The sequence below is a fragment of the Moschus berezovskii genome, chromosome 2 (assembly GCF_049115385.1).
Source record: "Moschus berezovskii isolate FMDL1 chromosome 2, NW_MosBer_1.0, whole genome shotgun sequence".
Lineage (NCBI taxonomy): Eukaryota > Metazoa > Chordata > Mammalia > Artiodactyla > Moschidae > Moschus > Moschus berezovskii.
In genome coordinates this window covers 7,377,561-7,643,753 of record NC_142461.1, presented here as the reverse complement: position 1 = coordinate 7,643,753, position 266,193 = coordinate 7,377,561, and the positions used below count along the sequence as shown (strand labels likewise).

Sequence of the window (266,193 nt, the reverse complement as noted above, 5' to 3'; positions counted from 1 at the left end):
CCATTCTAAATGAAATTAACCCTGAATATTCACTGGAAGCACTGATGCTGAAGCTGAAGCTCTAATACTTTGGCCACCTGATACGAAGAGCCAACTCATTGGAAAAGACCCTGATGCTGGGAAAGATTGAGGGCAGGAGGAGAAGGGGGCGGCAGAGGATGAGATGGTTGGATGCCATCATTGGCTCAATGGACATGAGTTTGAGCAAGCTCCAGGAGATAGTGAAGGACAGGGAAGCCTGGAGTGCTTCCCTGGAGTTGAAAAGAGTCAGACACAACTTAGTGACTAGACAACAACAACCCTTGTTCCCAGCATTGTACTGAGTCAGGAGTTTTTAAGCTTTTGTAGAAGCTTGGGAACCCAAGGGAAGTCCTCAGGCAGGGTCTGAGGAGTCCCCCTTCCCTATCTCCATCCAGAACTGCTTTTCTTGAATTTGTTTTAAACTGAAAGTGAAAGTGTTAGTTGCTCAGTCGTGTCTGATTCTTTTCAAACCCATAGACTGTGTAGCCCGCCAGGCTCTTCTGTCCATGGAATTCTCCAGGCAAGAATACATGGGTTGCCATTCCCTTATCCAGGGGATCTTCCCCACCCAGGGATCAAACCTGGGTCTCCCTCATTGCAGGCAGATTCTTTGCTGTCTGAACAGTAAAGAATCTTTTGGAAAAAGAAGTCTACCCTTAAATATGCTTGAAAATTACCCTGTTTGCTCCTGGGGCCTGAGAGATGATGTGACATGTTCCTGGCCTCAAAGAGCTGTCAGGGGACAGACACACAGACAAATCCATTGCAGTACAGCAGCAAGCTTAGTCACCACCCAGTTTGGTGTGAAGAGCAGAGACAGCTGGAAACAGGAAGTAGTTCGGGGACTTCCCTGGTGGTTCAGCGGCTGAGAGTTTGCACTCCCAGTGCAGGGGAGCAGGGTTTGATCCCTGGTCAGGGAGCTAGATCCCACACACCGAAACTAAAATTCCTGTATGCCACAACTAAGACGCGGCACAGCTAAATAAAAAAAATAAACGTCTTTTAAAAAGAAGAAGTGGTTCGCTCTGGGGCAAAGGAGGGGGCTGAGTAGTTAGGGAAAGTTTCTTGGAGGAGGGAACTTTGAACCAAGTACAACTGAGATGGGAAAGGACATTTCAAATACAGTGGAACAGCAAGGCAAAGGCACGGAGGTGTGATGAAAAGTGATGTACACTGAGGGAGACTTGAGTCCTGGACTCAAAGATCTGAAACACCAGCATGTTATTAGCAGCTAGTGGCTGAACATTAATGCATGGAGCAGATGACTTTTAAACCGTCATTAACTTTTTAAAACAATTTTTAAAAAAGATTTATTTAATTTTTTGGCTGTGGTGGGTCTTTGTTGCTGCACTCCAGATTTCTCTAATTGCAGCAGTCGGGTATCATTCTTCATGGCAGTGCTCAGGCTTCTTGCCGTGGCTTCTCTTGTTGCCAAGCACAGACTTTAGATGGCTTCGGCTTCAGTGGTCGAGGGACTTCCCTAGTAGCTCAGCTGGTGAAGAATCCACCTGCAATGCAGGAGACCCCAGTTCGATTCCTGAGTTGGGAAGATCCCATGGAGAAGGGAAAGGCTACCCACTCCACTATTGTTGCCTGGAGAGTTCCATGGACAGGAGTCTGGTGGGCTATAGTCCCTCGAGTCACAAGGAGGCGGACAAGACTGAGCTCAGTAGCCGAGAATTCTAGAACGCAGGCTCAGAAATTGTGGCCCAGTTGGGCTTAGTTGCTCCAAGGTATGCGGGATCTTCCCAGATCAGGAATTGAACCCATGTCCCTTGCATCGTAAGGCAGATTCTTAACCACTGGACGACCAGGGAAGCCCTAAACTGTCATTGACTTTTACTGTCAATATCCTCCTTGTATCCAAGAGTTCATTTACTGTGTCAGTCTCTGTGCCAGGCTGGGGGACAAGAGCATGAGCCGGACAAAGCTCCCTGCTCTCCAGCATCCTAAGGTCAGGGGTGGGTTGGGGTGCAGCCCAGGCTGCTGGTAGATGAGACTTTCTTAGGGTGGGAATGGCGGTGGAAGGGGAGAGGGTGCAGGAGGGGCAATGATGAAGATTTTGCTACCGACGCCCAGAGGCAGGCAGGCAAGATATGATGTGTTCCAGCAAGGACAACCAGGGCGGGCTGCACGGATTAGGTGGCATTGAAGCTTGGCTCAGAGGTGTGGGGAAGATGGCAATAGACAAGGATGGGCGAACACATTCTGGGCTGAGGCAGGAACAGCAGTGGGAGGGGCAGAGAGACAGGAATGCTCAGGTGTGGCCAGGGAGCAGCATGGTTGGGGCCCAGCATTCGTTTCAAGGCAAGAAGTGGACAGACATAAGATGTGAAAAATTCTGTTGACACCCAGTGATTTGGGCAGTGGGATCTGGGCACCATCCTGAGCAGGACACAGCCGCAGTCTCCCACCACCTGGTAGGGTGTCAGCCTCCTAGGAGTGCCTCAGGGATAAGAGCCATCACAGCCTAGAGGGACAGTATCTGGTAGTGGCTGGGGAGGCAACTTCCCATAGAGCCAGCCATGCAGGTTCAAGTCCAGCTGCCCTGTTAACCAGCCCTATGACACTAGGCCAGTTGTTTTGCTTCCAGGAGTCTCAGTTTGTGCATCTGTAAGATGGGGACAGTAGTACTTATCTCCTAGAATTGACATGAAGATTCAATTAGTTAATATACTCGAGAGGCATGGCACAGAGCCAGTCACACAGCAGTGTGCTAAGGCCTGTGCTTTACCTGGCCGACTCGCTTCACTGCTCTCCTTTTCCCTTGGTGGGGGTGGGGGAGGGGAAGGAGTGCTACAACGTTTCCATTTCATTCACAAGTTGGTTCATTTGCTAGCTTGGTCATCCATTTGTCAGGCATTTAGGTTCCTCCTTTTTCCTGCATTGACTGATCCGATATACTCCTGAGTGCTCTGTCCATTGCTTCCTTCATTTCTTAACCATTCTTTCCAGTATTAAAAGTTTCTTAAAATTAAAAATTGCAGTTCCCATTATTCTCCCAGGTTGCCTTAGACTGAAATTTCTGATGAAATAGTTTCATTAGCATGAAAAAAATTTTTTGTTTAGGGCCATTTAGGAAATGCAGATGCGCTGGACTAAGGTGAAAAAACCGGGAACGTGAGACGCCGCTTCCAGAGCACAGAGCACTGACGGACGCTGTACTGCTGTGTCTACCCTTCATGTGTTCTCTGCCTTCTACTCGGTACCGCGGGAGGCTGGGAGCAGGAGCTCGGTTCACTCTTGGGCCCTGTTTTTTCAGCGGATAGCCTTTCATAGCACACAGATCTGCGCCAGGCCTGTGCTGAGCACGGGAGTATTGAGTAAGCGGCAGCCCAGCGCTGGTGAGCTGCCAGTCTGGCCCTGAGCCTTTTTTGGACTGTTAACCGTAAACTAGAGGGATCCCGTGCTAGGCAGTCTCACAGGACTCCCAAGGAGAGAGCGGAGCCCCGGGGCCACACCTGAGGTGATGGGAGAGAGGAAGGGGCTGGCAGTGCAAAGCGGACAAGTTCCCACTGGAGCTGGTGTCACGGAGTAATTTTATTGGCTTCAACTGTCCAATAATTTTGGGCTTCCCTGATAGCTCAGTTGGTAAAGAATCCACCTGCAATTCAGGAGACCTCGGCTCGATTCCTGGGTTGGGAAGATCCGCTGGAGAAGGGATAGGCTACCCACTCCAGTATTCTTGGGCTTCCCTTGTGGCTCAGCCAGTAAAGAATCCACCTGCAATGCGGGAGACCTGGGTTTGATCCCTGGGTTGGGAAGATCCCCTGGAGAAGGGAAAGGCTACCCACTCCAGTATATATGGCCTGGAGAATTCCATGGACTGTATAGTCTATGGGGTTGCAAAGAGTCAGACATGACTGAGCAACTTTCACTTCCCTTCACATCCAATAATTAGATGTTGTCTGCTTTTGTAGGTGCAGTCAGAGAAGGGAAAGATGGGACAAAGAGTACATGGAAAGGATGCCAGCCTGGAGTTCTGGCGTGGACAGCCTTTTGCCAGACCTCAGTGAAACCGCCGGTGCCCAACACAGGTGGCGGTGTGGTGGTGGCAGTGCCATCTTTGAGTACTTACTTTGCATCAGGCATTGTGGTAGGCAGTGTGCAGGTGCTCAACTCTGCCCAGGAAAGGAAACTGAGCTCAGATATTGATCACACAGCCTGCCAGTGGTGGGCACTAGGGAACCTGCAGAAGCCAAACAGAACCTTAAAAACCCAAACTGAGAATGATCTTGGGTGTGGGAAGAAGGTTGAACTATACACAGTTGATCTTCATTATTCTCAGATTCTATTTTTGTGAACTTGCCTCCTATTCCTTATAATCCCAAAATCAATACTCAGAGCACCTTCTTTCTTATTTATTTATTAGCCATGTAGAGCAACATATGGGACCTTAGATCCCCAACCAGGGATAAAACCTGTGTGCCCTGCAGGGGAAGTGTGGAGTCTTAATCACTGGACCACCAGGGAAGTCCCTCAAGGGACTTTCATGATCACCCCGGGACAGGCTCAGAGTGGCAAAAACTCTTAAGCTGCCCCCAGCAGCATCTTCCTGGCCATGGCTCTGACTTCTTGTGTCAGTTCTTATACTATAAACACGGGTCCTGGGGACTTCCCTGGCGATCCAGTGAGTTAGGCTCTCCACTCTCCAAGCCTAGTTCAGTCCCTGGATTCAATCCCTGGTTGGGTAACTAAGATCCCACAAGCATGGGATGTGGCCAGAAAATGAAAAGGAAGAATAAATAAATAAACCTGGGTCCTTTTTGTGCTCTATTTGGCATTGCTCTTTGCACATTTTTTGTGCTTTTTCTTGCTGATTTCACTGTTTAAAATGGCTCCCAAGCATAGTGCTGACTGGTGCCCTGCAGCAGGAAGGCCATGACAGGGAGCACAGAGAACACACAAGAGTCAGAAGCCACGTGGCCACGAGTTACAGGGGTCGACATTAGCTGAGTCAATGATTTATATATACACATGTGAGTGTGTGTGTGTGTGTGTGTTTCGCTGCGTTGGACCTTAGTTGCGGCACAAGGGATCTTTCATTGCAGTGCAAAGCTTTAGTTGCCCCGTTGCATGTGGGATGTTAGTTCCCTAACCAGGGATGGAGGCCACATCCCCTGCATTGGAAGGTGGATTCTTAACTACCGGAGCACCAGAGAAGTCCCAGCCATTTATATTAAACAAGATTGAAACAGAAACACACAAAACCAGGTGGTATGTTGATCAGTGAATGAAAGTATTGTGGTCAGAGGCTCACAGAAACTGGACTCTGTATCTCCTATAGGATCAGCGCTTCAGAACTGGCTCATTCAATTCAATTCGCTGGTTCGTGGCAACTTGAGAGGACATGACTATCATGAATAACGAGAACTGTGCATAGCAAAAATGGGAATTCTTCATTAAAAGTCTCTCTCTCTCCCCTGCCCCCTCCACAGATAAACATACGTAAATACATATGCGTAAATACACATATATTCCTATTATTTTAAAACTTTCCAAAAATATCTCAGAAGAAAACACTGATATGTCAAAACATTGAAAGTCCACCTTCATTTTCCCATCCCCACCCCCAGCCAATTGCTCTTTTCCCATCAACAATTTGAAGGATTCTTTTCAGACCCTCTTTATTTTTAAGCATTTGGCAGAGAGTCGGACACGACTGAGCGACTGAACTGAACTGAACATATTTTTTGGAGAAGGAAATGGCAATCCATTCCAGTATTGCCTGGAATACTCCATGGACAGAGGAGCCCCACTGATTACAGTCTGTGGGATCATAAAGAGTTGGCCATGACTGAGCAACTGGGCACAGCATATTTTTATTATTTTTCTGCAAGAGCAATGATTTTTAAATCTTTTTAATCAAAATCATTTGTATTTACAATCATATTAAAGGCTATAGGCACCTACTTGGGGCTGTTTTTGAATTAGCCCAAATGAGAGCCTATGGATGTGAAAGTGGGACCATGAAGAAGGCTGAGCACCAAAGAATTGATGCCTTCTGATTGTGGTGCTGGAGAAGACTCTTGAGAGTCTCTTGGACTGCAAGGAGATCAATCAAACCAGTCAATCTTAAAGGAAATCAACTTTGAATATTCATTGGAAGGACTGATGCTGAAGCTGAAGCTCTAATACTTTGGCCACCTGATGCAAAGAGCCGACTCATTGGAAAAGACTCTGAAGCTGGGAAAGATTGAAGGTGAGAGGAGAAGGGGGCGACAGAGGATGAGATGGTTGGATGGCATAACTGACTCGATGGACATGAGTTTGAGCAAACTCTGGGAGATGGTGAAGGACAGGAAAGCCTGGCATGCTGCAGTCCATGGGGTTGCAAAGAGTCAGACACGACTTAGCACTGAACAACAACAACAACTGTATATATATATTATTTTGCAATTTTCTTTCACATAACAGCAATCTGTGTGGCACTTTCTGTGTTCCTGTACCACAGATCTGCCTCACTCTTTTTAAATATCTGCGGCATACATATCCTCTCATTTATTTAACCATTTCCCCCTTCGGTGAACATTTAGGTTGTTCATTTGTCATTATGGCAGACACTTTTGGCTCACGGCAATGGGGGTTCGTTACTGAATCAAGGCCCAATGGGATCCTCTGTAGATGGGGCTTCCAATCCTTCTCAGCAGGTTTTTGCGGGGATTGGGGTGGCAGGGTGGGTGAAGGCAGACAAAGCCCTGTTCAGAAGAAGCCAGGCCCTGGTCCCTAGGGTCGCACAGAGTCAGACACGACAAGCGGCTGAGGGCACACACGCCACATACAGAGCTGGAGCTGGAGGACTGGGAATCTCCACTGAGGGAAACAGGTGCCTGCGAGGGCGGGGCGGCTGCGGGCACGGAGCCCGCTCCCCGGCAGTGCGTGTGGTCCCATTCCTCAGGCTTGTGCAAACACCCAGCTTTGTCACTGGCTGAATAGGAAAGTCAGCCCCAAATGAGCAGTAATGTGAGGGCGTTTAACCCTCTTGTGAGGCCCTTAGAGAAAGCACAAAAGAACTTTTGCAGGGGCCGGGCTGTCCAGCCCAAACAGGTCTGACTTGGAGACACATGCCCGTCCCTCTTCAGGTAACCCAGCAGCTGGAATTTTGAACACAGCTCCGAGTGCTGGGGCCTGCACTCTGAAGCGCCTGGCAGGCAGGATCACAGGGCAGGTCAAGGCTTTGACATCAGGGAGGCCTCAGTTCAAATCCCAACTCTGCCCTCACAGGCCAAGAGTCCCTGGGCAAGGTCATTTCCCTTCTCAGCCTCAGTTCCCTCATCCATGAAATGGGAATGAAATTGTAACAACATCGGGAGCTTGTTAAGAAGGTTGCAGAAGGACTTACCTGGTGGTCCAGTGGTTAACACTCTACGTTTCCAATGCAGGGGCCACAAGTTCAGTCCCTGGTCAGGGAACTAAGATCCCATGTGCCTTGCAGCGCTGCCAGAAAAGTAAAAAATTAAAGTTTTAAAAAAGATGACATGAGATGGTAGATGGTCACGTTCTCAGGGAAGCCTTTCCTGATTGCACTATTTAGACCCTCAGGCCCGTCGTTCTTTCCTGTTTTATTTTCCTCTGTAGCACTCAGCCATTAAAAAGGCCAAGTGTCGAAATGAGGCCTTTGAATTGTGGCGCTGGAAAAGACTCTTGAGAGTCCCTTGTACAGTCAAGAGATCAAACCAGTCAATCCTAAAGGAAGTCAACCCTGAATATTCAATGGAAGGACTGATGCTGAAACTGAAGCTCCAATACTTTGTCCTAACAAGAAAAGCCAGCTCATTGGAAAAGACCCTGATGCTAGGAAAAATTGAAGGCAAAAGGAGAAGGGGGCGACAGAGGATGAGATGGTTAGATAGCATCACCAACTCATTGGACATGAGTTTGAGCAAACTCTGGGATATATTGGAGGACGGAGGTGCCTGGTGTGCTGCAGTTCATGGTGTAGCAAAGAGTTGGACACAACTTAGCAACTGAAACAACACCACTTGTCACCTCCTACTCACTGTGTGTGCATGCTAAGTCGCTTCAGTTGTGTCTGACTCTTTGTGACCCTATGAACTGTAGTTTGCCGAGGGCTCCTCTGTCCCTGGGATTCTCCAGGCAAGAACATCGGAGTGGGTTGCCATGCCCTCCTCCTGGGGATCTTCCCAAGCCAGGGATCGAATCCGCCTCTCTTACGTCTCCTACATTGGCAGGATGGTTCTTTACCACTAGTACCACCTGGGAAGCCCTTTTAACTCTGTATCTTACTTCTTCAGTTCACTCATCAGCTGTCTTCTCCAACCACAAGGGCAGAGGATCTTACCTCTTTTGTTCCTTACAGTCTCCCAAGAGTCTGTGCAGGGCCTGGCACACAGCAAGTCTTTGATAAAAGGCTTGCCACTGTTGGCATTATTCTTATTCTCAGTACAGTTCCCCAGGGCACACAGACACTCAGGTCCCCGTGGCCCCGGGCCATGATTATCAGAATTCTCAACTTAGCCCATAACCCAAAGAGGAGAGAGATTTGGGCCCATAAAAAACCACAGCAGAGGGCTGGGCCTTGCTCCAAAGTGTCCTCTGAGCGGAGTGTGTCTGCGTGCACGTATGCCCTCGGTAGCCCACGTGTCTGTGTGTTTTCCTTTCAGCGCAGGAGCCTGATGGGACTGCGCTCTCCCTCAGGCCCTTCCTTTCTCTCGAGATGGACACGAGGTGGAACTGCAGGAGGGGAGCAGCCCTCCGAGTTTCGCCAGGCGTGTAGCAGCCTGCGTGTGCGCCGAGTACAGGGTGAGGCCCAGGGTTTGCCCGCCCCAGCGGCCTCTGCCTCAGAACTGGCCTGTCTGGGCCTGCCCACCCCTAATCTCACCACAGAATCAGGGAACCGACTGAACCCCAAGTTCTAGGGGAGCCCATTCCGGGGCCCAGAGCCGTGAAGCACCCCAGGCTGAACTCCAAGGTTTCTGCCACAGCCTCCTTGGCTTCGGCCCAAACTTTATCCTGCAAGATGCCGAGCCTCAGGCCTCAGGCTGGTATTGGACGTTTCAGATCCACAGGCCATGGTTTTGAAAGGGAGGCTGATGTTTCCTGAGTGTCAGCCAAGGCTCAGACCTGTGCAGGGACTGGGCACAGAGGGATGAGCCACGCAGACCCAACCCTCCTCCGCAGGGTCCCCAGTCTGGGCCAAGGAGGCGGGCGTTACTCAAACCCCAGCTGTGATGGGGCTGGGAGAGAAAGGAGGAGGGACTTTACCCAGTGCCTTACCGGGCTGTGGGTGTTCTCTGAAGAAACAGCTTTTGCTTCCGGCTGGAAGGATTGTTACAGGTGTCAGTCAAGAGGAGGGGCCCCGGCTGTGGCGGGCAGAGGGGAACTGTGTCTCAGGGAGGCGCCGCAGCATGTGCTAAGGCCCAGAAGCAAGCCTGGGACACACTGTCAATGCACTGAAACCCTGCAACACCCCATGAGGAAACTTCTCTTGCAGATGACGAAACCGAGGTTCGAGGAGGTTAAATCACCTTCCCGGGGATCCCCTGATGCATCCGGAGCGCGCAGCGTTTTCCTGGAAAACCCCTTCCCCCAGAGACCAGCCCCATCTACCTGCGGAAAATGTTCAGAAAGTCTCAGGGTTAATGACGTTTCCGGGGAGGAAACTCATTATGAAGGAGAGAGAGGGTGAATGGGAAGCAGGAGACTCCTGCTGTCACGGTTACTGGGAAGGCAATTCTGGGATGCCAGCATCCTTTCCCAGCCTTGTTCCTCCTTGGATGCCATCCCATCTCATCAACCTCTCCTGAAATGAATCACCACTCAGTGTAGTAGGCCAGATGTGTGCAGGTAAGTAAACAAACCAAACAAAGGCCCAGTTCCCTCCTCCCGGAGGAAGCAGCTCTGTGAAGTCTCCAGACAAAACAGAGTGTCTTAGGGTTTTAGTTTAATTCCTCATGACATTGATTAATAATTAAGCACCCCATTGATTTTCCCTGTGTTGTGGAATAAGGTCAGCTTGGAGAGGTGATGAAAACACCAACGTAACTGGGCTCCAGAAGGAGTAAGCTGAAGGTGGCATTTGGCAGTTCCTGGTGAAGACCTAAGTGAGAAGAGGGTCACTGATTGTGAATTGCTCCACGTTTCTTTAGAAGTCCTGGATTAATCAGGAGTTTGGGATTAACACACCTACACGATGGACATGCGTTTGAGTAGGCCCCAGGAGCTGGTGATGGACAAGGAAGCCTGGCGTGCTGCAGTCCATGGGGTCAAAAAGAATTGGACATGACTGAGCGACTGAACTGACTGATTACTATTTATAAAATAGATAATCAACAAGGACCTATTGTATAGCACAGTGAACTCTACTGAACATTTTGGAATAAACTACATGGGAAAAGAATCTGAAAAAGAGTGAATATATATATATATATATATATATATATATATATAAAACTGAATCACTTTGCTGTACCCCTGAAACTAACACAACATTGTAAAGCAATTATACTCTAATTTAAAATAAAAATTAAATTGAAAAAAGGTCTGATGAGTCCTCCCCCTCTCCCATGGTGACAACCACAGCTTGACTCCCCGGCTGGAGAAGATGATGCTGTTTTTGAAGAAGCTCTAAATGGTGGCATTCCCCATCCCACCCCTTGACAAGGACTATAACTGGGGCCTCTAAGCAGTATGGGAGGCCCAGACACCCACCTCTCCCCAGGTAACCACATCCTCCTGGGTGAGCATTGGGTAATTCCACATGAGCCACCCACGTGCCTAGGCAATTTGTGCAACTGCCCATTTGCCCAGGTGAATCCACTCTACCTGCTGAAATTCTAGGGGGCCCCAGCTTTGCCCATGGTTCCAGGACTCTGAGGAAGCAGTTCAGCAGGCGAAAGTCTGGTCCAAGGGGTTCAGGTGACTCCCAGCTTCAAGCATGGGCTCTCATCCACTTTCCTGTTTCTCTCCAGGGTTGAAAAATTTGAGGGCCCTGGAGACATTTGAAAATCCCTGCAGAAATGACACTCTGAAGTCTTTAAAATGGGGCCCGGGGTCTTTTTGGTTAAGTGGTTAAGAATCTGCCTGCCAACACAGGGCACACGGACTCGATCCCAGTCCAGGAAGATCTCAGATGCCACAGGGCAACTAAGCACGCGCACCACAGCTACTGCGCCTGCGCACCCTAGAGCCTGTGGTCTCCAACAGGAGAAGCCGTAGCAACGAGACGTCTGTGTAACGAAACTAGAGAGTCCCCCCCCCGCCCCCCAAATAGAGACAGCCCATATGCAGAAATGAAGACCCAGTGCAGCCAAATATAAAATAATTTTTTTTTTAATTTAATGGGGAAAAAAAAGATAAAACAAGGCCCAATGAGACTAATTAACTTGCCCAAGGTCACATAGACAGAGTCAGAACTGGAACTGGGCTTGGGTAGGATCCAGAACCCTCCCCCTACCTTCGGGGTTAATTATTAGTATCCTTATACCTATGGTCATACCTCTATAGATAAAATGTTTGGAAGCATGTGTGTCAAAGTGACTGTCCTTTAATGGTGAAATTATCAGGAGACGGAGAAGGTTTACTATTTTTTTCACATTTTTATATATGATCTCGTTTTTTTCTTCACAGTCTCTTTTCCCCTTGCCTCACACATTTATGTTCAGGGAAAAGTGAAAAGATATGTTTTTACATGGCGCTCCTGTTCGGTAGTATTCATCAATGACTTTAAAATTTTTTCCAAAGAAATATCCTGTGTAGTCAAGGCTGTATCTAGAGTTGTTAATCTTGAACCCACCGCCTTATAGCCTTCAGTTGAGTTCAGCTCAGTTCAGTCGCTCAGTCGTGTCCGACTCTCCGCGACCCCATGAATCACAGCATGCCAGGCCTCCCTGTCCATCATCAACTCCCGCAGTTCACTCAATCTCATGTCCATCGAGTCGGCGATGCCATCCAGCCATCTCATCCTCTGTCATCCCCTTCTCCTCCTGCCCCCAATCCCTCCCAGCGTCAGAGTCTTTTCCAGTGAGTCAACTCGTCGCATGAGGTGGCCAAAGTATTGGACTTTCAGCTTTAGCATCAGTCCTTCCAATGAACACCCAGGACTGATCTCCTTTAGAATGGACTGGTTGGATCTTATAGCCTTACACACTGCCTTATAGGACACACTCCAAACACTCTACGTTTCTTGCCGGAACATCACCATTCTTTGAATATTCTTTAAAAGTAGACTGTTCAAAGAAGATGCAATGACATGGGAAGACGTCAGTGACGTAGCTTTAAGTGTAGGAGAGAGAACGTGAAATTGCATATAGCGAATGATGCCAATTATGTTTTTTAAAAAAATTTTTACATAGAAAATACTAAAAAAATGCACAAAATATTCATAACAGTTATCTTTGGGTGGTAGAGTGAATATGACTTTAAACTTTTTTCTACTTTTACTTATTTTTTAAATTTTCTACAGTAACTATGTATAACTTTTCTAGTCAGACCCCAAAATAATGAAACAACTGAATTTGCTGGTGTTAACTGTGTGCCAGGCATGGAGCTACGCATAGTATGTGTATTATCTTGTTAATCTTCATTACAAACCTATGAAAAGATTTGAGGGAACGAGTTAGAAATGCTAAGCAATTTGCCCACCATCATCCACCTGCTATGTGGTGAGGCTGGGATCTGAATCCAGGCAGTCCAACTATCCTCAACCACTATAAATGCTATTTTAAAATAAATAAAGATGGTACTTCAAGAGCTGGCTCTTATTCATTGTGCCCAGTAGACAGGATGACCAGAAACAGAGATGTTTTGTACAGCTGGGCAGGATGTGATCTGTACAAGAGAATATGTACTCTGCTCACTGAAGTGTGAGCCTCAGCAAGGAGCTATATCCACCTTTTCATGGAAATGTAAATGAAAACAACAATGAGATATTTGTACATACCTATCTGAAACATTGGAGAAGGCGGTGGCAACCCACTCCAGTACTCTTGCCTGGAAAATCCCATGGAAGGAGGAGCCTGGTAGGCTACAGTCCATGGGGTCGCTAAGAGTTGGACAGGACTGAGCGACTTCACTTTCTTTTCACTTTCATGCATTGGAGAAGGACATGGCAACCCACTCCAGTGTTCTTGCCTGGAGAATCCCAGGGACAGGGGAGCCTGGTGTGCTGCCGTCTATGGGGTTGCACAGAGTCGGACACGACTGAAGCAACTTAGCAGCAGCAGCAGCAGCATCTGAAACATTGAAGCAAACTGACAATATCAAATGTTGACATTTGGAGCGACTGAAACTCTCATTCATTGTTGGCAGTCATACACAATGATACAACCACTGGGAAAAGAATGTCAGTTTTTTAATAAGAACAAAGTACACTCCTTAGTATTTACTCAAGAGAAATGAAAGCATATATTTCTAAATGAGCTTGTTTAAGAGTGTTCATAGCATCTTTTTCACCTTAGCTCCAAGCTGGAAACAGCCCAGGTGTCCATCAATGGGAGAATGGACAGACTGCAGCACATTACTACAGTAGAATACTACCCAATGGAAAGGAACAAGTTACTGATATCTGGTCCCATCACTTCATGGGAAATAGATGGGGAAACAGTGGAAACAGTGGCTGACTTTATTTTTCTGGGCTCCAAAATCACTCCAGATGCTGATTGCAGCCATGAAATTAAGACGCTTACTCCTTGGAAGGAAAGTTATGACCAACCTAGATAGCATATTAAAAAGCAGAGACATTCCTTTGCCAACAAAGGTCCATCTAGTCAAGGCTATGGATTATCCAATGCTCGAGTATGGATGTGAGAGTTGGACTGTGAAGAAAGCTGAGCACGGAAGAATTGATGCTTTTGAACTGTGGTGTTAGAGAAGACCGTTGAGAGTCCCTTGGACTGCAAGTAGATCCAACCAGTCCATTCTAAAGGAGATCAGTCCTAGGTGTTCATTGGAAGGACTGATGCTAAAGATGAAACTCCAATACTTTGGCCACCTCATGCGACGAGTTGACTCACTGGAAAAGACTCTGATGCTGGGAGGGATTGGGGGCAGGAGGAAAGGGGATGACAGAGAATGAGATGGCTGGATGGCATCACCGACTCGATGGACATGAGTTTGAGTGAACTCCGGGAGTTGGTGATGGACAGGGAGGCCTGGCGTGCTGTGATTCATGGGGTCGCAAAGAGTCGGACACGACTGAGTGACTGAACTGAACTGATAACAGTATGGATGAGTCCCAGAAACATTAAGCTGAGTAAAAGCACTCTTACACAAATGAGTGTATACTGTATGATTCCATTTATAAGAACTTCTAGAATAGGAAAAATAATCGATTACAGAAAGCTATCAGAATGGTGGTTGCCTCGAGGTGTGGGGTGGAGGAATGGAAGGTGGTGAGCGTAAGTACTGACTTGGATGAGGCAAGAGGGAACTTCCTGGGGTGACGGGATGATAGGGTTGGGGGTTCTGCATGTATGTTTATCAGATCTCGATAATTGTGTGCTTAAGATTTGTGTATTTCTTTTAAAATAAATTTTGATAAAAAAATACAAAGAGCAAGCGTTAAACTCTTTCATGACATGCATGCTGACGTATTTAGGGGAAGCGCACTGAATTTCATTTGAAGTGCACAGTAAAACGGGCATTAATGCATGGATAGGGAGAGAGCTTTACATGTAAGAGAAACACATGCACACTGCAAAGACCTGGCACAGCCAAATAAATTACAAATAGTTTTTAGACAGTCAAGTGCAGTAAAATATTCATAGCAGAACATAGGTGGCAGACTTGTGGGAGTTACTGTAAAATTCTTTCCATTTTGCTCTATGTTTGGAAATATTTAAGATAAAATGTTGAAGGACACACTGGCTGTGCAGAAACATAATGTTGCGTGAAAGGAGCCAGACGCAAAAGAATCCATGAGGTGTGATTTCATTCAGCTAAAGAACAAAGTAGATATGACCAGTTGATGAGGGTAGCCGTGGTCAGGACAGAGGCACAAGGCATCTGAATGGACGGAAATCTTCTGCTTCTTCATCTAGGTGCTGACGGGAGTATTCAGTTTGTGAAAATTCGTGATCCGTACACTTTAATGTATATTACTCTTTCCTCTATGTGTATTATATTTTAATAAAATGAGTTTTTAAAATAATTTTATTTATTACTTTTAAAAAATGTTTGGCTGCACTGGGTCTTTGCTGTTGCTTTGCACAAGTTTCTCTAGTTGCAGTGAGTGGGGGCCACTCTTCACCAGTGCGCGGGCTTCTCGTTGCAGTGGCTTCTGTTGTGCAGAGGACAGATTCTAGGTGAAAGGGGTTCAGTAGCTGCGGCACACGAGCTTAGTTGCTCTGAGTCATCTGGAATCTTCCTGGACCAGGGATCAATCTCATGTCCTCTGCATTGGCAGGTGAATTCTTATCCACTGCACCACCAGGGAAATCCAATAAAAAAGATGCTGAAAAGACACACTACTACCAACCTGCTTCAATCAGTATATAGCAATAACTCACCGTTGGCTTACTTCCTCGGGCCTTTATTCCTTCCCCTCTTCCCCAGCACCCCAACCCCACCCTCTCCTCAACCAGTGCAGCCCCCACCCCTGATTCTGAAATGCATTCTCCCAGGTTCTACACTATGTGGAAGAATAATGTAAAATGGAAAGGAAAGATTCTAGCTTTGGGGCCAGAGACTGCTGCTGCTGCTGCTAAGTCGCGTCAGTCGTGTCCGACTCTGTGCGACCCCATAGACGGCAGCCCACCAGCCTCCCCCGTCCCTGGGATTCTCCAGGCAAGAACACTGGAGCGGGTTGCCATGTCCTTCTCCAATGCATGAAAGTGAAAAGTGAAAGTGAAGTTGCTCAGTCCTGTCCGACTCCTAGTGACCCCATGGACTGCAGCCCACCAGGCTCCTCCATCCATGGGATTTTCCAGGCAAGAGTACTGGAGTGGGGTGCCATTGCCTTCTCCGAGGGTACAAACTCTCATTCCACCACTTACTAACTGTGTGCCCTGGGACAAATAACCTCCTGGGTCTCAGTTTTTCTCATCTGTTAGAGGCATGGTCATATACCCACCTCGGTGAGGAAATGTTGCGATTGGATGAGACAGTGAATGCACACTGCTTGGCTTAGCACCTGCCACAGAGTGACGGCTCATCGAACGTTCAGCGGGATGAAACGCTGGCTTTGGCGCTCTGTGTCTTCCTCTTGCTTCAACACCACTGGGCAGGGCAGGAGGGAGGGCTTTGTGGTCAGCTGGGCACCCTTGGGCCCTTCAGCCACAGCCTCTCTGAGCCTCACTTCCTCAGCATCCAAGTGAAGAGAATCATTTCTGCCTGAACTTGGGACTGGCTGGATTCAGGACCTCAGCGGGGTTTGAGAACCACCCCCTCCTCGAAGTTTCCAGATTCCACTGTGGAGATAACAGCTGTCCCTTGGCCCTGTGCTGCCTCTGGTTCATCTCTCCTCGGACTTTGGGTGAAGCTGGACAACCTGGGGCAAAAGGGCCCTAGCTCTGAGGTCCTGGGGTCCCGTCTCCAGGCCAGGCACCTTGGGGTGGCTTAGTTGGCTCAGGCCCATGATCCCCCAGTTACTGAGCTGATGGCTGCCCTCTACCAAGGAACTTACCACCCAGGAGTAGCTACCTGCCGCTGTCACTGCACAAAAGAAGCTCTGTTCGGGCCTAAACCCGGTGTGTGCTCAGGGTACCGGCAAGACCAAGGGCTTCCTCTGGGCCGGGGCCCCAGCCCTGAAATTGGGCCTCAGCTTTCAAGCACAGAAGAACCAGGATGCGCTCATGCCTGAGCTTCAAGCCAGAATCTCGTCTACCAGCCCACTCGACCAGGGTCCAGGCTAGCTTTCCCTGGGATAGCCGTTCATCTATTGTAGAGTATGTGGCAAGCACAGGGCAGGTGGTCTACAAGCTAAGGACCCCTGAGATGGAGAACCAGCCCAACACCTACCCCAGAGGAACGGGTACCCAGGACCAAGTGGGCACTGGGTAAACACACATCAGTAAGTGGGGTAGCTGAGGGCTTCGTTGCCAGAGCAGTGTGCCAAAGCATTACACACAATGTCACATTTGGTATTATTAGTATCCCATTTCTCAGATGAGGAAACAGAGGCTTAGAAAGGTGAAGGAATTTGCCCCAGAATCCAGGCGGGGTGACCCTGGGGGGCCCCTACTCTTACCCACCTTGTTATGTGAACATCACAGTGATGACAATGAGGGTATCTAATGGTTGTTAAGTGTGGATGATGTACCAGGTACCCTGCTAAGCACTGCAGGTACATTATTGTATTAAGTCACTAGAACTGCTCATGAACAAGGTCTTATGAAGGAAGAGGAAGCTGAATGACGGAAGGAAGCTTATGACGGAAGAGGAAGCTGAAGAAGTGAATGGCTGCTGGACTTGGTTTCCAGCAGAGAAGAAGTTTTTACCGAGTGACTTGCTGATAGAGCCGGGTTGCCGAACAGACACACTCATACTGATGATCTCGGTTAATCTCTACAACCCCCATAAGAGGTAGGTGTGGGCGCTCCCATTTTCTCAATGGGGAAACTGAGGTGAAGATCAGTTAAAAAAAAAAAGGTCACACAGCTGAAAGTGTTAGAACTGGGGTTCAAACCCTAGGCAGTCTGGTCCCCAAGCTCACACTCCTCCCCTCCCACCCTACTGGCCCAGCCATCTTCGGGCACACTTCAATAAAGAACAGGACCATATGGGAGACAACTGGCTAGAGTGATGACCATTAAAACAGTTGAACATCAAAATACCTGAGTGGACAGGAACAGAAGAAATCATCGTGAGCTGAAAGAGGTGCGTAGCTGCCCCAGAAGCCGCTCAATTGGAGGGCAGCATCGCTTGATGGTTAAGCACCAGCCCACCTGGGTTTAAACCCATGTGCTGTCTGTGCAAGCTTAGTCATGTTGCTGAAGTTTTCAGCAAAATGGGGATGATGAGAGCTATATAACAGTATTTATCTCACATAGGGTTACTATGAGGATTAAAGCAGCCAATTTGTAAAACTCAGCAGTGGCCACAGGACTAGAAAAGTTCACTTTTCATTGCAGTCCCAAAGAAAGGCAATGCCAAAGAATGTTCAGACTACCACACAATTGCACTCGTCTCACACGCTAGCAAAGCAATGCTCAAAATTCTTCAAGCCAGGCTTCAACAGTATGTGAACTGAGAAATTCCAGGTGTTCAAGCTGGATTTAGAAAAGGCAAAGGAACCAGAAATCAAATTGCCAATATCTGTTGGATCATAGGAAAAAGGAAGAGAATTCCAGAGAAACAGCTACTTCTGCTTCACTGACTATGCTAAAGTCTTTGACTATGTGGATCACAACAAACTGGAAAACTCTTCAAGAGATGGAAATACCAGACCACCTCACCTGCCTCCTGAGAAATCTGTATGCAGGTCAAGAAGCAACAGTTAGAACCAGGAATGGAACAACAGACTGGTTCCAAATTGGAAAAGGAGTACATCAAGGCTGTATATTGTCACCCTGTTTATTTAACTTATATGCAGAATACATCATGTGAAATGCCAGGCTGGATGAAGCCCAAGCTGGAATCAAGATTTCTGGGAGAAATATCAAAAACCTCAGATATGCAGATGACATCACCCTTATGGTAGAAAGAGAAGAGGAACTAAAGAGCCTCTTGATGAAAGTGAAAGAGGAGAGTGAAAAAGTTGGCTTGAAGCTCAACATTCAGAAAACAAAGATCATGGCATCTGGTCCCATCACTTCATGGCAAATAAATGGGAAAACAATGGAAACAGTGAGAGACTATTTTTGGGGGGTTCCAAAATCACTGCAGACGGTGACTGCAGCCATGAAATTAAAGGACACTTACTCCTTGGAAGAAAAGCTATGACCAACCTGCTGCTGCTGCTAAGTCACTTAGACAGCATATTAAAAAGCAGAGACATTACTCAGCCAACAAAGGTCCATCTAATCAAAGCTATGGTTTTTCCAGTAGTCATGAATGGATATGAGAGTTTGACCATAAAGAAGGCTGAATGCTGAAGAACTGATACTTTTGAACTGTGGTGTTGGAGAAGACTCTTGAGAGGCCCTTAGAGTGCACAGAGATCCAACCGGTCCATCCTAAAGGAAATCAACCCTGAATATTCATTATAGGGTCTGATGCTGAAGCTGTAGCTCCAATCCTTTGGCTACACGATGCAAAGAGCCAACTCATTAGAAAAGACCCTGAGACTGGGAAAGTTTGAAGGTGGGAGGAGAAGGGATGACAGAGGATGAGATGGTTGGATGGCATCACCGACTCAATGGACATGAGTTTGAGCAAGTTCCAGCTGATGGTGATGAATAGGGAAGCCTGGCGTGCTTCAGTTCGTGGGGTCACAAAGAGTTGGACACGATTGAAAGACTGAACGACAAATGCATATAAAGTGCTTGGAACGCAGCCTAACTGATGCTGCTGTCAGCATCATGGGAGTGTCTGAGAGCGCCGTATATTAGGAAATGTACACAAGTTACTTTAGTTTTGCTACATGCAAAAATATCTTTGCTGAGTTGCGATATGATACTTTCCCTCGGTTTTTATAGAGGGTGGATATGACAAACAGCCGCTGAAGAATGTGTCGGTGTTACTGGCGAGCATGCTGTTCACCAAGTTGCACAATTTCCTTTATCGCAAGATTCCCATGCTTTATTTTGCCCAGAGCCAAACTCTAGGAGAGATTGTGTCTCTTGGGACCAACACACATGCTGTCTTGGGACAGCTCCATACCTCCTTGGAAGTGAAAAGTTTAGAAATGAGATGAAATGTGATGTTCACATGGTAAGCCCAGATTCTAGGTACAATGAGACTTCTCATTTTCCTGTTGGTTGCTCTTTTTTTTTAATAGAATTTTTAAACGTCGTTTTGTTCAAAATAGAAATTGTTTTATAGGTTGTTTCTGATTTTAAATATGTGCATCTTGACTGTAAACAAAAAACATTCAACTTTTTGATGTCTCCCCTTGCAGATTTACACACGTATTTGAGTGTGTAAAATTTTGCTTGTACGTGTGTGCTTTGGAAATGAAAGTTTAGGAAAAGGAGAATCACAACCTACTGTTTTATTTATTATTTATTATTATCATTATTTATTATAATTTGGAGGCTGTGATGAGTCTTCATTGCAGCATGCAATAAATCTAGTTGTGATGCAAGGACTTAGCTGCCCTGTGGCATGTAGGATCTTAGTTCTCTGACCAGGGAATGAACTCACATCCCCTGCACTGGAAGGAGGATTCTTAACCACTGGACCACCAGGGAAGTTCCCACAGCCTTCTGTCTTAAAACCCACATTTTACTCCTAGTCTATCACAGGCATTTTAATATATTAACAATAACAACAGTAACAATACCTTAACTGATTCAGGAAAATATGTATGATATCCATAAATATTTTCCAGGCCCTTTCTCTAGATATTGAGAATATAGAAATAGGCAAAATGGACAAGGTCTCTTCCTCCCTGGAGTTATCAGGCCATACACCATAAAATTAAAATAAATTAAAATTTTCATTTCAGATAGTACAGTAAAGAAAACAATGCAAATAGAGTCACAGATATAAAAAACAAACTTATGGTTATTTACCAGCAGGGAGATGGGGTGGGAAGAGGAGAGGATAAATTGGAAGCTTAGGATTGATGTATACGTACTATTACATACAAAATAGATAAGTAATGAAAAAAACCTACTGTACAGCACAAGGAACTCTTCTCAATACTTTGTAATGACCAATATGGGGGGGGAAATATAAAAAAGAGTGGAGATATATATATATGTAAACAAATACACTTTGTTGTGTACCTGACCCTAACAGGCATACATCAACTATACTCCAATAAAATTTTTTAAATTAAAAAAAATACAGAAAGCAATGCAATATGTTGAAGCAACATTTGAAAAAGCTTCCCTAGTGGCTCAGATGGTAGAGAATCCACCTGCAATGCAGCAGACTCAGGTTGGATCCCTGGGTTGGAAAGATCCCCTGGAGAAGGGAATAGCTACCCACTCCAGTGTTCTTGCCTTGGAAATCCCATGGACAGAGGAGCCTGGCGGGCTATAGTCCATGCGGTCACAAAGAGTCAGACACAACTGAACGTTTGAAAGGTGGTCATAAAAGTCTTCTTTGAGGAGGTGAACTGAGTCTTGAATGATGAGAATGGGCCAGCCTTGGAATGGATCCAGCAGAAGAAACAGTAAGTGCAAAGGTCCTGAGGTGAGAACAGGTTTGGTCTGTTTTAGGAGCAGCGAGAAGGCTAGTGTGGCTGGAGCTGAGTGAGAGATCAAGATACAGTTGGACAGACAGGGGGAGACTAGATCTTGCAAATCATGGACAGGGGTTTGGGTTTTGTTTTACGTATCAAGATCTGATTTTAGCCATTTGAAAAACAAGATTATTCTGGCTGCCTGGTGAGTACTGGACTAAGGGGGTACCAAGCATGGAAGCGAGGAAACCAAGTGCAGGGATCCATGTGGCATGCACTAAGTTGTAACAGCAGACATGGCGAGCACTGGATGGATTTAGACTTAATTATGAAGTCAGCCGGAGAAGGCAGTGGCACCCCACTCCAGTACTCATGCCTGGAAAATCCCTTGGACGGAGGAGCCTGGTGGGCTGCAGTCCACGGGATCACTAAGAGTCAGACACAACTGAGCAAGTTCATTTTCACTTTTCAGTTTCATGCATTGGAGAAGGAAATGGCAACCCACACCAGTGTTCTTGCCTGGAGAATCCCAGGGACGGGGGAGGCTGGTGGGCTGCCGTCCATGGGATCGCACAGAGTTGACACGACTGAAGTGCCTTAGCAGCAGCAGCAGCAGCAGCATGAAGTCAGCCAACAGAGGTGAGGATCGGAGAGCTCAAGGCCACCTCAGAGGCTGCTGGGAACAGTAATCATTCTTATTACCGTTGCTGTTATTGTTCAGTTGTTAAATTGTACCTGCCTCTTTGGTACCCCATGGCATGCAGCAGCCAGGCTTCTCTGTCCACCACTATCTCCCGGAGGTTGCTCAGACTCCTGTCCATTGAGTTGGTGATGCCATCCATCTCATCCTCTTCACCCTCTTCTCCTCCCACCTTCAACCTTTCCCAGCATCAAGGTCTTTTCCAATGAGTCGGCTCTTCACAACAGGTGGCCGAAGTATTGGTGCTTCAGCTTCAGCATCAGTCCTTCCAAAGAATATTCAGGGTTGATTTTCCTTAGGATTGACTGGCTTGGTCTCCTTGCTGTCCAAGGGACTCTCGAGAGTCTTATCCAGTACCACGGTTTGAAAGCATCAGTTCTTCAGTTTTGAGCCTTCTTATGGTCCAACTCTCATATTACTGAGTACTCACTAAAGTTAAGAACTTTGCTAAACTCATTTGCAAATGTTGATTCCACAGTTCCCCAAAGCAGGTATGCTGTCCACCAAATTAGACCTGCCTAGGGGCTTGCTGGAGATATAGGGTTTGTATTTGTATCATTATTCCTGAAGTTCTCATTCAATTGCCAGGCTTAGGGACAACATCACTCATCAAATCATTTAACAAGTCCACAAGGAGGACTTTGACAGAGAGGGAAACTGAAGCTCTGGGAGTGTAAGTGACTCACAGAAGCTCACAGTTCCCCTTGACTTCATACCTGAACACTGAAGCTTGGCAGTAGAAATACTGGCAGTAATTACAGTAACTTTCATGGTTTTAACAACTCCTTAAGAAAATGAGAGATACCAAGGGACCATTTCATGCAAAGATGGGCACAATAAAGGACAGAAACGGTATGGACCTAACAGAAGCAGAAGATATTAAGAAAAGGTGGCAAGAATACACAGAAGAACTGTACAAAAAAGATCTTCATGACCAAGATAACCACAATGGTGTGATCACTCACCTAGAGCCAGACATCCTGGAATGCGAAGTCAAGTGGGCTTTAGGAAGCATCATTACAAACAAAGCTAGTGGAGGTGATGGAATTCCAGTTGAGCTATTTCAAATCCTGAAAGATGATGCTGTGAAAGTGCTGCAGTCAATATGCCAGCAAATTTGGAAAACTCAGCAGTGGCCACAGGACTGGAAAAGGTCAGTTTTCATTGCAATCCCAAAGAAAGGCAATGCCAAAGAATGTTCAAACTACCACACATTTGCACTCACCTCACACGCTAGTAAAGTAGTGCTCAAAATTCTCCAAGCCAGGCTTCAACCGTGAACTTCCAGATGTTCAAGCTGGATTTAGAAAAGGCAAAGAAACAAGAGATCAAATTGCCAATATTTGCTGTGTCATCGAAAAAGCAAGAGAGTTCCAGAAAAACATCTATTTCTGCTTTATTGACTACGCCAAAGCCTTTGACTGTGTGGATCACAATAAACTGTGGAAAATTCTTCAAGAGATGGAATACCAGACCACCTGACCTACCTCCTGAGAAATCTGTCTTCAGGTCAAGAAGCAACAGTTAGAACTGGACAAGGAACAACAGACTGATTCCAAATCGGGAAAGGAATACATCAAGGCTATATATTGTCACCCTGCTTATTTAACTTATATGCAAAGTACATCATGTGAAATGCCAGGCTGGATGAAGCACAAGCTGGAATCAAGATTTCTGGGAGAAATATCAATAAACTCAGATATGCAGATGACACCATCCTTATGGCAGAAAGCGAAGAAGAACTAACGAGCCTCTTGATGAAAGTGAAAGAGGAGAGTGAAAAAGTTGGCCTAAAACGCAACATTCAGGAAACTAAGATCATGGCATCCAGTCCCATCACTTCATGGCAAATAGATGGGAAAACAATGGAGACAGTGAGAGACTTTATTTTTCTGGGCTCCAAAATCACTGCAGATGGTGATTGCAGCCATGAAATTAAAAGACACTTGCTCCTTGGAAGAAGAGCTATGACCAACCTAGACAGCATATTAAAAAGCAGAGACATTACTTTACCACAAATGTCTGTCTAGTCAAAGCTATGGTTTTTCCAGTAGTCATGAATGGATGTGAGAGTTGGACTATAAGGAAAGTTGAGTGCTGAAGAATTGATGCTTTTGTACTGTGGTGTTGGAGAAGACTCTTGAGAGTCCCTTGGACTGCAAGGAGATCCAACCAGTCTATCCTAAAGGAAATCAGTCCTGAATATTCATTGGAAGGACTGATGCTGAAGCTGAAACTCCAATACTTTGGCCACCTGACACAAAGAACCAACTCATTGGAAAAGACCCTGATGCTGGGAAAGATTGAAGGCAGGAGGAGAAGGGGACGACAGAGGATGAGACGGTTGGATGGCATCACTGACTCGATGGACATGAGTTTAAGCAAGCTCCGGGAGTTGGTGACAGGAAGGCCTGGAGTGCTGCAGTCCATGGGGTCACAAAGTGTTGGACACGATTGAGCAACTGAACTGAACTGGACTGAGCTGAAACCAATGCAAAGAGTCGGACACGGCTGAGCAACTGAACAGAACTGAACTGAACAACTCCCCAGAACTCTATAGATTGCTTGGTGTCAAAACCAATCTTTCCTTTTTATGTTTATTGCCACCTCTTTAGGGTGTGACATGCATTCAGATATGAAACCATGGGTTTCAAATATTTTCTAAATGTAGCCAGAGTAAGGTGCCCCCTCAGTAGCAGTTAGTCATCTTTAATCATCATTGATAGCACAAATATTTGCAGCTCCCTCCTATCGAGCACTTACTGTGAGTCAGGTTCTGCACTAAGCGCTTGATTGCATCCTCTCCTTTATCCCTCCCAAGGGAGTGTGGGCTGAAGATAGATATCTTCATTGCCCTGGGTTCCCGCCCTTCCTCCTGGGGTATCTGTCATGGGGAGGCAAAGATGCTATCAGCTCAGCATGGTGATTAAGCATCTCAGGATTTTGCTACTATTTTAATAATGAGGCAGTGACTTTTGACCCACTTCCGGGCCAAAGTTGGTCTCAGGGCCTCTCTGGGGGTTTGGTTACTCTGGTGGCAAAATCTGATCCACAACTTCTCTTCTTATATTCTAGAACTGTGATAGGGCAGTGGGTGCTGGTGGAGGGAAAGGGGGAGGAAAGAGCGAAAGAATGAGTTAGGTTCTGGCGCCATGCTTGATGAGTGCCTGGGAAGTCTGCCCCACATGGTGGCATCCGAGAAGCTGGCATGACTGTCAAGACTAGAATCTGACTGCTGTTGTATCCACGCCAGGATGACATTTGAAAGAGGCTTGGTCATCACATGGAGTGTTTCCTTCCCCTCTTGTCTCCTGTAGTCTTTCCCATTCTAAGCCTGTCCCTGGGAAAGGGAGTAGAAAGCTATTAAACAGGAAAGCTTAGTGTGAAAGTACTTTATCTTGGAACTCTTCTGTTCTTCTGCTCATTAACTAATCTGCCTGTCCATCCATCCATCCATTCACCCATCCACTCATCCATCCATCCAGCAAATGTCCATGTCCAAGGCACAATATCTACAGAAACTTGGTTCTATCAGAGATATGAAGAGAAGTAAGACACAGAACTTGCTCTCAAGGAAGCATAATTAAAGTGAAAACTGCCACACACGTTGAGTGGTTTCTAAGGGACCTGCTAAGCTGCATTTTAAAAAGCAGAGACATTTCTTTGCCAACAAAGGTCCATCTAGTCAAGGGTATGGTTTTCCAAGTACTCATGTATGGATGTGAGAGTTGGACTATAAAGAAGGCTGAGCTCTGAAGAACTGATGCTTTTGAACTGTGGTGTTGGAGAAGACTCTTGAGAGTCCCTTGGACTGCAAGGAGATCCAACCAGTCCATCCTAAAGGAGATCAGTCCTGAAAATTCATTGGAAGGACTGATGCTGAAGCTAAAACTCCAATACTTTGGCCACCTGATGCGAACAGTCGACTCATCAGAAAAGACCCTTATGCTGGGAAAGATTGAGGGTGGGAGGAGAAGGGGATGACAGAAGATGAGATGGTTGGATGGCATCACTGACTCAATGGACATGAGTTTAAGTGAACTTTGGGAGTTGGTGATGGACAGGGAGGCCTGGAGTGCTGCACAAAGAGTCGGACATGACTGAGCGACTGAACTGAAGCTGCGTTGAACTGTGGGTGAATTATTGAGTCAGCTTGGACTGAAGGCACACGGTCTGGACTCAGACCTTAGCTCTGCCAGTTACTTTCTGCATGGCCTTCAGTAAGTCACTCCGCTTCTCTGAGCCTCTATTCCCTCACCTGTAAGAGGGAGATAATTATAATACCAGTTGTTGTGGAAATTAAAAGGAATATGTGTATGCAGCAAATGAATGCCACTGGTTATTTCATTTCCTTGTTTCCTTTGAGTTCTCTTGGAGATAGAGGGATGGATAAGGGCTACTTCCAGTCATAAAAGACGTTAGAGGGTAGTAGGGGAGAGTGGCCATCTGTTTAGGCCTCATGCCAGTCACTGTGAAATGCTTTCTGCTTATTTTTACATTTAGTTTGTACAACACTGTGGGGGGGGGAGTTATGTCCCCCATTTCACAGCTAGTAAGGGGCAAAGCTTGGTTTATCTTACTTCAGGCCCACACTCAAATACTAGACTACAGTGATTAGATGCAGCTATCCATGGTAGAGATCCAAGCACATTATTCTGAAAACATGGAAAATTAATTTCTTCATATAGATCAGAATGGTCATCATCAAAAAGTCTATAAATAATAAATGCTGGAGAGGCTGTAGAGAAAAGGGAACCCTCCCACACTATTGCTGGGAATGTAAATTGGTGCAGCCACTATGGAAAACAGTACATAAGCTGCTTAAAAAAAAAAACAACAACAACTAAAAATAGAGTCACCATATGATCCACCAATCCCACCCCTGGGCACATACCTAGAAAAGATGAAAACTCGAATTTGAAAAGATACATACACCCCAATGTTCATAACAGCACTATTTATAATAGCCAAGACATCAAAGCAACCTACGCATCCATCAAGAGATGAATAGATAAAGAAACTGTGAAATACATTCACACACACACACATACAACCATAAAAAAGGATGAAATATTGCCATTTGCAGCAACATGGATGGACCTAGAGATTATCACTCTAAGAGAAGTAAGTCAGACAGAGAAAGGCAAATACTATATTGCTCATACGTGGAATCTAAAAAATAATACAAATGAACTTATTTACAAAATATAAGCAGATTCATAGACAAAGAAAACAAAGTTATGATTACCAAAGGGGAAAGAGAAGGGAAAGATAAATTAGGAGCATAGGTTTAACAGATACACACTATTGCACATGATATAAACAACAAGGATTTACTGTATAGCTTAAGGAACTATATTCAACATCTTATAATAACTTATAAAGGGAAAGAATCTGAAAAAGAGCATATATATATATATATTCACTTTGTTGTACCCCTGAAACTAACACAATTTGTAAATCAACTATACATGCTTATTTAACTTATATGCAGAGTACATCATGAGAAACGCTGGGCTGGAAGAAGCACAAGCTGGAATCAAGATTGCCGGGAGAAATATCAGTAACCTCACATATACAGATGACACCACTCTTAAGGCAGAAAGTGAAGAGGAACTCAAAAGCCTCTTGATGAAAGTGAAAGAGGAGAGTGAAAAAGTTGGCTTGAAGCTCAACTTTCTGAAAACATAGATCATAGCATCTGGTCCTATCACTTCATGGGAAATAGATGGGGAAACAGTGGAAACAGTGTCAGACTTTATTTTGGGGGACTCCAAAATCACTGCGGAGGCTGATTGCAGCCATGAAATTAAAAGATGCTTACTCCTTGGAAGGAAAGTTATGACCAACCTAGACCGCATATTGAAAAGCAGAGACATTACTTTGCCAACAAAGGTCCGTCTTGTCAAGGCTATGGTTTTTCCTGTGGTCATGTATGGATGTGAGAGTTGGACTGTGAAGAAAGCTGATCGCCGAAGAATTGATGCTTTTGAACTGTAGTGTTGAAGACTCTTGAGAGTCCCTTGGACTACAAGGAGATCGAACCAGTCCATTCTAAAGGAGATCAGTCCTGGGTGTTCATTGGAAGGACTGATGCTAAAGCTGAAACTCCAATACTTTGGCCACCTCATGCGACGAGTTGACTCACTGGAAAAGACTCTGATATTGGAAAGGATTGGGGGCGGGAGGAGACGGGGACGACAGAGAATGAGATGGCTGGATGGCATCACCGACTTGAGTGAACTCCGGGAGTTGGTGATGGACAGAGAGGCCTGGCGTGCTGTGATTCATGGGGTCACAAAGAGTTGGACACGACTGAGCGACTGAACTGAACTGAACGGATACTTCAATTAAAAAGTAAATATAAATATTTAAAAGCAGAAGTCCAGAAAAAAATTAATTTCTTCAGGTTTCTTGGAGATAGCGGTCTTTGAGGTCCATCTTAAAGGAGATAAATGCAGACTATCATTCCATAGACACACAGATGGTAACTGAGGACACCCCAGACCCAGATGGCCCTGGCAGGCCCCAGCTCTGGCTCTGTCTGCAGTTCACTGTCCGCTCCCGGGCCGGCACTGAGCCTCTCTGAGTCCTGATCTCCTCATGGCATTATAAGAATCTCCATCCCCAGGTGAATCAGGTCGCCTACCCCAAGGCAGGCTCCGTAATCAATCATGTTTCCTTCCAAGTCTCTTCCTGTATGAATGCAATCCAGCCAAGCGCACAGGATGTGGAAAGCCAAATCAAGCAGGCACGGGGATACAGTGGGCTGAACAATGCCTCCCACAATGCCCACCTCTTATCCTCAGAAATTGTGACTACATTACCCTACTAGGTAAAAGACACTTTGCTGATATGATTAAGTTAAGGACTTTGAGATGGAGAGGTTATCTGGTGGGTCAGGTGTAATCACAAGGGGTCTTATAGACAGAGCAGGACAGTCAGCAGCGTGAGAGAAGAGACCACACTTGAAAGATGGGGGGAGGGCCTGAGCCCATGCAAAAACTCACTCGAGACAGTCACCTCAGGACGATGCTAGCTTGTTTAGTGACCACCTTTGCCACTTCTCACTGGCTGTGTAACACTACAGTGACGTCTTAACTGCATGAACAGGGACACCTGGCTAGGAGAAAATAGTAGACACCTCCCAAATTGCAGATTCTGGAAAAGTACATTTGAGAATCATAAGAACAAGTACGGGAATGGATTATAGGTTATGCTATGAGGAAAATTTAAAGATATAGAAGTCATTCTTTACCCCCAGAGTCACTGTTCTAATAATAAATAAATATTAAAGTGCTTGAAGTCAGTTTTATTTTTATTTTTTAAAGATGGGGGATTAGGCCATGAGACAGGGCATGCAGGGAGCATCCAGAAGCTGGAAAAGAGAAGGAAACAGAGTCTTCCCTAGCACCTCAGAGGGACGGGGCCCTGCTAATATCTTGATTAAGGCCCAAAGAAACCAGTTTTAGACTTCTGACCTTCAGAAGTGCTAGAGAATACAATAGTAGAAAACTAATACGGATGTCATCTCAGAATAGTCAACTTTCTTGAATGAGGAGACATGAATCGGCAGTGAAGAAATCATAAGAACTCCTGTGTGGGGGGGTTTACTTTGCTCCAAGCAGTACTCAAAACTCTGTTTTAAAATATCTCATTTAACCTCTGCATCAACAAGCGAAGTAGAAACCATCATCCCATCTGCCAGCTGAGAGAACAGAGACCCTGAAGGACACACACAGAGACCCAGCAAGTATAGGTAGTTTAGTCACATTAAGTCAGTAGAGAAGCTGGAATTCAAACGCAAGCCTCATTCATCACTGCTTTTCCTGAAGTGGCCCCATGGGTTGGCTGTGGTTTGGGCACAGAGCAGAGGAAGTCTGAGAGTTTCAGAGCTGGCAGGTGTCTGCCAAGTCCATTCAACATGCATTTACTTGCATATCTTGCAAAAGTGCAGGGGAGACCAGGCTCCCTGGGAAGTTGAGACCCTGCGAAACACTAGAGACCCACCCAAATGATTCTAAAAAACACAACCAAGTTGTGAAAGCCTGATTGTGCTGAACAAAGTGGAAAGGAAAAATAGAGAGTGGGGCTAGCAGGGTGGGCTTCGGAGAGAAAGAGGAAACTTAATAGAGCCTTGAAGAAGGTGCAGGAGTGGGAAGAGGGCCACCCCAAGTCTGAAGAGAAGATGGTACACATACCAGTCCATAGAGGTTATGTGATGGATCAAAAGCTCAGTCCTGGGAAGACAGTCTTGTGCAACTCCATCCAAAGACGCCAGATGCTAAAGGGATGAAGGAAAGGGATGGTTAGAAGATAGGAATGAACAATTCACAAAAGATGTTCCTTCTCATTAGTTATCAAAGGAATGAAAATTAAGACAAGATGCAAATGTTTGCCTACCAAATCAGCCCAGATTTGAGAAAATGATAACACCGGGTATTGCCAAAGGCGTGGTGAAACAGTATCTTTCATTGCTAGTCAAAGTGGAAATTAGTACAGCCCTTTCGGAAAACAATGTGGCAATGTGTATCAAAAGCCATGGTATGTTTACATCCTGTGATCCTGGACCTTCTCACTAGAGAGACTAACCCCCGGGAATCTTAAATTGAGAAAATCTTTAGAGAAGATATACTCACTGCATCTGTGCTTATTCAATAAAGTCACAACCTAAATATTCAAAAGGAGAATGTTAATTATGAAATTGCCACCTAGTAAATATTATGTAGCTGCTAAAAATAGTGCTAGTAAAGAATGTGGATTTACTTGCATATTTTAGATTGAATGAATAAGGCAAGATAAAAAAGCTGCATGTATACCAGAACAGTCATGTAAGACCAAATTTTTTTTTATTATGGCAGGAAACACAAAGCATAAATTTACCCTCTTGACAATTTTTAAGGGTATAGTACAGTATTGCTAACTGTAAGTGTCTTGTTGTGCAACAGAGATCTAGAATTTTTTTATCTTGCACGACTGCAATCTATAACCCATTAAAAAACAACAACACCCTATGTCTCCCACTCTCAAGGCCCTGGCAACACCTACTTGCTATTTCTTTGATCTGATTACTTTAGATACCTCAGAAAAGTGGAATCATGCAGTATTTGTCTTTTTGTAATCAGCTTATTTCATTAAGCCTAGCATCAAAGTTTTTATTAAATGATACTATAAAAAGGATTCAAATAAAATACACCAAAATTTGTAGCTGACTTTGGGTGGCGGGTCTAAACATGGTTTTCAAAAATTCTTTTTATTTTTCTCTTCTTTCAAATTGTGTAGATGTGTATTTCTTGTCTAATACTCAAGTGACTCATTTCCTTTTTTCAGCTGAAGTATAATTGCTTTACGATGTTGTGCTGGTTTCTGCTGTACAATCAAAGTGAATCATATATGCATACATATATGTATACATATATCCCCTTCCTCTTGAGTCCCCCTCCCACCCACCTAGGTCATCACAGAGCACCGAGCTGAGCTCCCTGTGCAATAAGCAGCTTCCCGCCAGCTGTCTGTTTCACACGTGGTAGGGCATTTATGTCAGTGCTACTCCCTCAACCTGTCCCATCCGTGCTTTCTCCCTCTGTGTCCACACATCCATTATCTATGCCTGCATCTCTATTCCTGCCCTGGAAATAGGTTCATCTGTGCCATTTTTCTAGATTCCATATATGTGCGCTAATATTCAATGTTTATTTTGCTCTTTCTGACTGACTTCACTCTGTGTGATGGCCAGCCAGCCAGCCACATCACTGCAAATGACCCAGTTTTGTCCCTTTTACGGCTGAATAATATTCCATTGTGTATATGCACCACATCTTCTTTATCCAGTCCTCTGTTGATGGACATCTAGGTTGCTTCCATGTCCTGGCTACTGCAAAGAGTGCTGCTATGAACCTTGGGATACATGTAACTTTTTGCCTTGTGGTTTTCTCAGGGTATATGTCCAGGAGTGAGATTGCTAGGTCATATGATAGCTCTATTTTTAGTTTTTAAAGGAACCGCCGTACTGTTCTCCACGGTGCCTGGATCAACTTACATTCCCATCAACAGTGCAAGAGGGTTCCCTTTTCTCCACATCTCATTTATTTCTAAGAGGGAGAGAGAAAGCAAAAGTGGGCCCAACAGGCCTTGACAACAACATATTCGCAAGTTTGTCACATTCCGTAGAGGTGAAAACCTCAGACAAAGGAGACCACAGGCTTAAGAAGATGCTGATGCGAGGCTAAGAGCACCCGAGCTTCTGCCCGACATCTTTTCCTCCCAGAAACGTCAGCTGCCTTCAGGGTAGGGCCTGACAGCCAGGGGCATGGAGTCTACCACTCCACTGATATGACACCAGGCCAGTTGGCAATCTCCGCCCAAAACAAGCTGTGAGTCATTCCGCCCTCTCCCAGGGAATGTTAAGTAGCTGTCTGCTCTTGGTTCCCTCTAAACCCACCCAGCCAGACAGCCCCTGGGGACTAAAAGAAGCCAAACTCCACCCACGGCGTGCCACTTAAACTGAAGGACTGACACTGATTTTAAAAGAACCTGAGTGTGTGCGAGCCAGGAATGAGGCGGAGGGGACAGAAATACATTCCACCCAGTACTGCTTCCTGGGTCCACCTCTATGTCGGAAGATCCTTGCGGGCCCAGATCTTTTTCGGTTCTGCACCTCCACCCTCCAGCCCTGATTATAGGGTTGTCTGCCTTTGTAGAGCTTTCATAAATATTCATTCACTCAGTGAGCCAAGAACATCCTTTGATTTAGGCAAATAGCTTCTTTGAGGTGTGGTGCATTCTTCCTGGGAAATCACTAAGGGACTGTAAAGTTTCAGCACCAGGCAGAAGACTGGCAGGAAGGAGGCCTTAGGCAGCGGGGGTTTGGGGGGGTCGTGGAAAGGAGGCAAGCACATCATAGGGGATCCCTGCTTTCTTCCACCCTTATCTGCTCCCACATTGCTACCTCTGAGCGCCAGACTGCTTCCCAGCTTCGTGCCCTCTCCTGTCCCTGAGAAGCATGGTAGAAGCTGAGGGCAGCCTGAAACCCTTCTCCAAGCCTCTTCAGCTTGGTTGGATTATATAACAAGCACCTATTGTCCCTGCAGCAGGATCAGCAGAACTGAGTGTGAGTCCCAGAGCCACCACTTATGAGCTGGGTGACCTTGGTTAAGTCATGTATCCAATGGGCCGCAGACTCTTATCATTATTATGTAAGGCATACCTAATTTTTTAATATTCATTTTTTTTTTTAGTTCTTGCAAATGTGACAACTATCATTGAATTTCCACCGGACCCTGTGATGAAGGGACTAGGCTTATCCCCATTTTACAGACAAAAGATGCCCAGATTCAGAGGTTTAGTAAATTTCCCAAAGCCTTCAGATTAGTAAGTGACAGAGCCGGGGTCTAATCAGGCCTGAAGACTTTACAACCTGGGGTCTGTCACCAGGCCAAGCTGCCTCCCATCCACGCCTACCTGGAGATGGGCTCATGGATGTGAAAGCGTGTTGGGAACTCCAGTGCATGGGATGACTGGCAGCTGGCTGTGGTCACAGGACTAGGAGAGGGGAAGGGACTGGAAAATTTCGTGACCATCTACCACACCTGCAGCTGTCCCTATGACTGCCTTCAAGCTCTGGGTGTTTGGCCCTCTGGCAATCCATCCCTCCCAAGGTGGGCAGGAAGGAATTTTCCTTGCTCTAGAACCCAGAGCCGTTTCACAACAAGGGCCATGACCCATGGGCTCTCTGCGTCACCCAGTTGCTCTATCCATCAGCTGACAAAGTGACTGGAGTGCCTACCCTATGCTCAGCGCTGTGCCAAGCCCTCTGCCCCCACTGGTGGGGCTAGGGGAGGTGGGTCTTGGCCCCATGAAAGCAGCCTGATTCCAGGACCCTGGAGAAAGAGAGTCTGACTAGAGAAAAGCCTCTTTCAGGTGCCACTGGAGTTAAGGAAGCACAGGGGACACGCCTCATGCCACACTGGCTGCGACTGAGTCAACCGCACAGCTTCTCAGCGAGGCTGGGTTGCTCAGTGGTCAGCCTCGTGGCTGCAGAATCAGACAGCCCTGCCTTGGAACCTGATGCTGCTTCTTCCTCATTGGCTGACTTTACTCGAATCACTTCAACTTTCTGATTCTCAGTTCCCACATCTGTAAAATGGGGTTAACATGACCCCCTCTGGGGATTTCTGTGAGAGGTGGAGAGGCAATGCACTCGGGGGCTTCAGCCCAGTGCCGGCACCATATTTGTGTGTGTGTGTGTGTGCGTGTGTTGACTCACTAGAAAAAACCCTGATGCTGGGAAAGATTGAAGGCAGGAGGAGAAGGGGACGACAGAGGATGAGACGGCTGGATGGCATCACCGACTCAGTGGACTTGAGTTTGGGTGAACTCCGGGAGTTGGTGATGGACAGGGAGGCCTGGCGTGCTGCAGTCCATGGGGTCGCGGAGAGTCGGACATGACTGAGCGATGGAACTGACTGACTGGCTGATGTGTGTGTGTGTGCGTGCACTTAGTCACTGAGTCATATCTGACTCTTTGCGACACTGAGTCATATCTGACTCTTTGCGACCCCATGGACTAAAACCCACAGGCTCCTCTGTCTGTGGAATTTTCCAGGCAAGAATACTGGAGTGGGTTGCCACTTCCTATTCCAGAGGATCTTCCTGACCCAGGGATTGAACCCGTGGCTCTCGTGTCTCCAGCATTGTAGGTGGATTCTTTACCATTGAGCCACTCACCAAATGTACCTGTGTGTGGCCGGAGCTATAGCAGGAGAGACTAGTGGGAGGTCAGTAGGATGAATATCAAAAAGCCTTGCCTTTGAGGATTATACATTCAACAGCAGAGGCAGAAGAATACAGAGCTACACGATAACATGGTCAGATGGTGGAGTAGAAGGACGTGCACTCTTCTGCTGCAAGAACTCCAAAATCGCAGCTCGCTGCTGAACAACCACAGACAGGAGAATGTTGGATCCCACCAAGGAAAGATACCCCGTGTCCAAGAGCAAAGGAGAAGCCCCAACAAGACTGTAGGAGGGGCACAGTCACATTTAGAATCAAACCCCATACCTGCCAGAGACGCTCGGAGGGCTCAAACAAAACTTGTGCACACCAGGACCCAGAAACCCCACAGAGACTGAGCCAGAACCGTGCTTGAGTGTCTCCTGAGGAGGTGTGGGTCAGCAGGGGACTGCCGCTGGGGCAGGGGCTCTGGGTGCAGAACTGCGTATATGGCATAAGCCCTCTTGGAGGAGGTCGCAATTAACCCCACAATAGAGCCACCAGAACTTAAAAAGGACTGGGGAAACAGACTCTTGGAGGGCACAGACAAAACTTGTTTGTACCAGGACCCAAGAGACCTGTAGCAGTAGCCCCACAAGAGACTGACCCAGACTTGCCTGTGTGTGTCCAGGAGTGTCTGGTGGAGACGTGGATCGGACGTGGCCTGCTACAGGCTGGGGGCACTGAGTGCTCTGTGCCTGCATGGGACCTTTTGAAGGAGGTCACTATTATCTTCCTTACCTCCACCATAGTTTGGGCTTAGGTCAAACAACAGGGAGGGAACACAGCCCTGCCCATCAACAGAAAATTGGATTAAAGGTTTAAGGAACATGGCCCTGCCCATCAGAACAAGACCCAGTTTCCCCCTCAGTCTCTCCCATCAGGAAACTTCCATAAGCCTCTTAGCCTTCTCCATCAGAGGGCAGACAGACTGAAAACCACAATCACAGAAAACTAACCAATCTGATCACATGGACCTCAGCCTTGTCTAACTCAATGAAACATGAGCCATGCCATGTAGGACCACCCAAGACAGGCGGGTCATGGTGGAAAGGTCTGACAGAATGGTCCACTGGAAATGGGAGTGGCAAACCACTTCAGTATTCTTGCCTTGAGAACCCCATGAACAGTATGAAAAGACAGAAAGATAAGACACTGAAAGATGAACTCCCCAGGTCAGTAGGTGCCCAATATGCTACTGGAGATTATTGGAGAAACAACTCCAGAAGAATGAAGAGATGGAGCCAAAGCAAAACCAACACCCAGTGGTGGATGTGACTGGTGATGGAAGTAAAGTCCGATGCTGTAAAGAACAATATTGCACAGGAACCTGGAATGTTAGGTCCATGAATCAAGGTAAATTGGAAGTGGTCAAACAGGAGATGGCAAGAGTGAACATCAACGTTTTAGAATACCATGAAATAAAATGGACTGGAATGGATGAATTTAACTCAGATGACCATTATATCTACTATTGTGGGCAGGAATCCCTTAGAAGAAATGGAGTAGCCATCACAGTCAACAAAAGAGTCTGAAATGCAGCACTTGGATGCAATCTCGAAAACGACAGAATGATCTCTGTTCATTTCCAAGGCAAGCTGTTCAATATCACAGTAATCCAAGTCTATGCCCTGACCAGTAATACTGAAGAAGCTGAAGTTGAATGGTTCTAATAAGACCTACAAGATTTTCTAGAACTAGCACCCAAAAAGATGTCCTTTTCATTATAGGGGACTGGAATGCAAAAGTAGGAAGTCAAGAGATACCTGGAGTAACAGGCAAATTTGGCCTTGTAGTACAAAACGAAGCAGGTCAAAGGCTAACAGAGTCAAGAGAGTGCACTGGTCATAGCAGACACCCTCTTCCAACAACACAAGACTCTACACATGAACATCACCAGATGGTCAATACCAAAATCAGATTGATCATATTCTTTGCAGCCAAAGATGGAGAAGCTCTATACAGACATCAAGAATAAGACCGGGAGTTGACTGTGGCTGAGATCTGCTGCTAAGTCACTTCAGTCGTGTCCGACTCTGTGCGACCCCATAGACGGAAGCCCACCAGGCTCCCCCATCCCTGGGATTCTCCCGGCAAGAACACTGGAGTGGGTTGCCATTTCCTTCTCCAGTGGCTGAGATCATGAACTCTTTATTGCCAAATTCAGACTTAAATTGAAGAAAGCAGGGAAAACCAATAAACCATTCAGGTATGACCTAAATCAAATCCCTTAAGATTATACAGTGGAAGTGACAAATAGATTCAAGGGATTAGATCTGATAGATAGAGTGCTTGAAGAACTGTGGACGTAAGTTCATGACATTGTACAGGAGGCAGTGATCAAGATCATCCCCAAGAAAAAGAAATGCAGAAAAGGCAAAATGACTATCTGAGGAGGTCTTACAAATAGCTGAGAAAAGAAGAGAAGCTAAAGGCAAAGGAGAAAAGGAAAGATATACCCATTTGAAGGCAGAGTTCCAAAGAATAGCAAGGAGACTAAGAAAGCCCTCCTCAGTGATCAATGCAAAGAAATGGAGGAAAACAATAGAATGGGAAAGACTAGAGATCTCCAAGAAAATGAGAGATACCAAGGGAACATTTCATGCAAAGATGGGCTCAGTAAAGGACAGAAATGGTATGGACCTAACAGAAGCAGAAGAAATTAAGAAGAGGTGGCAAGAATACACAGAAGAACGACACAAAAAAGACCTTCATGACTCAGATAGTCATGATGGTGTGATCACTCACCTAGAGCCAGACATCCTGGAATGTGAAGTCAAGAGGGCCATCACTACAAACAAAGCTGGTGGAGGTGATGGAATTCCAGTTGAGCTATTTCAAATCCTAAAAAGACGATTCTGTGAAAGTGCTGCACCCAATATGCCAGCCAATTTGGAAAACTCAGCAGCGGCTACAGGACTGAAAAAGGTCAGTTTTCATTCCAGTCCTAAAGAAAGACAATGCCAAAGAATGTTCAAACTCATAAGTGGTATGCTGGACGAAACCAACATCTTTGGAAAGTCTTACACTCAGGGAAAATGGGGTGAGCAGTAGTCGGAGAAAGCTCCTTGGAGGAGATGATGTCTATGCTGAGTCTCAAGAAGGGAGTGGGTATTGGTGTGATAAAAGGCTGAGGGAGACAGCTCAGATAGAACAGCATGTGCCAAGGCCCAGAGGTGAGCGAGAGAAAGAGCACATGATTTATCTGAAAAACTGCCGGAATAGGCCAGATTACAACCTAGGTCTGTGGTCTCTGAAACCTGAGTTTACATATAGTCTTGTTCTGTTTTCCTCAAAAGGATGAGAAGGAGTGAGAAAGAGTGGGCAACGAGCATTGAGATCCCTCCTAAACCTGAGGCTATGGTTTCATGATGGTGTGAACCAACCTCTGTCCAAATATAGAAGTAAGATACTTCTCCATCATTCTTAAAAAAAAAACACAAGTGGAGATCCTCACAGTCCACATTCCAGTCTTTACATCCTGAGCGTTGAGTGATGCCTGTGGATACATGTGCCCATACACCAAGTTCAGAGCCCCCTCCACAGTGCTGGGGGTTCCAGCCCCACCCCCTCAGCGACCTGGCCAATCAATTTTCAACAGAGAAATCTCTGGGGCCGAGACTCAAGTCCAGCAGATGTCTCTGAGTGTGTCATTTTTCCTCACTCATTGAGGATCCGGAGCAGGGGGCTAGTGATCCAGCCTTCCTGTGGAGTCTCAGGGAGAAGGTGGCCTCCTGGCCTCTCGTCATGGTGGCCTTTCCTGTTTGGCCAGTTCTCACTGTTCAGCCTCCGCTCAGCACAGGGCATGGGCTTCTCGGCCCTTCTGCAGGCAGGTCTGGCCCAGCCTGGGGATGACCACCGAGACTCCCTGAGGGTCAGCTACTGCTCCGGTCCACATTCAAGCTCTTTCAAAATTACGGCTCTATCGTTCTTCCATTTTAGAGATGAGGACTGAAACCGTTATAGTTAACAAGCACCTTACAGGGACCTCCTGGGTCATCCAGGGGTTAAGAATCCACCTGCCAATGCAGGAGATACAGGTCTGATCCCTGATCCGGAAAGACCCCACATGCCTCGGGGCAACTGAGTCTGAGCCCCACCACTACTGAGCCTTGCTCCTGGGAGCTGCAACTGTGAAGCCCGTGTGCCACAACGACTGAAGCCCACGCACTCCAGAGCCCGAACTCCGCAGCAAGAGCAGCCCACACGCTGCAACAAAGCACAGGGCAGCCATCAATAAAGAAACGAACAAAAATTTCCACAGATTCAGATGAAAAAGAGGAGAGCCAAGGGCACAAAGGTTTGGGGTGTAACTGTCCTTTCAACTTGAGGGAAGCGAAAGCCCTTCTTCACTTGGTAATAATTCATGAATAACTGGGGAAATTCCACACTGGAGCTCCCCCGCCTATGCAGGGGTTCTGGAGAGTTTTCAGATCCCCTGGCAGTTTAGGGAGACTTTATATGTGCAATTACTATGTCCATCGCTCTTAAGTTCTCAAGAGCCTCTGTGACCTAAAAGAGGCTAAAATCCACAACTTTGTTTTATCTTCAAATTGTTGGCTTGGAGAAACGATTTCAATAAACCTGTCTACATGCTGATAACTTTTTTTTTTATTAATAATAGCATTATAACACAATCAAGAGAAAAAAGAGAAAAACCTAGAAAGTCATGCTAGCCAAGATTAACATTTTTACTTTCTTCTTTTGTTCATTTCTACTCTCTAACTGTTCTAAGGTGAACGTGTATTATTTTGACAATAATAAAATGTTATTATGAATACATTTTTATTATAACTATAAATAGGTCTATAGATAGGTGCACGGAAGAAGATTGGAAGGAATCACACCCAAAATACTAACAGCATTTCTGCATGAGTGCTAGGATTGTGGATTTTTACACTGTCTTCTTTGGGCTTCTCAGGAGTTTCTGAGTTTTCTTTATTATTTTTGGAGGAGGGAGAAGTTATTATGAAACAGTAAGAAATGACTTCACTCCTGTTGATCAGCTTTAAGATCTTTTTATTCTATCCCCACTACTGGCACCACCCCCCCTCCGCCTCTTTCAGCCTCTCTCACCCTATCCAGCCCCGCACTCATTCCCTTGTTTGAGGAAACCGAGGACAGAGATGGGGGGCTTTGCCCAGACATGCTGGGGCTGACTTTCTTTAAGGGCCCAGCCCCAGAGTCACCTGTTGTTCAATCTCTCAGTCGTGACCGACTGTTTGTGAGCCCATGGACTGCAGCACACCAGGCTTCCCTGTCCTTCACCACCTCTCAGAGTTATGTCTGCTATCTCTCGACTCATGCCCATTGAGTCGGTGATGCCATCCAACCATCTCGTTCTCTTTTGCCCCCTTCTCCTCCCACCCTCAACCATTCCCAGCATCAGGGTCTTTTCCAATGAGTCAGCTCTTCACATCAGGTGGCCAAAATATTGGAGCTTCAGCTTCAGCATCAGTCCTTCCAATGAACATTCAGGGTTGATTTCCTTTAGAATTGACTGGCTTGAGCTCCTTGCTGTCCAAGGGACTCTCAAGAGTCTTCTCCAGTCACTTAGGAAAGTCTTAAACACACGCTTCAGACAGTTTCCTCCCTCTTCCACTGCTGCTCTCTCTCTCAGAAGAAAGATTTGAAAAGTGATCTAAGAGTTAGGCCAGGCGAGGCTCAGGAACAGTGGAGGGAGGAGGTCTTCCCAGATTCAGAGATGTTTCTAGAACAAGTGAAGCAGGGCAAAGATCGGGAGGTTGGGGGTCAGTCTGCCTAAGCCCCAATTCCAGCTCCACCATTTATCTCAGGCTGGTCCTTAACCTCTCAAAGCCTCAGTTTCCTCATCTGCAAAGTGGTGTTAGTGATGGTACCAAGAAGCAGGTTGTGCGATACAAGAACATGTTAACAAAACATCACCCAAACTATGAAAGAGTATATGCGGCTCCTTCCCACAAGAAAAGCATCAAAACCCACATGATTTCACAGCAGGCTGAGCAAGCAGCCTCTACACACCACAGCCTCATGGTTGTACGTTTTGGATGGTAAACAAAAACACAAGACGCCTTTGCCAGGACTGATCTTGTACCACGAGCATTTGGAATTATATAAGGTTTTAGTGAAGAGATATCCCACAATCAAGGTAAGAGAAACCCAAATAAGATGGTAGGTATTGTGAGGGGGCATCAGAGGGCAGACACACTGAAATCATAATCATAGAAAACTAGTTGATCTGATCACATGGACCACAGCCCTGTCTAACTCAATGAAACTAAGCCATGACGTGTGGGGCCACCCAAGACGGACGGGTCATGGTGGAGAGGTCTGACAGCATGTGGTCCACTGGAGAAGGGAATGGCAAACCACTTCAGTATACTTGCCTTGAGAACCCCATGAACTGTATCAAAGGGCAAAATGACAGGATACTGAATGAGGAATTCCCCAGGTCGGTAGGTGCCCAGTATGCTACTGGAGATCAGTGGAGAAGTAACTCCAGAGGAATGAAGGGATGGAGCCAAAGCAAAACCAATACCCAGTTGTGGCTGTGACTGGTGATAGAAGCAAGGTCCGATGCTGTAAAGAGCAATATTGCATAGGAACCTGGAATGTTAGGTCCATGAATCAAGGCAAATTGGAAGTGGTCAAACAGGAGATGACAAGAGTGAATATAGACATTCTAGGAATCAGTGAACTAAAATGGACTGAAATGGGTGAATTTAACTCAGATGACAATTATATCTACTACTGTGGGCAGGAATCCCTAGAAGAAATGGAGTAGCCATCATGGTCAACAAAAGAGTCCGAAATGCAGTACTTGGATGCAATCTTAAAAACAACAGAATGATTTATGTTCGTTTTCAAGGCAAATCATTCAATATTACAGTAATCCAAGTCTATGCCCCAACCAGTATTGAGTGCAGCTTACATCTTTCCTTTCCTCCTTTGCTGTGGAAGTGCTGCACTCAGTATGCCAGCAAATTTGGAAAACTCAACAATGGCCACAGGACTGGAAAAGGTCAGTCTTCATTCCAATCCCAAAGAAAGGGAATGCCAAAGAATGCTCAAACTACCGCACAATTGCACTCATCTCACACGCTAGTAAAGTCATGCTCAAAATTCTCCAAGCAAGGCTTCAGCAATATGTGAACCATGAACTTCCAGATGTTCAAGCTGGTTTTAGAAAAGGCAGAGGCACCAGAGATCAAATGGCCAACATCCGCTGGATCATGGAGAAAGCAAGAGAGTTCCAGAAAAACATCTATTTCTGCTTCATTGACTATGCCAAAGCCTTTGACTGTGTGGATCACAATAAACTGTGGAACATTCTGAAAGAGATGGGAATACCAGACCACCTGACCTGCCTCTTGAGAAACCTGTATACAGGTCAGGAAGTAACAGTTAGAACTGGACATGGAACAACAGACTTGTTCCAAATAGGAAAAGGAGTACGTCAAGACTGTATATTGTCACCCTGCTTATTTAACTTATATGCAGAGTACATCATGAGGAACGCTGGGCTGGAAGAAGCACAAGCTGGAATCAAGATTGCTGGGAGAAATATCAATAACCTCAGATATGCAGATGACACCACCCTTATGGCAGAAAGGGAAGAGGAACTCAAAGGCCTCTTGATGAAAGTGAAAGAGGAGAGTGAAAAGTTTGGCTTGAAGATCAACATTCAGAAAACAAAGATCGTGGCATCTGGTCCCATCACTTCATGGGAAATAGATGGGGAAACAGTGGAAACAGTGTCAGACTATTTTTTTGGGCTCCAAAATCACTGCGGATGCTGATTGCAGCCATGAAATTAAAAGACGCTTACTCCTTGGAAGGAAAGTTATGACCAACCTAGATAGTATATTAAAAAGCAGAGACATTACTTTGCCAACAAAGGTCCGTCTAGTCAAGGCTATGGTTTTTCCCATGGTCATGTATGGATGTGAGAGTTGGACTGTGAAGAAAGCTGATCGCTGAAAAATTGATGCTTTTGAACTGTGGTGCTGGAGAAGACTCTTGAGAGTCCCTTGGACTGCAAGGAGATCCAACCAGTCCATCCTAAAGGAGATCAATCCTGGGTGTTCACAGGAAAGACTGATGCTAAAACTGAAACTCCAATACTTCGGCCACCTCATGCAGAGTTGACTCACTGGAAAAGACTCTGATGCTGGGAGGGATTGGGGGCGGGAGGAGACAGGGACGACAGAGAATGAGATGGCTGGATGGCATCACCAGCTCGATGGACATGAGTTTGAATGAACTCTGGGAGTTGGTGATGGACAGGGAGGCCTGACGTGCTGTGATTCATGGGGTCGCAAAGAGTCGGACACAACTGAGCGACTGAACTGAACTGAACTGAAGGTTTTAGTGAAAATGTTCCCACCTAATACAAATTCATCCTGAATCTCAAGGGGATTGTCAAATTCCAATGAGATACTTTATGTTGAGCACCTAGGTCAATGAAAGTGAAAGTTGCTCAGTCATGTCTAACTCTTTGTGACCCCGTGGACTATACAGGAATTCTCCAGGCCAGAATACTGGAGTGGGTAGCCTTTCCCTTATCCAGGGAATCTTCCCAACCCAGGGAGCGAACCCAGGTCTCCCGCATTGCGGGTGGATTCTTTACCAGCTGAGCCACAAGGAAAGCCCAAGTCAATACCTGACATGAAAAGAGGCTCCATGTACAAATTGCAGTTTCTAAAAGTGGCTTGACCTCCCATGCCCTGGGCCCTGGAAGCCACCCTGAGACCCCATCCCCACCGCTGACTCTAGCTTCCAGGAAGGGGAAGAGGCTGCAGTTACTCTCCCAGCTGGCATCACCATCTGATTCTCACTCCAGAAATAGAATGTAAACTTGTGGTAAAAATCCTGGAACTCCTCTTGGGCTGCGAAGCAGTGTCACAGGAAAGAGTGGAAAGGGGAACAGGGTCACCTGCTATCTGCCCCTAAGTTTCTATTCCTCCCTGGGACACTTCTCCTCCTCCTCCTTGTCTGGAGGGCCCAACCTGTCTCTCACTTACATGCCACCTCCTCCAGGAAACCATCCTTGCCCACCCCCTCAGCAGTCTGAGTTAGGACTTCCTCTGGCTCCCTTGCCCTGCTCGCCCCATCACAGGACTTGGCACAACCAGTTGCCATCGGCTGTTTGTTTGCTCAGCCCTCATTCACCCAGCATCTCCCAGCCAAGTAGACTGCAAGCTGGGAGGAGGGCAGGGGTTTGTTTCATTCTGTGTGGGGCCAGCTAGCACAGGGTTCAGTAATCTGGTGCATTAGTAAATGCCTGATTCTTATGGTTCATCGTGGTTTAGTAGCTAAGCCATGTCCAACTGCTGAACCGCACGGACTGTAGCTCGCCCAGCTCCTCTGTCCATGGGATTAACCCAGTAAGAATACTGGAGAGGGATGCCGTTTTCTTCTCCAGGGGTTCTTCCCAACCCAGGGATCGAACATGCATCTCCCACATTGCAGGCAGATTCTTCGCTAACTGAGCCACGGAGCCTGATTATTAGCACAACAATTTATAGAGGTGAGGTTACTAGTCTGGGCTATGGGTCTAGAGAAACCTAGTCCAATCCCAGCTTCAGTCCCTGGCTTGGCACATGGACAAGTCATTTCCTCCTTGGGCTTTGTATCCTCACAAATAAAGGGGGAATAGTTTGGGATTAACAACAGAAAATCGACCACACTATTGGAAACTTAGCACTTTCACTTAAGTACATTTTTAGAACTCAGAAATTTTTTCTGAGCATCAAATGGCTAGATTGTGAAAGCTTTGTAATAATTTGCAGCTGAAATTCACGACACATTTTCATCCATTGAAGACTCATGGGAATCTATCAACCAGTTCAGTAAGTAATTTTTGTTTTGTAAACTAGAGTCTGTCATCTTGCAGTATTAGTAATGCTGTTGTAAATTGAATTTAAAGTGGTATTTAAAAAAACAAAACCTGGTAAACAATTTTTATCTGTTTGTCTATCTTACTACAGATGATGGACAACTAACATCTAAATAAGATTGAACTTTTAACCCTTAAAAAAATAATAGAAGGAGGAGAATAGTAACGACTCCCACAGCACAGGTTAGGGTTAAATGCAGCAGGCGCTGGAAGGGATTAGCTCAGAGCCCAGTACACAGCAAGTGCTCAGTAAATGCCCTCACACTCCTGTTTCCTCAGCTCCCCAGAATGGCAGCTGGAAGCCTCCACCACCTGGGGAGGGGGCGTGGGGACCATGAAGGATGCAGCCCAGAGGAGGAGCAAGGGAACCACACTTCCTGATTGGATTCATGGCCTCTTCTGAGACGAGGGGTGAGGCTCACCCCTCCTGTGCCGCGGAGACTGGGGCTCCCTCTCTCCTTCCGAAAATTAGCCAACTGCATCCGGTGAAACTTGGCTGGGTGAGTCAGAGACCAGGCGGGCCACCTCAAAGTCTGCTCCCGGGGCCAGCGCAAGGCGTGGGCCCTCTGCACACACGCACACCCCGCAGGGACCCCAAAGCCAGAGCACCCCTTTCTGCCCTCGGAACAGCCAACAAAGCCCACCTCCCCCACCCTCTCTTCTCTGGCCTTTTATCCCCCCTGTCTGGCCTGTTGTTTTCTCAGCAGAGGTGAAACATGAGAGCTGTCATTAGAAATTACCACGGATTGTCTAGCAGCTGACACGGTAATGCGCTGAGAGAAGGGGGCTGTGCTTGCTCGGGGCACAGACACACATTTGGCTTTTCATCAGTCCCTTCCCCCCACCGCCCTCCCCCTGGGACAGCGGGCCAGATGTGTTCACACCTAAATCACAATGGTTGTTTCTGGAAACAGTCTGGGAGAGTCTGCCTAGAGCAACAGTTCTCAAAATGTTGACTGTGGACTCCTTGGGGGTCCCTGAGACCCTCAGAGGGGGTCTACAAGGTCAAAACTATTTTCATAGTAGTTCTGAGATGTTATTTGTCTTTTTCATTCTCATTCTCTGACAAAACTCATTCTCTGGGATTTTCCAGAAGCTACATGACATGTGCTTTACAGCAGATTGAATGCAACTGCGGAATCAAGAATCCATCTGTCGTCAATTAAATCAGACATAGAAGAGAGCTGCAAAAATCTAAAAACAAGCCACTCTTCTCACTAATTTTTTTAATTTGGAAAAATTTGTTATTTTTTGTAAATGTTAGCATACGGTGAGTTTATTATCCTTACTTTAAATTGGGTTTGGCAACCTCCTTGAATCTGAGCAAACTCCGGGAGACAGTGAAGGACAGGGGATCTGGTGTGCTGCAGCCCATGGGGTCGCAAAGAGTCGGACAGGACTTAGCAACTGAACAACAACAACAGTATTGACATTTGGAGCCAGGTAAATTAGCAACGGATATAACCCCTAAAATTCCTCAATAATTTTTAAGAGTGTAAACTGATCCTGAGAGGAGGAAGTTTGAGAACGGCTCCCCTAACCGTTCCCCCACCTCACCCCCACCCCCGCTCACACACACTCACACATGCACGCACGCACACACACAGACGCACGCACACGCACACACACTCGCACTCACACACACACACACGCACACACACATGCCACCACTGGCTTGCTGATGAGGATAAAGGTCTTGTCAGCCCCGGAGGGTTTTGATGGAACTGCTCCCAGAGAGGAAGTCAGGGTGGGGCGGGGGTAGGGGGTGGTCACAGCCCTTCTTGATGGGCTGCTGCGGGAGATGTGAATCAGCCTTCCCATGCAAGGGCTAGTTTTTTCTTTTTATTTAATAAATTTATTATTTATTTATTTATCTTTGGCTGCGCTGGGTTCTCACCACTGTGGGCAGGCTCTACCCTAGTTGGGGTGAGCGGGGGCACTCTCTAGTTTTGGTACTTGGCTCCTCATTGCAGTGGCTTCCCTTGTGGCTCAGCTGGTAAAGAATCCGCCTGCAGTGCTTGAGACCTGGGTTTGACCCCTGGGTTGGGAAGATCCCTTGGAGAAGGGAAAGGCTACCACTCCAGTATTCTGGCCTGGAGAATGCCATGGACGAGTCCAGCGTTAGGCAACAACTGGGTGACTTTCACTTTCTTTTTGTGGAGCACAGGCTCTAGGCATGTGGGCTCAGTAATTTCAGCTTATGGGCTCTAGAGCACAAGCTCAATAGTTGTGCACACAGCCTTCGTTGCTCCAAGGCTTGTGGCATCTTCCTGAACCAGGGATTAAATCCAGCTCCCCTGCATTGGCAGGCAGATTCTTAACCACTAGACCACCAGGGAAGTCCCTATTTTTTCCTTTTTAAATAACATTTGCTTTTCTATTTGAAAAAACAGAAATCAGTACATACTCAGGGTAGAAGACATGCAAAAACACAAAAGGGACCCCCAGTGATTCCACCACCCATGGAATACGCATACGTCACAGTTTGGTGTTTGTTCTAATATTTGGGAACTGAGTCTTTACAGGATTGTGACCCCGGCATTACAGCAATGGGCACCGTGAGATGGTCTTCTCCTTCAGCCCAGCCCAGGAAGCCCCTCCTGAGGTTTTCCGAAGTAATATCCAATGCTCTCTGCTGGACTGGGCAGTGGGTAGCTGACCACTTGGTGAGACTTCCAGAACACAGAGTCAACTGGTTCTGTGATCACACCTGCCCCCAAATCCTCCTGGGCCCCCAATTCATGCCTGAAAGCTCACCATCTGAGTGGCATTCCTTGAACTCAGGGCTTTGCTCCCTCATGGACCTTCTAGAGTTATTTATGATCTTTCGGCTTGAAACCCTCTAGGTTTCCCAACCTCTGCAAGTTGAAGTCCCAGCATATTTGCATGTTAATAATAACAGCTGCCAATCACATGTTCTTGTTCAAAACCAGGCATCGTGCTCCATCAGTTCAGTCACTCAGTTGTGTCTGACTCTCCGCGACCCCGTGGGCTGCAGCACGCCAGGCCTCCCTGTCCATCACCAACTCCCGGAGCTTGCTCAAACTCATGTCCATTGAGTCGGTGATGCCATCCAACCATCTCATCCTCTGTCGTCCCCTTCTCCTCCTGGCTTCAATCTTTCCCAGCATCAGGGTCTTTTCCAATAAGTCAGCTCTTTATATCAGGTGGCCAAAGTATTGGAGCTTCAGCTTCAGCATCAGTCTTTCAATGAATAACAAAACACGGTCCACTGGAGAAGGGAATAGCAAACCACCTCAGTAGTCTTGCCTTGAGGACCCCATGAACAGCATGAAAAGGGCATTGTGCTAGGTGTTTTACATAACTCGTTCCGTCTCATGACCTACCCTAAGGTGGGCATTATTACCTCATTTTACACATGAAGAAAACAAGGCTTGGGGAGCCTAACTAACTTACCCAAAGCTCCAGAGCCCATAGGGGCAGTCTGAACCCTCTTCTGATGACACCAAAGACTGTGTTCCTATTAATAGATGCCACAATCCACCTGCACAGATGTCCTGTACAGATGATTACCTGTTTCTTTAGCCTCTTCTCCCAGGAATGTCAACAGCACAGCCTTTGGACACAAATAAATTCCAACCCTGACTTCATCTTAAAATAGCTGTAGGATTTAGAGGAAGTCACTCAACCTCTCTGAGCCTCAGTTACTTTCTCAGCAAAATGTGAGGGATAATAATACCGATCTCATAGAGCTGTTGTAAGGACTCGGTAATATAAAGACCGTTAGACCGTTAGCACTGAACCTGGTCATTGGTAAATGGTCAGTTAAAAAAAAAAACATCATTGACCTAATCACACCAATCCTTGTGGGTTCCTAATCACCCTGAGCTCTTTAAAGCCACTCTGCCTTCATGTACACTGTTCCCTTCACCTGGAATGTCCTCTGCTCCTTCACTTTCAACTCCTATTCATCCTTCAAGACCCTATTCAGGCCCCATCTCTTCTTCAAAGTCTTTCCTACCTTACTTTCCTTACCCGCTACCTCGCTAAGCACGCCTTCCTCTGACATCTACAACTGGGATCCCAAACCAGCTGGTCTCAGAACCCCAGGCCTCATGAGCAAACTGTGCATGTTCAGGCCCCACCTCCCACCAGCTGAATCAGCACTCCCGGGGCGGGACCTGGAAACCGTCCTGTGATAAGCGTCTCTGTTGTTAAGAACAGGCAGCCATGTACACCCCCGCTGCCTGCAGCACATCGTCCTCTCCTTATTTGTTTCTAGGACACTCGGCCTGGTCTCCCACAGAAGGTGGGGAAGGCTTTGAGGGCCAGAAGGGGCCTCCGTGATCTCCAACCTGCCCTGCACATTTGCTGGGCACTTACTCTCTGGCATGTACTATTCTAAGCACTATTCTAAGCACTTTATTTCTATTGTCTCATTTAACCCTTACATTACCCTAGGTAAAGAACCCGCCTGCCAATGCAGGAGACGCAAGAGATGGAGCTTCAACCTCTGGGTCAGGAAGATCCCCTGGAGGAGAAAATGGCAATGCACTCCAGTATTCTTGCCTGGAAAATTCCAAGGACAGAGAAGCCTGGTGGGCTGTGGTCCTGGTGGGTCACAAAGAGTCAGACATAACTGAACATGCATGTAGGTACAGAACAGGAACCCTAGGAAATGGGTATTGTTATCAGGGTAGGCTCTGTGGATTGATTTGCCTGACCTCCTATCCTTATGGGGAGCCATGAAAACAGGCCCAGAAGGCATCCAACTACAGGGAGTATAATTGCCTAAGGACCCCAGCAGTGGTGCTTTGTAACCCATCCCCATGGAATGAAGCCACTAATGAATGACTGTAATGGAATGCTAAGACAGACTCCTTCCTTGGAGACGTGGACTACTTTGTAGACCAAGGTTGGTTCAAGGATTCTCAGACTGCGTTGCTGAAAGTTCCTCAAATGCTTCCACCCAACCTTCTCTCCATCTCCCCTTCACTGAGTCAATTTGCTTTGCAACCTGACAACTCTTCCAGCCTCACTTGGCCCTTTACCTACTACTTTATTTTCTCTACTCTACTCAGGCATTTCTCCTAATATTCTGTCTTGGCCTCTGCATCTCAGAAGACCCAGATGAGCTCACCTTTTGTGAAAAGGTTGGAAAGTTAAAAACTACATTTCCCAGACTCCCTTGCACCTAGGGTTCTAGCTATAAATTAGATTCTGCCAGTTAGTTGCTCTAGTGAGAGATCTGAAGAGAGGCAGGGCCCCCTTTTCCTCTGCTTTTAATTATTTCTGCTGGCCAATGAAGTTTGGGAAAATATGAGACTTTTCTGCAATAAATTCCTGTGCCACTTAAACATAGGTGCCAGGAGGCAACTATAGTGGCTTCAAACTCTGCCTTCCTGTTCTGTGATTGGCAGTGAGGGGGGTATGTCTTGAACACAGTCTCAGATGATACAGCTCCCCTGATGGGTCACTTCTGGACACAGTTCCCAGAGGCCCATCCTAGAACTTTCTCCTTCAGCCCTTCCACCAATTCTATAAGCCCCTACTTCCCTGTGTTAAATCCCTCTTGTTCAATGTACCTTGAGAGGCTTCTGTTTCCTACACTATCATGAGCATAATTATTTTTCTCTTTTTATAGATGAGAAAACTGAGCCTGAGGTGATTAGGAAACCTACCGGGGTGTCAGAGTGGGAATGGGCACTAGAACACGGCGGTCAGCTTCTCAGCCAGTGCCCTTAGCCACTGCCCCCGGCTCTCTGCAGGTGCCTGCGCCCTTCTCAGCATTCTTTACATCCTGGGAACACCCTCAATAACTGGATTGGAGGAAAACATATTTCCTACCTTATAAACATATTATACATTGTATTTTTTAAAAAATTATTCGGCTGTGCTGAGTCTTATTTGGGGCATTCAAGATCTAATTCCTCAACCAGAGATGGAACCCAGCCCCCTTGCATGGAGTGTGGAGTCTTAAACATTGGACCACCAGGAGAGTCCCTCTACTTTGTATTTTTAATACAATTAATTTTTACCCAATTCATTCCATTAAAGACTTCAGGTGGGTTTTACCTCTGTGGAAAATCTTTCATAATGCAAATTGAATTTTGTGATGTTCTTAAGAACTGTCTTAAAATGTAGAGTGAAAACAGAAAACTCAGCAAAATATTTTCAAATATTTTGAAAATATTCAGAAATATTTGAAACTCAGCAAAACTTTTCAAACTAGAAAGCTGTTTGTCTTTGGGTTTTTTTTTTCTTACTCTAAAAGCAATGGATATTCATTGTATTAATAGACAAACACACAAATAGCAAAGACAAATTACTCAAAATTCTACTTCCTGGAAAAAAAAACAAACACTATTAACATTGTGCGACACAGCCTCTGTACTGAGAGGAAAATTCAGATTCCTTACCACACCCTGTGGACCCAGCACGGCCTGGGCCTCTCACGCCTCTGCCCCACTCCCCCCTCCCACCTCCCCACCACCCCCCCGACTCAGGCTCTCAGATGTTCCTCCTATGAGGCAGGCACTTGCCCACCGCAGGGCTTTTGCACTTGCTATCTCCTTTGCCTGGAATGCTCTTCCCCTTTGCCTGGAATGCTCTTCCCCTCTTATTCCTGGGCTGGCACCCTCGTGTCCTCCAGGAGTTTACTTGACAGCCACCTTCTCACTGTCATCTCCTTCCTTTAGAATGTTGCATCTCACCTCACCTACTCTTTTCTGCTTTTTTTTCCCTTAACACCAACACTGTGTAACCTGTGCTCTGTTTCACCGTCTTGCTTGGCATTGTCTGTCTCTCTCACTAGAGTGAGAGGGCAGGGATCTTTGTTCTATTCAGTGCCATGCCTAATAATATCCTGGTCACGCAGAGGCGCTCAATAAACATTTACTGAATGAATTAATTCATCCCAAGAAGAGGTTCATGCTTACCATCATTTTAAAGCTTTTTATCATTTAACAGTTTGGAATAAGACATCTGACTATTTGAAAGCAGCTGCCCTGAATATCCAGAGTCTGTGGCCTCCATACACTGTGGGCTCTTTCAAGTGTTCACCCAGGGCTGTGATGTTTATATGGAGCCATAGGGGTGTGATTGTGTTCAGATGTTTCCCAGATTCCTCCCACTCAAGATCTGAATCAGTCCCTAATCTTGGGGAGGGTGGTGTTTTACAAGGAATCTTCCTGCCAAAGCCCCCAGCCTCCAAGGTGGGCCACAGAGCAGGGCAGCTCCAGGTCCTGTGGTTCTAGACTCACCTTCTCCCAGATCCCTGCTGTCTTGGAGAAGGAAGCACTGTGCTCCCTTTGATGGTCTGCTTAATGTGCACCCTTAGAGTTCTCTACACCACAGCTGAGACCCTTTAAATAAGACACTACTATACTGCAGATGGTGACTACAGTCATGAAATTAGAAGATGCTTACTCCTTGGAAGGAAAGTTATGACCAACCTAGACAGCATATTAATAAGCAGAGACATTACTTTGTCAAACAAAGATCCATCTAGTCAAGGCTATAGTTTTTCAAGTAGTCATATATGGATGTGAGAGTTGGACTATAAAGAAAGCTGAGCACTGAAGAATTGATGCTTTTGAACTGGTGTTGGAGAAGACTATTGAGAGTCCCTTGGACTGCAAGGAGATCCAACCAGTCCATCCTAAAGGAGATCAGTCCTGGGTGTTCATTGGAAGGACTGATGTTGAAGTTGAAACTCCAGTACTTTGGCCACCTAATGCGAAGAGCTGACTCATTTGAAAAGACTCTGATGCTGGGAAAGATTAAGGGCAGGAGGAGAAGGGGACGACAGAGGATGAGATGGTTGGCTGGCATCACCAACTCAATGGACATGGGTTTGGGTAGACTCTGGCAGTTGGTGATGGACAGGGAGGCCTGGCGTGCTGCGGTTCATGGGGTCACAAAGAGTTGGACATAACTGCGCAACTGAACTGAAGGGTGGGGAAGCTGAAACTCCAATACTTTGGCCAGCTGATACGAAGAACTGACTCACTGGAAAAGACCCTGATGATGGGAAAGATTGAAGGTGAGAGGAGAAGGAGATGGGAGGATGAGATGGCTGGATGGCATCACTGGTGTAATGGACATGAGTTTGAGTAGCCTCTGGGAGTTGGTGATGGACAGGGAAGCTGGCGTGCTGCAGTCCATGGGGTCGCAAAAAGTCGGACACGACTGAGCGACTCAACTGAACTAAACCGAAGGGTGGGGGTGGATCAGATGGAAATAAACACAGACTGCATCAGGCTGTTGAATTCTCTTTGTCACATGCCAGGCTCCCTCAGCTTTGCATTCAGTGGCCTCAACAAATACCCAGCTCCCTGTCTACCTGTGTGCACAAGAGGCCCCCACTCCACACACACCCGCAAGAGAGCCCTACACCTAGACTCCTCCAGGTCCAGATCACAGAGGGTGAGGCCCAGAGGGATGCAGATGCTGTCAAGTTAGAAGAGGAGAGGGTCAGGGAGACCAAGGATGCAGCTCAGGGAAATTCATCCCCAAGGACAAAGGTCATCCCCCAGGACCCAGGGCAGTTACTAACGGCTTAAGACTGGCTATTTGTGACCTTTATTCCAGGATATGAGCCTCACAACAGTCTCGACAGCATTGTTGTTACTTGTTTCATCACTAAATCCTATCCGAATCTTTGCAACCCCATGGACTGCCCCGTGCCGGGCTTCCCTGTCCTTCACTGTCTCCCGCAGTTTGCTCAAACTCATGTCCATTGAGTCAATGATGGCATCCAACCATCTCATCCTCTGTCGCCCCCTTCTCCTGCCCTAAATCTTTCCCAGCATCAGGGTCTTTTCCAATGAGTAGGCTCTTGGCATCAGGTGGCCAAAGTATTGGAGCTTCAGCTTCAGCATCCATCCTTACAATAAATATTCAGAGTTGATTTTCTTCAGGATTGATTGGTTTGATCTTGCTTTCCAAGGGGCTCTCAAGATTCTTCTCCAGCACCACAGTTCAAAAGCATCAATTCTTTGGTGCTCAGCCTTCTTTATGGTCTAGCTCTCACATCTGTACAGGACTACTGGAAAAACCATAGCTTTGACTATACAATCAAGTGTAACTTGGCATAATCTTTAAGTGTTCAGAGCTTAGGGCTTGTATAACCTTGAACAATCCTCACTGTCTCTGAACCTCAATCCCTAAATCTTTAACAATTCTTGATGGGAGCAATTCTGCCCCAGGGGCATTTGATAATGACTGGAGATACTTTTGGTTGTCACAAGTCAAGAGTAGGGAGGTACTTCTGGCATCTAGTGGGCTGAGGTCAGAGATGCTGCTAAACATTCTGCAATGTGCAGAACAGCTCCCCAGAAGGAATTATCCATTCCTAAATATCAATTGATATCAATGGATATCAAATATCAATATCATCCCTAAATTCAATGAGATACTCTGCCCTGTAATAAGAGGATAATAACCCATCTCATGGGATGGTGGTAGGGGTTAGATTCAATCATGCGACATGCAAGATTGTGTACTGCAAATTTAGAGTAGCCTGCATAGCTAGTTGATCATAATTTACAGGGGACCAGGAGCCAATTGCCAGTTGCAGTTTGCCAGAATTTGTATCATTGTGGGGCTTTGTTGAATTTTGTTATCATTCCTATCTTAGGGATGTAAAGCCCAAATTCCCTTGGGAATCATCTCCTCCTGAGTGCCTCTTCATTCTTCATTTCCAGCTTGTGCCTTCTCATTTGAGAAAGGCGGGTTTCAAAACCATCATAGGAAGCTTGTTGGATTTGCTTGTAAACCAAGAGTTACTAGGTTAAAAATGAGGACCAGAGTTTACTTTCAGGAGAAAAGCCACAGGTATCGGTGTATGAACTTTATGCTGTTTCGTGTGTTCAGAGGTTGTTTTTCTTTTTTTCTCTCTTATTTCCTGATTCACAGATGAGGCTGCCTGATATGGAGTCTGAAGAGCATAGGTGTTATCATCACCTGAATAAATTCTGTCTGTTTTGGAATGTACAGTATGGTATGATTGTGTGTGTGTGTGTGTGTCTGAAAATGACTTCCTTAGATTAGACTTAGAAGAACTATTTTGACAAATGTGTTTTAGGTGCCCACAGTGAGTACAGGGAGCCAGCCGGCTGGGATCCAGGACGAAGCACACACCTCAGCACGGTAGAGTGTTATCCAGCTGTCCATTCGTTCAGTCACTCATTCATCAAGAAATATTTAATGAGCACCCATGTGTGCCAAGCGTGACTCCAGGAATTTACTCACATTAAATCCCTTTATCTTTAGAATTACTATGCAGGGTAGGTCTAATAATCCCCACTTGACAGATGAAAAAACTGAGAGTCAGAATGGTGAAGTCACCTATGCAGGATCACACCTCCAGGAAGGGGTGGAGCAGGGCTTGAGCTCTCAACCCCTCCCCCACCCTCCCCCCATCCTGGGTTCTGACTCCCCCAGGAAAGCTTTGCGTAACTGCTCTCTAAGAACCTTGGTTGGGGAGCACTTGGCTTTGCCTGGCTCCAGGAGCTGGGAGACGTGAAACGGGTATTACCTTAAGCTCTTTACAAACTTAGATGGTTCCACCCTTGAGAGATACCTAAGCACCAGCCTCCCATGACAAGTGGGGGCAGGGTGGGGGAAGTCAGTAGTTCTGGGGCCCCGGTGACGCTGGCTGAGTGCCAACTCTCTTCAGTCCCAGAGTAAAGCCGGACTGAGCGGTTGCAAACAGAAGAGTGGGTGAGGGGTCAGCCATCAATCAGGAAGGAGGGGACGTTTGCCTCTGGGGAAACGCCTGCGTTCTTGTCTTGTTTAGTGGACTTTGCGCCCCAGAATCTCCTCTGCCCCTATGAGCTGAGTAAACTACAAGGCAAGCTATGTGACTTTTCTGTTCCTCACTTTCCTTATTTATAAGGAAATACATATTTAAAAAACACAGCAAATAAAATATAGATGATAAACCCTACCTATGAGGGTTAAACGAAATCACATGTTAACTATTCAACATGAATCGGCCCGACATATGAAAAGTGCAGCGCAGGTCATAACTGGAGAACCCCAGGGACGGGGGAGCCTGGTGGGCTTCCATCTATGGGGTCACACAGAGTCGGACACAACTGAAGTGACTTAGCAGCAGCAGCAGTAGCAACTCCCCTCTGTACCCGTGGCAGACATCACTAATAGATCACAGGCCCCTTGCAGCATCTTAGTTCCCTGACCAGGAATTGAACCCAGGGCCCCGGCAGTGAGGGCACCGAGTCCTAACCACTGGACCACCGGGAAATTCCCCAAAGTTAGTGGTTTTAAACAAGCATTTTATGACATCTCATGATTTCGTGGGTTAGGAATTCAGGCAGGGGTTGGAGGAGCGATACTTTGGCTCCACATGGCGTTACTGAGGTTGCTTGTTTCAGCTGGCAGCTGGGCGCATTTGAAGGGCCCATCAGTTTTACCCACATTCCTGGAGACTGGCTGGGCCCAGGTGGGTCATTGTCCCTTTTCATGCAGTCTTGGGACCTCTGTGTGGGACTTCACCAGCCAGGGTAGTAAGACCTGTCCATGGGGCAGCTCAAAACTCCACCTGACAGCAAGTAGAAGCTGCAGTCTCTCAAGGCCTGAGCCAGGGCCTAGAAGGGCACCACTTCTGCTGAGTTCTGTTGGTCAAAGCAGTCACAGGCCCATCTAGGTTCAAGAGAAGGGGAACTTGACCCCACCCCTTCATGGGAGGAAAGTCAAAGAATTTGCAGCCATCTTTAATCTGCTATGGCAGGGGAGATAACGTTTGTCTGCCAAGCTCCAGAAATGATCAGCAAATCACAGGGCCCTTCTTACGCCTCCCTAAGTACCCACTGTCCCCATCTGTATTTATTGTGCCAGGCTTACGGGGGATACAGAAATAAGCCTGTCCGGGTCCCTGCCCTCCAGCTCACAGTAAATCTGGAGAAATGGGCCATTTCCATAAAGAAGTAATGGGGCCAGGACTTCCTTAGATGCCCAGTAGCTAAGACTCTGAGCTCCCAATACAGGGGTCCCTGATCTGATCCCTGGTCAGGGAACTAGATCCCACATGATGCAAGTAAGACCCAGCACAGTCCAATAAATAATTTTTTTTTTTTAATAAAGAGAAAGTAACAGGGCCAAGTGATTCAACCAAGGGAGAGATACAGATCCTTCAGAGGCTCAGAGGAGGGGAATATGGCTTCCACTGAGGAACGGGCTACAGGCAGGTGGCCTCTGGGCTGCATTTGAAAGATGATGAAATTTTACAACTGGATTCACATATCCACCGAGCATTTCTTGGATGCCTGCTGTGTGCCAGGTGCTGTCTTTGGCCCTGAGGATGCAACAGTGGACAGGACTCCTCTCCCAAGAAGTTGACCATTCTGGTTGGGGAAGACTATTAACAGGCAAGGTTGTAAATAAATAAAGAGCATAGTTTCTGATCATGATAAAGACTGTGAAGAGAATAAAGTGGGATAAAGGGACCAAGTGTAACTGGGGTGGGGGAGGTTGCTGTAGGTGGAGACTCAGGCAAGATCCCCAGACAGCACTGGAGTAGGGATAGGATGGGTGTGAAGGTGCCAGCCAGGTAAGCACTGAGGCCCACATGCCAGGCAAGGTGTCTACCAGTGTGAAGGCCTTGGTGAGACAGCAGTGGTCACAATGCTGTCTGAGAAACAGGAAAAGGCCAGGGAGGATGCTGTCCGCTGGGCAGGGGGCGGGGAGGGCAGGGCCAGGCAGGAGGTTCTAGAGGTCCTGGTATGGAGTTTGAGGTTAACTAGGGTTTGACTTGAGTTTGCTGTAAGAAGAGCCCTCTGGCTGCTGTGTGGATGGTGGACTAGACAGTGTAGAACCTGGAGGCTTGTAGGGAGGCTGCTGTGATGCCCACAGTGGAGATCTGGGGTGAGAGGAGAGTGGACGTTGGTAGAAGGGCTGGATTTTGACTGGCTTTGGAGGTGCGCAAAGCTTTTGCAAATGGACAGATTGGGGGGGGGTGTGTGTAGAAATCAAAGGAGACTCCAGAGTTTGGGGCCTGACAGTAGTAGGTAGAAGGCCAGGGGTGCATTTCCTGAAAAAAAGGAAATAGGGGATGAATTTAGTCTGAGCAGATGGCATGGTTGCCGTTTGAATTTTTGCTTCACCTTTTCAAGCATCTATCAATGTAACCTTGCAACAGTTATCATTTTCAAATGCTGTCTGGAGACTTCCCTTGCGGTCCAATGGTTGAGAATCCATGCTTCCACTGCAGGGGGCATGAGCTTGATCCCTGGTTGGGGAGTTAGGGTCCCACATGTCACATGGCATGGCCTAAATAAGTGAATAAAAACAAATTTAAAATATTGTCTGTGAGACAGGATTTCTGATGCCTGTTTTGCATCTGAGCAAACCAAGACAAACCACCCATCCCCCAGCTAGCAGGAGCAGAGCGGGCCGTGACCCCAAGGTCCAGCCAGCTCCACACCCCTTGTTGTACATTATACACCAGTGGTTCTCAACCCCACCCCACCCCAGGGGACGCTGGGCAGGGTCTGCAGACACTTGGGGCTGTCACACCTGGAGAGGTGCAAGAGCGGGTAGGAGCCAGCAATGACGCTAAACACCCTGCACGCTGGGGGGCAGTCCCCGCAACAGAGTTATCAAGTCCCAAACGTCGGGAGTGCTGAGGCTCAGAAACCATGATGCAGACCCTCCAAGAAAGGCGAAGAACAGCGCGAGTGGGAGAATGGGGGTATGGTTTAGGTACTGGGACTCAAATGAGCAAAGACACTGGGGCCAGAAAGCCCAAACGATGGGCGAGAAGACATCCAGGCTGGCCAGGGGGTCACGTGGGGCATGCACACTGCGAGGTGGATTTGGACCAGATGTTGACAGAGTTTGCGGGGGGCCAGGGCAGGAAAACTGGACTCCCCTCAGGGGCAACAGGAGAGCCTGGGGTCAAGCCCAGGGCAGGGGGCATGACGGGAGAGCATGCTTTTCCTTCCCGTGTCCCTCTCAGGAAAATCGCTGGTGAACGTCCTCACACGGAGGAACAAAAGACGGAATGAAGAGCTGGTGACCCTTTCCCTGGCCATCAGCATTAATGATGGCAAAGCGTCGAGTCAAAGAAGTGAGGCAGTAATGGTGGGATTTCAGGCATCAGCCGTGTAAGTCTGGGCAGAGAAGCCTGCCAGGGAGTGATCTCAGCCTGGGCTGAGGAGGTCAGGGGCCTGGGCCAGATTTAGAAAGCCCAGATAAGAAAGCGCACTGATTTTCCATTAAGTCAACATCCACAGAGCACTCAGGATGCGTGTCAGGCACTGGTAAGGGCTCTGCCTGCAGCACCTGCACAGGCCCCCACACCTGTGAGGACAGCTCCGCCCTAGACAAGACCCAAGGCACTCAGGGATTAAGTGGTAAGTCATGGAGCCGGACGTGGAACTCAGGCAGTATCCCTCTGGGGCCTGTGTTCTTTATCTTGACCTAACCTAGGGAAATCATAATTATCACCATTTTAGGCTTTACCTATACTAACTCATGCACACCTCACAACAAGCCTGTCAAGTAGTACTATTATTGTCCCCATTTCACAGATGAGGAGACCGAGGCACAGAGAGGGAAGTAACCTCCCGCAGGTCACACAGCCACAGGCTAGGACTGAAATCCAGGCACTCCCACTCCAGGGCCCACACTCCTTCCCGGCACTCCACTGGAAGCCAGGGCTTTGTGGGAGGGCAGAGGAGGGACCCAGGCCAGCTGTGCAGCTCCAGGCCATTTCTGAGATTTCCCAGTCTCGTGATGGGAGATTAACACTCTGGGAATTGCAGACACCAGGGATGGGGTGGGCGGTGGGGAGGGACCAAGGAAGAAAATACAGGACACATTCTTGGCTGGAGGCCAGATGAGAAAGTCAAAGAAAAGACCAAGAAAACTCTCCTTCGAGGGCCTGGCGCGATTTTGCAAGGTGTTGCCTTTCTCCTCGGCTGTATTTGCTCTGCCAAACTGGAACGCTTTTCTGAAATACAGCAGCCCAGGAGGCCCAGGGCTGTTTGCCAAGGGACCGGGGCCAGGGCAGGTGGGGGAAACAGTGGGCAGGGCTCTGTGTCACCCCAGAGACCCACCCCCTCTGCCTGCTCCTGGGAGGATCTGCTAGGGAGCTGAGAGAGCAAGAAAGGGTCAGATGGAAAGAGAAACAGTGGAAAGAGCACTGGGCCAGGAGTCTAGACGCCTCCCTGGTTCCATTTCTAAGCTGATGATTCCCAAGCGTGTACCTCTTCAGACCCCTGCCCTAGGCTGTGTTCATACTCTGTCTGCTCACTGTCTTGGATGTCTTGAGTTTAGCATCTCAAACTTAACATGCCCCCAGACTCTGATCATCACCCCACCCATGTTCATTCCCCAGATTCTGCAACCCAGGAGAAGGTGCTCAGGGCAAAAGTCCAGGAGTCATTCTGGATTCCCCTTTTTTCCCTCACAACCCCCTCCCCCACCGCCCCCAGCCTATTCATCAACACCTCCTGTAGGTCTGCTTTCAAAAAATACCCCCTGTCTGACCACTTCTTGCCCCCCCCACCACCCTGGTCCCAATCGCCATTTCTAACCTGTGTCCCATCTAGCCTTGCCTTCCACAGTCCATCTGCACACAGCAGCCAGAATGGTATTTTAAGACTATGAATCAGATTGTATGACTCTGCTGCCCAGAACTTCCCACTGGCTTCCCATCACACGAGGCCAGATGGAAGATAAGCAATAGATGCAAAACAAAAATGATAAAGGTGTAATTTTCTGCAGAGAGTAAAGGAAAGATTGAGAGTCCAGGTTGAGAAGTACCAGAGGAGGAGGTGGGTTCGAGTCCTGCACCCGGGCCATTTACTTGCCGAGGGATCTTAGCCAAAGCAGGTTCCTCTTCCAAACCTCAGTTTCTTTCTCTATAAAATGGTTACAATACTCCAGGGCCTGTTTACCTTGCAAAGTCAAAGGGAGAGTCAAACAAGAACACAACATGGGACTTCCCTGGTGGTCCAGTGGTTAAGAATCTGCCTGTCAATGCAGGGGACACAGGTTCGACCCTTGGTCTGGGAAGACCCCATATGCTGTGGAACAACTAAGCCCGTGTGCCCCAACTACTGAGCCACCATGCCTAGAGCCTGTGCTCCACAAGCGATGCCACTGTGATGAGAAGTCCATGCACCGCAGCAAGGAACAGCCCCCACTTGCCCCAGCTAGAGAAAGCCCACACGCAGCAATGGAGACCCAGTGCAGCCAAAATAAATAAGTGAATAACACATCCTATGGGTTAAGGTTTGACAAACAAGTGTGTGGTTTAGTCCATGGGGTCACAAAGAGTTGGACTCAACTGAGCGACACAACTGAACTGTTGTGGTTAAAGAAATAAAACCAGTGAATCTTTACTGAAAGTCTGGAAGCCAGACATTGTGCTGGAACCTGGGTTCCATGGAGAGAGGCCTTGGTCTTCAAAGAGGAGGATAATCACATAGACACCTGTGCGCTCAGCAACAGTGAGGAGTGTGCTGAAGTGGGGGTGGGGTGTCCTCTGAGACCCACGTCTGGGGGTGCATCAGGGAGGGCTTCTTTGAGAAAGTGCCATTGGGCTGGGAGCTGAAGGATAAGCAGGAGTTAAATAGGTGAAAGGATAGAATAGGGCTGGAAAGGGTGTTCCAGGCAGAGGGTACCGCTTGTGCAAAGGCCCTGAGGTGGGAAAACAAAAACACAGAGAATGCAGGGCACTCACAGGGAACCAGTGTGGCTACAGAGATTGAAGGGGAATGCATCAGAATCGGCTGGTGAGGTGGGCGGAGGCCAGGTCCTACAGGCCTCCCAGGGCGTGGGAAGGACTCTGCATTTAACCCAAGGGAAGTCTGACCGCAAAGGGGCTTTTTTGGAGGAGGTGACAAGTAATGACATGAGCAGATCTGTGTTTTTAAAAGGCAACTCTGGCTATTGTGAGGAGAAAAACTGGAGGGTGGCAGGTGAATGTGGGCAGAGAGCTGAGAGGCTTGTGCTCACATCGTAGCAGAAATTGATGATGCCGACATGGGACAGGGGCCTACATGTGCTCTGGAGGGTAGCTTCTGAGGGGCCAGTGGGTGATCCAAGCAAAACAGCAAAGGTGAAGTAGCTCTGCTCTGGCACATCAGTCCTACAGAGATGTTGCCTCAAAAGTTCGAAGATACACCAGGTATACGAGATAGCCATTTTATCTCTGCTTAAATAGTAAAAATTTGAAGCCACTCAAATGAACACTAATAGAGGGCTTGTTAAATAACTTGGACAGAATCATGCAAGATTCTTATAAGATGGTAAAAAGAATGAATTAAGTTCATTTGTATTGATGGATAAAAATAGGCCCAATACATTGCTAGGTAAGGAAAAAAAAACCAAACAGATTACAGGATAGCATATATTATCAAACCATCTATTTTTTTAAGTTTATATCTTCTTGCTGTTTCTGTTTACAGAAAGGCTAGAGGATCGCACCCATAAACTATTGGCAATCTCTGAAGTAGAGGAATAGAGGGAGACTTCCACTTTCTATTGTTCAAATTATTTTCTATACTGGACTTGACTTTGCATTAGTCACTCAGTCATGTCCAACTCTTTGGGACCCCATGGACTGTAGCCCACCAGGTTCCTCTGTCCATGGATTTCTCCAGGCAGGAATACTGGAGTGGATTGCCATTCCCTTATCTAAGGGATCTTCTCCACCCAGAGAACAAACCCAGGTTTCCTGCATTGCAGGCAGATTCTTTACCATCTGAGGCACTCGGAAATCACTTTTATAATGGATATGTATTTTTTCAAAAAACAGATGTTTCTTTTAAAATATTCAGTTCAATTCAGTTCAGTCACTCAGTCGTGTCCGACTCTCCGCGACCCCATGAATCACAGCACGCCAGGCCTCCCTGGCCATCACCAACTCCCGGAGTACACTCAAACTCATGTCCACAGAGTCGGTGATGCCATCCAGCCATCTCATTCTCCGTCGTCCCCTTCTCCTCCCGCCCCCAACCTTTCCCAGCATCAGAGTCTTTTCCAGTGAGTCAACTCGTCGCATGAGGTGGCCAAAGTATTGCAGTTTCAGCTTTAGCATCAGTCCTTCCAATGAACACCCTGGATTGATCTCCTTTAGAATGGACTGTTTGTATCTCCTTGCAAGGGACTCTCAAGAGTCTTCTCCAACACCACAGTTCAAAAGCATCAATTCTTCGGCGATCAGCTTTCTTCACAGTCCAACTCTCACATCCATACATGACCACGGGAAAAACCATAGCCTTGACTAGACGGACCTTGGTTGGCAAAGTAATGTCTCTGCTTTTTAATATGCTATCAAGGTTGGTCATAACTTTCCTTCCAAAGAGTAAGCGTCTTTTAATTTCCTGGCTACAATCAGCATCTGCAGTGATTTTGGAGCCCAAAAAAATAAAGTCTGACACTGTTCCCACTGTTTCCCCATCTATTTCCCATGAAGTGATGGGACCAGATGCCATGATCTTTGTTTTCTGAATGTTGAGCTTCAAGCCAACCTTTTCACTCTCCTCTTTCACTTTCATCAAGAGGCTTTTGAGTTCCTCTTCCCTTTCTGCCATAAGGGTAGTATCATCTGCATATCTGAGGTTATTGATATTTCTCCCAGCAATCTTGATTCCAGCTTGTGCTTCTTCCAGCCCAGCGTTCCTCCTGATGTTCTCTGAATATAAGTTAAATAAGCAAGGTGACAATATACAGCCTTGACGTACTCCTTTTCCTATTTGGAACCAGTCTGTTGTTCCATGTCCAGTTCTAACTGTTGCTTCCTGACCTGCATACAGGTTTCTCAAGAGGCAGGTCAGGTGGTCTGGTATGCCCATCTCTTTCAGAATTTTCCACAGTTTATTGTGATCCACACAGTCAAAGGCTTTGGCATAGTCAATGAAACAGAAATAGATGTTTTTCTGAAACTCTCTTGGTTTCTCCATGATCCAGCAGATGTTGGCAATTTGATCTCTGGTGCCTCTGCCTTTTCTAAAACCTGCTTGAACATTGGGAATTCACAGTTCACATATTGCTGAAGCCTGGCTTGGAGAATTTTGAGCATGACTTTACTAGCATGTGAGATGAGTGCAGTTGTTTGAGCATTCTTTGGCATTGCCTTTCTTTGGGATTGGAATGAAGACTGACCTTTTCCAGTCCTGTGGCCACTGCTGAGTTTTCCAAATTTGCTGGCATATTGAGTGCAGCACTTTCACAGCATCATCTTTCAAGATTTGAAATAGCTCAACTGGAATTCCATCACCTCCACTAGCTTTGTTTGCAGTGATGCTTTCTAAGGCCCACTTGACTTCACATTCCAAGATGTCTGGCTCTAGGTCAGTGATCACGTTATCGTGACTATCTTGGTCGTGAAGATCTTTTTTATACAGTTCTTCTGTGTATTCTTGCCACCTCTTCTTAATATCTTCTGCTTCTGTTAGGTCCATACCATATCTGTTCTTTATCGAGCCCATCTTTGCATGAAATGTTCCCTTGATATCTCTAATTTTCTTGAAAAGATCTCTTATTTTTCCTATTCTGTTGTTTTCCTCTATTTCTTTGCATTGATAGCTGAGGAAGGCTTTCTTATCTCTCCTTGCTATTCTTTGGAACTCTGCATTCAGATGCCTATATCTTTCCTTTTCTCCTTTGCTTTTCACTTCTCTTCTTTTCACAGATATTTGTAAGGCCTCCTCAGACAGCCATTTCACTTTTTTGCATTTCTTTTCCATGGGGATGGTCTTGGTCCCTGTCTCCTGTACAATGTCACGAACCTCCGTCCAGAGTTCATCAGGCACTCTATCTATCAGATCTAGTCCCTTAAATCTATTTCTCACTTCCACTAATGAGATAGCTTCATTCATCACCACCCCACTAATGTTTCCTCCCTACTGTCATTACCTCCTCCACCACCATCACCACCACCACCATCACCACCACCATCACCTCCACCATCACCACCATCACCACCACCATCACCATCACCACCACCATCACCACCATCACCACCACCACCATCACCACCACCATTACCACCACCACCATCACCTCCACTTCCACCACCATCACCACCACCATCACCACCACCACCATCACCTCCACCATCACCACCACCACCACCACCACCACCACGACCACCATCACCACCATCACCATCACCACCACCACCACCATCACCATCATCACCACCACCATCACCACCATTCCCACCACCATCACTGCCACCATCACCTCCACTCCCACCATCACCGCCACCATCACCACCACCGCTCCACCAACAAATCACCACCATCACCATGACTACCATTACCACTCTCATCACCTGCCCCACCTCCGTTCTCCCAAGAAGCAGACAATTCAACAGAGTGCCTGTGAGCACAGAGTTTAGAACAGCACTCTCCGATAGAAATATAAAATGGCCACATGTATAACTCTAAATTTTCAAGCAGTCACATCAAGAAGTAACAAGAAAAAGTGAAATTAACTTTAATGATCTATTTTATTTAATTCAATAAGTCTAAAATACCATTTCACCATACAAACAATGCAAAAAATATTAATGCGGTATCTTACATCCTTTGTGTCCTACCATGCCTTAAAACCTCTTGTGCATTGAATGCTTACAGCACATCTCAGTTCACACTAAACACATGTCCAAGGCTCAACAGCCACATGTGGCTGGAGGAGGCTCCCTTATTGGACAACAAAGCCCTAACAGCCACACCTTCTGGGTTTGTATCCCAGCTTCAACACATACTTACTGTGTGTCTGTGGGCAGGTTACTGAATCACTCTGGTTCACTTCTCCCATCTGTAAATTGGGAATAAGAGCAGAGGAGCTGCTGTGAAGATTAGATGAGTCAACATCCAACGTTTAGTGCCTGGCACATAAGCATGCTTTATTGTATGAGCTGTTGTTAATCTTCCAGAAGCCTGGAGAAAGTTCAGAGGCTCTCGCTTCACAAGTGGAAACCGCTGGAGAGAGTGAGGCTGGTATAGCCAGAAGGACTTTAAACGTCTAGGAAAAGAGAGTTTGGTCAGATCTTGCAGCTCTGGGAGAAGGGAAGTGGAGAGGAGAGAAAGAATGGGGTCAGGGTAGACACCACCCAGGATCTGGTTAACAGAGAGGGTATCAGTTGAGAGGCAGCGGCAAGATTGGACCATGCTTGACTCTGGGGACAGGGCCAAAAAGCAATCACATCTCCAGTACCCTCATCAGACAGATGGAAAGGCTGAGGCCCTGACTTATCCAGGGAGCCTTGCAGGTCCAGCAGGGACTCAGCCATACATACTGGCTGTGGTGCACTTACGGGACACCCAGGTCATCCACGCCTCTGCCTCTGAAGCCAGGTCACACCTCAAGCCAACTGAGATGGGCAGTGCTGCTTCTCTTCTCAACCACACAGAAAAAACCCTGTGGCTCCCCAGGGCTCTTATCCCCAGATCTCAACATCCAGAGAACTGAACCAAATCCCTCTTGCTGGAATTAACATTGAATGCACCCTCCTCATCACCCCAGAGATCCTTGTTCCTACACTCAAATCTTCCAGGTCTCCTCACAATCCAAAGTGTAAAGGGCAAATACTAGTCTACCCAGGAATCTGAGATCTCTGATAAGTTGATCAGTGCCATGTAGGTTGATGAATATTTTGAATATCACTTCAGATAGTGCAGAATCCATAGCTTAGGAGATCATCATGAATTAACCTACCAAATGACTTAGAAGATTCTCTTTACTTCCAAAATAATATTAATCTCACGAGTTGTTCTGAGAATTTGCTAAGATCTATCACATCAAGGCTTAGTACTGAGCCTGACAGGGAGTAAGCACTCAGTCCATAGAAGTATATTGTGTTGTTCATACAAGTTATTGCTCAGTTGTGTCGGCTTTTTCTAGAACATTCCATATCCCAATGTTTTCCAAAAGTTGCTCAGTAGCACACTAGACATAAGATGCTCCACTATACAAAATTTCTGAGGTCAAGTAAATTTGGGAAACTATAGACACTTGGAGATTCACAATGTGCATTAACTGTTAAAGGATCTGAAAAGGCCGGCAGTACAGAAATCAGGTTAGCATTGCTTAATCCCTAAATCTCAGGGCTCCAAGTCTCTCTGACCACAGGACTCTCTGTTCTGGTGGAAGAGTCAGGTGGGTGGATTAACACTGATGGACAGTCTAGAATTCACTTTGGAAACATCTGTTCCTGGCCAAACCCAATATCTTGTCCTATCGGACAGTCAAGAAATGATAGAGGTACTTGTGTGCCTGTGTGTGTATGTTAATCTGCAAATTGGTTCCGAGGGTCATTTTCAAACATTTGTGCAAGAGATGTAAAGCAGACCAGGCCCTCTGAGATGCGTAAGCTCCCAGCTGTGAGTGTACGCAGTGCTGCGTCTTACTCTCGCCTCCTTCCCTCACGGAAGATGCAAAGTGATGCCAGGCAGTGTGAGGTGGGGTCAACCCAGAGAGGCTTCCTGGAGGAAGGCAATGTCGAGCCAGCTCTTTAGGAGGGGTGAGGCCCAGACGGGCAGGGAGAAGGGTGGAGGTGAAAATGGCACTCCCCTTGAACACTTGGCACTTCCACACCATGCGGAACCCTGTCAAAGCCCAGCTGTTGGCCCTCTGCCCTGGCTTCCAGCCGTCCTGTCTTCCCCCTCCTCCCCTCCCAGGTCTGGAAGATGTCCTGAGTCAGCTCTGGGCTTCCTGCTAGGGGGGTGGGGTCAGAACCCTTCCTGCTCGGGAAGGGATGGTTAGCTTCAGGACTCCAGGGGCCCCTCCTCCCCTCCTCTGGGGCAGGGACAATGCGAAGCCTGAGTGGAACAGAGAGTGCAAGGCTCCGTGTCTGTTCCTCTCCACCGAGAGAGCTTGACCTCGGCACAGGGGTCAGACCTGAAGCTCAACCCTCTCCCTGGGATCTTTCCCCCAAGGAAAAGGGCAGACCGAGAGGGAGAGCCCCTACCCAGGCTGGAGGAAGGACCAGAGAGGGCCTGGGCCCCACAGGAGGCCCCAGAACCCAGCCTGGGAGTGAGAGGCGAGGTGGGGTGGGAGAGGCCCAGCGGCAGAGGCGCCAGCAGGGTTCCTCCGCCCCAAGCCCAGGGGAGCGGTCTTGATTCCTCCCTCCCTCCCTCCCAGCTGACAGGGCAGGGCCAGTGAGCGAGCATGCAGGGACCTGGAACCGAAACTCAGCAGAGTACGCACCCCAGGGACCCTCGCCCAGGCGGAGCCCCAGCAAGCCCCGAACTCCAGGGGAGCTGACCACGCCCAGGGCCCGTGCTTCCCAGAAAGGAGGCCTGAAGTGGAAATCACGGAGCCCCGGCAATGGGCAGTAGGAGAGTGCTTGGGGCCGGCCAGAGGCACACGCTCGCTGAGCATCTGTTAGGTTTCAGGTCCCCAGCATGGTCCCGGGAACTCGGTAGGGACCCAAACCCCGAGCCTGGCTTCTTCCGGGCTGTGGGGCCTTGGCCAAGTCACTCAACCTTTCTGAGCCTCAGCTGCCTCCTCTGGAACAAGGGGCCCTTAATCTCTCCCTCACCCAGCTGCCTGGGTGGCTGAGTTTAATGACCTAAACCTTGCGCTGTAAGGTATGTGACTCCCTACAAAGAGCAGCTGATCAGTAAAGGCGCTTTGTCAACTGGCCTGAATCTGCCCCCGACCTGGCCCTAGGTGGGAACCCCGGGGCTCCCTGTATGCCCCCGGCAGCACCTGCCCTACCCCTCTCTGCTCCTTAGTTCCCTCCCCTCTGAGATAGGTCACAGTGCCTCTACCAGCGACTTCCTAGGATCAAAAGAGAAAGACTGTGAACCCATTAAAAAGGCCTCCCCCCAAGGGCAGAGAAGGGACTGCATAAGCAATGGTTCTCAAACTATGGGTCATGACCCCTTTTGAGCCTAAATGTAGTGGCTGCAGCCAGGATTTTTTTTTTTTAATGAAATAGATAAACAACATTGAGAGCATGTCACATGGTACAGATATAATTTTAGCTCATGAAATTTGTATCCCAGTTAAATTTTGCTATACGTGTGTTTACTGAGTCAAGAGGTAAAGTGTCTGTCTTCCCATGGGTAAGGAAGCATTGAAAAGCAACTGGGGGTGGTTAAGAGTACAGGTGTGGGGCTGACTGGATCTGGGGTTGAATTTGGACACTGGCCCTCACTCTTGGGATGACACTGGGCAAGCTTCTCTAGCTCTGCATGCCTCAGTTTCCGCACTTGTCAAGGCAGGTGATGAAAAAAAACCATGTTTTCTTAGGACTGTTGGAAGGATAAAAAGAAGTGTTTAAATGACCTGGCACATGACTCGGTGAACATGAGCGATTGCCATCAGCCTCAGAACAAGGGTGAATTGAGTAAGGCCTCAGAGGAGGTGACCTCCGTAAATGGGGAAGGTCATTCTGGCCCTGCTCCCCCATTTCTCAGATGAGAAGACTGAGGCCCTGAACCGGGGAGAAGTTGAGCTGGAGCCTCGTCTCCCACCTCCCAGGCCAGGCTTCTGCCTGTCTCCTAACTGCCTTTTAAAAGAGCACTTGACTCTGACTTTCTGACTCCGTAAAATGGGGCCAGTAAATAATCCCACACAGCTGACTAAATGAAACCCCATATACAAAACGCTTCCACTGCGCCTTACACAGAGCCAGTCTTAGCAAGTGTTAGTTTTTTTCACTTATGATATATTGTTCCATGTTTTTTAAAGGCAGCTTCTACAGTAAGAGTACATTGTGTTAAAGAAAAAAAAGTGTGTGGTTTGTGTGAAATTCCCAGGAATTGATCATTTCTATACGTTGTGTTAGTTGCTCAGTCATATCTGATTCTTTGCAACCCCGTGAACTGTGTAGCCTGCCAGGCTCCTCTGGCTAAGGGATTCTCCAGGCAAGAATATTGGAGTGGGTTACTATTTCCTTCTCCAGGGGATTTTCCCAGCCCAAGGATCAGACCCGGGTCTCCTGCATTGTGGGCAGATTCTTTACCATCTGAGCCACCAGGGAAGCCCCTACTGTATGGTTGGGGGAACCATATTCCTTTGCTTTTTGTTTGTTATATCAAAAGTGTCTATTTCCTTAAAAAAAAAAAAACAGAAAATGTCTAGTTCCTAGTTTCTCTAACATCTAATATATATCCTTTTATGTGAAGAAATAAAGAGATTATTTTGATGAACCTATGGAATAACTGCTACCCACTTCAACTCATGTGACATCCCAGCCAGCACCTATGCTGACCCCATGCCTCCTTCCACTGAAAACTACCAGGCATGTCACTGTGGTTTGGGGCACCAGAACCCCAAGAAGCAGCCCTCTTTGGGTTGTTTGTTTTCCTTCTCGTTTGTTCATCATGACAGCCGATGACCTACTGGGGGCATTCTGTGCAGCAAACACATGCCGAAGATCGCAGATTTCATATTTGCAGGGCAGGGGCTGGGCAGGGGCGGGCAGCAGAGGCATGCTGTAGTTCATCAGGCCATAAGTCCTGGCATCATCTGTGTACAAACTGGGGTTACCAGTGGAGAGGGATAAAGGTTGGGTACAGACAGCCTCCAGGATTTGGATGCCAAACTGTGGCGGGGACCCATGGAAAGGGGTGGTGGGCAGTGAAGCAGGAGAGCAAGGAGAGAGAGGGGGCAGTTTCAGAGGCTACTTCGCAAGCGACTGGCCCTCTTCCAGGGCTTTCCCATGAGGTCATCTTACTCTAAGCATCAGTGTGTGTGTGTGTCTATATGTGTCTGATTGTGTTGGGGGTGCTGAAGGCAGTGGAGGGGACGTGATATTTGGCCAAGAAAGGGATATGGAGGCTGAGGAAGGTCCATTTTGGCCACTGAGTGTGAGAAAAGATGGATCCAAGAGGGACCCTTTAAAACAAGCACATGCTTCACTGACTCTGTTGTTTAGACAGTCAGAAGTCACCCCCAGACCACACACCGGCGCCCGTCCTTCCGTTAGAGCACATTTGCTCTGTACTGCCATGGCCCACTGGGGTACTGTACGCATCACCCCCACGCAGGACTGTTCCCTTTGAGGCCTGGCACACGGTCTTCCTCAGTCTCCACTTGACCCAGCGCTGGGCACGGGGCCCGGCAAGTCACAGGCGCTCAGCACAGGCCAAACGAGAGTCTGAGTCGGAAGGTGGATGCGGTCCGGGTGGCGAGTGACTCACTCCCGCCTGAGGCTGGGGGACCCGGCTCTGGTTTCCTCTTGAGCTCACCCATGACCGAGGCCGGGCGGCTCAGGGAACACGCGGTCTGGCCTCTGTCCCAACTAACCCACCTCCGTCTCTCTCCTGCCCCGAGAGGAGGAATTCGGGGAAGGGTTCCTGCAGAGCTGAGGGGAAGAGAGAGGGCCCGAGACACACACCAAGTGGACACAACGTGCAAAGGGAAGGCCACCAGCAGGCACCTGGTCACCTTGGGGAAATTGAACAGGGAGCAGAGGTCGGCTGGGGCCTGGGATGCCAGATTTAGTAGCTCAGATGGACCACAGCAGGAGGAGGCCAGGAAGTATACCGGGGAAGATAGAGCAGACCCAGTGAAGAAAGCTGAGACATTGTGGTTTGGGAAGAACCAAGAGCTGGGGGAAGAAAGGGTCTAGGCGCCAGGACAGCCCTTGGAGGACAGTCCCCCAGAGACCCTTTCTCCCCACTTCCGGAATCTCTGCAGGCAGTGGAGATGTAAATGTCAATCATGCCTCCTGCTGGAAAGCCCCAGCATTACAACATCTCTGTCCTGGAGGTCAGAAATAGCAAGAAATCTTCTAGACTGGTTCCAGCTGAACAATACAGGTAAACGATTTATTACTCCTGCTGCTGCTTGTATGAATAAAGAACTGTCCTTAGTGCTGTGCTAAGAGCGTGTGTGCGCACTTGGTCGCTCGGTTGTGTCCGATTCTTGGTAACGCTATGAACTGTAGCCTGTCAGGCTCCTCTGTCCGTGGGGGTTCTCCAGGCAAGAAATACTGGAGTGGCTTGTCATTTCCTCCTCCAGGGGATCTTCCCAATCCAGGGATCAAACCCAGGTCTCCCGCATTGCGGATAGATTCGTTACCATCTGAGCCACCAGGGAAGCTGTGCTAAGTAGGCCTCTTGTATCTCATTTAATCATCACAACAAACCCATGAGACAAGAACTATTATTAATCCCATTTTTTGAATGGGTAAACTGAGGCAGAAAGGATCAATTCTTTTTGCTGAGGTCTCAGATTAGTCTGTGGCAAGATGAGCTTTCTGGCCCAGGTCTTTCTGACTCAAAATCTACGGTTTCTCTGCTCACTTCGGCAGGACATACACGAAAATTGGAATGATACAGAGAACACTGGCATGGCCCCTGCGCAAGGATAACACGCAAATTCATGAATGTTCCATATTTTTTAAAAGAGGGGATATATGTATACTCACAACTGATTCACTTTGCTGTACAGTAGAAACTATCACAAAAGTACCTAAACTAACACTAAATTAATTAACTAAACTAATGCAAAGAGTCGGACATGACTGAGCGACTGAACTGAACCAAGACACTAACACAACATTGTAAAGTCACTGTACTCCAAAAAAACGTTTTTTTTTTAAATCTATGGTTTTAACTACATTCTCAGTTGTTGTTGTTTTATCACTAAGTCGTGTTCAATTCTTTGCGACCCCATGATCAATCGACAGCACGCCAGGCCTCCCTGTCCGTCACCAACTCCTGGAGCTTACTCAAACCCGTGTCCATTGAGTCAGTAATGCCATCCGACCGTCTCATCCTCTGTCGTCCCCTTCTCCTCCCGCCCTCAACCTTTCCCAGCATCAGGGTCTCAATTCCCCCATCAAGTCCAAGGATGATGGAGAGCTTTCTCCTTGGTATCACCTCTACTTGGTTGGTAAAACCCTGGGCTGAGAAGGATTCTGGGTGTCATGATGAGTCAGTGATGTCTGCCAGGGATGCTGGAAGGGATGTGACAGAGTGTACGTCAGGTATATTTTCATCTTGATCTAGTCTAATCTACTATGTAGAGTGATTTTTTTCGGTACCCGAAGAAAGGGATCAGGGCTCAGTCTTCTGACCTCTCTCTTCACACAGTGACCGAAAAGGCATCTCAAACTTACCACGTCCAAATATGAACACTCGACATGCACCTCCAAGCCATCCCTGCACCATTTTCCCCATCTGAACACCAGGCATTGCTGGTCTCTGCGCAGTCCAAAAGCTCTGATGTCATGTTTGATCCTGTCTTTTTCTCACACCCTAGATCCAATCTCTCAACAAGTCCCATTGGTTCTACATGTAAAATATACCCAGAATCCAACTGGTGTTCATCACCTCCACAGCCCCCAGCATCATCATCTGCCCTGTTCTGGCATAGCAGCCGTCTAACTGGTCCTGCTGCATGCTTACCCTCTACAGTTTACTCTGCAGAGCCCGTGTGCCTTGGTTTCAAAGTATCGGGTTGGCCAGAAAGTTAGTTCGGGTCTTCCGTACAATGTTATGAAAAACCCAAACAAACTTTTTGGCCAACTGAATACTTTTACATAACATATACACAGAATTTAAAAAAGAAAGAAAGAAAAGGGGAGTGGGGCAGGGAATTGTCACTCCCAGTTGACAGATGAGAAAAACGGAGGCTCAGAGCAGTGGTGTGATTGGCCCAAAGACACACAATGGGGAAACTGCAGACCATGGCTCCTATCACCATACTGCACCCTGCCATGGTGCTCCCAGACATGCCCTCCCAACTCCTAGAGCTTCCTATGGGCACATCTGAGGGTAATCCTCCCCAGAGGCTGCAGGAGGTCCAGTAAGGAGGACGTCAAGGAAGTCAGGAGAAATTACCTTCTTTCTGCCTTGTGCTTAGTCATTCAGTCATGACCGATTCTTTGCCACCCCATGGACTGTAGCCCAACAGGCTCCTCTGTCCACGGGGATTTTCCAAGAAAGAATATTGGAGTGAGTTGCCATGCCCTCCTCCAGGGGATCTTCCCAATCCAGAGATCAAACCCAGGCCTCCCACATTACAGGCAGATTCTTTACCATCTGAGGCACCAGGGAAGCTCTCTCTGCCTTAGAGGGGCCCAAGAAAGCTCTTGATCCAACACATCTCCCAGTCAGGGTTACTTTCCTTTGGTGTGTGGTGCCTCCTGGTGTTCACTATGGGGAAATGCATTTGGGGGAAAAGCCAGCAAAAACAAGACTGGAAGCTGACTGTGGCTCAGATCATGAATTCCTTATTGCAAAATTCAGACTTAAATTGAAGAAAGTAGGGAAAACCACAAGACCATTTAGGTATGACCAAAATCAAATCCCTTGCAGTGGAAGTGAGAAATAGATTTAAGGGATTAGATCTAATAGACAGAGTGCCTGATGAACTATGGACAGAGGTTCATGACATTGTACAGGAGACAGGGAGCAAGACTATCCCCAAGAAAAAGAAATACAAAAAAGCAAAATGGCTGTCTGAGAAGGCCTTACAAGTAGCTGTAAAAAGAAGAGAAGCAAAAAGAAAAGGAGAAAAGGAAAAATATTGAATGCATATTGAACCCAATTGAATGCAGAGTTCCAAAGAATAGCAAGGAGAGATAAGAAAGTCTTCCTCAATGATCAGTGCAAATAAATATAGGAAAACAATAGATTGGGAAAAACTAGAGATCTCTTCAAGAAAATTAGAGATACCAAGGGAACATTTCATGCAAAGATGGGCTCAATCAAGGACAGAAATGGTACAGACCTAATAGAAGCAGAAGATATTAAGAAGAGGTGGCAAGAATATACAGAAGAACTATACAAAAAAGATCTTCACGACCCAGATAATCACGATGGTGTGATCACTCACCTAGAGCCAGACATCCTGGAATGTGAAGTCAAGAGGGCCATCACTACAAACAAAGCTAGTGGAGGTGATGGAATTCCAGTTGAGCTATTTCAAATCCTAAAAGATGGTGCTGTGAAAGTGCTGCACTCAATATGCCAGCAAATTTGGAAAACTCAGCAGTGGCCACAGAACTGGAAAAGGTCAGTCTTCATTCCAATCCCAAAGAAAGGCAATGCCAAAGAATGCTCAAACTACTGCACAATTGCACTCATCTCCCACACTAGTAAAGTCATGCTCAAAATTCTCCAAGCCAAGCTTCAACAATACGTGAACTGTGAACTTCCTGATGTTCAAGCTGGTTTTAGAAAAGGCAGAGGAACCAGAGATCAAATTGCCAACATCCGCTGGATCATCGAAAAAGCAAGAGACTTCCAGAAAAACATTTATTTCTGCTTTATTGACTATGCCTTTGACTAAGTGGATCACAATAAACTCTGGAAAATTCTAAAAGGAATGGGAATACCAGATCACCTCACCTGCCTCCTAAGAAATCTGCATGCAAGTCAGGAAGTAGCAGTTAGAACTGGACAAGGAACAACAGACCGGTTCCAAATAGGGTAAGAATAATGTCAAGGCTGCATATTGTCACCCTGCTTATTTAATTTATTTGCAGAGTATATCATGAGAAACGCTGGCCTGGATGAAGCACAAGCTGGGATCAAGATTGCCGGGAGAAATATCAATAACTTCAGATACACAGATGACACAACCCTTATGGCAGAAAGTGAAGAACTAAAGAGCCTCTTGATGAAAGTGAAAGAGGAGAGTGAAACAGTTTTCTTAAAGCTCAACATTCAGAAAACAAAATCATGGCATCTGGTCCCATCACTTCATGGCAAATAGATGGAGAAACAGGAAACAGTGGTTGACTTTATTTTTTGGGGCTCCAAACTCACAGCAGATGGAGACTGCAGCCATGAAATTAAAAGATGCTTATTTCTTGGGAGAAAAGTTATGAGCAACCTAGACAGAATATTAAAAAGCAGAGACATTACTTTGCCAACAAAGGTCCATGTAGTTAAGGCTATGGTTTTTTACAGTAGTCATGTATGGATGTGAGAATTGGACTATAAAGAAAGCTGAGCTCCAAAGAATTGATGCTTTTGAACTGTGGTATTGGAGAAGACTCTTGAGAGTCCCTTGGACTGCAAGGAGATCCAACCAGTCCATCCTAAAGGAAATCAGTCCTGAATATTCATTGGAAGGACTGATGTTGAAGATGAAACTCCAATACTTTGGCCACCTGATGCCAATAACTGATTCACTAGAAAAGACCCTGATGCTGGAAAAGATTGAATTCAGGAGCAGAAGGGGATGACAGAGGATGAGATGGTTGGATGGCATCACCGACTCGATGGACATGAGTTTGAGCAATCGAGTTGGTGATGGACAGGGAAGCCTGGCGTGCTGCAATCCATGGGGTCATAGAGTCAGACACCACTGAGCAACTGAACTGAACTGTGAGCTTGAAGGGGCTTTCCCGGTGGCTTGTGAGCTTGAAGAGCCAGTGGAAGTGGTACCTGGCTCCTCTAACCACCCTCTCAAAGGAACTCTCTCCTAGATATAGTCTTCGGATCCTTAGAGACCACAGTGGATGAGGGCCATGCTGCTCCTTTCAAAGCTTACCTATCCAAACCTCCCCAGGGCAACTCAAATTGGTACAACTTTTCTGAAAGCAGCTCAAAAAAAATCAAGATTTCAAAAAATATGTTTTTTATTTTTAAAATTTTTACTGGGATATAGTTGATTTTAAAAAATGTTTTAAATGACGTGCTCATCATATCATGGTAAGGGAAAAATTAGTTTCAAAATGTGTATAAAAATACTGTCTATGTACACATAAATCAAAGATAGACATGCCAATGGCAGCAATGAGCCTCTTTAGGGAGGGGGACTATTTTTTTTAATTTCCTTTCTAATTTTATACACTGAGCGTGTTCTAGTTTTTTATAGTAAAGTCTTGCTACTAACTGGTGGCACTAGTGGTGAAGAACCCACCTGCCAAGGCAGAAAACATAAGAGATGCCAGTTTGATCCCTGGGTCGGGAAGATCCCCCGGAGGAGGGCATGGCAACTCACTCCAGTATTCTTGCCTGGAGAATCCCACGGACAGAGAATCCTAGTGGGCTGTAGAGCCAAAGAGCCAGACTTGACTGAAGTGACTTACCAGACCACCTTAGCTGTCTCCTGAGAAACCTGTGTGCAGGTTAAGAATCAACAGTTATAACCGGACATGGAGCAATGAACTGGTTCAAAATTGGGAAAGGAGTATGTCAAGGCTATATACTGTTAACCTGTGTATTTATTAATAACGTATATGCAGAGTACATCATGAGAAATGCCAGGCTGGATGAATCACAAGCTGGAAACAAGATTGCTGGGAGAAATATCAACAACCTCAGATATGCACATGATAAAACTCTAATGACAGAAAGCCAAAAGGAGCTAAAGAGCCTCTTGATGAGGGTGAAAGAGGGGAGTGAAAAAGCTGAGTTAAAACTCAACATTCAAAAAACTAACATCATGGCATCTGGTCTCATCACTTCATGGCAAATAGGGAAAACGTGAAAACAGGAACAGATTTTCTTTTCTTGGGCTCCAAAATCACTGCAGGTGGTGACTGCAGCCACAAAATTAAAAGATGCTTTCTTTTCATTTTGGAGAAAACTGTTGACAGTCCCTTGGACTGCAAGGAGATCCTAAAGGAAATCAGTCCTGAATATTCATTGGAAGGACTGATGCTGAAGATGAAATTCCAATACTTTGGCCACCTGATGGGAAGAACTGACTCCTGGGAAAAGACCCTGATGCTGGGAAAGATTGAAGGCGGGAGGAGAAGGGGACAACAGAGGATGAGATGGTTGAATGGTATCATTGATTCAGTGGACATGAGTTTGAGTAAGCTCCGGAAGTTGATGATGGACAGGGAGGCCTGGCGTGCTGCAGTCCAGGGGGTTGCAAAGAGTCGGACACGACTGAGCGACTGAACTGAACTGACACCTGGAGTCTTCTCTTCTCAGGCCCCTGAGGGATCTCACCCCCTCACCCTCTGCAGAGGAGGTTGAGGTCAAAAGGGATGAAGGAGGGGCCTGACCTAAGTTTAATGGTTGATCCAAGGTCCTTATCCATGGGCTCCTTCCAGGCTGCCATAACCCCCTGTGTTCAATTCCCAGCTTCACCTCTAACTGTGTACCCTTAGGAACCCTGCCCCCCTCTATATTTGAGATATAATTCACCGACCATAAAATTCACCCTTGTAAAGTGTACAGTATTTAATATATTCACAAAGTCCTTGCAACCATCACCACTAATTCCAGAACATTTTCACTACCTGGGAAAGAAACGCCTGGGCCCACCCAGAAAGTCACTCCTCTATTCTCCTGCCCTCCCCCAGCCCCTGGCAATTGCTAGTATCCTTAATATTTCTATAGATTTGCTGTTTGGGGCATTTCGTATAAATGGAATATACAAGTAGAATACAACACATAGCCTTTTGTGTCTGGCTTCTTTTGCTTAGCATAGTGTTTTCAAAGTTTGCCCTTGTAGTTTGTATCAATACGTGATTCCTTTTATTACTGGATCGTGTTCTGCTGTGTGGCTCCAGCACATTTTGTTTATACTTCCACCAGCTGTTGGAAAGTTGGGCTGCTTCCACTTTTTGCCGACTCCAAATAAATGCTGTTCTGAACGTTCGTATGCAGTTTTTGAGTGGAAATGTTTTCAGTTCTATTGGCTGTGTACCCCAGAGTGAAACTGTTGAGTCATGTCATCACTGTATACATAACGTTTTGAGGAACCCCCAGAATGTGTTCTACAGCAGCTGCACCTTACTACATACCCATTAGCTCAGATTCCTAGCCTTTCTGAACCTCAGTTTCTCACTGGCAAAGTATCAGTATTGATACTTACCTTGTAGACTGGCTGTAAGAAGTAGATTTGGATAAAGGAGTGAAGGCAGTTGGGACATAGTAGCTGCTCAATAAGTGGAATTATCATATTTAGAACACCGGTAAGATTCTGAGCCTGTTCCTCTTGTTTCTCCTCAAAGATGAGCATCAACTCCACATTATGCACATTTGTTTACCTACTTCTTGAATTTCCCTCCAACGTATTTTATTTTAGAGCAAAATTCCTGCTGACTGTTCCCTCCCTCCTTCTCTCTCTCTCTCTCTCTCACACACACACCATTTAAAAAGGACTGTGTGTGTCCCAAGTCACTTCAGTCATGTCCAACTCTTTGCGACCCCATGGAGTGTAGCCCACCAGGCTCCTCTGTCCATGGGATTCTCCAGGCAAGAATACTGGAGTGGGTTGTCATGCCCTCCTCCATAAAGAGGACTAAGCTAAGCTAAATGGAAAGGAAAAAATTCTCCCACCCTGTGCAGCAGCAGCAACATGTGGAATCCAGACTGACAGCACCTGGGAACTTGTTGAAATGCAAATCCTCGGGCCCAACCCCGGAAACACGGAATCAGGGACTCTGGGGATGAGCCCCAGCAATCCGTGGTTTAACAAACCCTCAGGGTGATTCATTGCACACTAATGTTCTCAATTACAGATGAGAAAACTGAGGCCAGAGAAAGGATGTAACTTGTGTAACCATGGAGTGATTACAACTAGAACCTTTGGAATCTAGGTGCAATCATGAGGTCCTGGCTGCAAATTGCAGCTTCCCCATTTCCATTGCGGGGCCTTGGGCCTGCGTCTCCCCACTTCAATATCTGTCTTAGCCAGTTCGGGCTGCCGCAACAGACTACCACAGACTGGGTGACTTTAAAGACATTGATTTCTCACAGTTCTGGAGGCGCGGAAGCTCCAAGTGAAAGTCACCCGTCGTGTCCAACTCTTTGCAACCCCATGGACTACACAGTCCATGGAATTCTCCAGCCCAGAATACTGGAATGGGTAGCCATTCCCTTCTCCAGCGGATCTTCCTGACCCAGGAATCGGACTGGGTCTCCTGCGTTGCAGGCAGATTCTTTACCAGCTGAGCTACCGGAGGTTAGTACAAGATGTCAGCCAATTTGTCAGCCAGTTCTGTTCCTGCTGAGAGTGCTCTTCATGGTTTGCTGACAGCAGAAGTCTTCTCCTCTTACCCCCACATGGCCAAGAGGAAAATGATCTCTCCTGTGTCTCTTCTTCTTAGGGTGCTAATCCCATTCACAAGGGCTCCATTCTCGTGAACTTATTACCTCCTAAAGGCCCCATCTCATAACTGTATCACTTTGGGGGTCAGGATTTCAGCATATGAATTTGGGGTGCAATCATCTCTAACATGGGAACAGTGTACACCTGCTCCCAAGATGGCCACGGTCCTGCGTTAAAGGCAGAACAAGGGCTGGAACTCAGGCCCCCAGATTTCCAGACTGGTGCCTTTACCCCGAGAAAACTAGCTGTCACCCCGACACCATCCAATAAGAAGGTTCCAGAGATAACATTTGAAAAGCTGACATGGAAAGGAGGGCTTTGTTTTATTTTGAGAGGCCCCCAAAAGGAAGAGCTAGAGGATGAGTGAAAAATTACAAGGTGGTAGATCAATTTAAGAGAGAATTTCCTACATGGAACTGTTCAGAAACGGAATCTGCAGCCCTAAAGGATTCATCACTGGAGAATTCCAAGCCACATCTGAATTCCTACATTTCCAGGGTAGGAAGTTGTGGATGATCTCTGAGATCTCCTCACATGTAACCCTCTGTAGGAGATATGCGCTATCTCCTCCACATCCATTGTTTGGGGAACTGCCCATTCACCACCTCCACGTGGTTGGACGCGCTGTCAATCAGGGTATTCCATTCGTGCCTCGCACCCCAGGGGAGGGCACACTACCCAGACTAGTCAGTTAGACTGCCCCACGAGTCCCATTCCCAGCCACCACCCCATCCCTGTTGTTTTGTAGCTGAGCGCCGAAGAATTGATGCTTTTGAACTGTGGTGCTGGAGAAGACACTTGAGAGTCTCTTGGACTGTAAGGAGATCCAACCAGTCCACACTAAAGGAGGTCAGTCCTGAGTGTTCATTGGAAGGACTGATGTTGAAGTTGAAACTCCAATACTTTGGCCACCTGATGTGAAGAGCTGACTCATTTGAAAAGACCCTGATGCTGGGAAAGATTAAGGGCAGGAGAAGAAGGACACAACAGAGGATGAGATGGTTGGATGGCATCACCGTCTCCATGGACATGAGTTTGAGCAAGCTCCAGGAGTTGGTGATGGACAGGGAAGCCTTGTGTGCTGCAGTCCATGGGATCGCAAAGAGTCAGACAGGACTGAGTGACTGAACTGATCCCGACCACACTGATTGGCTCAGGGAATGGCACCTGACCCAAGCCAAACCAATCAGAATCTTTTTCTGCCAGAGCCTTCTCAAAGCCACATCCATTCTTGAATTTCCCAATCTGGTGAGCCCGCAGAATTCCTTTTTGACTTAAGATAGTTTGAAGTTTCTGTTCCTACCATTGAAAAAAGTTTTAAGTAATACTACCGTATACAAAAATAGGCTTTCTGTCCTTGTTTTGAAGCCTGCCTAGAATTGCATTAAAACAGAAAGAGCAACAAAAACAACAGACAAAACAACAATAGTTTCAAACATTTAAAATCTTTAGTCTCTTTAAAAATGACAAAAGAGATTCCAGTCCCAACACAGAACAAAAAGTTTTAAAATCTATTTTCTCCATCTCTCTCATCTCATTGTCACCGCGGCTGGCTCCTAAATTTGCTTCTTTCTTCTCCAAACACCTAAGCCCCAGTTGGCTCTTAGCTTTTTCCTCCTCATCAGCCTTTTCCAATGTCCACTGATCCTGATCCAACCTTGCTGGATCCTGGAAGCAGGAAGGAAAGAAGAAAGGTGTAACTCCTTGTACAGTAATGTGAATTTATGCAGATCAGTCTTGGAGTCAATAGAAGAGGTGTGATTGTAAAATCCCATTTATGGAGCAAGGCGTGACTGTGAAATCATACTTTCAGAAGAGATACCGAGGTCTTTCAATTATGACTCATACGCCAAGTACAGCTTAATAAACATTTACAGAGTAACTACCATGTGCCAGCTAAGAGCCAGGAGTGGGGCTGAGTTGTCTCAGGCATCTGGAAATGTGTTGCCTGATCTCCAGACATTAAAAGTCTGTTCGTGAACAAACTTATGGTTACTGAGTGGGAAAAATGGGGGTAAGGGATAGTTAGGGAGTTTGGGATCGACATGAACACACTGCTGTATTTAAAATGGATAACTGACAAGGACCTACTGTACAGCACAGGGAACTCCACTCAGTGTTATCTGGCAGCCTGTGATGGGAGGGGAATTTGGGGGAAAATGGATATACGCATATGCAAGGCTGAGTCCATTTGCTGTCCACCTGAAACGATCACAACATTGTTATCAGCTGTACCCCAATATAAAATAAAAAGTTAAGAAAAAATAAAGCCTGTTACTCATCATTGAATACCTACTATGTGCTAAGCTGTGAGGATATATCCAGGTGGAGAAATACTAAAGGCACAAAAATGATTTCTATGAAATGGTGATTAGTACCGCCAAAGGAAACATATTTGAGGACTGAGAACAAATCAAAGTCAGGGATTAAGGAAAGTTCCCTGAGAAAGTGACTCATACGCTGAGACAGGAAGCAAGAATAGGAACTGGCTAAAAGACTAGAGGACTCGGGGGGAGATAAGCTGGGGAAGGGAATCTGGGCACAGTGTTTGAAAGACGAGAGAGGGGGAATGGGAGTGACAGCAAGAGGAGGAAGGAGAGAGACAGAGAGACTCTGGGAGGACTCTGTGTGGGTGGAGAGCAGAGAACCGGAGCGAGGTTCAAAAGGTCAGTGGAGGGCCCGCTGTGAGAGCGTTTGACTGCCACGTAAGGGATCGTGAGTCTGAGACAGAAACTTCAACACGATCCCTATGGGCCACTTAGGTCTTGAAATATGGTTTGTTCAAAACATGGAGAAGCTCAATTCTGGTTCTTCCACCCTGTGTTGTGTTGAAGCTGGCTACCACAGACTCAGGAGAGCCCATGGTGTGCATTTCTTCCTAACTTTGTATTCAGAGACTTCAAACTGAAATTGACCATGATGGAGGTATTTATACCACAGAAACCGGCAAATGCTACCAAGCAGGGTTTTCCCCTGCCCCACGAGACCCAGTCCTTAAACACTTACCAGCACCTCTGCTTTCACCAAAGAGGAAGCTGGCATCCCAGCACTGGTAAGTTTAGTGCTAATGATCTTTGCAAATCAGGAAGTGATCAAGATCGGGGTGTTTTATTTTCGTTTGCCCTTAACCATCGGGAGGCTGAGTAGAAGAAGTTTTAAACCCACAGGTCAGACTGAGATCCAAATGCCAGCCCCGTCACTAATCCGCTGCGAGACCTTGGGCAAGCAGTGCAACCTCTCAGTTTCATGTGTTAAAAGAGATATCGATACCCACCTCATGGGATTGCTGTGTGTACTAAATACTATAATACACGTAGACTGTAGTGCCTGCTGCATAATAAGGACTCCAATATAGAGTAATGCTACTGAATGCTGTTTTAGGTAAAGAGATCTCAATAGAGATGCTCTCATTTTCCTCCAGAATGGACTTCTAATCAGTGTTTGAGATACTGGAAAGAAACGGACGGAAACAGATCCCTGAGGACCTACATAGAGGCTGCTGCTGCTGCTAAGTCGCTTCAGTCGTGTCCGACTCTGTGCGACCCCATAGACGGCAGCCGACCAGGCTCCGCCGTCCCTGGGATTCTCCAGGTATAGAGGCTGCTGCTGCTGCTGCTGCTAAGTCACTTCAGTCGTGTCCGACTCTGTGTGACCCCATAGACGGAAGCCCACCAGGCTCCCCCGTCCCTGGGATTCTCCAGGCAAGAACACTGGAGTGGGTTGCCATTTCCTTCTCCAATGTGTGAAAGTGAAAGTGAAGTCACTCGGTCATGTCTGACTCGTAGCGACCCCACGGACTGCAGCCTACCAGGCTCCTCCATCCATGGGATTTTCTAGGCAAGAGTACTGGAGTGGCCTGCCATTGCCTTCTCCGGGTATAGAGGCTAGGTCGTGGTAACTAGCTGAGATTTTCTCTTTCGTTTTTCTTTTTTCTCAAGATGAGGCTTTTTAACGTTTTGAGAGATGCAACTTACCCGACCTCTGTGGTCACAAAATGTCCTTTCGAACAGTTGCAGCAAGGCACTCAGACACACAACTTCCTAATTTGAAATTATGGGGTGGGGAGAAAGGGAACAAGGGAAAGCAAGCATGTGGCAGGTCTTGTCAAAAAGAACAGGTGCCAGATTCAGATGAGCCACGCATGTGGAACAGGTGGCAAAGGAAGACACTTCTGTGCCCCCTGCTAAACTGCTCCCAGTTCAGTGGGATTCTGGATCTGAAAGAACTGCAGTTGGTCAGATGAAGCCACAGTTCCAGGGACGATTCAAAGATACTTAAGCATGCTCCCAGATGAGACTGCTTCTATCTCCCTCTCCTTTGAGGTCTGGACATGGCTTCTGTGAGCCCATGTTAAGAAGTGCTGATTGAATTCAATGCATGATGCAAATCCCAGAAGTCTCCTGAAATGTCTGAACATCTGCACCCAGGGACAAATACAGGGAAACCAAGGCCCCAGAAGATGCATTCTCTCTCCCAAGAACTGCTGGAGACCAGTCAAATGAGCCCCAGAATTCTCTCTGCAACGTCACTGGTGCTAGTTCATGGGCTTGGTCACAACTGATCAGCAGTTACCAGGCCCATTACTGAGCCCCAGAGAATGAACAAAGCAGTTACCAGAGGCAGTGTAGCCATGGAGTCAGACAGGCCTGGGGCTGAATCCAGAGTTCAGCACCTGCATGAGCTCTCGGGGTTCTCAGAATGGCAGATTACTCATCTGTAAAGAGGAAGCAAAACCTCCTTTGAGAGCTGTGGAAGAGCAGAAAACAACAGAGTTCATAAAGGAGAGGTATGATCATTCTTTAGAATACAAGTGACTTTTCTTGTTGGAAAAGCAATATATATTAATTAGAAATTAGTTTTGGATTAATTTAATTACTTTAGAAGTTAGACATAAACAGAAAGAAGATAACTTTTTTAAAAAATATCCTCACCATTGAGAGATAACAAAGGCTAATATATTGGTGTTCAGTACAGTTCGGTTCAGTTGCTCAGTCCTGTCCAACTCTTTGTGACCCCATGGACTGCAGTATGCCAGGCTTCCCTGTCCTTCACCATCTCCCAGAGCTTGCTCAAACTCATGTCCATTGAGTCGGTGATGCCATCCAACCATCTCATCCTCTGTCATCCCCTTCTGCCTTCAACCTTTCCCAGTATCAGGGTCTTTCCCAATGAGGTGACCAAAGTACTGGAACTTCAGCTTCAGCATCAATCCTTCCAACAAATATTCAGGATTGATTTCCTTTGGGATGGACTGGTTGGATCTCCTTGCAGTTCAAGGAACTCTCAAGAGTCTTCTCCAACACCACAGTTCAAAAGCATCAATTCTTCTGCTCTCAGCTTTCTTTATAGTCCAACTTTCACATCCATACATAACTACTGGAACATATTGGTGTTATACCCTTCCAAATCTCTCTATGCCTATGTGTGTGTTCCTGCTCAGTCATATCCGACTCTTTGCAAACTGATGTACTGTAGCCTGCCAGGGTCCTCTGTCCATGGAATTTTCCAGGCATTAATACCAGAGCAGGCCATTTTTCCTACTCCAGGGACCCGATTCACGGGTTGAACCTGAGTCTCTTGCATCTCCTGAGTGGGCAGGCAGATACTTTACCACCCGTGCCACCTGGGAAGCCGACAAATGCCTATAGGCACACATTTTTTTAAAGCACTCATATTTTGGTACTTGCTTTTCTGCTACTGAGTAAACATCCCTGAGTGACTACGTACGTCTTGGCAACATCTTTTTTAATGACTGTAGACTCTTTTTCGGTGAGGCTTGTGTTCCATTGTCTGGAAGCGATTACTGTTCTGGTGACAGGTACCACGCCACAGGCTTTAGCATCAGAGGGACCAGTGTTCCCGGGAACATGCCCAGGAAGCTCTGGAAACTGTCACTCCTCTGAAGGATGTAGAGAATAACAGGACAGACCCCGCCCGTCCCCCCCCATTGTCGCTGGAATTAAAGTTCAGGGCCAAAGTGCTTGACCTGGAACCTGGCACTTGGAACGCGCCCGGATACAGGCAGTGGTGTCTGAGACTACGTTCTTAAACTGGCCCTGAACTAGTTCGTCCTGTTTCAAGTCCCGTGTTGAAATTCCTGTGGTTATTAACTATGAACAGTTTTCCTCTTCTCCCCTCCCTCCATAGGCGGATTTACTGATCGCCCCCCACTCCACCCCCTCTCCCGGACGTGGCAGAAAAAAACGAAGTAAAGGTTTTGGGGAGCTCCTGGAGGGTTTGAGCGGGGCGGCCCCAGGGGAAGCCCCGGGAGCCTCCCAGGCCCCGCCCCCGGAGGGGCGGGCCCGCGGCTCGGCCTCCTATTGGCTGCCGGTCGCATCACCTGCCGGGTGTGAACCTGGAGGCCGGAGGTGTGGGAGGCCTGACCTGGTCCCACCCGGGGCCGCGGGAGGACCGGCATGACGGGGGCCCGACGCTGGGCCCCCCTGCTCCTGTGTCTGCTGCAGTCCGCTCCAGGTAAGGGCGGGGGCCGCGGGGCGGGCGCGGAGCCGCGGGGGCGCTCCATCAGGTCTGCACCCACCTTCAGACCGACCCAGGGAGGGAGTGCCCGGGCAGAGGTCTGTGCGGGGTAACCCGGGTCGTGCGAATCAGCAGAGCCCATTCTCCTCCCCTCCCCCAACCCGCCACCACCAGTTTTCTTCTAACTGGGGACTAAACAGGCTCGAGTCTGAAATTCCTTTACGGGAAGGAACTGATCCAGTTTCCTAGTGCCAGTTCAGCTCCAGGTGAGCAGAGAAAAACAGATAGTGACAGTTCAAAAGTCAGCTGCATTTGTTTATAAAGCGCTTTTTAAGGTTTCCTAAAAGCCCTGTCCGCTACATGAATGCCACCACACTTAACCCTCATTGGTGAAGGAAACCAAGCAGAAGTGCTCTGCCCTCGCTGGTGGGGGGCCGGGGTGGGGAGTGGGGTTGGGGGATGTGGAGGGGCTGGGGAGGGTCCCCTACCCTCGCCTTCCCCCAAACTCAGGGTGTCAAAAGTTCCACCCAAGCCTGAGGGGAAGGAGCACCCGCTTAGTCTAAGCTGTGCTATCGTTCTAACAAGTCACCTCTTTTTTTCCTGCACCCTCGCTAGTAAATAAGGTGACAGGGTACAAAATACCTTGGGTGGTTGGGATCCAACCACCAAACCCCAGCCAATCCAGGGAGAAGGTCCCCAGGATATCACCCTGATCTTAGGCTAATAATTTAAGAGCTTAGAAGGGCCCTTGGACACAATCTAATGTATTAATGTTAAAAGCCAACATTTGTCTGAGCATCTTCTTTGTGCTGAGCACCACGTTATTCTAGTTAAGCATCAAAACCCAACTGTCATACAAGGTAGGTAGTATCTTCTCCCTTTTCAGATGGGGAAACTGAGGCTCAGAGCAATTAAGGGAATTACCCAAGAAGGAAGACATTGGTGAGACACACAGAACAGAGAAGCCTGAGGCTGGAGTGCGCATGGCCAGCTTTGGCTGTGGGGCGGGCGGCTGGTCCTTCCACCCGGGTCAGTTCAGGGACGCCCCGGCTCCTGGTTCCTTCACAACAGTGTTACAGCAGCTGATGAGGAACAGGGAACCTGCGTGGTGGGAGGGGAGGGGGTCTGTACTCCCCTTTTCACCACCAAACTCAGTAGTTTTGCTGTCTAGCCCTAGCTCTCCTTACACTCGATGAATATTTAATGTACAGAACACAAGCTGTGGTGTGAAGGTTTAGGAAGCGAAGCTGAATCCAGGTTCTAATCCCGGGTCCCACACATAATGGGTGCGTAGCCTCAGGCAGTTAGGTTGTGACACTTAACTAGAATAATGTGGTGCCCAGCACAAAGAAGTTGCTCAGACAGATGTTGGCTTTTAACATTAATATTAGATTATATCCAAGGGCCCTTCTAACTCGTAAATTATTACTGTGTAATGGGTGTGTAGCCCCTTCTGTCTTAATGGGTGTGTAGCTCCTTCTGTCTCTGTGGAAGGGGAATGACGCCTACACCACAGATTAATTTGTCCTGAGGACTGAATGAGGTTTTGACTGAATGAGGATTTGACCGAATGCCACCCCTGTGCTTGGCACCCTTTGAAGGCTCAGTAGAGTACAACTGTGATGCCAGGGGGCTCAGTGGTAAAGAATCCGCCTGCCAATGCAGGAGACTCAGGTTCAATCCCTGGGTCAGGAAGATCCCCCAGAGAAGGAAATGGCAACCCACCTCAGTATTTTGCCTGGGAAATCCATGGACAGAGGAGTCTGGTGGGCTACAGTCCAGGGTCACAAAGAGTCAGACACCATGGAGCGACTAAGCACCTTGAGGGCAACTAATTTGGCTGCTATTTTTCCACTGTGGCCAAGCACAGACCTGAGGCCTGTTCTCAGATAAGCCACTTGTAGACAGACTTTGTCCTCCTGCCAGCCACCTGCTGGAAAGTCCAGAAACTGGGAGCACTGTCGGCATCAGAGTCCTGATGATCCAGTTCCAATGAGAGGACGCAGGTTGGGGTGAAAGCAGGAACCCACATTTGCGTCTAAAAGGGCGGGGGTGTGGAGCTGAACTGAGGGCCATCAGCAGAATGGGCCCCTCCCTCCCTGATGCCCTTCTATTCTATCACAGCGCATGTGACCCTTTGGGTCACTGAATTCTCCATGGGACCATGAATACCTAAAGGGCAGGAGTGGAGTCATAGCCCTCTCTGAAACCTCTGGCATTCAGTGATCAAGAGATGTTCTTGACCAGTAGTGAGCCACTGATGTTGGAAGAATAATGCTGAATGTAGATGGAAACAGTGGAAACAGTGGCAGATTTTATTTTCTTGGGCTCCAAAATCACTGCAGATTGTGACTGCAGCCACAGAATTAATAAACGCTTACTCCTTGGAAGAAAAGCTACGAAAAACCTAGACAGCATATTAAAAAGCAGAGACATCACTTTGCCAGTGAAGGCCCGTCTAGTCAAAGCTATGACTTTTTCAGTAGTTATGTACCAATGTGAGAGTTGGGCTCACATAAAGAAGGCTGAGCGCCAAAGAATTGGTGTTTTTGAATTGTGGTGCTGGAGGACTGTTGAGAATCCCTTAGACAGCAAGGAGATCAAACCAGTCAGTCCTAAAGGAAATAAACCCTGAATAGTCCCTGGAGGGACTGATGCTGAAGCTGAAGCTCCAATACCTTAGCCACCTGATGTGAAGAACTGACTCATTCTTCAGATAAGACCCTGATGCTGGGAAAAATTGAGGGTGGGAGGAAAAGAAAGCAACAGAGGATGAGATGGTTGGATGGCATCACTGACTCAGTGGACATGAGTTTGTGCAAACTCCGGGAGATATGACGGGGAAGCTGGGAGTGCTGCAATCCATGGAGTCACAAAGAGTTGAACGTGACTTTGTGGCTGAAGAACAGCAGGCCCCATGAGAACCTAGGGGAGGAAGTGTGATCAAGAGCTCAGACTCTGGGGATTTCCCTGGTGGTCCAGTGGTTACGAATCCACCTGCCAGTGCAGGGCACATGGGTTCGATCTCTGGTTGGGGAAGATTCCACATGTTTTGGAGCAACTAGGCCGATGCACCAGTACTGAAGCCTTCGTGCCCTAGAGCCAGTTTGCACAACAAGAGAAGCCGTGGCAATGAGAAGCACGTGCACCGAAATGAAGAGCCCAGCCCCCCGCAACTCCAGAAAGCCCTCCCATAGCAACGAAGCCAAAAATAAAAATAAATTGTTTAAAAAAAAATTTTTTTAAGAGCCCAGACTTTGGGATTGACTAGGCCTGGATGGATTTGAATTCCATTTCTGCAACTTATTAGCTAAGAGGGCCTCAGTTTCCTCATCTGTAATGTGATGCTCACAATTAGTACCTGCCTCCTGGAGATGTGGGGCAGATTGAAGGAGAAAATGCAAATAACATAGTTTGCATGAAAATGCAGATAACATAGTTTGCATCATGCCTAGCACATAATTAGGACACAGTACACATTAGTTGCTATTACTAGCAGCAGCAGCATCACCACCACTTCCGAAAGATGTCAGGAAGACTCCCCGGAGGAAGTGATATTTGAACCAAGTCTTTAAAAGATTAGATGGTGAATATCACGCTGTCAAGGCCGCTTGGGTTCAAAGACACACAGAAGAATGCAGTGGTTTGAGAAGGGCGGGAAGGAAGATTGGCTGCAGTGTTGGTGAGGTGTCAGGAAGACGTCAATGAGATGGCCAGGCCAACCTGGGCAGGGCTTCATGTACCCTGATAAACAGCATGGACTTTATTCTGAGAGCAAGGGAAGGGCAGGAACTGGGCAGCTGTGTAGGCAGATGCATATTTCAGAAGATGAGCAGTGAGAAGGAAGAAGTGCCAAGGAGAGAAGTTAGGGGCAAGTTAGAGGCGGTCAGGGAAAGAGCCACTGGGACAGTGACATCTGAGCAGAGATGTGAAGGAAGCAGAAAAGTGAGCCAGATGGAACATCCAGGGGGAGAACAGTCTAGGCAGAAGGAACAGCTTGTGAAAAGGCCTGGAGGTGAGTGCAGGCCCATCACACTCTAGGAACAGAAAGGGGCCATGTGGCTGGAGGGGACAGAGTCCTGGGGCGTCCTGGGTCGGACTGGGTAGGGTCCTGTGGGTGATGGTGAAGAATTTGGTTTTACCTTGAGTGAAACAGAAGCCACTGGGGCTTTAAAGCAAAAGGGTGACTTGATCTGACTTTCATTTTAACCCTTGCTGCCATATGGCAGATGGATTGAGGGGACAAGGCTGGAAGCAGGGACAGCAGTTAGGAGGCCTTAGGGATAATCCAAGTCATCACAGTGTTCATTCATTCACTCAACAGATTTTCACTGTGCACCTACTATGTGCATAGGGACCTTTGCAGGCAGACTCTGGGGACATGGCTGAGGACAGGACAGAGCCTCCGTTCCATGAGACCCTCAGGGCCATTCCCTCCTGAAGTCCAGGGATCTATCAGATGGTCCTGCTCTGTGCTGTTTTGCTGGAACCCTCAAGTGGAATTCTCAAGGTTGGAAAGCCCACCCTGGCACAGATGGGCTGCTGAGGTCTAAGGAGGGGAAGGGGCTGTAGGTCGCACAGCTATAACTGGAATCATGCCCCCGGGGTCCCCAGCCTACATCACATCCCATCTGCTTCAGCCACCCCAGGTAACTCCTCCTTCTTAAACTGAGCAAGCACCCGATTGCCTGCCATGCCACTCTTCAGCTCAGAATGGCTCCAGGCTTCATGACCTCTTTCTCCTCCACAGGGCGGCCCCTCCTGGCCCCTCCCCAGAACGTGACACTGCTCTCCCGGGACTTCAGTGTGTACCTGACGTGGCTTCCAGGGCCTGGAAACCCCCAGAACGTGACCTATTTTGTGGCCTATCAAAGGTGGAGAGGTGCCTCTGGGCTGGTGGGGTGGGGGTTGGGTGGGTGTGAAGAGGTGGGCAGGGGCTGGAGGGGCTTCTCTGCAAGAAATAGCTGCATTCAGTGTGGACAGCACCCGCTGGTTCTCTGAGTCCCACGGGTGACAGCATGCGGCAGGCATTGGGAGAGGGTATTCACGAAAGTTCTGGAAGTGGGGGTGATGCTGAATGGAGAACAGTGCCCAGGTGATGGACCTGCCAGGAGCAAGGCAGGATCTTTGAGAAAAGTCAGAGCAGGGCATGGATGGAGCTGTGAGGACCCGACAATGGAATTCTTGAGGGCCTGGGTAAAGTGCTTGACACTAGCAGGTAAAGGAGGCAGGGATATCTCTTGCAGAGCTGTGCTAGGCATGGTGAAATGATCACCCTTTTCCCCATGGAGCCTGCACAGAGCCTCGGGGTCCTTCTCACGTTGGCAGCCCAGGCATCCATTGCTGATGCAGAGGAGTCTAAAAGTCTAAAAGTGAAAGCAGATTTATCATCTTTGCACATAGGTGGAAGTCATCTGAAGATCTTTCATTAGAGAGTAAGCTAATAAAAGCAGATACTCAGCAGCATTAATCTAGAATTGGTGGGAAGGAGGAGGCAGGAAGGAGAAGAACTGCCATATACTCAGGACTCTTCCTGTGCCAGGCTTAGTGCTAGGAGCCTAGCACGAGAACCTCCCTTCTGCCTCCCTGTGTTACCAGGCAGGCTCTGCATTTCCCCTGTGTTAGAGGTGAGGCGGTACTCAGAGGTGCCGTGATTTGTATAAGGAAGTCAGTGATGGGAGCAGAAGGAAAACCCTCATGTGTCTGGCCCCAAAGCTTGTGCTCTTCCTGTTCGGTCACGGTGCCTCCATCTGTAGCCTCCAGATGTGAACGGTGGGGGCCTGCCTCGGGAAAGGACAGGCTGTAGAGAGCCTTCCAAAGAAAGAATGGGAACTTCCCTGGTGGTCCAGTGATTAAGAATCCGCCCGCCAATGCAGGGAACATGGATTCAATCCCTGGTCCGGGAAGATTCCACATACTGCAGGGCAGCCAAGCCCATGGGCCACAACTACTGAGCCTGTGCACCCTGGAGCCCACGCTTCACGACATAAGAAACCACCGCAGCTGAGAAGTAGCCCCAGCTCATCACAACTGGAGAAAGTCCACACTCAGCAACGAAAATCCAGTGCAGCCAAAAGAAAGAAGGAAAAGAAAAAGAGAGACTGGTACAGAACCGTCTCAGGAGGCAGAAAATACCCAGCGTGTGCCTGCACGTGTCCGTACATGAGACACATTTAATCTCACACTGCCCTGCGAGGAAGGATTCAGGGACTCCGCTCTAACAGGGAGGGAACTGGAGCACTAAGAGGGTGTTTTGCTCAAAACCACACAGCCAGGCATAGTGGAGGTGGGATAAATTGATTAAAGAATTGAAAGCCTAACCTCAGACCTTTATGATATTTTCCTTTCCTTTTACACTTTTGAAACAACTGTGAGGATTCCAAAACTGTGATACTCTAATGGTATTATTTTTTTCATTTATTAGCTAGAATTATTGTATAAAGAGATGCTTCCTTTTGTGTAGTATTTGATATTCAGTGGTACTGTTCATACAGGCAAGACAGAATAAATGCTTGAAATTTTTTCTTTACCAATTTGGAAGATAATGAAGTGGTTCCCTATCATGTCCCAAAGGTGATTGCCTTGTTTTCTTTTATTATTATCACCAACTCAAGTAGTTAAACATATCTAATGATTTCAGTTCAGTTCAGTTGCTCAGTCGTGTCTGACTCTTTGCGACCCCATGAATCACAGCATACCAGGCCTCCCTGTCCATCACCAACTCCCGGAGTTCACTCAGACTCATGTCCATCGAGTCAGTGATGCCATCTCATTCTGCCGTCCCCTTCTCCTCCCGCCCCCAATCCCTCACAGCATCAGAGTCTTTTCCAGTGAGTCAGCTCGTCGCATGAGGTGGCCAAAGGATTGGAGTTTCAGCTTTAGCATCAGTCCTTCCAGTGAACACCCAGGACTGATCTCCTTTACACTCAGGACTGATTTCCTTTAGGATGGACTGGTTGGATCTCCTTGCAGTCCAAGGGACTCTCAAGAGTCTTCTCCAACACCACAGTTCAAAAGCATCAATTATTCGGCGCTCAGCTTTCTTCACAGTCTATCTCTCACATCCATACATGACCACTGGAAAAACCATAGCCTTGACTAGATAGACCTTGGTTGGCAAAGTAATGTCTCTGCTTTTTAATATGCTGTCTAGGTTGGTCATAACTTTCCTTCCAAGGAGTAAGCATCTTTTAATTTCATGGCTGCAATCAGCATCTGCAGTGATTTTGGAGCCCCCCAAAAATAAAGTCTTACACTGTTTCCACCATTTCTCTATTTCCCATGAAGTGATGGGACCAGATGCCATGATCTTAGTTTTCTGAATGTTGAGCTTCAAGCCAACCTTTTCACTCTCCTCATTCACTTTCATCAAGAGGCTCTTTAGTTCTTCTTTGCTTTCTGCCATAAGGGTGGTGTCATCTGCATTACTGAGGTTATTAATATTTCTCCCAGCAATCTTGATTCCAGCTTGTGCTTCTTCCAGCCCAGCATTCCTCATGATGTACTCTGCATATAATTTAAATAAGCATGGTGACAATATACAGCCTTGATGTACTCCTTTTCCTATTTGGAACCAGTCTGTTGTTCCATGTCCAGTTCTAACTGTTGCTTCCTGATCTGCATACAGGTTTTTCAAGAGGCAGGTCAGGTGGTCTGGTATGCCCATCTCTTTCAGAATTTTCCACAGTTTATTGTGATCCACACAGTCAAAGGCTTTGGCATAGTCAATAAAGCAGAAATAGATATTTTTTTGGAACTCTCTTGCTTTTTCAATGATCCAGCAGATGTTGGCAATTTGATCACTGGTTCCTCTGCCTTTTCTAAAACCAGCTTGAACATCAGGAAGTTCACGGTTCACATATTGCTGAAGCCTGGCTTGGAGAATTTTGAGCATGTCTTTGCTAGCGTGTGAGATGAGTGCAGTTGTGCGGTAGTTTGAGCATTCTTTGGCATTGCCTTTCTTTGGGATTGGAATGAAAACTGACCTTTTCCAGTCCTGTGGTCACTGCTGGTTTAGTTCATTGCAATTGATTCTACTTGTTGAAGCTTGAATTGTCTCATCTTTGGCCAATGAAAGTCTCTTCAGGTTGACTCCTGAGTCCTTTGAACTTGACCCTATTAAGTCTTGATATCTTTATTGTCATTTGTTGCAAATAGATGTTCCAAACTCATTTGTACAATTCCTGACCTAAAACTTGAAATCAGCCATGTCTCCATTTGGTAAAAAATGGTTTTAAAGAACACTGTGTAGCTGTCATTTGGGTGAACTCCGGGAGTTGGTAATGGACAAGGAGGCCTGGTGTGCTGTGATTCATGGGGTCGCGGAGAGTCAGACACAACTGAACGACTGAACTGAACTGAACTGAACTGTGTAGCTGTCTGATCACTACTGCACTATTGCTTTGAGGTCTTTTCAGTGAACAGAATTGGGTGATATGTATAAAAAATCCCATCTCTATTCCTGGCTTCTACTGAGATGGCTGATTAAATCCACGAGTCACACCCATGATCTCTTTATCAAATGATTTTCCAGCCACAGCTTTGGTGTTCTCTCCAGAACATGCTTTCTTATTTTTTTGCAATTTGCATAGGCTGAGAATTTCCCTAACCTTCAAGTTCTGGTTCCTTTCGGCTTAGCAATTCCTTCTATCTGTCTCTGTCTCTCTCTCTTCTCTCATTTTACTGGAAGCAGTGAGAAGAAATCAGGTTATATCCACAGCATATTGCTTAGAAATCTCCACAGCAAAGTATCCAAGTTCATCACTTTCCACTTCTGATTTTCCATAAAAACACTAGGATTTAATTCAGCCACACTCATTGCCACTCTATAACAAAGATCAATTTTCTTCCAGTTTCCAAGATATTCCTCCTTTCCATCTGATCACCCCCAGAATCACATTTTGTCAGAGCTCTCAACCATGACTTGTCCATCTTAGGTGACCCTGCATGGCATGGCTCATAGCTTCATTGAGTTGCATAAGCCCCTTCACCACGACAAGGCTGTAATCCATGAAGGGGATCTATATTCCTACCAGTAGTCTTTTCAAGGCAGTTTTGACTTTTGCTCACATGAACTTCAGAACCCTTGCAGCTTCTGCACATAAGCCAACTGCAAAGCCACTAACTCATTTTTCGGTATTTGTTACATTAGCTCCCCTGAGGCCTTTGGCCACCTTCCTTCTCCCTGTGTCCTCACCTGGCCTTTTTTCTGTGTGAGAGCAGCCCTGGTGTCCCTTCCTCTTCTCATAAAGGCAGTAGTCTTACTGGCTTAGGGCCTCACCCTTAGGACTGTGTTTAATCTTAATTACCTCTTTAAAGGCCCCATCTCCAAATACAGTCACATTGGGGTGTTAGAGCTTCAGCCTATGAACCGGGGCTGAGGGGTGGGGGTGGATGCTGTACAATGTAGTCAATAATACTGATACTGAATTTCAGTAAATTTAAAACTTTTATTCTTTAAAAAAATAAAATAAAACCCCAAAGAAAATGAAAAAGTCAGTCATTGAGAAGTATATATTCACAATACACACACTGACAAAGAACTTATATCCAAAATAGATAAAGAACTCCTACATCTCAAAAATAAGATGAATCACCCCAAAATATTTGAATAGTCACTTAACAAAAGAAGATATGTAAATGGCCAAAAAGCATATGAAGCGATGTTCAATATCATTAGTCTTTAGGAAAATGTAAATTAAAGCTACAAGGAAATACACACACCACTAGAATGGTTAAAATTAAAAGATGTGACAGCACTAAATGTAGACAAGCATGTGGAGGGCATTTTGTTGTTGTTTAGTTGCTAAGTTGTGTCGACTCTTCATAACCCCAGGGATTGTAGCCCACTGGCTCCTCTGTCCATGAGATTTCCCAGGCAAGAATACTGGAGTGGGTATGGAGGGCATATGGCCCTCCATATTTGGAGGTTTTGCAGCCACAGGTTCAACCAACCATGGAACAAAAATATTAAAAAAAAAAAAATTCAGTTAGCTCCAAAAGACAAATTTGAATTTGCCACAGAGTAGCAAATATTTATATAGCATTTGCATCATATTTACAATTATTTACATAGTGTTTGCATTTATATTAAATATCATAAGTGACCTAGAAATGATTTAAAGTATATGAGAGAATGTGCATGTGTTGTATGCAGATACAAAGCCCCTTATGTAAGGGAACTTAACTCTGCAGATTTCTGTATCAGTGGGCGGTCCTAGAACCCATCCCTTGTGAATACTGACTATTGTTGGCGGGAACGACAGTGATACAGTCACTTTGGAAAACAGCTTTACAGTTTCTAGTAAAGTTGCAGATTCAGTGACCACGTTTCCCAGATTCCACTCCTAGATCTATATCCAAGAGATGTGAAAACATATGTCCATATGAAGACTTGCACGTGAACTTTCATAGCAGCTGAATTCATAATTCCCTGTCATGAACTGAATTGTGTTCCACCCCTTAGTCACTCATGTGTTAAAGCCCTAACACTCTTGGGGTGTATTTAGAGATAGAATCACAAGTACACCATATTTAGGATGTAAGAGGCAGTTAAGATTAAATGCGGTCCTAAGTGTGAGGCCCTAAACCAATAGGATTAGCACCTTTATGAGAAGAGGAAGGGACACCAGGGCTGCTCTCACACAGAGAAAAGGCCAGGTGAGTACACAGGGAGAAGGAAGGTGACCATCTCCTGAGAGAGGCCTCAGAAGACAGTAAACCTGCTGACACCTTGGTCTTGGACTTCTCGTCTCCAGAACCGTGAGAAATCAGTGTATTTGTATCATTTAAGATTACACACAAAGGTGACTTCATATGATATTTGTCTTCCTCTGTCTGACTTAATTCACTTAGTATGATAATCTCTAGGTCCATCCATGTTGCTGCAGATGACAACCGCCACCACCATATTTCATAAATGAAGAATAAATTAGAAGAAATGTAAGAGCAAATCAATACAGCAGATAATGCCTTAAAAGAAACAGAAGGTGAAAAGAGAGAAACTTTTAAAAATAAAAGAGAACTAAAATGTAAATGCTCAAGTTATAAGACTCACAGGAGAAAGCACAGAAATGGATCTTTGTGACCTTGAGTCAGGCTAACATTTCTTAGGACACTGAAAGAAAAGAAAGCTGATATGTTAGTCTACTAGGGCTGCCATGACAAAATGCCAGACTAGGGGGCCTAAACTCAGTTTAACCGCTGGCTTATCAGAGTGATATTTTAAAAACACAAATCGGATAACCTCAGTTCCCTGTTCAGAACCTTCCGGTGGTTTCCTCTGACATATGGAATAAAATCCAAACTCCAAACCAGGATGGTGAGACTCCGCCTGCTCTGCCCACCCACCTCCATCCTCATCTCCTGTCTGCCCACCCTCTCTGTTCCTAGTCTGCTGGGCTTTGGCCACCCTGGTCTTGCTTTTTTTCTGGACTGATCAAGTCCCTTCCCATCGCAAGGCTTTTGCTTTTGTGATTTCCTTCCCCCCACCCCTTCTCCTGGCTCCCTTCTCAGCATCCCAGCCTCAGCTTCAGCACTGTCTTCCTGGCCTTTCCTGAGCTGCCTTCAGAAAGTAGTCACCCCACCTTCCCCTGTTACCACCGCACTTACCAGCTCCTGGATTTATCTTGTCTGTGTGACGATGGTGGGAAAGCCCCTCCCTCCAGAGTGTCAGTTCCCGAGGGCAGGACCTGGTCTGCCATGAATTGCAGATTTCCCAAGAACAATGCCCAGCAAGCGAGTTCCTCCTTTGTACCTCAGTGTTCTCAGGAAGTCGGAGTCATGGACTTGGGTGTCCCCTCTGACATTCACGTAGCACCCAGCACTGAGCGGGACACACAGCAGGGGGCCTGCAGCTGCCTGAATGTGTAAACGTGGTGGAGAATGGTCACCAGCAGAGCGGCCCTGTGCGGGAGACACCACAAATGAGGAGACTCAGCCTTAGGGGCATTAAGCTCCCAGAGATAGTGATGGGCAGAGCCCGGGCTCCCACCCTCGTCTGTCATTCTCGAGCCGAGGCTCCCAACAGGACGGTCCTTCTTCTGTCTCAGTGGATGGCTGGCTGGCCGGACAGACGCATGGACGGACAATCGGGGGGGTGGAGGGGCAAGTAATCCGTATTCTCCAAGTTTCCTCACCCCAAGAGGCCGAATCCATGACCCACACTCTTCTGTCTCCTCCCTCAGCTTTGCACCCCCCAGACGGTGGCGGAGAGTGAAAAAGTGTGCAGGAACCAAAGAGCTGGTGTGTTCTCTGATGTGCCTGGAGAAGCAAGATCTGTGCAACAAGTTCAAGGGGCGCGTGCAAGCAGTTTCACCCAGTGCCAGGTCCCCCTGGGTAGAGTCCAAGTCCATGGATTACTTCTTTGAAGGTAGGGAAGGGACCTGTGAGAGGGAGGCTGTCTGCCCAGGAGCTCAGCTCAGTGGCACTGCTGTCCTAGCCATCTGCCCTCCACTTCCCCAAAGCTGTGGGCAACTCTGGAGCCATTTGCTGTGGGCCCCAGCCTGTAGTCCAAGTAGTCTGACTTTGCAACCGCGAATCAAAGGAGTTCGCCAGCCCCAGCAGTTCTGTGTGTGTGTGTATGTGTGTGTGTGTGTGTGTGTGAGTCGCTCAGTAGTGTCTGACTCTTTGCAACTGAATGGACTATAGCCCACCAGGTTCCTCTGAGTACGGAATTCTCCAGGCAAGAACACTGGAGTGGGTAGCCTATCCCTTTTCCAGGGGATCTTCCTGACCCAGGGATCAAACCCGGGTCTCATGCATTGCAGGCATATTCTTTACCGTCTGAGCCACCAGGGAAACCCAGTTCCGTTTGTACCGCCAACTAATGAGATTCATGATCTTCTACTGTATTCAACCTTGGTTATGAACTACACAAGGCATTTTCAGTTCAGTTCAGTTCAGTCCCCCAGTCATGTCTGACTCTCTGCGACCCCATGAACCACAGCACACCAGGCCTCCCTGTCCATCACCAACTCCCGGAGTCCACCCAAACCCGTGTCCGTTGAGTCAGTGATGCCATCCAAGGCATTTTACTTATTCCTATTTTTGTTAATGTTCAATCTCTCTCTTTCAGAAACAATTTTTTCTTAAATTTTGGTTGCAAAAGTAATTTCTGTACACCACAGAAATTTCAGGGGAAAGAGAGATAAGTAAAGGGAGGCAAATACGCCCCATGCTTGTAATCTTCAGAAATCACCAGTGTTAACATTGAGTGAAGAGAACAATTTTTTCTCTAATGTATTTTATTTCTGATCCTCACAACAGACCTGTGAGGCTTATTTTTACCCACCCGTTTTTTTAAAAAATAAATAAGATCCACAAAAGTCAAGAAACTTACCAGCTATTAAGTGACGGAGATGTGATGTGAAATGGCTCTTTCTGATCTTGGACAAGGTGCTGGATTGGGTCAAGAGTAAGAAAAGGAGTATAAATACTCAGACAATAGCTTCACGGAGCTGAGATCTGTAATTAATCACTCAGGCTTCTCAAAATGTTTGAGGACAAAATAGGGCTTGAAGGGAGGGGAGGAAAGGATTCAATGAAGGATGGCAGGAAAGAATGACAGAGAAGGAAGAAACGGTGATTGGGATGGGAGGAAGCTGGCAGGGTGGGTTGACACATGGACAAAAAGGATGGATGGATGGATGAGAAGAAAGGAAGCGTGGGAACGATAGGAAGGAAGTGATGGATGCGTGGAAAGGAAGAGGTTAGAAGGACAGATAAATGCTTCCAATGAAGGAACTGGTGCGGGTGGAGAAGTACAGGATAGGACTGAAACTCAGATGTCTGGGTCAGTGGCTAGAGAGTACAGAAGGAAGGCTGCTGCCTGGCGAGGGAGGGAAGGCTGAGAGGGGAGGAGAGGCAAAGGAGAAAGGAAAAGCAAGAAGAAAAGATACTTGGAAAGAAAAAACGGACGGATAGGAAGGATGGAGGGATAGCAAAGCAGGCCGATTGGCTAGATGAAAGGAAGAAAGAAAGTATAAATGATTAGGAAGACAGGATGGATAGGAAGGAAGAAACATCAGCTGGAAAGAAAGCAAGATAGGAGAATTAGGAAGAAGGAAGGACAGCTGCAAAGGATGTGTGGGTGGGAAGGAAAAGAAAGCTGGGAAGGCAGACAGAAAGGTTGTCTGCCTAGAAGAATGATGGATGAATAGGAAAAAGAATTAGAACAGTAAAGGGACAGATGCAGAGAGGTGCTTACTTTTTTAATTAATTTTTGTTTGTTTGTTTTTTCCTCCCTAAAGCTCTTCTGATTCTCCCAGACCACACCTCAAGCTTGAATGATCCTTCCTGCCTTTTTCTGCCCTCAACTGTGACCCTGGTCACTTTGTCTCTTGAGTTTTGTTAGTATGAATATTTCATTTCCCTCTGATGTGCTCCAACTCCTTGAGGTGAACATTTATGGGGGCCCAGTTCTCTCAGCTCCCTGCCCAGGGCTTAATACATGTCAGTGTCCAGTGGGTGTTTCCCGAACACATCAGTGGTGGCACCTTGCAGAAGCCCCATGCTTTCCCTGAGCACAAACAGAGCAGGGGAGACCAATGTGGTCAGGGCTCCTGCCGTCTGGTAGTCAGGGAAGGCTGCATGGAAACAGTGGCATTTCAGCTGGACCTTGAACGATGGTATATTAATTTTCTCTTGTTGCTTTATTCTTTGTCACTGCTCCCTCCATCTTCAAACCATCAGTCAAACCTAGATAATCTTGATCAGACTGCCCGTAGAAAGGGACATTAAAGATTCTGAGCCCAGTGAGGGCTCAGAAGGAAGTGAAGGGCCTCACAGAGGAGACCTCCATCCTCAGGTGTGTGTGTGCTCAGTCACTCAGTCGTGTCCGACTCTTTGAGACCCCTTGGGCTGAAATCCACCAGACTCTCCTGTCCATGGGATTTTCAAGGCAAGGATACTGGAATGGGTTGCTATTTCCTCCTCCAGGAGATCTCCCCAACCCAGGGATCGAACTCTCGTCTCCTGCCTCTCCTACGTTGACAGACAGATTGTTTACCACCGAGCCATCTAGGAAGCCATAAATCTCTTTCAAGAATAGTTAAATCATCATGAGCAGACTGTTAGTAGACGTATGGACACTAAAGGTACTGCCTCACAGAAGGAAGTGAGGAATATGTTACTGAAAATTTCGGGAAGGGGGATGCCTCATATACTGGAAAACGACGACCAAAATTGTGTCCTGCATGTACATGGAAAACAGAACTTATAAATAATTAACTTGGTCATTTATCAAGGAGATTTCCAAGCAAAATGTTGAAGGTCTGGTCTGGTTTATTACTGGCAACTATAGCAAAATGCAAGGAGGAAAGAGAGAAATTGAGGAAAGAGCCTAAACAGAAAGGAACCAGGACTTGAACGTTTGGAAAATTCTCAACCTATCCAGACAGCAAAAGATCCTAAAATTAAGAAATTTCTTCCAGGAGTGTGACGCAGAGAAATAGCCAAGGATGTGATTGTACACCTGGGCTTCCTGGTGGTGCTAGTGATAAAGAATCCGGCTGCCAGTGCAGGAGACATAGGTGATGGGGATTTGATCCCTGGGTGGGGAAGATCCCCTGGATGAGGGCACAGTAACCCACTCCAGTATTCTTCCCTGGAGAACATGGACAGAGGAGCCTGGCGGGCTACAGTCCATAGGGCAGCAAAGAGTTGGAAGTGACTGAAGCAACTGAGCACTCACACACCCACATGATTGTTCAACCATTTACTGAAACCTCGGAAAGATCAAAGTGTTTGGTCCAGGAAAAAGGCTCTTTGAAGAGACTTAAGGGTATGACATACAGTTTCCTTCAATCAAATCAAGGGGCCTCTAGAAAGCTGAAGTGTTATCCCTCAGCCAGCTCAGCTAAAGCCAAAAATACAAACGGCTCTTCTCAAAAAGATATGCGGAACTGACTTCTGTCGAATGCAGTAGGTCCCGTGACATCCATAGGAGATCCATAAGCTTCTTGAGAAGTTTATATCAGCAGAAACAGTGTCAGTTTGGATGAAAAGAAGCAGAGAGAATATGAAATGAAAGAAGGCTATTGGTCCCCCAAGTTCTACTGGAAAGGAGCAGACTGTAAACTATTTAGCTGCAAATATCTTTCATGAAAAAGAAGGATTATTCAGAGAGTGGAACCAGGATCCCAGAGAGCAGTATTGAAAGCCAAGGAGATGTAGTTCCCAGGCCTAAAAATCTAATAGTTTGTGTAGCTAGATTTCAAAACTGCTTCGGCTCAGTGAGTTTGTTACCTCCTGTTTCTCCCTATTTGAACCAAACTGTCCATGACTGTTGTCTGCTGCCTATCCCACCTCCTTACGTTGGGAGCAGATAACTTGTACTTTCTTTTCTCTGGTCCACAAGTGGACAGGAGTCGAGTCCAGGAGTCATGCCGAATGCATTGTACCCAGACTCTCCCTGAACCTGATTTAGATACTTTAGAAGATGAGATTTTGGAATTTGAGTTGATCCTGTAATGGGATGAGACTCTGGGGGGCCTTGGGATGGGGTGAGGTGGCTCAATGGTAAAGAATCCGCCTACCAGTGCAGGAGACGCAGGAAATGCAGGTTCGATCCCTGGGTTGGGAAGATCCCCTGGAGAAGGAAATGGCAACCCCCTCCAGTACTTTTGCCTGGAGAATCCCACGGACAGAGGAGCCTGGTGGGCTACAGTCCATGGGGGTCACAGAGAGTCGGACACAGATGAGCGACAGCCTGCGTGCACAGAATGGGGTGAATGTATGTTGCCCTTGAGAGAGACAGGAATTTCAGTCTGTCTCTCAGGAGTCAGACGGAGAGCCACGATAGGCAGAATGACTCCCCCCAGAGATGTTCGTGCTTTAATCCCTGAACCTCTGAATATGTTAAATGTTAATGTTAGATGGCAAAGGGGATTTTAATTAAATTCATGGGTGTTAAAATAGGGAGATTATCTTGGATTATCCAATTGGGCCCAGTCTGGTCCCTTGAGTCCTTAAAAGCAGAGACCTTTCTCAGCTGGAGGCAGAAGAGGTGTAGAAGAAGGGGGAAACCAGGGTTGAAATGTGAGAAGGATTCAATGTGGTGTTTCTGCTTTGAAGATGAACGGGTAACGTGATCAGAAGTGCAGGTGCTGCAGGGACTTCCCTGGCAGTCCAGTGGTTAAGACTCCATGTTTCAACTACAGGAGACATGGGTTCAGTCTCAGGTCGGGGAGCTAAGATTCCCACAATGCTATTCAGTGTGGCAAAAAAATTTTTTAAAAAGAAACAGAAGAAAGAAGCGCAGGTGTCTTCAGGAGCTGAGAAAGGCTCCCGGCTAACAAACAGCATGGAAATAAACCTCAGCCTCACAGCTACAGGGAACTGAAATCTGCTAACAACAATAATGAGTATGGGAGTGAATTCTGCCCCCAAAGATCCCAGAGGAGAGCCCAGGCCAGCTGACACCTTGATTTCCATCCAGCGATGAGAACCCCATCAAGCCCACCCAGTCTCTTACTCCAGAACTGTGACATGATACATCTGTGTTAATATAAGCCACTAAGGTTGTGGCAATGTCATGGCAGCAACAGAAAATGATACAGACTGGCAGGATGCTGACAGACCAGTGACAGGTGAAGGGCACCTGGGGGAAAGGACAACGCGAGTCAAGGCAGGTTAACTGTCTTCCTACTGGATGAAGAGCAGGCCTGCCTGGAGGCAGGGGCATGCGCGCTCTGTGGCTTGCGGAAGGTCCTGACAGGTCCTGTTCTGTTTCCTCCAGTGGAGCCAGCCCCACCTGTCCTGGCATTCAACCAGACAGAGGAGATTCTGATTGTCAGTGCTACATACCAGCTGCCGCATTGTGTGCCCCAACCAGATCTGAACTATGAGGTGGATTTCTGGAAGGAAGGGACTAAGAACAAGGTGAGAAGCCCCTTTCATGCACCCCCCAAGCTGAGTCCCCTTCCTCACTCTCCGAGCAGATCCCTGTGTTCTTCACCCTTAAAGCCTTGTCCCTGAATGCCTCCTCCAGGAAGCCTTCCGTGCCTGCCCCTCACTGCTGCAGTCACCCCCTTGACTTTGCAGTGTGATTGACTTGTGGCTCACCTCTGCCCCAAACCCCCACCCAAGGAGCCAAGTCCAGGACATCCTTCCCCTGCATATTACAGCTAGTAACAACAGAGCAGTTTTCTATTTTTTTTTAATTATGAAACTTTTTAAAAAAAAAATAAAATCTGATTGAAGTTTGATTGGCTCTGGGAGGCCTACTTGCTGAGGCATCAGATTCATTAGGAAAAAAAACTAGAAAATTCAGATAAATTCTAGGAAGAAAACCGAAAGTATCCAGAGATGATTTCAAATAACTCTTCGGTATGTATACGATTCCAGACTTGTTTCTGTGTATGCATGTGCTTATGTCTGTATCTATTTGTATACGGCAGGGGTTAGCAAATTTTTTCCACAACTGGCCAGAGAGTAAATATTTTTGACTTGGCAGGCCATATCGTCTCTCACCTCTATTCAGCTCTATCTATAACACAAAAGAAGCCATAAGTAAATAGATAAATGAAGAGGCATAGCCATGTTCCAGGAAAACTATTTTCAAACAAAGGTGAGGTTAAAGTCGACGGACCCCTGTTCTTGTTCATTCTGTCTTTTGCTGAACCAGACTCTCACCCCTGACCTGCACACTCTGGATCCCAGATCTTCATCTGATGTGGTCCTTGCCTTCAAGAACCTCACAGGTGTTCTTGTGTTCTTTCTACTGTCCAGCAGAAACATAATGCAGCACACATTGTGTTGTTTGAATGTTCCACATTCAATTAAGTAAAAAGAAACAAGTGAATTTTTCACAGTAGATTTTATTTCATTCAATAGAATGTAATCATCTCAACATGTAGTTAATATAAAAATTACTGAGATTTTTGGGTTGGTCTCTCTTGAAAGTTGGTATGTATTTTATACTGGAACGCATCTTGGTTGATACCAGCCACGTTCCAAGTGTTCAATAGCCCCATGTGGCCACTGGCTACTGTGTTGGACAAGCAACCCTAGTGTTTTCTGTGTCTGTAATGGCTGCGTGACTACCCCTGTGTTGTTGTTTAGTCACTAAGTCGGGACCAGCTCTTTGCAACCCCATGGACTGCAGCACACCAGGCTCCTCTGTCCTCCACTATCTCCCGGAGTCTGTTCAAATTCATGTCCATTGAGTCCATGATGCTATCTAACCATCTCCTCCTCTGACGCCCCCTTCTCCTTTTGCCTTCAATCTTTCCCAGCATCAGGGTCTTTTCCAATGAGTTGGCTCTTCGTATCAGGTGGCCAAAATATTAGAGCTTCCACTTCAGCATCAGTCCTTCCAGTGAATCTTCAGGGGTGATTTCCTCCACCCTAATATTTTGACATGCCCTGAGGGTAGGAAACCAGAGGCATCTGCCCCCAAAAGTGAGGACCACTGAGCCTTGGTGGGGTGTGCCTGGGAGTGACCCTGAGTGCCAGGGCTGCTTTTGAACCCAGACCATCTCTACCTTGAGACTCAGCGAAGAAGAGAAGCCAGATAGTGTTGGGAAGTGCTCTCTGAATGCAAGTAAAGAAGTTGTGGGAATCCCAGTTGTGCCATACCTGCCAAGCCCACCCCATCCTGACTGCATGGAGCCAGGGCCCCCTGCAGGTCCATCTTCCTCTGTTTCTCTCTCCACACAGACCCAGTTTCCAGCCACTCCCCATGGCCAGCCAGTCCAGATTCCCCTCCAGCCAGACACCAGCGGGCACCACTGCCTCAGCGCCAGAACCATCTACACCTTTGGCAATCCTAAGTACAGCGAGTTCTCCAAGCCCACCTGCTTCTTCCTGGAGGCCCCGGGTGAGTGCCAAGTGGTACAGAAGTGAGGACTTTCCCCCTGGGCTTTAGGATCTTCATCACGTGGTAGTTAAGAGCCCAAGTCTAGAGACAGACTCGCCTCCATTAAAATCCCAGCTTCAGCTCCGCTCACTATGTATCTTTGGGCAGTTTACATAACCTCTCTGAACCTTGTTTTCCACCATCTGTAGGATGGGTTTAATTCATTTTTTTTTTTCTTTTTAAATTTTATGTATTCATTTATTTTGGTTGCACTGGGTCTTCCCTGCCGCTAGAGGGTTTTCTCTAGTTGCTGCAAGTGGGGGCTACTCTTTGTTGGGGTGCAGGAGCTTCTCATTGCGGTGACTTCTCTCATTGAGGAGCATGGGCTCTAGTGTGGGCCTCAGGAGTTGTGGTGAGCAGGCTTAGCTGTCTCAAGGCATGTGGGATCTTCCCAGACCAGGGACTGAACCCATGTCACCTGTGTTGGCAGGCAGATTCTTAACCACTGGATCGCCAGGGAAGTCCCGGGTTTATTCTTATGAGAATTAAACAGGATGATGTATGTGAAGCCTCAGCTCAGATGCAGCTGATAGACAGGAGCCCCATTTTCTCTAGTCGTTACTGTTTTTTTCTTCCTAGGATCCAACTGGGCCCTCCTGTTGCTGCTACCACTTCTGCTTCCACTGCTGTTGACTGTTGCCATAGGGCCTGTGATGTGGAAGACCTTCAGGGGGAACCCCTGGCTTCAGCAGACAAAGATGCCACAGGCCCTGGTATGGCAAATCTGGGGGCGTGGGACAGAGAGGGAGGGTTGTCCAAGAGAAAGGAAGTGGAGCTAGACTTGGTAGATAGTTCAGGTAGAATATGAAGATGGCCGAGACTGCAGAGCGCCTATCTACACATCTAAATCTTCACCACTAGTGACTCATTCCTTCTGCACCAAATTAAAATAACAGATGTGCCTGGGAGGGACAAGTGCCTTAAGTCCCTTTTTAAAATAATTTCATCTCTGCTAAGGATTTGTCAAGTGCCAAGAGCAGAACCCCCAGCCCTGGGACTCAGGAGAGATGCCAGGAGGGGAGGTGGGGAGGGCAGAACTGAAAGGAGACAGCTTAAAAAGGTCCCAGCACTTTGTTCACCATCTAACCAAGGGTAAGTCTTGCACAGGCAGACCCTGCAATTTCTTCATTGGTCTGCTGGCTCACTCATTTAGAACCTGGGGCCACAGGCACAAGGGAAGCCTGGAGAGGTCAGATTTGTTCAGTGAAGGCCTGGAAAGGGAAACTGAGTCATACATGGGGCTCAGTGGACACTTGGGGTGGGTGGGAACTTTGAGGATGGGCTCTAAGGGTTTGCCAGATGGAAGTATTTGACCTGCAGGGAATTTCCACTAACTGGAAGACTACCTCTATGTTAGACATATCCGCACCTGCCCCGTCCCTCTACCTTCCCGAGCATGCATGCGTGCGAAGTCGCTTCAGTCGTGTCCGACTCTTGGTGACCTTACGGACTGTAGCCACCAGGCTCCTCCATCCACCTTCCCGATACATGGGAGATCACCAGCTCAACCTCCTAACTCCAGCGCCTGCACCCTGGATGCTTTCTATGGCCTCTGGTGCCCACTCTGCCTGTGCACATCACAGGCTGCGTGTGCCAGGGAGTTCACGCCACCTCCCCCTCCATGCCTCCCCCACTAATGCTCTGAGGCCCGAGTGCTGTAGCGGCTCCAAGTCCCCAGCAAGGCTCAGCTCCAGCTGCCCTCGAGATGCTCTGACTCATCATACCCTGCTATGGGCTGCTGTGCTTTGCTGGCACTTCCCAGGATCCCTTCCCAGAGAAACTACTTCCGTTTGAATCCCTTGTCTCTTTCCTTGTCTATTTCCCAGGGAACCCAAATTAGAACAGTCATGCTTCCAGAAAGGCTGACTCTTCTGTTCTTCTCTCCTCTCCCCAAATCAGAACTTCTTCGGACACAGACTCCACGGGGCAACCTTTCAGCCCAGTGGCCCAGAGTGCCTGCACGACTTGATCCTCTGTCCCCAAAAGGAAGTGACCAGAAGGGTCAGGCTGACCTCTAGAGTCAGGGCCCCAGCTCCCGTCCAGGCTGGACGAGGGAAGGAGAGCGCTGAGGAGAAGGACGGTGTGGAGAACACAGATGAAGAGAACACGGATCCCGGTGTCAGCTTCCAGCCCTACGTTGAACCGCCCCCCTTCCTGGGGCAGGAACTCCAGAGCCCGGGGCCCACCAAGGCAGGAGAGCCCTGGACTCCTCTGGTCCAGGGGGAAGGCTCCTCTGCCTGCGATTCTTCAGGCAGAAGCTGGGCCAGCACTGTGGGCTCCTCCTCCCCCTGGGATGACGCTGGATCCTCCGGCTATTTGGCCAAGAAGGGGCCAGGCCAGGGGCTGGGTCGGGAGGAACACCAGAAGCCTCTCCCACCACCCGAATTCTCCGAGGACTCCAGTTCTCTGGGAGAGCCCCCCAAAGACAACCTCTCCTCCTGGACCAGCTGGGGCTTATCATCACCAGGGCTGAATCTAGTCCCCGGAGAACCCCCGGTTTCTCTTCGGACACTGACCTTCTGCTGGGACAGTAGTCCTGAGGATGATGAGGGGGAAGAAGAAGAGGAGGAAGAGGGTTGGAGGGAGTCAGAGAGTGAGGACAGCGGTGCTGGCAGCTGGGGGGCTAAGAGCCTCCAGAGGACCGAGGTCAGACCCCTGGGGCATTACTTGGCCAGGTGAGCTGTGCCTCCGAGTATGGTTGCTGCTGAGCTTTCTGGGGACCCAAGATATCACCAAGACTTGAAATCCTGGGAGCATCGTTGCTGGGGCAGCAGAAGGTCCTCAGAGCACCTCGGGGAACCGCAGCTTTTAGAGGCCATCCACCAGGCTGAGCCATCAGAAGCCACCCGCCCTATGACCTGCCTGCTTTGCGCCAAGCACCTAGAGGGGTAGAGACAAGAATGGGCGGAGGTCAGAGGTTGGTCGGGTGTCAGATCACCCCACTGTCCCTGGGGTGATATGGCAGCTGGAAAGATTATCTCTGGACAACGTGAAACGGGCAACGTCAGGTCCCAGTGGACACTGAAGGCCAACAGCACAGGGCCCATCCGGCTTTGGGGAGAGAAGGAACTGTGGAGCAGAGACTCGCATCTTTCTCCAGCATCTGCTGGGCTTCCTCCTCCGCAGAACTCGGCCTTCTGGTTTATGAGTTCCCTAGGGTGGGCCCCGGTGAAGAAAAATCTAGCTGGCTGAGGGTGTTGGAGAGGCAGAGGAAAGGGAAGGGCGTCGTCATTGAAAGCCGAGTCTCTGAGTCACGCGTTTCACAATCTAGAATATCAGACAGACCTGGGTCCAGATCCCAGCCCTGCCTCCCTTTGGCCGGTGAGGAGACACCCTCCTCTGTGCTTGAGTCTCCCCTCTGCAGCCACCACCTGGGGCGTGGCGAGAGTTCCAACAGACGCGTGATGCCTGCCACATCGTTGGCACTCACCACGTGGCAACCAGTAGGATTCTTCCATCCTCCCAGGCTCTGGGGGGGAGGGACCACAGGGCATATCCCACCTGTGACCCTAAACTCAGAGTGACTGGATTCTCACTCCAAGTCTCCCACCTACCTCCCGCCCTCACTGCCCCCCAACCTTGTAGTCAGGAAACCGAGTTCTCAAAAGCTGAAGCGCAGTCAAGGCGGTCCCTGGTCCCTCTCCCTTTTCACGGCAAAGAAAGAACCAAATTGCCCACTGTCTAGGGAGTCTGATTAACTGGTGGTGGGGAAGCAACCCAGCAGGGAATTGGGCCCCCGGGCCTGTGATCCCCAGCTTAGCACTTTAGACCCTTCAGTTGCCCATTGTGGTTGTGAAGATGTCCCGTTTCCCCTTCCAGTGCTGAGAAACCTCTGTCTCTGGAAATAGGTAACTGTTCTTCCCCGGGGGTGTGATGGATGTTCTCAAACAGCTGATTATCAGCCTGATTTTGCCAGCTTTGTGGCCCTGCAGAGATCAGAACAAACCTTGGCTCTGCCATTTCACCTGCCAGGACTTAATATGTTTTTCCATTTATGCAAAGAGCATCTTCATAAGCTTTGTACCCACAGGGCTGTGCTGTTTAGAAGTCAGCATAAAGGTATAGCATTGAGAGAATGATCTGGAAAAGCTTCTCAAACTTCCAGGGCTTCTCAAACTGTGCTCCCAAAAGACCCTGGGCTTCACGGGAGGAGGAGTCTCAATCTCAGCGGAAGCTAGAAGTTCCCCCAGGTTCAACCAGAGCAGCCTCCCTGGACCCCTCATTTTGCTCCAGCGCTCTCCACATGCAATTGTGCTTGGGAGTCTCCACTGCAAAAGAAAAAGTTTGCAACCCCCCTTTGAAGTGGAAAATCCTGTCTTCTGTTTCAGACGAGGAAGTGGAAATGTTGACTTCACTGTGTACATCGCTAAGAGTGAGGTTGGGTCTCTGGCCCACCAGGCCAACCCTGGTCCCCTTGGCCATGTAAACAGTACCAAGGTCTCAGCAAGGGGCACGGGGTTCCAGGGGCCTTCACCACCGCTGGGAGGCATGCACACGCCTGCATGCCCAGGCACACACACGTGCCTGTCTGCAGGGGTTTCTCTTCCATGAGGCTTGTCTACATCCATCACTCAACACAGGAGAAGAAAAACAAGCTGTGCCCATGGCACTGGGGAAGGTTCAGAGCCAGTTCCCAGGGAAATACCCAGACCAAGCCCGGCGTCCTTTCTGGAACCTGTTGAGCTGCTTCAAGGAGGTAATTCCAAGTCCCTAAAAGCTATCATCACTGTTGTCTTAGGCTGGTGTGAAGTAACTCACCACTGTATTCTGAAACCTTGTGTGTTTTCTATTTTTTTTCAAAATTTAATTTCTGACATAGGCTGAACCCTCCTTGAATTCTAAAAGTCCAGCTCCATCATGGTCATTAAGTTATAAACAAAAAACTATGGGCAGCATTAGGAAAGAACATGCTGGCCAATATCATCACTTGTTACGTATACTCAGCACTGAACTGTTTACAAAGCCCTTTCATAAACTCATCGGCCAGGAACTGCATAGCTTGAGCTCCAAGGCCACAAGCGAAGGACAACAGGGGTGGAGCAGGCGATGCCCTAAGTAAAAGCAACATTCCGAGTGTTTAGGGTACTGAGAAGTTTATATATTGCTCTGAAATATTTGTATTTATTTCTAGCTTTATTTTATGTTTATATCATATTTAAATAATTTCCTAATGCTTGTTGGGACCTACCCTAAACTGTTTTAAATAAAGAGCTCTATTTTTAGAGAAAAAGGCAAAACCTAATGGAAAAGTGTGTGCTCTTATTTCTCAAAGGCTCCTCACCAGTCTTGACTGTTAAGACTACAGTAAGTCCCCTACATATGAATGTGTTCCATTCTGAAAGCACAAGGGTAAGTCCAATTTTTTCATTAAGTCCAAAGAAGTTAGCCTAGGTGCTCAGCTAACACTATCAGCTAATACTTTTTGTACAAATAAGGCATAAAAACAAGCACAAAAAATAAAATATATTTCGCCTTACAGTACAGTACCTTGAAGCCTCCCAAGTGGCACAGTGGTAAAGAATCTGCCTGCCAATGCAGGAGACGCAAAAGACAAGGGTCTGACCCCTAGGTCAGGAAGATCCCCTGGAGCAGGGAATGGCAACCTGCTCCAGCATTCTTCCTTAAAGAATGGACAGAGGAGCCCGGTGGGCTACAGTCTATGGGGTCTCAAGGAATCAGACACAACTGAGAACTCAGGCACAGCACCTTGACAAGTACAACCGCTGGCATACAGGGGCTGGCATTGAGTGAACAGGCAAAAAGAAGTACTGACTGGAGGAGCGCGAGGAGAGGGGAGGTGGTAGAGCTGAAGGGCCGTCAGCAACAGGAGATGGAGGGCACGCTGCAGTTTCACTCATGTCTGACGTTGATGACACAGTTCCTTGCTAGAATCAGATGCACATTTGAAGCTTTGAAAGTTCACAGTTGGAAGATTCATATGTAGGGGCTTTACTGGATAGGGTCTTCGGTTGGGTCCCCAGCAGCAGACCAGAGACAAGGAGCTGGGGGTATACAGCGGCGCAGTGATTTCAGAAAGCACCAAGAGGAGAGTGGAAGCGAGGGAGGGGAGGCAGCCTGTCCAGGCGCACAATCAGACAGGTAAGGTCTCCGAGCAAGTGGGACTCCGTCCTAGGGAGCTTTGGGAGTTCAGTATTGGACCCTCTAGACATGTTCCACTACCAGGGACCAGAACTAGGGAATGTATCCACCAACTCCCAACAGTCCACCGCTCCCTCCCAGAGAGGTGCGGGCACTTGCAATTGGATCCATCAAACTAAGTGCACAAGAAGAGTGCTACAGTGCGGCCAGAGCCATGCCTACCGCCCTGGCAGCTTACCTTTTGGCAACAATGGCCTGTGGAAGGATACAGAATATCCTATGTGGCAGCCTTACAAGCCCAAACTCATTCTAGTAGCTCTCTACTGGGGAAGGGTCTCCCAGCTCCCACCAATTCTCCCTCAGGGTAACTTCTGAAAACCTAAAATAAAAACAAAACAAAACAACAGCCTGTCATTTTACCAGCTAAATGGATTTATTCAGAAACAGCAAAGCAGTGCCATTTGGGACATGCGATCCATGGTGAACAACAAAGTCCAAAGAACAAGGAGAGAAATGTTCCTTTAAAGGGGAAAGAGGGGCCACTCTGAACCATCTACTGGACGAAACTGGAAATTCAAAGGGTAGTGGCTTTTCATTGGCTGAGTTAGGACTCCTCCTCCTGCTGGGTAGTGACATAGCAGCCCTCTTCCTGTTTGGCGATGCAAGGTTTTATCTCTTTCTGGGGAGTCTGCGATGGACATCAAGAGGTAGAGCACCAGAGTTCTCCCTTCTGTCCTCCCAGGATTGGTCGCTCAGACATATCCAACTCTTTGTAACCCCATGGACTATAGCCAACCAGGCTCCTCTGTCCCCAGATTTCTCCAGGCAAGAATACTAGAGTGGGTAGCCATTCCCTTCCCCAAGGGATCTTCCCAACCCAGGAATCAAACACAGGTGTCCAGCATTGCAGGCAGATTCTTTACTGTCTGAGCCATCAGGGAAGCCCTTAATCCCCTGCTGCTGCTGCTGCCGCTGCTAAGTCACTTCAGTCGTGTCCGACTCCGTGTGACCCCATAGACGGAAGACCACCAGGCTCCCCCTTCCCTGGGATTCTCCAGGCAAGAACACTGGAGTGGGTTGCCATTTCCTTCTCCAATGTGTGAAAGTGAAAAGTGAAAGTGAAGTCGCTCAGTCATGTCCGACCCTTAGCGACCCCACGGACTGCAGCCTACCAGGCTCCTCCATCCATGGGATTTTCTAGGCAAGAGTACTGGAGTGGCTTGCCATTGCCTTCTCCGCTTAATCCCCTACCTGTAATCTATTATTTTCTGTAAACTTAGCATCTGATCTATGACTACTTGCTTACAGCTTCCTGGAGTTCATTCCTATGTGCACAAAATCAAACTAAAGTGATGGGAGTTTAGGGGTTTAAAAAAAAAAACGGGACTTCTCTGGTGGTCCAGTAGCTAAGACTCCATACCCCCAATACAGGGGTTCAATCCCTGGTCAAGGAACTAGATCCCACATGCCACAACTAAAAAAAATGCCCCGCATGCCACAATGAAGATCGAATATCACACATGCAGCAACCCAAATGCAGTGCAGCCAAATAAATAAATATTTAAAAAAAAAAACAGCTGAGAAGTTATCAGTTCAGTTCAGTCGCTCAGTCGTGTCCAACTCTTTGTGATCCCATGGACTGCAGTACACCAGGCTTCCCTGTCCATCACCAGCTCCCAGAACTTACTCAAAGCATGTCCATTGAGTTGGTGACGTCATCCAACCATCTCATCCTCTATCGTCCCCTTCTCCTCCCGCCTTCAATCTTTCCCAGCATCAGAGTCTTTTCCAATGAGTCAGTTCTTCGCATCAGGTGGCCAAAGTATTGGAGTTTCAGCTTCAGCATCAGTCCTTCCAATGAATATTCAGGACTGATTTCCTTTAGGATGGACTGACTGAAACTCCTTGCAGCCTAAGGGACTCTCAAGGGTCTTCTCCTACACCACAGTTCTAAAGCATCAATTCTTCAGTGCTCAGCTTTCTTTATAGTTCAACTTTCACATCCATACATGACTGCTGGAAAAACCAAAGCTTTGACTAGACAGACCTTTGTTGGCAAAGTAATGTCTCTAATTTTTAATATGCTGTCTAGGTTGGTCATAGCTTTTCTTGCAAGGAGTAAGCGTCTTTTTATTTCATGGCTGCAATCACCATCTGCAGTGATTTTGGAGCCCCTCAAATAAAAAGTCTGTCACTGTTTCCACTGTTTCCCCATCTATTTGCCATGAACTGATGGGACCAAATGCCATGATCCTAGTTTTCTGAATGTTGAGTTTTAAGCCAACTTTTTCACTCTCCTCTTTCACTTTCATCAAGAGGCTCTTTAGTTCTTCTTCACTTTCTGCCATAAGGGTGGTGTCATCTGCATATCTGAGGTTATTGATATTTCTCCCAGTAATCTTGATTCCAGCTTGTGCTTCATCCAGTCCAGCATTTCTCATGATTTACTCTGCATATAAGTTAAATAAGCAGGGTGACAATATACAACCTTGACGTGCTCCTTTTCCTATCTGATACCAGTCTGTTGTTCCATGTCCAGTTCTAACTGTTGCTTCCTGACCTGTATACAGGTTTCTCAAGAGGCATGTCAGGTGGTCTGGTATTCTTATCTCTTTAAGAATTTTCCAGTTTGTTGTGATCCACATAGTCAAAGTCTTTGGCATAGTCAATAAAGCAGAAGTAGATGTTTTCCTTGAACTCTCTTGCTTTTCTGAGAAGTTATACCTCTGTCTAAATGAGTGAGTCAGTTCCATGAATCAGTTACTCAAGAGATACTGGTTGGTGCCAGGGCCTATTTCTGCCCAGGGAGCCGCAACCCTCGGCATGTAATATAATGATATAGGATGCAGAGGTGTGACTACATTTTATGAATTGTCAGCAGTCTGCTTTTTACCTTACTGTCTCTTTAGGTGGGCTTGGGAGAAGAAGGCAGTGATCCCAAAAGAAGAATGCCTTGGAGGACACGGTCCTGGTGGGACAAACCATCAGCAGGGAGTGGGAAGCCGCTCTCCAGGAGCCAGTGCCTCCAGGGTGAGTCCCATCCATTTTTGAAGGTTGGTCAGCATATCCCACCCCACTCTGAGCGTTGGCTTCTCTGGGCGCTAAATGGATGTCTTGGAAGCCAGATTCCTACAGGGGCTCAGAAGCCCTGACTTCAACTCCCATCTCTGAGCTCCAGGCCCTTTCAGGGGATGCGTGCGAAGTTGCTTCAGTAGTGTCCGACTCTTTGTTGCCGCATGGACTATAGCCTGCCAGGCTCCTCTGTCCATGGGATTCTCCAGGCAAGAACACTAGACTGGGTTGCTGTGTCCTCCTCCAGGGGATCTTCCTGACCCAGGGATCAAACCTGCATCTCTTATGTCTCCTGCATTGGCAGGGGTGTTCTTTACCACTAGCGCCACCTGGGAAGCCCTTTCACAGGATGCGTGCAGTCACTTCAGTCGAGCCTCGTCTAAATAACTTTAATCCAGCCTCAAAGCCTAAACTGCAGATTGCAGTCCCTTACTTCCCCCATCCCTGGAATTTGGCCTCACAAACTACTGCCAACTCAAGCTTCTAAGCAGATATTTATGACTGCCCTCACTGCCACCTCCTGCCAGCTCCATGCCTACCTCCCCAGGAGGCTGGTTTTTTATGAAGGTCTCTAAGGGCCCGCTCTCGATCCTTGGTTCCTCGTTTTGTAACAGAGAAGACTCACTGAAGGACGTGTCCTCTGAAACTGCCCAGAGAGATCAGCTTGTTTAATCCTCCCAGCATCACTGAGAATAGAGCCTCTTTTGCTCTTTTGTAAATGAGAAAGCTCAGGGTGAGAGCTTAAGCCACCTGCACACTGCAAGCAAGGGGCAGAGCTAGGATTTAAACCTAGGTCTGTGTGCCCAAAGCCTATATTCTGTTCACTTCCTGACTCCCAAGGTACATATAAACCTGTTTCCCCAATCTTGGCATGAGATGCAGGATATTCTTAAAGTTTTATGAAGATCCGTGATCTTGTTGTAATAAGCTTCTACATGTAAGAAGCATGTAATAAACTTCTGGAACTCCTTTGAGAGAGACAGCTAAAATTCTAAGCAGAGTGAGTGACTGTTGAGCTGAATTGAGTTTGTGTCACTGACAACAACCAGGTAGGGAATTCCAGGATGTCAGGAGATGATTCCAACCTCAAAGTGACATACAAGCAGAGGCCATTCGAGCTCCAGGGGCCCTTACAGGACTCCTAGACCCAGCCTCCTTTATAGACAGAGGCCCAGAGAAGGACCAAAAATCTACTCAAGGTTACCTGGAGTCAGGTGCAGGGGTGGGAGCAGACCCAGGATCCCAAATTGGAACATCTAAGTCAATGTCCCTGATTAACACAGCCAAGCTTGGAGGCAGATGACTCCAAAGTGAATCTGATGCTCCTTTTCTTAAGAAAAGGCTCTGGGGTGAGTTGTCAAAGCTTCATCCCTTGCTCCTCCCACCCACAAGTGGTCAGGGACCCCTTTCAAGTGTCTCAGTGCTAAATCACCATGGGAGCAGCACTCCCCTCCCCCAAAGCACACCCCACTCCCTGCTAATTTTCTTGCTTCTACAGACCATGTTCTGGCATCCCTGGGTGTTCAGAGATGGGACAGGAGCAGGTCACATCCCTGAGTATTTGTCATTTTAGGAAATGCTTTTTCCACAGCTTAGGGCTATTCCACAGCTAGTACTGAAGCCCTGGCCAGCTCCCTTAGCACATTCACTCATCCGGCAAATATTCCCGGGTACCCTCTCAGTGTCAGCTCGTGCAGGATGCAAGTTACATGCTCCGTCCCCCAGATGGGGAAACCATTAATGTGGTGAGATGCATACTATGGTTGGAGGAGAGACAGGGGCCGTGGGAGCTACAGCTCCTAATCTACCCAGGTGAACTGACCACATGGGGAAGGCTTTCTGGAGGAAGTGAGCTTGAGAAGCGGTCAAGAATGAAAAGGAGTTAAAGTGGGATGGACAAGGTGTTCTGGGCAGTGGGTACAGCTTGTGCAAAGGCTCGGAGGCTGGGCAATGCAAGGTGTAATTGGAAAATTTTATCAGAGGGAAAACAAGTGCATTTTTCTGGCTGTCTGAGTCAAAGGGCTAGCAAGGGCAATCTGCTGAGATAAAGGTCAGTTCTGTCAGTCAGTGCTGGAGAGCTGCCCTGTGAAGGATACAGAGAGAGAGTACAAGGGAGGGTGCAGAGAAATACAGGGCTGCCCTTTACTTCCCTGGGGGCTCAGATGGTAAAGCGGCCGCCTGCAGAGCAGGAGACCCGGGTTCAATCCCTGGGTCGGGCAGATCCCCTGGAGAAGGCAATGGCAACCCACTCCAGTATTCTTGCCTGGAGAATCCCATGGACGGAGGAGCCTGGTAGGCTACAGTCCATGGGGTCACAAAGAGTCAGACACGACTGAGCGACTTCACTTTTATGGTACTCAGAACATTTTCTTCCTCACTGGGGAGGCAAACCTTAAACTTGAGAGGCCAGAGAAGGAGGTCATCTAGGGAGCATCCCCCAGTGGTCCTACCTTCTCCCCGAATACCCCCAGCAACCAAGGGCAGCCCATCACAGTCGGCCACAGCCTCATGGGGAGAGCTGCTTCCTTAAACCAGAAGGAGCTTGCCTCTTCAAGCTGTCCGCTCACTCTGCACTCTGGTTTCCTGTTTGGAGGTAGTTACCAAAAGGGACTCAGCCCTTCTCCATGCAGCAGCCTGTCTGATGTTTGAAGATGGTGCTGGCACCCCACTTTGCCCCCACGGAGTCTCTTTTGTCCAGTCATAAACATGAGCACAACTCAAGAATAGTATTGGACAATGCCAAGTACACAGCAGACCAGAGTTCAAGAAGGATTTTCGTAACTTTCACTTTTGCATTGGAGCAGAATTGATTTATTATGTTGCTTTCATTTCAGGTGTGCTGCAGGGATACAACTATATGTATACATAAATCTACTCTTTCCCAGATCCCCCTCTTGTATAAGTCACTACAGAGTCCTGAACAGAGTGCTATACGGTACGTCCCTGTTGATCATCTGTTTTATATTTAAGAGTGTATACATACCAAACCCAACCTCCTTATTTATCCCTCTCCTCTTTTCCCCTTTGGGAACCATAAGTTTGTTTTCTAAGTCTGTGAGTCTGTTTCTGTTTTGTAAAAAGAGTTTATTTGTATCATTTTTTTTAGATTCCACATATAAGTGGTAGCATATGATATTTGTCTTTCTCTGTCTGACTTCACTTTGTATGTAATCTCTGGGTCCATCCATGAATTATCCATTTGCAATGAATATGCAGATTGAATTATTTCATTCTTCTTTAAGGCTGAGTAACATTCCATTATATATATTCATGTATATACCACATCTTCTAGAAGGATTTTTTAGACTGAATCTGTGATAGTCTGGAGCTGTCGTGAGGAGAGGAGAAACCATCCCAGCTGGCTTTGAAGAAGTGGGTCTCTGGTTGGGGGAAAAGAAATCCCCAGAGATAGGTCCAGTCCAGACAAAGGCACTTCCTCAGTGTCCACTTGCATTGTGCTGTCACCTTACTTTTCCTTAATATTTTGTTGTTCAGTCATTAAGTCATGTCCAACTCTTTGTGACCCCATGAACTACAGTACACCAGGCTTCCCTGTCCTTCACTGTCTCCCACAGTTTGTTCAAACCCATGTCCATTGAGTTGGTGATGCCATCCAATCATCTCATCCTCTGTCGTCCCCTTCTCCTCCGGTCCTCAATCTTTCCCAACATCAGGATCTTTTCCATTGAGTCAGTTCTTCACGTCAAGTGGCCAAAGTATTGGAGCTTCAGCTTCAACATCAGTCCTTCCAATGAATAGTCAGGACTGATTCCCTTTAGGATTGACTGGTTTGATCTCCTTGCTGTCCAAGGGACTCTCAAGAGTCTTCTCCAACACCACAGTTCAAAACCATCAATTCTTCAGCGTTCAGCCTTCTTTATGCTTCAACTCTCACATCCATACATGACCACTGGAAAACCTTAGCTTTGACTAGATGGACTTTGGTTGGCAAAGCAATGTCTCTGCTTTTTAATATGCGTCTAGGTTGGTCATAGCTTCTCTTCCAAGGAGCAAGCGTCTTTTACTTTCATGGCTGCAGTCATAAAATAATATATTTCCTATAAGAACTTTAAAAAATGAAAATGAGCAAAGGAAGGAAAATAAAGATACCTTTCATTCTACTACCACCCAGAGATGATTCCATACTGTTTTCATATCTGTCTTTCGAACTTTTCCTCTGTGTGTGTGTGTTTTAACAAGCCTTGTACTGGACATAGTTTGTGCTGTGCTTCTTTTTTGTTTTTTTGCCAGTTTATGGGATGTTAGTTCCCCAACCAGGAATTGAACCGGCACCCTCAGCAGTGAAAGCGCAGAGTCCTAACCACTGGACCACCAAAGAATTCCCCAGGCTTTTCATTTAGTAAAATATGGTGACCCTTTATCTGGGTCACAGAACAGTTCTCTCCAGCGCTGTTTTGAAGGCCGCATTTAGCCTGCATTGGATGGACTTAGCGGTTATGCGTTTAACCAAACCCCTAGAGTCAGATATGAATGCTGTTCTCTTTTATTTTTTACTATTAGAAATGATGTCTGGATGTTCTCAAGTTCTTTAACAACCCAGGTGTCTTCCTTGTCATTAATAGTCCCATAATCATAGTCCCTCCTAAGTATGGGGGGGGGGGCCTAGTTCTCTCACAGGTTCCTTCTTCCAGGTGTTTCTGAGAGTCCCCAAGGAAGACTTCACTTTCCACAGACCTACAGGCTTGCAGCCTGTCCTCTCATCCAACCAGCCCAGATTGCTCCAGCAACTGCTCCTCTCCTGACGAGCCCTTCTTGGCATTTTTGTAACCTGTTTCTCTGACCGTGATCTCCCCACACCCCCTTGTCCCTAAAGCCACCAAAGGCCCTACAGCCATCATAGTCCACTCAGGAGCACAGGAACCTCTTGGGTCTTTCAAACCAAGAGACTTTCACATAAGGGAGTTGGTTGCCCAGGAGATGAAAGAGCTGAGAATTCACTCAGGAACTGAGAAGCAGCCCAGAGAGTCACCACAGCAGGAAGTTGCTCCATCCTTTGAACTAAAGGGGAAAGCGGAAGGAGATGTTATCGGAGCCCAGGCCACCTGACAGAAAGATGGTGGCGGCTGCCTGGCTGGGGGCAGTGGGAGCTCCAGAGCAGACACTGCCTTGGGGGGAGGCCACTCAAAGCGGGAAGAAGGGGAGAAATCCCCTGACTTCTCTCCTACAGCTCACCTGTCTTCCTCCAGTGCCTCCCACTGGCTGAACCTAACAGGAAGCCACTGGCAAAAGAGTCTGGGAAATGCAGTTTTCTGCAATTAACGGACCAGGATTGGCACAAGCCATACCTTAATTCCCCCAAAGCACAGCTCAACTGTGGCTGTTTAGTCAAACAAACTTTAACAAGGACTTGGAGCTGACAGAAAACAAGTACAACATAGAAAAGAGAAACTTAAATGCAGATCCCTGGCCGTCACAGCCTACGACATCCTAAAATCAAGGCCTCTATACCCTCCCTGAGGACCCAGCTGTCCTGCTACAGGACTCAGCCAGCTGTTGTGTGACTGGAACCAGTCAAACTCTCCCCAGAGGTAGAGATCTCTGATAATGTCCACCCTAACCAGAGTCCAGGCCCCTTCAACCTTCTCTTGAGGCCCAGTGAGAAGGGGAAAATCATTGTCTAAACATCCGTCCCAGTGGATATCATGTAATCCCCATAGATCCAACTGCACATGGTGAGACAGCTTGGGTGAGTAGTTTGAATCTTTATGGTCCCCAACCGAAAGCCAATTCCTGAATTTTGCCCCCATCTCTAGCACAGTAGAAAGAGTCACTGAAATCTCAGATCCATTTTTTTCCCCTAATGTTTTGCAGGTTCCAAATTCCAAAGGCTCAGGTAGGAGGGCCTGGGCTTCTCACCCCCAGCAGCCTCTCTGGGTGGAAAGCTATTCCCAAGCCCAGCATACATCATGGCAGACCAACATCAATACATAGCACAAGACACAAGCAAATACCTTTATCTCTTCTTGCCAGAACAAAACCAAGGAGTCGAGCTTTTCCTCTGCCACAAGGAACATTCCAGAACATATCTCCTGCTCCTGCCTCTGCTCCAGTTGCTTTCCTCAGGGTGAATCCCTGTGCATGGAATCACTGGAACAAAAGGTGGTTTGTAAGTTGCAAGCTTTTGATACCAGTGCCAGCTTGCTCCCAGATAAGGCTGTACATCACGGATTATTTTTGTCTTTTCTGCCTATCAGTTCCCTAATAAAGCACTGAAGAGTCTTAGGATGAATCAGCCACTGGACCAGATAAACAAGTCAGTCCGTCACTGTTGCTGTTTTCTGCAATTAGGAAGGGAACTCCCTTGGATCCTGCCCAGGACCTGGAATTCCGAAGCACACGGACCAGGCACCTTTGTACCCAGCTCCCCACTGCCCAGGTCCCACCTTTCCTCCTCTCCCCGCCCTCATGCCTAGGTGGAGTCAGCTGCCAAGGCGCCAAAGCTTCTCAGCCCTCCCTCTGGGCTCAGTCTAGAGTGGAGACCGAAAGAGGGCTCTGTGCCCGGCCCCGATGAGGACGCTACTGACCATCCTGGCGGCGGGCTCCCTGGTCGGTGAGTGCCCATCACCCTGCGGTCAGGTGTGCCCCTACCCAGTTGATGATCAGGGCGGTCCCCCCACCCCCGGAACCCCATCTAGCCCCAGCACGACCAGTTTCAGTTTCTTCTCTGCTGGGCTGCACTGGGAGTTTCCGGAGAGAAGTAGATACCAGCTCAGGTTGCTGGGCAGGAGAGGGGGAAGAGAGGGTCCCTCAGATCTTGGGTTCTTCCAGAGACTCAACTGGCCCTCAAGACTCTCACCGGTCTGAATCTGTGGGTGCTCCCACCCCAGCGGATGGAGAATTAGCTTGAGGGAGACGGACATCCCTGGACAACTCACATCTTTCTGGAAGAAGCTGTGCTTCTGTTCTTCTGCTTCTGGCTGGCGCTGGCCTGACATGGGGAGGTGAGGAAGCACCTAGATGGACAAAGCTTGAGTCCGGCCATTGCCTCCATCCATGCTCCCCAAGGGAGCCTCTTCCAGCCTCTTGTGCCAGACCTGAAAGAGCCCTTTCTCACAGAGTGCTCGGGTCTGTTGTACTAGGTCTTCAAACACCAGCGCTCTTAAGAAAATAGGACTCAAAGCATAGTCTTCACAGCCAATAAAGTATATTCTTTGATGTATGGTTATGGAGAACTTCAGGACCAATGCTTGAGATCCTAGATTGTCTCTCTGCTCCCTGAGATGTTTAATAAAATTCAGGGAAATTTCTGAGAAAGTGAAAGCATAGTCCCAGCTGAAGAAGGGGGAGGGGTGGCCGCTGTAAGGTCCCTTCAAGCTCAAGTGCGGGGTGAAGGCCATTAAGGGCTGGAGCTTCCAGTCCCTCCAATGCTGTGCCTCGTGTGTGCTGCGCGGATGCACAGGGTTTCCAGCTGCCCTCCCAGCCCTCCAGTTCACCCTCTCCTGGGCATCAAGTAGGGCATTCCCAGCACACTGAATTCATGATAAGTTCAGGAGACTTGATGCTTCTCCCCAGAAGACCCCAGATCTGTCCCTCCAGACCCCCACCCACTCTGGCTGGGGGCTCTCGGCCCTTCATGATGTGGCACCCAGGGGTACCACCCTTTAGGAAGTTGTTAGGAGTCTGTGAGTTCACTCTGGAGACCCAGACGCCTTCTTTGGAATTCTTAGGCTGATTCCAGAGCACGTTGATTTGCTTTTGCTTGTTTGTCCTTAGCTTCCCAACTGATTGACGTAGAATTGTTTTTCCTAGCAAATGCGAAAACTTCCTTTGATCAGATCGCCCAGGCTGTCAATCTCGAGACAATACACGTCTCCCCATGATTTCACAATGTAGACTTTTACCCAGGAAGCAGGAAAATGATGTGGGCTGAGGAGGCGATGATGAATTTGAGAGGGAAAATGGATGAGTGGGCAGGAGGAAAGGGGGAGATCTTGTTAGCCCTCAACACCCCCTAAAAGAGGGGTGCTGCCAAGGTCCACCAACCTGGCTTCAGGAAGCCAACTTCACTTCCCTCTTGGAAGGTGGGCCCCATTTCCATCCAACCTGGGCCCTTCACCTCCCTAGCATGTCCCAGCCTCAGCCATCTGCCTCCTCCAAACGCACGTGGCCCACCCAAGATACCGACCCCAACCTGCAACCCTCCCCCTGCAGACCACAGCCACGCCCACCCCTGGGCACACCCTGGCCTTCCCCCAAATCCCCCTCTCTTGCCTGCTCTTGACCTCACCACCTTGCCCGAAGCCACCATTGAGTTCCAACCTCAAGTGGGCTCCCTGCCTCAACTTAAGACCCAATTCTGAAGCCAGGACCCCTCCCTTCAGTGAGTGTGTGCTCAGTCGTGAAGTCATGTCCGACTCTGTGTGACCCTATGAACCGTAGCCTGCCAGGCTCCTCTGTCCATGGAATTCTCCAGGCAAGAATTAGAGGAGTGGGTTGCCATACCCTTCTCCAGGGGATCTTCCCGACCCTGGGATCGAACTTGCATCTCTTCTGTCTCTTGCATTGGCAGGAGTGTTCTTTACCACTAGCATCATCTGGGAATCCTTCGCTCCAGAGCAGACCCCAGTTCTGCCAAGACTCAGATCCAAACAAGATCCCAGCCACACCTTGGGACTCAGCACCATATCCATCACATTGGCTAGAGGCAGGAAGAAACCCCCGGCCCCTCAGACTGCAGTCTGGGGGCTCCGAGAACACAAAGAATTCTGCAGCTGCTGGGCCTGCCTGATCCACCCAGGTTCACAGAAGGATATGGCCTTAGCTTTAACACACAGATACACAGCAGAGTCGGGCGGTCCTGAGATACTTTCCTTTCCCCACAGATGCCTCCCAAGCCCACGGACCCCTCTTGCAGAAATCCTGTGTGTAGACTGGGAGTGGAGGAGTACATGACTCTCCACTCCCTCACTCTCTGGGCCTTCTGGCGTCATCGTCATTGACCGGGTTGGGGGTGGGCACACATCACATCAAAGACATGTACACACAGGCCTCAAGGCCTTGACCCAGCTGGGTCTGCACCTGTTTATTTCCCACCCCGGCCAACCAGGCCCTCTGAGCATGCGCAAAGCCAGCTGCCGTTCTGGTCGCCATTTTTCCTGTGCTCTCCTCCTTTCCTCAGACCAAGCTGGGAGGGCTGAGAGGAGGCCTATTTGTAAGTCAAGGGCTCTCATTTACAGTGAAGATTCGCTTCAGGGTCAGTGCCTCCTCCTGGGTCCTCTTCTTGGGGCTCTGGCCTTTGCGGCCCCTTCCTCGGCCCATTGTATCCGCCCCCAAAGCAGGCTAACTGCTGTGATGAGTATTGCACCCTGCCTCTCTGAGCCTCAGTTTTCCTTATCCATGAAATGGGCATAACCTGCCTCATCAGGTGGTCAGGAGCGCTTGATGAGGAGCACTTGACGTGCATTTCAGGCATGTCAGCTGCTGCTGTGGTCCAATTATTTCTATTTTGGAGCTGAAGAAATTGAAGTTCTAATGGCTTGAACAGCTTCCCCAAGGACACGCTGCCTGTTCAGTTCAGTCGCTCAGTCGTGTCTGACTCTTTGCGACCCCATGAACCTGTATATCGCCTCAGTCAGCGTCTTCCCCCTATGAATCGACAGGGCTGGGGAAGGCGCCTTTGCCCTCCTCAGCAGGTGTTTGGTGGGTGGGCAGGGACTGGACCCACCAACAGAGAGGCAAGGATTCACAAACATCTTCTCCACCCTTGTTTGAAATTACTGGTTCTAGGAAAGTTACTTCTTAGACACTAGTTGAGAACCTCTAAAATATTCCCTTGGTGAGAACACTGACTTCAGATGGTCCTGAGAAATGAATGAACACAACAGCAAGTGTTGACAAGGATGTGGAAGAACCGTGCCCACTCAAACGTCGCCGATGGGAATGTGAGACGGTGCTGCCACTTCTCTGGAAAACAGTTTGGCTGCTCTTCAAAAGTTCAACGCAGAATCACCGTGTGACCCAGAAATCCCACTCCTACCCAAGAGAACCGAAAACTTATGTCCACTTGAAAAACTTGTGCACTACCATTTGCAGCAGCATTACTCAAAATAGCCAAAAAGTGGAAACAACCCAAATGTCAGCAGCTGATGGGAGGATAAACAGAATGTGACCTATCCAAATGATGGAATAGGATTCAGCCGTAAGAAGGAAATAAGTACTAATCTACGTAATATGGATGAGCCTTGAAAACATGATGCCAAGTGAAAGAAGACAGACACAAAAGGCCAATTGGATGACTTCATTTATAGAAAATGTCCAAATAGGCAAAGTCATTGAGACAGGAAGTAGATTACTGGTTGCCTGGGGCTGGGAGGAGGGGAAGGATGGGAATGACAGCTCACGGATACAAGATTTGTTTGGGGGCGATGAACACATCCTAGAACTAGACCTGCAGCAGTGGGCTACACTACCTTGTGAATATATTTAGAATACCACGGAACTGTAGGATTTTAAGTGGCAAATTGTATGGAATGTGAATCATAGCTCAATAAAAAGGAAAAAGAAGTGAAGGGGAGTGGGAGGGTCGGTTAGCACAGTCTCCTGCTAAGTGGTTGCTGGCTCACCCCCTCGGTGGGCAGCTCATAAGGGATCTGGGGTGGGGTCTATGTACCCATCTGCTCACCCTGCTCCCACTTCTGGCAGCTCACATCGCTGAGGACACCTCGGATCTTCTTCAGCACGTGAAATTCCAGTCCAGCAACTTTGAAAACATCCTGACGTGGGACGGCAGGCTGGAGAGTGCCCCCGACACCGTGTACAGCGTCCAGTATAAGACGTAGGCTCCCCAGCAACGTGACCCCTTTGACTCTGCTCTGAAACCAAAGGAAACCCACCCCTCTTCCATATGTTCCCCACGTCCCCCTCGGACCCAGACTGGTGTCACTCAGCAACTCTCCCCCAAGACATGGCTTTGTCCTTGATGTTTCTTCTGCAGGGAGAGGTTAGAATGATGGCTACAAGTACGGGCTCTGGAGGCAAACACCAGCCCCTCATCCTATAACCCTGGGCAGGTAGATAAATTTCCCAAGTCTCCATTTCCCATCCATGAAGTAAAGCTGGCAATAATACTTTCCTCCTGGGGCTGTTGGATGGGTCAAATGAGTCATTAGCATGTGTGCCTGGCAAAGAACAAACGTCCAATCATTGCTTTATTATTTGGGGAAGACTAGGAGAAGGAAATGGCAACCCACTCCAGTGTTCTTGCCTGGAGAATCCCAGGGACGGGGGACCCTGGTGGGCTTCTGTCTATGGGGTCACACAGAGTCGGACACGACTGAAGTGACGCAGCAGCAGCAGCAGCAGGTCAACCACCAGGTGGCGCTCTGCCAATGCAAGTAGACGTAAGAGATGCCGGTTCAATCCCTGAGTCAGGAAGATCCCTGGAGGAGGGCATGGCAACCCACTCCAGTATTCTTGCCTGGAGAATCCCATGGACAGGGGAGCCTGGTAGGCTGCAGTCTATAGAGTGGCACAGAGTCAGACACAGCTGAAGCAATTTAGCATGCATGCACGCAAGTCAACAAAAAGTCATGTTCACCCCCTCCAGCCTCCACCCAGCCCCATTCCCGCTCATCTCCCTTCGCAGGCAGGAGAGGCGGGTTGCATGGGCTCAGGAATCTGCAAACCTGGGTTCCATTCCTGATCCTGCCACTTCATCCTGTGCCAAGTCACTTGCCCTCTCCAAGGCCCAGGTCCCTGACCTGTCAATGGGCCTAACAGTGCCCAGAACATGAACTCAAACTGTCTGAGCTCACATCCTGGCTCCCTGCATGCATGATGCAAACAGCTGGGCAAATTTTACTTCCTGAAGCCCTGGCTTCCTGACTTGAAAAGGAAGGAAGATATTAATAATGTGTGAACCTCACAACACTGTTGTGAGGTTGATCTGAAGACTAACAGATCATCTGCATAAAAAGCCCGGGACACACGTGCTAAGTAAATATCCGATATCGTTATCAATATTAATAAACCACAGGCTGGCTGCCAAGCCTGTTCATGAAAGGTGTGCTCCAGCCCCTCCCTTGCCCACAGGTATGGAGAGGGAGGATGGTTGGAAAAGAAGGGCTGCCAGCGGATCACCCGGAAATCCTGCAACCTTACCGTGGAGACAGGCAACCTCACCGAGCTCTACTATGCCCGGGTCACCGCCACTGACGGGGCAGGCCGGTCTGCCACCAAGATGACCGACCGCTTCAGCCCACTGCAGCACAGTGAGTAGAGGCCTCTCGTTGCACGGGATGCGGGGTGGGAGGATGGCCTTTTCCCCTCTGGAGTGGGTGGAGCATCCAGAAGGGCTCTACCTCTCAGGGCTAGTTAAGGATGTGGCTTTTAGGGAAGACGCCCCAGCCTGGACAGCATCCCCCGCGTGGTTCTCCATCTTTCTCCGTCTCTAGACCTCTCGTAAGCAGACCACCTTCACCTCGCCGCTTGAGCGCAACCAAGGCCTCCGTACCCCGTCCCCCTGCTCCTTCCGTGACTCTTCTCCAATCCTCAGTCACGCTTCAGTTTCAACCTCACCTCCTAAGTGAACATCCCCACCCCACAGCCCCAACAACTCCCTCGTACTATACAGGTCATCACCTGCTATTTTCCGTCACCATGAACTGTTCACTGACTTCAGAGCCCAGATCATAACCTGTCTTTATCGTTTGCTTGCACGGATATCATCTGAATTGAAATGTGAGCGTCATGAAGGCATGCGTGGGCGTGGGACCCATTGTATTCCTAGTCCCTGACATAGCGCCTGGCACATAGGAGATGCTCCATACGTAACTGATGAAGGATTAGATGGCTGGATGGATAAATGGATGAGTCGCCAAACTCCTCACACAAGTTAAGCGGGTGATGTTCACTAATTGAGTTAAAAGTCACATGGCTTTTTAAGAAAATAAAATTCAGTAAGTTATTTTATATTGTCTCTCAGCTTGTTCAATTAATGCATAGTTATTGTAGGAAATTTGGAAAATATAGAAATATGTAAAGAAAAATAAAACTAAGCCCAAATAATCTGAACACTTAAACATAACTGCAGTTACTAGCAACTGTATCTACTCTTTTGTGATCTGGTGGTTTGTTTTTCATTTCATGGTATCGTGAACATTTACCCATGTCATGAAATACTTTTCCACATCATGATATCTCACAACTACAAGAATGATCCATTCTATGGAGGTACATTAACTGACTTCCCGACGGAATCAGGTTTTTTGTTGTTGTTGTTTTAATAAATAACACTGAAGCAAACATTCTTTTAGTGCAGATCATTTTAATCTTGGAGGTCAATGGACCTTTGAGGACTTTTTATAAGTCAGCTTCAGGGGGAGACATGAATCCCTGAAATTGTTTGCAAGATTTTTATATATGTACATTTTGGGGGAGCAAAGAACCATAACATTCATCAAATTTACAGAAGGGTCTATAAACCAGGAAAGGTCGTTTGGTTATTTGGAAAATTCATCGTGAGAGAGATTGAAGTCTTAGGCCTTGCCTTTGAGGCTACATCAATGATATTTCAAACCGCAAACATTCTTCAGGATGCACAGTTGAAACATCACTCCCCAAAACTCTCATTGCCAGTAGACTGGGGATGTGTGGAGGCTGGGGTAAGGGTATGATCAGCCTAGGAGGGCAGGGCTCCTCTCCCTGGGCTCTTCCCACTACCCTTGGTCACCCCTTTGCCAGCCTTACACCCAAGCACCAATCGCTTCTCTTCTCACCTGTTAATTTAGCTGATGCTTTCAGAAGCATGGCTGGGGCTAGGGTGGGAGAGGGTGGAAAGCAGTCATTTCCCAAGGTCCATGGCAGTCTCTCAGACACTTCTAGCTGATTACAACTGTTTCATTTCTTTTTCTCTCTCTCCCTTTTGTAGCTAGCATCAAACCACCTGATGTGACCTGTATCCCCAAGGTGAGATCCATCCAGATGATTGTCCATCCCACCTACACACCGATCCGTGCTCGGAATGGCCACCAGCTGACCTTGGAGAACATCTTCCAGGACCTACTCTACCGCTTAAAGCTGCACATCAACCACACCTACCAAATGGTAAATGAAGGGTGAATATACATACCACCATGGCCCTTCCCTGCCTCCAAAACCCATTTTCCTCTCTGCATTGCTTTAAGTAAAAATGAGATGTGTTACATAAATCAGCATTTCCCAGAATACACCTACAGCCTACCTCCTGTAAATTCACACACAAAATAGCATGCTAAAGTCTCTGACAAGTCCTGCAAACTCAAGACTCCAGTTTCAGTTTGTTTAATACAACTGTTCTCACATGTATTTGATCAGAGAAAGTCCCTTTATTTTGCATTACATGTTGGCTTTTTTCTTTTTCTTTTCTTTTTTTTTTGCCTAATGTCTTCTAACATTCTGAAGACATCTTCTATTAACATTCTCACATGTCCTCTTTGGAAAATACTGGAATCAGTTTCTTTTGTTGTTCAATCCCTAAGTCATGTCCAACTCTTTACAACCCCATGGACTGCCCTACAGGATTCCCTGTCCTTCACTATCTCCTGAAGTTTGCTCAAACTCATGTCCATTGAATCAGTGATGCCATCCAACCATCTCATCCTCTGTCGTCCCCTTCTCCTCCTGCCTTCAATCTTTCCCAGCATCAGGATCTTTTCCAATGAGTCCACTCTTGGCATCAGGTGGCCAAAGAATTGGAGCTTCAGCTTCAGCATCAGTCCTTCCAACAAAAATTCAGGGTTGATTTCCTTTAGGTTTGACTGGCTTGATCTCTATCTCCTTGCTGTCCAAGAAACTTGCAAGAGTCTGCTCCAGCACCACAATTCAAAAACATCAATTCTTTGGTGCTCAGCCTTCTTTATGGGTCAGTTCTCACATCTGTACATGACAACTGGAAAAACCATACTTTGACTATATGGATTTTTGGCGACAAAGTAATGTCTCTGCTTTTTAATACACTGTCTAGGTTTGTCATAGCTTTTCTTCCAAGGAACAAGTATCTTAATTTCGTGACTGCAGTCACCATCCACAGTGTCTTTGGAGCCCAAGAAAATAAATCTGCCACTGTTTCCACTTGCCCCCATCTATTTGCCATGAAGTGATGGGACCGCATGTCATGATCTTTGTTTTTCAATGCTGAATTTTAAGCCAGCTTTTTCACTCTCCTCTTTCAATTTCATCAAGAGGCTCTTTAGCTCCTCTTTGCTTTCTGCCATTAGGGTGGTATCATCTGCATATCTGAGGCTGTTGATATTTCTCCCAGCAATCTTGATTCCAGCTTGTGATCATCCAACCCAGTATTTCTCATGATGTACTTTGCATATAAGTTAAATAAGCAGATTAATAATATATGGCCTTGATGTACTCCTTTCCCAATTTGGAACCAGTCCGTTGTTCCAATTCTGGTTCTAACTTTGCTCTTTGACCTGCATACAGATTTCTCAGGAGGCAGGTAAGATGGTCTGGTATTCCCATCTCTTTAAAAATTTTCTACAGTTTTTTGTGATCCACACAGTCAAAGGCTTTGGTGTAATCAATAAAGCAGAAGTAGAATGTTTTTCTGGAATTCTCTTGCTTTTTCTATAATCCAACGGATATTGGCAATTTGATCGCTGGTTCCTCTGCCTTTTCTAAATCCAATCTGAACATCTGTAAGTTCACGGTTCATGTATTGTTCAAGCCTAGCTTGAAGGATTTTGAGCATTATTTTGCTAGTGTGTGAAATAAGTGCAATTGTGTAGTAGTTTGAGCATTCTTTGGCATTGCCTTTGTTTGGGATTGGAATGAAAACTGCCCTTTTCCAGTCCTGTGGCCACTGCTGAGCTTTCCAAATTTGCTGGCATATTGAGTGCAGCACATTAATAGTATCCTCTTTCAGGATTTGAAATAGTTCAGCTGGAATTCCATCACCACCACTAGCTTTGTTCACAGTGATGCTTCCTAAGGCCCACTTGACTTTGCATTCCAGGATGTCTAGCTCTAGGTGATAGGCGAATGACCACACTACCATGGTTATCCAGGTCATTAAGACATTTTTTTGTACAGTTCTTTGGTGTATTCTTGCCACCTCTTCTTAATATCTTCTGCTTATGTTAGGTCCTTGCTGTTTCTGTTGTTTATTGTGCCCATTTTGCATGAAATGTTCCCTTGGTATCTCTAGTTTTCTTGAAATTCAGTTTAGTTCAGTTGCTCAGTCATGTCCGACTCTTTACAACCCCATGGACTGTAGCACACCAGGCTTCCCTGTCCATCACCAACTCCTGGAGCCTACTCAAACTTCTTGAAGATATGTCTAGTCTTTCCCATTCTATTTTTGTCTTCCTCTGTGTCTTTGCATTGATCGCTGAAGAAGGCTTTCTAATCTCTCCTTGTTATTCTTTGCAAGTCTGCCTTCTGTTGAGTAAAGTTTCCTTTTCTCCTTTGCCTTTCACTGCTCTTCTTTTCTCAGCTATTTGTAAGTCCTCCTCAGAGAAGCTTTTTGCCTTCTTGCATTTGTTTTTCTTGGGGATGGTTTTGGTCACCACCTCCTGTACAATGTTACAAACCTCCATCCATAGTTCTTCAGGTACTCTATCAGATCTAATCCCTTGAACCTACTTGTCACTTTCACTGTATAATCATAATGGATTTGATTTAGATCATAGCTGAATGGTCTAGTGGTTTATCCTACTTTCTTCCATTGCAGTCTGAATTTGGCTATAAGGAGTTCATGATCTGAGCCACAGTCAGCTCCCAGTCTTGTTTTTGCTGACTGTATAGAGCTTCTCCATCTTTGGCTGCAAAAAAAAAAAAAGTCAATCTGATTTCAGTATTGACCATCTGGTGCTGTCCATATGTAGAGTTGTCTCTTGTGTTATTGGAAGAGGGTGTTTGCTATGACCAGAGCGTTCTCTTGGTAAAACTCTGTTAGCCTTTGCCCTGCTTCATTTTGTACTCAAGGAATCAGTTTCTACTGCTGCAATTCTTTTTGCTGACTCTCCACTTTTTGAGGGAACTGGATACAAGCAGTGTCTTAAGATCAGTAATAATGAAAGGTGGAAGGCAGGGGCATAAATTGTCAAATGTTACACATTTCTTTTTGTATTCAGAAAATAAAGGAACTATGTCCCCGTGCCCCCTGTAGTGTGAGCCAATAATCCATAATCCCACTGAATGGCTATTCCTGCATTCAAGGAGTTTATAATCCAATGGGTGTGGCAAGAATGAAAGCAAGAATTTATACAGCTAGAGGTAGAGGGAAACAAGAGTGTGTGAGAGACAGAACAGAGGAGGTGTCAGCTCAGAGAGATCTGAGAGAACCTCTAGAACAGGAGACTTTCTTGTGCCAGTACCAGTTTCTGAGGTGTACCAGGTAATATATGCTGACTGTGTCGTTTATCCCTCATCACAACACTGTGAAGTAGGTGATTCTGTCTCCATTTTCTGAATGAGAAAACAGAGGTTCAGAGAGGTTAAGTCACTTGCTCAAGACTGGTCAGCAAATAATAGCGTAGTCAAGACTCAAAGCCAGCTTTGTTCCAAGTCCACATTCCTTCCCTCCCCCTTTCCCTGGTCTACCTTGTCCCACTACGATCAGAGAGAAAAGCAAGGACACTTAAGATAGTGTTGGAAAGCACAAAACTATGATTTGAGTTGAATCATAGGGCCATGTAGAACAGTTTCTCAGTAAATAAACCTGGTCCCAAACCAATGGCATCGCAATCTCCTACTGCCTTGGTTTAGAATGCATGTTCTTGGGCCCCCTTATAATCTGCTTCATGAAATTCTAGAGTTTCGCCTCTGGGATCTGAATTTTAGTAGGAACCCAGTGATCACTACTCACCCTAAAGCTTAAGAACCACTGATGGGGAGGAAATATGCCAGCCCCGAAAAGACAGGCTGGGGCCGTGCTGTCGAAGTCTGGAGGGCAGACGGAGGAATCAGGAGTCGTTATTGGCTTCAGTCCTCAAGGGGAGTGAGCAGAGATTACTGAGCAGGAAGAGGCTTTATCACAACTCATTTTTGGCAAATATTTGGGGTTGGAATGAATATTTTATTGTTACTGATTTACGGTTTAATTCAGTTTGTGACCGGAGAACATATTCTGTGTGAGTTCACTCCTTTATGGAGACTTGTTTTATGGCCCACCATATGGGCTATCTTGGTGAATGTTTCACATGCCCTCGAAAAGAATATGTGTTTTGCGGGTGTTTTGTGGAGTGCTCTACAAATACCAATTAGACAAAGTTGGCTAAGAGTGTCATTCATATCTTCTATGTGTTTCCTGATTTGGGGGAGCTCTATTGTTCTCTTAATTGCTGAGAGTATTACAATCTCCAGCTTTCATTATGGATTTGTCTATTTTCCCCTTTAATTCTGTGCATATTCAAAATTTATTATCAGACAGTTACAAACATGGTTGTTATAGCCTCCTGGTGAATTGACCCTTTCATCATTATGAATTGTTCCCTTTTATCTCTAGTAATACTCTTTTTATTGAAGTCTACCTTATCTCACTATTAATATAGTGACTCTAGCCTTATATTTCGGAGAAGGCAGTGGCAAGCCACTCCAGTTCTATTGCCTAGAAAATCCCATGGATGGAGGAGCCTGGTAGGCTGCAGTCCATGGGGTCGTTAAGGGTCGGACACGACTGAGCGACTTCACTTTCACTTTTCACTTTCCACTTTCACACATTGGAGAAGGAAATGGCAACCCACTCCAGTGTTCTTGCCTGGAGAATCCCAGGGACAGGGGAGCCTGGTGGGCTTCCGTCTATGGGGTCACACAGAGTCGGACACGACTGAAGTGACTTAGCAGCAGCAGCCTTATATTTGGGGCTTCCCTGGTGGCTCATGATAAAGAATCTGCCTGCTAATGCAGGAGATGTGGGTTTGACCCCTGGGTCAGGAAGATCCCCTGGGGAAGGAAATGGCAGTCTGTTCCAGTATTCTTGCCTGGGAAATCCCATGGGCAGAGTCAGAAACAACTTAGCAGCCTGACAAAACAAAGCCTTATATCTATAATTTGTATGGTGTAGTTTTTATATCCATATATTTTCAAACTATCAGTGCCTTTATATTTATTTTTTCATTTTATTTTATTTTTAATTGGAGGATAATTGCTTTACAATATTGTAATGGTTCCTGCCATACATCAACATGAATCAGCCACAGGTATACATGTGTCACATCTCTCCTGAACCTTCCTGCTAGTGCTTCTATATTTAAAATGTATCTGTTGTAGACAGCATTATGATAGTCTTTCCCTTTTTAAGAATTGAGATATAATCACATATCATAAAAATCACCCCCTTTACAATATAGGAATCAGTGGTTTTACATATATTCAAGAAATTTTCCAACTGTCACCACTATCTAATTGTGTCTGTTCTGTTAATCTGTTTTCAAGTTCTGTGACTCTTCTGTCATCTCCAATTTGTTGTTAAGACTATTCAGTGGGCATTTTTATTTTAAACTTTTTTTCAGTTCTGAAGTCTCTAATTTTTATAGTTTCTATATGTTACTGGAAAATTATTCATTTATTGTAAGCACATTTTCCTTAACTCCTTGAGCATACTTATATTAGCTGGTTGTCTGAGGAGGCCTTATAAATAGATGAGAAAAGAAGAGAAGTGAAAGGCAAAGTAAAGATATATCTATCTGAATGCTGTTCCAAAGAATAGCAAAGAGACATAAGAAAACCTTCCTAAGTAATCAGTGCAAAGAAATAGAGGAGAGCAATAGAATGGGAAAGACTAGAGATATCTTTAAAAAAATTGCAGATCCCAAGGGAACATTTCTTCCAAAGATGGGCACAATAAAGGACAGAAAAGGTATGTTCCTAACAGAAGCAGAAGATATTAAGAAGAGGTGGCAAGAATACACAGAAACACTATACAAGAAAGATCTTAATGACCCAGATAACCAGCATGGTGTGATCACTTACCTAGAGCCAGACATCCTGGAATGCGAAGTCAAGTGGGCCTTAGGAAGCATCACTACGAACAAAGCTAGTGAAAGTGATGAAATTCCAGTTGAGCTATTTCAAATCCTAAAAGAGGATGCTATTAATGTGCTGCACTCAATATGCCAGCAAATTTGGAAAACTCAACAGTGGCCACAGAACTGGAAAAGGGCAGTTTTCATTCCAATCCCAAAACTATCATACAATTGCACACATTTCACACACTAGCAAAATAACACTCAAAATTCTCCAAGCTAGGCTTGAACAGTACATGAACCAAGAACTTCCAGATGTTCAGACTGGATTTAGAAAAGGCAGAGGAACCAGTGATCAAATTGCCAAGATCTATTGGATCATAGAAAAAGCAAGAGAATTCCAGAAAAACATCTACTTCTGCTTTATTGATTACACCAAAGCCTTTGACTGTGTGGATCACAACAAACTGTGGAAATTTTTTAAAGAGATGGGAATACCAGACCACCTGACCTGTCTCCTGAGAAATCTGTATACAGGTCAAAGAGCAATAGTTAGAACCAGACGTGGAACAACAGACTGGTTCCAATTTGGGAAAGGAGTACATCAAGGCTGTATATTGTCACCCTGCTTATTTAACTTATATGCAGAGTACATCATGAGAAACTCTGGGCTGGATGAAACACAAGCTGGAATCAAGATTGATGGGAGAAATATCAATAACCTCAGATATGCAGATGATAGTATCTTTATGGCAGAAAGTGGAGAAGAACTAAAGAGCCTCTTAATGAAAGTGAAAGAGGAGAGTGAAAAAGCTGGCTTAAAACTCAACATTCAGAAAACAAAGATCATGGCATCTGGTCCCATCACTTCACGGCAAATAGATGGGGAAGCAATGGCAACAGTGACAGACTTTATTTTCTTGGGCTCCAAAATCACTGCAGATGGTGACTGCAGCCATGAAATTAAAAGGCTCTTGCTCCTTGGAAGAAAAGCTATGACCAACCTAGACAGCATATTAAAAAGCAGAGACATTATATTGCTGACAAAGGTCCACCTAGTCAAGGCTATGGTTTTTCCAATAATTATGTATGGATGTGAGAGTTGGACCGTAAAGAAAGCTAAGTGCTGAAGAACTGTGCTTTTGAACTGTGGTGTTGGAGAAGACTCTTGAGAGTCCCTTGGACTGCAAGGAGATCCAACCAGTCCATCCTAAAGGAGATCAGTCCTGAATATTCATTGGAAGGACTGATGCTGAAGCTGAAACTCCAATCCTTTGGCCACCTGATGTGAAGAACTGACTCATTTGAAAAGACCCTGATGCTGGGAAAGATTGAAGGCAGGAGAAGAAGGGGACGACGGGATATGAGGTGGTTGGATGGCATCACCAACTCAATGGACATGAGTTTGAGCCAGCTCCAGGAGTTGGTGATGGACAGGGAAGCCTGGTGTGTTGCAGTCCATGGGGTCACAAAGAGTTGGACACGACTGAGCGACTGAACTGACTTTAAAATCGTTGTCTGCTAATTCAAACATTTTGGTTATCTTGGGGTAAGTCATAATTAACTGTCTTTTCTCCTGAGTATGGATTACATGCCTAAAACTTTTGGAAAGCATCCCAGACATTGTGAATGATCTGTTGAAAGGACTGGATTCTCTTATGTTCCTCCAAAGAATACTGATTTTTGTTTGCCTTACTCGGCACTTAATTGGCTGAACTTCAAGCTCCAAAATCTCAGCGATGTAATGTTCAGTTGAAACCTTACCTCGACCGCTTGGAGTCTACTCCATTAGTGCATACTTTAGGTATCAGCCAAGAACTTGGACAAAGTTTATACACAGAATTCAGGCCTCCCTCTCTAGGAACTTCTCTTATCTGTGGTTTCTCCCCTCACTTTCCAGCTTTAAGGATTGTCCTGAACTCTGTCTTCTGGTTATTGAAACCAGTAAGATTATTACAAGGTTTTTGTCTAGCTGTTACCCATCCCACATGGTATAAATGGGGGCCCGTCCTCAGGCCAAAAGATACTAAAGAGAAAGAGAAATTTATTCAGTGCCATCCCTTCCTCCTTTCTCCGGTATCTGCCTGTGTTATGTTCTTTCCAATACCTAAAAGTAATTTTTATTTTGACCAGAATTTATAGTTGTTATTTTAGGGAAGATTGGTCCAATAGAAGCTGTAAATTACTGAGAAAGAAGAGAGATCAAACATAGAAATGAAAGAGTGATCAGGGTGGGAAGTCAGAGGGCTATTGCAATGGTACATGCTGGATATGGTAAGGGCCTGAACCAGGATGGAGGCAGTAAAAAACTGGGGAAGGAAGGACTCTTTGGACCTTGAAAACTCTACTGGAATTGTATCACATGATCATTTCAACCATATGAGTTCCATAAAATACTAAGTTGTTAAATCCATATATGCGCTTCTTCACCACCTTCAAAAGAAAAACCATAAATACCCTAAACCCTGGCCTCCACGTGCCTGGAAAAGGGAAGGTATAGCTGAAAGGCAAAGAACCAAAGAAGAAAATTCTTAGCCTTTAAACTCCCAAGAACATAGGTCCTAGACCTTTAAAGAAAAGTTTATGGATTATTTCAAGGCAATTAAATACACAGGATATGAGAGAGCATTTGTCAAAAAATGGCTTTAAGGTTTGTGCTTTGGACATTAGAACAAGAAAGACATTTATTAACAGATTGAAGATAGGAGAAGGGGACGACAGAGGATGAGATGGTTGGATGGCATCACCAACTCGATGGACTGAGTTTGAGGAAGCTCCGGGAATTGGTGATGGACAGGGAAGCCTGGTGTGCTGCAGTCCTTGGAGTCTCAAAGAGTCAGACGTGACTGAGCGATTGAACTGAACTAACTAGGGAATCAAATACAGTTGCCAGTTTGGGGTTCGGGATGGGATAGAACCCAGAGAGAGGAGATCAGGATGTTTAGACATGTGAAGTTAGAGAAACCTGCAGACTGATGTTCAGGAGAGAGCTGGCAGTGTGCCCCAGGAATTCCATAGATCTTACTGAGATCAGTCTGAGGGTTACCCACACATTGGTGATCACGGGAGCCACAGATCAAGAAAAAAGTCAGCAAAAAATACATGGAAGAAGAAGGAAAAAAATAGATGAAGAGTGAAACTTTCAGAAAAACAACACTGAGGAGCTAAAAGGGCAATCAGAGAGGTAGGAAGAGAGCCAGAATGATGGAATGAGCCAGCCAAGAAAGGAGTTCAAGGTCAGAGAGTTTCGAGACATACAAGCGGGTGAGAACTGAAAAGCAGCTCCAGCAGAAGGATGGGCAGACGCAAAAGACAAAGGCTTGCTTCCGAAGCAAAGTGTCTGCAGGAGTGGCAGGCATTCTATATCACCAGAGGCTGAAGTACTAATTAGGTGAGCTGCCTGGAGAATCCCAGGGAAGGGGGAGCCTGGTGGGCTTCCGTCTATGGGGTCACACAGAGTCGGACACGACTGAAGTGACTTAGCAGCAGCAAGGAGAGATGAGTGAACAAGGTGGGCAGGAACCAGGGGTTTTCACTCTGTAATACGACCTAGACCATCAAAGGGTTTTGAATAGAGGAGCTTTGCAATTCTATCAATTGTTTAGAGAGGTCACTGTGACACAAGGTTAAATTTGGAAGTGGACAGGGACCAAACCAGAGACTGGTGACTAGTAAGGGGGCTACTGCAAGAGTCCAGGGCAAACATATTGAGGTCCAGTCAAGACAGAAGCAATGAGGATGTAAGACACTGATGGATAGTCAAAGGGCTTTGTTATTTTATTTAAAAAAAGGGGGGGAGGAAAAGGGGAACTAGAAGAAGGAAGAATGGAGAGGTGGTGGTGATGATGGTGACAGTGATGGTTCAGTTCAGTCGCTCAGTCGTGTGCGACTCTTTGCGACCCCATGAATCACAGCACGCCAGGCCTCCCTGGCCATCACCAACTCCCGGAGTTCACTCAAACTCATGTGCATTGAGTTGGTGATGCCATCCAGCCATCTCATTCTCTGTCGTCCCCTTTTCCTCCTGCCCCCAATCCCTCCCAGCATCAGGGTCTTTTCCAGTGAGTCAACTCGTCGCATGAGGTGGCCAAAGTATTGGAGTTTCAGCCGCAGCATCAGTCCTTTCAGTGAACACCCAGGACTGGTCTCCTTTAGAATGGACTGGTTGGATCTCCTTGAAGTCCAAGGGACTTGCAAGAGTCTTCTCCAACACCACAGTTCAAAAGCATCAATTCTTTGGCGATCAGCTTTCTTCACAGTCCAACTCTCACATCCATACATGACCACGGGAAAAACCATAGCCTTGACTAGACGGACCTTTGTTGGCAAAGTAATGTCTCTGCTTTTTAATATGCTATCTAGGTTGGTCATAACTTTCCTTCCAAGGAGTAAGCGTCTTTTAATTTCATGGCTGCAATCAGCATCCGCAGTGATTTTGGAGCCCCAAAAAATAAAGTCTGACACTGTTTCCCCATCTATTTCCCATGAAGTGATGGGACCAGATGCCATGATCTTTGTTTTCTGAATGTTGAGCTTTAAGCCAAGTTTTTCACTCTCCTCTTTCACTTTCATCAAGAGGCTTTTGAGTTCCTCTTCACTTTCTGCCATAAGGGTAGTGTCATCTGCATATCTGAGGTTATTGAAATTTCTCTCGGCAATCTTGATTCCAGCTTGTGCTTCCTCCACCCCAGCGTTCCTCATGATGCACTCTGCATATAAGTTAAATAAGCAGGGTGACAATATACAACTTTGATGTACTCCTTTTCCGATTTGGAACCAGTCTGTTGTTCCATGTCCAGTTCTAACTGTTGCTTCCTGACCTGCATACAGGTTTCTCAAGAGGCAAGTCAGGTGGTCTGGTAGTCCCATCTCTTTCAGAATTTTCCACAGTTTATTGTGATCCACACAGTCAAAGGCTTTGGTTTAGTCAATAAAGCAGAAATAGATGTTTTTCTGGAACTCTGCTGCTTTTTCAATGATCCAATGGATGTTAGTAATTTGATCTCTGGTGCCTCTGCCTTTTCTAAAACCTGCTTGAACATCTGGGAGTTCACGGTTCACATATTGCTGAAGCCTGGCTTGGAGAATTTTGAGCATGACTTTACTCAAAATAGTAAAGAGTAAGTGTGAGATGAGTGCAATTGTGCGGTAGTTTGAGCATTCTTTGGCATTGTCTTTCTTTGGGATTAGAATGAAGACTGACCTTTTCCAGTCCTCTCGCCACTGCTGAGTTTTCCAAATTTGCTGGCATATTGAGTGCAGCACTTTCACAGCATCATCTTTCAAGATTTGAAATAGCTCAACTGGAATTCCATCACCTCCACTAGCTTTGTTAGTAGTGATGCTTTCTAAGACCCACTTGACTTCACATTCCAAGATGTCTGGCTCTAGGTCAGTGATCACATTATCGTGACTATCCTGGTCGTGAAGATCTTTTTAGTACAGTTCTTCTGTGTATTCTTGCCACCTCTTCTTAATATCTTCTGCTTCTGTTAGGTCCATACAGTCTGTCCTTTATAGTGACGGTGGTGATGGTGGTGGTGATGGTGGTGATGGTGGCAGTGATGGTGGTGGTGCCACCCTGATGGTGGTAATATAACAGCAACTAGTATTTATAGAGTGCATGCTAAATGCCAGACACTGTTCCAAGTGAAAGTACACTGAGCTTGCAACTCACTGGCTTTAGGGAGAAACCAGAAGTTAGGGGACTGGGAATGGAGCACTGCAGACTGACCTACTGGTGTATGGTTTGGGCAGCTGGTTGTACCATTTTACTAAGTTCAATGACCCTGGCAGTGTTGTAAGCAGGCTCCTTATGGAGGCTGGTGTTTAAGAGATGTTGCTCTCTGTTCTCTGTCAAATTCAGCACTTTGAAGGGAAGCAGAGAGAATATGAGTTTGTCGGCCTGACCCCTGACACGGAGTTCCGTGGGACCATCATGATTTGTATTCCAAACTTGTTCAAGGAGAGCACCCCCTACGTATGCCGAGTGAAAACACTGCCAGGTAAGTTCAGCTGAAGCCAGAGGGAGGTGGGACTGCTGAATTCAAATCTTGACTCTGTGCTTTCCTCCTGATAACCCAGGTGAGGCTTGAATGTGCGCTAAAAAAAAACACACAGAAGGATTACCAGTGCATTATTAAAGCCAATCTTTGTTTATCCATGAATGAGTTAGCTGGTGGGTTATCATAGCAAATGTTTAATCTGCACCCTCTAGCCTATGTCTGAATTTCCTCTCTCTGACAAACGGCGTGTGTATCCTGGCAAAGCAAATTCAACTTTATATTAACTCAAGTGAGACATCCTGGGAAATAATCTGCTGATGGGAGAGCAGAAAAGATAAAAAGATCCCTCATTACCTTCCCAGGTCAAATAAAAATAGCCGTGATTATAATAGCATTTCTGCAGTACCAGCCAGGGACCAGACACCACAAAACACAATTCTCATGAGCTAGCTATGAAGGACCTTGGTTCCACTGAGAAAACTGAGGTTCAGAGTGGTTAAGCAACTTGCCCAAAATTGCACCGGTGGTGACAGACAGAACGAGGCCTAATTCCAGGGAAGACACTCTCATCACTCCGCTTCTATTGAAATAGTTTTGAGTCACTGGTTCAAGGAGGTGGTGTCCCGTGTTCATTTCCTCTAGCACGTTGAAACTCGACTCTCATTGTAAGCACCATGATATTTTTATTTGTGTTTATTTTCATAGAGATAGAAATGTAATGCTGTAAGTTTAGTGGATGAAAGCGATAGCATTGGATTGGATGGACTTGGAAAACAGTTTCCACCCTAGTCATCATCTTTAGATTAATGAAGTCAGTAGGTGATTTCTGGTCTGATGAAGAGGCCAGGCAGCTTAGAGGCTGGACCCAAGGGTATAACTGCAGCTTGGTAGAATCATCATCAGTTAGGTTCTTAGCTTTGTTCAGAAAATCAGCTCAACGGTTTCTCCAAGAGACTATAGGAGACTGACTTCTCTACCCGAGTCCCAGTGCTTTAGTTTTCATGGGAAGATATGCGTGATGGACCAGCCAGCACCGGCCACTTGCAGGGGGCGTGCCCTTCCTGGGGAAAGGGCCAAACGAAGACCGGAATAGAACTTGGCAATGGAAGAACTAGAAAAAAGAAACCCATGTCACAGGCACTGAGCTAGGAGTATATGTATATGATTTGTGACCCTCTCCTCTGACCCTACTGGATAAATCTCCTCCATTCCTGGCTCGCCCCTGTCCCCTTGCTTATTGACAACTTGCAGGCCACTCTACCGTATCCTTCTGATCTATCCATATCCTACATGATCTAACTCATGATACCATTTTTTTCTAAGACTGTAGCTGCTTTTATGTGAATCATACTTCTTGGTGACTGTTTCTTCATATAGAAGGTGCCTTATCCTTTATAATCAAGAATATTAATAAGAAGTCCTACCATTGATTAAGTACCTACTCTAGTGCCAAACACTGTGCAAAATGCTTTACATATATTATCTCATTGAATTCTTACAACAGTCCGGCAAGTTGGGTAACCTCGTCCCCATTTTACAGAGGAGGAACTCTGGCTCTGAGAGGCTAAGCAACTTGCCCATGATCACACAGCTGGTCTGAACCTACTTAGATTCATCTGAATTTGAAGACTGGGCTCTAATCACCACGCTGCAATTTCATTTAGAGCCAGTCCTCTCTACTGTACATTTATTCCTCTTACTTCCATTTCAGGATGAAACATCCTGCCCTTGAGCCTGTATCCAGGAGTCTGTCCTACCCCAGAGCCCAGGACCCCTCCTTATCTCCCTCTCCGAAGGTCTTGGACCATCATCCCAGCATCCTGATGCTGGAAAGGGGTCTAAGACTCGGCTCACCCCATATCCTAATTTAGCAGACAAGGAAACAAAGGTATCATTTTGTAGCAGCTGTGAGAATGACCTTTGGAGTTATATGTGTCAACCCTGGCTTCGCCACTGAGTAGCTGTGTGACCTTGTTCAAGTCACTCAACCTCTCTGAGACTCAGCGTCATTATCTGTAAAGAGGGGGCATACACAGCCATCTGTTTGGTAGGATGGCATTGGTAGAGCACTCTACATAGTGCCTGGCATGTAGTAAGACTTCAGACATCGCTGGCTACTGTTATTATTAATAATTAATCTTAGACCGGAGAGGGTCATGCAGAAGAGAGTAGGCTCAACACATCAGTGACTGAACCAGACCTCTAATGCCCCACTTTCCAGTGTTGTTTTTGTCATGTCTTCCTACTTCCCCGTGAGTGAGATGGCAGAAATGTTCCAAGTCCCTGTCCTGATACAGTTCAGTTCAGTTCAGTCGCTCAGTCGTGTCCGACTCTCTGCGACCCCATGAATCACAGCACGCCAGGCCTCCCTGTCCATCACCAAATCCCGGAGTTCACTCAGACTCATGTCCATCAAGTCGGTGATGCCATCCAGCCATCTCATTCTCTGTCGTCCCCTTCTCCTCCTGCCCCCAATCCTTCCCAGCATCAGACTCTTTTCCAGTGAGTCAGCTCGTCGCATGAGGTGGCCAAAGTATTGCGGTTTCATCTTTAGCATCAGTCCTTCCAATGAACACCCAGGATTGATCTCCTTTAGAATGGACTGGTTGGATCTCCTTGCAGTCCAAGGGACTCTCAAGAGTCTTCTCCAGCACCACAGTTTAAAAGCATCAATTCTTCGGCACTCAGCTTTCTTCACAGTCCAACTCTCACATCCATACATGACCACTGGAAAAACCATATCCTTGACTAGATGGACCTTTGTTGGCAAAGTAATGTCTCTACTTTTTAATATACTATCTAGGTTGGTCATAACTTTCCTTCCAGGGAGTAAGCGTCTTTTGATTTTATGGCTGCAATCAGCATCCGCAGTGATTTTGGAACCCAAAAAAAATAAAGTCTGACACTGTTTCCACTGTTACCCCATCTGCTGGATCATGGAGAAAGCAAGAGAATTCCAGAAAAACATCTATTTCTGCTTCATTGACTATGCCAAAGCCTTTGACTGTGTGGATCACAATAAACTGTGGAAAATTCTGAAAGAAATGGGAATACCAGACCACCTGACCTGCCTCTTGAGAAACCTGTATGCAGGTCAGGAAGCAATAGTCAGAACTGGACATGGAACAACAGACTGGTTCCAAATAGGAAAAGGAGTACGTCAAGGCTGTGTATTGTCACCCTGCTTATTTAACTTATATGCAGAGTACATCATGAGGAATGCTGGGCTGGAAGAAGCACGAGCTGGAATCAAGATTGCTGGGAGAAATATCAATAACCTCAGATATGCAGATGACACCACTCTTATGGCAGAAAGTGAAGAGGAACTCAAAAGCCTCTTGATGAAAGTGAAAGAGGAGAGTGAAAAGGTTGGCTTGTAGCTCAACATTCAGAAAACAAAGATCATGGCATCTGGTCCCATGACTTCATGTCCTGGTACAGGGAGCTGCAGTTTTCCAGTCACATTAGGCATGTCGTGTAGAAACCTGTGGCTCCTGTCCTCTTCCCAGTAGAGTGATGGGAGTATCAGGTGGCAGGGGACAGGGTATCACTCAGGTGGGAGGCTACCCAGAGAGGCCCAAGCTACAGGGGCTTGGGAAGGAGCGAGGAGAGGGCTGGAAGTAAAGTCTCCAACAATTCCCAGGGTTCACAGTCATTGCCAAGGTCCCTGGCAACTGATGACCATCCAAGCTGAAGCCACACAGGGGCCAGGAACCGCAGGAGGGTGACTTGTAGAGTCAGGACCGCTGGGTAACCCAAACCACCAGCTTTTGTTGGTTTGTTTTGGCTGTGCTGGGTCTTCATTGCGGCGCACAGGCTTTCTTTAATTGTGGCACAATGGTTTAGTTGTCCTGAAGCATGTGGGAGCTGAGTTTTCCAACCAGGGATCAAACCAGTGTTCCCTGTATTGGAGATGGCTTCTCAACCACTAGACCACCAGCGAAGTCCCAAATCACCAGTTTTAACAAAAACCCCAGCTACCTCTTCTTTACTAAGCTACTTCCCAGTCCCACTTGAGTTGGTGACAGGAAGTGTGTCATGCCAAGAACTGGCTGCAGGCGCCCATTCCAAAGACACAGGACTGCAGGAAGGAGGCTCAGCCCTAAAGGCCTTGTCTGTCCTCTCCTTCTGCTTTAGAGAGGGTGATGCCTCCCAGGCTCCCTCCTGAGCGAGGTCTTCCCAATACCCAGCTGAGACCTTGATTGAGATGTGGACAAGTCAGGCCCCTCTCATTCCATCTCCCCTCCCTTTGCCTCTTTCCCAAGCCCCCGCCAGAAAGGCAGGACTTCCCTTAGACCCAGACAAGAAAGGCCCTTGTAAGGTCCTGCTCCAGCCCTGCCCTGGTCATGGCCCTCCCCACAAGATGAAGGGTCCTTAAGTCCAAGAGGGCAGATCCCTGTGGACTCTGTGAGCCCCGAAATTCCCTGCATCAGTGGCCAGAGCCTGTGTCCGGTCTCGGCAGGTCTCCTCTTTGGGTCTTTCTTCCAGAGGACAAGCCCTCGGCTCAAAGGGTGGCCAAAGGATGGGTATTGTAGGGGCCGTGGATGAACTTGACCATAAGCCCATATTCTTGTGCCTGAGGCCCCTGGCAGAGTGTACTGGAGCCAGGCTGGGCTTGCGGGAACTCCCCCCTGCACTTCCTTCTTTCCACTCTGCAGCCAGAGGAGTCCAAGAAGCAAGCTTCGAGCCTTCCAGGTTGTTATGAAAAGTATGTTTGTCAAGGAGGGGGCACAGAACATATTTTACTTAATGTAAAAACATGATTTATAAATTCTTAATATTTAGATATGTGGTGTGTGGCCCTCCATTTGTGCCCTCACCCCGTAAGTCTTGGGGGCAGAAGAGGCCTTCCCAAGCCCAACCCGAGAGGTGGGGTTGGGGGACGAGGCCCGAGTTGCCAGCATCCACACTGACAGCCTCAGCCTTCCTGCTCTGCCTCTTGTTGACCCAGATCGGACATGGACCTACTCCTTCTCCGGCGCCTTCCTGTTCTCCATGGGCTTCCTGGTTGCAGGGCTCTGCTACCTGAGCTACAGATACATCACCAAGCCGCCTCCACCTCCCAGCTCCCTGGTAAGCAGGGGCCCCGGGGAGGGCATGGGCCCAGGGACCCCCAGCTCTCCTTCGCTTTTCCCGCCAACCTAGAGACATGGCTGGCAGTCCCTGGGGTGGACCGACGAGAGCAAGGGGATCAGGAAGAAAAGGCGTGGAACAGAAAACCCATGTGGTTTTCAAGGGGGCACACACCCTGTCTGAATAGGCAGCCCAGGCAAGCTCTGCCACCTGGGATCACGGGCCCAATGTGGCCACATCTTTGCATTTTTTTCCAGTGAAGTCAGAAGTTCAGATGGTAATGTGAACTCTCCCACGTTTCGAGTCTTGGAAACTAATTTTTCTAAATTAAGCCTTAGCAAACCACACGTGTCATATCAGTAGCCCGAGTCTGGCCCCCAGCGCGGCATCTCTGCCCGCTACAGAGCCTGGACAGTCTGGGGCTGGTGGAGTTGGACCCATCAGCCCCGCCGAGTCAAAGCCTGTCTGAGCCATTTCCTGTAAGCTCTCCCGGCCTCCGCGCTCCCCCACCCTTCCCCTCCTTTCTCCCTCCATGAGGCCCTTCGGGAGCTGAAGAGCAGTTGAAGCACCACCTGGGGAGCACCACCCAAGGTCATCCCACATCTGAGTCAACTCCTTCCAGAATACCCACCTCCTGGAGAAATCACAGCCTGACTCATCGCTCTCCCCCTGGCCAAGCCAGACTCTGGAAGTGGCCCTCAGCTAACGGGGCCAGAGCCTTGTCCCTTCACAGAGGCCCCAGCACTTAGAGGAATCCCTAGGAAAGGAGGCAGGGCTTATGGATCTTGGGAAAGCCCTCAGACGGTCTACCCTTGCCCTCGCCCCCACCCCCGGGGAGGACCGCAGCGCCCATGGCATCCTTGGGGGTGGGGGGCTGAGAAGGCACTCTAATGGGCGTGCTGTTCTCCCTGCCTAGGATGTCCAGCATATCCTGCCCTTCCAGCCTCTGTGGTTCATCCAAGAGCACACTCTGATCTCCATCTTCGACCTCAGCGGCTCCGGAGGTCTGGCCCAGCCTGTCCAGTACTCTGAAGTCAAGGTCTCCGACCCCACGGAGCCCCCGGGACCCCCACCGCGGCACAGCCTGCCTGAGATTGCCTACCTTGGGCAGCCAGAGCTCTCTGTCCTCCAGCCCTCCGGAGTACCACCTCACCAGGCACTCCCCACACCATCCTATGCTCCCCAGGCTGCTTCCGAGGGCAGGCCCTTGTCCTACGCGCCTCAGGGAACCCTGGAAGCTAAACCCCCCTCCTACACTCCACAGGCTGTCTCAGAGGCCCAGCTTCCTTCCTACACCCCGCGGGCCACCCCGGACAGCTGGCCTCCTTCCTACGGGATGTGCGGGGAAGGGTCTGGGAGAGACTCCCCACCTGTGACACGCTCTGGTCCCAAACACTTCGGAACTAAGGGGCAGCTCCAGAAAGAGGTGCTAGCTGGAAGCTGCAGCCCAGGTGGCCTTTCGCTACAGGAGGTGACCCCCTTGGCCATGGAGGACCCCCAAGAAGCAAAATCCTTCCACCAGCGTCTGGGGGTTGACTCAGACTCTGATACCATAGGCCAAAGGGAGCCAGGAACACGAAGCTCCCTAAAGGGCCAGCTGCCCCTCCTGTCCTCTGTCCAGATCGAGGGCCACCCCGGGTGCCTCCCTTTGCAGACTCCTTCCCTCCCGTGTTCCCCCACAGACGAGGGTCCAAGTCCCTGTGGCCTGCTGGAGTCCCTCGTGTGTCCCAGTGATGAGGATCCAGAGTCCAAGACTGAGACCAAGAGCCCAGGCCTTCAGGCCCCAGACCTGGAGTCTCCAACAGAGCTGGACTCTCTGTTCCAAGGCCTGGCCCTAACCGTGCAGTGGGAGTCCTGAACGGAGAACAGGGCAGGCCTGGGGCTTCCTGCTGTCCCCACCACCCCCCAGCTCACATCCTTGGCCGTCACTCCCGCACCCAGGGACGCTGCACATTCTGCAGCCCCGCCCCAGGTAAGTACCCTTGAGGAACCAGCAGAGGTGGAGCCTGGACCCTCGCCTCGGCTGAGATCCCTTTGGAGCTAAAAAGACGTGAGAAGAGCTCCAGCCAGAGTTTCAGAGGTCTATCATGCGCAAAGAGCTCCAGCCAGAGTCTCAGAGGTCTATCATGTGCAAAGAGCTCCAGCCAGAGTTTCAGAGGTCTATCATGCGCAAAGAGCTCCAGCCAGAGTCTCAGAGGTCTATCATGTGCAAAGAGCTCCAGCCAGAGTTTCAGAGGTCTATCATGCGCAAAGAGCTCCAGCCAGAGTCTCAGAGATCTATCATGTGCAAAGAGCTCCAGCCAGAGTTTCAGAGGTCTATCATGCGCAAAGAGCTCCAACCAGAGTCTCAGAGGTCTATCATGTGCCAAGAGCTCCAGCCAGAGTCTCAGAGGTCTATCATGTGCCAAGAGCTTGAACACGCCGCGCTCTGCAGGGCAGGACACAGTCAGAGAGAGGCAGTCGATGCAAGGAGGCCTCCGAGAGACCCAGGGCCCCGGCTCCTAATACACTGCGTACAGTTCTCCTGGAGCCTTCACTCCTTTCCTGGCCAGTTTCATAATCTCGTTCAGCAGACTGAGGTCTCTGCCTCCTCTGTGATTCCCCGAAGAAGGAGAAAAGGAGCCTGAAAAGGGACGCCTCCTAGCAGAGTGGGCAGAACCAGAACAACCCGTGAGATGGCAAGACACCAGGCCGAGTGCAGCGGGCGGCTCAGCCCTACCCAGGCCTGCTGCCGGAAGCCGCACTGCTTCAACTGCCGTCCTCTGCTGGAGGCTGGACCCCAAGTGAAATGCAGGCCCAGCAGGGAGGGAGAACATAGAAACCCCCTCTGTCAGCAGGAGTTTCAGACCCTATCCTGGGAGCAGGCTTTGAAAGGAACATGGGGCCACGGGGCGCCTGCAGGAGACACACCTACAAACTGTACTTACTTCCCAACTTTGGAAACTCAGCCTTGGGTTCAGCCCACCTGGGTTCCAGTTCCAGCCTTAACACGTCCCGGCCGTGTGACTACAAACAAATGAATCGCTGTTTGAAATCTCAGTTTCCTCATCTGTATAATGGGGATAGTAATACCTACCACACGGGGTTGTAGTGCTGCTGCTGCTGCTAAGTCGCTTCAGTTGTGTCCGACTCTGTGTGATCCCATAGACGGCAGCCCACCAGGCTCCGCCGTCCCTGGGATTCTCCAGGCAAGAACACTGGAGTGGGTTACCATTTCCTTCTCCAATGTGTGAAAGTGAAAAGTGAAAGTGAAGTCGCTCAGTCCTGTCCGACTAGTAGCGACCCCATGGACTGCAGCCCACCAGGCTCCTCTGTCCATGGGATTTTCTAGGCAAGAGTACTGGAGTGGCTTGCCCTTGCCTTCTCCGGGGTTGTAGTGAGGCTGAGATTAAATCATGTCTGTAAAGTGTTTCACAGCACCTGGCACATGGACCGTGCCCAATAAACCAGTAGCTGTCTCATATTGTGATTTTTTTTTTTAACCCCCAATTCAGGTTGATTTTGGATCAGGCCTTTTCTCAGATTATCTTGATTTCCTCAGAATTGCTCCAGGCCAAGCCAGAGGGGCTGGACTGCCTAGGAGGAGGCCAGGGAAGGGACTGCAGGAAACAGGGTCCAAGAGACACATGGAACCTCCTCCTTGAGCTCTTCAGTTCTGTTCAGTCGCTCAGTCATGTCCGACTCTTTGCAACCCCATGAATCACAGCACGCCAGGCCTCCCTGGCCATCACCAACTCCAAGTTCACTCAAATTCATGTGCATCGAGTCGGTGATGCCATCCAGCCATCTCATTCTCTGTCGTCCCCGTCTCCTCCTGCCCCCAATCCCTCCCAGCATCAGGGTTGTTTCCAATGAGTCAACTCTTCGCATGAGGTGGCCAAAATATTGGAGTTTCAGCTTTAGCATCAGTCCTTCCAATGAACACCCAGGACTGGTCTCCTTTAGGATGGACTGGCTGAATCTCCTTGCAGTCCAAGGGACTCTCAAGAGTCTTCTCCAGCACCACAGTTCAAAAGCATCAATTCTTCAGCACTCAACTTTCTTCACAATCCAACTCTCACATCCATACATGACCACGGGAAAAACCATAGCCTTGACTAGACGGACCTTTGATGGCAAAGTAATATCTCTGCTTTTTAATACATTGTCTAGGTTGGTTATAACTTTCCTTCCAAGGAGTAAGTGTCTTTTAACTTCATGGCTGCAATCACCATCTGCAGTGATTTTGAAGCCCAAATAGATAAAGTCTGATACTGTTTCCACTGTTTCTTCATCTATTTCCCATGAAGTGATGGGACCAGATGCCATGATCTTAGTTTTCTGAATATTGAGCTTTAAGCCAACTTTTTCACTGTCCCCTTTCGCTTTCATCAAGAGGCTTCCTCTTCACCTTCTGCCTTGAGTTGTTAGGTGGAAGCTATTTTGGGGGTGGCAGCAGCCTTCTCAGAGGACCTGTCTCCCCAGCACCCCCCATCCCCAGAGGCAGGGCAGGGCTATCCCACCGTTCTGCCCCTCCTTCTACTCCTCTGTAAAAGCAGGTTCTCAACTGAGCTTTCAGCATTCAGTCACATCCTTTGTATCACTGCATCTCCTGTGATCCTTGTGATGAGGAAACAGAGGCCCAAGGGGAAGAAGGGGGCTCCCCCACTGGGACCCCGCTAAGGCCACAACACAGTTGGAGTTTAAAATTAGTGTTTTTTCTAAAAAAAAAATATATGCAGACCATTATTTTAAATTCTCTATTGAATTTGTTACAATATTGCTTTGGTTTTATGTTTTGGTGTTTTGGCAGCGAGGCATGTGGGATCTGAGCTCCCTGGACAGGGATTGAACCCACACCCCCTGCATTGAAAGGGCAAGTTTCAACCACTGGACCACCAGGGAAGTCCCCCAAACCTAGTATGCTTTGTCTTCATCAAGAGAAGGAACTTCCCACAGCAGTTTGGATTCGTGCAGGATGAGACTCCAGGGACATAAGGAGGGGAGGCCATCGCCCCCATCCCCCTCTGAACATCCCGAAGCCCTGTCTGAACATAGCTGAGCAACAGGGTCAAAGTGAAGCTGCCCTGGTGAGACCCTTTCTGTGGGCCATGCCCTCCCTTCACTGTACCCAGCACGTCTCCCCTGCGCTCCCTCACCCCTCCCCTCCCTGCCACACAGCGCCAGGCAGCACTGTCCTTATCTGTAATTAATATTTAACATCTCTTCGGGGTCACTGGTCTAGACCCAATATCTCCCTGGCGGAGGGGCGGCCGGCCCATTCTCCTCCCGGCAGCTGCTACATTGGCCCTGATGATTGCTCCCTGCCCCCTCACTGCAAACAAGCCTGCTTCCTGTCTCTCGGGGTGAACTTGTTCAAAGGTTGCGGTCTCACCTGGTTTACTCATGAAAACCAACTTACCAGCTGGACTCTTCTCACCAGGTGAGAGGTTCAGGGTGTCAGAGACTTTTTAATTAAAAGCTATAAACTTCTCTTCCAATTCACAAGGCCACAAAGCTCTCTAAGCTCCCTGGGGTAACTGTTGCTCCTATAGTCCATGAGTCTCTGAGTCCTGTGACCTTCTGCAGCCTGGCCCTGTGTCCACTAGGCTTCGTCCCCTCTCAGGTCTCCAGCCTGCCAGGCAGGAAATTCAGGCTACAGATACAGCTGGAACCAGCTAGGGGGCAGAGTGTCTGAGGCCCCCGAACTGGGCTGGGGCATTGGCATTCCTGAGTGTCCTAGACTCTGACCACACTGCAGCCTGGCCCCACCCAGTCCAGAGAAAGGTGAGTCTGGTGTCACCAGCCTCCAAGTCACGCAGAGCCCAGCCCAGGAGCAAATGAATAAGAGTCCAGCAGAGCCCGACTAGAGGTAGTAAGAGGAGGAGGGATTCAGTCTCGCTGTTGGGAAGCTCCTGCTCTTGATGGCTCATTCTTCCATTAACCTGCCGTGATAGGCTGCATCACTGATATTCTGCAAAGGAGGAGAATGTGGCTCAGGGGGTTAGGTGCTGCTGCTAAGTCGCTTCAGTCGTGTCCGACTCTGTGTGACCCCATAGACGGCGGCAGCCCACCACACAGCTCTGAGACCCCAGCTTCATCCCCCACCCTCCCACCCCCACCCCCACTCATCCCTGGGATTCTCCAGGCAAGAACACTGGAGTGGGTTGCCATTTCCTTCTCCAATGCATGAAAGTGAAAAGTGAAAGTGAAGTCACTCAGTCGTGTCCGACTCTGAGCGACCCCATGGACTGCAGCCCATCAGTCTCCTCCGTCCATGGGATTTTCCAGGCAAGAGTACTGGAGTGGGTTGCCATTGCCTTCTCCAGGGTTTAGGTGAGGTTTCCTAAACTTGCCTCACAATGAAAAGCCCCCGAGAAGATTACAAAAAATACATCTTCCTCAGCCCCAGCCCAGACCTGCTGGGTCCACAGCATCTAGGGAATCAGACTTTTAATAAAGCCCTTTAGTGATTCCTCTTAGGCAAGTGGAGGAACCCGTGCTATTATATCAATAGTTCTCCTATCCATTGGTCTCAAGTATCCCCCTAGAGCCACCCCCATCTAACCCCCTAGAAGGGGGTGGGGAGCTGAAAGAAGGTGGGGGGCGTATTTCAATCTGGGATATCTGAAGACTCCTGGCCTCCCATACTCCCCCAGGAATGCACATGGTTTGCCTGAGTTTCCAACCAGAGAACAGGGCCATTGGGGATGAGGGCCCCTCCAGGGTCCCACAGGGCAAGGCTGGATCCCTCTGTGCCCCTCCCCAGCCTGAGTGTCAGCCTGGACATAGGGACACAGCTCTGAGACCCCAGCCCCATCCCCCACCCTCCCACCCCCACCCGCACTCAGCCTTTCAGTTGCTTGAGCCAGTTTTCCCTGCCCACTCTAATGAGGAAGGGGCTTGAGGAAGATGCGTTTTGACCTGTTAGTATGAGACGAACTGTAATGGGAATTAACTGAAGTGTGAGAGCCACGAAGGAGGGAAGGGAGCCTGACACAGGAGAAAGGAGCTAGTGGGAGAAAGCCTGGGACCAGACAGTTCTCCCCGTGGCCACCAGGTGGAACCATCAGCCAAAGACAGTTTGGTTGCTGTCCCAGAAACCCTTGCGGCAGTTCAGGGTGGTCAGTAGGTAAAATAGGAGTTGGGAGGGGGGCTCAGGATGGGGGACACATGTACACCCACGGCTGATTCATGTGAATGTATGGCAAAACCACTACCATATTGTAAAGTAATTAGCCTCCAGTTAAATTAATTAATTTACAAAAAAATAAGGTTCAGATGAGTATCCTTCAGTTCAGTTCAGTTCAGTTCAGTCGCTCAGTCGTGTCCGACTCTCCGTGACCCCATGAATCGCAGCACGCCAGGCCTCCCTGTCCATCACCAACTCCCGGAGTTCACTCAAACCCATGTCCACAGAGTCGGTGATGCCATCCAGCCATCTCATTCTCCGTCGTCCCCTTCTCCTCCCGCCCCCAACCTTTCCCAGCATCAGAGTCTTTTCCAGTAAGTCAACTCGTCGCATGAGGTGGCCAAAGTATTGCAGTTTCAGCTTTAGCATCAGTCCCTCCAATGAACATCCAGGATTGATCTCCTTTAGAATGGACTGGTTGGATCTCCTTGCAGTATAAGGGACTCTCAAGAGTCTTCTCCAACATCACAGTTCGAAAGCATCGATTCTTCGGCGATCAGCCTTCTTCACAGTCCAACTCTCACATCCATACATGACCACGGGAAAAACCATTGCCTTGACTAGACGGACCTTGGTTGGCAAAGTAATGTCTCTGCTTTTTAATATACTATCAAGGTTGGTCATAACTTTCCTTCCAAGGAGCAAGCGTCTTTTAATTTCATGGCTGCAATCAGCATCTGCAGTGATTTTGGAGCCCAAAAAAATAAAGTCTGACACTGTTTCCACTGTTTTTCCATCTATTTCCCATGAAGTGATGGGACCAGATGCCATGATCTTTGTTTTCTGAATGTTGAGCTTCAAGCCAACCTTTTCACTCTCTTCTTTCACTTTCATCAAGAGGCTTTTGAGTTCCTCTTCACTTTCTGCCATAAGGGTAGTGTCATCTGCATATCTGAGGTTATTGATATTTCTCCCAGCAATCTTGATTCCAGCTTGTGCTTCTTCCAGCCCAGCGTTCCTCATGATGTACTCTGCATATAAGTTAAATAAGCAAGGTGACAATATACAACCTTGACGTACACCTTTTCCTATTTGGAACCAGTCTGTTGTTCCATGTCCAGTTCTGACTATTGCTTCCTGACCTGCATACAGGTTTCTCAAGAGGCAGGTCAGGTGGTCTGGGATTCCCATCTCTTTCAGAATGTTCCACAGTTTATTGTGATCGACACAGTCAAAGGCTTTGGCATAGTCAATGAAGCAGAAATAGATGTTTTTCTGGAACTCTCTTGCTTTCTCCATGATCCAGCGGATGTTGGCAATTTGATCTGTGGTGCCTCTGCCTTTTCTAAAACCTGCTTGAACATCTGGGAGTTCACGGTTTACATACTGCTGAAGCCTGGCTTGGAGAATTTTGAGCATGACTTTGCTAGCGTGTGAGATGAGTGCAATTGTAGAGTATCCTTAATATTCATAAATCCAAAGAGGGCAATGAAAAGGAAAAGGAAGGGCAGAAAAAATGAAGTATTTAAGGAGAACTACCTAAGGGTTAGAACTTCCCAGAGGGCGAGGGCTTCCCCGTTGCTTCAGAGGTAAAGAATCCGCTTTCAATGCAGGAGATAGAGGTTCAATCCCTGGGTCTGGAAGATCCTCTGGAGAAGGAAATGGAAACCCACTCCAGTATCATTGCCTGGGAAATCCCATGGACAGAGGAGCCTGGCAGGCGACAATTCACGGGGCCACAAAGAGTTGGACACAACTTAGCGATTAAACAACAACAAGAAGCCGTGAGGTAAGTATTATACCAGGCATTTCATGCATTTTAACCTGATTTGAATCTCATAAACATTCTTCAGGACAGATACTCATTCATTCATTTTTAACAAGCATATATCAAAGACCCAGTTGCATGCCAGCACTGTTCTTAGGGCTGGGGATACAGTGAACAAGGCAGGCAGGCAATTCCCTGTTGTCTCAGAGCTTGCATACAATTTGTAGATAAAGCAGCAGCCCAGAAAGGAGGCTGAGTTCACCCCATTAGTGAGTACAGGTGCCAGAGGTTGGTATTTAAACCAAGGCTCATAAAGCACCAAGTCTGACCTCTGCTGAGCCTCACGGCCTGAGGCTTGGCTGTGCTCACGTTAAGGCGTCCCAGGAAGAGTGAGGGCCTCACTGGGGTTTGGTCTGCAAAGGGTTGCATGGGAACACCATACCCAAAGGAAAGTAGAAAAAGCTGTCTGTTTTCTTAGTCTCGAAGATATTGGTGGAGTTCTCATTTAGTGTCATTGGCAGTAGACATCGTGCAAGAGGCTTCACGTTTCCTAATTTAATCTTTTCAATCAGACTGCAAGGCAGGCATCACTGATCCCATTGTACAGGTAATAAAACCACCCTGTTCCAGTGACTTGTTCAAGATCATAGAAGTGATCAGCAGCTCCTCCATCAGGCTGCTTTGGGGGCTAGGGGTTTACAGAACCAGTTTAAATGACTGTCTCCTGCTGGATTGGAAACTCACACCTCTTGGTTTGATGGGCAAGTTCACACTCACTCTTCACAGTGGACGCATAAATGCGGAAATCCCTTCTTAAACTGGATCAGTATAAGATGGGAGAGAGCAACCAAATGATCTCCCCCCAGAGAGGCTTTTAACGCTGCAGTCAGGGATGAAGGGAGAATGCTTAGGGAAGGGTTTTCAAAAAGATCTGGAGACTAAGATTTTTTATTTTACTATTAATCTTTTTGTTGAGGTATAATTTATGTATACAATATTATATACGTTTCAAGTGTATGACATAATGATTCACAATTTTTAAAGGTTATATTCCATTTAATTATTATAAAATATTGTGTATTCTCTGTGTTGTATAATATTGTAGATTATTTATTTTATACACAATAGTCTGTTCCTCTTAATACCCTGTTTTCATCTCCCCCTCCCCTCTCTCTCCTCAGTGTAACCACTAGCTTGTTCCCTGTACCTGTGAGGCTGTTTCTTTTTTGTTATGTCCACTCAATTATTTCATTTTTTAAATTTCATATATGTGATGATATATCATACAGTGTGGTTGGAAGCACTGGTGCTGAAGCTGCAGCTCCAATACTTTGGCCACCTGATGCGAAGACCTGACTCATTAGAAAAGACCCTGATGCTGGGAAAGGTTGAAGCCGGGAGGAGAAGGGGACGACAGAGGATGAAGTGGCTGGATGGCATCACCGCCTCGATGGAAATGAGTTTGAGTGAACTCCAGGAGTTGGTGACGGACAGGAAAGCCTGACATGCTGCAGTCCATGGGGTCGCAGGGAGTCGGACATGACTGAGCGACCGAGTAGAACTGATCATACAGTATTTGTCTGTCTCTTTCTGACTTATTTCACTTAGCATAACATCCTTCAAGTCCATCCATGTTGTTGCAAATGGCAAAACTTCACTCTTTGTTATGGCTGAGTAATATTCCATTGTATATACTTACCATATATTCTGTATCCATTCTTCTATTGATGGACACTCAGGTTGCTTCCATATCTTGGCAACTGCAAATAATGCTGCTACGAACATTGAGGTGCATGCATATTTTTAATTAATCTTCTCATTTTTAAAATAGGTAGCCAGGAGTGGAATTGCTGGATCATACAGTAGTTCTATTTAATGTTTTTGAGAAACTTTCATACTGTTTTCCATAGGCGCTGCACCAATTTATATTCCTGCGAGAAATATATGAGTTCCCTTTTAGGAGACTGAGATTTTGGCTGAAGCGCTCACTTGTATGTTCTGTCTGTCTGTTTGTCTCTCTCTCCTCTGAGAAGTCCACAGGGCACTAGGAAGAATGACAGACTTCTGTTGCTGGGCCCCTGAGGCCCCAGGAAGAGGCCAGGAGGGGAGCTGTGTCTCTGGAGTGGAGCCAGCACCGCCTTCCCCAAACCTGCTCACCCGCTGAGACTGGCTCAGGCGCCCCTCCTCATCACGCCTACTGTAATCGCCTGTCTCCCCGCCTGGGTGAGACGTGTCTCCTAACGGCAGCATCTCGCCTCTCCTCCCCTACACCCCCAGTGCCCCGCAGGCCGAGGTACGAATGTCCGCAAGGGGAGAGGATTGAGACGGGGAGCGGGAGCGAAGGCCCGGAGGAGTCCCCCACGGCCACTCCGGAAGCCCGGGGACTTGGGATGGTGAAGGGGGAAATGCCTTGCCCTCCTCTGTGGCTTGTGCCACATCCCCCACACTGCCCACACACCCTCACCCCACGCCATGCAGACCATCACACACCCTCACACCCTCACACTCAGCCCACACTCTCACAGACACTCCACACACCTCACACCCTCACAGCCTGCACACACAATATCACACACACTCCACACACACCTCACACCCTCACACTCAGCCCGCACACTCCACACACACCTCATGCCCTCACACACATTCCACACACACAATATCACACACACTCCACACACACCTCACACCCTCACACTCAGCCCGCACACACACCTCATGCCCTCACACTCAGCCCACACACACAATATCACACACACTCCACACACACCTCACACCCTCACACTCACCCCACACACACTCACACACACTCCACACACACCTCGCACCTCACCCCATGCCATACACACCATCGCACACCCTCACACCCTCACACTCAGCCCACACACTCTCACCTTCACACACACCACACACACTCTCACACACACTCCACACACACCTCACACTTTCACACATAGCCCATACACAATATCACACACACACCTCACGCCCTCACACACATTGCACACACACAATATCACACACACCCCACACACACCTCACATCCTCACACTCAGCCCACACACTCTCACACACACCACACACACTCTCACACACTCCACACACACCTCACATCCTCACACTCAGCCCACACACTCTCACACACACCCCATACACCGCACATCCTCACACCCTCACACTCAGCCCACACACTCCACACACAATCTCACACACACTCCACACACCTCATACCCGCACACACAGCCCATATACAATCATACACACACTCCACACACACCTCACACCCTCACACATATCCCCACACACTCTCGCACACACTCCACACACACCTCATACCCTCACACACCCCCCACACACCCCCACACACCCTCACATATACTCTCACACACCTGCACACCCTCACACACACACACACACACCCTCACACACCTCACTATAGGCGAGCAGAGCTGGTCAGTAGCTGCTGTGTCAGGAGTAGGGGTATAGAGATGAGAAGAAACCCACTTCTATTTTAGCAGTGATAACTTATGAGCACTAAAGAGTCATTTTTACAGTCACACATCATGTCTTCCTGGTGTCTGGGGGCCCAGCCTCGCTGTCTCCACTTTCAGAAGAGGAATCAGATCTGAGAAGCTGCGTGTCTTCCCCAAACCACCTGTCACTGGGGAGCCGGGGGAGGAATTCAGAGCAGAACTCCCAGCAGCTGAGAAAGCTGTCCCTGATCCATTTTCCATATACCCAGGCCTGAGCTATGAGCTTCTTTCCACTGCAGCAGGGGGCGAGGGTTGGGGAAGGCATGGAACCCGGGGAGGGGCTGTCTGCGGGAGGTGGGTGGGGGTGTGGGGACAGCTCCACCTGTCGCTGCCGCCCAGCAATGCTGGACCCAGGGAATGGCCTCTCCCCTTCACCCCCCCCCGACCATAGTTCTCATCCATTGTCATCACACTGCTATATTTAAGGCCCGTGCAAGCTCCAGGATCACATTCTTCTCCCGGTTCCCGCTGAGTCCGGGGCAAGAAGAAACCAAGGACCCTCTCATCCTCTGGAATCGTCCCCCCAGAGCCACCTGAGTGGGCACAGCTGCTTCTGTGAGTCACCTCCAGAGATCAGGGGAGAGGAGAGAGACCTCCAGATAGATAGACCCTCAGCTTTTCATTAGGAAGTGCAGTAGGGGTGTGTGTGTTTGGGGTGGGGGGAGGATCCTGTGAGATTGGGAAAGAAGAGGCAGACTTGTGCTCAGCCATGGAAATGAGAGGGGATTCTAGAAAAGAAATCCCTGCCCTGCCTCACTGTTCTGTGTGGTCCTGGGTCTTCCGAGCTGAGCCTTCTGTGATATGAAAGCTACAACACAAACCCCCCCACCCATGCCCAGATCCCTTGGGGATGCCCTGGGAAGTGGAGGCTTTCCTGCAGGCATTGGGGATCAGCAGGGACCCGGGTGGGCTGGCAGGTCTGGCCAACCTAGAGCTGTCCTGGCGGAGCCCTGCTTGGCCCGCCCAGCGGGCAAGGGATGAGAGCAAGGCCGCAGGGCCCACATCGCAGGGCTGGGAGGGCGCTCATCCAGCCTGGACTCACTGGCACCAAACCCAGGCCAGCACTCCTGCCTCGGAAACTGGTGGGGAACATTAAGAGCACGTCCCTGCCTGCCCAGATCCCCTGGGTAGACTGTGTCTCCACTCGCACCCGCAGGACCCAGCTTTCTGCCGTCAGGGCTCAGAGTCTCTCTGGCTCGTACGCTTCTCTTCCCATCCTGAGGAACTGGAGAGACTTCCTTGACCCTTCTCACTGGGAGACGCTGTCAGAGAGCTGGGGGGATGGTGGAGGGGCGTTGCAGACAGGGCAGTGGCCAGACTGAGGCTTGGGAGGAAGGTGGAGAAAATGGAGTGGGTGGGGAAGGCCACAAGGCAGGACCCCCCTAGTGGCTTTTCACCCTCAGGGGAGGATAATGGGGGCCAATGTCCCCTCCTGACCCACCACGCATCGCTGACCCCTCCCCAGCAGGCACACACCGCCTTCTGGAGAGAGAGGGCTGGAAAGCTGCAATCTGCTCACGACCTAATCCCAAGCCTCAGTCAGCGCTTTAAAAAGAACCGATGGCTCATCCCTAAAGCCAGGGGTCTGGTTGCAGGCAGCCCAGGAGGTCAAGGATGAGTGCCAGGCCCACCCCGCTGCGCCCGTCAGGAACAGAGCATCCGGGGAAAGCAGCCAGCAGCTGAGGCCAGGGAACATTAACCCTCTGCGGCTGGGGCCAAGGCCGCATCCCAGGCAAGCCAGGGCCTCCCTCGCCGGTACCCAGCGTCTCTCTTCTGGGCTGAGCGGAGGAAGGAGCAGAAAGAGCAGGCTAGTCATTGCCCGGGTGCAGGCAGCCTCTTCTTGGGGCACAGGGGTGCTGGATAGGAAGCCCAAGGGATGACATCCTGTTGTGTTCTGCGAGGTCACTGCAGGAAGCTTCACAGGCAGTCCTTGGTCCCAGCTAACACTGCAGTGACCCAGGCTCTCCTGGGGGTTCTTTTCTGGATGCAAAAGGGAGCAAACTTTTAGGAACCAGAAGAAATAAGTTCCGATTAAGACTGACCCTTGGCAGCCTGAGCCCTCTGACACCCCAGAATAGGCATTTCCGGGTCAAGAATCTCTGATGAGGCCAGCATGCCCACCTCCCACATCATGGACTTAGAGACATGGCCCCCCACAGGCGTGTTCAGGTCGGAACACAATACACACACACACACACACACACACACACACTCGCTCTAGCTTGGCCAGCAGGCCCCGCAGGAGAGGCGGGGACAAGGCAGAGCCTGACTTCATAGAAGCAGACAGGAGAGGGCTAAGGTGTGTGTCTCCCTTTCAGTCTCCTCCTTCGTGCCCAGGGTCTACATCAGGGCCAAACCCAGTGAGGACCTTTCCAGGCAAGAGGCCTGTCCCAAATTCCCACCTGGAGGAGCATGGAAGCCAATTCCAGGGGTTCCACCAAGAAGCACCCTAGGGCTTCAGCATCAGAGGGCCCTCAGAGGCCCAGGGGTAACATTGTACCCCAGATCCGGGAAACAATGTACTGCAAGGACTCAGAGCCAGCTAGCTTGCGGCCCCCGCGCTCCTGCCCACTTCTCCTTGCCCTGGACATCACAGTGCTCAGTCCCTCACGTGTGGGAAGCTGAGGCCGGGGAAGGGAAGGCGTTGCTCAGACCACGTGGAGAAGCAAGCACAGAGTGCAGCTGGAAGCCAGGGCCTGCTTCTCAATGGGGCGCAGCCCATGGGGTGGTGGGCGAGCCAGGCTGACAGCTTGAAGCCTGCCTCTGTCACCTGGGCAGGCGCGGGTCCCTCCCTGTTGGGTCTTGAGATCGCCTGCCTGCCTACCAGAGAGAGACCCCCCACCCGCCTCCAGCAGACCTCCAGAGAGATGCTGGCGGACCCCACGGGGAAGGGGCGGGTGGACACCAAATGGAGTAACCGTGCACCTCGGCTCTGCAGGTTGTCACTCTCGCAGCCATGACTCTGCCTCACAGCCCGGGAGGTGTGGGGGAGCCCCGGCCCCCCCAGGCCGTGCAAGTGCACCGGCGGGAGCATCGTCGGGAGGAGGAGCAGAAGGAGGAGCAGCAGCACAGCTTGCAGATGGACTCCTCGACACGGAGACGGACCTTCCGCAGCAGGTGGGGCATCAGGGACCCCCCAGCCACTAGCCTGACCTCTGCATACTCCAGCCCAAGGGGGGAGGCACAGCCCCACTCTCTGGAGGCCCCCAGTCTGAGGCATATCCTTGACCTCTGCATACTCTATTCTGAACGGGGAGGCACAGACCTGCTCTCTGGAGTCTCCAGCCTGAGCGGGGAGGCACAATCCCACTCTCTGGAGTCTCCAGTCTGAGGGGGGAGGCATATCCTTGACCTCTGCATACTCTATTCTGAACGGGGAGGCATAGCCCTGCTCTCTGGAGTCTCCAGCCTGAGGGGGGAGGCACAGCCCCACTCTCTGGAGGCCTCCAGTCCAAGGGGGGAGGCCCAGTCCTGACCTTGGGAGATTCCTGTTGGAAGGGGAGGAATGACCCTTCTTCTTGGAGAACCCAGTCTGAGACGGGAAGCACAGCTCTGCTTTGTGGAGCCCCCAGTCTAAGAGAGGAGGCATGGCCCTGTTCTGAGACCACGGTTTGCCAAGGGCAGCCCAGCTATGCCTGCTAGTACCCTGAGGTGGGTAGATGGAGCCCCCAGCCAGACCCCCAGCTAGATCTGCAGGAGCCATGAACTCTCTTTTCCCCGGGGCAGCGAGGAAGAGTACCAGTTCAGTGCTGCAGACTACGCCCTCGCAGCAGCCTTGGCTCTGACAGCCTCCTCAGAGACAACGTGGTAAGTCGAGTGACCTTTCCAGAGAGCCCTGGGCTGGGAAGAGTTCATCTTGCCCAGTCCCCTACTCCCTACTGGGCTCCCACACTCAGCTTAAAAGACGTGCCCAAAATGACACACCTAGAGCAGGTGACTCGTCAGAGGCTTAAGCCCAGGGCTGACTGATGGCAAAGCCCACTGTACCACCCGCTGATGGCTCCACAGGCAGTAGTGAGGGACCATCCCTAGGGGAGAGGAGGGGGTCACGCTTCGCCACCCAGCTTCCATGGCGGGGAAGGCGTCTAGGGACAGAGCAACTAGAAGCAAGTAAACCAGCTTACATGTCGAACACAAGCCCTGAGAGAGGATGGCCTCCAAGCTTGGGAGCATCCTTAGGCCTATGCCCTGCTCCTGGCCAGCCCAGAGCAAGTCACTCAGCCTATAAAGCAAATCTCTACCCAGTCAAATGGGGAGACTAAGCCTGTCCGCTTGGTTGCAGTGAAAACAAGAGGAACCATGGCTTGTGAAAGACCCTTGTGAACTCTATCGATAATAAAGTGTTAGTCATTCAGTCGTGTCCAATTCTCTGTGACCCCATGAACTGTAACCCACCAGGCTCCTCTGTCCATGGAATTCTCCAAGCAAGAATATTGGAGTGGGTTGCCATGCCCTGCTCCACCTTCTGAAACCCAGACCCGTTCAGGGGATTTTGGAGGCAAGAAAGGACTAAAGTTGCGCTTGTCCTCAAGAAGCTTCAAGCGTGGTCAGCAAGGCCGGGCATAGGAGAGGCAGGGCCAGGGCGCGCCCCCACAGTGCCACCCACAGGCTCTCTGCCTCTGACGGCCTCTGTCACCGCAGGGAGGCCCAGCTGAGGCGCCAGACCAGCTCTGTGGAGCTGGAGGAGCGAGGGCAGAAGCGGGTGGGCTTCGGCAACGAGTGGGAGAAGACAGAGATCGCCTTCCTACGGACCCAGTGGCTGCTGCGCCAGAGACGAGACCGGAAGGCGCTGAGACGGCGGGTGAGAGGGGTGGGCGGGGGCTTCCAGGGCCCTGGGGCCTGCAGCCCTTCTCATGGTGCCCGCCCCGACCCTACCCCCTTCTCCAGAAAAGCTGGACCTCCCAGGGCCACCACCTTCCAGCTGCATGACCTTGGCCAAAGCAATGAGTCTAACCGAGCCTCAGTTTTGTCATCTGTAAAATGGACATATGTGGTCCAATACTGAGCATCGACGAGGGAAGTAAATGAGAACAGACTTATAAAACCACTTTCCCAATTCCTAGAACACAGAAGACACTCGGGAAACGTCAGGGATCTGAAGCCACCTCCGTACCCCATCCCTGGGCAGGACAGGAACAGCTGTAAATACTTACATTGTTGTTATCACTGCCCATGTTTTTCACGTAGTGACTTACGTAATCCTCCCTACAATCCCACAGGAGGGTGGGGCAATATGATTATCATCCCCATTTTACAGATGAGGAAACAGAGGCCTGGCCTGTGGTTGGTCTCATGGCCCATAAGTGGCAGAGTTTGGCCTTCATTCCAGGTCAGGTCCCAAAGCCCCACGCCCTGCCCTCTGTGCCATGCTGCCTCTCAGCCACTGGCGAGGAGAGTCCAGTCTGGTATCAGAGGAAAGGTAACAGCAAAGACGGGGGAGGTGGTGCCCCGGCTCCTGGGCCTCACAGGCCCTTCCTGCCTCCAGACAGAGGAGAAGGTCCGGGAGGCCAAGGAGCTGCAGGAGCTGTGTTCCGGCCGTGGGCCCTGGTTCTGGATCCCTCTGCGCTCGCACGCGGTCTGGGAGCACACCACAGTCCTGCTGACCTGTACCGTCCAGGGTTCGCCTCCACCCCAGGTCACCTGGTAAGCCCCCAGGGTGGGAAAGAAGGGGTCCTTGCCCTGCCTTCAGGCTTTGGGCCTCAGAGATCCCTTGAATGTGACTTCCTTACACCCAACACCTCCCCACCAGGGGCCGGGTCGCTTCCCCAGAAGTTCCTGCTGCCTTAGAAAAGCCACAGACCCACAGCCCTGAGCTCTGCCCACCCCCAAACAGAGCAGCAGCTGCTGGGGAAGCTCAGGAGGGGTTATTCTTAGCTGCCTCCCAGCCAGCCTGGGGCTAGAGGTCTGGGCCACCTGGGGAGCCAGCACTTGTGAAAATATGATTCTGGTGGCATGAGAAGGCAGCTGCCCTGAGCTGGGCGTCTCCAGGATTGCAGGAAGATGGTGGAGGCAGGCCCAGGGTCCGTGCAGGAAAGGAGGCAAGGAGGGTGGGGGTTCTCAGTGAGAAGGAGCCCAGGCCCGGCTTGCTCTCTCTGCTAATTCTGTGTGTGGTCTCAGCTATGGTTCAACCTCTCTGGTCCTGCCTGAGTTTCCTGGTCTGTGAAATGGGTTGAAGACCTCCTGTCCAGCTTGCCTGTGGTAAGGATTTAATGCCATGACAATGTGGAAGCCCTCAGAACTTGAAAGCTGCTGGGAAAGCAGGAGGTGCCATTCCTGGGAATGTACTCATAAAAGAACCATGGAGTTGAGGCCTTGCTGGCAGAGGGGAGCAGAGGCAGGAGTCTTCTGAAAGAACCTTAGGAGGTGGGCATGGCAGCATCTGGGTCTCACTTCACCCCAGAGGGAAATGTGTCATTCACGCAGCTGAGTTCAGTCTCTCCTGAGCTCCGCAGGGTCTAAGGCCCATTGTCAGGTATGCTGGGAGACAAGGAAGAAATTTCAACAAATATTTACAAGGATCATAATCAGTTCCAAGCCCTGGCTCGGGCAGTGAGGCATAGAAATGACCCAGACACAATCTCACCTCAAGGAACTCTCAACCCAGAAGAGAAATGTCAACACAATGAGAAATATGTCCAAGGGCGATAGTTGAGATAAAAGAGTGGAGGTGAAGAAGGGCAGTAGCTACCTCCAGCTGGAGAATCCAGGAAGGCTTCTCAGAGGAGGTGACATACAAGCCCGATCTCAAGGGTGAACAGACCAGGGTCTCGGTAGGAGAGAGAAGATAAGCACACAAATAACTGAGGTCACAAAGAAAAAAGCAACATCTTACACTTGAACCTCCCTTACACTGACCCAGCACTTTTCCTCTCGTTTGAGCCTCTGGCCCATTCATGAAATTAGGACTATATCCCCATTTCACAGGTGAGGATATCAAGGCTTAGAGAGGCAGTGTGACTTGTCTAAGGTCACACAGCTAGTGTGAGCCCGAATTGAAATTCAGGTCTCTTGCCTCCCAGCCCAGAGCTCTACTAGCCAAGAGAGTAGGAAAGTGATCATTACAGTTGATTTTTGGTTTTGTTTTTCTTTAAAGCATCTATAATGCCTCTGAAGTGAGAGAAAGGGAAAGAACTTAGGCCAGGAGCAATCAAGAAAAATGTCCTGAGGGAAGTGTCATTGCTGGTCACTGCCAGATGGCATTCATTCAAACTCTGTGGGGACCAAGGCAGTTGGTAGGAAGACCTGGGCTAAGTGGCAGCCTGGTGGCCAAGCCCTGCCCTGCCCTGGCACCGAGGCCCACATCTAAGGCATTCAGTGGGAGCCTCTTGGGAGGGAGGCTTGTTTCCACCCCTGCCAGCAAGGTTGCCACAACAAGGAGCTGAGCATTCCTTGCAAGTGGTGGAGGCCAAGGCCAGGCCCACCTCCAACCAGAGGGACTCAGGGGGCCCCGGGGGCTCCAGGCTTTGGGGATCTGGTTTCCTATCATCAGGTACCTCTGGCAGGGCCAGCTCATCCTGGACTGGCCTCCAGAGCTTCACCCAGGCCCTGGTAGAGACCCAGCCTGAATCAACAGGATGATCCTGGCTCCCCAGGCTTGTCAGGAGAGTCCACTCATTCAGCAATTATTGAGCACTTCCTGAATGCAGGGGCAACAAGAGGGCACGTCAGACAAGGTCCAGGCTGGCTATGTTTACTCTGCAGAAGTGGGTCCTGGCCACAGTTCATGAACATCAGAATCACTCTCCCAGGTCAAGCTGCCTGCAAAAGTAAAGCTGACACCAAAATATGGCAAATTCCCTGGCGGCCCAGCAATTAGGACTCAGTTCTCTTACTGCCAGGAGCGCAGATGTGATCTCTGGTCAGGGAACTAAGATCCCACAAGCCACGCAGTCAAAAATTTTTTTTAATTTATAAAAGAGGTTGGGGGTGGCGGGAGGAAAAATACCCATCAGAATATGTAAGGGAAAATAAATTTAGATAAATAATAAAAAATCTCACTTTTTTATGTAAGCCTCGCTGAGCCAGGCTCTGGGTTGGGCACCTACCTCAGTTGTCTCATTTAATAATGTTTTATGATTGGCTGCCATTCAGCCTCATCCACACAGCCAAGTATTCAAGGGCCTGAGGAACCAGCAGGAGACTGACGCCCAGAGAGGGGCAAAAAGACAGCTGAGGTCCCGGGCTGTCCAGGTCATGCCCAGAGCTGCAGCTGCTGCTTTTTCTGGGAAAGCTGGCCCAGGCTGAGGTGTCTGGAATGTTCCTGACAGCTGGGGGATGGGGGGCTGACCTTGGCCCCCCCAGGCCTGGGAGAGGTGGAAAGATTGGTCATCCAGATTAGGCACCACCCTCCCCACAGAAGATTTAACTGGGCTCCTTTCAGAAGAGGGCACGGTCTGACTGCCGTAAGGTGGGGTGTGGGCACAGCACTGTTTGGTTGCCATGGAGACAAATGGCATGAGGGGTGGGCAGGTCCAAGGAAGGTGATACACTGAGCCTGGGGCGCCCTCTTTTGGCCAAGGCCTCCTCTTTGACCTCAACCACCACTGGAACTGGGCTTCCCTGGTAGCTCAGCTGGTAAAAAATCCACCTGCAATGCAGGAGACACCAGTTCGATTCCTGGGTCGGGAAGATGCCCTGGAGAAGGGATAGGCTACCCACTCCAGTATTCTTGGGCTTCCCTGGTTGCTCATGTGGTAAAGAATCCTTCTGCAATGCAGGAGGCTTGGGTTCAATCCCTGGGTTGGGAAGATTCCCCCAGAGGAGGGTATGGCAACCTACTCCAGTATTCTTGCCTGGAAAATCTCATGCACAGAGCCCGCCGGGCTACAGCCCATAGGGTCGCCAAGAGTCGGACATGACTGAAGCAACTGAGCATGCTCACACACACACCTCTAGGGCTGACTCTTCACACAAAGGCCTCATGGACACAGAGGCCCAGAGAGGGGGAGTGATTTGCCCAAGGTCAAACAGCAAACAGTGTCAGGCCGCGTAACTTTCACAGACATTTACTCATCAGATCTCCAGAACATACCCCAGTGGTCTGTGGGCAGAGGCAAGGACACCTGGCTGTCCAGGGCTTGCAGCAGAGGGAATAAGACTTCACAGAAAACAAAAGGAAGTATCCAGGGTACAGGGGTGTGGGTTCATGGTTGGGAATCACCTGTCAAGTTTCAAAATAACTGATGCCCAGATTCTACACCCAGAAATTCTGATTTCATGGATCTGGGCTAAAGCCTGGGCATGGAGTTTTTTTAATGACTTAAAGAAGATAGAATTTTTTTTCCCCTTTCATGTAAATGTCTGATATAGACAGGGAGGGGCTGCATGGCAACTCCACCCCTCAGCTTAGGGACTCAGGCCGTTCCCATGCATGGCTGGAGACCTTGGGTCTTCCTGGTTCAAGATGGCAGCTGTAATTATGGCCGTATTCTTGCCTCAAGATTAAAAGGAAAGATGATGTGAAACGGGCAGAGCGTGTCATCATGACACTTGGACTTATTTCTGTTGACAAGACTTAGTTTAGTCATGTGGTCACACCTAGCAGAAGCAGAGACTCGGAAACATGTTAGATCTCCTTTAGAATAAGAAGAGAATGGCTATGCAGCACAATGAGAAGTTAATGTTTTAATATTTATTTAATTCATATTTGGCTGCCCTGGGTCTTAGTTGCAGCTTTTCTCTAGTTGCAGTGTAAGGGTTTCGCTGTCCTGTGGCATGAGGGATCTTAGTTCCCAACCAGGGATCAAACCCATATCCCCCGCATTGGAAGGAGGATTCTTAACCACTGGACCACCAGGGAAGTCCCTGCAATGAGCAGATTCTCAAAGGCTTACATTCAGACTCTGAGCATGGAGATTTTTAAATGAGATGGTTGGATGGCATCACCGACTCACTGGACATGAGTTTGAGTAAACTCCGGGAGTTGGTGATGGACAGGGAGTCCTGGCGTGCTGCAGTCCATGGGGTCGCAAAGAGTTGGACATGACTGAGTGACTGAACTGAACTGGTAATTTTAACAAGAACTGAGATTAAGAACTGTTGTCCTGGGGTTGAAAAAAGGAATGGATGGAAAACTTTCTTTGGTACCACTTCAGGGAGGAAGGAAAAGCTGGAGCCTGGTCCTTAGGGGTACCCCTGGTAAGGGAAGGGACAGATACCCCTAATCATGGCTCCCTTTTCTCTGCCCTCCAGAAGGGAATAAACACTTGAGCATCCACAGCCTTCAAACTTTACATATCTTTTCCCATTTAATCATCACAACAACCCTGCAAGGTCAGCGCAATTATTATTCCCATTTCACAGATGAGAAACACTGAGGTTTGGATCTGCCCTGAGTCATACAGATGAATTCGCAGCACAAAACTGAGGTTGGAATCCAGGTCTAAGAGGCTCAAGATCCTTCCCGCTCAGAACCACATTGCCTCCCACACTCCACTGTGTCTTCACAGGTACAAAAATGACATGAGAATTGATCCCCGCCTCTTTCCTGCCGGCAAGTATCGAATCACCAACAACTATGGACTGCTGACACTGGAGATCAGGAGGTGAGACCACGAGCCCCAGAGAGACCCACGGTCCCAAGCCCCAGCACTGCCAAGGCCAGAGCAGGTCCAACCCCTCCTCAGAGCTATGAACCACGTCAGCCTCAAAATAGTGAATGTGGGATGGACCCTCCTTTAACTCCTATAACATCAGATTAAATAGGTCTAAAGTGGGGCCCAGGAATTGGTATTTAACAGAAACGCCCATGTGATTCCAATGTCTTAGAATACATGGTGAGAAATTTGAACTTGGCTAGCAGCTAGGCATAGAGAGGGCAATGGCACCCCATTCCAGTACTCTTGCCTGGAGAATCCCATGGGCGGAGGAGCCTGGTGGGCTGCAGTCCACGGGGTCGTGAAGAGTCAGACAGGACTGAAGCGACTTAGCAGCAGCTAGGCATGTGGGGAGGGTTCCTGGCTGGGGGCAGGAACACACACACACACACATACACACACACACACATATACACACACAGACACACACACATATACACACACACACACATACACACACGTGCATGCAAGGGGAAGCCGAAGAGAGAGAGGCAGGCCTTCCAGGAGGCAGTGAGTCTTAAGCAGTGTCGAAGGAAGAGGCAGCGTGCGTGGAGAAAATGAGCACAGGATTCCCCAAAGCGCGCACTGTTCGTGTGAACTGCCAGGCGCTGAATTCCTCCAGGCACCAAGCCCTGTGCTCGCTGCTTTCCGAATACAGTGGTCAAGGCCCACCCTCATTCTCTCAAGGAAGCACTGTTCCATCCATGTGACAGATGAGAAAACTGAGGCTCTGAAAGATTAAAGCTCTTGCACGACTTGTACAGGGCAGGGCCTGGGACTGAGTCAGTTCTTTCCACCTGGGTTCTTTCCAGTACACCAAACCCTCCACCTCAACCCACTGGGGCTCTGGGAGACACGAATATAAACAGGAGGCTCCAGAAGCCAAGTGGGGCTATGTGGACATAAATGCCTGACCCTCCAAGGCTCCACAGGGAGGTGCCCCGTGGACCTCACCGTTGGGGACAGCATGCAGGGCCGGGGCAGCCTGGGGGAGCAGATGGAACTGACCTTTGAAACCAGAGGGATTCCTGCTCCGAGCAAGCAGGGAAGGAGAGGGGGTACCAAGGGGCCTATCTGCTTGCTGATGGAGCCAGATACTCCCTACCACCAGGGTGGCCCTGGGATGGAGCCAGCCCCAGCCTCCACGAGGAGCAGGGTTGGCCTGGCTGGTGGTGAGCCCCAGGCCTGGGCTTGAGAACACCTGGGCAACTGGCCCAGGTCTGACACAGGCTGGCGGTGTGCCCGGGCATCTCCTGCTCCAGGGTTCTGCCCGCGAAGTGTTGACAGAGCGGGGAGGCCATGCCCGAGAGTGGGCTTGTCCCCTTGAAGTGGGGTTGAATTTCAGTTGCTCTGTGACTCTGGACCAGTCACTTAACTCAAATGTTATCCTAGCAATCGTCTTTTCGAAGCACTTTCACCTTATGGTGTTATGTTTTCCCAGTTTTCCAAAGGAGGACCTGGCGGCGTGGAGAGGGACGGGGCGGCCCAAAGGCTCCCGGCTTCTCGGGGGCAGGCCCTGACCTAGAGCCTGAAGTCCTCCTGTAACCAGCCCCTTCCCCACCCACCCTGCTCTCGGGACTTGAGTTTTCCGTGGAGCCCAGCAGCCTCGGGGAAACATCTCTCTCCCTCCTTTTCAGATGTACCGTTGAGGACGCAGCCACCTACATGGTGAAAGTCAAGAACGCCTACGGCCAGGCCTCCTCCTTTGCCAAAGTCCTCGTCCGCAGTGAGTCCTCCTGTGCCCAACAGGCCAGGCGGCCCACAGCAAGCCCTGGACGAGCAGATGAGGTCGTGGGTCTGCGCCAGGCTCGGGGCGGGGCAGGGATTGTCCTGGGATTGAGTAACCAGGGCAGCCACCGGGACTCCTGCTTCTCCGAGGCCTTCCGAGCAAGTGAGACTCTCCACCCTCAGGCTACACAACCTATATCCCAGTTCAGTGCCTGTTCGAGAGCAAGCTTGTCCCACCAGGTTGGGCTTGGGTTCAGATCCAGCTCAGGACTTCTGGGAAGGCGGCCTGGCCACCAGTGGTCCTCAAGGGGCAAAGGCCAAGTCCTACCACCTCCCCTGCTGACCCACACTGCCCTTTTGAGCTTCTGGTATGTGTTTCCCTGGAGAAGGCAATGGCAACCCACTCCGGTACTCTTGCCTGGAAAATCCCATGGACGGAGGAGCCTGGTAGGCTGCCGTCTATGGGGTCACACAGAGTCATACATGACTGAGCAACTTCACTTTCATTTTTCACTTTCATGCATTGGAGAATGAAATGGCAACCCACTCCAGTGGTCTCGCCTGGAGAATCCCAGGGACGGGGGAGCCTGGTGGGCTGCCGTCTATGGGGTCACACAGACTCGGACACGACTGAAGTGACTTAGCAGCAGCAGCGTATTTCCCAGTTAGCTCAGGCTCCTCCTGGACATTGATCAGAGCCCAAAGCAGGAGAGACCCTCGAGTCCACCAGACCCCAGGCCGCAAGCTTCCTCTGATGCTGATGGGCTGTGTGAGCCTGGGCGCCACCTCGCTTCCCTGACCTCCCCATCTGCAAACGGGGCATCCTCCTGCCACCTCAGATGCTCCTGCGGGCTAAATGAGATGGTTTAGGTAGAGCTTGGCTGCAGCAGTCTCTTGGGGAAGGATAATCCTCCCCCCGGCAACCCTATCAGCCCATGGCCCAGGCAGAGTCTAGCCAAGGAGCCCACACCTTTGAGCCCAAGTTCAGCTCAGTTCAGTCGCTCAGTTGTGTCCAACTCTTTGCGAGCACGCCAGGCCTCCCTGTCCATCACCAACTCCCGGAGTTTACTCAAACTCATATCCACTGAGTTGGTGATGCCATCCAATCATTTCATCCTCGGTCATCCCCTTCTGCTCCCGCTTTCGATCTTTCCCATCATCAGGGTCTTTTCAAATGAGTTCATTCTTCACATCAGGTGGCCAAAGTATTCGAGTTTCAGCTTCAACATCAGTCCTTCCAATGAACACTCAGGACCGATTTCCTTTAGGATGGACTGGTTAGCCCAAGGCCCTGCCCTAAGGACCCAGAGAGAGAAACTCCATGTATGCAAATTCAAACACACACAAACACACTGTCACACACACACACACACACCACACACACTCACACACACACACACAAACACACTCTCACACACACTCACACACACACACTCACACACAAACACACTCTCACACACACACACACACCACACACACTCACACACACACATACTCACACACACACATACTCACACACACACACTCACACACACACACACTCTCACACACACACCACACACACACACTCACACACACACACATACCACACACACACACACTCACACACACACACACACCACACACACACTCACACACACACACTCACACACACACACAAACACACTCATATACACACACACTCTCACACACACACTCACACACACACACACACTCACACACACACACCACACACACATACTGGGTGGCAGGCAGGCTGGAGTCCAGCCCCACCTCCCCAGCTCTCATCAGTCCTTGTTAAACTGTCCTTCACAGCCTCTCCACCCCTCTGCCCTGTTCCCCAAATAGCTCTTGGGAGGCAGTTGTCCCCGTTGCTAGGCCAGGCTCTCTGGGTGGAATCTGAGCCGTCCAAAATCTAATGCAAAGTCAGGCATCAGGCCCTCGGACCCTGCCTCCCTCTGTCTGCCCCTCCTTCCCATCAGCTCCTCTGAATCCCCATCCCTCCCTCCATCAGAGCCTTCCCAGGGACCAGTGTCATGCAGTGGTTTCAGGCTGTTGGGGTGCTCGCTGGGTGATTATGCCTCAGTTTCCCCGTCTGTATTAGAAGATGATAATGTCACCAACAGATAAGGCTGCCGCGAGGATTAAATGAGTTAATAAGCAGCACGTGGTGCGTGCTATGTGAACGAAAGCTGTCCTCACTGTCCCCTGGTGATCTGTGTCCACACCACCCTGTACTTTACCCCGAAGCCTCCAGGAGACTCTCCTAGCGCTGCTCTGAACTTACCAGAAATCCCAGTCTGACCATTCTCCACCTCTAGGATTCTGTGATCCTAGCAGTGGGTGGGATTTGTCCATGGCGATTCTCCAGGCAAGAATACTGGAGTGAGTTGCCATGCCCTCCTCCAGGGGATCTCCCCAACCCAAGGATCAAACCCAGGTCTCCCGCACTGCAGGCAGATTCTTTACCAGCTGAGCTACCAGGGAAGCCCTTGGGAAGGAAAACACCATTTAGTGAGCACCGACTGTATGCCAGGGTCCTGCTAAGGGCTTTGTTCATGTGAACTCAGGTATTCAGAACCCACCACCACCCCCAACAGGTAGGACTCAGGAAGGAACCAAGGCACAGATAGGCCAGGGAACTTTCTCCGAGCCTTAGAGGGAGGACCTGCTAGACCAGGAGTTGAACCCACACCCAGAGGCCATGCCCCCAAAATCCAGTAGAAGTGTGGGTGCTGAGCCTTCTCCAACTCCCGTTTGCTCTGGGTTTCAGCTTACTTGGGGAAGGATGCTGGCTTCGATTCGGAGATGTTTAAAAGTAAGGAGGCTGGGGAGGGACGGGCTTTCAGGGAGGAGGTGTCTGGGGTCCCTTTAGAATATAACCGTCCATTCCCCACAAAGGGATGTCCACGTGGAGACTGCCTGTAAACTGTTAATCCTTGTGGACTGGCTTTTGGGGGCCCCTAGGCACCCCAGAGCTGCCCCTAGCTGCTAGGCTGTCCAGTGGCCAAAGCTGAATGAGAAAAAGTCATAGCCAAACAGACAAACGGATATTTGCCATTTCAGTTCCCCTGGCCCCACCTAAAGAAACCTCTTCCCCACCCCGCAGCCCCCAGCATCAGGCTCTTCTCCTCGTTCAGACCACCTGGAGAACAGTGAATCCTGACCCAGAGGAGTGGGGACACCCCAGAAGGGTCCTCCTCGCTCCCATCTAAGCCCCAGGCTAAGCCGACACAGCCTCAGAAAACTTCAGTCCTAAATTGCTTTTCCCACCAGGACTGATGTTTGGCCCCAGCGTGGAATTCACATCAGTGCTGAAACCAGTTTTTGCCCGTGAGAAGGAAGCCTTCTCCCTGAACTGCCTATTTTCAGAAGATGTGTTGGACGCCGAGCAGAACATCCAGTGGTTCCGAGACGGTGAGGACCTCTGGTCCCAGCCCCCAGCCTGCAGGGGCAGAGATAGACCCCTGGTGGAGAGAGGAGCTCATCTATGCCCCTCCCCCAACCCATACAAACTGAGTGATGAGCATTCACAGTGCCAAGCCCTGTGCTGGGTGCGAGGGCAGGGTAAGCACAGACAGGCATGAAGTCAGGGGCCCTCCACCCGAGAGCGGGCAGGAAGCCAAAAATACTGCAGCCTCTGCCCCTCGAGAGCCTCTGGTTGAGAACCCTTTACGCACACACGCTCGCCACCAGCACCCTCGGGTGAGGACGCATGAAGCAATGGGTACAGAGGCCAAGCGCAGGAGGCAGGTCAGCCTAAGGAGGGGCAAGGCGGGGTGTGACACTTGCCTGGGCTTTCCAGAGTCAGTTTGTGGGTGCAACCAAGAACTGCTACTTGTGAGCTGGAAGACCGCTAGGGGATCTTGGGCCAGGGCTGGGGAAGGCCCAGTCAGCTCAGGCAGGAAGAGACGGACCAGCCAGGGAGGAGACGGACGGCTGGACCTCCTGCCCTATTCGTGACCAAGCCGGCAGCCAAAGGGCCAGGAGTGCAGCAGCCCCAGCAGCTTGAGCCTAGAGAGGTACCCTTTGGGGGGCTAGGGGCGGAGGAGTAGGGAAGGCACGAGCCCCGAGAAACAGCTGTGATAACAGGCCGAGATGTCCCCCAAACCTATAGATCTTCGGGAACAGAGGTGATGACAGGACCTCGGGCGAGGCCTGGAACCCACAGCCCCTTCCCTGGGTCCCTGCCCCTCTCGCTAAGGCCCCACCTGCCGACCCCCCTACCCTCCCCCCTACCTTCCCCCCAACCCTGACCTTCCTCACCAACACCCAACCCCCTCAGTAAGACCTCTCCCCCTTTCCTGAGTCCCCTCCCCTGAACAAGCCCCTCGCTTCCTTGAGCTCACAACCCCCACCCACCAAGCCCTATCTCCTTCCTTGAGACCCCAGCCTCCCAAAGAGCCTCTGCCTCTCACGCCAGCCCCCGCTGCTCTTGTTCCCATTTCCTCAGAGAGCCTCCAACTCCTCACCAAGCCAGCAGCCCCTGGCCCCTTTCCCGGGCGCTCCACCCACCCCACCCCCACCAAGCCTGCTACAGAGGAGAGTTCAGAGACCACCTTGGCAGAGTCCTGAAGGTCACCACCCCCTTCCCCAACTCCCCAGCAGAGCCTCAGGCTCTAGCCCGGCCAACCACATCTCTGCCTGAACCCTGAAGCACCTACGGGTTCCTGGGTGAGCTCCGGATCGCCCACGTGCTCACCCTGGAACCCCTCTCCTCGCAGGGAGGCTGCTGAGGTCCTCCGGCCGCCGGCAGATCCTCTATGCTGACCGCCAGGCAGTCCTGAAGGTGGCCTGCGCCTACAAGGAGGATGAGGGCTTCTACACGGTCCAGGTGCCTTCACCCTTTGGGCTCCAGGAGCAGAGCACCTACGTGTTTGTGAGAGGTGAGGGGTGGCTGGGGGCAGGGGGCTGAGCCAGAGCCCAGGGACCAGGACTCTGCCTTAACCGACTTGCCGTGGGACATGTAGACGAATCCCCAGCTCCTTGGGGCCTCAATGTCCCTGCTATATAGTGAATGGGGGTGTTGAGGCAGAGTCTAAGATTGCCCATGAACCTCCAAAGGGACCCAGCCTGGTAGTCCAGGCTCGGAGGGAGCTGGAGAGGAGGGCTGAGCATGGGCTGGCATCCTTCTAGTCCTGCTTGATTTCTGCCTCCGGGCTTTGCCGCTTCACCAGCTGGGTGACCTTGGGCGATTGGCTTTTCCTCTAGGAGATTCAGTATTCCCACCTGCAAAAAGGAGAGTTGCTCTGGGACTCAAAGCTGAATTGTGCCAATTGCTCAGGCAGATGGTGTAGAATGGGCCCCTAATAAACTGGACTCCCACCCACCCACCCCTAGATGCTGCTGTTTAAAAGAACAGGTTGTCATTCAGGTCTTGGCCTTCAGATCAACTGCACCCCTGGGGGGTTAGTGAGAAGAGGAATGGTGGGTGGGAATGGGAGGGGGTGGCTGCCGAGCGGACATTGACTGGAAGAGCCGCCCCTACTCTTCCCGTGCCCCCCACCATCCGGCCCTTCAGATGCCGCAGCTGAGAAGCCAGGGGTCCCAGGCTCCCCCTTGAATGTTCGATGCCTGAATGTGAACAGAGACTGCCTCATCCTGACCTGGACCCCGCCCAGCGACACCCGGGGCAGCCCCATCACCGGCTACTCCATCGAGCTGTGAGTGGGTGTCTTGAGAGGCAGAGCCCTCGGGGGGAGATGGCTCTGTGAGAACAAGGGCGGGGCCACAGGGAACAGGGACCCCATACCTCTCCTTGGTTCGGGGCAGGAGGTAGGTGTGTTATGTAGGCGCAACAGAAGGGTGTCCACCTCTGGAGGCAGCCGCTGCCCCTGGACCCTTTACAGCACGAGCTGACCCTGGGAGGAGCAAACATCAGTGCTTGAAACCTGAGCACACGTGGCTTCGGTGGCTACTTTCCTCCCTGAGTGACAGAGACCCAGGAGCACTGAGCCTGGAGGGAGGGGCTTCCCAGGAAGGGGAGAGCCTGGACGTCCCGCCTCCTCCACCTGCCGCCAGCTCCAAGGCCCTGGCTGAATCCTTGAATCCTTGAACCACTTGAATCCTTACAACAATCCCTATCTGACGGGGTAGGGGATGCTCTAGTGCCCCATTCTACAGATGGGGAAACTGAGGTACACTGCCCCATCCAGCCAGTGCTGGGAATAGTGGTACCCAGAGGGTGTAGAGATCCCAGACTCTGAGGGTCACCCTAGAACACACACCAACAGGGGAGTGGACAGTCCTCGGGGGAAATGCTAAGTCACCCACTCATAAGCCATGTGACCTTGGGCAAGTCATCTCACTCTTTAAACTCAGATCCCATTGGTAGAGTGAAAGTAATCACATCTAACCTCAAGGACCTTCAAGATGATGGATGTGATGGGCACAGCACAGCTCCAGCCCACAGGAAAGTTCCATGAAAGGCACTAGCTCTTTTGATCAGCATCCTGGTTGGTGGAGGATGGTGAGAAGGCCTCCTGAGGACCCAAGGCTGGAGCCAGGCTTTTAAATGGAAAGCAGATGTTTCACTGGCCAAGACGAGCTGGGCACATAGCCCAGGGTGGGGGAATGGCCCTAGCAGAGGCTCATACTGGGAGGATGTGAGTCATGGGCAGAGGCTGAAGCCAGGGCTTCTCTCCCACAGGTGTCAGGGAGAGTCCGAGGAATGGGTGCCGTGCCACCAGGCTCCCGGCGGGACCTGTCGGTGCCCAATCCAAGGCCTCATTGAAGGCCAGAGTTACCGGTTCCGGGTGAGAGCTGTCAACAGAGCGGGCAGCAGCGTCCCCTCCAAGGCTTCTGAGCCGGTTGTCATGGGCGACCGCGACGAAGCTCAGAGGAAGACAGGTGGGCACAGATGCCCTGAAGGACATGCTAGAGCATCTGTCAGGGCACACCCAGGACTGCCTCACACAGGAGACAGGCACACGGACCCCATTCCCAGCCTTGGTCCAGGAGACGGGACACAGCCCAGCCCTCAGGAACCCCCAATCTGATGGAGGAGACACAGCCTCAGTTCAGTTCAGTTCAGTCGCTCAGTCGTGTCCGACTCTTTGCGACCCCATGAACTGCAGCATGCCAGGCCTCCCTGTCCATCACCAGCTCCCAGAGTTCACCCAAACTCGTGTGCATTAAGTCAGTGATGCCATCCAACCATCTCATCCTCTGTCGTCCCCTTCTCCTCGTGCCCCCAATCCCTCCCAGCATCAGGGTCTTTTCCAAGGAGTCAATTCTCCGCATCAGGTGGCCAAAGTATTGGAGCTTCAGCTTCAGCATCAGTCCTTCCAATGAATATTCAGGACTGATTTCCTTTAGGATGGACTGGTTGAATCTCCATATAGTCCAAGGGACTCTCAAGGGTCTTTTCCAAGACCACAGTTCAAAAGCATCAATTCTTTGGCGCTCAGCTTTCTTTATAGTCCAACTCTCACGTCCAAACATGACTACTGGAAAAACCATAGCTTTGACACAGATTCAGGAACCCCTAGTCTGATGGAGGAGACACGGTGCTATCCTTAGCAACCCCTAGTCTGAGGGGGAGGTAGAGCTTGTCTGCTGGAAGAAACACAAATCTTAGCACCAGACGCTAACCTGTGGTGAAACTGCAGCACCTTCTTCAGATGCCCTTAACCTGCAGGAGGGAAACTGCCCTGACTCAGAAGCTCCCAGCCTGGAGAATGGAGGCAGGGAGGCAGAGAGTGGGGGACACAGCCCTCTCAGCCCCGAGGAGTCACCCTGACCCGGGTGTGCTGCGCCCTCGGAATCCGGCCCCATCGGTCCTCCTTTCTGTGCCCCTTTCCCCCAGCGGGCGAGCACCTCTGGGGTCTGAGAAAGCCCCTTGCCTGAGGATACACAGAGAGGGGCTGAGAGGCCAGAACCAGGAGTGGATGAGGGATTCGCCCCCAGAGCGGAGCAGGCCCTGCCCTGTCCCTTCCTGACCCCGCCACGCACCCTGCAGCCCTTAGTTCTCCGCTAACGGGTTCCATTCTCCACCCTAGAGATCCCCTTTGATATGGGAAAAACCATCACGGTCAGCACAGATGACTTTGACGGTACGTGTGAACCCCCGACACTCGGCCTCAAGACGCCAGCCCCCGCCCGCCTTGTGGTCTGGAAACTGGGACACAAACTGGCCCGAGGCAGAGGCTGTCTGCGGGCGTGGGTGGGGAGGCGGGCGTGGGTGGGGATCCAACTTGGGGGCCAGGCTTTCGGGTGGGCGACTGCGCCCCTCCTGCGGGAGACAGACACTGGGGAAAGTCTCCAGCAGGACGTGGGGAGACCCGGGCTCTGGTTCCGGCCCTGCCCTGCCCAGACTTGCTGGGTGACTGAAGCAAGTTCCTGCCCATCTTCAGGGCCCTGGCCCTCTCCTCTATGAAGTGGGGGCTGAGATCTGGGGTCTCTGAAGGCCCACACGTCTCAGCCCCCGGGCGACTCTGATTCCAGACTTCGTGACCATCCCCTCACCCCCGACTAACGTCCACGGCAGCGAGATCCGTGAGGCCTACGTGGTTCTGGGCTGGGAGGAGCCAAGACCCCGGGGCAAAGCCCCACTGACCTACTTCCTGGAGAAGGTATGGAGACCCCTAGGCCCCAGCCTCAGGCCAGCCCGAGAAATAGAAACACTGTGGGACCAGGATGTGAAGGGGAGTGGAGATCCAGGGAGGCGCTGAGAGACCCCAGCGGCGTCCCCTGGGGAACCCTGATGAGAAGAGAATTTCCTGTCTGGAAGTCCTGAATGTAGTCCTACACAGAGGCAGGGGGGTGGAGTAATTCACCTTTTGAGGTTATCTCCAGCTCTGGGAGGAATCTGAAGTGTTGGGGGAAGGGCTACTGACATTTAGATGGAGGAACTGGAGAGGTCTCCCCGAGAAGGTGAGTTTTGAGTAAAAGCCTGAAGCAAGTGGGGCTTCCCTCAAAGCTCAGTCGGTAACAAGTCCGCCTGCAGTGCAGGAGACCCGGGATCAATGCCTGAGTCAGGAATACCTCCTGGAAGAGGAAATGGCAGCCCACTCCAGTATTGTTGCCTGGAGAATCCCTGGACAGAGGGGCCTGGCAGGCTGCAGTCTATGGGGTTGCAAGAGTCGGACAAGACTGAGCGGCTAAGCACAGCACTAAGGGAAGTGGGGGGCCCGCCAGAGATTTCTGGGGGAAGAACCTTCCAGGAAAAAAAAACAGCAAGTGCAAAGGCCCAGAGGCAGGGGTGGGGCCTGGCACCATCGGGGAGCAGCAGGGGGCTACGGAGCCTGGTGGGCAATCAAAGCGGGATGTGGAACGTGGCCAGACCGATGGCAGGAGTCAGACCACAAAGCAGCGTTTACTCCGGGGAGACTCGGGGCTTGGGAGGGTTCTGAGCAGACACGGATGGGATTTGACTTATGCTGTAAAAGGATTCCTCTGCCTGTCATTTGGAGAAAAGACTGAAGGGAGTTAAAGTGAGAAACAGGCAGACCAATCAGAGGCTATTGAGATAACTCAGATGGTGAGAGATGATGGTGGCTTTGGATGAAGGTTCTGGAAGGAAGCATGAGAGTGGTAAACCATGGTTGGATTCTGGATAAATATTCAAGGTAGAGCCAGCTGGATTGGGGGTTTGGGGGTATCCTTTTGTTGGGTGTTTTGTTTTGTTTTTTGGCCACACTGTGCAGCTTGCAGGATCTTAGTGCCCCAATCAGGTATCGAAGCTGGTCCTGGCAGTGCCTAACCACTGGACCGCCAGGGAACTCCCCCAGCTGAATTCACTGATGGAGCATATTTGAGGGTGAGAAATGAGAGAAAGAACCCAGGAAGGCTGCCTGGACTCGGACCTGAGCAGCTGGAAGGATGGGCGCCTTTGACTAGATGAGATCAGCACTGGCGTGAAGGCAAGCTCAGGGTGGGTTCCACCGAATGTGAGACGCTCGACAGGCATGCAGGGAGAGACATCGCAGGGGAATCCAAAGCTCAGGCGTCAAGGGCATCCCGGGGCGGGGAGAGGTTAATGAGGGCGCATGGGGGACGTGCTCCCCCACTGAGACCGACGCCAAGTTTCTCTCCTTTGTCCTAGTCGGTCATAGGTAGCGGCACCTGGGAGGCCATCAGCTCAGAAACTCCTGTGAAATCCCCGAGATTCGCCCTCTTGGATCTGGAGAAAGGGAAGTCGTACGTCTTCAGAGTGCGAGCGATAAACCAGTACGGCATGAGCGATCCCTCGGAGCCCAGCGAGCCCATCGCCTTGGGGGGGAAGCCAGGTACCTGGGATGCACGAGACAGGGACAGGCCAAGCCAGGCTGTCAGCACCCAAGCCTCGGGCCCCCAGTGGCTGCAGGGACAGAGCCACACACATTTCTCTGCTCCTGACCACTTCTACCTATCACAAAGCCAAGAAGCAATGTGATCACAGGCCTGTAAAGTTTCAGGCCGTCAAGAATCACATTTCTCTGGGCAAGAGGCTCTTGGAAGTACAGGCATTTTTTTCCAGATCAACAATTTGTGGGTTGCAGAATCCAGCTGGGTCCAGCACAGGAGCTGTCCGTGACCAACGGCCCTTTGGGGCTAAAGGTCTCCAACCAGAGGCTGATCCCCCTTGTGCACAGGACTGCCCCTGGGCAGGCCTCCCGCCCTCTCCTTGGTCCCATCCCCGAGCCCTGCCTCATCAGGTGGGACTCCTCTCAATAGCAGCACAGCATGGACCTGGGCAGGTCATTTCTGAGCTGCAAACCTTGATGTCCGCACTTGCCAAACCTACTGTTCTGAGGGTCTGGTTATCGCCCCCACCTCTGGCTCCTTCCTGAGCCTCCCAGTGGCAGCTCTGCCCTGGCCTGACTTGCCGGGGTGCCCTCTCTCCTCTGAGGTCCCTGGATTGTGGGGTGGGTCCTTCTCTCTTTGATAAGACCAGATGGGTGCCTGGAGCTGCCATCACCAATGAGTCTTTTAAGGAACCAGCTGCAGCACTGCCCATGTAAGAAGAGCCTACTGTGCTGCAAGGCCTGTGTGGGGAAGACTGCCAAGTCCTAGATTTGTAGTGTTCAATAATGTAGAATAAAGATGTGTGTGTATATATATGCATGTATTCAGGCTTCCCTGGTGTTGCTAGTGGTAAAGAACCCGGCTGCCAGTGCAAGAGGTGTAAGAGATGCAGATTCTGTCCCCTGGAGGAGGGGCATGGCAACCCACTCCAGTAGCCTTGCCTGGAGAATCCCCTGGAGAGGAGCCTGGAGGGCTACAGTTCCCGGGGTCGCAAGAGTCAGACACAGCTGACGCGACTGAGCACACGTGCATGCCTGTGCATATTCATCGTAGGTACAGATAGGTTGGTGGGCAGATGGAGTTTTCTTTCATTCTAGTCTGGTTAACATTTAAGCTTGATTCAGGGTCCCAGCCAGTGAGTGGTTTGTGATTGGATGTGGGCAGCCTCTGGACCACAAGGTAGCCTTAGGGCAAGGTTCTGGTACACTTCGGAAGGAGAGGAGGGGAGAGGAAAAAAGAAAAGGAGTTGACTTGTATTGTGAAAGCGAAAGTATTATACAAACGTAGGAAGAAGCAAGAGAGAGAGAACAGCAGCGAGGCAGGGAAGGAAGGAGGGAGCAGGGGCAAGAATGCCGCACCCCCCAAAATCCCTCTGACAGGGCAGCCACTCTGAGCATCCAGGTGCCGGGGCTTCTGGCCATCTGACCACATGCCTACCACAGCCTCTTCCTGAAAGTCCAATCAAGCCGTATGTAGAGCTTTGCATTCTACTTTTTTAAATTAACGTTATATCACAAACACATCCTCAGGTCTTGAAATCAAGATTTTAGTGTGTGAGGACAACTCCACACATGGACTCCCTCAGCTCCAGTTCTTGCCCACTGGGAGAATCAGGCGTCTTGGGTGGTCCCTGCGTGACCTCCTTCAAGCCTCTCCCCACCACCCAGCCTTCCTCCACTGCCACCCTGTCTTCAACCTGAGAGACTGAAGGTTCTGACAGGACCTTCCTGAGCCCAGGAGCCCAAGTCTACATCTCAGTACCTCCCCTGGGCCAAGTACAGAGCCTGGCTCAGAGCAGGCACTCAGTAGATACTGGGTTTGTGTTGGATGGATGCTGAGTTCAACCTTTGCCTATTGACTTCGAAGGACCACTACAACACAAAGAGAAGTGTCCAGGGGAAATGGACGATGAGGCTCTAGAATTCAGGAGAGGGAGCAGGGCAGGCGGTGAAGCCTGGGGATTCACCTGCAGAGGTGAGAATTGAAGCCATGGGCACAGGTGAACCCTCCACACCTTTCTTGAAAAGAGTTCAAGAAAAACAGAGCAAGTCAAGGAACTGAAGCTTGGAGGAGTCTCAAATTTGGGGACAAAGAGAAGAGGGGAAAACATAAACAGATGTGTAAGGAGTTTGAGAAATAGAGTACTAGGAAGGTCCTGTATCTGACATCTATCCATCCACCCATCCATCCCTCTGTCCATCCAGATCTCTTCATTTAACAAATCACGGCAGACCTACCTCAAGGAACATTGTCTGAGAAAGCCATGAAAGATAACGTTTCAAGGGGAAACAAGCTATGTTTCCTAGAGGCTGAAGATAAGGGCTGAGGAAAGTTGTCAGATCTGGTAACTTCTAAGAGAGAAAGTGACAGTAAGGATTGATAAAAGAATTTTAATGAGGAAGTGGAAGTGTTTGGAGGTGAGAGGACTTGCAGCATGAGCCTGGACCACACCTCTGGGGCTAGGAAAGATCTGCCCAAAGCCCCAGGGCGTGTCTGAGATGCTTGGGGCTGCCCCGGGTCCGCCCCCCATGCCAGATGCGCTCCTCTCTGCCTCTCCACACCTCTCCCCCTTCCCAGCCGTGTGACAGCATCTTCACTCAGCCCATATTTCTGTGTTTCAGCCACTCTCCCGCCTCCAACGCAAGTTCAAGCTTTCCGAGACACACAGACCTCTGTCTCCCTGACGTGGGATCCAGTGAAAGACAGCCCAGAGCTCCTGGGTTATTACATCTACTCCCGGGAGGCAGGATCATCTGAGTGGCGAACAGTTAACAACAAACCCATCCAGGGCAGCAGGTGAGTTTGTCCCTGCCCTTCCTGTATCAGAAAAAGTAATAACGGCAATAATGATGAAGTCTGCCATTCAAGACATGGTTGGGCACAGGGCACTGTTCTAAGATCTTTTCATATGTTAGATCATTTGGTTCTACCTGCAGTCCTATGAACTTAGGGCTGATTTTTTGCTTGTTTGTTTGGCTGTTCTGGGTCTTCATTGTGGTTCACAGGCTTAGCTGCCTCATAGCGCGTGGGATCTTAGTTCCCCCACCAAGGATCAAACCCGAGTCCACTGCAGTGCTAGGCAGATTCTTTACCACTGGACTACCAGGGAAGTCCCAGGACTATTATTTTTGTTGCCATTGCACAGAAGAAACTGAGGCATAGCACAGATAAGTAGCTTGCCAAAACTTCCTTAGCCAGTGAGTGGAGGAATTAGGACTTGCCCAGACGGCCTCTTTTCTGGCAAACACTCTCTAAGGGCACACTGTTTGGAGATAGCAGAGACTGGCTAGGTCTTGTCCTTCCAGAAGCTTAGAGACAGAGAGGCAGAGGGTACAGGCTGGGAGGCCAGGGTTTAGGCTCCTCACCCACCCTCGCTCACCAGGGGCCTTTGCACAGAGACGCGCCCTCTCTGAGCCTCAGCTCCGCCTGCCTGTCCCACCCCCGTCCCCTCTGAGCCCCCCTCCTCACTCGATGGCCTCCTCCCTGCAAGCAGAAGCCTCAGGCTTCTGGGCTCATGACTTCTCTCCATTTTGAGGCTCTGTGGGATCAGGGACTCAGTTGGTGACACATACCCTCCCATTCCATCCAACGACTGACCAGACCCTGAGTGTACCTGTGGGCTCCCCTCACCCTGGGCTGCAAGATCATTTCACCCAAAGAAAGAGACAGGACCTGGCGCCCCACTGGTTCATGGTGCCTTGCAGTCACTCACACTGTCACAGCTAAAGTTCGGGTTGGGACAAATGAGCTCAGAGTCCAAGTTATCCCCGGAATGACATCTCCCCAAGGACTTGCATCCAGGTGGGCATCCCTGGGGGGGGCGGGGCTGAGCGAGAGTCACGTGACAAGAGTGGTGTGTCGGAAGAACGTGTCACACGTGGGAGTGGCGTGCTCCTCTGGTACATCCAGAGAGCTCATCAAACTTGTGTATCTCATCAGTTATGTGTGTTAGGGCCGGAAAGAGGTTAAACACAGCTGACCAGGAGTGTTGCCTGAGGTGATGGCCTAAAGCAAGCTCAGCTGGACGGCAGGGCCTGGTTCATCACCGTGCCATGAGCTCCTCAGAAGCTGGCCCACAGGAGATGCTCAAAAAAGACTTGAATGAAGGAATAATGAACGGGCAGGCACTGCTCTGGGATTCAGGAGGCCTGGGCTGCAGTCCAGCTTGCATTCCTGATGGGCTGTGTTCTCTTGGCTTACCTCATTCCTTCTGCAGAAGAGTTTCCCTACCTGTAAAGTGAAGAAACTGGTTTGATCCATAAGTGCCTCTCCAGCCTTCCAACATTCAACTCCTTGAGGTCAACTGACCAAGAGAAGCTCCCTATAAAACAGGATTTGCTCCAGGAAAATGTTGATAAATGGAGAGGGAAAAAGAGGGTCACAAACTGGGCCTTACCGAGAAGGGACAGGATGGGGCATTTTTTTCTAAGCCAGAATGCCCTTGTATGTCTCTGGCTGACGATTCTCTTTGGGGGTTTTTAAAGGGACTCTATTTTAGAGTTACAGCATTTGTACAGATAAAAAGACCACTCGTGTTCCCAGGATGAGGTCGAAAATCCTGGAGATCTGCTAGATTGCTTAGTTCAGGGGTTGGCTACCTGGGCCTTCAAATGGTAACTTTCCCAAGGTATTTGCTTTCTTTTCAATTTTACTGCGATGGTGCACAGGCTTCTCTGCAGTTGTGGCGCTCAGGCTTAGTTGCCCCGTGGTATGTGGAATCCTAGTTCCCCAACCAGGAATTGAACCAGTGTCCCCTGCATTGCAAGGCAGATTCTTAACCACTGGACCACCAGGGGAGTCCTCAGCATGTTTGCATTTTAATGATAGGCTCTAGAAGTCACAGCCTTTAAAATCTTAAGGACCTCACCCTCCAGGACATAGGCATGACTTTGGGGGCAGGGGCAAGGTCTTTAGGTGAGAACTGAGGCCCTCCAATCCTCCCACGCTGGGGGCCACTTATCCCCCACAAGATTGTTCTAGAAATTTCAAGGATGTCTCCAAACTGTTTGGCCATCCCTGAAGGCAGCACATTTCTCTCCCAGGTTTACAATTCCCGGACTAAGGACAGGGAAGGAGTATGAGTTTTGTATCAGGTCCATCAGCGAGGCCGGAGTCGGGGAGAGCTCAGCCATCACTGAACCCATCAGGGTCAAACAGGCTCTGGGTGAGTCCACAGGGCAGGTGCAGCCTGCAAGCCTGGGGGGTGGGCAGCCGTGGCCTGGGCAGAGAGCTGGGGGCTTATTGACCATCTCTTGGAGGGTCCAATTCCAGAGGCCACGGGGCAGAAGCCTCCCTGGGGGATCAGACGCTGCCCCTGACCACCCGATCCTTTGAGGAGAGAGTAACAGTGCCCTGAGACCAGCATGGAGGCCCAGGGGTCCTCTGTGTAGCAGAATCAGAGTTATCAAGGGACACCGCCAGCTAAGTCAGTGCCCCCAGAGCAGGGTGGGCACCCACCAGGGGAGGCTCACTACTTCCCTCGGGTCCCACTGCCCAGTCTGGCTACCCCCTGGAAGCAGTGATCCTTACCCCCTTGCCTCCCTGTAGCTACACCATCTGCGCCATATGACTTTGCCCTCCTGAACTGCGGGAAAAATGAAATGGTCATTGGATGGAAACCCCCAAAGCGGCGTGGAGGGGGCAAGATCCTGGGTTACTTCCTGGACCAGCACGACTCCGAGGAGCTGGACTGGCATGCGGTCAACCAGCAGCCCGTCCCCACCCAGGTTTGCAAGGTGAGGCTGGAAGGCGGCCACCGGCCTGAGGCCCTGAATTATGCAGGCCCTGGAGGTTCTGAGGCTGAGAGGCCCCAGGCTCCTTGGCCTGCACGATCTAGCTGATTGTCAAGGGCAGACCAATCTCACCGAAAGTCCCCACAGACCTCCTGCTGTCAGCTCGATCCTGTCTCTCCAGCCTCGGCCTTCACAGTCTGTGTTTCTGCTTTTCAAGGTCAGCAACCTCCATGAAGGTCACTTCTATGAGTTCCGTGCCCGGGCCGTAAACTGGGCAGGTGTTGGCGAGCTGTCGGCACCCAGCAAGCTGTTTGAGTGTAAAGAGTGGACGATGCCCCAGCCAGGTGAGAGGCCGGGAGGAGCCGAAGCCCAGTCCCAATTCTCGCCTCCCTCCCCAAAGCTAACCAGTGAAGATGAACATCACCACCGGGCTCTCTTTCCCCTGTCCCCTTCCACCAACGAGCCCCGTAACGTTATCCACAGATGGTTGTAACCCAGGCAAGTCAAGAGCCGTGACCTTGGCCATTGCCTGGCCCTGCACCCCCGTCCAAATTAACTCTCTAGCTCAGCACTCCATCAGAGCTCTGATTCTCACCACAGACCAATCTCCAACCCCAAAGACACATGGCTAGGCGACCAACTCATCCCAGTTTGCCCAGCACTCTCCCCGTATTATCATCAAAAGGCCCGTGTGCCAGTCCTGGACAAAGAGCCACATTAGCATTCTCACAAGGTTTAGCCCTTCACCTCCCACTTAGGAAGGGAGGATGCCAGTCTTCCACCTTTCTGTCCAGCTCAGCTCTGTTTTCTGCACAAACCCTTTACCTCAATGGCAGATAGACACTCTGTGTGAGGCTGGGCAACATTATAAACAACTGATACTTACTGGGTACGAACAATAAGGTGTATTGACACCTCCCATCAATCCTGTCATTAATACTCACAACAGCACTCTTCTATAAGAACTATTATTATCCCCATTTTACAGATGAGGGGACAGGAACATCGAGATGAAGTAACTTGCCCAGAGTCCACATGGCCTGAAAGGGTGCAGCTGGGACCTGAACCCCACACCCTGAGCTTCAACATTAAACACTGAAATGGCAAAGAGATCAAATGGATGAATGCCGTGTGGGGGCTGGGAATGAGGAGGCTCAGGCGTGTTTCCCAGAGGAAGTGCTACTGGGCACACTCTGAAGAGTTAACTCTTTTTCCGAGCCAGACCAAGCTTTGCCATGAAGCCAAGGTGGGCCAGGTCTCCACCAGGCCCTGAGCAGGCACTTCCAGGCCTGGGAGGGACCAGAAGATGGACAAGCTTGCTGACTTACCACTCGCTTGCCTCCTGACTGCGTGGCTGGCATGTGGCTGTCTGGCTGGGTGCCTAGCTGCTCATCTCCTTCTCTCGCCCGCCTTCCCGCAGGGCCCCCGTATGACCTGCGGGTGTTTGAAGTGCGGGCCACCTCCCTGATGCTGACGTGGGAGCCCCCTCTCTACCAAGGGGCTGGACCTGTCACAGGCTACCGCATCAGTGTCCAGGAGGAAGGCTCTGAGCAGTGGAAGCCGGTCACTCCAGACCTCATCTCTGGCACCCACCTGAGGGTGAGTCCCCGCCCTGCCGCAGGATACAGCAGGACTACAAAACATCAAAGCTGGACCAGCCCTCAGAGGTCACTGCCCTCACGTACTGGCAGCAGAGGATCAGAAAGGGGGTGTGGCTTAGCCAGGGTCACACGGCGAGTTGGCAGTAGGTCTGGCTGGCAGGTTGGCCTTAACTTGCTCTGTGCTGAGTAGACTCCTCCCTAAAACCTCACTTGCAATCAGCAAGGTCTAGCAGCATTTGGGTGTGTATATCCCTCTTTAAAACACTTATTTATTATTTATTTTATGGTGGGTCTTTGCTGCTGAGAGTGGGTTGTCTCTTGTTGCAGAGGGCAGGGGCTACTCTCTAGCTGTGGTGCCCTGGGTTCTGACTGCAGTGGCTTCTCTTCTTGCAAAGCATGGGCTCTAGGGCACGTGGGCTTCAGTAGTTGTGGCGCACGCAGCTTAGTCGCTCTGTGGCGTGTGGAATCTTCCCGGACCAAGGATTGAACCCACGTCCCCTCCATCGCTATTCCTATCCACTGTACTGCCAGGGAAGTCCTTGGTGTGCACATCCCTTAAGCTAGGAATTCTGCTTCTAGGACTGCACCGTAGAGGAGCAATTGGTCAAATGCACAGAGACATGAGGGTAGTGATGCTCATTGTAGTGTTGCTTATGAAGGCAAAAGTTGGAAACAACTTAAACGTCCGTTAGTAGTGGGTTTGTTTGAATAGATCACAGTGGATCCTCAACGCGACCTCAGTGCCAGGGAGTGTAAAGACTGTGGCAGTTTAAGGAATAGCAGTAGTACATACAGCAAGGCAGAGTTACGTGTGAGTTTCGACACAAAAACATACCCATCGTGTGTGGCTAAAAAATGCACAGTACAGAGCAGGACGTTCATATGTTCTTTTCTTTCGCTTTGATATTCCCCCAACAGGCATGCATTTCTTTCATAATCAGAAAAAAATAAAAATATTTCATCTTGAAACAATAATATTAAGTCTTAACTGAATCACAGAGGGGTGAGAGCCCATGGGATGCTCTGAGATTCTGCAGCTGCTGCCCCTGGGGTCGGCTCCCTGCGGTAGAGTCAGCCAGTGCTGGACAGCTGACCGTCAAGAGCCACGGGAGATGGCTCGTCCCTCTGCTCTCCAGGGTCGGGGAGCTTCACTGACTTGGCACCATTTCTGCATGTGGATGATTGGCCGGCATTCACTCAACACTTCTGGACACCTCCTTAGTGCCAGACCTGGAACTAGATCCTGGATGTAAAAAGCTCAAGGCTCAAGTCACAGTCCTTGGGGAACAGTCAATTACAATACTGTGTGTCAATCGAGGCAGGTTCAAGGGATTCTGGGTGCTCCAAGAAGGAAGTAAGAGACCCTTCCTGGACTCATCCCTCTGCCATGCTGAGTGGCTGAGGGTGAGTTGGAGTTGCTAGACCAAGAGGAGGGAAGGGCATTCCAGACAGAGGGCTCCGCAAGGGCAAAGGCAGGGACGCGTGAAGCAGTGTGACGCGCGGGGGACCCTGAGGAGTCAGGGAGGGAGGGGGCACAGAGAGGAGGATGAAGACAGAAGGCTGCAGTCGGCTGGACGAGGAAGACTGTGGTAGGAAGCCACAAAATCTGAGGTGCCCCCTGAAGGCCACCGGAAGACTGAAGTGTAATCAGACTGGCGTCTTGGAAAGATTGGTAGAAGGAAATACAGACCAGGAAGATGGATCTAGGGGCAGAGGTGCCATCTAGGAAACTTGCACTAATCCCGCTGAGAAGAAATAACACTTTAATCAAGGCATGGCTGGGACACAGAGGTCACACTCAGGAAACAGTAGAGGGACTTCCCTGGTGTTCAGTGGATGAGAATCCACTTGCCAATGCAGGCGACATGAGTTCGTCCCCGGTTCAGAAAGACTCCACATGCCACGGAGCAACTAAGCCCATGTACCACAGCTACTGAGTCTGCACGGTCCAGAGCCTGTGCTCTGCAGCGAGAGAGCCCGCAGTGAGAAGCCTGTGCGCTGCACCTGGAGAGCAAGCCCTGCTCGCCGCCCACGTGTAGCAACAAAGAGCCAGCACGGCCAAAAATCAGTCAATAAACGTTGTTTTTAAAAAAGAAAGAAAGAAACGTTAGGGAAATAAAATGCACACTTCCGTGATGAGAGGTGTGGGGCTCAAGAAAAAGATGTCAAAGATGATCCCCAGGCTTCTTTCCGGGGTGACGGATCGAGGAGAGGCGAGGGGCCCAGGAGGAGAAAGAGTTGGGAAGCTGATGGTAAGCTAAGCTCCGAGCAGATGGAGTTCCAGGCATCACAGACATGGGAGGTAATCTCAGTGGAGATGCCTGTCTGAAGCTGGAACTCAGGAAGGCAACATGCCCCCAGCCTGTCCCCTCCCCTGGGCAGCCTGGCCCCCCCGGGGGTGGATGGTGATCAATCAATCCCCTGCGGCCCGTGGCCAGAGCTGCAGGAAGGGCGGGCCTCTGCCCTCCTCAGGGCTCACTCTTACACCCTCCTTTCCTCCAGATTTCTGATTTGCAGCCGGGGAAGACCTACGTGTTCCAGGTACAGGCTGTGAACTCAGCGGGCCCAGGGCAGCCATCCATGCCCACCGACCCGGTACTACTGGAGGACAAGCCAGGTAGGGGGATGGGGAGTGGAGGATCCACAGCAGACTGGGCTTCCCCTCCCGCCACACCGCTTCACGAACATTTCTCTCCCAGCCCCCACTCTCGTTTATTTCCGTGGGATCCTGAGATGGATCCTGAGATCTGAACACACGGTCTCCTTCTACGAGATGGGTCCTCCATCCTTGATAGCCGTGTTCCTAAACTCTTACAACTCTTCATGGATATTTAAAATAATAGCATTTCACATACACCATGTGGCTTTGCCTGCCTTGTAGTCACAGGTCCCTCCCGGGGTCCCCTCCTACCACACAGGCCAGATGCTATGCCGGGTCCTTACACTGTCTGACCCTCCCAACAAACCCTTGAGAGAGCTGTCCTTGCCCCACTTTTTAAAATTTTTATTTATTTATTATTTTTGGCTGCCCTGGGTCTTCGTTGCTGCTCGAGGGCTTTCTCTAGTGGCAGTGAGCAGGGACTACTCTCTGGCTGCTTACTTGTGGCTCATGGGCTTAGTTGCCTCACAGAATGTGGGATCTCCCTGGACCAGGGATCAAACCTCTGCCCCCTGCACTGGCAGGCGGATTCTTAACCCCTGGACTGCCAGGGAAGCCCGCATTGTCCCCGCTTAAGAACTGATTATGTTGCAGATCGGAGAAGCTAAATGACCAGGTCACGCAGCTCGGGTGTGCCGGACTCGCTCAGTTCTTCTCACTGCAGAGCGTGTTCTTTTCCCATTCTTCTAGTTATTCATCCACTCAGCAAGTATCTGATGACACCCACGTTGCACCGGGAACAAGGCAGTGATGAGACAGCAAGGTTCCCGCTCTAGTGACGGGGGTGGGGACGGATGGACACTAAACAAGTGATTGCTGAACAAGTCGGTGATAAGGGCAATAACGGAAATGAAACAGGGCGATAGGATGGGGTGGGCGTTACTTTAGCCAGAGTAGTCAGGAAGGGCCTCTCGGAGGAGGTGACATTTGAGCTGAGAAGGAGCCTGATCATGTAATGCCTTGGAGGCCGCGACAAGAGTCTAGAATCTATTTTATTTGAGTGTAATGGGCAGCTATTGGAGGCTTCAAGCAGCCAATTGGCTGCTTACCTGGTTTATTATTTATTGGGCCTTACCTGGTTTATTATTTCTAAATGTCTGGTACCCTCCATTGAATCCTGCCCTCAGATGCCCGGGAGATCGAGGTTGGTGTGGATGACGAGGGCTTTATCTACATGGCTTTTGAAGCCCCAGAGGCCCCCGACTCTGCCGAGTTTCAGTGGTCCAAGGACTACAAGGGCCCACCGGACCCAGAGAGGGTCAAGGTCGAGGAAGGGGCTAACAAGTAAGTGAGGGGAGTGGGTAACACACCTCGGGCACAGGTCCCAGATGTTATCGGATGAGTGGGCAGAAGCTCGCAGGTGAGACCACCTGGCAGGACCCCCGCTGATGAGCTTGAGAGGGCTGCATGGTCTGCCGTGAAGGATGCTGACTGCCACCTTGGGGAGAAGTGAGGGAGAGGGCAACAGATGGGCTGAAATGGTGATACTCATCTGGAGATCCTTTTTCTGTAAGAAAAGTGCCTCTATGTGGCTGTTTCCAAGAAGACGCTCAGGATTTGGTTTCTATCCTGAGTACCAGAAACTTGTTCTTGGAAGTTCTCTGGGCTCAGCTTCCTCATCAGTAAAAGAGGGTTAGGATGTCAAGGGCCTCCGGGTCTTGCTCCTCCATCCGTAGCATATCTGGCTTCGGCCCCGTCCAGCAAGAGACAAAGCTAATGACTTGAGCCCAAGGAGAGGCAGGCCTGGGGGATGTAGTCAGTATGAAGACGGTTCCAGAGAGCCTGGCTAGCAAGGACCATTGAGAGTGGCAGGTCAGACTGGTGCTGGGCAGGGGATCCCGGGAACGTGTAAGGAGGCAGACAACCCTGCTTCCTAGCTTGGCCAGTGTCTGGGTCTGGGATGCAGGGCTTCCAAGGCCAACTTAGACTCACCAGCTCCCAGGCTTCTAGGGCACGAGTCCCCTCTCAGAGCCTCTGCTCTGCTGTCTCTGCAGATCCAAGATTATCCTGAAAGATCCCGGTCTCGAGGATTTGGGCACCTACTCGGTGGTGGTCACAGATGCTGACGAAGACATCTCAGCAAGCCACACACTGACGGAGGATGGTGAGGCCCCTCTCCGCCGCCACCACCCCAGAGAGACAGGCCCAGAGTACCAAACACAAATACCACAGGGGCCAGCAAGGAGCCACAAAAATGAGTAAAGCAGAGGTTTGAAGAGAAGTAGGTCCTCACCCACCCACTTGGTCAGCCAGTCCATGAATAAGCATCAGTTGAGCACTGACCACGTGCCAGAAGGCGTCCCAGGCACTGAACTACATCAGTGAGCCCTGCGGGCAAAAACCCCTGCCTGATGGAGCGCATACTATTCTCATCTCTCTCTTTCCTTTTTCTACTATTGATAAAGCAAAGGTACCGGTGAATTATTTCACTTCCTTCCATAGCCTAAAAAAACAGCAGTGTAAGTGGAGTGATAAACTGCCAAAGGCAGTTAGTCTAAGGGGTGAGGATGGCCACAGGGAGCAGTGGGGCCCGTGGCCACCAGAGAGGGGAGGCTGGGCCTAAACCTGTCGTCCATGAGACTCACTCTCTGCTGTCTCCATAGCAACTGGGACAGCCATTGTCCTCCCTGCTGAATGCACAGAGGGCCCTTTGATTTTGTTAAGACACAGTAGCCAGGCAGGTCCAGATTTCTATTCCAGTTCCACAATTTCCTGGCTGCTTGACCTTGGGCAAGTCATGATCCCTCTCTGGGCCTCAGTTTTCTCACCTGTAAAAGGGGTGTAATAACCCGATACCCCAAGTGAAACAATGTTGTTATGCAGGTACACTTACGTGACTCCATGCGAGCTAAAGCCAACCACAAAAGCATAAAACCATCCACAAAAGCAGTGGGGTTTGTTTTCTGGTTTGGGATTGGATGCTTGCCATTTGTCCAGACTCATCATACTCTGAACTCTAAGCTTACAAGGGACAATGAGATATGGGCTCCGCCTCTGCCAATTCATTCATGTAACACGTATTTATTGAGCACCTGCTGTGTGCCAGACACCCATGTAGGTCCAGAGTTCACCTTAGCGGGAGAGACAAACCTAACACAAGGAAGCAGTTAGCAATGAGACAGCACCGTGCCGCCCTGCCCAAGACACATGTTGCTGAAGTACTCATTGAAGGGGCCAGACCCTCAGATTCTAGGACAGCATGTCACAGTGGATTAATAGGGGGACTCAGGAGGCAGACAGTAATGCTCACCCCCACAGCATGGTGGAGGATCACTGAGATCATGCAGAGATTGGCAGACAGTAGGTGCTTTTCTGGGGAAGTGGCACTTGGTCAGGCCTTGAAGGATAAGGAGAATAAGCGACCTCAGGGGGGCCTACAGCAACCCCTGAAGCCCCCTCGGTGCCCCCAGAGCCAAGGCTCGCAATAGACATCATCAACCTCTTTGGTAACCAAGTGACCCCGAGCTGAGTCTCTCAGGACTTTCACCCAGTGAGGATGCTAGAACGGTTCCCCCAGGGATCTCATTCTCTTTGGTTTCTTCCTTGCCCCTCCCTGTCCCAGAGCTGAACAAGCTGAAGAAGCTGAGCCATGAGATCAGAAACCCAGGTAAGCCGTCCAAGCCGCCAGACTTGGGCAGTCATGCCAGGCCCACTGGGGTGTCCTGAGCAGAGCTGAGTCGGCCAAGAGCCAGACACTAGGCTGGTAGGGGGTAGGGGGGATGGGGTCATCTTGGGGCTGGAGGGTCAGACACCCAGGGAGTCCTCAGTCCACAAAGGGAAAAGAGTGGCCAGCAGGGAGCATGTGGGGTGCACGGGAGGGCAGAGTGAATGATTTCTTCCTCCTCTTGGATTGTGGATCATCTAAACTCCTGCTTTCCTCCACTGGCCAGGAGTAGCATTTGTAGTCCCTGTGGCAGGGGTCACAAACTTGGGTGTATACTGGAATCACCCCGGGAGTTTTTCAAAATCCAAATGCCCAGGCCATGCCCCAGATAAATCAGAATCTCTGGAACTGAAGCCAGATATTGGTGTTTAGAAAGTTCATGGATGCAATGTGGGATCCTGGATTGAATCCCACACTGGAAAAAAAATTGTATTAGTAAATAGTGCCAAAATTTGAACAATATCTGTAGAATAGTATCAATATTAATTTCCTGGTTTAAAAAAATATACAGTGATTTGGGAAAGTTCAGGATACTGGAATTTTCTGTCTGTTTTTGCAACATTTTGCAAGTCAAATGATTTCTAAATGAAAAGAAATAAATGAAATTACATGTTTTTTAAAAGTCCTTACGTTTCTGGTGTCCAGCCAGCGTGAGAAGCACAGCCTCAAAGCCATAAGAGGAAGGTGAATTCCTTGAGATGAATTCAATCTAGGGTGACCGAATGTGGGAAACCCTCCCCAGACCCTCACCCTAGTTATGTCTCCACCAGACTCTGAAGCACTTTGCACATGGCATGTCCACGCTGCGCTCAAGGTGGAACTGTCGGGAGTGGGGAGGGGAGAAGGGTGCCCTGCCCATCCCTTCCTGTCCTCTGCCTCCCAGTGATCAAGCTGATCTCCGGCTGGAACGTTGAAATCCTCGAGCAAGGAGAGGTGCGGCTTTGGCTGGAAGTGGAAAAGTTGTCTCCGGCAGCTGAGCTGCATCTAATCTTCAACGAGAAGGAAATCTTCAGCTCACCGGTAACTGGGGGCTCAGAATCCCTAAGTGAGGTCCCTGACCCAAGAGGTGGCCTCACAGGCAGTGGTCTCTACCAGCCAGCACCTCCCCCTAGCGGACATTTCAGAAATAGCCGCCTGCTTTAGCTGTCACAGTGAAGGAGTCAGGGTGGGGACACCTGGATTTTAGTACCTGGGGGACAGGGGGCAGGGATGCTAGACATTTGCCAATGCAAGGGACATTCCCACAAAGAATTTCCCATGCCCCCAACAATTTTTGAGTATCCTGACAAACATCCATAAGATGAAAAACCTACATTCATCCTTGTGACTATCCAAGCCTAGACCCTAACTCTGAGGCACAAACGCAAATGTTGTTTAACTTTTTTGCAGCGTTAATGTACACTGATAGTTTTATTCTATTAGCCACATTACCTGTGCTTTTATTCATTTTCCTGTTCTTGTACAGAATAGTTTTCGTTTGCTTTGACTTGCAGGATCTCAGTTCCCTGACCAGGGATTGAACCTGGGCCACTAGACTACCAGGGTATTCCCCCATACAGAATCGTTTTAATCGTTTTGCTTTTCTAACGTCTAAGTTAAAATGAATTCATTGTAAGTCGTGAAGCACCATTGAGTGATATGAGCATCTGCGCATTGAAAACCATTCTTTTATTTCCTCTTCCTATTATAGCTGTGGTGTTTCATTGCTTTTTAAAAATCTTTGTGTGCAGTAAGTTGTATTAATTGAACCACGTAAGTTGCCCATCCTCAACTGTTTTTACTTACAAAGATGCAATTTCAATCTCATGAGAGATTTAACCGTAAAATGATCTTATTTGTGAATTCCATCTCCAGATGGCCAAGTGGCCGTCATTACATATGTGTTATCAAGAGAGGAGCTGGTTCTGACAGAGGAGAAAGAACTCTAGGCTAGATGTCAGAAGGTTCATGTTCATCTCCTGTGGGTTGTGTGCCTCTGGGCAGGTCTCCTTACCTGTCTGTGCCTTGGTTTCTGCATCTGTACAATGGGGTTGGTTGACCAGGATCAGGAGGAACAACTGAGAAAACAGACAAAGTTTTGCAGAAAGATGAAGCACACATGCCTTTGGCTCAGGACAGAGGAAGTGTAACAGAGTCTCAGCACACAGCACTGAGACACAGAAAAACAAAACAAAACTAGTGGTTCCCTCGAATCATACATACAAGTGAAGCCAGAGGGAATGAGGTCCTAAATGTGGAAAACAAAACGAATGTGTCAAAATATAAACAAGTATTAACTCTGGGTAGCACACAGGATTTTTATATCACCCTTTATAATTTTATGGGGAACTTTTGTCTATTAAACTGCAAAAAAAAAAAAAAGTAGAAAATAACAAAAAAAGCAGAGCGCAGAAGGAGATTGGGGGATTATGAACTGAAATTGACTGGGCCACAAGACTCTCCTGTGCCCGCAGGGCCCCAGGGTGTTCTCAGGAGCCAGGTGTGTCTATACACATGAAGAGAGGTACCCAGACCCTGAAGGCTTCTCACTCTCTCACCCCAAGTCCAACTCACCCCGATTTGCACCCCCACAACACAAATTCCCTATAATTGGAACAGAGCTGAACAGACTCTCGTGTTTTGTTCTTCCCAGAACCGCAAAATCAATTTCGTCCGAGAGAAGGGCCTGGTGGAAGTTATCATCCAGCCCTTGACCGAGGACGACAAAGGGTCGTACACGGCTCAGCTCCAAGATGGAAAAGCCAAGAACCAGATCACCCTGGCGCTGGTGGACGACGGTCAGCCGTGTCCCGGCCCCCGGCCCGCCCCAGGCCCCCGGCCTCAGCTCTCAGCCCTGGGGTCCCTCCCAGTCCATCCAGACGCCCCCCCTAGCCCACTCCCCGGACCTTCACTCCTCCTGGCTCACGCCAGTTCCCCCCAGCCGACCCCACCCCCTATTTTCACAGAGTTCGACAAACTTCTAAGGGCGGCAGATGCTAAGAGAAGAGACTGGAAGAGAAAACAGGGTAAGAGCTGCTGGGACGAAGTCCAAAACCCTCGGCCACTAGCGCTGGGGAACCGCCCGACAAGTGGGTTAATAGATCCCTCCGTCCTCCTGGGGCCCCGAGGGAGGGCCACTGCCGTTTGATCCAGTGCTGTCCTCGTGCCAAAACGTGCCCAACCCCGAGAGTGAGCGCCTCCTTAAATTCTGCACCCCAGGGGCCTCCCTCGCCTCATCCCAGTCCCCTCCGGGGTAGGGGAGGGATCCCAGAATCCGAGGGGCCTTTGGGCGTCAGGTGCCCGCCCCAGGTGCCTTCCCCCGTGTCGCCACCAGGTGGCGCGCGAGCCGGTCCTGGCGCTCTGATCGCCGGGCGTGTCGTTGTGCCCTCGCAGGTCCGTATTTCGTGGAGCCTCTGCAGTGGAAGGTCACGGAGGACTGCCAAGTGCTGCTGACCTGCAAGGCAAAGCCTCGCCCCCGCCTCCAGCCCTGCCCCCGGGCCAAGTGGGCCCAGACCAATGGTTTTCCCCAAGCCCAGTGGCCGTCTTAAGATTGAAGGCGGGAGGAGAAGGGGACAACAGAGGATGAGATGGTTGGACGGCATGCATCACCGACTCGATGCACATTGAGTTTGAGTAAACTCCGGGAGTTGGTGATGGACAGGGAAGCCTGGCGTGCTGCAGTCCATGGGGTCGCGAAGAGTCGGTCTTGCCCCGCTCCCCGGAAACTCCATACTCTGCGCTAAGTCCGATCCCAAGCAGGGGAAGTAGCCCCAGGCATTTTGCCTTTAGCCGAGAAAACAAGCCCAGGGAGCAGAGTTGGAGGGAATTAGAGGGCGCTGGGTCAGCCTTGAGCTAGGTCTAGCTGCCCTGGGGAAGAGTCCGGAGGCCAGGAGTCTCGAAGAAAGAGAGCGCTCTGTAGATTAAGGGGGAGTCCCTGTGTCCCACCAGACACTGTGCCAGCACTTTACAGCGTTATTTGATCCCATCTACTCACAACCATCTGTGAGAGAGGCGTTAGGATCCCCACTTTAGGATGAAAAAACAAGTGGGGAAGTAGCTCAAGACCACAGAGTAAGAGGCAGAGCCTGGAACAGGGGTTTGACCGAGTGTGTCTGACTCCAAAGCTGGTGCTGCTGTTTCTCAGCACCCTGCAGCCTTGCAGATGACTAGAGGAAGGCGGACTCCCAGAAGGGCATCCATTCAGCAAGCTTAAGCACTCTGCAAGCCCTGGGCCTACAAGAATGAAGTAGTCTCCTTAGGCCTCCAGGATCCCACAGTCCAAACCAAGAGCCTGTGCAAACAGCATCCCTTGTGCTGTGATGGAGACATGCATGAAATGTACTATTCATGATGGGGGGCACACTGGGGCCCAGAAAGGAAGGCTTCCTGGAGGAGGTAACACAGGTATTTACAAGGAAAAATAGGGCAGGAAAGGGATCAGGAAGCAGAGGGAATACCATTAGCAAAAGTCCAGAGTTCAGAAGCCATCAGAGAAGACATGCTGTGTGAAGAAGGGGGTGGCTGAGATGGAGGGGGAAAGCAAGAGGGAAGGGGGAGGGCACATCATTTTTTGTAAAAGAAAGTTCAGATGAGCTGGGTCATCACTTAAAAGAGAAAGTCTGAAGGAGTCTCCTCACTCCTGACCTTCCTCAGGTGACCAACACCAAGAAAGAAAGCCGCTTCCAGTGGTTCTTCCAGAAGAGAGAGTTCCCAGCCGGTCAGTACGACCCGCAGACTGGAGCAGGGCTTCTCCGCATCGAGGAGGTCAGTGCCACCCTGACTTGAGAGCACATGGAGTTGCAGGGGAGCACTGGGCAAGGAGTCAGGACCAAGGCGAGGCGAGTGAGGCAGTAGCTCACACACACACTGTAAGGGGCCTGAAAAGCTCAGTAATCAACGTAAGTTATATTTTAGGCAATAAGTAAGTAAAGCCGCTCAGTCATGTCTGACTCTTTGCAACCCCGTGGACGGTAGCCTACCAGGCCCCTCTGTCCATGGGATTTTCCAAGCAAGAGTACTGGAGTGGGTTGCCATTTCCTTCTTCAGGGGATCTTCCTGACCCAGGGATAGAAGTCAGGTCTCTGGCATTGCAGGCAGACGCTTTACCACCTGAGCCACCAGGGAAGCCCTTTTTAAGCAATAGTAAGAATCAAATTAATGCCAAAATGAAAGACCATGGGGGAAAACAATACCAAAATTGTAAATAAAGACAGGCTCGGTCATGATGAATTTTCCTTTTCGTTGGATTCCAGTCCTGGTCCCGCCCCCGACCGTGTGGCCTTGGGCTAGTCACTGCCCCTCTCTGACCTCAGTTTCCACCTGTAACGTGAGAGGGTCAGGCAGGATGCTGTCTCAGAGATTCCTGCCTGCTGTCTCGGCCTGAGATTGGGGCGGGAAGACTGTCTCCATGGGAGGCAGTTCTGGGCAGAGCAAAGCAGGCCCAGAGCTCAACTCCCCCACCCACTTCCTCCCCAGGGCCCTCGGAGGAGTGTGACCTGGTTAAGATAGAGATACAAAGCTTGTTCTTAAATATTCAATGTTTTTCTGTCCTGCCACTGATTTCTGTGGCCCGAGTGCCAAGGAGCACTGCACAAATGCAGGTTTGCTGACAAGGAAAGAGCTAATGATTTCAGGGTCCTCACCCAAATCTCAGCCAAAATAATGACAAGTTGGCCTTTGTCATCACAGGGCTTGGGGTCAAGGAGGTGCTGAATTGCTACTGAGTCTTGTCATAATCATCTGGCCTATCGGTGCGAGAACTTCCTGGCTTCCTAAGTTATCTCCCTTGATCCTCATGGAAACTGTAGCACATGGTCAGGGCAAAGTTTATGCCACCATTTTACAGATGAGTAAACTGAGACTCAGGGGGCTTAAGTGCCAAGATGCAAAGCTGGAGAGTGGACCCAAAAGTCTCTCCAAACACCCTCCACAGAATGTGGCTGGGGCTTTGGAGCCTTCACTGAAGGAGCGGGGAGGGAACATAGGAGAGGACTGTTGGGTTTTCAGTCCTTTGATCCCCGGGTTAAGAGACGCTTCTTGAGGAGTGGGATGGGATGGGTGGGAGGTTCACGAGAAAGAGGGCATATGTATACCTATGACTGATTCACGTTGATGTATGGCAGAAACCAACACAATATTGTGACGCAACTATCCTCCAACTAAAAATAATTTTTTTTAAAGAAATATGTCTGCCTCGGATCCTGCCTCAAAGCACACTATGTGGAGATGGTTGCAAGGGGCCCTTTGATGGGTCAGGGAGGCAGATACCGTCCCGCCCTCCACCCCCAACCCAGCCCTTGGAGGAGATGCTGTGTAATGAGAGGGCACAGTTGACCTCTGACCTTGCTTTCAAAGCACAGCCCAAGTTCTTGCTTTGCTGAGTGTTGACCCAGGCTTCTTGAGGTTGACAAGCATATGCCAATAAGGATTCCCTTGTCCTGAGCAAAAGAAAACACACCTCTTCTGAGAGATGCAGAGAGACATCTGCATCTCTGCAGATGCCTCCATCCCGGGCCCCCCAGAAGCAGGGCATCTCTGGTGGAGGGTGCCCCCGGCTCAGCCCAGATCTGCAAGGAGGACTCTCTGCTCTGCTCAGAGCAGCTGACTCAGAATCCCCCTGGGGCAGGGGAGAGGGAAAGGGGGCATCTGTTTCTACCCTCAGGTCTGCCTCCCTGCCCCACCTCTGGGCCCAGACCAGCAGAGAGCTTGGAATCAAAAGGCTCTGGAGCTGGAAGGAGCCAGAGATAGCCAATCACAGGGGGGTAAACTGAGCCCAGGGAGGAGAGTTAGGGGCAGGCCTGGAGCCCAGGCCTCCTGATTTGCTGTCCATCGCTCTTTCTGGAACCCTCGCTGATGCCGCCTTCTCTCCTCCTTCCTTCCAGCTGTCTAAAGAGGACCAGGGCGTTTACAGAGCAGAGGTTTCCGACGATCGCGGGGAGGACGATACCATCCTGGACCTCAGAGATGAAGGTAGGAGCTGGCAATGTCAGAGACCGGCCAGGAGGGTCTCTCGATGAACCAAAAGATACAGTCTGCGATCCCTGTGTCACTGGGGGCAACTGAGGCCCAGGGGGGTGAAGTGACCTACCCACGGCTGCACAGCAGGTCAGGGCCAGGGAGGGCCCGGCCTGTGTGATGCTGGAGCCCACGCTCACTGCCCTGCCCCCTAGCGAGCCTAGGCTTCGTGATGTGGAGTCTGGGTTCTCTATTCTGCCCCACAGTGGGCCCCAGGGTCCTCACCAGGCCAGCGGGCTCAGCCTGCAGGAAAACGGTCAGGTCAGCCCATCTGTCCTCCATCTGCGTGGCCCCACCCCATCCATCATGGAGTGCCTTGGGTCCCCTCCTCGCCCCTACGCCTGTGTCCTCAGAGCTGCTCATAAGCTCCACCAGCCTTTTCCAAGGCCGAGCCCACCCTGGCGCACCCCTCGGGGAGTCCCCCGTATCAGCTGACCATTCCCTCTTCTCCCTCCAGCCCTGGATGCCATCTTCACTGAGCTGGGCAGGATCGGTGGTAAGCAGCCCCGTCCACTTTTGCCCAGCCCTGCCCTGATGCCACAGAGCCTCCGGGGGGCCTCCAGCCATCCTTGGCTGCCAGGGTGGGGTGGGTTTAGACTCCAGCATCAGAGACTGTGGAGGGGGGTGCGTTCCTGCTCCGCGACCACACTTGCCTTCCCCCCACTGCACCCCAGAGCAGGGGTGAGCTGGCTGCCCCCAAGACGTGATGCCCAAAGGGCCTTGGGGAAGACTCAGCCTTCTCCTCTGCCCCCACACCCCCAGCCCTCTCTGCAACCCCACTGAAAATCCAGGGGACAGAGGAAGGGATCCGGCTCTTCAGCAAGGTCAAGTACTGCAACGTGAAGTACATGAAGACCACCTGGTTCCACAAGTAGGTTGGCCTTGCCCTGGAGTCCCAGGAGGGAGGGGCCAGCTCCCACCCCCGAGCCCAGTCCCAAGGGCTTGGCAGAGACCACCCCTCACCCCCGGTCCACACAGGGTGCCCGGAAAGGGAACAGCTGTCAGAGGCGCAGAAGGCAGGCTCCCCAGGGAAGGCGGGCACCCTGGTGCTGAGAACCTTTTCCCAGTGTCTGCATGGCCACAGGAGGACCGTTGTCTTAGAACAGCACCTGGGAACTGAGGGAGGGAAGGACTCAGGAAGGAAGGAAAATCAGGTGGTCAAGCGGGTCGTGGTGCCTTTGTCGCTCTCCGCAGCCTTAGCACACTCAGGCAGCCAGGCTGAGGGGAGACAGGCAGGCAGAGGGACCTGGGGGGCTGACACTTAACTTAAGGCCAGGTCTTGAAGGCAGGATCAGGCATCAGGGACTCAGCGGGAGCTAAGTGACCCCAGAGAGTTTGGGAGCGGAATTTTCCCAGTGCTTCTTGCGTGCATACCTCAGCCTCGTGGAGCAGACATTACTGCACCCATTCTAGCGAGGAGGCTAGACTGACTTACTCAGACTTGTCATGTGAGTTTGACCAAGACCAAGCTGAATTTCAGAACAATAAAGCTCCTTCTCTGGAGTCTCTGAGCCCCGTGACTAAGCCCAGAAGCGTCACTTCTGCAGCACGACACTGGGGGCGTGGGCCAGGTGTCTTTAGGTATGAAATTTAAGTAAAGAAGGAAGGGAGTGTATACAGTTTGTAAGGGCTTGGGACCCGTTATTGTGGGAAGGGCTCCTGGGAGGTTTTTTAAGATGAGGAGAAGGATGAGGTAAGGAAGTGGCTCCCATGTGGGGTGGTGGCAGGTGGTCACTGATCCTGGAGCACCATTTTCTCAAGGTCCCAGCCTACAGGACATGTCGCAGATAGAGACTCAGCACTGGCACAAGCTTTGATGAATGATGAATGGATGAATGGGTAGATGCTCATCGAATGTCTCATGGATGGTCAGCCCACACATCTGGAAACAAAACCCCAGGAGAAGAGTCTGGGGCAGGGGTGCCTACTGCTGGGCAGGCAGTCAGCCTGTCCTGGGCACAGCCCTGTTAACCATTGCTTTGCCATCACGTTCAGAGAGAAACGCCTGGAGAGTGGCGATCGGGTGAGGGCTGGTACCACTCTGGATGAGATCTGGCTCCATATCCTGGACCCCAAGGACTCAGACAAGGGCAAATACATCCTGGAGATCACGGCTGGGAAGGAAGTCCGGCAGCTCTCAGCCGATCTCTCAGGGCAAGGTGATCTCTCCACCCGTCTGTTGTTGGGGGAAACCTGTTTAGAAAACCCCACAGTCTTTGGTGGAGTTCGGGGGTACTCCCATCTCCCCACCCAGTCCTAGCACTGCCCCCAAGAGAATGCTGGAACAGAGAGGAGGAACAGTCGCAGCTGAACTCTGTACCTGTGGGTTGCCAAGGTTAAGGGGATGGAGTAGAGGGGGTGGTAGGGGGGATGCTCTGACACAGCTATTCCCATTTTCCTTCTCATAGCTTTTGAGGATGCCATGGCTGAGCACCAGAGACTGAAGTAAGTTCCCTCAGTGGCGTTTCCCAGCGTGATCAAGGCCCCTGGGGCACACGCACACAGGACCCTTCCTGGGAGGTGCAGCTGGCTGGATCCGCCTTTCCCCTACCACCCTTCCCCCAACTGCGGGCAGAACTGTCCTTTAACAGATGGAACCCCAAGCCCTTTTCCCATTTCTGTTTTCCAGAGCCTTGGCCATCATCGAGAAGAGTAAGTCCAGCCATATTTCTGCAGTTTCCTTTTCTGAGTTGGGGGTGACTTCCCAGCCACTCACAGCTCCTGGCAAGGCAGCTGGAGCCCCAGTTGCCTGGCTGTGTGGCTCTGGGCTGTCACAGAGCTGCCAGGAGACCTGGGCAGTGGCAGCAGCATGAAGACAGGCGGGTAAGGAGAAAGATACCGGAGACCGTGGGTGTGTCCAGCATCCGGGCAGTGATTCCCTGGTGGCCGAGACAGTAAAGCATCTGTCCTTAATGCGGGAGGCCAGGTTTGATCCCTGGGTCGGGAAGATCCCCTGGAGAAGGAAATGGCAACCCACTCCAGTATTCTTGCCTGGAAAATTCCATGGATGGAGGAGCCTGGTGGGCTACAGTCCATGGGGTCTCAAAGAGACGGACACGACTGAGCGACTTCACTTGTCACTTGTCTTGTCCAGCATCCACTCGGCTGATGTCAGAGGGACTCCGAAGGCAGGGGTGGATGGGACCGAGGCTGCGCTGGTCTTTCTGATCGAGGCCTGGGAGGGGACGACTTTAAAGCTGAAGCTGGTTCTGGCTCTCAGGGCACTAGGACCTCATCTAATCCAGGACACAGCCTCTGAGCTGTCCAGGGGCACCACCAAGTCCATGCACTGGAGCTTCATCAGGTCCCCACAGCCGGTGCTAAACCACCCCATTCCAGCAGGCCGGCTTGCTGGTCCCACTGACCCAGCAGTCACTATGGGACATTTCAAAAGGGAAAGACTTCAGGCAGCAGAGCAAAGCAGCTCCGGACAACCTAAGAAAGGAAACCGACCGTTTGTGGTCATGTGTAGGAGGAGGGATTAACCCTATTGGCTTCTTGTTCCCGAATGTCCCCACTTGGCTGGAAGTGCGGGCTGTTCATAACTGAAATCTGGAAGGGGGTCGGTCACCTGGGGTCTAAGGGCAGTGAGGAGCCTTACGGGCGGCCCACCTTGGTGAGAGGACCAGAGGCCGAAGACCCGACTCAGCCCATCACATCTCTGTCTACTTCTGTCCCACAGCCCATCCTGGGATTCTGAGTCGCAGGACAGGACACCCACCCCAGGACCCTAACAGCGGGAGCCTGGACTCACCATTTGCAGTTGCCAGGACTTGTGAAGTCCAGAGTTTAGGGTGGTGGATTGTTGCCTGGTGAACATTAAGCCCACATGAAGGTCCCTCTCTCCCCCTCCCCCCAACCCTGATCCAGGGTCCTTCTCCCCTACATCCATTGCGGACACCAACCACTTCAAGGCTCTTTGCATATCCCTGATCGTGATCCAGCCTCGATTTCAGCATAAGGGATATGTTGGCTTTCTGCTTAGTGATTTACAGCCACCTTCTCTTCCTGCCCAACCACTGGGGCCACCGGGTCCCCTCCCTTGATCAGAATCAGTGTCCCAAAAGCTTCCTTCCTGTTCCCTCCCTTAGCTGGATCATCACACCTGTTCTGTGCCCTTTGCCAGTTTAAGGCTCAAAGCAATCTTACTCACCTTCTCTCCCAGTTCTCAAGGGGCAGGGCACCTCGCTATCACCTCCAGGTGCCACTGAGCATGATATTAACCTCCAGGCAATGACAGGAGCATTATGGCCTCTATCTTCTGTTTGTAAAGGCAAGGAAATAACGTAATGCAAGTTTAAAGATGTCCACCCCAAACAGTGCCGACAGGAAAAGGAGCATTGCTGAAAAATAAACTACAACTCCAGGTAAACGTTCAACGAGGGGGTCTCATTTTTTCCCTTCCAGATCGTGCCAAAGTGGTGAGGGGGCTCCCGGACGTGGCCACGATCATGGAAGATAAGGTACCGACTGTCCCCAGGCCACAGCCAGTAGTCCCACCCTGGGCTCCCTCCCGCATCCATCAAAGACTGCAAGACAACAGAGCAGTGTGGATTCCAGAGCCGAAGGGGCTGGTTCCGCCAGAGTCTGGCTTAGGGGCCACCCCGCGTTGGTCACACGTATGGTGTGTGACCTGGGGGGCGTGCTGTTCCCAGCTTCACCCCATCTCTCCAGGGGGCCCCGGATGTCATGGGCTTCTCTCTGTGAACTTCAGTTTCTGCAGGAGTGCAACTCGATGAGCCCTAAAAACCTATGCAAGTCTAATATTCTAGAAAAAAAAAAGCTAATGTCTTCCTGTTGCTCACCTTGTACCAGGCACTGTTCCATGTTTTAACCGTGGAGGCAACCACATGGAACAGTGTGTTATTACTAGTCACCCTTTATAACTGAGGGAACGGAGGCCCAGAGAGGTTAAGGGACTTACCTAAGGTCACACGACTTAAAGGAACAGAGCTGGGAGTCACACCCAGAGAGCCCAGCTCCAGACTCTGGGAATCTGCCCATTACACTACAGTGCTATGCACTGAGAACTGCTCTCCTGAGAATTTTCAAACTCAGTTCTTAAAATCTTTATGTTAAAGCAATCTAGGCTTATTTGCCTGGTAAAATGATACTGAAATGTACAACGGAAAGCAATAAAGCAAAGTCCAGGCCACTCTAGGGCAGGTCACTGCTCAAGTAATAAAATTCTAGCAAGCATTCCTCTAGAATAAAGTTGAGAATGGAGGATGTGGGGCTGCAGTAAAATGTCTCCCTTTCGTGTTATTACTTTGTGGGTTACAATAAAGCGCACGTAATTAACTTGTCACAAGGAGCAACTTGTACTGGGAGCTCCCTGGGAGCGTGAAGCTGACGCCAAGGGTTGGTCCCAGAGGGTGAGACTGACTGTTCCTTTCCTGTCCTTTCAAACAGACCCTGTGCCTGACCTGCGTCGTCTCGGGAGATCCTGCCCCTGAAATCTATTGGCTGAAGAATGACCAGCCTGTCACCTTCCTGGACCGCTACCACATGGATGTGAAGGGGACAGAGGTGACCATCACCATTGAGAGGGTCAACAGTGAGGACAGTGGGCGCTACGGCGTCTTCGTCAAGAACAAGTACGGGTCCGAGACAGGCCAGGTCACCATCAGCGTGTTCAAGCATGGGGAGGAGGAAAAGGTGCTGAAGATGTGACGGTCGGATTCAACCACAGCCTGAGGTCTAGTCTGTGTGGACTAGGAAAGTCAACCAGTGGGTCACAGCCTGGCACAGGCCACGGGGGTGAGGCTGGAGGGGAGGGAACAGGGCAGAACCCAGGGCATGGGAGTGGGTGGAGTGGACAGACCCAAGTGGATAAGCAAAGATAGGGTGCTGGGAGGTCTCCAGGATTGCAGAATCAGGACTGGACTTGGACTGGAGGATTTACGTGCTGAACTGTTTCAACTCTAAACTCTCCGTGAGCCTTGCCTTTTTAATCTATCAAATGGGAATTCCTACTCCTAGGGATTCTTTATGAAAACTCCTTGAAATCATATATCAGTGGTTCTCAATGGGAGGCAATTTTGTCCCCTAGGAAACAGTCGGCAGTGTCCAAATCTGGGGTTGTCACAACTGGGGGTGTCCACTGGCGTCTAGTAGGTAGAAGTCTGGAAAGCTGTAAATATAATAGCTCCCTGCCACGTAGAATTCAACCTTAAATGACAACAGTGCTGAGGCTAATGAGCCCAGCCATAAATGGATATATCACAATACCCCTCTCTGAGGATACTGTATTTTCGATGAAGTTCATCAAACATTCATTTGAAGTCTAGCATATCCCAGGCTTGTGGATGGCACTGGGAGCACAAAGATACATACTATGTAGGCTCCACCCTCAAAGGCACTTCAGCTCAGGAGAAGAGACAGACCTGGGTGCAGATGACTCCGGGACAAGTCAGATGATCAGAATTCTAAAAGGTCCAGATAAAGTTCCACTGGTGGTCAGAGGAGGAAGACAGGTGTTCGTCCCAACTAGGGAAGGTGAGCTTTAAGACACCTTCATGGAACTAGCGGAATGGATTGTTAGGTCCTAAAAAATCAGTGGGATTTGGTGATGGTCATGGGGGGAGATTTCGGGAGCAGGGGCTGGTGAGAGCAAAGGTAAGGCGTGGAGGTGATACCACCTGGGCGGCCTGGAACACCACGTTGCAGAGTTCAGACCTTCAGGACTCCCAGCTCAGGGCCTCTGCCTGGCAGGACACATGCTGGTTGGCCTTGCTTCCTGGACCTCAGTACAGAGCTGGGCATTTCACCACCCTCCTGTTTCCTTGTTTAAAATCAGATGGGGAGGGGAGGGCGTTTATAAAGTTAGAGATGTTTGTTGTAAAATTTTGGATAACCTTGAAAATGATGAAGGAGAAAATAAAACTCATCTACACTCTCAATACCAGAACAAAACGCCCACCTCTGATTGCTGAAATGATTTCTGAATTTAAGAATAAAATGAATCACTCCTGCATTTACCACTTACAGGCGCATCAGTGCATGATGGGAAGCTTATTCCCCCAGCAGCTACAGGTGCAGTTCAGGCCAGGTGTTCAGTGATGGCGGTGGGGGGCAAGGGGCCAGGGGTCCTGCCGTGCCTGACTGGGAATCAATATGGAGAATTGAGTGGGTCTTGGAGGCAAACGCAGCCAGGCTTGAAGCCAAGATCTCTCTGTGGGATCTTGGCCATTTCTTTTTTCCCCTTTCTCTGGGCCTTGATTTTTCACCCATAAAACAAACCTGAAAGATCATTTTTGAAGGCCCTTTCAGCTGACACTAAGATTTTGATTATTTCCCAGAACTTGGTTCTCCTTTGCTTTTCTCTTCTTATGATGATGGGATGAAGAAAAAGGTCCTGCCCTCATTCACTCTCCCAGTCTCATACTTGGAATCTCAGAGGAGAGACTCGGCTTCTTTCACTTGTCCATGAAAAATGTTTCAAATTTCAAAGAAATCAGGAAGCACAGTGTCCGTGCACTTTATTCCTGAAACCAGGGCGGCCTGACATGTGCTTACGTGGGTTCTTCGTCTTCACACAGAGCACCTCCTCTTCCCCTTCATATGATCATCGCCCAACACAGGGAGGCAGGCAGACGCTGTGATGGTGACAGTAAACCTCATAGGCACAGCACTTAGAAGGTTATGAAGAATTCTCATGTCTCAGTGCTGTAAGATCCAATGGAACATCATTGGCCCCATTTTTACAGACATGACAGTTGAGAACCAAAGTGGTACATGGCAGAGTTATGACAAGAACCAGAGTCCCTGGGTCCTGCTTTGGAGGACATTCTGCTCTGCTACACATGCAGAGGGGTACACAGAGTCCAGGGCCTTCCCTTGTGGCTCAGCTGCTAAAGAATCACCTGCAATGCAGGAGACCTGGGTGCGATCCCTGGGTTGGGAAGATCCCCTGGAGAAGGGGAAAGGCTACCCACTCCAGTATTCTGGCCTGGAGAATTCCATGGACTGTATAGTCCATGGGATCGCAGAGTCGCACATGACTGGCTGACTTTCACTTTAACAATGAGTCCAGAGCCCAGAGGTGAACTCTTGCTGTGGTTCTCACTAAACCCCTGAGAATCGCCACAGTGCTGAGTAAGCAGATCAGTGAACAGGCGTATAAATGGAGGTGGCTTCTTATCCCCAGTGTCCAGAATGGTAAAAATTTTCTCCCCGGGAAAGCAGGAGTCATTAGAAGTGTCCACAGCAATTTGTCATGTTCTTGCCGGAGAGGCACCTTCTGGTTGGCTCTGATTCAAACATGGTGTGATCGCCCCCTGTTGGTGGGGACTGGGTTTTGCGGTCTAAGAAGCAGCTCAGAAGTAGTGCATTGTTAGACCAGCGATGTTGGGAGCTCCTTGATTTGGTGACAAGCCAGTTTGGGAGCAGGAGCTGGTCCCTGCTGTGCTGCATATGGACAATTTTTCTTTGTCCAGTCTCCTTGGTTAGGGTGCCCTGCCTCCTGAAGCAATCTTGCTGAAGACCGGAATCCTCACTGTCCTTGATTGCTCTGCTCTCTTTTCTCTGCTCCACCTTCTACAGAAGCCAGGCTCAGCCAGTTTTTCCATTGGGCCCCCACCTAGGAGGACTGTGGATAGGGAAGGTCCAGGGTGGGGCAGTGGGGATGGAGGTCCCTAGGACCTTTCATTGTTCTGTCTCAGCTCCTCCCACTTCATCCCAAGTGAACCTCAAGAGCCGCTCAGGTGGGAGAAATAGCACTACAACACTGCCCATGTATGTGCGTGCTTAGTCGCTCAGTCCCGTCCGACTCTTGCGACCCCATAGACTGTAGCCAGCCAGGCTCCTCTGTCCATGGGATTCTCCAGTCAAGAATACCAGAGTGGGTTGCCATTTCCTTCTCCAAGGGATCTTCCCCACCCAGGGATCAAACCCAAGTCTCCTGCATTGCAGGCAGACTCTTTAACCACTGAACTACAAGCAGGGAGAAAGGGCCTTGCTAAAGAATATCGTGATAAAATAAAAAAAGCTTTCTGTCTGGTCTTTGTTCTTGGTTTGGAATATATAGCGCCTAAACCCCTGGGATCTGCAGGGTGGGGTCTCCAGATGGATCTTCAGACAAGGGAGCATCTTTTGTATGCTGATGAGATGGTTGGTGACTGGGCGTCCTTAGATAGCTTCAGGATGGGAGCTGGTCACCAGAAAGATCAAAGTAGGACTAGAGGGTTGGAACTTTCAACCCCCCAGCCACCTCCATTGCCCTCCTGAGTGGGGAGCAAGACTAGAGATTGAGTTACTCACCAATGACCAATGATTTAATGAATCACGCTTAAGTGCTGAAACCACCATTAAAAATGGCTGAATGACAAGATTTTGGGGGGCTTCTGGGTTTGTGGACAAATGGAGGTGCTGGGAGGGTGGTTCACTTGAGAGGGCATGAGAGGTCCCCAACCCCCTACCCCCTACCTTGTGGACCTGTTCATCTAGGTTGTTCATTTGTCTCCTTTATAATAAACCAGAAACTGTAAGTAAAATGTTTCCCTGAGTTTTGTGAGCCATTCCTGCAAATTATCCACTGAGGAAGGAGTCATGGGAACCCCTGATTTATAGCCAGTTGGTCAGAAGTACAGGTGACAGCCTGGGACTGGTGTCTGACATGCGGGCAGCCTTATGGGACTGAGCCTTTGAACCTGTGGAGTCTGACTACCTCTGTGCAGTCAGAGTCAGAGCTGAATTGAACTGTAGGGCACCCAGTTGGCATCTGGAGACTTGGAGAACTGGTTGTTGGTGTTGAAAAAACTCACACAGTTTGTGTCCGTAGTGTTGTGAGCCAAAGCAACTCAGAGTTATGAATCGACCACCTCCCCATGGGTTCCTTTCCATCCCCATCTGTTCTATATTTCCTGAGCCCAGGGGAGGTGGTTGGTAGCACTCCATCATTCAACAAACCCAGGCACCCCAGCTTCACCTCTTTCATATTCTTCAGCCTGAACCACTGGCCTTGACTTTATTCTCCTCCCCAGACTGGGTTACTTCCAGCATCCCGCCTTCTGGACCCCCCTAATTCTTCCATAGCTACAATTCCCACTTGCTCCTTGTGTTATTCTTTTACTGGCTCATCCTGGGAAGCATCTCAGTTGGGTTCAGCCTGATCCCTGGTACCCTTATGACCGAGCAGAGCCCTATGGAGCCTTCCCAAGACAGATCCCTCGCCCATATCCTCTGCATTAGCTCCTCTCTGAAGTACCTAGATAGTAGTATCTGATGCCTATGTCCTGAGTTTTTCAGATACTAAAACCACAACCAAACGGAAAAAATTTGACTACTTGATGATCATGAGTACATAGCTCACAGACCCTCTAGTGCCTAAAGATTGAGCACCTTCAACCAGGAACCCTCCATTGATCTCCAGGCACGTTGGGCTTCCAGGGAGCCAGGCCAGACATAGGCTGAAGGAAGGCCGCCAGCCAGTGGGTCCCCCTTTACCACCCCAGCAGTCCCCGCCCCCACACCCACGATGCCACCTTTCACACACCAACCCCGGGCGCTGATCTTTGGCCTGAAGCAGTGAAAGCTGTAAACAGGAAGTGCATGAGAAGCAAAAACCCTGGTGGGGAAAATGCCTGGGCTGTGGAATAATTAACCTCTCCCCACTGGGCCTCAGCCACCGCTCATCAGATGCTTTTAATACCTGAAAACTTCCAAAGCACTTCAAGCAACTTGGGTGACATTTGCACGCCAAAAATAGTTTCAGAAGCCACACTCCCCAGATGTCTCTAGCAAGAGGAAGCCAGATAGTTTATTTTGAGCATTTGAGAAAAGTTTCGATTCTGAGGCGGGAGGCGTTTCAGCCAAGAAGGGCCCTGGCTTGAGAGCAAAACAAATTGCACAGCCTGCAAGGAATGTGCCCCTCCTCTCCTGGGCCTCCCAGAAGCCCTTGCGCCCCCAGGCTGACTTTTTCTAGCACTGCTTCCTGTCCTAGCAGATCTAAAGAAAGAGAAACAGGGGCCACACAAGAGCCTTTTCATTCCAATTATAGAAATGTTCGTGGTGAAAGGAGCCTTTGGGTTTGCTTTCAAATACTCCAGTTTAAAAAAAAAACACAAACTTCAGAGGAAGAGGAATAAAGGAAAATAAAAGAAAAAGTAAACCACTGATTATTCTTGAAATGGGTAGTGGGGACATGGGCACCATGCTCTCTATTTTTGCACTTATTTAGAATTTTTGTCATAATTTAAAAAATGTTAAAGATTCCACAAGAAACAAACCCTTGGCCATCTTTTCATCTGGAGTCATATGAGTCATTTATCCAGCAATTCGACACAAGGTGTCTAATTGTCAAGGACATTAGACACAGGTGAGTGAGCACAGCCGTTGGTCTCTGGCAAGCAATTTATACCTGCTCTTTTTCAATCACACAAATTAAAATTAATGGCAATGTAGGTGTCCTGCAGGAAATAACAATCAAGTCATGACTCTAGTGCTTTTTTAAAAATTGCATATCCCAGTGATTCCATTGACTCTGCCTTCATTCAGCACAAGCGTGGCTGAGCTTACCGTGTGGCAAGAATATACAGAACTAAAGCTTGGTGCTTATAATCTGAGATCTAGTTTTGCTTTACTTGATGTGTGTGGCTTAATTAAGTCATTTAAAGTTTCTGTATCTCGTCTGTAAAGGAGGGCTGCTGTGAGAATTAAAATTAAATGAGGGGATGCATGCCGAGTAACTAGTGTGGAGCCTGAGAGGATCGAAATAAATGGCATATTTCCCCACCTACCCACTCCCTGCAGTCACAGTTGCTGGGGAAGATAGAGGGGCTGATCCAGTTCCCACAGAATTCAGCAGTTCGTTCTGCACTGTTTTGACTGATGACAGTACGGACACTTCCAGAGACAAGAGCCCACAACCTCACAGGGAATTTTTAAAGTAGCATTTGTTGTATCCTTCCAATGATAGGAATGATAAAGGGTTGTTGTAGAAAAATTGGACAAGACAGAAAGGAACCAAGAAGAAAAGCAAAAATATCCCTAAGCGCAATAGACTTGTGATTGCCGGTGGAGCGGGGGAGGGAGAGGGAAGGATTGGGAGTTTGGGACTAGCAGATGCAAACTATTATATATAGGATGGATTAACACTAAGGTCCTACTGTATAGCACAGGGAACTATGTTAAATATCCTGTGATGAAACATATGGAAAAGAATATGAAAAATAAAATAAATTTGCATAACTGAATCGCTTTGCTATAGAACAGAAATTAACACAACATGGCACATCAACTATACTTCAAAAAAATTTTTTTAATAAATCCATAAAACCACCAACCAGAAATAAGTACAATGGAATAGCTGTTTAATAGCTAGCCTAACAGATATTCTCACCTCTTCTCCATTGCCACCTCCACTCTAGAGACTGGGAAGTGAAATATGCTTTTTCTCAGGCTCCTTTGTAACTAGGAGCAGCCATGGAACACAGTTCTGGTCAAAGAGACCTAAAGAGAAATCTGCTGGGGCCCTTTGGTAGGGTCTTCATGTTCCTGATAGAGGAGACAGACACTCCAGACACCAGACTGTTCCCCTTCCTGCTTCCTGCCTCAGATGCAGACACGATGCCTGGAGCTGGGACAGCCATTTTGTGACCATAAAGAAAGGAGGACTGAAGAGTTGCCAGCCAACATCACCAAGCTGCTGATGCCAGATCCTCAGATTCCCCAGAAAACTTATAAGTGAAAAGGCACCATAACTCAAGTTTTCCAATCCTTTGAGCTAAAATTCACATACAACTTGTTAATATGTTTTTGATGTATTTCCTACCAGTCTTAACAGAATTGAGAAATCTTACTTATAATTTTACATTCTGAGTTTTTTCCTATGACATGAAATTATAAAAATTTTCTCACATCACCAAAAACATTCCAAAACCCCATGTTAATGTCTGTCTATCATGTAACTATATATCATTTCCATGTTGCCAGAAATAGTTTCCAAGTTTTCGCTAATAAATAAGCCTGGGATGAATATACTTATGTATAAATCTTTGCCTGCATCTCTGAAAAATTCTCTAAGATTCTAGAATAGGAAGTAATGAGTCAGAGTACATGCATTACTAGGTCAAAAGCAGACTAGTCTCATGGCAGCAGTGGAAGCCAGCAGCCAACTGGTGGTACCCTGGCCTCCCCCTCAGGGATGCAAGTCAAAAGTTAGTCCATCATCCAATGCACATTTATGGAGTAGCCATCCACTCCATGCCTTCTGCTAGATGCTGGCGATACCGTGATGACTGAAACAGACATGGGGGCCCACATGGGAAATACCATTTCTCAGATGGCTGCCCAGAAGGATGGTGACTGGTTTTTATTGAACCACGGCCAACTAATGAATGGAGAGGCTCACCATAAAGCTAAAAAGCAAACCAACTGAGAAAAATATTTGTGATCTTTATGGAAAATACAAGGCTCACACTTAATATATAATTGCAGTCCAAATATATCATGACTGGTATGCTGTCATGAAAAATAATGAAAAATATTTAGATGTGTGAAGAGATGTTCAGGATAGGTGTTAAAAATCAAAAGGCAGATTTCAAACTGTATATTGAGTGTGAACATATTTAATGAAAATTAAAATTGTATATATTTGAGAAGACTAAAAAAATAAACATCAAAATATTGACAGTGAATTCTCTAGTGGTGGGATTATAACTGATGTTTATTTTCTTATCTACATTTTCAAAATCTCTGTTATAAACGTGCACTATATTTTAAACAAGAGAGAGAAACAAAACTTTTTAGTGTTTTAAAAGCTACCACAGGACTTCCCTGGTCTGGGAAGCTCCATGTGCCAAGCACTGTGATGCAAAAAACAAAAAAGATATGCACCCCATCTCTGCCAAACTAGCCTCTCCCTATTCTCTGTGCTCCTGCTTTCGGGATCCTGTTTATTTTGCTCTCGTAACATCACTCATCAATGTTACCTTGCACCCTCACTTCACAATCATTTGAGACATAAGCCTAACCAATGGCTTTTAAATTTCAGATACTGAATTTCACAGTTTTGGAATTATCACTTGGTTCTTTTTTTTTTTTTTAAGAGTTTTTAAGCCATTTTTAGAGTTTTTATTTCTCTATCAAGATTTTCCTATCTTTCATTATGAGCCTACTTTCCTTTATAGTAAAGAACTAGCTATTTATCTCATCATCTCAGTGTCAGCCTCTTTCAACCATCTTTTCTTTTGAAAAAGAATCACGTTTTCCTTTTCTCTGTATATCAAATAGCTTTGGATTTCATTTTGAGTACTATGTTATGAAGACTCTGGATTGTGTTATATAACCCCTTCAGAGTGCTGACTTTTGCAGTTGCTGTTTTGTCAGGTAATTTACTTGGTTGACTCAAAATAACAAACACTGTCATTGGGCAAGCGGTTCAAATGTTGGTTCGCTTCTTTTACCCTTAGCTGAAGCTTTGTCCTACGGATATACGATTTAGAGGTTGGCCAGAGATTGCTACAGAGCTGACAAAGAGCTCTTCTCTCTGCCTCTCACCTTGCCAGGGTTTCCCCCTCACTTTCCAGTAGCTGTTATTGCCCTCAGCTCTGTCCTCTGGGGTTTCAGGTCAGACATGTTGCAGGTTTTCTATTGAAATGTTAGATGTAAGGCGTAGAACATTTGGAAATGTTCCCCTTTCCAAACTATGCTTAGAGTACCCTCAAATGGTGCTGACGCAGCATGCTACAAGGGATTTAAAATGAGAAGCTCATCCTGGGCCATTCCCCTCTTCCAGAGTCAGACACGACTGCGTGACTTTCACTTTACTTTCACGCTTTCGTGAGCACTCTGACCCTCCACTGGCTGCACCCTTTTCCATGGGCCAAAGAGTCTTTGGATCCAAAGGAACGTGGTTGCACAGAGCCCGTGACATCTCCCCTTTCCAAACTGTGCCTACAGTCCCCAGAAATCAGAATTCTCTGGTCAAATGGTCCCAGCTCACTTCCAGGACTGCATGGACTGCTTCTGCAGATGTGGAAGACAAAATAAAGGCTCTTCAAACATGCCCCTTTAAAATAAATTTTATGGGGAGGGATGTGGGAGGGGGGTACAGGATGGGAGCACATGTACACCCTTGGCTGATTCATGTCAATGTGTGGCAAAAATCACTACAATACTGTGAAGTAATTAGCCTCCAACTGAAATAAATAAATTAATTAAAAATTTAAAAATGCAATAAAATTTAATTTATTAAATTAAAAGCTGGACAAGAAAGACGTGGTCCAAATGTAAAGAAACAGATCTAAATTAGAACAGGGGCACAATACACAGAGTGGGTGGAGATTAGGAATGTGGTGAGGATGGCCACTCTCCCCTCTGAGAACAGTGCTCTAGTTAAGTGTGTGGACATGGATGCCAACCAGAGTCTGCATGAAACCCCAGCTCTACCACGTAACCTCTCTGTGGTTTTATTTCCTTGTCCATAAGATGGGGATTCTACTGTACTTTCCTCCTTGGGTAGCTAGCTGTGAGGATTAAATTAATTATTATGTGTAAAGCACTTTGTAATGTGCTCAGCATATGGCAATTGCTCAAAAAAAGATTCAGTTCAGTTCAGTCACTCAGTCGTGTCCAACTCTTTGTGACCCCATGGACTGCAGCACGCCAGGCTTCCCTGTCCATCACCAACTCCCGGAGTTCATGCAAACTCATGTCCATCAAGTCGATGATGCCATCCAGCCATCTCATTCTCTGTCATCCCCTTCTCCTCCTGTCCCCAATCCCTCCCAGCATCAGGGTCTTTTCCAATGAGTCAACTCTTCACATGAGGTAGCCAAAGTATTGGAGTTTCAGCTTCAGCATCAGTCCTTCCAATGAACACACAGGACTGATCTCCTTTAGGATGGACTGGTTGGATCTCCTTGCAGTCCAAGGGACTCTCAAGAGTCTTCTCCAACACCACAGTTCAAAAGCATCAATTCTTCGGTGCTCAGCTTTCTTCACAGTCCAACTCTCACATCCATACATGACCACTGGAAAAACCATAGCCTTGACTAGATGGACATTTCTTGGCAAAGTAATGTCTCTGCTTTTTAATATGCTATCTAGGTTGGTCATAACTTTCCTTCCAAGGAGTAAGCGTCTTTTAATTAGCAATTTATATTACTCCCAAGGAGAAAATTGAGGGGAAATGGTTTGGGAAAGACATGATCCAAAAATAAAATATTTTAAACAATTGGTGATGTGTATGAAAGAATTCACTTGAAATTAACCCTGGGGACATTCTTCTTGAGTGGCATTGAATTAGCAGAAAAGAAAATGCCATCTTAGCACATTACTTGGCTCTATTTACATAATGACAAATATGTAATCTCTGTGTATTAGAGATCAAAAGATAACTGTGGAAAGCTGATGGAAAAGAAAAGGTGTTTATGAAGCTCAAATACATACAGCATATCAAAATAACAACAGGAAGAGGCTGGAGGTTGTATAACCCACAAGGAGAGAAGTCAGTAGAAACACCTAAATCAATGCATTGAGCAGTAACCACTCAAATCTATCTTTAGAGGTGTAGGATGACCACTAGAAGAACTAAAAACAGAATCATTTAAAGTAGCAGATTCCAGATTGCTTTCTGAAGATGAGAAGGCAATTAACAGCACTTAGCTTACTTGGTATTTTTCCAGTAACAATCTCTGGTCCTGAAAGCAGCTTCGGGGACAGGCTGCTGCTACTGCTGCTGCTGCTGCTGCTGCTAAGTCACTTCAGTCGTGTCTGACTCTGTGTGACCCCACAGACGGAAGCCCACCAGGCTCCCCCGTCCCTGGGATTCTCCAGGCAAGAACACTGGAGTGGGTTGCCATTTCCTTCTCCAATGTATGAAAGTGAAAAGGGAAAGTGAAGTCGCTCAGTCGTGTCCGACCCTTAGCGACCCCACGGACTGCAGCCTACCACGCTCCTCCATCCATGAGATTTTCTAGGCAAGAGTACTGGAGTGGCTTGCCATTGCCTTCTATATGAGTTCAAATCTCAGCTCACTTATCTTGGCCCAATCACTTAACCTTTCCAGAATTCAGTTTTTTCTTTTCTTCTTCTTTTAAAATTTGTACTGCAGTAGTTGCTTTACAATGTTGTGTTACTGTCTGCTGTATAGCAAAGTGGATCAGCTATATGTATACAAATATCTCCCCTCTTTTTTGAACTTCCTTCCCATGTAGGTCAGCACAGTGCACTGAGTAGAGCTCCCTGTGCGATCCAGTACGCTCTCATATCTACTTTATACATAGTAGTGTACATATGTCAATCCCAATCTCCCAACAGAATTCAGTATTTTCATCTGCCAGGTGGTGACAACAAGTGTGCTGGTGATTTTAAGTCTCTCCATTTTCAAAGGATTGGTTGGAGCTGGGTTTTGAGGCAATTCACCTTCCAGCAGAGCTTTTCCCAGTTTAACTCTGAATCCGAAATATGTTAACAGACTAGATTACACAACACACAGCTCGCTGGCCCAAGAGCTCAGATCTCCCTGGCAGCTGGCAGCTGGGGTCGGGCCCCCTGGGCAGAGGGACTGGCAGCTCAGCGAGACTTGCCTCTCCTGACTTTGACCACATGAGCTGGCTTTCCCAGCTCTGACTCCTGTGATGTCTTTATTTGCTTCCCACTTGCTTTGATACCAATTTCACAGGATATTAAACTTGCTTAATAAAGTTGTGTTATCCATCTGGTGCTTACCACATGACAATATTTCTAAATCTTTTGTATTCTCAGGAAATAAGAATAATACCTTGAGTACCAGATGCTTCACTAGCAGATCATTTTCATATATGCATCAGTTCAGTTCAGTCGCTCAGTTGTGTCCAACTCTCTGCGACCCCCTGAATCACAGCACACCAAGCCTCCCTGTCCATCACCAGCTCCCGGAGTTCACTCAATCCCACCTCCATCGAGTCAGTGATGCCATCCAGCATACATACACAATTACGCATCATATGTACGTACATGTGAGTGCATGTGTGCTCAGTCACTTAAGTCCTGTCCAACTCTTTATGATCCCATGAACTGTAGCCCACCAGGCTCCTCTGTCCAGAGCATTCTCCAGGCAAGAATACTGGAAAGCATTGCCATGCCTTTCTCCAGGGTATCTTCTTGACACAAGGATAAAATCAGGGTCACCTTCGTCTCCTGCACCGCAGGTGGATTTTTTACTGCTGAGCCCTATGTACTACCTATATACAGAAACATATTTTATTTATGTTGACCAACTGATCTCTACAATTGCCCTTTATTAGATATAAATCAAAGGATGATCAAGGAGCTAACTGATTCGTTAGAGACTACACAGCTAGTAAATGGTTGTGTTATCAACCAGGGTTCTTGGCCTCCTTAATCAATAGAAATTGATCAGAGGCCAGACAAGAAATTCAGGCAAGGTTTTGTTGGGGCCCCTGCTACAGCAGGGGGAAGGGGGACAAACAATAGTTTTCCTTGCTTGGTCGCTCCTTAAGGGGAGTGGCAAGCTTGTTCCTTATGTGAGAGTGAGGGTAGGGGTATGTCCAGGGGTTGGGCCAGAGGGGTGGCTTAGGTGTTTTGCCCACTGTTTAGGTGGTACTGTGTACAGCAGGCTTGCACAGTACCTTGCTTTTGCTCTAGGTTTTTCAAAAGTGGCAGTTGGGTATTTTGGTCTCTTTGTGTCTTTTGTCCGGAATTGGCCCCAGCTGCACATGTACCAACTCAGCCATTTTTAGTCTCATACCATTTCTTTGTATTTTGTTGCTCAAGGAGAGGTGTGTTCAGGTGCAAGCTTTGCAACACTGCACCAAAGGGCCCCAGGCTCCAGCCTGTCTCAACTGAACTAAGATTCAAAGCCCAGGCTGCCAACTCTAAGACTCTTTTGAATGTAAACCATGATGTCTATATAACACCTTTCACGTTCTTCAAGATATCCCCTGAAAACCTGGCACATAAATTACTCAGTTCAAATAGCTAGCTGGCCCTGGCCAACACAGCAGCCACTGGCCACATGTGACCAGTGAACACCTGAAACTTGGCTGGTCCAGACTGAAATGTGCTGAAGGATAAAATATACACCAATTTCTAAGACTTCCTTGGTGGCTCAGATGGTAAAGAATCTGCCTGCAATGCAAGAGACCTGGATTCAATCCCTGGGTCGGGAAGATCCCCTGGAGAAGGGAATGGCAACCCACTCCAGTATTCTTGCCTGGAGAATTCCAAGGAGAGAGGAGCCTGGCAGGCTACAGTCCATGGGGTCTCAAAGAGTTGGACACAACTGAGCAACTTACACTTTTCTAAGACTTAGTACAATGAGAAAAATATGAAATAGTTCATTAATAAGTTTTATATTGACTACAGATGAAATGATCATATTCCAAATATATTGGCTTAAATAAAACATATTATTAAAATTAATCTCACTTGTTTCTTTTTGGTTTTTTTCCCAATGTAGTCATTAGGAATTTTTTAATTCTGTATATGGCTCATGCTATAGAATTTTATCTATTGGACACGGCCAAGCTAGACCATTGAATTAACAGAGACATCTGTGAGTCAATAGAAAAAACCCTTGTGGAGAGGTTCCCCTTGTGGTCCAGTGGCTAAGACTCTCTGTTCCCAGCGCAGGGGACCTTGGTTTGATCCCTGGTCAGGAAACTAGACTTCACATGCCACAACTAAGAGTTCAGATGCCACATCTAAAGGTCTCGCATGCTACAACAAACACCCAGCACAGCCAAGTAAGTAAATAATATTTTTAAAAAAAGAAAAAACACTGGTGGAGAAGTCAGGAGACCTGAGTTCAAGCCCTAGCTTTGACATCATCTGGTTGCATGGCCTTAGGCAAACCTCTCACCCTCCCTGAGCCTCAGTTTCCCCTCTCTAAAATGAGATCAGATTATTTCAATGCGTCCTTCCACCCTGACAGTCCAAGTTCGTACCAGCAACTCTCTCAGCTCTCAGCACTTACTAACATCTTTTCTCAGCCCGAAGTTCTATCTGCTCTACCTTGATCATAAACTCCTTGAGGATAGAATTTCTCTGTCCCCCAGCTCCAATCTCACTGCACTGCAGTAAGCATACAGTAGGCACTTGATCATAACCTGTTGGTTTGAAACTTGTTTAAAGTCTGTTATTAACAACCCCTGCCTGCTTCTTTTTCCTTCATCTCTCCACTTCCCCCGCCAAATCCAGGATTTCCGCAAAGATTCACATATTACAATTCCAAGGAATGTGAAATAAGAGCGCAGTTTGGCAAAATTTAAGCAACTTGTCACTCAACATGCAACAGTGAAGTGTAAAGCTGAAGGGGGATGTCATCTTCTAGCTCAGGACTTGGGATCCTACTGGGATCATCACAGGTCACAGAATACAAACAGTGGATGATTTTTTGCTCTATTTGCAGGTGAAAATAGGCCTCCCAAGTTGAATAGACCTCCCAAGTCACACTGTCTGTTATGAAACAAATTGTATTAAAATTAAAACCTGAGAACAGGTGCAGGGCCTTGACCATCTTGATATCTGCTACCTTCAGGGCATTCAGCACATGGGAAAATATTAAAAAAAAAAATATTTGCTGGCAACAGAGAGCTAAATAGAAGCCCCCAAACCAGCATCAACTTCAGGAACTTGGGCTGAGTGAAGTTGTCATGTAGGGCTAATGTAAGCTGAACCATGATCAGATACTCTAGGGCCCCATGCTAGGATATGTGGCATTTAATCTCCTTAACAATGACGTAGGTTACTATAATAATGCCCTGTTCAGTTTACCCGGGAAATTTTTTCATTTCAAAAATGTATTTTAAGCTCATACTGTGAGTCAGACACTGCTCTAGGCATTGGGGTCTACTGTAGTCTAATGAAAGTCTAAACAATCATTTTAATCCCGCTCCAAGATATAAATCCAAAACAACAGAAAACAAGGACTGAAACAAACTTGTACACTGTGTGGCATCACTATTCACAACCACCAAACGAAGACGCAAACTAAAGTCTGGATAAGCAGAATGTGGCGTGTGCATTCAATGGAATGCTATTTGTCCTTTGCAAAGAACGAAATTCTAACACACACTGCAACGTAAGTTAATCTTGAAAGTCACACCCAAAAGGACAAATGTCAAACAATTCCACTTAAATGAGGAACGTAGAAATAGGCAAATTCATAGAAACAGAAAGTGGGATAGATGGTTAAGACTAACCGGCTTAACTATGGAAGTTCAATGGTTAAGATTCCACACTTCCACTGTAGGGGGCCTGGGTTCCAGCCCTGGCTGGCGAACTAAGATTCTGCAAGCCTCACAGAACAGTTTAAAAAAAAGTGGGACAGAGGTTACCCAGAGCTGAGAGGAGGAGGGATGGGGGAGTTACTATTTAATGGGTGTAGAGTTTCTGTTTGGGATGGTGAAAAGTTCTAGAAATAGTGGTGACCGTTTTACAACATCGTGAATGTACAATGTCACTGCGTCGTGCACTTACACGTGGTTAAAATGGTAAATTGTGTGTTATATATATTTTTACCACAATAAAAAAATCAGCTGAAAAAAGCTAACAATTTCACATAGCAGCATGCAAATGGGGTGAGGTCTCGGGGATTAAGGACAAGGATGGAGCTATTTTAGGCGCATTATCGAGGCAGGTCTCTTTGAGAGGGTGACATTTGAACTGAGACTTGATACGTGAGAGAGGCGCAGCCAAGCAGAGAGTGTCCTGGTGGGGAGGATGCTGCAGGCGGAGACAACGCCAGCAAGGCGCTCTCTGGCTGTTGAGGGAGCCCAGTGTAGCAGACCTGTCGGAAAATATTCACAATAGCTAAAAACTGTGACGATTCTGTTGCCCATCACCCGGAAGATGGATACCCTAGGTGTTACACATTCACACAACGAAATTCTATACAGCGATGAGTTAGGGCCACACACCCACAGGGATAAATCTCACAAATACAAATTACAAAAGAATGTGCACGCGTGCTAAGAGGCTTCAGTCGTGCCCAACTCTTTGCACCCTTATGGAGTGTAGCCCACCAGGCTCCTCTGTCCATAGGATTCTCCAGGCAAGAATACTGGAGTGGGTCGCCATGCCCTCGAGCTCATGTCTCTTTCATCTCCTGCACTGGCAGGTGGGTTCTTTACCATCAGTGCCACCTGGGAAGTCCCAGATGAAAGAATACATCCAAGGAATTCCTTGGTTGTCCAGTGGTTAGCACTCAGCACTTTCACTGCCAAGGATGCAGGTTCAATCCCTGGTTGGGAACTAAGATCCTGCCACATGTGAAGTCATTCAGTCGTGTCCAGCTCTTTGTGACCCTATGGACCATAGCCTGCCAGGCTCCTCCATCCATGGGATTTTCCAGGAAAGAATACTGGAGTGGGTTGCCATTTCCTTCTCCCGGGGTTATTTCTGACCCAGGGTTCGAACCCAGGTCTCCCGCATTGCAGGGAGACTCTTTACCCTTTGAGCTACCAGGGAATCCCACATAGGTGCAACTAAACACACACACACACATACAAAAAGACTGTATTCATATAGAACTAAAAATAAATATAATTACACTTTGAGGAGGACAAAGAGAATGCACAGTGCCCACTGAACGGAGAGTATCTTAAGACTGAAAAACGAGACAGACAGCTCCATGTACTCAATGGGTCAGTTTATCATACGACAACTTGCTCACAGAGAAGGAATGGGCAGATGACAATCTGGAAGCAGTCACAATCGTGCTCGATAGCACAGAGGCAAAACTGGGACAATTTTATAGTTAACCTAGGGTGTGGAGGGTATGTGCTTAGAAACACAGAGTGCTTTCCTAAGTCAAGGTCTATGAATGGGTAACTAGGCTGGAAATATGTCAGACAAGGTCTTATCACTGGGGACGAACATTGGAGCATGGAGGCCACCTGGACCTAATGATCATGAAACAATATCTACTAACTACAGAGCCCCTGACAACAAAGAGATTTACTACACAATACATCCCTAGGTAGGGTCAGTGGAAGAAAGCAAGAACTGAATGGGCCCAAGATGGCATCAGTCATGCTAACAGCCAGACATATACGTATGTAGTAAAACACTAAAGTAAAGCCAGGGCTTCCCTGGTGGTTCAGTGGTGAAGAAGTGAAAGTGAAAGTCACTCAATCATGTCCACTCTTTGCAACCCCATGGACTATACAGTCCATGGAACTCTCCAGGCCAGAATACTGGGGTGGGTAGCCTTTCCCTTCTCCAGGGAATCTTTCCAACCCAGGGATCGAACCCAGGTCTCCCATATTACAGGCAGATTCTTCACTGTCTGAATCACAAGGGAAGCCCGAGGATACTGGAGTGGGTAGCCTCTCCCTTCTCCAGAGGATCTTCCCAACCCAAGAATCGAACCGGTGTCTCCTGCATTTCAGGCAGATTCTTTACCAACTGAACTATGAGGGAAGCCCATCCACCTGCCAGTGCAGGAGACTTAGGTTCAGTCCTTGGTCCAGGAAGATCCCATGTGCTGTGGAGCAACTAAGCCTGTGTGCTCTAAAGCCCGGACCTGCAACTGCTTAAACCTGCGCACCCTAGAGCCTGTGATCCACAAAAGAAGTCACCGCAATGAGAAGCCCACACACTGCAACTAGAGAAAAGCCCAAGTAGCAACAAAGATCCAGCACAGACAAAAATAAAGTAAACAGAAATTTTAAAATAAAAATGAAGCAGGGATCAGTTCAGTTCAGTCGCTCAGTCGTGTCCGACTCTCTGCAACTCCATGAATCAGTATACCCTAAAAGCCAGGATAGCAGTTATCCAGAGTGCCATGAGGGCAGATGAAGATGGGACTGTGATTGTGGGAGGGGCACGCTGGGACTTGCAGGGTGTTTACAGTGTTTGACTTCTTGACCTTGGGATGGAAGAATACATAAGGGTCCTCTTCATAATTATTAGTTACATTATACATACGTGTACTTTTCATATAAGTAAGAGTCTGGGGAAAGATATGTAACAAATATACAACATAGTATTAAAATCTTCTCTAGGAGATCTTCTCAACCCAGGGATTGAACCGGAGCCTCTCACATCTCCTGCATTGGCAGGTGGGTTCTTTACCACTAGCGCCACCTGGAAAGCCCTCAGAATATACAAAGAATTACCAAAAAATCAATAAGAAAAAGAACAAATGTATTAGTCAAGGTCCAGTCAGGAGAGAGAAGCCACATAGTAATTTGAACAGGGAACACTTAATATAAAAAGTGTTATCTAATAACATGGGATTATTAGAATAATTAATAACTAAGGTGCAAAGAGAATGTACAAGAATGAAGCAATAACTGATAAAGGGAGCAGGCCTTGCCTGTAGGATTGAGCAGCGTGAAAGAACAAACCTGGAAGAGATTTAAACCTCGTAAGAGATGTTGCTCCCCTACATGGTAGAGACCATTTGCTGAGATGCTGCAGCCCATGGCTGACAAGCAGAAAACTCCGCTTCTTGGGTGAGAACAAAATTCACCAGGAAATCATTTATTGGAGAAGAGCTGGGAAGCCACCCAGTGAGTGGAAGATGCCCATGTGGTCCCCCTGAAACTCACTGGGAACCTGCCTTTTCCCTGGAGGTAAAGTGGTTGGGACTCTGCGCTTCCACTAGGGGGCGGTGCGGGGGCTTCGATCCGCGGTGTGAAACTAGGGTCCCACATGCCCAGAGCAAGCCAAAAAAAAAAATTTAGCACACTGTGAATCAACCATACTTCAATAAAATAAATTGAAAAAAATAAACTCATTGGCATGAGCACCATTGGCTGTCCCACATACCACTGGCCACTGCACATTGCTGGCCATCACGCATGACAGTAGCAACAGAAGAACACAGAAACCCTGATGAGAAGCCCCCTTCCCCCTGTCATGCTCCCTGGGCACGCTCTACAGACGAGCCTGAACATCTCACCAGCTGGCAGAGGGGAAACAGTTACAGGGTCCAGATTAACTGTCACGGAGCAGGGCAGTGCAGGGTGATTTTAATGCTGAGACGCAATACACTGTTAACTGACAGCACAAGCAATGACCCACATCGTCCTTAGGAAGATAGAAAAGAAGCTGGTAAAATACCTGTCTCCGTGGAGAAGTTTGACCCACAGCAAGTTAAAGGTTCATGTTAGCCATGGGCGGTCCCCAGGGAACTGCCAGGAATGGATACCTACAAAGAAATCTACCCAAGAGAGCTTCTTGCCAGAAGTCAGAAGACATCAGCAGAAAGAGGCTGGGTTTCAGACCATCAAACACAGAACTGTTTTGATCAAACACAGAGGCATTGTCCACTCCATGGAACTGCAGGTGGGGTCCCCAAAGAAAGCACCTCATAAAAAGAAACAAAATCACTTCACAGGACAATCTTCCTTCAACTTTAACAGCTTCAATAGTAACAATGCCAGATTACTAGTGAAGCCACCAAAAAGGCTCTTTCCCTCCCCCTCCCCCTCCCCCTGCCCCAGCCCTGTGTGTACTGTGCTTAGTCACTCAGTTGTGTCCAACTCTGTATGACCCCGTGGACTGTAGCCCACCAGGCTCCTCTGTCCATGGGGATTCTCCAAGCAGGAGTACTGGAGTGGGTTGCCATGCCCTCCTCCAGAGGATCTTCCCAACCCAGGAATCGAATCCAGATCTCCTGCATTGCTGGCAGATTATTCACTGTCTGAGCCACCAGGGAAGCCCTCAGTTCAGTTCAGTTCAGTCGCTCAGTCATGTCCGACTCTGCGACACCATGAATCACAGCACGCCAGGCCTCCCTGTCCATCACCAACTCCCGGAGTCCACTAAAACTCATGTCCATCGAGTCAGTGATGCCATCCAGCCATCTCATTCTCTGTCGTCCCCTTCTCCTCCTGCCCCCAATCACTCCCAGCGTCAGAGTCTTTTCCAATGAGTCAACTCTTCACATGAGGTGGCCAAAGTATTGGTGTTTCAGCTTTAGCATCAGTCCTTCCAATGAACACCTAGGACTGAGCTCCTTTAGGATGGACTGGTTGGATCTCCTTGCAGTCAAAGGGACTCTCAAGAGTCTTCTCCAACACCACAGTTCAAAAGCATCAATTCTTCGGCACTCAGCTTTCTTCACAGTCCAACTCTCACATCCATACATGACCACGGGAAAAACCATAGAGGGACCCAAAACAGCAGCCAGAGAGCGGGGAGGAAGGGGAAGGTTAAAAACAAAAGATGCCAACCACACGACCTTCCTACTCTGCGGGCTTCTGAGCCTGGGAAAAGGGAAGCTTGAAATTGGATGAGACTGAAGTTTTCACAGCAGGTTGGATCAGGATTTTTTAATTACACCATCTGCCAAACCTACCAGGTTTGGGGTTTTTTTTTTTTTTTTAATTTGAAGTTTTATCTTATATGCAAAGAGCTAGCATTGTTTCTGCATAATACAGATTCCTGGATGACCCATTCAAGGCAGTCCACTTAGTCCAACTTAGTTCACCGTGAGGCCAGCCTGTAAAGAGGGTAAATGATGAAGCAAGGTCTCCTGGTCCTCTCCTGCATCTCCAAGTGATGCTCCTTCAATTTTCCAAGGCCAATTTCTATCAATTGCCTTTCACAATTAAATGATGTTTTGTGGGGCTTTTCTCCCCCCGGGACAATTGAAGTCTTCCTCTACACAAATATTGCTTCTGCCACTGTTGCTGAGAAACTCCTTTGTGATATGAATCCCCACTGGAGATCAACCCTCTCCATGTCAAAGAGGTGCTCGTTTCACTTGAAAAATTGTTTTTAAACACCTCAAAATTCCTCCTGATTCAACACAGTTTATATTGTCTCCGTGATGCCCAGAGTTCAGAAGCATTTAAACATCTTTTTTCTAGAAGACAAATTTAGTTAAAATACACGCCGCCACAAATGTTAAGTGGCCTAAATCTCTCCCCTCTGGCTAATAAAGGGTTCCCAGGTTGAGCTAGTTGTTAAGAAGCCACCTGCCAGTGCAGGAGACATGTGTTTGATTCTTGGATTGGGAAGATCCCCTGGAGAAGGATTCTTGCTTGGAGAACCCCATGGACAGAGGAGCCTGGCAGGCTATAGTCCATAGGGTTGCAAAAAGTCGGACATGACTGGAGCAATTTAGCACGCTGATTAATAAACATTGTAGACATTCCAACAGGTAAACTAATAGGAGCCCATAACATCTTGTCAGAAGAACACGCATAAAAAAGAATCCTGCTGCTGCTGCTGCTAAGTCGCTTCAGTCATGTCTGACTCTGTGTGACCCTACAGACGGCAGCCCACCAGGCTCCCCCATCCCTGGGATTCTCGAGACAAGAACACTGGACTGGATTGCCATTGCCTTCTCCGAAAAAAAATAATCCTGATTTACCCTTATTATTGAAAAAAGAGAGAGAGAGAGAAAGAAGAAAACAGGCCCCAAAAGACCTTCAAATGATCTTCTCAACCCAGGGATCAAACTCAAGTCTTTTACATCTCCTGCATTGGCAAGAGGGTTCTTTACCACCAGCACCCCCTGGGAAACCCATCTGCCCCAAACAAACACTCAAAGGACTAGACTCTTTTCTTAAAGCATTTATAGGAGGCATAACAACACTAGTAATAAAATGAGTGAACCAAACCCCTCTGTGTGAAACATCATGATGAGTTAAACTTCACATACACACATTAACAAAGTAACCAAAATTACTCAATAATCCCATTTTCTTCACAGGAAGCCAAAACTTAAAGAAGCAACTCTGTGGCCGGTGCTGCTATTAGGTGCTAATAACATGTGTTCTCTCTAAACTGTCCTTGAGGACTGTGACAATGTTTACAACTCTAAAAATAGACAATAAAATCTTTCAAAGAGTTTTCAGAGATCCAAACTAAAAATCTAGTGCTATCTAAATGATGACTGATGAACTAAAATTCTAGTACTAAAAAAAAAGTTACTTTATGAACAGTGACTTTCTGAGTCACTGGTGTCTCAAGATACCTTTGTAGGGGTTTTTGTTTTGCTTAGTTTTGCTTTGCTTGTTCTGAGCTTGAAGAACAAATATTCATTTCCTGCAGAAATGGAGGCTGGGAAGATCAAGATGCCTACAGGTGAGAATCCGCTTCCTGACCCTTAGAGGTTTGTCTCCTGCTGTGTCCTTGCACAATGGAAAGAGTGAGGGAGTTCAGTATTGCGGGACACGTCACGGGTTTTCATCTCACCCTTGGGCAGGGGCTAATCTTCTCGGTGTTGTTCCAATTTTAGTTCTATGTGATCTGCTGAAGTGAGCGCTTGGATCCTAATCACTCAGTGGTTCTCTGAACAAATGAAAAACCACCACGTTAATTCCGTTTGGACCAGGTGCCACTGTGACTTCATTTGGTCATGTTGCTTCTTGCTGGAGAGATTGTTCTCTATTCCTGTCTCCATAACTCAGAATCTTCTACCAGCGATCTTGCACTGACTGTAAAACACTAGTTTCTTTAAAAAATTTTTTAAAAAAAGAGTGCAACGTTATTGGTTGGTCCAGAATGAGCTTGTCTCCAAACATGTTTTGTTAAATACATTGATTTCCTGAGCTGACCACTGGCCACAGGAATATGCCTCTGTCCCTGTCACTAGTAGTTTTATCCTGCTTTTTCTATCTCCCAATCCAGAGTTGTCCTCAAAACTTCACTAGGTGAACCTTAAGTCAAAACACCCAAGTTCTAGGGACTGCATCTATCTCAAAAAAAGAATATGCCATTCTAATTTATTTAAACCTCATTTTACAGTTAATCTTGGCTCAGAATTAACAAAAACTAAAATAGAAAAGTCAGCCAAACAAGTAATTCACATGAAATCATAAATAAGCAACCATCCACCCATGTACCCACCCACTCAATCAGCCCACAAATATTGAGCAAAGTGCCCAGGCACAGCATTAATTACTTGAAATAGCTCTGTGAGCCAAACAGACAATCCCTGCCCTTAAGAAGCTTCTATTATAGTGAAGATGGCAAGGGGTGGACAGGGAGGGGCCGCTGCTTGGCTGGTGCTGGTATCTCTGAAGGGGATACAGTGAAGCTGCTTCTGCAGATGTAAAAAACACTGCAAAGTAGATTCAGCTGCAGCTACAGGAAGGAACTGCCATTGCCGGGGTGAAGACCTGTAGCTACAGAGATGCTCACAGGAACAGGAAGCAAAGTGGAAGGAGCAAGTCCCTTCTCCCTCCTCCATCCCTGCAACCTCCGGTAGGCATTGTCTGTGCTGAGTCCCTGGTGGCTCAGATGGTAAAGAATCTGCCTGTCGTGTGGGAGACTTAGGTTCGATCCCTGGGTTTGGAAGATCCCTTGGAAGAGGAAATGGCAACCCACTCCACTATTCTTGCCTGGAGAATCCCATGGACAGAGACGCCTGGTGGGCTACAGTCCACGGGTTCGCAAAGAGCTGGCTGCGACTCAGCGACTAACACCATGCGGAGTCAACAGGGACCAGCTAGCAAAGCTGAAATGTAATTTGCAAAGTCCCAGCATCCCAGAGAATAAGGAAGGTGGGTTGGAGCCAAAATAGCTTGTAACTGGCACAATAATAAACAGATAAGTTAGATTAGAAGATGATAAGGGCCAGGGCGAAAGAGAAGAGCAAGGTGAAGAGGATTAGGAGAGGGTTATGTATCACACAGGGCAGTCAGGGCGGGCCTCATTGAGAAGAGCGACTTCCCTGGTGGCTCAGATGGTAAAAGTGTCTGCCTACAATGTGGGAGACCCGGGTTTGGTCCCTGGGTCAGGAAGATCCCCTGGAGAAGGAAACGGCAACCCACTCCAGTACTCTCACCTGGAAAATCCCATGGACGGAGAAATCTGGTAGGCTACAATCCATGGGGTCACAAAGAGTCGGACACAACTGAGTGACTTCACTTTCTTTCTTTCTTTTCTCATTGAGAAGGTGATAGACATACCACTAAGCTAATAATTGGTCTGTCCAAGATGGCTTCAGGACAGTTACTGCACTGCCAGTAGTTGTCCAGGACCAGGAAAATTCACTGCTTCAGGCTTTTCTTACCCAGATTTATATTTAAGAGACAGGACTGCTCTAATTTCTCAAATTTCCATTCCCAATCTTGTGTAAACAGAAACTTTAAACTGACTCTCAGGGACAAAGTCCTTTCCTAAAACTGAAAGGATACCTGATCTGGGGAATTTATCACAGGTGAGGTCACCTGGCGGGCCTCCCAGGTGGCACTAGTGGTAAAGAACCCACCTGCAATGCAGGAGATGTAAGAGACTCGGGTTCAGTCCCTGGGTCAGGAAGATCCCCTGGAGGAGGGCATGGTAACCCACTCCAGTATTCTGGCCTAGAGAATCCCATGGACAGAATCTCTGACAAAGAGTCAGACATGACTAAATCAACTTAGCATACATGTACTTGGCATGGCACAATATTCCAAAAACATTCTAGAGAAAGCTTCATCTCTGAAACACAAACACATAGGCATTCTCAAGCCTATGAGGATATTGATCCCAAGGTTGGAAATAAGGAAACTGGTAAAAGCTGTCCAGTCATCTCAGAAACCATTGTAAGCAATAGCATATTCCACTACATAAAATATAAGGTCTTTCAGAAAAAAAGTAAAAGCCTGAGTAGAGTGACGCACAAAACCAAATAACCTTGAAATACTGATACAAATGAAAACCACAAGAAGACATCACAAGACTCCCATCAGAATGGCTGAATTAGGGACATCCCTGGTGGTCCAGTGGTTAAGGCTCTGCCTGTCAATGCAGCAGACATGGGTTCAGTCCCTGGTTAGGGAACTAGATCCCACATACTGCATGGTGCAGCCAACAAATAAAAAAAAAATTTTTTTTAAAGAGTGGATGAGTTAAAAAGATTGGCAAATGTTCACAAGGACCTGGAGCAACTGAAATGCTCATCTCTCACTGGCAGGAACATAAAATGGTGCAACCTCTTTAGAAAACTGTTGAGCAGATTTTTGTAAAGATAAATATACAGCTACTTTCTCATTCAGCAATGCCAATCCTATGTATATGCCCAAGAGAAATGGTTGCACAAAAAGACATGTAGAAGATGTTCTTGATAGCTTGCCTTGCAATAGCCAATGACCATTGCACTAGATGACATTCATAGTCACTAGATGAATGGATAAATAAACTGCAGCAGAGGCATACAATGGGTTGCTACACAACAGCAGCAACGAAACAAACAGCCATACCTTTGTAACCAAGTGGAACCCTATGGGACCTTCCCAAGGCAGACCTCCCCACGCCCTCCACCTGTCTCTTGTTTGTAGAAAAACTTTAGCCTCTTAGGCCTTCCCCAAATTCCAAAGAATAAATTTAATCAGAGAAGTAAGAAAATGCAGAAGTGAAGGAAACAGTCAAGCAAGACAAAATAATAATAGCTTAGCCAAAAATGGAGTCAGAGACCTTTTGCTCCTCCTCAAGAGCTGTAGATAATATTCTGAGCCATATCTTTTGAGCTGTTTTGCAGATACCGAAACCCCCACCATCTGGAAGAAGTACATAGACCCCAAATCAGTTGGAACCAGAAGGTTGATGATGTTGACTCCCAATTACCTCACTACCAACCAATCAGAAGAATGTTCACGAATTAATCACACACCTTACAACCTTCCTCCCTTATCCTATCTTTAAACACCTTCCTCTGAAAGCCATTGAGGAGTTGGAGCCTTTTGAGCACTAGCTGCCTGGACTCCTTGCTGGGTGCCCATGGCTAACACTACACTTTTCTTCACCACAGCCTGGTGCCAGCAGATCAGCTTTACTGACACATGGGGAGCAGCCTCAAGTTTGGTTCTGTCTTGCACTCAACAACTTCCATGAATCACAAAAACAGAAATATTGAGCAAAAGGAGTCACACACGAAAGCACATGCCATATGTGCAAGAACAGGCAAAACTGGTGGTAATAGAAGTCAGACTGTGGTTACCTCCAGCAAGGGGATAGTGTGGACTGGGAAGGCATAGGGAAGCTGGCTGGATTACTGAAAGCATTCTCCACCTTGACCTGGGGGATGTTCATGTGGATCGGTACATATGTGAGAATCCATCAAGCATTTAGGATTAGCATGGCTATGAATTTTGTAACCTGTGTGTTATCCCTCAATAGAAAAAAGAAAAAGAGAAGAAAGGAGGGAGGTAAGCATCTTTTCTTAGGAAGCATGGTAAGAATCAAATAGTCTAAGGACCTGCCAGGTGGTCCAGGGATTAAGAATCCACCTTCCAACACAGCAGATCCCTGGACTCAACTGAGATCCCACATGCCATGGGGCAACTAAGTCCTCACAGTGCAACTACGGAGCCCACGCTCTGGAGCCCATGCCCCACAACTAGAGAGAAGCCCACACACGTCAACTAAAACCCAATACAGCCAAAAATAAATAAGTAAAATTAAAAAATAGAAATCAAAAAGTCTATAGTCACCTGCTGACTGCTCCAAGAGAAGTGTGTGCTCAGATCTATGAAATATGATACAGCGTCATCAATCAATAGAAACACCTTAGAACGAACCAGTGAGAAACAAAATTCAGGCTGCTCTCTGAAGGTTACTCTAGTCAGCTCCACAAGCTGGACAAGTGCCTTTGATGAACACTAAGGAAAAAAAAAAAAAAACCTTCAAAATACTAAATAATTCTGTCCTATTAGTTTCATGCCCGTGTTTCCTCTTATATGACAAATAGTGATATCGTAACTCTTCCTACAGACAAATTAAAGCAAGTCTTCATCAAAAACACAGTTAGCCAAATACATAACATCAATCATAAAAGGAAACAAGTAGTTCTGATATAAAGCTTCAGTTCAGTTCAGTCGCTCAGTCGTATCCGACTCTCTGTGACCCCATGAATCACAGCACGCCAGGCCTCCCTGTCCATCACCAACTCTCAGAGTTCACTCAAACTCATGTCCATCGAGTCGGTGATGCCATCCAGCCATCTCACTCTCTGTCGTCCCCGTCTCCTCCCGCCCCCAATCCCTCCCAGCATCAGAGTCTTTTCCAGTGAGTCAACTGTTTGCATGAGGTGGCCAAAGTATTGGAGTTTCAGCTTCAGCATCAGTCCTTCCAAAGAACACCCAGGACTGATCTCCTTTAGAATGGACAGGTTGGATCTCCCTGAAGTCCACGGGACTCTCAAGAGTCTTCTCCAGCACCACAGTTCAAAAGCATCATCTTCGGCGCTCAGCTCTCTTCACAGTCCAGCTCTCGCATCCACACTAGAACTTGATCATTATTCTTTAGGATAAGAAAAGAGAATACAGAAGTTTGGCTAGCACTCAGTGTTTGAGCCTACAGTTCAAAAACTATGCTGCTCTGTCTCCACAATAAAATACAAAGATCTGAAACCACCTAACCAAGAGGATGACAAAAGCCAGTTCACTAACTGCAAGAGTTTTTCAAAGCTGGTCAGCTACATAAGCCCCACTCCCAACCCCTGCCAAAAAAACATCTCCAGAGATATAAGAAAACATTTGATTTTTTAAAGAAACGATTTCCAACACCAAGGGCTACCTGGGTAAGCTGTGATCAAGCCATATCTTATAATATTGTGCAGTACTTACAAATCACGAAGTATGTAGAAGTCTTCTTTTTGACATGGCGAATAAACACATAAAAAGATGTTCAGCTTTAATAAAAATTAAAGAAAGGTATATTTGAACCCGAAGAAATGTATTTGACAAGATCAGTAAAAAGAAAATCTAGGAACAACGTAAACGTCCATCCATAGGGGAATGACTGAATAAGTTATAGAGTAACCATACTGTGGAATACCACACAGGACAAAGTGAATGAGTAGATCAAGGGGCACTGACAAGGAGACACATCCACTGTACACAATGAGTTATTTTTTGTTTATTTTATTGGAGCATAGTTGATTTACACTGTTGTTCATTTCTGCTGTACAGAAAAGTGATTCAGCTATATATATATACATATATCCACATTATTTTTCATATTCTTTTCCATTATGGTATCACAGGATATTGAATATTTATGTTATACAGTAGGACCTTATTGTTTATCCATTCTATATATAATGGTTTGCATCTGCTAATCCCGGATCATGGCATCTGGTCCCATCACTTCATGGGAAATAGATGGGGAAACAATGGAAACAGCGTCAGACTTTATTTTTTTGGGCTCCAAAATCACTGCGGATGCTGATTGCAGCCATGAAATTAAAAGACGCTTACTCCTTGGAAGGAAAGTTATGACCAACCTAGATAGTATATTAAAAAGTAGAGATATTACTTTGCCAACAAAGGTCCGTCTAGTCAAGGCTATGGTTTTTCCAGTGGTCATGTATGGATGTGAGAGTTGGACTGTGAAGAAAGCTGAGCGCTAAAGAATTGATGCTTTTGAACTGTGGTGTTGGAGAAGACTCTTGAGAGTCCCTTGGACTGCAAGGAAATCCAACCAGTCCATTCTAAAGGAGATCAATCCTGGGTGTTCATTGGAAGGACTGATGCTGAAGCTGAAACTCCCAATACTTTGGCCACCTCATGCGATGAGTTGACTCACTGGAAAAGACTCTGATGCTGGGAAGGATTGGGTGCAGAAGGAGACGGGGACGACAGAGAATGAGACGGCTGGATGGCATCAGCGACTCGATGGACATGAGTTTGAGTGGACTCCGGGAGTTGGTGATGGACAGGGAGGCCTGGTGTGCTGTGATTCATGGGGTCACAAAGAGTTGGACACGACTGAGCGACTGAACTGAACTGAACTGAACTGAATCCCAAACAGGGCTTCCCTGGTAGCTCAGACGGTAAAAACAATCCGCCTGCAATGCAGGAGACCCGGGTTTGATCCCTGGGTTGGGAAGGTCCCCTGGAGGAGGACATGGCAACCCAGTCCAGTATTCTTGCCTGTAGAATCCCATGGACCGAGGAGCCTGGTGGACTACAGTCCATAGGGTCACAAAGAGTCAGACACAACTGAGAGATTAAGGTATATAATCCCCAAACTACCAATCCATCCCTCCTCTACTCCCTTAGGACGAATTATTTTTAAATCCACAGATGAATATATATAGAGAAACTTTTCCACTTAAATTTCAAGGTCTATAGATTCACAGAAATAAGAACTCCAGAAAAAAGAGTGTCAGCCCTTCCTCCACCGACAGATGGCACCGGCTATAGCGAAAGGTCATTCCAGACCTGCCTCTGCACAATGCAGTCCTGTACTCAACTGTGTTGATACCTTTGTGCCCAAGTAATTTTCACACATCATCAGCCCCATCATAGCCAACAAGCATAAAGCCTGTGGTAATCTTGAAAGCACGAGTAAGAGGCAAAATTACAAAAGTAACAAATGTAGAAATAACATTTAGTTTGCAAGAAGTGAGAAAACGAGGAACAGAAAGTTACAGGAGCATCTGGAAGCAATCGCCAAGGTGAGAATGATATTAAAGAACAAAAAAATAAAACATGCAATAAAGGAAAAGAGTTGTGTCTATTCCATCCCAACTAAGCAGAGATGAAATGAAGAAGGACTTCCCTGGTGGTCCAGTGGCTCAGACCCTGCACGTCCAGTGCAGGGGGCCGGAGTTTGAGAGTTCACCTGCTCCAACTAAAGATCCTGAGTGCCTAAACTAAGACTCAGTGCAGCCAAATAAATGAATAAATACTGAAATATCTTTTTTTAAAAAAAAAAAGTGAGACTGATGAAATGGAACCAAGTTTTAATCTGTGGTTAAATAATCAGAATCAGATCAGCTAATTTGTCTGGAGGTAAGAAGTGGAAAGTTAAAGTCCAAATTACATCAACCTTTAAGAACTCTTAAGAAGGAAGGGGATGACCCCAGGTCCAGGAGCACCCCCACCCCAGCTATCCCCAGGTGACCGAGAGTGCTGCCTGGTGACCAAGCCACCCCACCATGCAGCTCACACTTTCCCCTCAAACCCTTAGAAAGAAGGAATCTCGAGAGGAAGCAGTCTCCCTAAACTGATTCCCCAGCGCTGAGGACTGGAGAAAGCGAGAAGAGTAAATCATGTTTCCACTTGCATTCTAACCCTAATAGGGCTTTTGTATGGCCAACATCACCCCACATGAGACAGGAGGGAAGGGGCAGGGCATAACCTTTAAGAGAATGACAGCCGTTGAGGACTGGACGAAAACTGGTTAGAACCTACGAGGTCCAAGATGGCAGAAGATGTGACTTCCGGTAGACCTTGAGCCTCATTATATGCTCACCGTAATACATTAGCATAATCTGGGACACACCCACAGGCACCAAGACAGGTTGATCATAAAAGGTCAAAATTGGGTGGTGGCCCAAATTCTGGAAATTCCCATCCCTTCTCCAAAAATAGTTGGAATACTCTTCCTACCCATTAGTCTGTGAAATAACCATGCCATATTTTGGGGTGCTATCACTTTCCAAGATGACTCTGTACCCTGGGGCCACCTTCCCTTCTGAGGCAGCCTGCATTTTGTCTATGGAATGTGTTTCTCTGTAAATAAATTTGCTTTCACCTTATTGTGACTCGATCTTGAACTCTTACTTGCGAGAAGCCAAGAACTCTCACTTGGCAGCCTATCCCATGGACTTGCCCAAGACCTGGGACATGACCATCATCTGTGTCCTATTTTTACTGCAACAGGTATCTACCCTGGAGGAAGGTGAAGATTAGTTCTAAGACAGCAGAGGATAAGGAGAAGCAAAGGAGACACATAAACCAAACCAAGTAAGTCTGGATCAAACAGGCAGTTGTCCAAATATACACACAGATCCAAAAAAACAAAGCAGAACCATTTCCTCCAGGCCCCCCTCCCCACTGCAGGCTTCCTCCGTCGGTCGCAGCCTGCAGGCACCCACTCCCCACCCTCAGGTTCATGGCAGCCTCCGTCTGGGGTTGGGAGAGAGGCGCGGAGAGAATTCGTGGTTCGTTTGGTGGCCTCATGGTTATTTTCCGTTGATTCTGGAGTCTGTGTTTCCTTCCAGCTTCCATAGTTTCTCCAGGTTTGATTTCAAGGAAGGGAGCTAGTAATCCAAGCTAGTTCATCTAAAACTTGAAGGCTCACTGTACCTTAAAAAAATTTTTTTAATTATTGTTATAATATAATTTGTATGCAGAAAGTACATAGGTCTTAAGTGTACATTTTGTTGAGTTTTGAAAAATATATAAAACAAAAATACCCATATTTGAAACAAGATGAAAGACATTTTTATCAACCCACTAAGTTTCTTAATGAAGATTCATGAGCCCTTGACAGTCAAGCCCTTTCAGAGGTGACTGCTATTCTGCTTTTACAATCATATATGAATTTCTACCTGTTCTTGAGCTTCATGTCAATGGAATTATACAGTATCACCTTTCTGAATCTTGCTTCTTTCATCCAACCCAAATATATTTTGAAATAAAGAAAAAAGTTTTTGGACTTCCCTGATGGTCCAGTGGCTAAGACTCCACTCTCCTAATGCAGGGGACCCAAGTTCAATCCCTGGTCAGAAAACTGGATCCCATAGGCTACAACTAAGAGCCTGCATGCCACAACTAAAGATCTTGCATGTCCCAATTAAGACCCAGTGCAACCAAATAATTTTTTTTAATTCTTTCAAAAAAATAAATAAAAAAAAGTTTTTTTGAAGTTAACTTTTGAAGATAGGTTGTGAGATGGCCAAACTCCTCCACCTGAAGCCCTGTGTCAGGTAAGTACCATTTCCTTTTGGGGTACCCCCACTTCATAGTGTGTGTTCCCCACAGCTTAATCTGAGAAAAATATCTGGAACAACAGTGATTCCTCTTACCACAAAACTAGAGGAGGAAACTGCAAATACCATGGCAAATCCATGGGGTCATAAAGAGTCAGACACGTCTGAGAGGCTGAGCTGAACTATAGCAAATATGAAGCCTATACATAAAAATTGAATATCACTCCAAATTCAGGTTTGAAATTATAACCCAGAGTCACCAAAAGACAGGCAGGGAGCCTCTGGTCCTGGGTTCTCTGTTTTGTCCCCTGTTTCCATCTCTCTTCCCCCTCCCCTCCATGGAATCACTGCTGACAAGTGCGCAGTCGTGTCTGACTCTTTTGCAATCCCATGGACTGTAGCCCGCCAGGCTCCACTCTCTGTCCATGGAATATTCCAGACAAGGATACTGGAGCAGGTTTCCATTTCCTACTACAGGGGATCTTCCCAGCTCAGGGATCAAACCCGCATCTCTTGTTTCTCCTATATTGGCAGGTGGATTCTTTACCACAAGTACCACCTGGAAAGACCCCTGCCCTCAATAGGGCTTCCTTAATTTTCCAAAAGTCTGACCTCACCCTGAGAGCCCATTCACTTAGCTACCACATACAAGAGGGGCCTTCCACGTTACTTCCCACTTACTAGAATTTTCTTTTCACTATTTTTTCCCCTCTAAAGGAACTTTTTCCCTCCTGCTGGGAAAAAAAAGGAAAAAAAAATCCTTTCAGTCAAGATGTCAATGATCATGACCTCTAGAAATGCTCTCCAGTAAAGAGATTCAGGTATGCAGATGACACCACCCTTATGGCAGAAAGTGAAGAGGAACTAAAAACCTCTTGATGAAAGTGAAAGAGGAGAGTGAAAAAGTTGGCTTAAAGCTCAACATTCAGAAAACTAAGATCATGGCACCTGGTCCCATCACTTCATGGGAAATAGATGGGGAAACAGTGGAAACAGTGTCAGACAGATTTTGGGCTCCAAAATCACTGCAGATGCTGATTGCAGCCATGAAATTAAAAGACGCTTACTCCTTGGAAGGAAAGTTATGACCAACCTAGATAGCATATTGAAAAGCAGAGACATTACTTTGCCAACCAAGGTCCGTCTAGTCAAGGCTATGGTTTTTCCCGTGGTCATGTATGGATGTGAGAGTTGGACTGTGAAGAAAGCTGATCGCCGAAGAATCGATGCTTTTGAACTGTGGTGCTGGAGAAGACTCTTGAGAGTCCCTTGGACTGCAAGGAGATCCAACCAGTCCATTCTAAAGGAGATCAATCCTGGGTGTTCATTGGAAGGACTGATGCTAAAGCTGAAGCTCCAATACTTTGACCACATCGTGCGACAAGTTGACTCACTGGAAAAGTCTCTGATGCTGGGAAGGATTGGGGGCAGGAGGAGAAGGGGCCGACAGAGAATGAGATGGCTGGATGGCATCACCAACTCGATGGACATGAGTTTGAGTGAACTCCGAGAGTTGGTGATGGACAGGGAGGCCTGGCGTGCTGTGATTCATGGGGTCGCGGAGAATCGGACACGATGAGCGACTGAAATGAACTGAACTGAAAGAGATTCATGGGTGAACAGGAATCTCCAAGAACTGCCACAATAACACACAGGGATTTGCTTCTGCTGTTTGTGTGCCCAAATGTGGCCCCATCAACAGAGAGAAAGACTGTGATCCAACACTGACACCAGTGCGGAAACAGAACGCCAGCTGCCTCCTTCCTGGGGCTCCTGGCCCCCTCTTGCCTCTCTCCAAGGGCTTCCAAGAGACTGAATCTCCCATGTTCTCTGCCCACATCCATCCACTCCAGACTGCACATCTTTTGACCCTTTTGGACCAAGCCCCCGTGTGCAGCCTCCATTGTGTCCTCAGACACTGCCCAGACCACTGCCATCCGAGGCAGCAGTCCATCGGTCATCGTCACACTGGCCTGGACACCAGCACACCTCTGACTCGTCCATAGCTTTGAGCTCCCAGGCCATTGCCAACTCCTTAGCAACTGTCAAAGATAAACAAAGCTGCTACTGCTGCTGCTAAGTCGCTTCAGTCATGTCCGATTCTGTGCGACCCTATGGACAGCAGCCCACCAGGCTCTTCTGTGCACAGGATTCTCTAGGCAAGAATATTTGAGTGGGTTGCCATTTCCTTCTCCAAGCTGGATCTGAGTTAAAACAATGAAGCCAGATTTTATTCAGTATCTACCAACATTAGGGATATTGCTGAGCTCTGCGATATTCCTGCAGAGGTGACTAGGGCATTTTTTTTTAATTTATTTATTTTTGGCTGTGCTGGGTCTTAGTATGGCTTGTGGGATCTAGTTCCTGGACCAGCGATCAAACCCAGGCCCCCTGCATTGGAGCACAGAGTCTTAGCCACTGGACCACACAGGAAGTCCCCGATCAGGGCATTTTAAACAGAGAATGAGGGAGAATGGAGGGAAGAGACTGGGAGGCAGAGGCCTCATCCTCTCTGATGATATCTTCCAGGAGGATGACTCTTAGGTCCTTGGGAAAGACGCCACTGAGCTGTAAGAATTACATATACATCTCAAAGGGATAGAGGGAAAAGAAATGCTCTAGGATTTAATTTGTTAGTAAATGCTCTAAGAAAGGGAGGTGAGAGACTTCGGTCAAGTATTGGCTAAAACAAACCGTAAATTCTTTTGACGGCCCTGAGCTTTGCCAGACAGGAACTCAAAAGAGGGCCCCCGAGGCCTCATGGACACAGCCTGAAACTGCTAGAAGCCAAGCTAGGCTGGGTCAAGTCTCCTAGTGCAGGGGTCTGGACGGAGTCAAGAGTCTAGAGTTCTTGCATCTCTCCTTCCCTTTCACCAGATTCCCACCCCTGGGCTACGGACCTTGCTATTGCTACTTGCCTGCCGCCACCCTCCTCAATTCTTGTCCACAGGCTGCCGACACCACCACCCCCAATGGCCACTTATGCATCTGAGTCTGCTGCCCGCTTATCAGCTGCTGGCAGGGGAAGGAGTTAACTTTCTCTTTACTTGAGTCTCTGGTACTACAACTCGCTCAGCTGTTACACCCAGAGCATCCTCCTGCCCCAGTGTAACCGTGAGCCACCAGCAGGAGTTCCAACTACCACCTCCCCCTGGGCAGAGAACCACTGCCCACACTCGTCCAAGGCCCTGTCACTGAGCTTGGCACAGCCAGATCCCTGCTTCCCTGTTGTTGGCTCTCCCTGGCTCACAATTCCACCTACAGTTTAGCTGACTTGGATCCACTCCCACCCCACAGCAAATATGACAGGTAAGTGAGACCAAAGTTCACATTACTGTCCCTGGTGCTCCAGTGTGTGCTCAGTCATGTCCGACTCTGCGACCCCATGGACTGTAGCCCACCAGGCTCCTCTGTCCACGGGATTTCCCAGGCAAGAACACTGGAGTGGGTTGTCATTTCCTCCTCCAAGGGATCTTCCCCACCCAGGGGCAGGTTCTTTATCACTAGCGCCACACCTGGGGACTTGCCTGGGGCCTCAGACTGTAAGGAAATGGCCTGCAATGCAGGAGTCCCAGGTTCGATCCCTGGCTGGGGAAGATGCCCTGGAGAAGGAAATGGCAACCCACTCCAGTATTCTTGCCTGGAGAATCCCAGGGATAGAGGAGCCTGACGAGCTACAGCCCGTGGGGTCACAAAGAATCAGACACGACTGAGCAACTAACAAAAAGCCCCACCTGGGAAGCCCTGATGCTGCTGTAGATTCTGTCTCTGAATCCTTCCCCTCGTCAATAGGGTGAGGAAAATTTGCTGTGCACTTGCACCTTTCAGCGTGGTGTGGAGCCCCGACGCGGGACTACCTCTCCTAGAGGCAGAGTCTGTACTGAGGTAGGGCCTTCCTCTCGTCCAGATCTTCTCCAGGGCACGTCAGTACAAGCCCGAACTGCCTCCCAACTATGAATTAGGAGGTTTTCTGCCTCCTGACCCCCAAATGGGAGGTGTATGCCTCCAGGCTTGGGGCAGGAATGAGACTCTACTCATTCTCTGGCTTGATCAGTGCTCTGTAACCCTCTGGGGATCTGAAGGCTTTGAAAAGTTGATGAAAGGTATGGTGTGTGTACGCATGCACCATTTAATAGAGAGACCTGTAGTCACATTCTAAAAATCTAGATGCACAGGATAATTATCTTGGAATTTCTTTAAAAATACAGATGCCCAGGTACTGTTTTTTCTCCAAAGCTCCAGATGTGATTCTACTAGGCAGCCGTATTTAAAAACAACTGGCCTATGTGAAGCTCTTCTATCTAGTTTGTTTCACTGTTTCCATTTCATATTCACTGCTCCCATTTCATTTAGCTTGTTTTCCAATAACTTGCTTGACTAAGTATGAATAGAATGCTAGATTTTTAATTTATATTCACTCAACACTTTTGATATCGTTCCATTTATTCTGGCATCCAATATTACTGCTAAAAGTCTAGAAAGCTTATTATTTTAGTGATTTCAAAAAAAAAAATTCAATGAGGCTTGAATCCAATTCTAAAAATATAAAGAAATACTATGTCATTTCAAAAAAAGGAAATTAACATGTGATACAGTATTATTAACTAAAGTACAGATTTTGTTCAAATTTCACAAAATTTCAGGCTAGTATCCATTATTTGTTTTCATCCCTTAGTCAAGATTCCACATTGTACTTATCTCCATTGGGCAGCTTCAGCAGCATGCGACAAATTCTGATAAATTCTCTTTTCATTTTTATTCTGTTGCAAATATTTTCTAATTTTTCTTGTTATGGCTTCTTAGATATACCCATCATTTAAAAGTGGACATTTAATTTCCAAATTCATGGGGTTTTTTAAGTATCCTTGATGCTAATTTCTCATCTAAATACTTTCTTTTCTGCAATCATCCTCTATTTTTTCAGTCTTTTGACTTTATTGAGGCTTTCAATGGCTAGGTAAAGATCTCTTGGCAAATGTCACATTGAACTTGAAAATAAGAGGGTCATTTTCAAATATCCTTTGAAATTGATTTCTAACATAATTCCACAGTGATAAGAGAATAAACTCTGTAGGATTTCAATGTTTTTAAACCATGAAATTTTTGCACCTTGTTTTATGTCCCTGGATATGTTCCAGTGTCTCTCAGTTTATAGTCTATGGGAACTTGAATAGAATTTGTATCCTGTTATTGTGTGAGGATTGTATAAATATTAATTATTTTGAATTGGTTCACAGTGCTTTTCAGGTCTACTGTATCCTTCTGCTTTTCTGTCTATTAATTATATTAATTTTTGAGAGCTTGATATTGAAACTCCAACTAGAAATCTTAATTTATCTACCTAAAAAATAACTAATATACAGTGTAATTACATGTAACTTTGTTCTGTATTTTCCAAGTTTCCTGTAAATGTGTTATCATACTTTCAAAATTTTTAAAAGCGTTTTAAAGACTTCAAATCAAGCTCACACATAATCACACTAAAACACACACAGACACACACACATGCAACCTATGAAGGCAAAGAGGCGTAATGAGTATTTTCCCTAAAATTATAGTACACATCACATAGCAAAACTTCCCCAAAATCTTGACTCTGTAGGGGAAGAAATAATTTTCCTTTTACATTTATGAGTTCTTGGCTGAGATCCCTGTAATAAAAGAAAAAGAAAGGGTAAAAGAAAAACAAACAAAAGTTTATTAACATGTATGGGTCATGTATACATAGGAGATACCCAGGAAAAAGGAGCACCCCAAAGAGGTGGTTTTAGAATTCAGGATTAAATGCTATGTTAATAGAGAAAGAAGAAAGGGAATGTAGGCCTCTTAAAGTACGTGATGTTTAGGAAAGGTGGATGGGCCCTTAGAAGTCTATGTGGGAGATAAGATAGTCCGTGACAAAGTTGTCTGGGTATCTATTGACATCCAGTCTCCTCTTCTGTGATAAGAATGACTCTTCCCTGGTTGATGAAAGTCCCAGGGAGGGAATTTATGACATTTGAGTTCCTTTTGGAGAATTTATCTTTAGGCAGATAGAGGAGTTCAGAGAAAGTCTGTCCATGCCCTTGTTGTTTTTCCAGTATCTACAGTTCAAAATAATAGACATACCAAAGCAGAATACTTTGGGATGTTGTTGGTGTTGTTCAGTTCTCCAGTTGTATCCTACTCTTTGTGACCCCATGGACTGCAGCACGCCAGGCCTCCCTGTCCCTCACCATCTTCTGGAGTTTGCCCAAGTTCACGTCTGTTGCATTGGTGATGCCATACAGCCATCTCATCCTCTGATGCCCTCTTTTCCTCCTGCCCTCAGTCTTTCCCAGCATCACTTTTCCAGTGAGTTGTCTGTTCACATCAGATGACCAAAATACTGGAGTTTCAGCTTGAGCCTCAGTCCTTCCAGTGAATATTCAGGGTTGATTTCCTTTAGCACTGACTGGTTTGATCTCCTTGCTGTCCAAGGGACTCTCAAGAGTCTTCTCTAGCAACGCAGTTCAAAGGCATCAGTTCTTTGGTGCTCAGCCTTCTTTATGGTCCAGCTCTCACAATCTTAAGTGACCACTGGGAAGACCATAGGCTTGACTATACAGAGCTTTGCCATCAGAGTAATGTCTCTGCTTTTCAACACACTGTCTGGGTTTGTCATCACTTTCCTGCCAAGAGGCAATTGTCTTCTGATTTCGTGGCTGCAGTCACCATCTGTAGTGATCTTAGAGCCCAAGAAAAGGAAATCTGTCACTCCTTCCACCGTTTCCCCTTCTATTTTCCATGCAGTAATGGGGCTGGATGCCATGATTTGGGTTTTTTTTTTAATATTTAGTCTTAAGCCAGCTCTTTCACTTTCCTCCTGCACCCTCATCAAGAGGCTCTTTAGTTCCTCTTTGCTTTCTGCCATTAGAGTGGAACTTTGGTGGCACAGCACATCCTAAAGGCCTACAGTCATGTTTTGGAGTGGCATTTCTGTAGCCTTTCAGCTCTTTCCTCAAATTCCTCTCCCTTCAGCAGCTGCCACAGTTCCTGGCTGTCTCTCTGCCTCTGGCCATCTCTCCCTCTCTCTCACATCTTCCCCTTCTTAGCTGTTGATCCCCTGCTAGTCTGACCCCTCCACTCGCCCCGGTCTAGCTATCTCCTTCTTACGAAGAGCAGTGACTCTGCCTAATACCCTCCTTTGATGATTATTTACATCTAATCACTGAAATTCTTTTAATCTCAAAGACTGGATGAAGAACACAGACGTTGCCAAGTCTTCAGGAGGATTAAACAAGGCAAGTATGTCTAGTGCCCAGACACAGCAGACACAACAAATATGTGTTCTTCCTTTTGCCTTCCTTTCTCCTGGATAGTAGCGGATACACAGAAGTGGAAAACAGGACAGAAAAGCAAGCTGCCCTAAAGAGAACCATCAATGACCGAAAACCAGACTTTGTACTGAGCTTTTGGGGGTCTATAATTGAGTCCCCTCCCCACTACACACAGCTCTCTGAAGCCTCACAGTCCCCTTCACCCATCCACCCTACCACACTTGAACATTCCTCCTTGTGGCCACTTCACTACCTGACTCTTCCCCCACGTGTTCTTAGCTACCTCCCAATAGGTATTCACGGAAATCTCCCCAAATAGGCAGACAAGTTACTCATCGATAGAGGCCCCTGCTCTGCCCTTCTCACAAGGTTCTGGTAGTGTTACCACACCAACGTGGGTCCGCTCATCCGACGTGCAGCAAAGTCGGTCTACCGACATCAGGTTGCGGTAAAGGAAAGCAGAGCTTTTACTGCAAGACATAAAGCAAGAACAGGCAACTCAGGCTCAAAAGACCTGAGCCTTCAGAAGGCGCTCGGGGAGGGTTTTTAAAAGCAACATTCGCAGTGAATGTGGCAGCTTATAGACTTTCTTCTGACTGGTTCGTGATGACGTTACACACTGATGTTTCAGGAATCTTAGTCATCAACCTTCGGGCTCCAGCCAGTCTAGAGCCTACGTGATTGTGCTCAGCATGTTGTCACCATCCTCCAACTGGGTGAGGATCTTGGTTTCTGCAGAACAACTCAGAAATATGCATCAGATTATTACGTATTGATATATCCCTTGAGGAAGAACCAGGCCTCTATCTGTTGAAGTGTTGTTTCTTTTCTTAGCTTGGCCTCACGGGTCTTAGTTGCAGCATCCAAGGTCTTTGATCTTCGTTGTAGCATGCAGGATCCCTAGTTGCAGCATGTCAGTTCTTTTAGTTGTGGCATGCAGGATCTAGTTCCCTGACCAGGGATGGAGCCTGGGCCCCCTGCATTGGAAGCGGAGAGTTGTAACCACTGGGTCAGCAGCGAAGTCCTAAACTCTTGTTTCTCGACTGCTTTTCCTTTGTTTCTGCATTCCCTCACCTCCCTAATTAGTACCTGCTCAAGTCTGTTCTCTGAAACTCAGGGAAGGCCGAGGAGATTAAGCTCTTTTCCTACAATCAAGAAACAGGAAACACAGAGGGGCTTTTGTACTTGGGAGGGTCCCACAGGATTCTGCTCAGTTTCAATACCCCCTTTTCTTTCAATTCAGTTCAGTTCAGTCTCTCAGTTGCGTCCAACTGTTTGCAACCCCACGGACGGCATCACATCAGGATTCCCTGTCCATCACCAACTCGCGGAGCTTGCTCAAACTCATGTCCATTGAGTTGGTGATGTATCAAACCATCTCTTTGATACTCCTCAATCCTGAGGAACAGGACAACAGAGGGATACAGTTTTGGACAGAGAGGTTAACCATGAACTCGGCAGGGGAACTCTGTTTTAAGGGAGCTTGGTTTCAATAGTTCTAGTCCCTGTGAGCAAAACCCAATTGCACCCAGTCAGTGCTGCTGCCAAACATGCTGTGTGGCAGCTTCTGCTAACTTTCCACGGTATTTACCACATGACCCAGCCTTTCCACTCCCGGTATTATCCAAGGGAAATGAAAGTGTGTGTTCACACAAAGATTTATACACAAACATATATAGCAACTGTATTTGTAATAACTAAAGATGAAAAACAACCCAGATGCCTAACAATAAGAGAATGGACAAGCTGTGATCATGTTACCGAGTCCAAGCTTGTACTGCTCACTGCACAACAGGCCAATAAATTGAGAGATTAAGCATTGGGGCAAGGAAGAGCAACTTTATGCAGAAAGCCAGCAGGTTGAGAAGACTAGTGTCCCAAAGAACCAGCTTACCTGAAGTAGAATTGTGGCTTCTTTGATACTAAAAGGGGAAGGAGGGTGGTTATTGCAAACTTCTTGGTGCTGGAATCGTTTGTTCTTGCAGCTGTCTGCATAGGTCAGGTTACAATGTTTCCATAAGCCTTCCACCAAACAAATACTATTCTCTGTTCTACAACTTTTCATCTCCATGTAAAAGGGAAAGTGTTATACCTTTAAAGTTCAGAACCTTGAGAATGTATATTTCCTCTACTGAGGAAATAGCATCCACAGAAACTCCAATACTTTGACCACCTCATGCGAAGAGTTGACTCACTGGAAAAGACTCTGATGCTGGGAAGGATTGGGGGCAGGAGGAGAAGGGGACAACAGAGAATGAGATGGCTGGATGGCATTACCAACTCGATGGACATGAGTTTGAGTGTACTCCAGGAGTTGGTGATAGACAGGGAGGCCTGGCGTGCTGTGATTCATGGGGTCACAAAGAGTCGGACACGACTGAGCGACTGAACTGAACTGAACTGCAAATAGCATCCAATAACTCCTGTTGCTAGAATCAAGATTGCTGGAAAAAATATCAATAACCTCAGATATGCAGATGACACCACCCTCATGGCAGAAAGCAAAGAAGAACCAAAGAGCCTCTTGATGAAAGTGAAAAAAGAGAGTGAAAAATTGGCTTAAAACTCAACATTCAGAAAACTAAGATCGTGGCATTCGGTTCCATCACTTCATGACAAATAGATGGGGAAACAATGGAAACAGTGAGAGACTATTTTGGGGGGACTCCAAAAATCACTGCAAATGGTGACTGCAGCCATGAAATTAAAAGACGCTTGCCCCTTGGAAGAAAAGCTATGACCAACCTAGACAGCATATTAAAAAGTAGAGACATTACTTTGCCAGCAAAGGTTCGTCTAGTCAAAGCTATGTTTTTTCCAGTAGTCATGTATGGATGTGAGAGTTGAACCATGAAGAAAACTGAGCACCAAAGAATCAATGTTTTTGAACTGTGGTGTTGGAGAAGACTCTTGAGAGTCCCTTGGACTGCAAGGAGATCCAACCAGTCCATCTTAAAGGAAATCAGTCCTGAATATTCATTGGAAGGACTGATGCTAAAGTTGAAACTACAATACTTTGGTCACCTGATGTGAAGAACTGACTCACTGGAAAAGACCCTGATGCTTTGAAAGATTGAAGGTGGGAGGAGAAGGGGATGACAGAGGATGAGATGGTTGGATGGCATCACCAACTTTATGGTGATGGTCATGAGCTTGAGTAAACTCCGGGAGTTGGTGATGGACAGGGAAGCCTGGTATGCTGCAGTCCATGGGGTCGCAAAGAGTTGGACACGACTGAGAGATCGAACTGAACTGAACTCCTGTTGCAAAGCAACAGGAAGAAACTTTGGGGGATGGTGGGTAAGTTTTATATCTTAAATTGTGGCAGTCGTTACATGAGTGTATGCATTGTCAAATCTCATGGAACCCTGCACTTAAAATGGGTGCATTTTATTGGATGCTCTTTTATAAAAACTGTTCTGTTTCTGCAGGACTTTCAGAGACAGGGTCTGAATATGACCCCTCAGTTCAGTTCAGTTCAGTCGCTTAGTCGTGTCCAACTCTGCAACTCCATGGACTGTAGCACTCCAGGCCTCCCAGTCCATCACCAACTCCCAGAGTTTACTCAGACTCATGTCTATTGAGTTAGTGATGCCATCCAACCATCTCATCCTCTGTTGTCCCCTTCTCCTCCTGCCCCCTATCCCTCCCAGCATCAGGGTCTTTTCTAGTGAGTCAGTTCTTCGCATCGGGTGGCCAAATTATTGGAGTTTCAGCTTCAGCATCAGTCCTTCCAATGAATATTCAGGACTGATTTCCTTTAGGATAGACTGGTTGGATCTCCTTGCAGTCCAAGGGAAAAACCACCCCCAATCCTAAATCTAGGGTGCCCTGGAGAATGAACCCCCAGAAGTCGTTCTCACCCAGGGTTCGGTTTGTGTGAGTTGAAAAGCTGAGCAAGTGAGGTTCCCTATCTCAGCTTCTCCTGCTGCAGCTGAGAGCAGGCCTGAACTATTTCAGGCCCAAGGGCAACATCCTTGAGAAGTTCTATCTGGAAGGAGTAGGAGATCACCATGGCAACCTGTCCCAGGCCCAGCCCTGGCCCGGCTCCAAGGCACACAAATAAAGCCATTGGAATGTGGTTTCAGGGCAAAGGGCGGGTGGAGAGAAAGTTGCCAAGTTTCCATGAAAACCAATAACAGGAGGCCTCGGGCCCTGGGAGCTGTCAGGGAAGCTCAGGGGGCCCCACAGGGATCAGCCCAGGGAAATGGAACGCTTTCACAGATAGACAGACAGACAGAAAAACACCCACACATACGCTGTGCTTAGAGGACAGCAGCACTGCTTCTTGAAAAAGAGCCCTGATGAAATGAAAACCTTGACTTCAGAGCCTGACACACAGTCATTCCAGTGCCCAGTGACACTTCCCAGTAACCTCAGGCAAGTTTCTGAACTAGTTATCCCTTTGGCCCACTGTCTCCTCTTTGCCTGGAGGCCACATTCTTTCTGAGACCTTTCTCCACAACTTTACATCAAACTGCAGTCTCCCCTGACCAAAAACTCCTGTTCAGTTTTATTTTTCTTCTAGGCACTTAGCACCACTTGACGTATGCTATATATATTTACTTATTCATCTTGTTTGTTGCCTTGTTCATGTCAGTTCCACAAGGGCAGGACTTTTCGTCTGTCTGTCCATGCTCTCTTTCCAATGCCTAGAACAGTGCCTGGCACATAGTAGATGCACAAGGGACACAGCAGAGCATGGATTTCTCTGTATGTCAGGTTTCTCATCAGCAGAATGGGGATAATTCTACCCCATGAGGCTAAAGTGAAGTCGCTCAGTCATGTCCAACTCTTTGTGACCCCATGGACTGCAGTCTACCAGGCTCCTCCGTCCATGGGATTTTCCAGGCAAGAATACTGGAGTGGGGTGCCATTTCCTTCTCCACCCATGAGGCTAAAGTGAGGGTTAAAGGAGTGGGTATAAGACTGTGAGTTAGGTACCCAAACCTTAGTGGGGGCACTAGGGCAATTCACAGAGTCTTTGGTGCGGCTTAATCATGAACAGGCTCCTCTTAACCACACTTCTGCACTTTGGTCCACATTTAAGAGCAAATTTCCTGGGCTCTTACCTGGCCACTCTGACCCCTGAGTTCAAGAACTTACCCGTGTCCTTCTTCTGCAAAACCACTACATCTTAAAGACAGTGGAATCAGAGAGTTGATCCACAGAGGCATTTTTCTCTCTCTGAATATTTGTTAGGAGAGTGAGCAAATGAACTCATTCATTCATAGAAAAACAGGTCTTTAAAAATGTACAGACGATTTGTACAGGCAGGAAATGTTTAACCTATCAAAGGAGAGAACAGGTATTTCTTGCCTCTTAGAATGTGGCGGGTGACCTGTTAGGTACCTGAGATTCTTACACTGGTTCATCCTGTGTCAACACTACAAGGGATGTATCCAAGAATAAAGAAACTGAGGTCAAGACCCTGGCCTGAGGCTGCAGAGCAGTAAGTGGGACAAAAGGTGAACCCAGTATCGACAGTCCCGATCGCCTGTGTTCCTCCTGCTGCCCCCACTCCGCCTCCTTTGAAAATTCATTGGGTAAGAGACCTCTTTGCCAAGCTAGGGACTTTGAATACATTCTGTAGGCAATTCTAAAAATAAGAAAAGCAACTGACTATAAATATATGGGAACTACTAAAGGAAGGAGGAATTATTTCTGCCTGAGGTAAGTCAGAAAAGCTACCAAGTAGAGGTGGGACTGTTAGGGGATTTGTATTTCTATTTCATTGACTCATATTTGCCGAGGTTATCACTAACTTTTGGTTCCAACCCATGACAATGAACATTTTCTGTTCATTTGAGTTTTCCATCTTGTCACATTTTCAGGAGGTCATTCCTTAGGGATGATTCCTTTACTTTTATTTATAGCCATTTACATCATTTCATTGCCAGAATTTAGCAAGTTCTGGCAACAGCCACTTTCAGAGGAGCTGAAGCCTCCAACGCTACAAACCTTGAAGAAAGCGTGGAATTTGGAGACTGCTGGAAGCAACTCTCATATTCAGTGACTTCACAGAGGTAGCTTGAAATTAGCCAAGGTGAAAGTGTGTACATGGCAGAAACTGACAAATGCTGCAGATCGAGGCTCTTTTTTGTTTCCCATTGAAAGCCAGTTGTTAAACATTGCACCAACACACAACTGGCTCAGCTATTGTGAAAGAGCAGGAAGAATCCTGATAGAAGTTAGAAAACTTGAGTTTTAGCCTGGTGACATTACTAACTTACTTTGACCTCAAGCAAGTCATCTTATCTCCTGGGGGCCTCAGCTTCCTTGTCTACTAAATGGAGGGAGATTGACTAGAGTAAACAGTCAGGATTGTTAGGTCCCCAAGTTATTCCTCAAAAAGAAAATGGTTTGAAAGCAATCTTCAATCGAGCAATATTCAATATGAAAGAAAGAAAAAGGGAAGGAAGGTAGGAAGAAAGAAAGAAAAGAAAGCCATGCGTGAACCTCTGGATAAGACCAAATAGGTTAACTTAAATGGTAAATTCTGTTTAGTGGTTAAAATCTTTCCAAACCTGAAACTCAGGGGAAAGATAATAAAAGCAGTCACCCCTCTGTTCCCATCAGTCCAATGTATTAAATACCTGAAAAGGGTCAGTCACTGCTGATTGCCAATACTATCATGCCAGGGAAGATGCAGTCCCTGATCCCAGGAGCTTGCAGACCAAGGAGGCAGATGGACAAGAAGGCATGCCTCATAACAAACAGGATTTGTGTTCCGATAGAGAAGAACCAGGCTTTAAGAGAGCAACCAGCAGGGGCGATATCAGTGTTGGGAGGGTCGAGGATGGCTTTTTGGGAGAAAAGACATCTAATGGGATTTAAAGCCAGAGGTCAAACTGGGTAGGAACACTGGGGGAATTTCACAGGCATCAAAAGGAACTGAAAAGCATGAGACCAGTGGATGCTGGAAAGGTACACAGGGCCTTTTGGAAGGTAAGAGGGTTCAGAATTTTATCTTTAGAGTACTGAGAAGCCACTGAAACATGTGTAAACAAGACAGTAATTTGAGCTTTGGAAAGCTCATCCAGACTGTTATCTGGGGCAGGAACGGAAAGGAAGCAACACTGGAAACTGGGGGACCAGTTCAGAGACTTGCAGCAAATGAGAGTCTGGTGACTTGGTAGAGAACAAATGCACCAGGGCGTGTCTAAGTACCCTGAGGCTGCTGTAACAAAGTACCACAGATATACAGAAGTCCAAAATCAGGGTGTCAGCAGGGCTGTGTTCCCTCTGAAACTCTGGATAGAATCTCCCTCCCTTCATCGCAGCTTCTGGGGCCATCAGTCCTCATGCTCCGTGGCTTGCAGCTGCGTCTCCCCGATTTCCGCCTCTGTGTTCCCCTGGGGGTCTCTGCCTCTTCACCTCATCCTCCTGCACCAGTTGTACTGGACTAAGGGTCCACCCTGCTTCAGCCTAATCTCGTCTTAACTGATTACACAAGCAAGGACCTTATTTCCAAGTTAGGTCCCATTCTGAGGTTCTGGGGACTAGGACTCTAAGAGATCTTTTAGGGAGGACACAGTTCAACTTCTGGGGCTTCCCAGGTGGCACTAGTGGTAAAGAACCTGCCTGCCAATGCAGGAGACGTTAGAGACACGGGTTCGATCCCTGAATCAGGAAGATGCCCTGGAGGAGGGAATGGCAACCCACTCCAGTATTCTTGGCTAGAAAATCCCATGGACAGAGGAGCCTGGTGGGCTACAGTCCATAGAGTCTAAGAGTCGGACACAACTGAAATGACTTAGCATGTACACACTCAATTCAACTTAAAACAGGAAAAGATTTAAACATTGAATCTCTTGCCATAACTCAGGCTCTGTTCCCTGAATGGAAACATGGAGACAGCATTTGGGGTAATATAGAAAAGAGCAGCTTTTAGTGGTTTGCCAGGCAAAGGGGGCCACAGTAGGCTAATGCCCTCGAGACTGTGTGATCCACCCTGTAGGGGACAGAGAGGAGTTTTATAGTGTTCAAGGAACAGGGCATGATCAGCTTGTGGACAATTCTGGGACTGGTTGGCATAGAGATGAAATTTCAAGTATCATCAACCTTCTGGTTTCAACCAGTCTAGAGTCTATCTTCTTGTGGTCAGCAGTTTTCATCTGGAGGGAGGTCTGCTTCCTGTAAAAACAACTTAGGAACTTGTGTCCGACCTTTAACTCTTTCAGGGAACTATGAGTTTGGTGATTCTGCTATGTGGCAGAATTAAAGTCTAAATTGTTACCACTTCCCCAGTCCAACAGCTATTTTTTTTCTCTACATCTTCATATTTGCCAATCATTAACTCTTGAGTCAGCATTTTACTTCTAAGGACAAGGACACAGGGGCTTGCGCAGGATTTCAAATCAGTAAGACTAATAAATTGTTAGGTATTGAGGGAGGAGCAAATAAAGATAGATGTCAAGGGTTGCATGTTGATTTCTCAGTAGACAGTGGTCAAGGGAACCAAGAAGGGAACATAGGAAAGGGAGCGGATTTTAGGGAGAAGGTGATGAGTTTCGTTTTGGATGTGCATCAATTTAAGAATGTGTTCAGCTGCAAAAAACAAAACAAAAAACAAAATCCAAGGCTCTTCGGCTTCCTTTTCCCATATGACAAGCCCAGAGGTATGCAATCCAGAGCTGGTAAGTTGTACCCCACTGTCATTAGGAAGCCATGCTCCTTCTGTCTTTCCAGTTGCCAACCTTACAGTGTAGCGCTTTACCCTCTTCTCTATGTGTCCTGGTCACCTACAGGTTAGTACAGTTCCAGCACCATGACCACAGTTCAGACAAGCAGAAGAAGATGGTGAAAACAGGAATAAATTCAGTCAGAAAAGCAAAAACATCCCGGAAATCCTAAGTTTGTGTGTCATCTGGCCACCTCTGCCTACAAAGGAGACTGAAGAGGACAGTGCTTTCAGCCCTAAACAAAATCAGGGCTCTGTTAAAGAAAAATAAAGAGAGTAGATTTGGGGTAGAACACTAGCAGTTTCTACCACAGTCCAGCCTTTTGGCTAGCCAACATTCAAACACATCCTTCTTCCCATAAATAAAAGGAGTTTACCCCTCCCCAAGAAACAGAGCTGCGAAGTTCATGCTAGCCAGTGATTCCAATGCAAAATCCAAGATCTTTAGAGGTTTACAGTCAAGATATTGCTTCTCTTGAGTGAGGATCCATAAGCTTAAGCTTAAAGACAAATTTCTCTCCCCAACAGGAGCAGTGAGACATATATAGAGATATATATACATATATATAGATATAGATAGATATAACTTAAATGATCACTTCTGCAAGTGACTGATTAATGGATTAATTGATTGATGACTTTTTAAAAACCCTCTTTGGGAAGAGGGGAGCATGGCAAACACCCATGGAGGCCCTGGTCCATGGAGCACATAAAATCCCACTGGGCAGGAGCAGTGAGCACTCACAGTCCTGGCAATGGAGCTCCTTGACTAGCCCCTTCAATTCAGTTCAGTTCAGTCACTCAGTCGTGTCCGACTCTTTGCGACCCCATGAATCACAGCACGCCAGGCCTCCCTGTCCATCACCAACTCCCAGAGTTCACTCAAACTCATGTCCATCGAGTCGGTGATGCCATCCAGCCATCTCATTCTCTGCCGTCCCCGTCTCCTCCCGCCCCCAATCCTTCCCAGCATCAGAGTCTTTTCCAGTGAGTCAACTCGTCTCATGAGGTGGCCAACTTAGGCAGCCCCTGTTCCGGCCCCTGGGGGGATTCTCCTTGTTTGCTATTCCCTACTAAAACCAGATGGCACTTGAACCCAGTCAGAGCTCAGATTGGGACAAGAACTCACCATCCCAGACTTAGGAGGGGACTCGAACCACTCTCTTTTAACTAAAACCATTCACCTGATATCTGGAGTTTCTGAAGCTCAGGTTCTTATGTCTAAGAGTCAGGAAGAATTCAGTGAGAGACCAAATGGCAGGAAAGTTAAGTTCAATTCAGTCGCTCAGTCGTGTCTGACTCTTTGCAACCCTCCACTGCAGCATGCCAGGCCTCCCTGTCCATCACCAACTCCCAAAGCTTACCCAAACTCATGTCCTTTGAGTCGGTGATGCCATCCAACCAACTCATCCTCTGTCATCCCCTTCTCCTCCTGCCCCCAATCCCTCCCAACATCAGGGTCTTTTCAAATGAGTCAGCTCTTCACATCAGGTGGCCAAAATATTGGAGTTTCAGCTTCAACATCAGTCCTTCCAATGAACACCCAGGACTGATTTCCTTTAGGATGGACTAGTTGGATCTCCTTGTAGCCCAAGGGACTCTCAAGAGTCTTCTCCAACACTACAATTCAAAAGCATCACTTCTTCTGCACTCAGCTTTCTTTATAGTCCAACTCTCACATCCATACATGACTGTGGGAAAAATATAGCCTTGACTAGACGGACCTTTGTTGACAAAGCAATGTCTCTGCTTTTTAATGAATGAGCTTATTAGCACAGGATGCTTGTGAGAGATACAGTCTCTGCCCCAAGACTGGAGGACTTTATTTTTATAAGCAAAAGAAAAGTGGGGAAGGGAAGAAGACCACCTCCTTCCTCACGTTGTGAGTAACTGTCAAGACTTACGTCATTTGTTCCTCTTTAACACTATATAATCTAACCGGGACTGTCATGGCACCAATTAAATCACATGCATGTTAGCAGAAGTCTGGTGACATACTAAAATCTGGTAATCTGGAGTCAAGATTGCCGGGAGAAATATCAATAACCTCAGATATGCAGATGACACCACTCTCATGACAGAAAGTGAGAATAACTAAAGAGCCTCTTGATGAAAGTGAAAGAGGAGAGTGAAAAAGTTGACTTAAAGCTCAACATTGAGAAAACTAAGATCATGGCATCTGGTCCCATCACTTCATGGGAAATAGATGGGGAAACAGTGGAAACAGTGGCTGACTTTATTTTTCTGGGCTCCAAAATCACTGCAGATGGTGATTGCAGCCATGAAAGTAAAAGATGCTTTACTCCTTGGAAGGAAAGTTATGACCAAACTAGACAGCATATTAAAAAGCAGAGACGTTACTTTGCCAACAAAGGTCCGTCTAGTCAAGGCTATGGTTTTTCCAGTGGTCATGTATGGATGTGAGAGTTGGACTATAAAGAAAGCTGAGCACAGAAGAATTGATGCTTTTGAACTGTGGTGTTAGAGAAGACTCTTGAGAGTCCCTTGGACTGCAAGGAGATCCAACCAGTCCATCCTAAAGGAAATCAGTCCTGGGTGTTCATTGGAAGGACTGATGTTATAGCTGAAACTCCAATACTTTGCCCACCTGATGTGAAGAACTGACTCATTTGAAAAGACCCTGATGCTGGGAAAGATTGAGGGCAGGAGGAGAAGGGGATGACAGAGGATGAGATGGTTGGATGGCATCACCGACTCAATGGACATGGGTTTGGGTGGACTCCAGGAGTTGGTGATGGACTGGGAGGCCTGGTGTGCTGTGGTTCATGGGGTCACAAAGAGTCAGACACGACTGAGCGACTGAACTGAACTGAACTGAATTCATCTCAGGTTTAGTATAATGTTCCCTTTCATTTAATTTCTTTCCCCTTTCACCTCTAGTCCTATCTTGGCTGCGAGCAGAGATGCTACTCTTCAAGGACCATTAACTCTCTGATTTCATGTAGCAACATTCAGACCCCATATCAATTGTCTTGTGTTTCAGCTATCAGGGTTTGTGGTTTGAGTATGCTTGGCACCCGATGTGTCTGGTCTTCCTTCAAGGTAGCCTAGATTGTTGCTAGGTTACTGGATTCTTGTTTTGAGTAGTCATTAGCTTGTAACAGTCTCCCAAACTCCCTTAAAATTCCCTCTCTGCTTTAATCTCTTAGTGGAATTTTTTAATTAAAATAACTTTATTTATCCTACTCTCTCCCCATCACTACAGCTGCACCTGAGTCAGGCACTGGGAAGAATGTCCTTTCTGGAAGCTGTCAAGCTTTAGCAGACACTCCTGCTCATGCATATCCGGTTCCATCAATACCTTAGGGGCTTCACAGGCTGTACTGAACAGCCCAGGAGGTTCTTCGATAATCGAAACTTTTAAGATTTTAGCAGGCTTCCTCTATTTGCTTCAGTTCTATGAATAACCCTTATCAAAAGATCTCGTTCAGCCAGCTCTTTTCCAGAGCTGAAAACTGGCAGAATATGTCAACTCCAAATATGCTACTTTAGCATAAGGATTATTTTAAGATAAAGACACTTGAAAAACAGAAGGTACAAGAAGGACATTCTGATCACCCCTGCCCGCGACCTCCCCACAGCCTGCACTTTTATTCCTGAAAGCAGGAGACAAAACTCCCTAGTGCAAGATGCCAGGAGGAAAGAAACATACTTACCATCAGGGATGGGAGAGGGAGAGGGAGAAATCTATACAAACAGACCTTGTTAAAACAATTCATCTTACCTTAGTCTCCCTGTATGTTTTACTTTTCCACTGTTGCCTCTCTTTGTTCAACCAAGTATATAAGCATTTAGGCCTCTACTCTTTGGGTTGGGGGCAGGGGGCAGGTCGGTCTTCATTTTCAAAATCCATATGCTGGGACTTCCCTGGCAGCCCAGAAGTTAGGACTCCGTTTCCAAAGCAGGGGGTGTGAGTTCGATCCCTGGTCAGGGAACGAAGATCCCACATGCCACCTGCCATGGCCAAAAATTAAAAAAAAAAAATCCATATGCTTTTCTCCTGTTAATCTTTTTTAGTGAATTTAATTCTCAGGCACAGCCAGAGACCCAGAAAGAATAGAGATAAAATTCTGCCTCCCCTGCAGAATCTTTAAGTCTGAAGACCTGATTTTTTACCTCTGTATTCCACCAACCTACTTCTCACTTAATTTAAAGGTCTTTGTCTCGAGACAATCCAAAATCAAAGATGGGGGAAGATGGTGGAATAGAAGAACATTCACTCATCTCCAGTGAGGGCACCAAAATCACAACTAGCTGTTGACCAGCCATCGACTGGGACCCACCAGAAAAAGATACCCCACGTCCAAAGATATCGAATAAGCCGCAGCAAGACGGCAGGAGGGGCACAATCACAATAAAATCAAATCCCATACCCGCCGGGTGGGTGACCCATCAACTGGAGAACAATAATACCAAAGAAGTTCTCCACTGTTATGAAGGTTCAGAACCCCACAAGAGGCTTCCCAGCCTGGGGACCTGACAAAGGGACTGGGAGTCTCCAGCGGGACCTTGAAGCCCAAGGGGATTTGATTACAAGACTTCCACAAGACTGGGGGAAACAGAGATTCCAGTCTTGGAGGGCACAAACAAAACCTTGCACTCACCAGGACTCAGAGGAAAGGAGCTGTGACTCCAAAGGAAACAGAATCAAAACTACCTGCTAGTGTTGGAGGGTTTCCTGTGGAGGCGTCGGTGGGCAGAGGCTCACCACAGGGTTGGGGGGCTAGCAGCAGACGTCTGGGGAGGTCCCCTATGGTGTAAACCCTCTTGGAGGTCACCATTAACCTGACCATAGAGCCCATAAACCCAAGGGTTGAATTGCCTCAGGCCAAAAAACTACCAAGGAGAGAGCCCAACCCCACCCATCAGCAGATAATTGAATTAAAGCTTTACTAACCAACCTTATGGCAGAAAGTGAAGAGGAACTAAAAAGCCTCTTGATGAAAGTGAAGGAGGAGAGTGAAAAAGTTGGCTTCAAGCTCAACATTCAGAAAACTAAGATCATGGCATCTGGTCCCATCACTTCATGGGAAATAGATGGGGAAACAGTGGAAACAGTGTCAGACTTTATTTTTTTGGGCTCCAAAATCACTGCAGATGCTGATTGCAGCCATGAAATTAAAAGACGCTTACTCCTTGAAAGCAAAGTTATGACCAACCTAGACAGCATATTAAAAAGCAGAGACATTACTTTGCCAACCAAGGTCTGTCTAGCCAAAGCTATAGTTTTTCTGGTAGTCATGGATGGATGTGAGAGTTGGACTATAAAGAAACCTGAGCACTGAAGAATTGATGCTTTTGAACTGTGGTGTTGGAGAAGACTCTTGAGAGTCCCTTGGACTGCAAGGAGATCCAACCAGTCCATCCTAAAGGAAATCAGTCCTGAATATTCATTGAAAGGACTGATTTAGTATCAGCTTTAGTAGCTGAAACTCCAATACTTTGGCCATCTGATGCGAAGAATGAACTCATTAGAAAAGACCCTGATGCTGGGAAAGATTGAAGGCAGGAGAAGGGGACAACAGGAGATGAGATGGTTGGATGGCATCACCGACTCAATGGACATGAGTTTGAGCAAGCTCTGGGAGTTGCTGATGGACAGGGAGGCCTGGCGTGCTGCAGTCCGTGGGGTTGCAAATAGTCAGACACAACTGAGTGACTGAACTGAACTGAACAGGAACTGAAGAACAAACAGAGATGAATAATACACTAGAGGGAATCCACAGCAGAATAACTGAGGCAGAAGCACTGGTAAATGACGTGGAGGACAGAATGGTGGAATCACTGCCTCAGAACAGAATATAGGATAAAGAATGAAAAGAAATGAAGACAGCCAAAGAGACCTCTGGGACAACATTAAAAGCACGAACATTCACATTATAGGGGCAGAAGACAGAGAGAAAGGACCTGAGGAAATATTTGAAGAGATAATAGTTGAAACATGGGAAAGGGAATAGTCAGCCAAGTCCAGTAAGCACAGAAAGTCCCAGGCAGGATAAACCCAAGGAGGAACACACCAAGACACATAGTAACCAAACTGACAAAAATTAAAGACAGAGATAAAATATTAAAACCAATAAGGGAAAAACAGCAAAGGACATACAAGGGACCTCCCATCAGGTTATCTGCTGATTTCTCAACAGAAATTCTACAAGCCAGAAGGGAATGGCATGACATATTTAAAGTGATGAAAGGGAAGAATCTGCAACCAAGAATACTCTACCCAGCAAGACTCTCCTTCAGATTTGGTGGAGAAATTAAAAGCTTTCCAGACAAGCAAAAGTTAAGAGAATTTAGCACTGCCAAACCAGCTTTATAGCAAATGCTAAAAAACTTCTCTAGGGAGAAAACAAGAGAAGGAAAAGCCCTACCCACAGAAAATAAACCCAAAACAATTAAGAAAACAGCAATAGGATCATCAGTTCAGTTCAGTTCAGTTCAGTCGCTCAGTCGTGTCCGACTCTTTGCGACCCCATGAATCACAGCACGCCAGGCCTCCTTGTCCATGATACATATCAACAATTATCTTAAATGTAAATGGATTAAATGCACCAACCAAAATGGATAGACTGGCTGAGCAGATGAAAATATGTGCATGTATGCACTTCCACTTAACCACATCACTCTGCTTGACCCCCCAAATTGTACGTAATTATTTTATATTGTCAGGTTAATCGTGTTCTCATTATGGCTTGTCATTGTAGTTATCTTTTATTTTTTGTCTAGCTATTAATTGTGAAAACTGACAAACATCTTTTACTATTGTGATTATTTAAATATTAATCACTTAATACCATTGTATCATGATTGGTCAACAGAAAAATTATAAAATTCTACATCACCAAAACTACCTTTTAATAGGAAAACATGTAACAATTTTTTTAAATCCAGATACACATCAGAATTATCTTAGAATTTTTTGAGAAATACCAATGCCCAGGTATTGCTTGTTGTTGTTTTTTTCTGCCAGAGGTCCAGATACATTTCTAATGAGCAGCCATGTTTAAAAACTACTGGACTATACAAGGATGTTCTACTTTTATCTAGTTTGTTTCACTCTTTCTATTTCATATTCAGTGCTCCCATTTCATTTGGTTTACGTTTTCCAATTACTCCATCTCTTTTTCTTTTTGATGTTGTTTCTCAAGCCTTCATCAAGCATAGTAGAAAAGCTTTTGTAAACATACATATAAATAATATGTTTAATATATATTAGAAAATTTATGAATTTTTGCCTAACTAAAAAATTATGACATTTTGATTCCACTTGTTTAACTTAGTATGAATAGAATGCTAGATATCCAATTTTAAAAAATAGATATACAATAAGCAAAAAAGATTTACTATAAACATAGGTAACTACAGGGAATATCTTGTAATAACCTATAATGGAAAATAATTTCAAAAATAACATATGTGTATATGTAAATGAATCACATATACAAAAAAGAATTCTGCTTTTTGAAATTTAGTAGTGTGTACTAACAGAAGCAGAAGATATTAAGAAGAGGTGGCAGGAATACACAGAAGAACTGTACAAAAAAGATCTTCACGACCAAGATAGTCACGATAACGTGATCACTGACCTAGAGCCAGACATCTTGGAATGTGAAGTCAAGTGGGCCTTAGAGAGCATCACTACTAACAAAGCTAGTGGAGGTGATGGAATTCCAGTTGAGCTATTTCAAGTCTTGAAAGATGATGCTGTGAAAGTGCTGCACTCAATATGCCAGCAGATTTGGAAAACTCAGCGCTGGCCACAGGACTGGAAGAGGTCAGTCTTCATTCCAATCCCAAAGAAAGGCAATGCCAAAGAATGCTCAAACTACCACACAATTGCACTCATCTCACACGCTAGTAAAGTCATGCTCAAAATTCTCCAAGCCAGGCTTCAGCAGTATGTAAACCATGAACTCCCAGATGTTCAAGCAGGTTTTAGAAAAGTTGGAGGAACCAGAGATCAAATTGCCAACATCCGCTGGATCATGGAGAAAGCAAGAGAGTTTCAGAAAAACATTTATTTCTGCTTCATTGACTATGCCAAAGCCTTTGACTGTGTCCATCACAATAAACTGTGGAACATTCTGAAAGAGATGGGAGTCCCAGACCACCTGACCTGCCTCTTGAGAAACCTGTATGCAGGTCAGGAAGCAACAGTTAGAACTGGACATGGAACAACAGACTGGTTCCAAATAGGAAAAGGTGTACGTCAAGGTTGTATATTGTCACCTTGCTTATTTAACTTATATGCAGAGTACATCATGAGGAACGCTGGGCTGGAAGAAGCACAAGCTGGAATCAAGATTGCTGGGAGAAATATCAATAACCTCAGATATGCAGATGACACCACCCTTATGGCAGAAAGTGAAGAGGAACTCAAAAGCCTCTTGATGAAAGTGAAAGAGGAGAGTGAAAAGGTTGGCTTGAAGCTCAACATTCAGAAAACAAAGATCATGGCATCTGGTCCCATCACTTCATGGGAAATAGATGGAAAAACAGTGGAAACAGTGTCAAACTTTATTTTTTTGGGCTCCAAAATCACTGCAGATGGTGATTGCAGCCATGAAATTAAAAGATGCTTGCTCCTTGGAAGGAAAGTTATGACCAACCTTGATAGTATATTAAAAAGCAGAGACATTACTTTGCCAACCAAGGTCCGTCTAGTCAAGGCTATGGTTTTTCCAGTGGTCATGTATGGATGTAAGAGTTGGACTGTGAAGAAAGCTGATCACCGAAGAATTGATGCTTTCGAACTGTGGTGTTGGAGAAGACTCTTGAGAGTCCCTTATACTGCAAGGAGATCCAACCAGTCCATTCTAAAGGAGATCGATCCTGGGTGTTCATTGGAAGGACTGATGCTGAAGCTGAAACTGCAATACTTTGGCCACCTCATGCGACGAGTTGACTCACTGGAAAAGACTCTGATGCTGGGAAAGGTTGGGGGCGGGAGGAGAAGGGGATGACGGAGAATGAGATGGCTGGATGGCATCACCGACTCTGTGGACATGAGTTTGAGTGTACTCCGGGAGTTGGTGATGGACAGGGAGGCCTTGCGTGCTGTGATTCATGGGGTCACGGAGAGTCGGACACGACTGAGCGACTGAACTGAACTGAACTGAACTTCCAGAAACCACCTTAAAAATCTAAATTCTCCATGCATCAGTGTTCCTAATTGTAGGCAACAGAAGCTGATCCTGGCTGGTTACACAGAAAATAAGGGTATTAAAATTATCTCAATAGCCCACAGAATCTGTGTGAAACTGAAGAAACTGGCTCAAGATTAAGCTTCCAAGTAAAGTATCTAAAACCAAAAACCTGGCCTGATGGAGAAACTACTGCTTCTGCTCCTGTGGCTGCCACCAGGATGCACCAAGGCCACTATTTGCATTTCAGTCAGACTCTCCATTTGTCTCCAACCACTGCTACACCAGGAATGGGCTTCCCAGGTGGTGCAATGGTAAGGAATCCGCCTGCCAATGCAGGTGATGCAAGAGATCTGGTCCGATCCCTGGGTCAGGAAAATCTCCTGGAGTAGGAAATGGCAACCCCCTCTAGTATTCTTGCCTGGAAAATCCCATGGACAGGGGAGCCTGGCGGGCTGCAGTCCGTAGGATGACAAAGAGTTGGACACGACTGAGCACGCACTGCACACGCATATACTAGTAATGCTATCACTTGGGTGTCAAAAGCTCAACTCAACTTGCAACTGTATCCCTGAAAGCTTCTGCCACTGCCCGGGAAATGGTTTCCACTCCAAGCCTCCTTCCTCAAACCGCTCCCTCTGAATCAAAGTCTCACTGGGCAAGTCCTCTTGGCGGAGAATAGCTCACAGGTCTGAGCCTGACCACAAAAGAGGCTGGAAAACACCTGTGGGGTGGAAACGGCATTCAAGTGGCTTGAAACTCCCCAAACAGAGCAAAAAGTGCTGAGAAACCAGAAAACATTAAGGGTTATGTGAGGCATTCAAGTGGAGCAATCTGGCCAATGATGACAAGGCACATCTATAGTTTGGGAGAGTTACACGGGCTCAGAAGCACAGAGATGGTGCTATGGGTTGAACTGTGTCTCCCCCCAGTTTATAGCCTCACCTTCCAGGTGAGGCTTCCCAGGTAGTGCCAGTGGTAAAGAACCCACCTGCCGATGTGGTAGACACAAGAGAATAGCATATTCGTGGCTGGAGAATCCCATGGACAGCGGAACCTGTCACAAGAGAGTTGGACAGACTGAGCACGCTCGCCCACATCCTCACCTCCAGTATCTCAGGACGTGTCCTTAATTTGGAGACAGGGTCTTTGCAGAGGTGACTGAGTTAAAATGAGATCATGAGAGTTGGCCCTAATCCAACATGGCTGGGAAATGTGAACCCACAGATTTCCATGGAAAGATAAAGGCAGCAAGCCAAGAGACATCAGAAATTGCCAGCAAAATGCTAGAAGCTAGGACAGAGGGACTGAATAGATTTTTTTTTTTTTTCCCTCGCAGACCTCAGAGGAACCAATCCCACCACACCTTGATCTTGGACTTCTAGTCTCCAGAGCTGTGAGGTCATAAATTTCTGTTGTTGAAGCCACTCAGTCTGCAGTGTTTTCTTACAGAAGCCTTAGGGAACTAACACAGATGATAAATTAAGCCAGGGAATTAGGTACATTTGCCTAGGAAGGATGTGTTGATGCAAAGGGAAGTGATCTCAGAGAGACAGGAGTGAGCAGTCCAGAAGACAGACCTTAGTTCCCTGCCCAGGAATTCAGCCTGGGCAGCCTGGATGAAACTAAGATCATGCTATCCAGTCCCATCACTCCATGGCAATTAGAATGGGAAAAAGTGGAAGCAGTGACAGATTTTATTTTCGTGGACTCCAAAATCACTGCAGATGGTGAAATGAAAAGACCCTTGCTCCTTGGAAGGAAAGCTATGACAAACCTAGACAGCATATTCAAAAGCAGAGGCATCACTCTGCCAACAAATATCAGGATAATGAAAGCTACGGTTTTTCCAGTGGTCACGTATGGATGTGAGAGATGGACCATAAAG

The 266,193-nt window shown here is 48.1% G+C and overlaps 3 protein-coding genes, 2 long non-coding RNA genes and 2 other non-coding genes across 14 annotated transcripts; 4 read left to right on the top strand and 3 right to left on the bottom strand.

Annotated features, from left to right (window-relative positions):
• Positions 1 to 56,645: 56,645 nt before the first annotated feature.
• On the bottom strand, positions 56,646 to 72,663 carry LOC129537882 (uncharacterized). The gene is made up of 3 exons (XR_008682124.2): positions 72,584 to 72,663; positions 65,274 to 65,529; positions 56,646 to 57,813 (listed from the first exon to the last, which is right to left on the bottom strand). It is a non-coding gene; the product is annotated as an uncharacterized LOC129537882 (long non-coding RNA).
• LOC129538704 (U6 spliceosomal RNA) lies at positions 71,760 to 71,863 on the top strand. Its single transcript, XR_008682260.2, has one exon. It is a non-coding gene; the product is annotated as a U6 spliceosomal RNA (small nuclear RNA).
• Positions 72,664 to 80,919: 8,256 nt separating the features above from the next.
• On the bottom strand, positions 80,920 to 121,093 carry LOC129537881 (uncharacterized). The gene is made up of 3 exons (XR_008682123.2): positions 120,970 to 121,093; positions 84,106 to 84,237; positions 80,920 to 81,159 (listed from the first exon to the last, which is right to left on the bottom strand). It is a non-coding gene; the product is annotated as an uncharacterized LOC129537881 (long non-coding RNA).
• Positions 85,740 to 111,062, top strand: IFNLR1 (interferon lambda receptor 1). 4 transcript variants are annotated; one of them, XM_055397726.2, is made up of 7 exons: positions 85,808 to 85,965; positions 90,719 to 90,842; positions 98,154 to 98,338; positions 103,706 to 103,848; positions 105,628 to 105,787; positions 106,406 to 106,539; positions 107,726 to 111,062. In XM_055397726.2, exons 1-7 carry the CDS (start codon positions 85,908 to 85,910, stop codon positions 108,503 to 108,505), a joined length of 1,584 nt encoding a protein of 527 aa, XP_055253701.2. In that variant the 5' UTR covers positions 85,808 to 85,907; the 3' UTR covers positions 108,506 to 111,062. The 4 variants fall into 4 exon arrangements, with proteins under 4 accessions (XP_055253702.2, XP_055253701.2, XP_055253703.2 ...); XM_055397728.2 differs by lacking the exon at positions 85,808 to 85,965 and adding an exon at positions 87,413 to 90,617; XM_055397729.2 differs by lacking the exon at positions 85,808 to 85,965 and adding an exon at positions 87,413 to 90,617 and having other exon boundaries at positions 90,719 to 90,850.
• A 301-nt stretch (positions 121,094 to 121,394) lies between the features above and the next one.
• On the top strand, positions 121,395 to 149,454 carry IL22RA1 (interleukin 22 receptor subunit alpha 1). Of its 5 annotated transcripts, XM_055397724.2 has the most exons (9): positions 121,498 to 121,568; positions 121,787 to 121,959; positions 125,660 to 125,792; positions 125,952 to 126,027; positions 127,049 to 127,227; positions 128,886 to 129,061; positions 140,780 to 140,918; positions 145,870 to 145,991; positions 146,908 to 149,454. In XM_055397724.2, the coding sequence occupies exons 5-9, from the start codon at positions 127,197 to 127,199 to the stop codon at positions 147,847 to 147,849; spliced, it is 1,410 nt and encodes a 469-aa protein (XP_055253699.2). In that variant the 5' UTR covers positions 121,498 to 121,568; positions 121,787 to 121,959; positions 125,660 to 125,792; positions 125,952 to 126,027; positions 127,049 to 127,196; the 3' UTR covers positions 147,850 to 149,454. The 5 variants fall into 5 exon arrangements, with proteins under 5 accessions (XP_055253697.2, XP_088699649.1, XP_088699651.1 ...); XM_055397722.2 differs by lacking the exons at positions 121,787 to 121,959; positions 125,952 to 126,027 and having other exon boundaries at positions 121,395 to 121,568; XM_055397723.2 differs by lacking the exons at positions 125,660 to 125,792; positions 125,952 to 126,027.
• Positions 149,455 to 158,824: 9,370 nt separating this feature from the next.
• Positions 158,825 to 208,673, top strand: MYOM3 (myomesin 3). Its single transcript, XM_088843512.1, has 37 exons — positions 158,825 to 158,958; positions 161,342 to 161,520; positions 162,130 to 162,210; positions 163,045 to 163,204; positions 163,889 to 164,046; positions 168,852 to 168,947; positions 170,636 to 170,724; positions 173,500 to 173,544; positions 174,003 to 174,143; positions 175,451 to 175,612; positions 176,248 to 176,389; positions 177,376 to 177,575; positions 178,727 to 178,780; positions 179,172 to 179,299; positions 180,772 to 180,955; positions 183,575 to 183,749; positions 185,996 to 186,117; positions 186,501 to 186,688; positions 186,903 to 187,029; positions 188,106 to 188,284; positions 190,789 to 190,903; positions 192,073 to 192,229; positions 192,940 to 193,049; positions 194,508 to 194,552; positions 195,493 to 195,629; positions 197,242 to 197,386; positions 197,555 to 197,614; positions 197,982 to 198,049; positions 199,242 to 199,352; positions 201,470 to 201,557; positions 202,060 to 202,098; positions 202,365 to 202,473; positions 203,598 to 203,761; positions 204,011 to 204,047; positions 204,232 to 204,254; positions 206,010 to 206,065; positions 207,015 to 208,673. Exons 2-37 carry the CDS (start codon positions 161,360 to 161,362, stop codon positions 207,273 to 207,275), a joined length of 4,317 nt encoding a protein of 1,438 aa, XP_088699638.1. The 5' UTR covers positions 158,825 to 158,958; positions 161,342 to 161,359; the 3' UTR covers positions 207,276 to 208,673.
• A 20,998-nt stretch (positions 208,674 to 229,671) lies between these two features.
• LOC129538729 (U6 spliceosomal RNA) lies at positions 229,672 to 229,776 on the bottom strand. The gene has a single exon (XR_008682278.1). It is a non-coding gene; the product is annotated as a U6 spliceosomal RNA (small nuclear RNA).
• Positions 229,777 to 266,193: the final 36,417 nt, after the last annotated feature.

Excerpts from the sequence above, each read along its gene's own strand:
- IFNLR1 (XM_055397726.2), top strand. The coding sequence starts at position 85,908 with ATGACGGGGGCCCGACGCTGGGCCCCCCTGCTCCTGTGTCTGCTGCAG. Across the intron at positions 98,339-103,705 it reads CATGGATTACTTCTTTGAAG|TGGAGCCAGCCCCACCTGTC; the intron begins GTAGGGAAGGGA and ends TGTTTCCTCCAG. Across the intron at positions 105,788-106,405 it reads CTTCTTCCTGGAGGCCCCGG|GATCCAACTGGGCCCTCCTG; the intron begins GTGAGTGCCAAG and ends TTTTCTTCCTAG.
- IL22RA1 (XM_055397722.2), top strand. The coding sequence starts at position 121,526 with ATGAGGACGCTACTGACCATCCTGGCGGCGGGCTCCCTGGTCG. Across the intron at positions 129,062-140,779 it reads TCAACCACACCTACCAAATG|CACTTTGAAGGGAAGCAGAG; the intron begins GTAAATGAAGGG and ends TGTCAAATTCAG. Across the intron at positions 145,992-146,907 it reads CTCCACCTCCCAGCTCCCTG|GATGTCCAGCATATCCTGCC; the intron begins GTAAGCAGGGGC and ends CTCCCTGCCTAG.
- MYOM3 (XM_088843512.1), top strand. The coding sequence starts at position 161,360 with ATGACTCTGCCTCACAGCCCGGGAGGTGTGGGGGAGCCCCGGCCCCCC. Across the intron at positions 164,047-168,851 it reads CCTCCACCCCAGGTCACCTG|GTACAAAAATGACATGAGAA; the intron begins GTAAGCCCCCAG and ends GTGTCTTCACAG. Across the intron at positions 198,050-199,241 it reads AAGTGCTGCTGACCTGCAAG|GTGACCAACACCAAGAAAGA; the intron begins GCAAAGCCTCGC and ends GACCTTCCTCAG.